This window comes from Mercenaria mercenaria, chromosome 11, assembly GCF_021730395.1.
Source record: "Mercenaria mercenaria strain notata chromosome 11, MADL_Memer_1, whole genome shotgun sequence".
Lineage (NCBI taxonomy): Eukaryota > Metazoa > Mollusca > Bivalvia > Venerida > Veneridae > Mercenaria > Mercenaria mercenaria.
The window spans coordinates 49,530,519-49,812,604 of NC_069371.1; the positions used below are offsets into that span (position 1 = coordinate 49,530,519).

General features: G+C 35.7%; 11 protein-coding genes and 2 long non-coding RNA genes across 18 annotated transcripts; 8 read left to right on the forward strand and 5 right to left on the reverse strand.

The window, feature by feature from the left end:
* The first annotated feature begins 2,649 nt into the window (after positions 1–2,649).
* LOC123532008 (uncharacterized) lies at positions 2,650–5,994 on the forward strand. Its single transcript, XM_045313342.2, has 3 exons — positions 2,650–3,867; positions 4,313–4,374; positions 4,610–5,994. Exons 1-3 carry the CDS (start codon positions 3,417–3,419, stop codon positions 4,751–4,753), a joined length of 657 nt encoding a protein of 218 aa, XP_045169277.2. The 5' UTR covers positions 2,650–3,416; the 3' UTR covers positions 4,754–5,994.
* A 2,403-nt stretch (positions 5,995–8,397) lies between these two features.
* Positions 8,398–11,121, forward strand: LOC123532061 (transcription intermediary factor 1-alpha-like). Its single transcript, XM_045313409.2, has 3 exons — positions 8,398–9,428; positions 9,855–9,925; positions 10,534–11,121. The coding sequence occupies exons 1-3, from the start codon at positions 8,531–8,533 to the stop codon at positions 10,678–10,680; spliced, it is 1,116 nt and encodes a 371-aa protein (XP_045169344.2). The 5' UTR covers positions 8,398–8,530; the 3' UTR covers positions 10,681–11,121.
* Positions 11,122–14,091: 2,970 nt separating this feature from the next.
* Positions 14,092–18,238, forward strand: LOC123532178 (uncharacterized). Its single transcript, XR_006682596.2, has 3 exons — positions 14,092–16,160; positions 17,069–17,130; positions 17,609–18,238. It is a non-coding gene; the product is annotated as an uncharacterized LOC123532178 (long non-coding RNA).
* Positions 18,239–25,993: 7,755 nt separating this feature from the next.
* LOC123531654 (uncharacterized) lies at positions 25,994–32,138 on the reverse strand. The gene is made up of 4 exons (XR_006682462.2): positions 31,993–32,138; positions 29,023–29,076; positions 27,856–27,931; positions 25,994–26,430 (listed from the first exon to the last, which is right to left on the reverse strand). It is a non-coding gene; the product is annotated as an uncharacterized LOC123531654 (long non-coding RNA).
* A 16,041-nt stretch (positions 32,139–48,179) lies between these two features.
* LOC123531730 (mediator of RNA polymerase II transcription subunit 1-like) lies at positions 48,180–101,205 on the forward strand. The gene is made up of 16 exons (XM_045312950.2): positions 48,180–48,472; positions 62,535–62,653; positions 67,494–67,572; positions 70,547–70,734; positions 72,718–72,746; positions 73,747–73,818; positions 74,732–74,806; positions 75,202–75,269; positions 77,710–77,796; positions 78,885–79,002; positions 80,912–81,036; positions 82,250–82,347; positions 83,319–83,511; positions 84,280–84,375; positions 85,290–85,395; positions 86,003–101,205. The coding sequence occupies exons 1-16, from the start codon at positions 48,415–48,417 to the stop codon at positions 91,026–91,028; spliced, it is 6,537 nt and encodes a 2,178-aa protein (XP_045168885.2). The 5' UTR covers positions 48,180–48,414; the 3' UTR covers positions 91,029–101,205.
* Positions 101,206–108,905: 7,700 nt separating this feature from the next.
* Positions 108,906–113,639, forward strand: LOC123532764 (uncharacterized). The gene is made up of 6 exons (XM_045314328.2): positions 108,906–110,130; positions 110,697–110,884; positions 111,575–111,769; positions 112,139–112,252; positions 112,703–112,841; positions 113,296–113,639. Exons 1-6 carry the CDS (start codon positions 109,079–109,081, stop codon positions 113,477–113,479), a joined length of 1,872 nt encoding a protein of 623 aa, XP_045170263.2. The 5' UTR covers positions 108,906–109,078; the 3' UTR covers positions 113,480–113,639.
* Positions 113,640–115,243: 1,604 nt separating this feature from the next.
* Positions 115,244–175,060, reverse strand: LOC123530964 (glucocorticoid-induced transcript 1 protein-like). The gene is made up of 8 exons (XM_053517410.1): positions 174,673–175,060; positions 162,317–162,486; positions 157,085–157,189; positions 154,735–154,935; positions 138,865–138,921; positions 136,002–136,263; positions 133,398–133,512; positions 115,244–125,819 (listed from the first exon to the last, which is right to left on the reverse strand). Exons 1-8 carry the CDS (start codon positions 174,896–174,898, stop codon positions 125,642–125,644), a joined length of 1,314 nt encoding a protein of 437 aa, XP_053373385.1. The 5' UTR covers positions 174,899–175,060; the 3' UTR covers positions 115,244–125,641.
* An 11,574-nt stretch (positions 175,061–186,634) lies between these two features.
* LOC123531734 (E3 ubiquitin-protein ligase TRIM71-like) lies at positions 186,635–189,073 on the reverse strand. The gene has a single exon (XM_045312952.2). The coding sequence runs from the start codon at positions 188,943–188,945 to the stop codon at positions 187,194–187,196; it is 1,752 nt and encodes a 583-aa protein (XP_045168887.2). The 5' UTR covers positions 188,946–189,073; the 3' UTR covers positions 186,635–187,193.
* Positions 189,074–189,775: 702 nt separating this feature from the next.
* On the reverse strand, positions 189,776–218,959 carry LOC123544561 (uncharacterized). Of its 6 annotated transcripts, XR_008366031.1 has the most exons (9): positions 211,822–212,118; positions 197,739–198,740; positions 197,294–197,374; positions 196,700–196,863; positions 194,936–195,194; positions 193,432–193,650; positions 193,082–193,142; positions 191,643–192,863; positions 189,776–191,581 (listed from the first exon to the last, which is right to left on the reverse strand). XR_008366031.1 is itself a non-coding variant. In XM_053517406.1 (8 exons), exons 2-8 carry the CDS (start codon positions 198,724–198,726, stop codon positions 192,017–192,019), a joined length of 2,619 nt encoding a protein of 872 aa, XP_053373381.1. In that variant the 5' UTR covers positions 198,727–198,740; positions 218,728–218,959; the 3' UTR covers positions 189,777–192,016. The 6 variants fall into 6 exon arrangements, 5 of the variants coding, with proteins under 5 accessions (XP_053373381.1, XP_053373380.1, XP_053373378.1 ...); XM_053517406.1 differs by lacking the exon at positions 211,822–212,118 and adding an exon at positions 218,728–218,959 and having other exon boundaries at positions 189,777–192,863; XM_053517405.1 differs by lacking the exon at positions 211,822–212,118 and adding an exon at positions 218,406–218,700 and having other exon boundaries at positions 189,777–192,863.
* A 12,946-nt stretch (positions 218,960–231,905) lies between these two features.
* LOC123555383 (uncharacterized) lies at positions 231,906–237,450 on the reverse strand. The gene is made up of 4 exons (XM_053518088.1): positions 237,163–237,450; positions 234,300–234,489; positions 233,674–233,792; positions 231,906–232,059 (listed from the first exon to the last, which is right to left on the reverse strand). Exons 1-4 carry the CDS (start codon positions 237,448–237,450, stop codon positions 232,021–232,023), a joined length of 636 nt encoding a protein of 211 aa, XP_053374063.1. The 3' UTR covers positions 231,906–232,020.
* A 351-nt stretch (positions 237,451–237,801) lies between these two features.
* Positions 237,802–244,693, forward strand: LOC123544560 (uncharacterized). Its single transcript, XM_053518089.1, has 7 exons — positions 237,802–237,826; positions 239,020–239,133; positions 240,863–241,124; positions 241,630–241,732; positions 243,159–243,278; positions 243,887–244,027; positions 244,634–244,693. The coding sequence occupies exons 1-7, from the start codon at positions 237,802–237,804 to the stop codon at positions 244,691–244,693; spliced, it is 825 nt and encodes a 274-aa protein (XP_053374064.1).
* Positions 244,694–252,543: 7,850 nt separating this feature from the next.
* LOC128546776 (uncharacterized) lies at positions 252,544–260,890 on the forward strand. The gene is made up of 6 exons (XM_053518090.1): positions 252,544–252,547; positions 254,108–254,296; positions 255,505–255,585; positions 256,490–256,562; positions 258,154–258,275; positions 259,429–260,890. The coding sequence occupies exons 1-6, from the start codon at positions 252,544–252,546 to the stop codon at positions 260,115–260,117; spliced, it is 1,158 nt and encodes a 385-aa protein (XP_053374065.1). The 3' UTR covers positions 260,118–260,890.
* Positions 260,891–274,279: 13,389 nt separating this feature from the next.
* Positions 274,280–275,263, forward strand: LOC123530962 (E3 ubiquitin-protein ligase TRIM33-like). Its single transcript, XM_045311737.2, has one exon. It carries the CDS (start codon positions 274,280–274,282, stop codon positions 275,261–275,263), a length of 984 nt encoding a protein of 327 aa, XP_045167672.2.
* The last annotated feature ends 6,823 nt before the right edge of the window (positions 275,264–282,086 follow it).

The following is a 282,086-nucleotide window of genomic DNA, read 5'->3' on the forward strand; positions in this document are numbered from 1 at the left end:
ATTATGTCCTCTCCTATATTTGTTCAAATGTAGGCACTATGGCCTTTTTCAGGGGCCACTAGAGCTAAAATAGAAAGACCTTTAAAAAAATTCTTCTCAGGAACCGCTCAATTGATCTTCATCAAACTTGGTCTGAAGCATCGTACTTATAATTTTGTTTTTGTTGGGATTAAAGTCGCACCGACACAATTATAGGTCATATGGTGACTTTTCTAGCTTTGTTGATGGAGGAAGACCCCAGTTGCCCCTTCTTGCATTATTTCATCAAGAGCGGGCGGGTAGAACCACCGACCTTCCGTAAGCCTGCTGGATGGCTTCCGCACATGAAGAATTCAAAGCCCCGATTGAGGCTCTTATAATTATTATAAGGTCCACTCCAAATTTTATACGTTTTGGGGTACTGAAGTTAGAAATACCGTTAAATTACTTCTTCTCATGAACTGGCGGATTGATCTTCATCAAACATGATTGTAGCATCATTATACGGTCCTCTCCCAACTTTGTTCAAATGGGAACGATTGGTCCCATTTAGGGGTTATCAGAGCCAACGAAATAATTAGAAATGCCTTTAAATGCTTCCTTTTCATGAACCACTTGATTGATCTTCATCAAACTTAATGATTTGTAGCATCATTATAAGGTCCTTCACCAACATTGTTCAGTTGGCCCCTTTCAGAGGCTGCTAGAATTAAACATAGATATACCTTTAAATGACCACTTGATGTATCTTCATCAAACGTGGTTTAGAGATCAGTATAAGGTTCTTTCTCAAATTTCGATTGGGGGCACTTGACCCCTCTTAGGGGTCACTAGATCTACAAATATAAATACCTTCTTCTCATGAACTGCTTGGTGGATCTTAGCCTGTGGGATTATTAGAAGGTTCTCTCCTAAATTTATTCAAACGGAAGCAGTTTGCCTCTTCTAGGGTGCACTAGGGCATACTTATTAGATCCTTTATCATGTTTGTTCAGTTGGGGGCACTAACAATAACCCACTATTGCAAACTTCTTCTCAGAAACATGTTTGCACATATCGTAGTTAAATATATTTAGCGGTATTTCTCAAGATACAGCTTCAGAATGACGAAAATAATTTCTATCCGAAATACACATCACTGTTGCAAATATTGCATGTCATTCCATGCCTATAGCTTTACAAAAGCTATGTGATTGTATAAGTAATAAAATGATAAAGTAGTCCTTGTAAGCTATAAAAAGAAATCTCAATCTTTGCCTGTCTTGTAGATAGGCATTCTAAGTATATTTCAAACATGCTGCAATCTATGCTTATCCTCCATATTTTGTTGTGATCACACGCATGTAACTGCGCATTATAATGGTTAAAATAGAGTTAGAGTAATTCTCAATTAAATTACCTGGCTATAGAGTACTTATTTACAAAGTCTAAAGATGATCACGTCATGTTAGTATATGTGTATGCTTGTTCATAATGATTTTAAACATTAACGTGTTCTAAGTCCAGCAGATACAGTACTTTAATCGTTACTGTTACATTCGAACAAAGGACATAGAGCAAAGTATTACGCAGGATCTTTCTTTATGACGTCACAAATTACGTTTACTTGCTACAGAACAACAGGGCTCGACGAGACAAACAAATTAATGTAAAAATCTCCTTTTTTCAAAAAAATGGAGATGGAGCTCTATAAGAATCAGGCGACGAGTCATTTTGTTCAAGTTTGGTGAAGATCGGATGCGAAATGTTCGACTTAGAGTGAAGACAAGATTTGTGACAGACAGACTGACAGACACACACAGAGAGACAGGAGTAAATCAATATGTCTCCCACCACAGTGGTGTGGGAGACATAAGTACACAGTTATATATCATTATTTTCGTGTGTGTATGTGTATGTTCAAAGCATTAACAAAGACAAATCTTAAACAAAACCGAAATTAAACCACCAGTTAAAACTAAACTTAGATTGTGATATTGAAATAGAATATTATACTATCAGTTTGCAAAGTGTAAGTACATTTCAAGAGCTGCCACTGTATACTGATAAAAAACAAGGACAAATGTATTAGAGCCAACGATAAAACGAAATTAAAACTTTATAAACCACGTTATTCCAGGTATCTATAAATGCCCTTATTAATCATTTACGTCAATAATTTAGATACCAAAGTTTAAAACATAAACTGAATCAGTAAGATATCACAAGGTCATGAACATGGTTTACGTCTCTATGGAGTATTATAATGCGATCCTCTTTAACTATACTGTACAAAAAAAACCTACCGAGCCATTAGCTGTTTTGCGAATAATATGCAGGACTTCATACAAGAAGAACGAATATCTAATTACTGAAACAATTCTATATCAAATAAAGCAGACATTTAGATGAGTGTGTACGTTTATGTAAATAACATATCAAAAATTTAAAACTGTTAATATTAGCAAAGATATCATTATATTCATTTAACTACCACGCGCACTTTCTAAAACTACAAAGAAATATGCGTGATGTTATATTTTTAAGAATACAGAGCTGTATTTTTTAATTTGTAATAAGAAATGGTTAAACATATCACATGAAATATTTTATGATAGGTTACGACTTCGACGATATTTTATTATTTATCATTTTCTCCCCTTAAAATATTTACGCTAGTTTGTAAATTGTGGATATTTAAGTGTATCTTTGTGACTTTTCAAAGACGGATAAAAGCCTAAAAGCCCTGGAATAAGTGAAATTATGTATTAGCAAAATTTGACTGCTATCAATAACATACTGTTCTAAGAACATATTAAATTTCAAGAAAAATACTTTCAGTAATTTTTAGGCCATGGGCAAAATAAAAATGGCGTGTAAGCTGTTTTGCACTATCGCATGATCTCGATCAATGCGTATGTAAATACCATATATCACAAGGAGTGACAGCAAAGTCCTGTTTTTAATGTTTGTTAAAGGACGTTATTCATGTATTCAACTCAGTTTGACTATGGAAGTACCTGGTAAATCAGCGGATGGAGAAAAAGATTTATCTACTTGGCAAAAGGAGAAATTTTGTGAACCATGCAACAGTGAACATGCCAAGACACCTGCGAACGGTGTGTGCCACGAGTGTAGGGAATTTATGTGCAACTCTTGCTTTCGACATCATCTAAAAGCGAAGCAATGTAGAAATCATATCTTAGTTGATGAAAACATTTCTGAAGTTTTGTTGAGGAAAAGCGAAGAAATCGAGAAGTGCAAACGTCATGAGGATGAGACAGTAAAATATTACTGCCGTAAGCATGAATTTGTAGGATGTGGGGATTGTATGATACTCGAACACAGTGTTTGTAAACCCGAATTCATAAAGGACCTGTCTAAAGATTTCCAAGACAACGAAAACTTCAAAGAATTGGTAAGGAAAATTGAGAAATCGACATCTGCAAACAAAAACAATGAGAAGAATTAAAGAAAATAAGAGAGAAATCAGATTGATGTATGAAACTGCACTGAAAGAAATAGCTAAGTTCAGAACAGAAATTAACTTGTTTTTGGACAAGGCTGAAGATGATGTTAAAACTGAGGTAAATCGTTTAAAATCTGAAGATGAAGACCTTTTGATCAAGTTAGAAGAAGAATGCAAGCTTCTTTCAACAAAAACAGACGCAGTTAAACAAGCGATGAGCACAGAACTCTACCAAGGACAGTCGTTGTTTATTCGCTCTATTGAGTGCAAGCCTGATATTCTCGATACCGAACGTGCCATAGCCCAGCTGCAATCAAGAAACAGTATTAAGAAATTCAAGTTCGTACGTGACAAAAAGCTATCAAATATTGTTGCTACTAAAAGAAAGTTCGGAGATTTGGACATAAGCCAAAATGGACTGGTCATTAAAAAGGCAAAAGGTATACTTATATTATTAAAGATGCTTATTCTTAACTAAGCACAAAATATAATTCTGATTCAAAGCCTTCTCAAAGTTCCTTATGGGGTCAAGTTATTAGACACCTTAAGAACGGACGGCAGTATTAAACTGTTTAAAGGGCGTTGCAAAACTAGTACGTGCAAATTAAGTCATATATTGCTAAAATGTATTTCAACTTTCTTTCGTCTCTCATTCTACTAACATTTGGTCAAACTTGTTGATCGAAAACTGACTACATTACATTATCAAACTAATCAGCAGTAATGGTTGTTATCTCCCTTGCGGTGTTGTTATGTGGGCACTACATCTGGAATTTCACCTTTAATCTTTTTAACGTAATTACAGTTGATTGCAGTCTTTTAATCTAAACCAGACTGATAACAGAATCATTTTGCTGTAGGGATTATTTTACTGTTGTGTTTCAGATTCAGAACTGATGTCATATGCACGTGTACGTCCTTACGATAACTGCAAGCGTGGCAAAGCGGTAAATTACTGCACGATATTTTCTAATTACATTTTACTATAAATATATCATCATTCTGCATGCTATCTATTCACTTGTATAAGACTTTCTTAGTAACGAAATTACAATTCTCCTAATGTACGTCATCATTATCATCATCTTTGTCATTATCATCATCAGCGTCATCATCAACAACAACATTATCATCAGCAGCAGCAGCAACACTTTTATTATTATAATACATTTATTATTTTAGAATTATCACTGTTGGAAGCCTGGTACAGTGATAAATGTAAATAAAGACGGTGACGTCACGGTGGAATGGGATCATTCAGGGCAAATATTGGACGGTTTCAGATTTGGTTACTCAGACGAAGATAATGGTGTGGAACTTATATGAGCATTTTAGAATATGGCAATGCCACAATCAAGGAAGGTTTTAGTATTGAGGTCATTCAGGGCAGATATTGGGAGGTTTCAGATCTAGTGGTTCAGATGACTGTAATGGTGTATCACTAACATAAACTTTTTAGATCTTAGTTAAAAGAAAGTTGTACTTTGCAAAGCGCGATTACCAACACATTGTATCACTAAAACATTTTAAGCATGTTTTATACTAAAACATGTTAAGCATGTTTTATGTTTACTGCCTGAAGAGACAAAAATATCGAAAGTGACATCTTTGGGTTTTATAGTTACAGCTGAATAAAAGTTGATCTAAATGTTGATTATTATACAGGTTATAGAGTCGTCTGCCTATTAGGGAAATCAACAACCACTACTTTCCTGAACATCTTACCAAAACCGAACTATAGACACTAAATATCAAAATCATAGTCGCATTGTGGCGGATACAAATAGTCCTCAGACTTTTTGCTTTGTGGAGCTTTTTCGGCGACGCCGTCTAAATTCGTTTTCGTTTTCCTATGCCACGTGACTTCAGTTTGCCAATCAAACTACTTGATAACGCATTATAGATAATTTATCAAAACGGAAGATTTATGCAACACTCTGCCTGACTGGACGAGAGTGTCAATTTCTTTCACTCTGTTGACTGTGCTACGCTGAGTGAAATGTAGACAAAGCGTTTATCCTAAAAACGCTGCTCACAGTTTTACAGTCAACTTTGGCTCAGTAGATCTATATTTAGCAATAATATTGATTTATCTCAAAATAATAAGTAAGTTTAATAAATATGATAAAAACCTGTTCAAATACCAACATATATCAAATTAAAGAAAGAGCTGAATACGGTCTGCGTATCACATGAATAAGGGTGTGATAAGAGTCTTTTATGTAGAGAAGTGCTTTTTAAAAGATTTTCCTTGTTACAATTGTCGTCTGTATATGAAAAGGTTTCTTGCTTTTGTGACTTACTCAGTTTGCATATTAAAATGAGTACTTGTTTGCTTTGATATATTTGTTACAAATTATTTAACTGATTTGTTATATATGAATATTTTTTTTAGTATTGTATGCAAGTATTGAACTCAGTTGAAATCTGTTTCATTATATATATGCTATATAATGACTGAATCTCATTTTACACTGAAATGAAGGTACGTTGCATACAGTTTATCTATGTGATATAACTACGGTCAAACTTTGCTTATGCGGTCAAAATTTGCTTATGAAACTGAAATATTGAAATAATAACAATTGTAAGTTTTGCTTGAACTTCACTTTTTATAGGTGTGACGTCATTGTCCAAAGATTCACGAATAGCGAATATGCATTTGTTAAAGCGGGATCAGTTGGCCTATTTTAGAATAGTATTCAAATCAAACTTGATTTGTAGCATCTTTATTAGGCCCGCAGCCAACTTTGTCCAGCTGGGACATTTGACCCCTTTTAGGGGCTGCTAGAGCTAAAACTAGAAATGCCTTTATACAGCGTCTCATGAACAGCTTGGTGGATCTTTGTCATACTTGGTCTGGAGCATCATTATAAGGTCCTCTTCCAAATTTATTTATATAGGAACTTGGGCCCTATTAGGGACCACTATAGCTAAAAGTAGATATGCCTTTCTTCGCATTAACCACTAAAATGTAATGGATTTTTATCAAACTCGATGTGTAACAATATCGTAAGGTCTCCTGCTATTTTGTTACAAATGGGGATAGGGACCAATTTAGCTAAAAATATAAACACGTTTAATGACCTCTTCTCATGAACCGCTTTATGAATCTTCATCGAACTACTGCTGTAATTATTCGTCTAAGGATAAACGAAACAAAATTGCAACCCTACGTAACCTTTGCGAAAAATTAAAAGAGAACTATTTAAATTGTTAAAGTGCGGTGTTTAGTTTTGCAATTTGAAAAATGTTAGATGAAAGATGAATGTTAGATGAAAAATTTATAAACTTCTTTCCTTATTACAATTCGCCGACCATCATTTTTAAAGATATTTCTTGTTTCCTTCTTTTCTTTGCATTTGTTTCTGCTAAAATCACATGGCAGATTTATGCTTGACATGTAGGTTGCATTTTCATAATGAAATAACAATATACAGAATTTTTCATGGAAACTTAGATCATACACCACCACTACAATCTTGGATCTCATTTTTAACTGATATTACAGTGTGACTAAAAATATTTTTCTTGCATCAAACATGACCCCCACGATTGTTTTGATTTTTATTCAGCACTGATAATATTCTTCAAGTAAATGTATGTTGCTGGCTTTTAGAATGGGTCCTGATGTATGCCACTGTAATTGGAAATATGTCAATTTTATACAGAATAAAGAAGAACAGCTATTTAGTGTGTTTAACCTATAAGTTGACACTGGTAAAAATTGAAAACTGGCAAGATGAGAATGGCAATAAAATTTGATAGAGAATGACAAATTAATTGCTATTTGTTGAAAATGAGGATAAAGCTCAAGAATATCTCATTTCCACTGTTTGGGGTATTATTTTCATTAGCTGCATATTTATGCCTTAAGATTGGTAATGTCTGGCCATTAGAGGTAAAATGAACATAATTAAGATTTAAGTATGCAGATCAAAGTAGAAAATCACAAAACAGTGCAAAACAAAACTACAGTTAGGGTTACTGCTTGAAAATTATGTCGGGCAAAATCTGACGTGTTGTTAAATGCCATAAAACCTTAGAAACTGTTGATATCAAGCTGAAACCCTGTATCTTTTCATGCATTCGGGTTGTACATTTCAAACGAAAGTGGCCAAAGAGCTATAAAAATGAATAGATCGGCAACTTGAAAGGCATATAGGGCAAATCTCGCCAACATCCCGTGATAACTGAATGAGATCTCGTTTACCGGAAGTGGCGCTTTCTCCAGGCGCCATGTTGTTTGCGAAAGCAATTATTCATCGGTAAATTAATTATCACCGTATGACCACGCTTCTTTTGCTGGCAGGAAACGTGTACTTTGTGTCTTAAGACTATTTCACATTAAACTAAAGTTGTTATAGAAGCTTACATGTATTTCAAATGTAGTTTTAAAGGTACAAATTGTAACTCCATGCTCGTCAATGTTTGTTTTTACTAAGATAACGCCGATTAACGCTCTAACACGAGATCACGCGAGATTACAGCTAGTTGCCATTCTGTGTATTTTATACTTCTTTGAAGTGGCACAATGTCAGAGAAAAAAGTTTTTCTTATAGGCATACAGAAACATGGAAATCATACACCACCACTACAATATGGGGTCTCATTTATAGCTGATTTGCAGTTAGTGTGTTTGACTGAAAATATTTTTCTTGCATCAAAACATGACCCCTACATTTCTCTTGATTTTTATTCAACACTTTAAGTACTAGACATTTAAAATGGGTCCTAATGTGTGCTGCGGCCATTGGAAATGTGTCAGTTTTATATAGAATAAAGAAGAACAGCTATTTAGTGTGTTGTAAGCTATACCCGTTATAGAGTTACGCTATGTATACTCAGTATACGTATCGAATTTTATTTATAGTATGTATACAACAAACACATCCGTGTGTCATTGTGTACACTACGGTAGCGCTTTCATACTGTCGCACTGACTAGACAGACGGAATGTGTGACGTCACGCTCTATGTATAGAATGATCTGCGTGTTATATTTGTACATACACGATTAAAGTTTAAACGTCTTTTTACAAGGAAGCAAATGTGTGTGTGTAGTTTTGTATAAAAATTTAAGCTTTTAATTAAACAAAACAAAATGGAAGTCACTGGTAGAAAAGCTGATAAAGACGGATCTGTAGCTGTTGGGAAGAAAAGTGATAAACTGTGTGAATCATGCAAAGATGATGATATCACTACATATGCAGATGGACTATGTCGTGAGTGTAACGAATTTATGTGCAACACATGCTTTCGGCATCATCTGAGAGCGAGGCAGTGCAGGAAGCATGTGTTCGTTGACGCTGACCCTACCTTGTTACTGTTGAGAAAAGCTGACGAAAACACCAAAAAATGTAAACAACATTCGGATGAAACAATAAAATACTACTGCCGAAAGCATGACATGGTAGGGTGTGGTGATTGTATGATACGCGAGCATGGTGCTTGTAAGCCTGAATTTATTGAGGACTTATCAAAAGATTTCCAAGAGAACAAAGAATTCCAAACCTTAGTCAGAAATTTGGAGAAAATGACCTCTGCAAACCAAGACATCGGCAAGGCAATTGAACATAGTAAGAAAGAACTCGGAATAATGTGTGAAATGGCACTGAAAGAAATAAGCAAATTTAGAACAGACATTAATGTGTTTTTGGACAAGGTGGAAGCTGATGTTGTAAATGAGGTGAATCGCTTGAAGTCTGACAATGAAAATTTATTGAACAAGTTAGAGAAAGAATGCCAGCAGCTTTCATCGAATATTGATAAATTGAAACAAAAGATAGACGCAGAACTCTACCAAGGAAATTTGTTGTTTATCCACACAGTTGAGAGTAAGCCTGATATTCTCAACATTGAACACGGACTTGCACGATCACAATCTGAAAACCGTATGCTAAGCATTAAATTTATACCTGACAAGCAGCTGCTCAACAGCGTCGCTTCTGATAAAAGACTTGGCCATGTAGATGTTACAACTAACAAGGTCTATCAGACAGGTAGAACTGTACAAGTTTTTGAAAAGAAAAACAGTAACATATCATAACTATTATTTTGAATGAAGTCGAAGTAATCTTTTAGATTATACAAATCTTAATGGAAAGAATGACATAAAAATCAAGTCACTAATTTGGAAGTATGTTACTAAATATTTGAGACGATCCTAGTAATCTCTGAATATATTATTTAATGTATTATTATATTTAACAAATTTATTTAATTGTTTTATAAGTTCTTTTATAGCTTCCTAGTAAAAGTTCCAGCCTGTTAATTCTTTATTTGAGCCGTTTAATTTCCTCATATGGGCACTTTATATTAATTGCAAAAAGTATTTGACTTAGAGTCATAAAACATTAGGGGATTGTTATGTAGATTGTGAATTTGTGCGGACTGATATTTAAACATAATTGATTATTTTATTTCAGAAGGGATGTCAAGTGTCGTGTTTGTCGGGGCGCGTGTACGTCCCAGATCAGACTGTACACATGGAAAAAAGGTAAATTACTATAACACTTTCGTATACATAAGTTTCAATACATAGCTATCCCGTAAGTATTTGATAAAAGTACGAAGTATATGCTATACTGATTCTGTCATATTACCATGTAGAGTTAAAGGTTGCAACTCCGTTTAGTTACTTTATGTGTTATACATTATTCTCCGAAAATAAATATGTGATGGTCTATAGTGACAACTTGGGGAAGCTATAAGATTTTACTTCAGTACATTTGATTGCATTACATTGTTCACAATTGAATCAAACAATCCGTAGCAAGTTTCATCTCACTTAATTTATTGAGTTATTAACCTCTTCTGAAGTTCAGCTTCGACCCTTGTTACATTGTTCTTGTTCAAATATCTTGCAGTGTGACAAGAGAAACAATATGATACTATATTTTTTACTTTTGTCCACATTGGTGAAAGGCAAGTGATTCCAAGCCAATGGCTTTAACCACTCGGCCACGGAAACCCTAACTTTTTTTGTTTCAGTAGGATACTAAAATTATTTTCACCACCAGCATTCTATTATTGACATCATCATCATCACAATTATAAAGGAAGTCTCAGTGCAAGTCAATATATATGCTTCATTTACTTTTCCAGTTCCACCATTTCCAACCTGGCACTGTGGCCGATGTAGATGAAAAAGGAATCATCACGGTGAAATGGGATCGTTCTGGGAAGCAAACGCCTGGTTACAGACTAGGAAACTTTAAGTCAAAATCCACTTTTGATGTAGAACTTATTTAACAATTTATGCAGTATTTTCTGAGTAAACATATAGTTTTCGAAGTTTGAATGTTATTTTTGTAATCACAACGATTAATTAATCTGTAAAAAGATGCTGTGTGGTGAAAAATTGATTTAACTTTAAACTGCTTTAGAAACAGCTTTGTAGAAGTGTAATGAATGAATCATATTATTCAAACAATGGAAATAACCTTGAAGTTAGTGTGAAAGTGTTAAGATTCAATTAAAAACTTGTTCCGTACGTAAATTTAATGCAACCCAGACAAAGTAGTCTTTAACAAATAGTGAAAGTGGTATGACTTTTCAAGTAACTGGCTGGATGAATTGCATGAAAGGAATAATTGTATTCAAACCATGATAGACGATCAAGCGTACTAAAATGTTTTGGTCGGTCTGATATTAGGTAAAGCATATTATAAATAAAATATATTGATGACGTCACTGGCGATTGCATTCTTAAAATAGCCGTTAATAGGCCATATTCATGCCCTTTGTTGTAGCTGCACTTATTTTAATATGTAATTTGCCGTTTTGCACTAACAAGTGCAGTAGCTGTTCATTTTCCGTCTTTAATTCCATTAAGTCAGAGCAAAGCCCCGACCCAAAAAAGATGAAACAGAAGTTTCTTATAGCAAAACATGTATTTTTGTTTGTGAGGCTGACACATTTATTCCTGTAAGACTGTCTAACTCTCAAAGCATTTCATCATCCGCAAATATTGGAAAGTGTTAAGAAGAGACTTGTCGAGATGTTACACGTGCTTTGTAAAATTCATAACATGCAGAGCACAATACGTGTTTTCTGTACCAGTTTAATGAATACTGGAAACTTGGACAGCTTTGAATTAAATATCCCTATCGCTACCCCTTTGTTTAACTAAAACCTGTCTGTTTTGTATACATAGCACGCATTCATCCGTGTTCTACAACTGCTGAAAGGCTGGCTGATTCCATTCGAAATTTTGTTTGAATAATCTGGAAACAAAATTTGAAACACATTCGTGTGTTGCAAAATCATCAATAAAATATCTAATGATAATGCGCAGAAATGCTTACTCGTATATTATACACAGTGTAACGTGTGCAACTCCCAATTTCGAACAATTCACATGCCGGTTTTTTCCCACAATTTTATTGATATTCAGCTACAATTACATTATCAATAACTTTTTGATACTTAAATATAGATCTACTTTTATGTTTATTTTTGTTAGAAGTAATATCATAATTCTCTTGTTATCTGTATGGAGGTATTTCTTCACAAGAAAACGTATTTCGGTATTCATGTATTGGAAAGGTGTTTCAGGTTTATAGTGATTATGTAGTTTTGTAATTACAACTTAAAAATTAACTTTCATTCATTTTATACCTTAATATTTTTGTTATCAAATTGGACGTATTCTTTGGTCATTGTGTCACTGGAAGAATTTAGTTATTTGCATATTAGAAAGTTATTTCCAGTTTATAGAGATATTTAGCTTTGTCATCATATATCAATTTTTCATCATATATTAAAGTAATCTATTTCTACATTTTTGCAAAAGCTGTTTCACAAGAAAAATATAATATTCAAAAGTGTCAGCTTTATGGTATATGTTTCCTGATTTTATTGTTGTAATAGAACGCAAACTAGCAACATGAAAGCAGACTCGGTTTGAATGAGTCTGTTTATGAGAGGTAATGAAATATGCAACACCTCTCTCGTCCCCTAGCAACGGCTTATTATGGTAAATATGAACGACATCCATGTACTTCATGATCCCAAGGAACCAGAAAGTATTAATGCACTGAGCCAAGGCACGAGCAGATTTTTTACAGCCGCCTCACGGAGCATACTATGATGAATATCTTAAAACTAAGCAAAATTGTAATCATAATAGAAATATCCTAAAATATTTAACCAGTAATGGCATTTTCATAGCTCACTATGTAAAGTTTAAAATATACTGAACGACTGTCATTCAGTCAGTTGCCATAATTTCTTTGGATCTCGTTTTGAGTACACTAAGAAAAATTAACAATGTTTTACAGCTTGCTATGTAAAAAGATATGCAGCTGCTAATTACTTCACTGTAAAACTTTTTACTTTCTAAACCCGTTTTTAACACTCTGACATAAAATGAGAAGCACTAAGGTAGACATCATGGATCATTCGCTCAAACAGGTAACAATTTTGGAAGAAAATAATCCTGTGGTACTGCCAAATAATAAATTCATTCAGGGCTGTACATTTTCTTTTTTTTTTCATTTCACCGTACAGTGAAAATTAGCACTGCACCCTAGCGATCATGTATTTGGGCGAATAAATGTAGTTCGAACCATTTCCTTCAAGGATGGCCAAAGGATCATCTCTGTGAGTTTTGTCTTTTTGCAATTGGACAATATTTTAAATCTTTTACTGTACCCGCACATGGAATAGTAACCACATCCACTGTTTTTTTTTATATTTTATGACTTGGAATAATTTAAACACTTACTGAGCAAGACAGATAATGAGTGCAAATGAAACAAAACATAAACGCATACGTCTACCACCGAATCTCGTCATTGTGTCGTTTATGACATTCAGTTAAGATGTTTTCATGCTCCAGTTACTAAGATTTAGCTCAGAGCAAGTCTGAACATAGGAATGAAAGCGGATAACTCGGACAAGTTCTTACATATGAAAAGAATGTATCAATCTATGAAACATAGCTTCAACTAAATTAAATCAATAGATGACGCTCATTTTTAGTTATAATAATGATAATGATAATATCAATAACTAGATGTATGCCTATAGGACACAGGTGCCCCCAACTCCTGTCACTGTACCGTGGTTTCAACACTAGGTGAAATTTTATTTGTATTTTTCACTAAGTGGAGGAACTTAATTCTGCCTAAGCTGAGTGAAATTCCAAACAGAACACCAGCTGCATAAATTCGAATGCTATATAACAATCCCCTAATGTTTTATGACTCAGTTGAGGTCTTTTTGAGATACATGCGACACAAGCTTGTATCCCGTTTACGCATAATTTTGACAATTTGACAATCAAGAGCCATAACTCTGGTTTGACTGATAGAAGTCCAAAATTCCTGTGATGTTTCACGACCCTAGGTAAAAAAATTATTGAGGTATGTGCGATACAGCTTTAATGCCTTTTAATGCATATTTTTGACTTAATGAAGGGCCGTACCTCTCAAACTCAAACTAAACCCAAGGTGCACAACTTCACATGCTGAATAATGTGATGTTTCATAAAACTGGGCCAAGGGCCATAACTCTGGTCTGAATGCGTGATCTCCAAATTAAAACCCCTGGTTCACAACTTCCCGTGCTGAATAACAATCCTGGGCTGGGTCAAATACTATCTGAGATATGAACGACATAAATTCGGAAGAACGGACAGACGGACGCCCCCCTAAAACGATTGGGGCACAATAATTACACATTTATATAGCATTATTTTTGTGCCTAAACATGTTCCATGCACCAACAAAGACATGATCTAAAACAATGCAGACATTAAACAAACGGTTAAACCTAAACTTAGAATAGATTACTCTAGCGCTAGTACATTTTACTAGCTGCCACAGTATATAAATAAAAAAGTAGGGACTGAAGTATTAGAGCCAGCGGCAAAATGAAAGTAAAACTATGAATTACGACATTCTAGGAATAGAGAGATTTGGTATTTATAAATGATCTCGTTAAATCATTTAAGTCAATAGTTTAAACTACATTTGTAAAAAACAATATGAGTTAAATATCAAAGTTTAAAATATGAATTGAACCACAAGGTCATGAACATGGTTTACGTCTCAATGGAGTATTATAATGCGATCCTCATTAACTATACTGTAAAAATATATAACCAGTCATTAGCTTTTTTGCAAATAACATGCAGAACATTATACTACAAGGACGAATATCTAATTTCTTAAACTATTTTGATCAAATAAAGCAGACATTTAGATGAGTATGGATGTTTATGAGAATAGCATATCAAAAATTCAAAACTATTAAGCAAAGGTGTCATTGTTTCATTTTACTACCACGCGCACTTTCTAAAACGATGCAAAATTTGTGTGATGTAACATTTTTAAGAATACAGAGCTGTAAATGTTTTACTTATAATGGGAAATGGCTACATATTATATACATATGAAATTATGAAATATTTTTTATGATAGGTTATGACAACGAGGCTATTTTGTTTTATTATCATTTTCTCTTCTAATAATGTTTACGCTAGTTTGTAAATTCTGGACATTTAAGAGGATTTTTGTGACTTTTCAAAAATGGATGAAAGCCTAAAAGTCCTAAAATCAGTGAATTTATATTTTAGCAAAAGTTGACTTTGCTGAAATTGTAAAAGGTATAAACAATATATTTTGTACGAGTGTATCAAATTTCGAGAAAAAAAATTAGTAGTTTTTAGGACATGGGCAAAATAAAAATGGCTTGTTATCTGTTTCGCTCAGTAAAGTTTGCTCAACCGATTGTTCCCGAACAAAACGTTTGTAAATATCATATATTACACCGGGTGTCAATATATTCCTGTTCTCAATGTTTGTAAAAGGACGTTATTCATTTACATGAACTTCAACTCAGTTTGACAATGGAAGTACCTGGAAAAAGAGCTGACGAAGAAAAAGATTCATCTTCTTGGCAAACGGAGAAACTCTGTGAACCGTGCAACAGTGAACATGCCACGACTCGTGCGAACGGTGTATGCCAGGAGTGTAGGGAATTTATGTGCAACTCTTGCTTTCGACATCATCTAAAAGCGAAGCAATGTAGAAATCATGTTTTAGTTGATGAAAACATTTCTGAAGTTTTGTTGAAGAAAAGTGAAGAAATCATCGAGAAGTGCAAACGTCATGAGGATGAGACGGTAAAATACTACTGCCGTAAGCATGAATTTGTAGGATGTGGTGATTGTATGATACTCGAACACAGTGTTTGTAAACCGGAATTCATAAAGGACCTGTCTAAAGATTTCCAAGGCAACGAAGACTTCAAAGAATTGGTTAGAAAGCTTGAGAAATTGGCATCTGCAAACCAAGAAAAAGAAGAGAATAAAAGAAAATAAGAGAGAAATCAGATTGATGTACGAAACTGCACTGAAAGAAATAAATACGTTTAGAACAAGGCTGAAGATGATGTTAAGACTGAGGTTAATCGTTTAAAATCTGACGATGAAGACCTTTTGATCAAGTTAGAAGAATGCAAGCGTCTTTCAACAAAAATAGACGCAGTTAAACAAGCGATAAACACGGAAATGCACCAGGGACAGTCGTTGTTTATCAGCTCTGTTGAGTGCAAGCCTAATATTCTTGATATCGAACATGACATGGCCCAGCTGCGATCGAAAAACAGTATTAAGAATTTCACTTTCGTACGTGACAAAAAGCTGTTAACCTTTGTTGCTTCTAAAATAAAATTTGGAGATTTGGACATAAGAAAAAATGGAAAGATCATTTAAAAGCCAAACGGTACACTTTTACTTATACTATTAATATTAAAAATGCTAATTCTAAACTAGGCTTAAAATATAATTCTGATTCTTTCAAGGCCTTCTAAAAATTTCTTGATGGGCCCAGTGATTAAATGCTTTAAGAACGGAGGTGTTAAACTGTTTAAAGTGCGTAGAAAAAAAAACTAGTATGTGCAAATTAACTCATATATTGCCAAAATATATTTCAACTTTCTTTCGTCTCTCGTTGTCTAACTTCTTGAGATGATTTATATTCGAAATCTGATTAACATTAATAATGGTTACCTCCCTTGTAGAGTACTTCCTATGTGAATACTACATTTGGAATTTCAGCTTTATCTTTTTAATGGTATTGCATTATGGTTCTTTACAGACTTACTTTGAAAAGCATTCCCTTAATGGGGCATACCCTTTCTGATGTCAAACTAAAAAAAAACTATAAATAAATAAATAAATAATAGAATATTCGGAAGTATAATAACTGATCCGAAATGTTTAAGCTATACATTCCAGTCATTATCGATAAAATCAGCGTTTTGAAGTATGTTGCAGTGCCGTAAACTAGAATGTAGTATTAATGATTGGGTGAATTGTGATTTATTACAGAATGCCTCTTTACTGATCAGTTATGGTAAATTAAGGAATTTTTCGCCATATGTTGTTCTTTAAAATTTCACTTATATATCATTTTATGTTCATTGAATACATTATCTATGTTTCGAGAATATAATCTGCAAGATATTGGGTATGTCCCGTTAAGTGCTATGGTAACTCACCCGCCAAATGTCGACATCGCCAAAGAAGTAATGTGAAATCACAAGATGAATACAGTCTTTTTACCGAAACCAGACCGATAATAGTCAACAGAATCATTTCGTACTTGATTATTTTACTGTTCCGTTTCAGATTCAGAATTGATGTCATATGTACGTGTAAATCCTTCATGGAACTGCAAGTATGGCCACTCGGTAAAACACTACACGATATTATCTAATTATATATTACTATACTTAGACTAACAGTAATATATGACATAAAATAATTACAAATTTCTGCATGATATCTATTTGAGCCGTGCCATGGGAAAACCAACATAGTGGGTGTGCGACCAGCATGGATCCAGACCAGCCTGCGCATCCGCGCAGTCTGGTCAGGATCCATGCTGTTCGCTAACAGTTTCTCCAACTCCAATAGGCTTTAAAAGCGAACAGCATGGAGCCTGACCAGACTGCGCGGATGCGCAGGCTGGTCTGGATCCATGCTGGTCGCAAACCCACTATGTTGGTTTTCCCATGGCACGGCTCATTTAAAGGTATCAGCTGTATCAGACGTTTTTAATTACAATTCTCCTAATTTACAATCAGCAACAACATAATCATCATCATCATCATCACCATCAACATTATCATCATTACTTTTGTAATTACGATACCTTCATTATTTCAGTCTTATCACTGTTGGAAGCCTGGTACAGTGATAGCTGTAAATGGCAATGGTGATCTCACGGTAGAATGGGACCGTTCAGGACAGATACTTGGAGGTTTCAGATTTGGTTACTCAACCGAGGAAAATGGTGTCGAACTTATATGAACATTTTAAAATATGGAATTGAATTAATCAAAGAACAATTGTTATTGAAGAATTAATCTGTGGTATTTTAGAAGATAGTTATGTCACGGTGGAATGGAGTCATTCAGAGCAGATATTGGGAGGTTTCAGAGAATGTTACTAAGAAGAATAATAGCAGACTCGGTTTGGTGGAGTCTGTTCATGAGAGGTAACAAGGCAATTCATTGATGCAAGCATCAAAGACGCCGCCAAGTGTTGTGTCTGAAGTACATTTATTGCAATATGAGAAATCACCTAATCATTACTTTATTAGTCTGACTGGCTATAAGTTATCAACATTAGCACATAAAACAATATATGTTATAAACTGTTTAAAACATGAAGAACAAGCAAATTCGATGAATTGGAATCCCCCGCCGAAAGGGTCAGAGTTGAGGAACGGCAAAAAAATATATCCAGCAAAAAGTTAAGAATGTTACCAAGAAGCAAATAATTTCATTAGTCAAAATCAAATTAAAAGAAAATGAATGGTTTGTTTGGGTGGGGCTGGGGGGGGGGGTGAGGATACAACAGTTTACATGTTGATTATAAATATTGATAGAAAATGAAAAATGAAAAAAAAAAAAAAAAAAAAAAAAAAAAAAAAATGGTGTGGGGGTGGGGGGTGGGGTGGGGGGGGGGGGACCAAGGTAAGGTGGTGACCAGGTGTAGGTTCACAACATCACATGTTTATAATAAATGTTCATGGAAAAGAATGAAAGAAGTTTAATGAAATTCTTCCAATTGGTTGGTTTGTTATGTACAGATCTGTGGATTTTTAAACAATTAAAGGGCAATAACTATATGGAAAATTGACCAATCGAAACAAACCTTGAAGGGCATCGTCGCAGTATCTTTGTTCATGTCTGTTTCAAGTTTGATGAAATTCTACCTGCTAGTTACTGAGAAATGGCTGCAGACGGACATTTTTCATTAAATCAAAGGTAATAACTCTGACGGAAATTGACCTATCAAAAAAAAAACTTGACGGGCATCAGCACAGTATCTTGGTTCATGTCTATTTCAAATTTGATGAAATTCTACCTGTTAGTTACTGAGAAATAGCTGCAGACGTACATTTTTTATTAAATCAAGGGCAATAACTCTGAGGGAAATTGACCAATCAAAAAAAAAACTTGACGGGCATCATCGCAGTATGTTGGTTCATGTTTATTTCAAGTTTCATGAAATTCTACCAAGTAGTTACTGAGAAATGGCTGCGGACGGACGGACGGACGGACTGACGGACTGACGGACGGACTGACGGACGGACAACGCCATTTCAATACCCCCTCCCGATTTCATCGGCGGGGGATAATAAACATGATAGAAAAGTTTTACCATGCAATACAAATCCTCTACCTGCAATGACATTAACATTGCGAGTAGGTGGTCCCTTTATATACAAAATTAAAGTAATTATTTCACTAACTAAGGTCATCTCCTGTGAAAAGTTCTTATATGCAGGAGCGTGTGTTTGAAGTTCCACAGAAATGCAGTTTGTTGGGAAATGAGGAAATGTTGAAATTATTTCAAAGTTGTGGTTCACAGAAACCATTATTTTTATTATCATGTAATGTAATGAGTGTTTTCTATTTACTGATGAAGTTTTATGGACCTTAGTCATCTACATTATAGATTTCAGAATGCCGATTATACACAGCAATTTACTGTTCCCCTTGACAAAAACAATCAAAAAATTTGTCCAAGAAAAGAATGATATAACATAAATATTCTCTATATTGTCCCTATTCACAAAGCATGAATCTTTCTTATATACTTTTGAATATCATAGAATTCATTTTTTTTCGGACGAACGATAAACTTGAAGTCCTCGTTGAACTGTAAGGTTACTAGGAGTATGTCAGTGTCTAGTTCAAACCTTATATTACAAGAAATTTAGAAAGCATAATAACCCACTGCCAAAGTGTAGAAAATATTTCAATGAAAATGTTCTTTTTTTTTGTTTTTTTTTTTTTTTTGTCAGGACTGGACAAATACAAAAACTATCTATTAAATTAAAAACAAAAAAGCAAAAAGAAACAAAAGAAGCAAGTAACAAGATATAATAAAACCAGAGCAACTGACTAGTCATATAAGATCAATGAAAATATAAATTCAACAAGGAATTCTATTTTAAAGTCACTGATGCTTTGATAAGTTATGGTCCCATGGCTTTTGATATTTCGATCTAACCACATTTAAAGAAATATTAACTTGTCACTGACAAATTCAGCCAAGTGCTCTTTAGCCTATTGCACACCTTAGTTGACAGTGTATATCGGTAAACAATGAGTAGATCTATATGACACATAAGCAAAAAAAAAAAAAACAAAAAGAAAGAAAAATGAAAAAAAAAAAAAAAAAACCAAATAGAAATAGGAATTTGCAAAAGTGTGCGCATTCTGAAATTACATCACTGTACCTATCAACAAAGAAAATAAGACAAAAAGGTTAAAAATAAGTTAACAGCGGCACTTCCTTCGTTCATTTCAACATATCTATGCTTATTGATTCCTTTATTTACTTTGTAAATACGTTTTTTTCCAAGGAATTTTTATGCAGGCAATTGTAATTTTCCATATTTTTTTTTTTTAATATTCTCTTCGAAATTGTAAAATACACGAACGCTCCACACGCTTTCTGCGGTGTGTTCTATTTATAGAAAATGAGATAGGTAAGTAGGTCATGCTTAGAATAGAAACAGAAAACTTGACTTACAGAGTAACCTTCCTTATCAATAAATCGGATCAACATTTTTGACGAAATCGTAAATAAAAAAAATATGTTCTGCTCTACAAATAAGGAGAGGAAAGACAGATAGCATTGTTTTAAATCACATAATAAGATGCATTACATACATTTTTTATGTTTTCTTTTTGCCATTTTTTGTTTATTCACTAAAATGTATTGTGCAATATCGTTGATCCTTTTACAAACTATTCACTGTGTTCAGTTTATCACTCCGAAACTATTCATTACCATCTTTACAGGGTCCGAAATAAAAGTGTATCCCATATACTCGACACCGCCTTCAGGGCGTCGTCGAATGAAATGTGCAACACCACTCACGCCCCCTAGCACCGGCTTAAGCGGAACTCTATTACACTTATGTTGAATGGACTCCATGATCCCCAAGGTCTAGAAAATATAACAGCACTGAATCCAACACTTATATGAACATTTTAGCTCGATAACCATAAACTGTATCACTAAAACGTACCAAACAGTTCTTTTATGTTACTACCTGAAGCAAAAAAATATCGAAAGTGATCTCTTAGAGTTTCTTTATAAAGTAACAGCTAAATAAAACTATTACAGATTGATCTAAATGATGATTAGTATCCTTCTTTCTGTAGTATATTTTCTTATAACTCATAAATTCAAAGATATAAAACATGTACATAGTTATGTGTACAAAGTTCACTTCATACTAACTGAACTGAAGTTCAATGAAAATTGGAATCTCTGTATTTCAAAAATGTTTTACTCTTTCTTATAACAGAGTTTTAAGGTACACTAATAGTGGCTTCTGTCAAAACTTACCTGCTTGAGTGCGTGTTATAAATGAAATAATTCTATTATGTAAAATCAAGTCTAATATGTATGCTTCTGTTAAAATACGCTTACGCTTAAGTGACGTCAAGTTAATGGGCGATGACCTCAATGTTTTTGTTGCGATAAAAGACAATGCCCTGCTTTATGTTATCTTCTGTTTTAGATTAGGGGCATATTAGAATCAAGATATTGTTTAGCAAAATTGTGCTTTACTTAAATCAATAGACTCAAAATCGGTCGCCCTCGTGAAATTATTCCGAGGACGTATTTATTGTATATCAATAACGATAAAGCACGATTTTTTCATTCATTATTTCTAAAATAAAATATGACACTGAAGTTCTTTGGTATGTCTGTGCAACTGTTACCTTACATTTCGAAGTCTTATACATGTAATAACGTAACAATAACGTAATTTCGCAAATATCTTAGAAGTTACAGAGTAGATTCTACTCACCGAAAATAGCATAGGTTTAGAAATATATGTCAATCAAATATCCACATACATGTATATTAAATAATTTTAATATTAAACAACTTCAGTTAATTTCTTTTGGATTACATATAAATGTCAAGAATGTTTTTCCATGTGAAATGTTGTATGATTTGGTGTGTTCTTTGAATTTGTGTTTTTCCTGCTTGATTTTGTCTCTGTTTAAATGGAATAATGTCGTAAAATGAATAAAATTGCATCATTTCACAATTCGTTTTCTTGAAATTTTGATGTTCAAAAGATATTGTGTTGAATTAAAATGTAGTTTCATTAACTCTACAGAACTTGGAATGTTTGTACAGAAAGAGGCGATACTGTAGTGTTGCATCAAGTCGTGCAACCCATCTATTTTTATGGAATGAACTTTACCTTAACCTTACCCTGCTAAATTTCTATAATGAACTTGTCCATCTTTCAGTTTGGTCAGTATTATTAACTGTTGAAAGGGGTGCTTATCAAAAAGATGCCGACTGAATGGCAAACAGTGCAGATCATGACCAGACTGCATGGATGTGCAGGCTAATCACGATCTTCACTAATCAGTCGTGTCCAGCATGATGAAGGTTAACAATAATGCATTGATAAAAATATATAACTCATCTGAGTTTCACAGCCTGGAAGTATACAACCTTCCAAACACAAACCTGTCAAATCAGGGTTAAATGGAGAGGATTTTGAAAGTATACCACCTCTTTCTCCACCCAACCACTTGCCCCATATGGCGACTTTCAAGCTTTGATGGTGGAAGAGGTCCCCAGGTGTCCCTACGTGCATTATTTCATCACGAGCGAGCTACGCTAGTTGATTGGCATTCTCTCATGAAGAATTAAACGCCCCGAGTGAGGGGCAAGCGATTTGAAGTCAGCGACCTTAACCTTTCGGGCGCGAATTCCCCTTTGATGATCACCTACTGAACATTTATGTAAAATCATTTTAAACCATTTATTTTATAACACGACCAGCAGTTTCTGATAAGGAAGTTTCTATTATATATAAATAGGGAAAAGAGATAATACGCCCTTAAGCGGCCATGGAATTTGACGAATCAAAATGGTCGATCTACTTTTTTGAGCGTCAACATTTTCGTAAAACTGGCCTACGGGATGTCGACGGTTCAACTCTGGTGCCCGCACGTGCCTGAAACAATACAGGGAGGTGCACTTGGGGTATACTTCCGGCATCAAAACCTTAAAAATTCGCCATATGACTTAACAAGAGGGTCATGATGACCCTGGATCGCTCACCTGAGTAATATGAGCTACATGTTTCAAATGTCAAACTGATGATAAAATATTAAGAAAGTCAGTAGATCACATTCATGGTCAATGAAATTCAATTTTACGATTGGTGTGCAAAACTGTGTATGTCATCAAAATTTCAAGGCTATATCTTAAAAAAAAAACAAGAAAGTAGGTCAGTAGGTCAAGGTCATAGTCAAGTGACATCATATTACTTGGGGTCATCAGGTAATTATAATTAAACATTCTTGGAAATTGTTTCAAATGATTTTTAAGTAATTTTTCCTATATAACTCACATGATAACTAAGTGACCCCAGGGCGGGGCCTCTTTTAACCCCAGGAGCATAATTTGAACAAAATAGAGGACTACTAGACAATGCATCATACCAAATATCAAAAGCCTAAGTCATATGGTTTCAGACAAGAAGATTTTTAAAGTTTTTTCCTATATAAGTCTATATAAAACTTGGGACCCCCAGGGCAGGGCCTCTTTTCACCCCAGGGGTACAATTTGAACGATTTTGGTTGAGGACCATAAGGCAATGCTTCAAACCAAATATCAGAGGTCTAAGTGTTGTGGTTTCAGACAAGAAGATTTTTAAACTTTTTTTTCCTATATAAGTCTATATAAAACTTGGGACACCTGGGGCGGGGCCATATTTGATCCTAGGAGGAAAATTTGAAAAATGTTCATAGAGGATCACTAGATAATGCTACATACCAAATATCAAAGCCCTAGGCCGTGTTGTTTTATGCAAGAAGATTTTCAAAGTTTTCCCTATATAAGTCTATATAAACCATGTGACCCCCGGGGCGGGGCCATATTTGACCCTATGGGATAATTTGAACAGTTTTGGTAGAGGACCACTAGATGATGCTACACACCAGATATCAAAGGCCTAGGCCCTGTGGTTTTGGACAAGAAGATTCTTTAAGATTTTCCTTTCTGTTGCCATGGCAACCACAGTTCTGTATGGAATTCAATTCTTTGAATAATTTTGAAAGGTGGCCACCCAAGGATTATTCCTGTGAAGTTTGGTGTAATTCTGCCCCGTGGTTTTCAAGAAGATTTTTTTAGAAAATGTTGACGGACACACAACACACGACGAACTATGAGCGGTCAAAAAAGCTCACCATGAGCTTTTGGCTCAGGTGAGCTAAAACTCATGTGACTCTAATCCCAACAAAAAGAAAAACCTTTCCAAAACAAGTGTATATGTATATGCATTCTTTTTGTACATTATATTTCCGACAAAATGCGTCACAACCTCCAAGAAGAACAATCAAATTTAGATCTACCAAATATGTGGGACATAGTTCAACAGTTCAACTTAAACTTCAATGTAGTTACTAGTGAACATCCACAGGCGGACATTTATTTACAAGGTACAGGAATGGCACCATCTTAAATATGTGGATAATTTTATGTTTTAGTTTTGTTTGCTTCCAACAGTAGCCATTATCATGGAGTAACAGTAAAGATACGGCGAATAGCAACATAACTTCATGTAATTATGGACATGTTTGGTTGCAATTTTGTCATTTTCATTGCGTGAGCCTGAACTTTAACCAAACATTCTAAGTCAACAAGAGGGACATGATGCCCCTGAATCGCTCACCTGAGCCACATGTTTAAAATGGCAAACTGATGCTACAATATTAGAAAGTAGGTCAGTAGGTCATATACATGGTCGCTGAAAGTCAGTTTTAAGATCGGTGCGAAAAACTGTACATGCCATCCAAATTTCAAGGCTGTATCTTAAAAAACAACATCCACTAAGCAATACTACATACCAAATATCAAAGGCCTAGGCCTTAAACTTTCAGACAAGAAGATTTTTTCCCTATATAAGTCTATGTTAAATTTGGGACCCCCCAGGGCAGGGCCTCTTTTCACCCCAGGGTTATAATTTGAACAATTTTGGTAGAGGACCTCAAGGCAATGCAACATACCAATTATCAATGGCCTAGGTCTTGTGGTTTTAGACAAGGTTTTAAACTTCTTTCCTATATAAGTCTATGTAAAACTTGGGACCACCGTAGCGGGGCCTCTTTTCATCCCAGGGGAAAATTTTAAAAATCTTCATAGAGGACCATTAGGTGATGTCACATGCAACATATCAAGGCTCTACACCTTGAGGTTTTGGACAAGAAGATTTTTAAAGTTTTCCCTTTTGGTTGCTATGGCAACCGGAGTTCTATATGGAATTCAATTCTTTGAACAATTTTGAAAAGGGAGCACCCAAGGATCATTCCTGTGAAGGTTGATGTAATTTTGTCCAGTGGTTTTCAAGAAGCAGATTATTTTAGAAAATGTTGACGGACGGACGACACACGACGCACAACACACGCCGGACGACAGACATTAAGCGGTCACAAAAGCTCAACATGAAAATTCAAATCAGAGTTATTGGGATTGTTTCTCCTGGTGATATAGTAAATAATTATTTAAAGTTTCAAGTCAAAAGCTTTGATAGTAACAGGGATATTTGAATTTATCAAAATTTAAACCAAAGATTCTAAGTCATAAAGGAACATAACTCTGTCAAAATTCAAATCAGAGTTATGAGGATTGTTTCTCCTGGTGTAGACTTTGATGGTAAATAACTATATTAAGTTTCAAGTCAATAGCTTTGATAGTAACAGAGATATTTGACTTTATAAAAAACTTTAACCAACGGCGACACCGACGCTGGGGCGAGTGCAATAGCTCGACTTTTTCTTCGAAAAGTCGCGCTAAAAATAATCCTGTTGAGTACGCATTTCTACATACCATGAATTCATCTAGAGGGCTTAACGCGCATCTATTTTAAGTGAATATGAAAAGAAAAAAGATAACATAGTTTTGCGCTCAGCCCTCAATGCATGAAAATAAGTGATACAATATAAAAATGTACAATAAACAATCTACAGTTTTTACAAAAATCATATCAAAAACTTGTAAGTGTATTTAACAAAACTATATATATAAACAGGAGATGAGCGATTACTATAAACAATGGAATTTTGCTTTAATATTTGCACAGTCATTAGTATCTTATGAAAGCTGCAGAAAATCAGCATCAAGAACACAAAGCCATTCAGAAGTGTTTCACCAGTTTCCGTCTAATACTAAAATAGCACTCTTTACAGTCTCGTTGTCGATTATAGCAATAACATTCACTCTCATGGAACTACTGAATGTCAGTTTTCATCAGTTTCTCCTTTGTTTTCATCACATGAGATCAGGCATCATGCGTTGATCATATACTCTTGAATGATTCAAACACATGATATGATTTTAAAATGAACACTGTTCACGCTATTTTTGTTCTATGTCTGGAGGTGTTTCAACATCTTTATATTCTTGTACCAAGCTATCTAGTGTTCCTGAAATATAATGTACAAAGAATCTCTTACTTAGAATTACGATATAATCCAAAGACAATATAATATAATACATAATTTGAAATATTTGCATTCTCTCTAACATTTCACTGAAAACTACACCGTTATTTTGTATGAATCACGAAAGGAAAGGCGCCAGACTAGTAATAAATGCCACTTAGTTTTAACGTGTTGCTGTTTTTAGACGACGCCCGCGTGTAGTTAGAAATGACTACCTGGTGAACAGAATGACCGGAAAGCTGATTCTTGTGTTAACTACAACAAAGTAACAAATGAACAAGAAATATAATGAAAATGCTAGAAATGAGTATATGTGGAATGAACGGCAGATTGTGATAAGCAAATTAATCATGAATCGCATGCGCAATATATGGATTTACCGGACATATTCTTTCGTTCATTTCGCATAAAGTCCAAAAACAATACATTCATTTTCTAATAAACTTTATATTAATCATGAAAAAACAAATTAGACGGTTTTTTTTCGTATATTAAAGCTAAAAGGTGAAAAGGAACTGAAGTATAAAAGGTAAATATCCTTTCCGCAGCCTTAACGTACTAAAACGTATTAGCGTCTGATGGCCCTTTCACGTTTCCGTAGAAACAACATTTATTACATGAAACTTATTTTGAAAATATTTCTGAAATGTCTAGGTCTGCAGCTCTCATATACGGTTATATCTTACATCTGATGCATATACTGACACTCTCAAACAACATCAAAAATGACATTTTGAGCGATTTTATGAAGTTCCAAAATTATCAATGTACCCTTGGTCCGTTACGGACCCCTGTGGGATTTCTGTTTATCCAGAGCTCAAATATTTTTTTCATAGATTAAAAGCTGACCTGCTGTACTAAAGCCTAGGTAACTTCAATTCGTAATAAAGTGCTGAAAATTGGCTCCCCAATAGCAAAAATAAAAAAAAAATTAAAAAAAAAAACAGAAGAAGTCCAGGCGAATACATTTAGACGGGGTGACCCCTGCGCGTGACCCCTGACTATCTACGAATCAAAATGCGGCTTTCGATTTCAAGTTAAGCATTTCTACTTTCATTTTATTTACTTCCGGAAATAGCTGAAGGTCGAGTGACGTCATTTTCTATGTTGTCAAAAACATACATGTGCCTGGCGGGATTGCATAAATATGTGCTGGCCGTCCTAAGGTTATCCAACATGACAGATAACGGTCAAAGAACGGAGACCCTAAAAGCGTACCCAATGACGTAATAAGTAAATTAAACCAAATAACACTTTTAAAGATCAGCATATTTTAAAGATATTAATATAAGGTTTCACGATTACTTAGAATTTAAATACTGCTAAAAAATTTGTTATCTTTAAAAATGAAATATTGAGTATCTGATACAAGAACGTTAGACAGCACACATAGGACTGCATACTTACTTTTACATTCCTCGAAAGCCTTGTCTTTACTTGTTCTGAAGAAAATTTGACTATTCTGTTGCTGCTTATACACTTTCTGTAATATATAATATATAAAAGTTGACAAAAATACTGTGTTAATTGCATTAACATTTACTCTTCTACAACAATAAAGTGCAACAGAAAAGACTGTCGGCGGACCAATCAGAGACTGATTTGCGGATTACAGAATAAAATGAGGCGACAGTAGCCTTTTACAGATTGAACCAAAAAACTTTTATTCTTTAAGCTTTTGTTCAGAGTAATGGGTTAGCTAATGAAAATGCAAAATGAGTTGTTGGGGTTTTTTTTCTTTTGTTGTCATCGTATTCATTTTTAGTCTATTTCTGCTGCTTAAAGTAGTATAGTTAACAGACAATAAGCTCAACTAAAATACTTCTTCATAATACACATTCATAAAACTTAATTGTTTTTACAACAGTAATTTAGAAAAAAGCTATGTTTTTAATGGTTCAAGTTGTCTCGCAACTAAATTTAAACACAGGTGGCAGTAACGTACCTCAGATACAGTATGGGTCCATGAGCCATATGCACTTAAATTTATTACAATTATAATGTTTTCTTACGAAAAAAATGACAAAAAGCCATTTTGAATTTTTTTTTGCACCTGTGACAATGCGCCAAGAGAAAGGTAGGTAAGAACAGTTTGACATGTGCATTGCTTCTAGGTCCGTATATTTTTTTCAAAACAATATTTCCTTTTCAATGATTGGCCGTCTTTCGGGCAAAAGAATAATATTTCAGAAAAACCTTACTTCCAAAGCCCAGTTCCAAACCGTTTACGCATCACGAGCTAGCAACGGCGTACGGTGCGAAAAATGTGTAGGATTTATTCGGATAGAGAAAACGCTACAGTTTCGTACGCCGTCGCTCGCTCGTGATGCGTAAAACGGGTTGGAACTGGGCTTTGAAGTAAGGTTTTTCTGAAAAATTATTCTTTTGCCCGTTAGTGCCACCTGTGAATTTAAACAGACACAAATACCTTCATGTATACATAAAATAACAAGTTAAATCCTATATCAACATGATCAAGAAAGAAATGTCATATTTATTTCATTTTAAATACATGTACATATGAATGATGTATTTTTATATATTGGAATTATATTGAATCAACAAATGTTTTACCGCTGTTTTAGGGAGAGATTTCAGTTCCTGTTCCAGCACCCTCTGCTCTTGTATCTGTAAATGCGACAATTAACATCTCTACAGAAAACCACAACCACGTATATTCATATGTTCATTAAACACTACACTAGGAATTATGACAGTGGTCATATTTATGTTACTATGTACTTTAATTGAGTTAGATGGCCACATTTAAATTATAATAAACTTGTGTTGTTAAAACATTTTGAAAAACCTTCATAAAATAAAGCGTGTATAATCATTGTACAGAACAACATAAATTAAATATTCATAATGTATTTTTATCCAAAGGTTAAGAGGATATTTTTTTCAGAAACTTGAATCACAGAAGATGATTGATTCAACAATCACAAAAGATGATTGATTCAACAAAACAGCGTTTGCCATTCAAGTTGTTTTCTTCTGTATAGTATTGAGTTTTACATTAAAATCTTCAGCACCGAACATGTGGAATGTGTTGCATTCCAAATGTTTTTATAGTATTAAATTGAACATAATTAAGTTGTGACAAAGCTGTAAAACATCTACACTTTAAATTGTATTACTGCCTGGACAACTGGTTCAGAGCACTGTTCAACCATTTTTTGTTTAATCATATTAATATAACATTTGTTTATGGCCTCCTTTGTATTATATGTTCTGATAGATGAGAATTGACTACTTCTTGAGAATTAACTACTAGTAATACATTCAGATAGAGATTATTTCCGCAATATATCATGAACTTAAAACATACAAGACACAAGATACAAGAAGCTTTGTTTCATGCCGGATATGGTATACTGGTAAGAGCGGAACACTAGCTATAAACCTATTTACCGACAGAAACAAGTTCTGTAACAAAACAAACAACACCTGTTAAAAGAAGTGGTTCCTTAAAAAATAAAATACTGGGACATATTAAATATGATATCACAATCTATTCACTTTAGAGTTAAAATGAGCCGTGCCATGAGAAAACCAACATAGTGCATTTGCGACCAGCATGGATCCAGACCAGCCTGCGCATCCGCGCAGTCTGGTCAGGATCCATGCTGTTCGCTAACAGTTTCTCTAATAGTAGGCTTTGAAAGCGAACAGCATGGATCCTGACCAGACTGCGCGGATGCGCAGGCTGGTCTGGATCCATGCTGGTCGCAAAGCCACTATATTGGTTTTCCCATGGCACGGCTCAAATAATACATACTCATAATTACACTATAAACATGCCTAATTACAGTGACCAAGAATCAATCCGAGTAGATATCAATATTCATGTAAATGAAGTTATTCATTTTTTTCAAAAAGGCATAACTTATGGGGTAAATGATTTAATATCATTGTCGGTAGGAGGTACAAATTTTGACTAGTAAACAACTTAAATTTAGTATTCATAAGCATGTGTTATAAAACATTTTACATTGTGTGCAGGAGCTCTAGGTCTTCTACACTTCATTGTGTGTGTCAACTTATACGTAATTGGTCAGGGTTTAGATTGTTTAAAATATCTTCCACGTACTTTGAATTATTAGTAGTACTTACTGCATTCTTCAAAAATTATAAATATAACCGATAAACTGAATTTCAATTCTGAGAACTTGGTCATTTAACGTAAAATTAACGTTTTGATAAAATATTAATAATGAATCTATAGTAGGTTTATAAACAAAATAAGTTTACTTCCATTACTCTGTTACTACCTGGAACAACTGATACGGGGACTGGAAACCGGTATTTATCTTATCTTATGCTGTCGTCCGATCGAAGCGTATGCCGTAGGTTATTCTGCTATTACTCAAACACTTACGCCTTACAGTTTAACTTGTCCTTTCAGTGAAAATCTGGGAAAGCATTTGTTGAATTTTTTGTTGAAAACAATAGTTCTGCCATGAAATTATTGCCTGCATCTGTTTTTAAATGGAAAATATCTACATTATTGTTACTTTTCGCCCTGTGAAACTGGCTAAATCTAGGCTTGTCTTACCCAGAAAGAAAGATGTCGTTTTTTACATGATATTTGCCTTGTTGATTCAGAGTATTTAGAACAATAAAATTAGGACATATTCTAATGAAAATAGCAAGTCGAAACTGTAAACTATTGCCTGAAAATATTTGTTTATGATATTGCTTTGTTCCTCACCATTTAAATGCGTGTTAAACCTAGATGATTTTCTGCAGTTGTATCTAAAAGTTCAAAATACTAAATGTAACTTCGTTGTCGGCCTTTTTTAAAAAAAAAAATATTGTTATTTTAATTTAAATACATTGTATTTTTCACACATCAGTTTTAAGATTAAATTATTAAACTAATTTTTGGAGTTTAAACAACAATTTCGTTTGAAACATTCTCTGCGTTCAAGAAGAATGTTTGTTTCTGTATGTAGAAATCTGACATTATAAACAATAATTATAATTATGGCTCTACAAGATTAAGAAAAGTGTCAGCTTTCTGGTTTTTTCCATTTTATTTATTCAAATCCAACAAAAATTGGTCCTTTGATAAAGGTTTGAAGTTACGTGGTAAAATATTTCTTCAGGGAAGTGAGCTCGAGTTAATTCATAATAATTAAGCATAACACCACATGCAGCCGCATGCTGTTTTTCCTTCGGAATCCCTTTAGATTAATCTCTGATCATCTAATTATCGCCACTTAACATGTGACTGGTAAACCCTTTGAACAAAAAGTGTAATAGCTCCATGATTAACATGAGGTAATATGCTAATTACACGCTAATCGATAGTGGCGAAAACAAAATATCGATCGCTAACGACTGGTCGATATTTACAGGTATGGACGACAGCATAATACAGATAAATGTATTGATTTATACGGAGTTTCTACTCCCCGTATTAGACCTTCCTGGTTACTACCAAACCACTTGATGAACGATCACGAATACTAATGACATTATAAAAATCACAAGTTTTAAAGAACAAAATGTCTCTATAAGAAAATAAAATATACTTACCAGTCTTTTGTTAGGCTCCATTGGTAAAACAGAATTAAAATATGGACCAAAATCTGTCAATAAATCGTAACCAGCAGCTAAATCTTGCTTAAGTTTCACACCCGGAAGTTATGTTTTTTGATAAAAGGGAAACAACTTTTACAAATCTTGTAAAGTATATTGTCCGTAGTTCAGTCGACTGGTGGATGGGGCGACGGCAGTGTTGTATTTTCCATTACTGCTCACGAACAGACTCAATCAAACCGAGTCTGCAATTTTCACTGTTCGCCTTGTTCTCGGTGCTTCCGAGAGATCTACTTTTCAGATTTTATTTACTTCACAACAGCGGGTGTTAAGTGCCGTGTGGCGGCCGTAAAATGTCGCTCCGACTTCGTCTCAGTGTTGTTATATTTTCTGGTCTTTCGAGATCATTGATTTCAACTCATTTAGATTTGAAGATTCAATACTGCTTAAGCCGGTGCTAGCGGGAGCGTGGGCAGTGTTGCAGTTTCCATTACTGCCCATGAACAGACTCAATCAAACCGAGTCTGCAATTTTCATGTCAAACTAAAGTCTTCTTTCATCAAGGGACAATACCCTGTATTTACCGTTGATAAGACAAATTAGATATGCGAGTTTCTCCCCTTATCTACCCGTAAGGTAACATAACGTATCTTATCACCAATCATTCTCATTCATCAGATGTTCGACATGGTACCCGAGACCATGAAGGTCTAATACGCGTCAGTTGTTCCAGCCGAGACGAACCGGGAAACCATGGTAGAGCTTTGGTATGCGAGAATGATCACCAATAAACAGTGTTGTCATTATCATTCTAAAAAAGAATAGGAAGGACGAAATGGAAGTCCGTATATTTAATGCAAGAATTTTGGATAAAATATTTTCATGATCACCTCAAATATGAACAGAATCAATGACCAACCTCATGAAAACATAGCTATGATGTAAATATAATCATATAAATTAAAATCATGAAAATCATTTTCAGCAGTGATATGTGATTGAAATTTTAATTGAAAACATTCAAATTGTGAATTAAAGATATCCAGACAAGATAATTTTGATTTATCAACAGCTTTTAAAACTCGATTTGTAACATTATGTGTTAAAATAACATTTTGCTTCTAGGCTTTCTTTCGATGCGGAGATACCTGGTTATTAAATGAAAGTTATTTTTTGAGTACAAGTTATGAAATGGACTAAGGCAGTCTGACATTGTGGAAACTTTTACTTGCAGCAATTAAAAACACATGTATTTACAATATGTAATAGTACAGAAAGAAATAACAATTAAAGACACCAGTCAAATAATTAAGTACTAAAATCTTAGGTTTATCTGACCACTATCTCATTTGCATTTGCTTAGTTAATTAAGTATAATAATGTTGCGCAACAGAACATCTGGTTGTATATCAGTATGGATAGCGCACACTGCATGCAGTTATGTAAATTCGCATTTCTGTGATCAAAAGTATTCACAAAATTATTTCCGAAAAAGTCAACGTCATAGGATAGATTTTTAAGATTGAAATTTGATGATTTATTTAAAAAAATCTAGTTCATTTTCTTTTATTTCTTTTCATCATAAAGTTTTTCTAACTGACCCATATACAGGCGTGGATACCTGCTGTTTACAGAAGTCTTATGGTATGATCACGCTGACAGCTACTATACTTGACACTTTGCTATTAATCAGAAACACATTACACGCTTCTACATGTATATAATGAGCAAAACAGCCAACCTGCTATATGCTATTTTATTTTAATCAATATTACTGTAATATTAAAATCCATTTTAAATTAAAAGATACCAAGTTAAAAGATATATCATGTCAGTCCATTGTTCACATTTAGACTTAGAATAGTTTTGACAACAATTTGTTTGACTGTAAGCTTCGTAAACATGATAATTAAAATTAAATACTCGAATCTATGTGTCAGTAGTATATTTTATATACTTTCAGTAGTGCTAAATTTATCTATCAATCAATTATATCATATAGCAATCTTGTAAAACATATATAACAGTAAAAATAATACAGTTGTATTATCATATAGCTGTGATTTATTCTGTTATATGCATTGATCCGATTCTGATAAATAACAATGGATGTGAAAACCCTGTAAAAGCCGTTAAGAATTCTGATTTTGTTTATAATGTCTGTATATACGACATATACATGTATTTGCCATTTTTCACATTGTATTATATTGTTAATGGCCAAAGGCAAGAATATTGCCGATTTGCTGTGAATAAAAACTTTAAACCACTTGAAACTATAATCTCTATACTGAATCTCAAACGTTATACTATTTTTATTTTGCACGCACTAATGTCTCATTTATTTCACTTTACAAAAATGCAACCGATATATTCTGTCAGTCACAGTGTAGCGCGGATGTTAAATTTACAAAACTATAATGTGACTGTGATTTTTGACATTTCACATGCAACAATCTGTTACATTCTAAAACCGAATATTTCAGTGACACGTGGTTGCGACAATTTACATTTTTGACCGTAACAAAGACATGTGGCTGTGACATTGACCGCAATACACAGTAATATTTGACACCAGCTTTTTTTTACATAAAATAAACGATATGTAACGCAAAATGCGATAAAGGCAATATTTTAAACCTTTATTTTTAAACAATCAGTCAAAAAACTTAAGCTATACAATTGTATTCCAGCTATAATAATTCTAACATCTTTGCTTCTACTACGGAATACTTCAAGCAAGACAGAGACTCTTATCAGCTAACCGAACATAACTCTGACATTTTGGACAGAGTGGCTAAAGTGCAATTTTAGCCGTTTTTTTAAATGCAAATGGAAGCAAGATGCTATTGAATTACTTTAAATATTTTTGTATCATCATTCTCTTTGTTTGTTATACTTTCTCGTCATAACAGTGATAAAATTTGTTTCAGAGGAGAAACAGTATTAAATGTCCTTTAAAGTTCGCGAAAGACGTGGTTTGCTTGCATTTTATATAGGCTACATAGGGAAATACTATGGTTGATTTCAAATGAAATTGGAAGCAAGAAGAAATAGTGTTACGTAAATAAAAAATACATCAGTGAAAAGATTAGAAAATGAATTTTATGGTAGGAACAGTGATAAATTTAAATATCAGAGCAGGAAATAAGAATGGTCAAAACAAAATTTAATCCTTCTATATTCCAATGTAAATTACAGGCCTGTCTGATATCAGAAAGTCTCTGCGGCGGCTGTTCTCGCACCCCGCTGCGGATAGCTTGATAAGACGCCTAAGAAGAAAAAAGTTGGGTATGCACTGTTTGCCTTGTCCTCGGTGCTTTCGAGGGATCTACTTTTCAGATTTTACTACTGAACTGGAACAATGTTACTGTCTTCATCCCAGTAGTATTTTCTATCATTTTCATTTAAAAACCTAAACATAATTATAAGTTAGCCATTATTTCTTTAATAAAAATTAGCACTTTTACATTACTCATGTGGTTTAAAATATTCTGATAATTTTTCCCCAATGATGACAAGATGTCATCCAGCAGCTTCTTTTTCAATATGACCTAAATGACAGAAAACCGCAACGAAACCTTGTATATACCCTACTGCAAGGTTCAGCCTCTTTTCTCTCTTATTCTACTGGACGAAGAGTTGCGGTATAGGAACTAGGTTTCGAGCTTTAGGGCCAGCGCATAGAAGTTAAACATTTACGGGATAGACGATAGCAAATACAGGCTGAACAGATTTAATCAATTTGGCAAATAGAGGATTCTCCTTTTTACTCTTTTTTCCTCAACCTCTCAAATTTTCTTGATACTATGTACTATTTTTCGCTTTTCGTTTCATCGCAGTCTTAACAATCACGTTTAATGCACTTTTCAAGAATATTCAGTCCGAGTTCATAAATGATATTCATTTACAAAGACTTTATATTTGTACAGCTCTTAGTCACATACACACACGCATGTACGCACACTAACGCGCGCCCGCACGCACACTTACGAACGAACGCGCAACGCACGCGTAAACACAGATCATCTTAATATTTAAATATTCGCATCTTATTTTTCTACGTTATCAAACATGTTCTTTCAAGTATTCTCATTTTTAAGTTATTCCCGTGGAGCGGATCCTTTTGGTAGAATAGAATGCAACCAAGCAAAATAATAGCAGACTCAGTTTGACTGAGTCTGTTCATGAGAGGTAATGAAAGTGCAACACCCCTCACGCCCCCTAGCACCGGCTTAAGCAGAACTCTATTGTACACAGGTATTAAATAGACTCCATAATCCCAATGGCTTGAAAATATAACAACACTGAGTCAATATAAGCTCGTAATAAGTTTGTTGTAAGGATGCGGAAATATGAAGCAATGTCATTGATTTCTGAGGAAAATATATCACATGTTTACAGTACCACGAGCAAGAAGAAATTTTCTTTTACACAGTAGTTTGCACTGACAAGCCGTAAAACCCTAGGGAATTGTCAGACATGAAAAAAATTAATGAACCTCGACAATTTCTGGAAAACTAGGTTAAAGCTACTCTCTCATAGCTCGGTGTGAAAAGTTTGAACATCTTAACATATAAAAAATACATCGGTAGTAAGTATTTGTAAAAACCCACCACATCTGGAATATTGCTCTGAAAAAATGACGATTTTATACAAAATTCAGAGGTCGTCAATATAACTTAGAATGAAATTACCGCCCGCCCCCCCCCCCCCCCCCCCACTTTTCAAAATATCCATGCATGGAACAGATCAATATTTCGAAAAGACTCAAAGATAATGAAAAATGAAACAATATTCTACATGGGTATTAACATTTTCTGATCGGTTCTCGCTTCAGTAAGATAAGCGTATTGGTATATTCTTGCGGCGCAAATAATACAAAAAGCAATAACTGACCTTTTCGGAAATAGACAGATTATTGGAAATTGGATGAATGAGTCTTGTAAAGTTCTCACAGCACTGTTTGCTATCGTCTTGCGGACATTATAGATGCTATGAATAGCCTAACATTGTCGGATATGATATTTTTAGACGTGTTGTCGTTTCTACGTGAGGATGTTTCCGGATTCTTTTCGGTGTAGCTGTATATAACATGGATTTTGACCTATAATCTATTGTAATCTGGGCACGGAACAGGTGCGCGCTGAAAAGATAAACCATTTATTACGTCTTAAATGACACTGAATATCAGAAGGCACATACTAAATAGAGGATATTTAGTAGTTTTGTTACGCAAAACTAAAATACTTTATTCTACTTTTATGTCTTTAGTAATTTATCATCGCAAGAGAAATCGAAAGTAAACTTCTTCCACCGTTGTGTACCTCGCTTACATATGAGTGGTGGCTGGTTGTAACTGTAGTGTCAGTGTACCCGGTTTCTCTCTGTACGCAGTTTCCCACACCCTGTAAATTCATGTTCTTCGTGAAAATAAAGCAAACAAGAGCTGTCACAGGAGACAGCGCGCTCGACTATTTCCAAGCTGGATAGTGAAACTGGGCACATCTGAGGAAACTAGAGCTGTCACTGGAGTGTTTAATGACTCCAATTGTTGATGAAGATATTGCAAAATAGCCTGAGTCTATGTCAAAAATACCAACTTAAAGTAATGTCACGGACCTTGAAGAGGTAAAGATAAAATGTATCAAAACACTATATAAGTATATCCTAAGCAAAAAGGGGCATAATTCATTAAATATTGGTGCCAAAGTTATGCATCTTGTGTCATATGGTGTGGGTGATGATGCTGAAGAACTATTTTAAGTTTGAATCAAATCCATTCAGTAATAACAGAGACAGAGTGAAAGTGCATCAAAACTTTAACCTAAAATTCTAAGTCAAAAAGGGGGAATAATTAATGAAAATTGATGCCAGAGTTATGCACCTTGCGTCATATGGTGTGGGTGATGATGTTGAACAACTATTTTAAGTTTGAATCAAATCCATTCAGTAATAACAGAGACAGTGTGAAAGTGCATCAAAACTTTAACCTAAAATTCTAAGTAAAAAGGGGAAATAATTCATGAAAAATTGGTCCCAGAGTTATGCACCTTGTGTCATATGATAAGGGTAATTATGTTGAACAATTGTTAAAGTTTGAATTAGATCCATTCAGTAACAACAGAGATAGAGTGAAATGCATAAAACTTTAACCTGAAATTCCAAGTAAAAAGGGGAATAATTCATGAAAAATTGTGCCAGAGTTATGCATCTTGTGTCATATGATGTGGGTGATGATGCTGAACAATATTTTAAGTTTGAATCAAATCCATTCAGTAATAACAGAGGTAGAGTGGAAGTGCACCAAAACTTTAACCTGAAATTCTAAGTAAAAAGGGGGAATAATTCATGAAAAAAATGGGCCAGAGTTATATACCTTGTGTCATATGATGTGGGTGATGATGTTGAACAACTATTTTAAGTTTGAATCAAATCTATTCAGTAATAACAGAGATAGAGTGAAAGTGCATCAAAACTTTAACCTGAAAATCTAAGTGAAAAGGGGGGATAATTCATGAAATATTGGTGCCAGAGTTATGGCCCTTATGTCAGATGATGTGGATGATGATAAGGAATAAGTATTTCAAGTTTGAATCAAATCCATCAAGTAATTACAGAGATAAATTGAAAAAAGAGAAAGTGTAAAAAAACTTTAACCAAGGTGGGGACGCGGAATGACGCCGACGCCGACGCCGGGGCGAGTAGGATAGCTCTCCTTATACTTCGTATAGTCGAGCTAAAAAGGCAGAAAAATTAATTATTCCTTGTTATTATTTCACGAAACTGACTTATTCTCTACATAATTTGACACCAGGGGTCGTTTTCCACTGGAACCTCGCTCTAGTACGTGCAGACAAAAACAATAACAACACCAATGGAGGCCAATAGGTCAGCTGAAAAATCTTAAATTTCATGAAAATAATGATTATGCAAAAACAACAACAATTGCAAACTAATTTGAAAAATCACTATTCCTTCACATATTTAAGTATTTACCGATACCCTGGGTATGCAGGGGTGCAAAATGGCGGCGGAATCTCTCGATTCATGTAACATTTTTCATTATTACTGTCTTAGTACTTCACCAATTTTAACGAAATAAAGACGAGTGCCCGCTCATAAGAATACTACACCCTCGGCTATAAAGCCTGGGCTCCTGAGTTTCGTAGTTTTTGTGAAAAGTGCAACGGCGCATTCTGATGGAAAAAAATGCAACTGCTATGTAGGGGGGCTTTTTTATGAAAATGACTAAACCAACAATCCCCGTGTGTTTCGAAAAACGGCTTGTAGGGCGGAACTGGGCTTGACATGTTCCAAAGCTGTTGTAGAACTTTAGCAAGTGAAATCGCCAGTTTTCGGCAATTCCGGGCGATTAAAAGGAAATGCTATGTGGGGGAGGTGTTTTCATTATGTTATGTGGGGGTGCTTTTGACATGTGGGGGTGACTCAAGTTAACTGGGTGCTAAAGACGCGCAATAATACGGACAAATAAAGCCAGCGAAAAATACTTTTAACTGTTAGGGCATATTATATGTCAATATATATTGTGATGATGTCAGTCCGTTCGTCTTTGCATGTTTCTTCTCATACATCGTTGGCACTAGAAACTTGAAACTTGATCACGATACTTCTATGGCCTTTGGAGAGTGCATTTTCATACGACACCTAGATATAAAGCTATAGGTGTCATAAGGGGCCTGGATTTATTATATTAAATTTGGCCATAACTTGTCCTAAATTAGTACTTGACCAATTTGGTTAATAACCAAATAACAACCTTGTTGACAAGATGTTCAATTATATTCTTTAATATTTGACCTTTACCTATATTTGACTTTTCACCTTTACTTTTAAAATTCGGAACATAGTCATTTTGATGTCCATCTGATATCTGACATCTACTGTTTAAACGCTAAAAACAGTTAGTTTGCTGTAATGTTTTTATTACTTCACACATTTGACTCATATTCACAAATACCAATTCTTGTGACAAGATGTTCACTTTGATGCATTTAAGTATGACAATGTCCTTCATTTTACTTTGATCTTTGCGTTTAAAAATCGGAAATAATTAAAATCCCCATAACCTTTGTCAGATTTTATAACCAACTTGGCTGTAATGTAAACTGAACAATCCATGCAACAAAAAAGCGGCATAGATACGCGATGGTATCATTTGACAAATTCTAGTGATTTATTGTAGTCCTTTAAACACATTGTGGCAACGGACGAAAACACATATTACCTTTAGGCAGGTCAATAAAACAACATAATTACCAATAGTAAGTCATTTATTGTAATGTTACATACTCAATACTATAATATTAAAAAGTTGTAATCACTTCACATTTCCAAATGAATGCAATTCTGTTTCAGTATTGCTATTATACGACAAAGATTGTCTTTATTTAATGAAGAAAACGCTTCACGATCTCATTTACCACCGGTGCAAATGTCATGTGAGAATAGTAAAATTTAATTTGAAATACAAATGCTGTTTCAGTAAGACTAACCCCGACGTGTATTACTAAAAACAAATTATATCTCCGTTGCCGCTGTTGGTTTTTTTGCGAATTTTGCGACCGGGGTTTATATCAGTTGATTGGCTGCATCTCCACAACCAGGAACAGCGATCGTAACATTCATAAAAAGTCTTTTAAAGAAATTGGAAAAAATTTAAAGGTGGCATTAGAAATTGTATTGTACTGAAATATAGTCATGACAGCTGAAACTTAAAATATTCTATGGTTCTAAGTGGTAAAGCAGTTGTCTAAATAACGATTTTAAACATTTTCGATATCACTATCTTCCTCCTTATTTTAAAAAGAAACTGTACGTAAAACATAATATTATTAAATAGAACCTTTCAATTCTTTTTTTTAATTGCCAGAACCTTGTTGGTCCGTATAAATTTATTGCTAGTCCATAGGGGAAATAATTGGCCGTTCGAACAATATTTTGATGGGTCAAACTGGCTAAATTTCAAATATACAACAATTCGGTTTGAAATATCATGCTACGATTTTGACTTTCACTATATATTTCTACTAACACGTTCTTCTTCATTTTTTTTTCAAAGTTAAAACAGTTAATCAGAAAATTAGATAAGGAAATATTGCTGCCACGGCACTCGTAGCACCGAAAACAAAACAAAACAAAATATATCAAGAAATGAATCATTCATTAGCATTAATTTGATAAATAGGAAAATTGCCAAGTGTCTTACCGTGAAAAAGTTATCCTGAAGGTCATTGTAACATGTCTATATATCAATGTAAAGGTAATATGACAATGAGTAAAGTATGTGAGTTTCAAAGACATCAATTAAGAAATGAATTATTTATATGATATGTTTACGTTTGGAGAGAGAGAGAGAGAGAGAGAGAGCAACAAAGATATTGTCCCCGATTTAACGGATACGGGGATAAAAACACAGGGAATATTATCAAAATACAAGTACGAATCTGAACGGACAGAGTTGACAGTCTGTTCCAGAGATATGTACCTAAATGTGTCCGTAGAAGGCATTTATATGTTTACTTCACATCCACCTTCAAAATGAAAAATTCTTGAATAGGTTTTTTCCATGAGATAATTTCTATCCATATTATATATACTTTATATATCAAATGATCATATCACTGCGTGCCTCTAGCAGCCTAGCAGCCAGTTAAGTCACCCCCACATGTCAAAAGCACCCCCACATAACATAATGAAAACACCTCCCCCACATAGCATTTCCTTTCAATCGCCCGAAATTGCCGAAAACTGGCGATTTCACTTGCTAAGTTCTACAACAGCTTTGGAACATGTCAAGCCCGGTTCCGCCCTACAAGCCGTTTTTCGAGACACACGGGGATAGTTGGTTTAGTCATTTTCATAAAAATGCCCCCCTACATAGCAGTTGCATTTTTTCCATCAGAATGCGCCGTTGCACTTTTCACAAAAACTACGAAACTCAGGAGTCTAAACTTTATAGCCGAGGTAGTAGTATTCTTATGAGCGGGCACTCGTCTTTATTTCGTTAAAATTGGTTAAGTATTAAGACAGTTATAATGAAAAATGTTACCTGAATCGAGAGATTCCGCCGCCATTTTGCACCCCTGCATACCCAGGGTATCGCCACCGTGCAATTACAATTATTGATGTTCTCCCAACCTGCAAATGTTCAACTGACTTAAACTTGATTTTTTTTTATCACATAGTTTTATTAAAACTGAGAACTTGATCGAGTAATTAGAATTGTGGGGGTCATTAGTGATTCAAAAGCTTCTAGGGTTTTATTTTTATTTCTAGTCCAACTAATTGATTGCGGGTTGAGATATTGTGCTAGTGTGTTACTTATGGGAGATCCTGACCCGACACGAAATTATTTCAAAATTAGCACAGGACGTCAAATAATTTTGACCTTCTATCACTGAAAGGATACCTATTGATCATTTAAGGACGCATGCTGCAGTTTTGGGTAAAAAAAATCCCAATAATAGAATTTGTTCAAATTTTGAATATGAACACAGTGTCATGTTAGAAACAGAACTATGAAAAAACAAAATCAAAGGTCACATTGCTTGTTCATGTGGCATCTACCCTTGAATAAGCAAATTTGACGAAAAATCCTGTTTAAGGGCAGATAACACCTTAACAAGCACGGTCGTCTATGATTGTTTTTACATTTTTCTGTTTCTAACATGAAACTGTGTTCATATACAAAGTTTGAACAAATTCTATTATTAGGAACTTTTTGCCCCATCTCTCATACAAGACACTGCAGCAAGTGTCTTTAAATTTGCTGCTTAGTTGAAATATTTGCAAATGAATCACGTGTTCATAATCTTTTAAGTCTGTACATCCTGTTTAATTATGATTTTTCGATGCGCCAACACTATAACAACTACGCCGTTTGTCTTTTTTAAAGACATATCTTCTTTCTCAGTGACCTGAAATTCATACCATTAAATACTTAAAGATACTAAATGTACATGGATTTTTATGCGAAAAAAATATACAGAACGTACAGTTTCTAATAACAGATATCATCGGGGTTTTGTTTGTTATTTCGGCACAGTTATTTGCTGTATCTCTTAAGGTTGTTTGCGGGTTGCCCTTGTAACTTTAAAAATAACCACGTTAGTTTAGGAGATGTCTATAATTTTTTACCAAAAATATATGGTTATTTTTGTTAATATATTGCGTTAAGTACGAAACACGTTTAAAAGAAAAATCAGTGCTCAACTCAAATGCGTAAAAAATATTATTTTTGTTTGTGAATTCACTTGTCCTGCTTTCTTTAAGAAGACTCGGGCCGACTCGGAGATTCCGGAGCTCTCAGACAGTTATTGCATGAATATTGTCGTGCTGACGATGTTCTTGAAGTGAATATATGACAAGTTTTATGCTGTTCTTTTGACCGATACATAGCTTAAAAAGAAATATAGGCATATTTTAAGTCCGAACAGGTTTGAGTTATCAGACAACCTAAACTTTAAAATGAATAGAAGAAAAAACATATGTGTGTGCTTGTGTTCCTTTTTTCTTCATATTTTTTTTCTTTTATATACAAACTTACTGAGGTTGCCTAGTTGTTATGCAAAAACACGTGTTATTAAGCATTTAAGCAAACATCTGGTCAAAAAGACATTACAAATCTTATCTGCACAGAAACGAAAAGTGAACGACAGAAACTAAAAATGTATGCTAAACTTACTGAGAGTTGGCAGTAGATAAATAGCGCTCCTTTTAAGAGCAAACTTACTCGAGCTGCAATGCCCAGTTGTCACGCAAAACCACCTGTAACCATTTCAACAAACCTCTGGTCAAACAGACATCACAAATCTTATCTGCAAAGAAAAGTCAAAATAGGAAGTGGTGGTCTAGATGTTAAGGTGTCGGCCGCTCAACCCTGGGGTCGTGGGTTCGAGCCCCACTAGGGTCATGACCATGACCTCTCATATGACACCAGTACTGGTTTTTCAAGGAAGCGGACTCGGGAGCGGTTCAAATAAGCTTTAAGCTTTCATCACAATCGAGTTAAAATAAATTAGTATAAACTAAACTAAAATCGAAAAAAAAAAACATATGCTAAACTCATCAAGAGTAGATAGAAGATAGATAGCGTTCTTTGTATGACAATTTACCCGAGCTGCAGTGCCGAATTGTTATGCAAAACCACGGAATATTAAACTTTTCAGCAAACCTCTGGTCAAAAAAAGACATTAAAAACTTATCTGCAAAGAAATAAAAAGTCAAAGACAGAAAAAATGTTTGTTAACTCATCGAAAGTTGATAGTTATGGTGGCATATTTCTGCCAACCACATATCCGCTTATTTATGTAGACAGTTTTCTCTAAAACGTTATTATCTGGCAAGAGACAAAATTGCGTGTTATCCAGATAATTATGTTAACAGGACAATACTGCCTGTTAGTGCCCACTTCTGCCATCCACATATTCACTTATATAAATGGTTATTGTGAAAGTTTTCTTGATATCCAGTTAATATTCGTACCCAAATTGGCGATTAACGGTTCGACTTTTCGTCCCCTATACGGAATTGTCACGGTATAGAACATGAATACTGGAACAGGGAGAAAATGTATAGGTGTCAGCGTAGCTCAGTCGGTACAGGATGGAAAGGTATTCCGAGGCTCCGGGTTCGAGTCCCGGTCTGGCTGCATATTTTTCTCAGCCAAACGTAGGGCCTTGACGGCATTACACTGGTTAGTCTCTGACGCCTGTAGTTGCTTGATTTATAAAGTACCCGCTGAAATTCGAGGACGAATTTCAAAATGGTGAGGAATATGTCACGGTATAGAACTTGAATACTGAAACGAGGAGAAAATGTTTAGGCGGTCGGGTAGCTCAGTCCGTACATTATCGGAACAGTATTCCGAGGTCCCGGGTTCGAGTCACGGTCTGGCTTCACATTTTTCTCACCCTGTGACAGAATGAATGAGTGTATATCAACCTCATCTCCTACCACCACCCCTAATGGTTTGTGCCTATAGATAGGATTTGGAATGATACAAAATTCAAGATACCTAGTTAACGTAAGTGAATATGTTGATGGCAGTAGTGGGCACTAACAGGAAGTTTTGCCCTGTTAAGATACTTAAATGGATAACAAGCAGTTTTGTCACTTGCCAGATAATAACTGAATAAGTGACATTTTTACGAAAAATTTCGAGATAAATAAGTGGATATGTGATTGGCAGAAATATGCCACCATAGACAGTAGATAAATAGCGTTCCTTTTAAAAGATGCAATTCCTGGTTTCTTGAAGACGAAAAGTGTATAAAACATTTACTTTACCATATGGGCGACTCCTTTAGAAGACTTGTAGAAATTCTAGTGGTAGGATAGTGTAAGATAAGAAGGCGCTGAGATTTCAGGTGCTTCCCTGGACTGTGTTTGTTATAACCTGTTAGGTGTAAAGCATCTATAAGAGCGGCTCTTATCCTAATATGTGTAAATTTTAGTTGGATGAGAGAAAAGAAGTCAGTTTCCCTCGTATCCATCGCCAAAGGGGTATGGGAGAAAAGAAGCCAGTTTCTCTGTTATCCATCACCAAAAGGTATGGGAGAAAAGAAGCCAGTTTCCCTTGTAACCATCGTCCCGAGCGTATGAGAAGAAGCCAGTTTCCCTGGTAATGCGAGGAAGCTAACATATCATAATCATGGAGTCGCCCATATTACGATCATTTCGCGTGAGTTTCTACTTATCATGCTACACTTCTACGCATTTTACCCAGAAATTTGAGTCAATATTTAGCGTAGGCCTAAATGCGATTCATAAACAGCAAACAAAAAAGAGACTCGTTTCTGATTCGATGTATACGTGAAACGGCCTTCTTTAATGGTATGAAATCTACTTCTACCACATGATAGCAATGAAAGACTATTTTCGGTAGCAATTCTACCATGATGAAATACGTGTTGATTGTTGGCTGCGATTTTATCAGTTCTACAGTCTTTCAAGAAAGAGTTCCACCGTAGGTGGTGTAACACTTAAGTTACACTTGACCTGTTACCATTCCTGTTGGTGACGTACCTGGCTGTGGGCCTCTGAGCCATTTCAATTACGTAAATGTCTTTAACCTGATACGGAACTAGCGTATTCAACCGGTGGTCATAAGCGTTTTCTTTGGCAGACGTGGAAGCAATATTCAAGTACCAAAATTTTACTTATGTGTTCTCCCTATCGTAAGTCCAAAGTAGCACACTGGAGATGGATTCAAGTATAACGACCATGAAGAACGCTCTCAGGTATGATTGGTTAAGCTTCTACATGTTATTGCGATATTACATTTCTAGGGGGTGAAAAAAAAATTTTCAGTTGTATTCCGATGTGGCTAAATTGTCTGCTGTTGTAACTGTAATGTATAATATAGTGTCATCTGCAAAGAGGCGTAATCTTGAGTGAAGCTATTCAGGCATATCATTCATGTAGTATAGAAATAAGCTAAGAGCGTAGAACGGACCCTTGTGGTACTCCAGAGTCAACATTTATAAATTCAGAAGAGACACCGTCGATAACTACTGACTGTCATCTATCTTGTAAAAAGTTTTCAGTGCACTTTTAATATTCACTTTCCCCATTATCCCATAATAGTGAAGTTTGCGAATAAGTAATGTGCGGCTGACATTATCGAATGCTTTACAAAGGTCCATCACCGGGACATCAGTTTGCTTACCAGCGTCAGTTGATGCTTATCGTTCGATTACCAATAAATCAATCAGCTGGAATTCGTATGACCTGCCTCAACAAAAACTATGTTGCAATATAGATAGAGAATACTATGTTTGTCTGCATTATTCATTATGTCACTGATAATCACATACCTCTATGTATATCTTACAACAAAAGTAAGTAAGTAAAAGTAAGAGATGCATATCTATAGTTCTCTGCCTTATAACGTTGGCCTTTAAATATTGGTGACACATATGAGTTTTTCTTCAGTCACATTGAATGATCCAAAAATAAAGGGATTTTCTGTAAGAATTGGCACCGTGTTATCAGCAAGTTCTCTTAGCACACACGGGTTAAGACAGTCTGGTCCTACAGCTTTGTGGGATTCAAACATTCCACTAACCTTCCGATCCCAGGAGCTATTATGGCCAAATCACTAACTTTTGGGATTTTTCCACTCATTCCACAACTTAGTCACTGACATTTTTTCAGAAAAAAAATCCTATTGGAATTGTTTATTCAAAATCATAACCTTCCTATAGCGTGATGAAAACCACCATCAGCTTTTAAGGCTGAGCGTCACGAGCATCTTATGTGCATAATATTAATAGGCCCCTACATGTAAAAAAACGCTTCAAACTATCAAACTGATTCTTCTCACTCTGGAGTGAAATAATTCTCAATATATGTGCACTAGTAGTTAGACGATTCGCAATAGTCTCTGGATTGGTCTCTTCAGTTTGAAGTATGTGTTTTTCCTAATGTTTATCACGTTTAATTACTAATTAACTTCCTCTGTTTAGGCGAGATCCATAGTAAAAAGAAAAATATCCTTCACTTTAATAGCCACAGTATGAGGAATATGCTTAGTGCAGATCTCTATATATATAGGCCTACTATGCTGAAGATTACTTTAAACTTTTTCCCAGTAGTCATTTACGTAACATATGCAAGTTTGAGTAGCTCTGTAACCTGTTCAAGAGTTGCATTCGTATCATTGTCATGTGCATGGAGATCCGGATTTAGATCTAAACCCACTTCCTTATAAATACACTACATATCATGATCCGAAACACCAGGATTTATGTCAGTTTTTTGAAAACAAGTCGGCTTAAATAATAGTTATTAAGTTCGGTACATTTGCACCCCTTGTTGATGGTATTTTAACAAGAACTACGGGAGCATCGAGAATAGAGTCGTACCTTCTTTGAACAGTATTTACAACTAATCGCACGTAGGGCCTTTTGCCACCCCTGCTTGGACTGCACATGTACAGTATATGAAATTAATACTTGTGGTCGTTTTCATTGCATACGTCCGCTTATAAGTGCAGAACTTCAGCTATGACTGATTAACTGCATTTATTTGTATTTTTTTTTTTAAATGTACTTGAAATTTCATAAATCAGAAGATAATTTTATGAGGATAAATAAAAAAATTCGTCCAAAATGCATTTTATTAACATATCGGAAGTGACGTAAAAGCATAATTGACCAATAACAGCAATTTCTGCTGATCGGTACTTGTTTTCATTTTGACGGGCAGTGATTTTCCGTACCCTATTTCAATGGATATATCTTAGTATTTGCAGATTCACATATATAACAATATACAGACATGTAAAGTGATTTTCATCCAAGCTAATTAAGTGCAAAATGTGTCCATAATGCGTAGAAGTTCTGCAAATTTTGGACTGACACTAGAGGCCGCTTGCTGATGTGAGAATCAAAGATGGCTGCCGAAATGGGGCTTTCCCCAGAAATCTTAGAAACGGAGGCCTTTCCTCCAGGTAATTGAGCTATCCTGTATTTTCTTCCGGTTGGATACAATGTAAAATATTTTGTCACGTAAGGAGTTTTTCTAAATCAGTTCATGACGATAATGTCTGGTGCTGTGTCCAGAAATGTACATCGATTTTAATGGGTCACTTTTTGACATAGTTTTGCAATCGATTATCATAGCAAAAATCCTTTATCCGGAATCTTAGCATAATATATCAATGAAAATATGGACAAAAAGTGTTTCAGAAAATGTTATTTTTTTCTGTGTTTATATACCCACCAGTTGATTTTTAGGTTAGTTTCATTTTCAGTTTGCCCTCCTTTGAATTTAAATATGCAAAAGTGAAGACTCAACAAAAATTTCACTTGTACTTGTAGTAGTGAAATTTATTCTGGGTACTTAACATTGTGGTAATATAACCATTAGTATGAGTTGTTGTTCATATCGTAAAGGCATCTAGAACATTTTTAATTGAATGTAGTTCAATGTCCAGTAATCAAGACTTGCCTTCACCCAAGTCTAGGTGTCTAGAGATTGTAAATTGGTTACCGGATATCAAGACAAAACCATAAAATATATGGTGTATGTGTAAGCATGCTTTTTGGAAAAGGATTCCAAAATGTTCCAACTGTATTTCCCCAGGACGCTTAGCTAACTGATGTACACAAAAGAACTACCTTGTCACTAGTCAAAATTTTTCGACCACAAAGACCGATTTCACCGACTGATGTTTACCGTATGTCTGCCTCTACATCTCAGGTAGTTGGGATCAAAACTATGGTTATAAATCCATGCGATTTAAACATCATGATTTATGTTTTTTATATGCACATTTTTTCACCAGTGGTTATTTTTCATTAGGAAAAAATAGTGATTTACAAACGCCAAAATAAAGGCAAAAGTTAAAACTGGCATGTTTAACCTACCATAACACCTTCTGTATACAATATTCAGAATTTTAATTGTATAAACATGTATTCGTGTAACCAATGAAATGCGCGGAACGTATAACAGGGTTTGAAAATAAACCGATGGATACACACATGTAGCTTTTTATGACTTGAGGTAGAATAAATTTAAGTGTATGCAGAAAACACACTGACAAACATGAAGTTTAGACAGATCAAAAAACAAAGTTACTGGGTGAATTCGTAGAAAAACATTGTTAACTCTATAGATGCCATATTTCTGTATTGATCTTTAAAAAACTTTGTCAGAATGTTTGTCTCTGTGAAATTTAGGTCGGGTTTAGAACCTGAGGTCTGAAACTAGGTCACCAGGCAGGATTCCCGCTGTCAGGCCGCAAATTTGACAAAAAATAAACTCTGGCGCTAAAAATCTTCAGTAGGCGAATTTTAGTGACTCCAACAAAATAATTGGTGATCAGATTTTTCTCGCGGACGTAAATTTCTTACACTCTGCACTGGAAATCGATGCAAGGTAAATGTCGCATGTGATCAGTTAATAGTTATACATGATGTGTTGTTTATTTCATTTGTATGACACTTTGAGATTAATGTTTTGAGTAGCTAGTGATATTTTTGGGGTCAAATAAATTGTATAATTGGATTAAATTACCCAGCTGGTTAGATATAATTACCCACATGTACACCACTCATGGCGTGGGGGGGGGGTTATAAGAATGATCTCTGTCCATCTGTCTGTCAGTAACGTTTCGTGTCCTTTCTTTATCTCCTAAACCCCTGGAAGGATTTTCATGAAACTTTGGTCAAATGATCACCTCATCCAGACAATGTGCAGAACCCATGAGTCTGACAGCCATGTCGGCTCAAGGTCAAGGTCAAAAGTTTGAGTCTTCCTTTTTGTGTCTGCTCTGTATCTCCTAAACCCCTTGAAGGATAATCATGAAACTTGGTTCAAATGATTACCTCATTGAGACAGCTCTAGGTCAAGGTCACAACTCTGAGTCAAATGTTTGAGCCTTCCATTTTGTGTCCGCTCTGTATCTCCTAGACCCATTGAAGGAATTTCAAGAAACTTGGGTCAAATGATCATCTCATCAAGACAGTGTGCAGAACTCATGAGTCAGCCATGTCGGCTTAAGGTCAAGGTCACAACTCTGGGTCAGATGTTTGAACCTTCCACTTTGTGTCAGCTCTGTATAGATCTCCTAAACTCCTTAAAGGATTTTCATGAAACTTGGGTCAATTGATCACCTCATCGAGACAATATGCAGAACCCATGAGTCAGCCAGGTTGGCTCAAGGTCAAGGTCACATCTTAAGTTCAAAAGTTACTTAGTTAGAGCCTTCCATTTTATGTCTGCTCTATATCTACTAAACCCCTTGAAGGATTTTAATATGGCTTGGCTGTAATATTTCCCTTATCAAGACAATGTGCAGAATTCAAAATTCACCCCTGCCAGCTTATGTTCAAGGTCCAACTCAAATGTTTAATGTTTCCACCAAATACCATCAACCCTTACACTATATCCATAACAGTTGCGGGGAATATAGCTGCAGTGTTCGAAATTCACGGTAGTCCGACAGCCCGTGGCTACCAAATTTCAGCTCGGGCTACCGATTTTCCACAGGTACAAGCCCGACTGGGCTACCGAATTTTCCTCATTTGTTTAAAAAAAAAACATGCTAATTAAACGAGTACTGCATCTTGATTTTCCAGACTGAGAAACGCTAATGGAATTATTGGTTTTTGCACTCTTACGTGTTGACAATCAAACACAGTGTCAAAGACGTAACCGCAGCTCTAATTGGCTGAATACAATCACCTCTAGCTTAACGGATAATTTGATTAGCTTTCACACTTCTTGCGAAAATCTCACAAGTACCTGCAGTAGGTGGAGCTTAAATTATGCTATCGGCGTGTGTGTAATGTGTATTCAGCACTCGGTATTACATCTTACAAATTGTCAACAGTCCGAGTTGCAGTAATTGGCGAGTGCAGATCCTAAAAAATCGGGCATAACAGTTTAGATTTCGTTTTGGCAAGGAGTGTCATGTCCGATGCTTTTGGACTCTGACGATGTTGATCTGGACTGGAGTATTTCGAGTTAAAATTTTTCAAAAACATGGCAAACATGTACTGTACATTGTATGTCTTTTTTATTACTTCAAACATGCATAGCCGCCCGCTTAGCTCAGTAGGGAGAGCGTCGGACTACGGATCGACGGGTCACGAGTTCGATCCCCGGGCGGGGCGTATGTTCTCCGTGACGATTTGATAAAAGACATCGTGTCTGAAATCATTCGTCCTCCACCTCTGATAATTCATGTGGGGAAGTTGGCAGTTACTTGCGGAGAACAGGTTTGTACTGGTACAGAATCCAGGAACACTGCTTAGGTTAACTGCCTGCCGTTACATGACTGAAATACTGTTGAAAAACGGCGTTAAACCCAAAACAAACAAACAAACAAATCAAACATGCATAGAGATGTCTGTAAAACAAAATGTTATATGGTGCAAAAACTATGTATTTTAAGGTGTTAAATTTAGGGCTAGGGAAAATGGTGTCGGGCTTGGAAAATTTTTAATCTGGTAGCCCGAACGGGCTATTGGATTCAAATCTGAATTTCGTACACTGTAGCTGTCTTTCACATATAGCTGGCCCTGTTGTAAGCAAAATCTAAACCCATTGCATTTTGCAAAGAATTTATGGCCCCTGTTGTGTACTTAGTAAATATTCAATTTCTTGTTAACTTTTTGTTGGGTGTCAGGCACTTTGTTGCCAAACATCAAATGCTATTGCTTTGAAAACTTGGAAATACTTGTTCACCATCATAAGCTGTTTTCTCTTACATCATAGTAAATAAAACCACTTGCTTTTTTTGCAAGATTATTGCCCTTTTGGACTTAGAAATCGAGTTATTCATGGTCAGTGTAGTTTAGTCACCATTTTTTGCTAAAATTATTCAAATGCATTTGCTATGAATCTAACACTTGTTCATCATAATAACGTTGACCTGTACATGCAAGAAACATAACTCAGCATTCTGCTTTTTGCGAAGAATTAATGGCCCCTTTTGACTTTAAGACAATATCAGATTTTGAGGTTAAGTTTTATGTTTAGGTAACTTTTTCTTTAATATCTAAGCATCTTTGACTTGACTTGTTCACATTTAGCTGATCTCTAAGTACAGCAAGTCAGCAAAATGCATCAGCTTTGATATTATTCCACTTTTAGCACTTAAAAATCACTTTCGATAATGAGCAATTAGAAAATCTGGCTAATCAACTGTCTTAGAACTAGGCAAGCTATTGTCTTCCGAATGTTTACTTGAACATTTTTCTGACTTGAAAGTAATTATCAGTAAAACATAAACACTATTGGCTTAATTTGTACTGATCTTGATGGCCTTTTTTAACTTAAAACATGTAGAGCCTATTATCTATTAAACGCGGACAAAATATGAAGACGTCGTGACAGTCAGCACCCGCACATGGTCCTGCTTTGTTTATTTTAATTATCCCCCACGAAAGTCGGAGGGATATAGTTTTGGCGTTGTCTCGTCCGTTCGGAGCCATATCTAGGAAATGGTTGGAATATTTATATAAAAACTTCATATACATGTTCACCACGATGAGTTCATGTGGCCTGTCAAGTTTCAGTCGATTGCCCAGTTATACCAGAGTTATGGCCCTTAGAAGTTTTTAGTGTTAACTATATGGGTACTATAAATTGGCAGTTTCATAACTTTTGATATATTTGACCTAGAACTATGAAACTTAAACGAATTTAGATCACCTTAATTGGTTGTGTCACACAAGTTTCGTTTGGATTTATTTGAAATTAAGAGTTATTGCCTTTAATTGTATAAAAATCCTTTTGTACATAACAAACTTACCATTTGGTAGAATTTCATTAAATTTCTTTTCATCATTTCCATGAACATTTATTTTAAACATGTGAAGTGCACACCCACACCGGTCACCCACTTGCTTGGTCACACTCCCTTTCCCCCCCAAACCCCAATTTTTTATTTTTTTTATCATTCCTTATTTTAGATTTTTTTCTAACCTTCCATGAATATTTATCAACAGGCAAGTTGTACCATTCCCCCACCTTGCTCCTCCACCCAGTCATGCCCATCACTGATCATGCATCCCATTCAAAATATATTCTTTAGTCAGGATCAAAGTAAGTATCATACATTTATTATGTACTCTTTAATTAAACAATTGTTTTCTGTTAAATTTACTTTGACTAATGAAATTATTTGCTTCTTGTTAACATCCTTAACTTTTTGCCAGACATATTTTTTTGCCATTCCTCACCACAAACCCTTTCGGCGGAGGATACCAATTCATCGAATTTGCTTGTTTTTTTTGGGTGAGCACAACAGTGCATTTTGGTTGTTTAGGAGTCTGGAAAGGGACACACAAAATGAAGACATAACATTAATTGAGCCGCACCATGAGAAAACCAACACAGCACTTTCAAAGCCTATTGTAATTAGAGAAACCTTAAGCGAATAGCATGGATCCTGACAAGACCGCACGGATGCGCAGGTTGGTCTGGATGCATGCTGGTCGCAAATGCAATATGTTGGTTTTCTCATGCTGCGGCTCAGTCTTTTGGGTTGAAAGAATACCAGAGTTTTATGTGTTGCACACAAACAATTCATTACTTTTGAGGTAATTTTAAGGACGAAGTGAATAATTATTGCTATGTCCCCGTGAGCATTGCAGTTAAAGTTGGAAATATTAAAACTGCATTGCTGTTACTCACCATCGGTTCTGTGGTGTATTTAGTCGTCGCTAGCTTTATCAGAATGTTAGAAGTTACTTTTGATTAACCTAACTAGGTACTTGAAATATTCAGTTCATACTTTGATGATATTTACCTCGCAGAATCTAAAGACTATCAAACAAATTTGACACCATAATTTTTCACAATTCAGTCGTGCGACTTATTTGTTCAAATTAAGTACTTGCCTTTATTTGTTTAAAATCCGACATTTTGTACATAACAAATTACCATTGGTAGTCACTATTTTTAAATTCATCGTTCATTTTCCAAACATGCTTGGATTTTATACATTTGAATTACACCTCAAACTGTCACTAAATCTTGTCACGACCCTAAACCCCGCAATTTTGTATAATAGTTTTTATCATTTTATTTTAGTTATTTTCAACCGCATATTTATTACGAATTGTACATTCCCCACTCGTTCACCAGAGCAATACTGATCACATACCATTCAAAATATATTCGACTTTTGTCAGAGAACAAAGAATACATAATTATATAGTATCTTAAATAATAAAACATTGTTTCTGTTTAAATTACTTTGATAAGAACGATTATTTTTCTTGTAAAGTCCTACGTTGAACTAATTAAAATGTGCTTTAAAAACTTACGAGATACAATTATCGAATTTGCTTGGTTTTTTTTAGGTTTAAGAAACATGTGCATTTTGTTGTATTATCTAAGTACAAAAATATCTTGAAGGCATAACTAATAGTCGCACCATGGAGGAAAACTAACAAGACTTAAGCCTTGCATTGACAACCGTAGCGAATACGCTATCTGAAACCCACGATCCAGGTGTCTGATGATTCCGAATCAATTTTGTTTTCTCATTGCTGCAGGATAGTTTATGGATTGAGAAAACACCAAGTTCTTAGTTTTCACACAAACATAATTACCATTTAACTTTTTTATTTTAGTGTCAGAGTACTTGAATATGATATTGTCAAAAATATACTTTAGTCATACACATTGCATCACACACTCTGTAAGTCCTACTTATAAAGTTATATGTAAAAAAAAATTGTGATTTTTTATTGATGGAACATGTAACAATTTTCACACTATTTTTGCCAGTGCTGTAAAATAGACATTTAAGTTTATGTGTGCAGTAAATAGAAGAATATTACTCTAGTAGTTCTCAGTTTCTGAAATTCAGGTAAAATTTATATGCTTACCAGACACTTTTGTTTCTGTAACAACTGATTGTTGGTTGAATAAAGACATTTATACCGTATTGATTTAGTTAACAGTTTATTTTAGATTCATGTACATTTAAAGAAGCTTGATAAATGAAATTCAGCCAGCTGTCACGTAAGTGATACAGAATATAGATGTTTTAGATGAACATACTGGAAGCTGTTATTATGTGCTCGTAAAAAAATGGACGTTAGTAGAAGTGAGTTGCTTTTCTTTCGATCAGGTTTAGTACAGTGATTTTTTTCCGGTTCAGTCTGAAATGTTAATTAGTTAAACTATAGCTAATAGCTCACTAGTAGCTATTTTTAGCTCACCTGTCACATAGTGACAAGGTGAGCTTTTGTGATCACGCAGCGTCTGTCGTCCGTCCGTCCGTGCGTTAGTCCGTCCGTCCGTAAACTTTTGCTTGTGACCACTCTAGAGGTCACATTTTTCGTGGGATGTTTATGAAAGTTGGTAAGAATGTTCACCTTGATGATATCTAGGTCAAGTTCGAAACTGGGTCACGTGCCTTCAAAAACTAGGTCAGTAGGTCTAAAAATAAAAAAACCTTGTGACCTCTCTAGAGGCCATATATTTCATGAGATCTTCATGAAAATTGGTCAGAATGTTCACCTTGATGATATCTAGGTCAAGTTCAAAACTGGGTCAAGTGCCGTCAAAAACTAGGTCAGTAGGTCTAAAAATAGAAAAACCTTGTGACCTCTCTAGAGGCCATATATTTCACAAGATCTTCATGAAAATTGGTCAGAACGTTCACCTTGATGATATCTAGGTCAAGTTCGAAACTGGGTTACGTGCCATCAAAAACTAGGTCAGTAGGTCAAATAATAGAAAAACCTTGTGACCTCTCTAAAGGCCATATTTTTCATGGGATCTGTATGAAAGTTGGTCTGAATGTTCATCTTGATGATATCTAGGTCAAGTTCGAAACTGGGTCACGTGCGGTCAAAAACTAGGTCAGTAGGTCTAAAAATAAAAAAACCTTGTGACCTCTCTAGAGGCCATATATTTCATGAGATCTTCATGAAAATTGGTCAGAATGTTCACCTTGATGATATCTAGGTCAGGTTCGAAAGTGGGTCACATGTCTAAAAAAACTAGGTCAGTAGGTCAAATAATAGAAAAACCTTGTGACCTCTCTAGAGGCCATACCCTTGAATGGATCTTCATGAAAATTGGCCAGAATGTTCACCTTGGTGATATCTAGGTCAAGTTTGAAACTGGGTCACATGCCTTAAAAAACTAGGTCGGTAGGTCAAATAATAAAAAAACCTTGTGACCTCTCTAGAGGCCATACTTTTTCATGGGATCTGTATGAAAATTGGTCTGAATGTTCATCTTGATGATATCTAGGTCAGTTTTGAAACTGGGTCAACTGTGGTCAAAAACTAGGTCAGTAGGTCTAAAATTAGAAAAATCTTTTGACCTCTCTAGAGGCCATATTTTTCAATGGATCTTCATGAAAATTGATCTGAATGTTCACCTTGATGATATCTAGGTCATTTTCGAAACTGGGTCACGTGCGGTCAAAAACTAGGTCAGTTGGTAACGTGGGTCACGTGCTATCAAAAACTAGGTCAGTAGGTCAAATTATAGGAAAACCTTGTGATCTCTCTAAAGGCCATATTTTTCATGGGATCTGTATGAAAGTTGGTCTGAATGTTTATCTTGATGATATCTAGGTCATTTTCGAAACTGGGTCACATGCGGTCAAAAACTAGGCCAGTAGGTATAAACATAGAAAAACCTTGTGACCTCTCTAGAGGCCATTTTTTTCATGAGATCTTCATGAAAATTAGTGAGAATGTTCACCTTGATGATATCTAGGTAAAGTTCAAAACAGGGTCACGTACCTTCGAAAACTAGGTCAATAGGTCAAATAATAGAAAAACCTTGTGACCTCTCTAGAGACCATATTTTTAAATGGATCTTCATGAAAATTGGTCAGAATTTTTTTCTTGAAAATATCTAGGTCAGGTTCAAAACTGGGTCACATGAGCTCAAAGACTAGGTCACTATATGAAATAATAGAAAAAAACGATGTCATACTCAAAACTGAGTCATGTGGGAAGAGGTGAGCGATTCAGGACCATCATGGTCCTCTTGTTTCATAGATAACTGGTAAAGGTTCTACAATTGAAGATAACGTTAATGCGTAGTGCATGATTTTTAGCTCGACTATTCATAGAACAGTAGAGCTTTTGGACTCGCCCATGCGTCGGCGTCCGCGTCCCGATTTGGTTAAGTTTTTGTATTAAGCTGTATCTCAGCAACCACTTGGGAATGAATGAAACTTCACACACTTATTTACTGTGATAACTGACTTACATTGCACAGGTTCCATAACTCTGTTTGCTTTTTACAAAATTATGCCCTTTTTCGACTTAGATATTTTGGTTAAGTTTTGTATGTAAGCTGGTATCTCAGTAACCACATGTGGGAATGGATTGAAACTTCACACACTTATTTACTGTGATAAACTGACTTACATTGCACAGGTTCCATAACTCTATTTTGCTTTTTTACAAAATTATGCCCCTTTTTCGACTTACAATTTTTTGGTTAAGGTTTTGTATGTAAGCTGGTATCTCAGTACTCACTAATGGGAATGGATTGAAACTTCACACACTTGTTCACTGTCATGATCTGACATGCACAAAGCAGGTCCCATAACTTTATTTTGCTTTTTTACAAAATTATGCCCCTTTTTCAACATAGAAATTTTTGGTTAAGTTTTTGTATGTAAGCTGGTATCTCAGTATCCACTAATGGGAATGGATTGAAACTTAACACACTAGTTCACTGTCATGATATGACATGCAGTGCAAAGGGTCAATAACTCAACTTCGCATTTTACAAAATTATGCCCCTTTTTCAACTTAGGATTTTTGGGTTAAATTCTTATATGTAAGCTGGTATCTCAGTACCCACTAATGGGAATGGATTGAAACTTCATACCTTGTTCACTATCATGAGCTGATAAGCATTATGCAGGTTCCATAACCCTATTTTACTTATTTACTAAATTATGCCCCTTTTTCGACTTCCGTATTCATTCAAGCGACAAGGCTGTTGAATAGTCGAGCGTTGCTGTCCTCCGACAGCTCTTGTTTTTTTTTGAACTTCAAATGTTAGGTATCCATTTGATATAAAATTTATAATTATGTTAATGTCTCTGCACAGATAGTGTAAACCAGATTTAATTATAAATAAAACAAAAAGAAAAATAACTTTCTTTTGAACAAGGTTGGTGGTTCTACCCAGGTGCCCACCCGTGATGAAATAATGCACCTGGGGTCTGCCTCCACCATCAAAGTTGGAAAGTCGCCGTATGACCTTTAATTGTGTTGGTGCGACTTTAAACCCGGCAAAACTAACAAACAATTCTTTCGATTGATTTCTTAACAAACAGATGTTGAGTTCTACATACATTGTACAATGGACATGACATTGTGTTCCCTTTGGCGAAAAGAAAAAGGTTTGAGGAGGACCTTTACTGTCAAAAGATACGTAGTAAATCAGGGCTTTACAGTTTTTTTTGTAAGCAAGCCATCTTGTATGACTAGAATTTTCACTTGTCCTGCTGCAATTTGTACTCGTCCTGCAGTTTTTAAAGTCCAGTGAAAACCTTCCATACTGCAATCTGTTCACGGACTGTCAAGCGTTTAGCAGTCTTATTATAATGCTGTATCTTGTGAGGGAATGGGACAGATTTTAGAGTTAGAAATATATCTGACGTCCATGCAGCTCTGTTAACAATGTATTTATAGTTTGTTTAAAGATTCCAGGATGAGTGCAACACTGTTACAGCAAGTTCCACTCACCCAGAGCTGACTTCTTGTATTAATTTATGAGGGGATTTGTCGAACCCTGTAAATGATGGTTGGGTAGAGCTTAAAATTGATATATTGTTCTGACACAGTCAGCTAAATAGTGGCCAGGTCATTTGATAAACAAATTGCAACAAATTTCAGTTTTACCAGGAACTGGTTCATAAAAAAGTATGATTGTTGTAAAAATAGTCAAGTTGGCTTGAAGAAAAACTTTTTATAAATGGAAAAATGGAGACAAAAGCAGTTATGCAATTGTAGAACTTAGCATAAATAAGTTGTTTTTATCATGATTTACAAATAATAGATAATATTATGTTGGGTGTTGAGCTTTTTGTTTCAAATGTACATGGCATTCAACAGTCTACTAAAGGAAATAGTTTTCAGCTTAGACCAGGATTACAAAGCGTTTTCATTCATGGTCAGTCTCATTTGTCTGCAGATTAAAGAAAACATTAGTGTGGAAATTATGTAGGTCAGAAAGAAGCAAGGTTTGTTTACAAAGCTCGCCTCATCTAGTGTCTCATTCATGACGGGAAAAAGCCAATACTCACTTGTCGTCTTGCGTATTCCAGCAGTGTGCTAGCCTTCACGTTATAGCAACTAATTAGACACAGAATGTTCATTAGTTATAATCAATACTTGACTGCTTGTTTCCAATAGTGCATATTTGGATGGAAAAAAATACAAATTTTCTCATATTTTTGCTCGCGTTTCTGGAGACTTTCGGTTGTACACAACTAGTTGATGGGAGCTTTCTCATTGCAACATGTTTATGGTCAGTTTTTTTCATCAAGGCACAGTAAGTTATTGGATGGATGCTATTAACGGAATTGTGTGCTGTTAGAATGTTGTTGGAGAATGTTGGGTCATACTAGGCTAGAGAATGTTGATCAGCCTATGTACACTCATGGACTTTTTTTTTAAAAACATTTTATTTTATTGAAGCAACAAGCTTAAATTTGAGATTGTTAAATAAATTTTATTTGGGTTATACTGCTAACTAGAACACTATAGTACATTGTATATTGTTGTCAATAGCAAACTGTCCTGTATTACTTCAAAATATGATGCCAAAGATATTAATAGTGGGGCCTCTGTTGCCGAGTGGTCACTGTCGCTGACTTTCAGGTGTGTGCTCCTCGCCTTTGAGGGCCATCACGAGAGAACTTTCGAGGCATCAAACTAGCTGGGGTAATGCATGTCAGATGTTTTACCCAGGTGCCGACTCCTGTTTGAAACAGTCATAGGTCTTCCTACACCATTTAAGGCTTTAAAGTTGCCATAAGACCTAATAAGTATTGGTATGACTTAAAAGCCCTGCAAACTTGAAAGATAAAATTTGCTAAATAAATTCCTCGGTCAGAGATCATTAGTTTTGATGTACTGTGAAATCAGTTAATTTGGTTTGCACAAAATTTCATGGTTTAAGCAGAAACTGCTATGTCTCGCGGGGATGTAAATTTTTAGACATCAAGACAATTTTTTTTTCTGAAAGAATTTTTTCTTTTGTTTATTTGTTCTTAAAATGTGAAACCTACATAATTATGTCAAACAGCACTACCATTAATACCGAATTTGCCATCAATTTGCCACAGTAATCATATGCCACTAAAGTCTGTAATATCTTGTATTTAAGACCCCTAATTTGCAAAAAAAAATGACCATGAGACATTCAGTTAAAAAAAAATGGTGCTAATTAAAATGTGTGAGATTGAGCTTTTTGTTTGCCTTATTTATCAAATCAAATTTCATAGGAACACGTTTTAATTTATTGTCTCCCATTTATCCGATAGAAACCAGGATAATGCTTAAAAATTCCATTTAAATTCCATTATTTTTTTAGCTCATCTGATTTTTTGAAAAAAAATGATGAGTTATTGTCATCACTTGAGCGGTTGTCGGCGTCGGCGTCGGCGTCTGCGTCGGCGTTGCCTGGTTAAGTTTTATGTTTAGGTCAGCTTTTCTCCTAAACTATCAAAGCTATTGCTTTGAAACTTGGAATACTTGTTCACCATCATAAGCTGACCCTGTATAGCAAGAAACATAACTCCATCTTGCTTTTTGCAAGATTTATGGCCCCTTTTGTACTTAGAAAATATCAGATTTCTTGGTTAAGTTTTATGTTTAGGTCAACTTTTCTCCTAAACTATCAAAGCTATTGCTTTGAAACTTGGAATACTTGTTCACCATCATAAGCAGACCCTGTACGTCAAGAATCATAACTCCATCTTGCTTTTTGCAAGATTTATTGCCCCTTTTGGACTTAGAAAATCAGTTTTCTTGGTTAAGTTTTATGTTTAGGTCAGCTTTTATCCTAAACTATCAAAGCTATTGCTTTAAAACTTGCAACACTTGTTTACCATCATAAGTTGACCCTGTATAGCAAGAAACATAACTCCGTCCTGCTTTTTGCAAGATTTATGGCCCCTTTTTGACTTAGAAAATATCAGATTTCTTGGTTAAGTTTTATGTTTAGGTCAACTTTTTCTCTTAAACTATCAAAGCTATTGCTTTGAAACTTGCAACACTTGTTCACCATCATAAGCTGACCCTGTACAGCAAGCAACATAACTCCATCCTGCTTTTTGCAATAATTATTGCCCCTTTTGGACTTAGAAAATCATTTTCTTGGTTGAGTATTATGTTTAAGTCAACTTTTCTCATAAACTATTAAAGCTATTGCTTTAAAACTTGCAACAGTTTTTCACCATCATAAGTGGACACTGTACATCAAGAAACATAACTCTATCCTGCTTTTTGCAAGAAAGATGGCCCTTTTTAGACTTAGAAAATCATGGGTAGGACAATATTTCTATTACACAAAAAAAATCAGATGAGCGTCAGCACCCGCAAGGCGGTGCTCTTGTTAAGACTCATAATGCCGTTGTTTGTAAGGCCTAAAGGTGGCGTCTTATTTGTCAGAGGTTTGGATACTGATTAACAAAGTGGACACTTTTACTGAATCCAGTGTAGTTTTTACCTCCCTTTATGTTTCTAATTTTATTACCTCTCTTTATTATTCTTGCTTTATAAAGTCATGTGTTGTATTTATTTGAAATAAGTGTTTTTTTCTAACCATGTAATTATGGATAACATCATTTTTGGCAGCTGTTTCATCTTTTTATCACATAAAATTTAAAGCCGTATGGAACTTTAAAAAGAGCGAATTGTAACTGGGAGCATTTTCTTTGCCCCCTTACCACCTTGATGGTGTAATGAAATACATTGTGATGTAGGTTGCTTTGGAAAGGGTTCATATTGAGTTAGCATGGACAACTTATATTTTATATGTTTTAATTTCAGACAAGGTTCTGAAGAAAAGCAAACCTCATTCTGGCCTGATGGAGCGTCTTCGAAGTCGCTGCAGTCAACACAAGTCTTGGACGGACAGTGTTAAGGCAATCCGCATGGCCATTGCAAATGTAAGTCTTTATAAAATAATAGGGAGTCACAGAGGCGGACAGGATGAGCTGTATGTTTAAACCCAACTCAGAGCTGAATTTTACTGCCATCCAAAGTTCCTTACTTCATACTAAACACTAGTTTTTAGCAACAAGCGAGCCATCTTTAGTTTAAAAATACATTGGTGTGCACAGTTGAAAGATAATTTGAACTTAATACGTATGCAGAACACACAAATTTTGCATTTATTTCTTGTCTTGAATGTTTACAGTTAAAACCAAGTTACACAAGGTCTGAATGAAGTCACTCGCATCATGTTTGTACATGTTGAATATGTAAAGTGGTTCCATAAAATCTTCCACTTTTGAAGAGCCTTATTATTAAATATTGACATTCTTAAAAGAAATTTGCACATCTTAACTTTTATTAATTATAACTGCAATCTTCCAAAAGTGATGAGTTGTAATTTTATACAATAACTTCATGCAAAAGTGTAATTTTACAAGTATTTTACCCAGTAAGTAGAAAAGGAAAGAGTCATTTTCAAAATATAATGAAATGTGATATAATTTTGATTTTTTTTTTATCCCTACACTTGCGTCTGTAGCTCACCTCAGTAAAAGTTTCAGTTTGAGAGTGTTGATTACAATGTAGAAAACTCATTGCCGTAGCAGCTTCGTAATGAAACTAGCACTAAATTTAACATGGCCGCAAGTAAGCGGACAAGATGGCACCAGTAGCTCCAGAGTTGTTGCTCTTGAGTAAGAAAAATATATTTTCGTAGAGGACAATATTTACTTGTACAAGTATTCAGGTGGGTGATAGAGCCATCATGGCTTTCCTGTAGTCTAGAAAATGGTAGATATCGGTTATTAATATAAGGTAGCAGTATTTAACGTCTTTGTCGAGAAAATTGCAAGTCATCAGCTACCGTCAGACATGTTGAGTGTTCACTTTGAAATTGCCTAGGTAACAGACTAAAATATTAGCTGCATTGGAAGTGTACATTTTTAAACAATCCTTTTTTAGCTCACCTGTCACAAAGTGACAAGGTGAGCTTTTGTGATTGCGCGGTGTCCGTCGTCCGTCCGTGCGTCCATCCGTCCGTAAACTTTTGCTTGTGACCACTCTAGAGGTCACATTTTTCATGGGATCTTTATGAAAGTTGGTCAGAATGTTCATCTTGATGATATCTAGGTCAAGTTCGAAACTGGGTCACGCACCATCAAAAACTAGGTCAGTAGGTCTAGAAATAGAAAAACCTTGTGACCTCTCTAGAGGCCATATATTTATGTCTCCCCCAGGAGACATATTGTTTTTGCCCTGTCCGTCCGTCCTTCCGTCCGTCTGTCCGTCCCATTTCATTTCCGAGCAATAACTGGAGAACCATTTGACCTAGAACCTTCAAACTTCATAGGGTTGTAGGGCTGCTGGAGTAGACGACCCCTATTGATTTTGGGGTCACTCCGTCAAAGGTCAAGGTCACAGGGGCCTGAACATTGAAAACCATTTCCGATCAATAACTAGAGAACCACTTGACCCAGAATGTTGAAACTTATTAATTGGTCATGAAGAGTAGATGACCCCCATTGATTTTGGGGTCACTCCGTCAAAGGTCAAAGTCACGGGGGCCTGAACATTGAAAGCCATTTCCGATCAATAACTAGAGAACCACTTGACCCAGAATGTTGAAACTTCATAGGAGGATTGGTCATAAAGAGTAGATGACCCCTCTTGATTTTGGGGTCACTCCGTCAAAGGTCAAGGTCACAGGGGCCTGAACATTGAAAGCCATTTCCGATCAATAACTACAGAACCACTTGACCCAGAATGTTGAAACTTAATAGGATGATTGGTCATAAAGAGTAGATGACCCCTATTGATTTTGGGGTCACTCCATCAAAGGTCAAGGTCACAGAGGCCTGAACATGGAAAACCATTTCCGATTAATAACTAGAGAACCACTAGACCCAGAATGTTGAAACTTCATAGGATGATTGTACATGCAAAGTAGATGACCCTTATCGATTTTGGGGTCACTCCATTAAAGGTCAAGGTCACAGGGGCCTGAACATTGAAAACCATTTCCTGTCAGTAACTTGAGAACCACTTGACCCAGAATGTTGAAACTTAATAGGATGATTGGTCATGCAGAGTAGGTGACCCCTAACGATTTTGGGATCACTCTGTGAAAGGTCAAAGTCACAGGGGCCTGAACATTGAAAACCATTTCAGGTCAGTAACTTGATAACCACTTAACCCAGAATGATGAAACTTCATAGGATGATTGGTCATGCAGAGTAGAGGACCCCTAACGATTTTAGGGTCACTATGTTAAAGGTCAAGGCCACAGGGGCCTGAACATTGAAAACCATTTCCAATCAATAACTTGAGAACCTCTCGACCCAGAATGTTGAAACTTCATAGGATGATTGTTCATGCAGAGTAAATGACCCCTATTGTTTTTGGGGTCACTCCGTTAAAGGTCAAGGTCACAGGGGCCTGAACATTGATAACCAGTTCCGATCAATAACTTGAGAACCACTTGACCCAGAATGTTGAAACTTTATAGGATGATTGAACATGCAGAGTAGATGACCCCTATTGATTTTGGGGTCAGTCTATTAAAGGTCAAGGTCACAGTGGCCTGTTCATGTAAAATAATTTTTTGGAAATAACTTGAGAACCACTTGACCTACAATGTTGAAACTTAATAGGATGATTAGACATGCAGAGTAGATGACCCCTAATTATTTTGAGGTCACTTGATCAAAGGTCAAGGTCACAGGAGCCTGAACAGTGACTTGAGAACCACTAGGCCAAGAGTGTTGAAATTTAGCAGGATGACTGGACATGCCAAGTAGATGATCCCTATTGCTGCCAACCATCAGTGTCTCTTTGACTTTCACTCCTGACCCCTATTGACTTCTTGCCTATAGGACTTTGCATTGGGGGAGACATGCGCTTTTTTACAAAAGCATTTTCTAGTTCACAAGATCTTCATGAAAATTGGTCAGAATGTTCATCTTGATGATATCTAGGTCAAGTTTGAAACTGGGTCAGGTGCGGTCAAAAACTAGGTCAGTAGGTCTAAAAATAGAAAAACCTTGTTACCTCTCTAGAGGCCATATATTTCATGAGATCCTAATGAAAATTGGTCAGAATGTTCATCTTGATGATATCTAGGTCAAGTTCGAAACTGGGTCACGTGCCGTCAAAAACTAGGTCAGTAGGTCAAATAATAGAAAAACCTTGTGACCTCTCTAGAGGCCATAATTTTCATGGGATCTGTATGAAAGTTGGTCTGAATGTTCATCTTGATGATATCTAGGTCAAGTTCGAAAGTGGGTCACGTGCCATCAAAAACTAGGTCAGTAGGTCAAATAATAGAAAAACCTTGTGACCTCTCTAAAGGCCATATTTTTCATGGAATCTGTATGAAAATTGGTCTGAATGTTCATCTTGATGATATCTAGGTCAGGTTCGAAACAGGGTCATGTGCAGTCAAAAACTAGGTCAGTAGTTCTAAAAATAGAAAAACCTTGTGACCTCTCTAGAGGCCATTCTTGTGAATGGATCTGCATAAAAATTGGTCAGAAAGTTCACCTTAATGATATCTAGGTCAAGTTTGAAACTGGGTCACGTGCCTTATAAAGCTAGGTCAGTAGGTCAAATAATAAAAAAACATTGTGACCTCTCTAGAGGCCATACTTTTCATGGGATCTGTATGAAAGTTGGTCTGAATGTTCATCTTGATGATGTCTAGGTCAAGTTTTGAACTGGGTCAACTGCGGTCAAAAACTAGGCCAGTAGGTCTAAAATTATTAAAATCTTTTGACCTCTCTAGAGGCCATATTTATCAATGGATCTTCATTAAAATTGATCTGAAATTTCGCCTTGATGATATCTAGGTAAAGTTCAAAACAGGGTCACGTACCTCCGAAAACTAGGTCAATAGGTCAAATAATAGAAAAACCTTGTGACCTCTCTAGAGACCATATTTTTCAATGGATCTTCATGAAAATTGGTCAGAATTTTTATCTTGATAATATCTAGGTCAAGTTCAAAACTGGGTCTACTCACATGAGCTCAAAAACTAGGTCACTATGTCAAATAATAGAAAAAACGACGTCATACTCAAAACTGGGTCATGTGGGAAGAGGTGAGCGATTCAGGACCATCATGGTCCTCTTGTTATCGTAGGTATGATGTCAGCATAAATAGACTCTATTCTTATTTGTTTTCAAATAAAGCGGCATTAACGCCATGATTGGTCAGTTTCAATTTTGTGCAAATGAAGTCTTGCCATTGATCAATGAAAAAATTAATAATCGACTCAGTAAGAGGAGCGTAATTTAAAAAAAAAAAAAAAATGCAGTTTGCTATGATGTTCATATATTGTGACATCTTGCAGTTCCTGTTTAATAAAGGAAAGTTGCATGTTCTATATTGTAATGCGCCAGATGTGTACAATATACTTCATAATATGCATGTACATGCACATTTCATAGAAATTGTGTAGTTTGATTTGATTTTTTCGTCGCTTGGGAAAGAACCGAATATTTTCATTGAGGTGATAATTATAGAAAAGTGGAAAATTTGACTAACAACTGGTTGATGTTAGAACTGAGGATAGGTCTGAATATATTAATATGATAACAGTACAGGGGCTCTGGCAGTTAATAACTGTCGTATTAACAGGATACACATGTATGCGAAATTTGAGTTACACATTTAGAATGAATATTTGTTAAAAATTGTGGAGACAGGGTGTCTGAATATTCATCATTGTAATAACAGGATTAATATTAAGTGATTATGAACCAGTACGTAAAGCAAAAATTGTTGATGTTTTTACAGGACAAGCGGTTACAGGCTGACGCCCTAGAGAAGTCATCTATTCAGAACTGCCTTGATAAACTGCACAGAGCTATGAAAAGTAAGTAATTGCAGTATGATATGAAAAAAAAAGATCTCAATGTGTTTAAAAACAGGGTTGCCACTTAGGCACTTACCTTGAAAAGTCAGGGGAAAATGACTTTTTTTCAAGGTCAGTGAATTGTCAGGGAAGTCTTGATAATGGTCAGTAAAAAATGAAATTTTAGAAAAGTCAGGGTAAAACGAAAATTCTGGGTCTATGTTTAAAATATTCACTGGCTATGGCAGTCTTCAAGCAGTATTTATAAGTATTTCCAAAGTTAACACACTTTGGTGTAAATGTGTATAGTCAAATGAAGTCAATTATTGTCACTGACTTATAACAACATTATAATGTTTACACTCATATATTTTTGGTATTTTGTTAATGAAAGTGTCATATCTGAAACAAAATAAATATAAAAGGGTGGATTGTATAACCGTAGGGGAGGTGGAGGCCGAAAAAATATTGTGGTATTGGTCAGTGAAAAGTATAGTTTAGTAAAGGGAAAAGTCAGTGAATTTCATTTTTAGCTCATCTGATTTTTTGAAAAAAAATGATGAGTTATTGTCATCACTTGAGCGGTTGTCGGCGTCGGCGTTGCCTGGTTAAGTTTTATGTTTAGGTCAGCTTTTCTCCTAAACTATCAAAGCTATTGCTTTGAAACTTGGAATACTTGTTCACCATCATAAGCTGACCCTGTATAGCAAGAAACATAACTCCATCTTGCTTTTTGCAAGATTTATGGCCCCTTTTGTACTTAGAGAATATCAGATTTCTTGGTTAAGTTTTATGTTTAGGTCAATTTTTCTCCTAAACTATCAAAGCTATTGCTTTGAAACTTGGAATACTTGTTCACCATCATAAGCAGACCCTGTACATCAAGAAACATAACTCCATCTTGCTTTTTGCAAGAATTATTGCCCCTTTTGGACTTAGAAAATCAGTTTTCTTGGTTAAGTTTTATGTTTAGGTCAGCTTTTATCCTAAACTATCAAAGCTATTGCTTTAAACCTTGCAACACTTGTTCACCATCATAAGCTGACCCTGTACAGCAAGAAACATAACTCCATCCTGCTTTTTGCAAGATTTATGGCCCCTTTTGGACTTAGAAAATATCAGATATTTTGGTTAAGTTTTATGTTTAGGTCAACTTTTTCTCTTAAACTATCAAAGCTATTGCTTTGAAACATGCAACACTTGTTCACCATCATAAGCTGACCCTGTACAGCAAGCAACATAACTCCATCCTGCTTTTTGCAATAATAATTGCCCCTTTTGGACTTAGAAAATCATTTTCTTGGTTGAGTATTATGTTTAAGGCAACTTTTCTCATAAACTATCAAAGCTATTGCTTTAAAACTTGCAACAGTTTTTCACCATCATAAGTGGACACTGTACATCAAGAAACATAACTCTATCCTGCTTTTTGCAAGAAAGATGGCCCTTTTTTAGTGTTATTTCTAGAGCGACGCAGCGGGGCGCCCCGCCCTGCCCTTTTTTACTGCCGCCACGCTGCCCTTAAAATGTGCCCTCTTGCCTTTGATCTTCTGCTAAATCCTGCCAATTTCCCTGTTGACATGCCTCGACGATTTTTTGATCAGCAAATTACGTCACGGCGAGTGCACACAGGTAATGAGAATCAATGAAGTGTTAAAACTAATTGATAAATTGTATGGATCCTGTGAAATGTCAAAAAGGCATTCGTAAGCGGCCAGCTGATTACCGAGCACGTGAAAAGTGCCCTAGATTTCTTTGTGCAAAATTTAAATTAGACTGTTGTTTAGTATAATAACAAGTATATATCAATGCAGTTTGATTCTACTGTAATTTTAATGAATATCGAAAGTAAAAGTAAGTTTAGAATGTCCGTTCACGAGTCTTATTATTCCGATGTCGTATGCAATTTTTCCATATTTCCTTAAAAAAAGCTGACAGTCGGTGTATTTTTTATGATGAGAAACATCAAAATTTGAGGAACTATCTCTGGTTTACCCTAGTGGGTCATGTAAACTGAGTAAAAACTACTTTCAGACAAAACTCCGAAAGTGTACCAGTATCCGGATAGTATATTTTGGATATGCGTTTTAGTAAACTTTAACCTGACTGTAATAGCACTTTTCTGTTAATGAAATATCGATGAAAGTCCTGATCAATACAACATGACTTTTGATAATTATTAGTTTACAATGTGACCTGAAACAGGCCTTTTACTATGTTGTTTACAACATGACCATGGTTTCAAGATTAAGCTTATATTAAGGCCCTCCACTATTTCATATTCATATGAATAAGTTGACATTCTTGGTGACATTTTTTTTTAAGAGAAAAGCTTAAATGGTTTAACCTAAACTATAAAGTAAGTAAAAAGCCTTTGTAAACTTTGTTACTGTTTTTGGGAAGATTTACCACTTTATTCTGTGACATTTCTTTTAAGTGTGCAATAAAGATAAATGGAATACATATTAACTATAGACATCTAGAAATACAACTACTGCTATGGTAACTTTCACGTCTAAAAGAGCACCCTGCCCCTTTCGGACAGCACCCTGCCCTTTTTAAACTCTAGAAATAACACTATTTTTAGACTTAGAAAATCATGGGTAAGACAATATTTCTATTATACAAAAAAAATCAGATGAGCGTCAGCACCCGCAGGGCGGTGCTCTTGTCTCAACTAAGTGGCAACCCTGAAAAAAATATAGAACAAGTATATCGTAATGGTTTATGATTGCTTTCCATGCTGGATGAAAGTTTTCAGACTTTATGAAGGCTTTATATAAACTATTTATATTGATAAGAAGGTAAATGAAGAAAATTTAGTGTGATTCATGTACAATAATCGGCCGATATGTCTATGGAGAAATGAGAATTACATAAGCAGGTATGTAGTGTCGGAATACAACACTATTTCTAATTTGTAAGTAGATTAATCTAAGGTCTTGATGTCATGAAATAACGTATCATGGTTTTGTTGTTGTTGTTTTTTTTCAAGTAACCAATCAACAGTCACTGATAGAGCGTCTAGACCTGATATCCCGGCAGCTTGGCATGATATTTACTCCGCCGTCACACTCCGATAACCAAGTGGTGCTGAGTTCAGAAATGTTCAAGGTTGTCGTCATGCTTGAAGGTCAAAGTGGCATCAAAGATGTCAAGGTCGGCCATCAAGAAACACCTGTGGTAAGAAATATTAATAATAATTTGCTAAATTGTGTAAAAGACTTATTTTTATACCAAAGAGGTAAAATGAAAGAGACCTGTTGGGCTATTCTTTTGTTCCTGCCCCTCGATATTAATAGATATTTTATTTAAATTTTGGGAAAGACATCGTTATTTGAAATTTGGGATTGAGAAAGAACCCAAGAAGATGCCCTGATTTGGGGTTTAGTGAAAACTTTCGTAAGGATGGCACGAACTGAAAGCAGTACAAATAATACCATTTCTATGGAACTGAATTGCAGCTGTGTCATCAATTAAATTGTTGTTTCAGGAGGGAGAAATCATAAATATATAAAATGTGAGACATTTATTTATATGACTTCTTGAAAACCTCACACAAACACACAAAAAACATTGATATTAATATATATTTTAGAGGATGTGAATGACAAAACTAAACATTTTTTATGAGAATAATAGGATTTTGTCAATATTGTAAGAAAATTATTTGGAAAGCAATACAAATTTGTAGATACTGATACTTTCAGTCTTAACGTGTTTCAAGTGTCCTAGATAAGTTTAATCCGTCTTTAATAGATTTCTAATTCTTTGATTGGGGAAGATTTGGCAAGGGCGGCGAAATCTGCTTTTTCACCTCTTGTCGATTTTTTGCTAAGAGCTATAATTTTTCTACTTCTGTATTATGGTTACACAGTAAAATATGGTAAAATCCTTTTTGTCAGCATTGGCTCTGGGACAAGCTTGGAAAGGCAGGCCAGTTGACTTTGCCGTCTCTGAGAAGGGTGAAATAGGTTGGAAAAGGTTTTGCATGAAATAAGCAACATTATAAGTTTTTTATTGTGCCAAAATCGTCCAGCTGGTGAATGGTAGGCTTGTGTTTTTTCTTGTATTCTCACCTCAAAAACTTTCGGAACATGTTGGCTCTCATTAAATATTTATAACCTATGACTTGGAAACCAAACAGACAACAGCAGCTCCTTGTTGCTTCTTAAGGGACCAGTCTCAGAAATGCTGTTTTGTCATTAGACAATTTCAAGATGGAGCTTAGAATCAACCAATCAGATTCTCGAGTGGTCTCTTCAGCGATATATGACCTTTTTGTGTTGATTTGCCGTAAAACCCAACTCATTCATTCATTCTTGAGTGGTCTCCAAATTCAGTTTTATAACCTTAGACCTTGTAGACTATTATTACAGTTCATAAGCTAGTGCATAATTATTGACATATATGCTGAAGAATTTTAATTATTTAAGAAAAAGTGGAAAGATCTCAAATTACCTTTATTGTATTGCTGTTCCGTATTTAGTGTTTCATACATGTGCATGTGATTAAAAACTTTGTATCAGTATTATTTATAGTTCTTATAGTTTTTTTTTCAGCATTTGTTTCTATTTGGGGAGTCACATTTTGAGGTCTGACTGATTCTTTATGGCTGTTTTCTCCTGAAATCACACATCGCAATTGTCAAATGCTGTACAAAAGACAGCATGTTAATTGATAAATGAGATCTCCGTTAGTTCTCATGAGGTTTAGCGAGAGTTCGCTCTTTTGATAGTTTCAGATCTTGTTTTGTTTTGTAGGTCCTTCAGATATTATTATTTGCAAAGTTTATAGTTGTTGCTATTCCGTATAATTCACTGTCATTTTCTAGTCTGGCAAGTTTTTAAGAAGAAAACATGGTGGGAAAAATGCACTGTGCAGGTTCTGTTTCCACAACTGGCTCAATAGTAAAAATAGTTCTGCTTTTATTTTGGCAAATTTGATCTCTAACTTCAAAGGTTGTCTTTGACTTTAACCTTTGGCCTGCTGGCGGCAAGTGATTTTGCAGGCTGATCATGATCTACACTGTTCACTATTCAGTCAGTAAATTTTCAGTGAACACCCCTTCAAATTGTAAGTGGTGCTGCCCAAACTGAATGATGGACCAGTCCATTGTAAAGTTTAGCAGGGTAAAGGTTAACTTTATTCTCTCTTACATTGCAGAGTTGTGAAGACTTGGTGGAAGTGCTGAGGTAAGTTTTACTTTGAAAAAAAAAATACTGTTAAAACAGTGAATTTGATTGCAGCTTTATACATTACAGTCAAACCCTTGATAGTGTTTCACAGGACATATTTACTATACCCTTAAAACCAGTGGTATTTCTTTTCATGTTTTGGAGAAAGCACATGCTTCTTACAGCTAGAGATACCAGCCGAACTAGGGATAGAAATCATTCATGCAGAGCTAGCTAGCAGAAAGTCTGTGGTTCTACTCAAGTGTCAGTCTGTGCCAGATTGTATTAAAATAGGGGCACCTTGGGTTTTCTCTACCTTAAAAGCTTTGGGGTTAGGGGAAATTCAAAATTATATTTTATGCATCACACAAGAACATGATGGTGTACCTGTTTGGCAAGTTAAGATGATTTTGGGTTACTGTAGGGAGATGCTTCTTAAATTGGGTGGGGATGGGATGTTGTCAAAACCCGCACACTTAGCTCAGTAGGGAGAGCACAGATCTAGGGATCGCAGGGTCATGAGTTCGATCTCCGGATGAGGCATATGTTCTCCATAGTGATTAGACAAAAGACATTGTGACTGAAATCATTTGTCCTCTACCTCTGATTCATGTAGGGAGGTTGGCAGTTACTTGTGGAGAACAGGTTTGTACTGGTAAAGAATCCAGGAACACTCAGTGGTTAGTATAAATGCCTGTTGTTACATAACTGAAATACTGAAAAATGGTGTTAAACCCAAAACAAACAAAGTCTCAAAAATTTAAAGACAACATGCATTAAAGGAAAGACAAGTGGAAGTATATAGTCTTTTGTTACTTGGAATTTACTAATGACATTTAAAGTAAGGACTAGATTTGCTTAAGATGGTGCACTTAAAATATAAGGCTTTAGGCCAAAACAGCTTTTTTGTGGGATGTGAATTCTTGGAGATAAAGTGCATGTGAACTTATATGTTTGCTGAGATGTAATGTATTTCTGTATATTTATTGTAAAAAATCTACTCAATTATATTTTGCAGCAAAGGTAACTTCGAGGAGTTTGTGAGCCATTTACAAGGGTTGCTTGCCATCTATAGTATCCATGGAGACAGGTAAACATTTTTCTCATAGGCTGAAGGATAATAGATGATTTTTATCATGTCCCTCTAGAAATAACAGTAGGAATGTTGTTTTGCGCTTGTTGGTGATCAGTTTGTGTTCCAGTGGAAAACTAGAGAATGTTTTGATCCTTTGTGGTCAAACTTCATAGGATGATTGCCTGTGGCAATAACATGAACCCTACTGTTTTAGGGGACTGTTAGTCAAAAGTCAAGACCTTGAGACTGAAAACTGTTTATGATCAATAACAGCCTACACGCTTAGCTCTACAGGGAGAGCATAGATCTACAGATCGTGGGGTATTGAGTTTGATCCCTGGGTGAGGCATATGTTCGCCTTAACAATTTGGTAGAAGACATTGTGTTTGAAATCAACCACAGATTCATGTGGGGAAGTTGGCAGCTACTTGTGGAGAACAGCTTTGAACTGGTACTAAATTCTTCCCTATATGAATTGGAGGATTCATTGAACCATGAAATATGTACAAATGAACAAAATTAATGTCATTCCCATATATATGTGCAATTTTCAAAATTTGAAATCAGTGAATTAATTTCCCCACAAAATAGTTGCTGAAATGATAAATTTTATGCCCCCAAAAGTTGATTGAATTTTCAGTTTACAATAATAAACAGGAAAAGTATTTGAGCCACACCATGAGAAAACCAACATAGTGCATTTGCGACCAGCATGGATCAGACCAACCTGCGCATCCACACAGTCTGGTCAGAAACCATGCTGTTCGCTAACTGTTTCTCTAATTGCAATAGGCTTTGAAAGTGAACAGCATGGATCCTGACCAGACTGCGTGGATGCGCAGGCTGGTCTGGATCCATGCTGGCCGCAAATGCACTATGTTGGTTTTCTCATGGTGCAGCTCATTTGTTTTCACTTATATAATTACAGGAAACAGAAAAATAAAGGTTACCTGGCTCTGTCATCATTAGAACACGATCTCAATCAGCTGGCTCAATTACAGAGGTGAGTTGCTCTCTAAGTAATATTTCTGTCTATGTTTAGAGGTGTTTCACATTTTGGGAGACTTTTGTAAGTCGCCTTTTAATTCAGTCTGTCTAATGTCTGAACAGTATTTCAAGGTTTCAGTTCTCAGCCAGTGGCATTTGGTACCAAGTGTAGGACTTATACAGTGTAATTATTAGAGAAATGTCTGATAGTGGTTCTTTTGTGCTGCTTGAAGTTCTAGGTTTAACTTTAGTTGTCAGAGTATTTCATGTTAGCAATTGTTTCACATTAAACATCTATATTGTAAGAAGTATCTTTGTCCCCACATTACTTTGCCACCTTTCACCTAAGGAATGGTAAATTGTAACACTTGTGACGGGTTTAGACACAGATATTCTCATTTTAATTTTCAGTTCTATCAACGGAGTGGCAAACTACATTCACAAGTCACCTTTAGGAATTTTGTTACCTAGGAGAGGAGGTAGGTGATAGTGATGTTGTTCTAGGTGCGATTGGTGTGGCATGAATATACGTATATAATTTTAACACCTAAAACGTCATGGTGTGAATATTATCCTTGTAATTTGCAGGTAAAAGTTGCTGAATCCGTCTTTTAGTTGTAACAAACCTTATTGGAGATGTGATTAGTAGTACCCTACCAGTTGTTGGACCAAAATAGGACTACAGGATTGTTCATTTCTGTTAGCGTTATTCCATCAGTTTAGTTCATCTTGACTTCCCTTTAAAGTCCATAACTCTGCCATTCATGAAGAGATTTTAATTTTACTTGGTACAAGTGTTTTCCATAATATGATGAGTCATGCATAAAACCAGATGCTAGCTCAAAGGTCAAGTTAACATTTTGAGGTTAAAGGTCAATAGGATTTTTTCCTGGTTGACTTACAAACACAACTATCCATGAAGGAATTTAAAGATTGCTTGAAACAAATGTTCCCGATAATCGGAGGATGTGTCATGCACAACACAATGACTCAAAACTCAAAGGTGAAGGTCACACAGAGATTTTAGGTGATTTGTTAAGTCATTAACTTTGCCCTGCATGGATTGATACTCTAGCAATACGAATTATTTCAGGGCCAAACAGTTGAAAATAACATTTCAAAAACATATTTATGATAAAAAATCATACTAACTTTTGTGTAGGACGAAGGTTGGCAAAAAAGCGGGAAATACTCATAAAAGACAGTGGGAAATACTGGGAATTCCCGGGAAATACTGCCTTTTACTGGGAATTTCCGGGAATACTGCCTTTTACTGGGAAATACTCAGTGATATTTAGTACCATGCAATAAAAAGGTTTTATAAACATAATTAAATCATTTTTTATCTTTGTTCCTTGAATCTTTCACATTTTAAACAGTAATTGATACACTGACAAAAGTTATAAAGTAAAAAAAAAAATTATTGAGTATTTTGAAGATGAAATTTTAAGTGTATAATTAAGCCTAGCCAAATAGTAGTTTATAATGATTATACCATGTATTGTTGTTGTAACAATGATAAACAACAAGGTGCTAAAATACATCAAAGGATGTCGTAATGATCCGACAGATTTAGTCTGTTAGTTTGCAACCAAAAATCAATTGTTATCAAATTAATATCTCAGCAGTTTACTAGCTAGCTGTTAACTGTAATTTAGCCTTGTTTAGGGATTTGACCATGCTGTACAATGTACAGTAATTATTACAGCCTTTTGTATCAAAAAATTTAATAGTCATTTATCAGTAGATATTATGTAGAATGTTGAGTAGGAGTGAAGAACTTGAGTGGTAACTGAAGAACTGTGAAAATCTTTGTAAATAATGTGTGATTTTGCCATGCAACTTTTGAACTATTACTATTGTGCTCCCCTTTGCTATGGATAGGTATCAAGTGTCATGTGCTAGTGCTTTCATTAAAAATTTGTCTATAAGTATCATTTTATTATAGTGTTATTCTATATTTTAGCCAGTATTTTCCAGTGTTTCCCACTTTTGCTGTTTTGGGGTGTATTTCCCGGGAAATACCAGTGGGAAAAACCACCCCGGAAAATACTATGCCAACCTTGTGTAGGTCCGTAAAACACGTTTTTATCTCTACGAGCGAATTCAGTTAGCTCAATTATATTCAGCGGTGATGTCATAAATGTATGACATAAAGTATGATGTCATAATGAAGTGACGTCATATAAAAGTTAAGCTTGTAATTTGTAACACAAGGTCAACTAACCTAATTTGATTATTCTGTTCTTTAAAAAAATTGAGAGGTGTTAGAAAACTAGTTTATAAATACTTCTCAAAATTCTAATAAAAAAGGAACAAGTATCTGTACATTCCATTGGCTATGCAACACTTCCTAGCCAAGGGGGTAAATTGTAATTGCATATGATCTGAATGATGCATTACACTGAAAATGTAGTACTGTAAAATGCGAATTATTTGCGTTGTTAGAATCGAAATAATAAATATGTTCCAATAATTTTATTAGTTAATAAAATAGGAGCACTCGTTCGGATGTGAATTTATAATTAAACCACTCGTGCAACGCACTTGTGATTTAATTATTATGCATCCAAACTCCTGCCCATATTTTATTATGTGATAAAATATAGGAACAGATTTATTAGTTCTTAATTCAAATAATACATAGTCACTTCAACAAGACAGCATGTTTCGAATGGCTTGCTTCAAGGTCAAGGTCACACTTAGGGGTCAAAGGTTATACCTTCGGGCGTATACTGCTCCGCATTGCAGTGCTCTGGTTAAGATGCCAGAAAGTATTAACTTCATATCTACTAACAGTATTTCTTGTCAGACCTCCTATATAAGAATTAGTGTTGGTAAGGGGCAGCCGTCATGTATGTAGGCAATGTTAGGATGGTTAGGCCAGTATTTAACAAGTTATGTTGTTTTTATTTTCAGGGCATCCTATGAAACTGATATACTTTGTCTCACCATATGACCTGTTGTGTAAGAAGTCAATATCATCTTATCCGATGACAGTTGAAGGTAATTGCATAAATATTAGAAAGGTTGTTATTACCATATACATTTTTTCATGTATTAATTTCCATGTATACAATATTGAACGTCTGCTAAAACTTGTATGGTAAAGTTTATGGAGATTTTCGCTTCAGTCTAGATGTTAAAAAAAGTCAGATTTTGTGAAATTTTTCTTCTTGGCAACTTTTAGGAGCTGTAGGAGCAAGAAGAAGAAATTTTTAAATGACTCTTTTCTCATGAATTCAGTCAGATGCATCATTACATGATAGTAACATGTTTTCAGATTTGACCTACTGGTTCTGCCTGAAATACACAAAGGGGCTGCCTCAGCTAAAAATAGAAATACATGTAGCTTAAAGTGACTTCTTACGGTGCTGTGGTTGTATTTGGGGTGCTCTGTGCTTCCGGGAAATCTACCCTTGCTTTTTATTATTATGTTCTGCTTGATGTATGTTCACGAAACTATATATTTATAAAACAGTATTTAGATCAACAAAAAGACAAACAGAAGTAGACGGAAGTCAAATATAATCAAAATTCATTTATTGTCAGAAAGGTTTAAACAATGTAATGTAAGTTATGTATAGCTTTTTAACGACTTGTAAAATGAAAGTTACTGAAAATATGAATAAAATAAAAAAGCACACTCTAAGACAAGCATAGCATTAAGACGTTAATAAATAAACTTGCTAAATACTGACATGTGAATGCATTTTAAAAAAAGACTGTGCATAAAAAAACAGGTGTTTATGATAAAAAATAAAAGAGTTTTTAGAAGCAGCTACCGACCAGCAACATATGTATAACATGAAAAGCAAGGAATTTATAACAGACACATACATATAAAATAGAAAAGCATCGAAACAAAAAGTAAATTTTCTTTTACCGTTGAAACACTAATAATTAGTTAACTACAACATTTCAGTATCAAGAACAGACAAGTCTCTCAGCTCCAGGCATTAATTAAACTTATTAGAATTGAAAATTGGTTTCTTCCCTGAAATGTTGCAAAACCATGGGACACTTTTCTTACTTTTTTTGTGGTGTGTATATATTTATTTTTAGATTAACAATAATGTGTTCTTCCATTTCAGCTATCACAGAAAATGGTCTGGGTCACAGTGTGACAGTTAGTTTAGAACCGTGTCCACATGTTAATAAATTACAAACTATTCCACTGATGACTGTCAGGCAGAATCAAGACGGAAAAAGGTAAATGCTGGGTAAAAAAACAATAATGTGGAATCATTTAACTTCATTGGTATAAATTTGAGTAGTTTTGCCCAAAATGGCTGTTTGTTTGAATTAGCGGATATCCACATACCAGGATAAAAGAATGGGAACTTTACCTCGTTCATTGGGATTTAATTCTATGGGTTAATGCAACCATGAAAATCAGTTCCCTAAGAATATTAAGGATTTCTGAGTATGTAATAACTGCATAGTTTGATCAGGCCTGTAAAAGTTTGATTTAAATTCATGGCTCATTTTTTGAAAAATCCTTGAATTTCATGTCTATTCTTGAAAAGTATGTGAATTCCATTTCTGTTCTAGAAAAGTCTTTGAGTTTAATGTTTACCCTTGAAATAGCTTTGAATAAGAAGTAAATCACAAAATATATGAATGTGAGAAAATGTAAAAAGGATTCTGCACTTTCATTAATATTACATCTAATTTTACATCTATGGCAGAGAACTATTGACAGTTGTTGTACCCCCCGACAACAAAGTTGTAAGGGGGGGGGGGGGTATACTGGTTTCAGGTTGTCTGTCTGTCTGTCCGTCTGGTCGTCTGTCCGTAGACGCAATCTTGTGCGCACCATCTCTCCTTATCCCCTTGACAGAATTTAATGAAACTTCACACAAATGATCAGTACCAACAGTAGTTGTGCATGGGGCATGTTAGGTTCTTTTAGAAAAAAAATTTGCAGAGTTATGGGACTTTGTTTTTTTGTTACTATACTATATACATAGACACAATCTTGTGCGCACCATCTCTCCTCATCCCCTTGACACAATTTAATGAAACTTCACACAAGTGATCAGTACCAACAGTAGTTGTGTATGAGGCATGTTAGGTTCTTTTAGAAAAAAAATTGGCAGAGTTATGGGACTTTGTTTTTTTGTTACTATACTATATACATAGACACAATCTTGTGTGCACCATCTCTCCTCATCCCCTTGACACAATTTTATGAAACTTCACACAAGTGATCAGTACCAACAGTAGTTGTGCATGGGGCATGTTAGGTTCTTTTAGAAAAAAAAATTGGCAGAGTTATGGGACTTTGTTTTTTTGTTACTGTACTATATACATAGACACAATCTTGTGTGCACCATCTCTCCTCATCCCCTTGACACAATTTAATGAAGCTTCACACAAGTGATCAGTAACAACAGTAGTTGTGCATGGGGCATGTTAGGTTTTTTCAGAAAAAAAATTTGCAGAGTTATGGGACTTTGTTTTTTTGTTACTATACTGTATACATAGACACAATCTTGTACGCACCATCTCTCCTCATCCACTTGACACAATTTAATGAAACTTCACACAAGTGGTCAGTAACAACAGTAGTTGTGCATGGGGCATGTTAGGTTCTTTCAGCGACAAAAATTGCAGAGTTATGGGACTTTGTTTCTTGTTAACATACTATGTACATACAGTCTGCATATGCAATTTTGTGCGTGCCTGATCTACCAAACCCTTACACACAATTTAATGAAACTTCACACAAGTGATCAGTACCAACCTTAGTTGTGCATGGCGCATGTTACATTCTTTTAGATAAATATTCTGCATAGTTATGGGACTTTGTTTTTTGTTACTATACTGTATACATACAGTCTATATACATACAGTCCACATAATTATGCAATCTTGTGTGCGTCAAATTGCAATGTACTGTGTCAGTGCATGCGGGGGGTACATTCATCACCTTTAGTGATAGCTCTAGTTTGTTATGTTATTGTCTTGTATTAAACTATTTTTTGCATGCCATTTAGTCTTTATGTTGTGTAGAGTTCTTGACAGTAGAAATGGAAAGGTGTTAGGCTTTTTCAGAGGGAGAAAAAACTTACAAAAATGTACATATTCTTGTTTAACTTTTCTTTTCTATTTTCAGTTTGCCATCATTTCAAAATGTAAATAATATCAACAGTTACAGCCTATCTGCCAGTTTTGTCCTAGTTTTACCACAGCCCATACCTGTAGCCAAGTCTGTCATAGATGCCATAAAAGATATCACTGGTATGTGTTTATACATTGCTCATTAAAGGGGGTCTTCCAGATTTAGGTTTAAGAAATTAGTTATACCCCTGTAAATGAAGTTTAGGAGGAAGTATTCTGGAGTCACCATCTGACTCTCATGAAAGAAAAGGTGGATGGAGTTCAGTGGTATGATTGTAAGATTCAGGTAAATTTTTAGGAGCCGCCTTTTAAGCAAATTGTTGATGTACGTTAGGATTGAATTTTCGGTACACATGTATGATGATATATACAGGAGTTATGGTCCTTCACTTGGTGGAAAATACACATAAAGTACTTAAAAGTTTGTGTTGTATTTGTCTTAAAAAATATTTCATCTAGAGTCATGAAACCATGTACAGTGACAGGAGTTGGGGGGCACCTGTGTCCTATGGACACACATCTAGTTATTCATACAGTTTGGTTGTCCATTCATTGTATGAGAAGGCGGTGTTACAGGGGTGTAAGTTAGTGCTTTTGTCTACTTAAAGGTCAACAATTTCATCTTTAGTTATATTGTAAAAGTAGCTTTTCCAAAAAGATGTAAAGTTATCTGTTGTTAAAGTCACACAGTAAATCTTGAATTAAGAAATAATAATGTTCCCCATGTTTGAATGCGCAGTTTAAAGCTATAGTGCTTAGTGTGAGTGATTTAATTATTGTCATCCAATTGAACGCCTATATATTTCATTCACTGATGAATTATAGGAAACATAATGTGACATTTTGATTTATACCTTGCACAAATTTTGCACCAGCTGTTGAGTTGCATTTTAGCCTATGGTTTATAGGCTGTTACATTTATCATCAGAAGTGGAAAATTCATAATGATATTTTGAGATGTGTTTATTAACTTGTATCCTTTCTTATGATTTACATAAGAAAATAAAATAAAAAATGCAGTGTTTTGGTAATTTTTACAAGTTCTCAGATAAGGAAATTTGTTAAACCTTACCCTGCTAAATTTCTATAATGAACTTGTCCATCTTCAATTTGAACAGTACCATGAACTGTTAACAGGGATGCGTACCAAAAAGATACTGACTGAATGGCGACCAGTGCAGGTCATGATCAGAAGGCATGAGCGTGCAGGCTGATCATGATCTGCGCTGGTCGCTAAGGCAGAATTAATGAGTTTAGCATGATATGGTTTAATTAGAGAATGTACAGTATTTATGAAAAATACTAACCTGAAAAATTATATATTGTTTTGCAGGTTTAGATGTCATATCTGGTGAAGAGAAATCTTTCTTGTCTGTTCTTCTTCTGCACAATTCTAACGCAAGCATGTCAAATGGAAATGAATTATTTGTGGTAAGGGGCTTGTCTTTTATTACAATTCAGTCTTAAAAGTTAAAAGTAATGGTTGCTAGAATATGGAAATAATATTTTTTGATGACTGAGGTCCCTTTTAACAACCAGTTTTAGCTTGACTGTTGGGAGAATAAAGAGTGTTTGCATTTCTGTCAACATTGCATTCAGGTAAAAAATGTATTGCAAGTTTCTCAGTTTAACTTTACCAGCTTAACTGTTGCCCCTATAATCATCAAACGTCCATTAAAGATGGATCGTAGTAAGTGGCAGACATCTTTTGTGTTAGAACCAGGTACCCCAAAGGTCAAGGTAATCAGGGTCAGATTGCAACAGTGCTAGTTGGGTTTTATGACAAGCTTCTCATTTTCACCTGTGCCTCTTAATATTTCTTATTACTGGTATCCCTGTTACCCCCACTTCCTCTCCTTGCACACTTGCTCTCCCACCCACTGCATCCCTCCCCCTCTTACCCACCAAAAAATGCACCTTACATTTACTTGTATCGTACATATTCTTATGGTTTCTTAATATCCCTCATAATTTATACTGCCTCAATAGCCTAGTGGTAGAGCGTCCGCTTCAAGTGCGGGAGGTCTTGGGTTCGATTCCTGGCCACATCATACCAAAGAGGTGAAAAATGGTACAAGTAGCTCCCTTGCTTGGTTCTCAGCATTAAAAGTGAAACTGGCCTCTCCTCTTACACCCTCATAGCAATGGATTCCATCAGGAATGAGGTGTGGAGAGTGATTAATATAAATTGTAGAATTTGCTTCACAATCAACCTAAATTGAATTAGTATAAACTTATATCCCTCATAAAACCCTCCCTGAAGTTGTACATCTCTTATAATATATCTGTTATGTTTAGTTAAACCAATCAAGAAAATACATAAAAAACACCCCTAAAATGAGCAGTGTTTTGCAACGCACTTCAACAGTACTTCATCAGTAAAATTTGTTAATTTCTTTCAGACATTACCAGACCAGCAGCATGTATACTATTTCAACAATAGTGTAGATGGTTGTTTAGGACAGCCTGGAGCTCTAGTCAATAAAATTCCCTTCACTCTTCCAACATGTGTTCCTAAAGTGCTTAACCTTCTACGCCAACAACTTATGTTCAACTCTGTTATACACAGCCTTATCAGACCTAACTCAAAGAGAGGTAAGTAGAGATAATATATACTTTATTAATTTTGCTTCATTGAGAAAAAAGCTTGAAAGGTTTTATGAATCACTTTGGAAAATCGTCTCTTGGTGCTTTTCTGAAGAGGGTGGAATTCTGGATTCAAAAATAGCATAAGAGATAAGTACAGTTAACCTTTAGCATGCTAGATAAATTGTCGTCTGCTGGAAATGTCGTCTGCTAAAATTGTAAAGTTCATTCAATTTGCTCCAAAATTGGAAGAAATATTGTCAGAGTAGCAAACAGCTTGGAACCTGATTAGACGCCGATTTAATCGGCATCTGATCTGGTTCCAAGCTGTTTGCAAAGGCTGTTAAATTCGCCTGCAGCAGGCTAAGGGTTAAGACAAAAAAAGGATTTGTGCAATATATTTGGCATTTTGATCTTATGAAACATTGTTTCTATGTCCTTAGTGTTGAAGATCCAGGAAGTGTTGGTGTTTGTATTGTCCATACTGTCTGTCACAATTTCTTATATATGCAACTCCTACAGTTTCCATCTGATTGAAATGAAATTTGGTATACATCATAAACACACAGTGGACATGCCCATTTTCCAATAATTTTGCTTGAAGTTACGGCCTCTTATAGGCTTTGAAATACTACAACTATATCAGAACATTGTGTTTTCAACTTATGATACCCATGTAAAAATGTGAACACATAATTTCATTGCTTTGTTATATTTCTGTATATTCTATTGGGTATGATGATATTGGTTTAAGCAAAATGTACTGTATATTTGCAGAGTACAGATCTGGCGTTGTATTTGAGCTGACTGCTGTTTCTCTACAGTATCTCAGTCTTATGTTTGAACATCCTCTACATCACTCCATGATCACTGGTATGTTGTGAACACCATTTTTACCAGAAACGGAAATCTTATGATTTATTTACTAGAAATAATGATAATGTAATATCTGTGTAATGCTATTTGAAAAAATTATATGAGCTGCGCCATTGGAAAACCAACATAGTGGCTTTGCGACCGGCATGGATCCAGACCAGCTTGCACATCCGTGCAGTCTGGTCAGGATCCTTGCTGTTCGCTAACTGTTTCTCTAATTGCAATAGGCATTGATAGCGAACAGCATGGATCCTGACCAGACTGCGCGGATGCGCAGGCTGGTCTGGATCCATGCTGGTCGCAAAGCCACTATGTTGGTTTTCTCATGGCGCGGCTCAATTATTAGGTCAATTGGGTAAGATATGTTTCTAAATACCTGTTAAAGTGTTGCAATTTCTATGCCTGGTCAAGGTGGCATGCTGTCTGTGATGATTTGACCTAGGACATAATGACCTTCGATTTAGTTGGGGAAGTTTCCACCAACCTATTGCTAGTCTAGAATCTAGAAATCTGCTTAGATGTACTGAACATTTTGTTGAAATCCAGAATTATATTTCTGTTGTGTAAAATAATGTAAAATACCACACCATTTTTCTTCGAGACGGACAGATTTGTTATGTGCATTCGTAGATTTTTACGGAAGAATGAAAGTGATTTTGAGATTACAAGATATTAATCAAAGACACAATATAAGTAGATTTAACTTTACCCTACTAATTTTCTAAATAGGATTGGTCCATCATCCAATTTAGACAGTACAACTTATTATTCAGAGGGGTGTTCACAGAAAATTTAATGACTGAATAGCGAACAGTGCAGACCATGATCAGCCTGCACATCCAAGGTTGACCTTGGTCTGCACTGGTCCCAAAAGGCTAAAGATTAATTGTTATCTTTTCCATTTGTTTCAGTTGAATTTGACCTAAGTGACCTCACCAGTGTACATTGCAATGTTAACATGAACAATAAGGATGAAAACATCTGTTCCGATGATTTTGTCTCAAAAGCTTTTCAAAGGTAATATATTTTTATCATCATGTGCTTTGTAATACTTTTATGTTAGGTAGACCAGTCATTTGAAATGTTTTCCTTTATAACAGTGAACTTATAAAAATTTTATTTTTCTGTATTTTTATTCATTTGTTATTTTGGGAAAGAAAGTTTAGATAAAGTAAAAACCTTCAGTGTTTCTTAAAATACAGGTGAAAGAAATTTAAAGCATCATAGAAAATGTTCTTTGACATAAAATTGTATACACAGACCAGAACATGAAATAAATAACCTTCTATACATGTAACATTTGCAAGTAATATTCATGGGTTAGTAGATGGCCTGTGTTGTTTTGTTGGGGGTCAAAGTCAAGGTCATCGTTATGACTTTGAAAATAATTTCAGCTCAATAACTTAAGAATGCTTTTGCCAGCAGTCCAAAAACTTCATAGAATGATTGCCTTTGGTCAGTATATGACCTTAACTATGTTTTGGGTCAAAGGGCAAGTTCATAGTGATCTCGGAACTGAAAATGGGACAGGGTATCCTAGGGGCCACCATATTTGTTTTACAAACAGCCTTACTTTATTTTTGTCAAATTAAACATGTCATTTGTTTACAATTTTATTTTCCAGGAGTTTTTCAATACCAGTGACACTTCGCTCTGTAATAAAGAAAGTGAATGAACAGATCAAACTGCTAGCGCCACCACAGCCAGTTGTAAAACCGCTCATTAAATCACGATGGACATGGACTAGACCAAGTCCTGTGAAAAAATCGCCAATTGTGAATACGAACACTTCTACCGTGCCAACACAAAACATGGTGTCTAACTTTCCAAATCCTCCGCCATATCAAAATGCGGAGGGCTGGACACCGACGCAAACTCCACAGATCGAAATGCATAAATATAGTATACAGTATAATCAGACTCCTTTATCAGAGCCTCCTGTTCCGGCTCACGAGGAGTTCCACGAACAGCGACCTGCAGCAAACCCGCTTCTTGCAACGTTATTAGACGCGGGCTCGCCGACTGTTGTGGAACAGCCAGCAGTGCCAGTTGTGAATGAAAGTCCCATGTTATCAAAACTGTTAGAAGAAAATACTTCAGTCGCTTCAAATCCATTCCCTGCCCCAAATCCAAATCCACGTAAACGATTAACTAAAAGGAAATCGTCAAAAGACATTGCGGGTAAAAGTCCAAAACAGAGAATATCTGATTCTGAAATGGTAGAACGGACTTGTAATGAAAGAGTTGGAAGTGAAAGGCATGGGCAAGGAATGGGTGAAAAACATATTGACTTGGATTCTAGCGGAGGATCTTACGAAGAACTTGCACGTCCGTCTAGTGTTAGTAGTGTTGGAAGTGTTGGTGGCCAGTCAACTGGCTCAGTTATAGATTTGACTGATATAGGTGAATCACATGTGAAAAAGCTAGAAAATAGTTTAGACAGTATTATGGGTAAAGAATCACCACGTAGTGGAGCGATGATGGGTATGGGTCACCCCCTGAATAGTCAAATGAGCGGGCTGGATATGTTGGACATGTATCCGACCGATTTTCACCATGGTCAAAACCAAAATCAGTTTATGGGGGACGGGAGTGTTGAATTTCATCCACCAAATCAATGGCCATCAAGACAAACCCCGCCCACTCCAACATCCCGAAACTCACCACACCATGGAGTCGTGCCAAAAAACGAGAAAACCTCTACCTCTCTTGAGGAACTGCTCTTAGGGCCAGGAGGTAGAGAGATCGAAGGCCCAAACTCAGCTCACACTCGACGCAACTCACATCAGCGTCGCCCAAACTTTAAACGTCAGAATTCACTCAGTAGAAACAGCGTTGATAGTGCTAGTGGCGTAATAAGCCCGGACGTTTTCTCACCATTGATGACCTCCCCGGGTCATCATCCTTTGGCGTCGCCGGGTCAGTTTCCAATATCGTCACCAAATTATATCGTTTCTCCAGGAATTTATCCACAGATGTCTCCTAGTCATATACCACCAGTGACATCGCCAAGCTTGCAAAACATTTCTATAAAAAGTGAGCCAAGTGATTCAAAAGCAGGGATTTTAGGATCTCAAACATCTATAAGCACGTCTAGAATAAGTAATGTGCATGTTGGACATGTTACCTCGTGTGGTAAACCTAGTCTGTCTATGATGAAGGCTCAATTTGACATAAAAAATGATGTGAAGCCAAGTGTAAGTGCAATAACTCAGGAACGAGAGGGATTTAAGGAAGAGAACTCGAACAGTTCAACGAATTCTCAGCCACCGCTAATGAAATTGAAATTGACTAATATGAAACAGTATGATAACGTTTCACCTGCTGATAGTGATACGAGTAAACGCTCGAGTACATTTGACTTTCACAGCGATGATGAGGATTTTTCTCTTCCAATGGTTGAAAAAATGACGGTGGTTTCTGCTTCGCCTACTAGACTCCAGATCTCAAATAAAAGCACGCTCGCAAGTTTTAATAGATTTAACAAAAGTGAGAAATTTAAGAGAAAACAAAGGGAGAGTGAGCTGAAAATAACTTTATCCGTAGATTCAGGGAAAAGAAAGCGAGAAAAAAATGAGGAAAGTAAAAAAGAACGTAAAAAGAAAAAGATGGCAAATAGTTCATACTCGGTTGAAAATGAAATGGCTGTTTATAAGTCAATAACGGTTGATAATGTCAGCAGCCAAAATGACCATCTACCAAAATTGAAAATAACGAAAAAAGGTCTTAAAATGTCAGTAGAAAATTCTGTTTTACGAAGTAAAGAGGATAAAGCTATTGTAAAATCTGATAAATTAGACAAATCTGGCAAAGAACCAGTTGTTAAAATTGAGAAAATGGAAAAATCTTTGACTAGAGAAACTTCTGAGAAAGAGATTAAAAGTTCTAAAGACAAAAGCTCAAAACAAAAGGAAAAGAATTCTGATAAGGAGAAAACATGTGCTTCTGTGACTAGAACGCCTTCAGCTTCGGATGAAGGCATCTTTGACAAAATCAATGCTATGAAGTCAGAAAATGCAAGTAAAAGTGATAATCCAAATACTGCAGTGGAGAAAAACTCATCTCATGACGGTGCAAATAAAAAGTCATCAAGTAGTTCGTCTAAATCTTTAAAATCTCACAAATCACAGCGCGGCAGTTCATCCTCGAAATCAGACTCAAAAATGGCACGGACTCCAACAATCAAATTGAAACCAATTGTTGTGCCAGCGAGCAGTTCTGGATTAACTGTGTCACGGAATCCGTCAACTCCAAGCACACCCTCCACCCCAAAATCTATCACTCAATCACCTACCTCAGCAACTATTGGTAAAATTGGTGCAGTCTCCCTGGCTACGTCAGGATCCCAAAAACAGCTTACCCCTAATAGCAGTAAAAGTCCACAGGGCTCTGCGAGTAAGTCTTCAGGACCTTCATCTAAATCTTCTTCAGGGTCGTCATCCACTCCATCATCAAAATCGAGTAGTGGTATGCAGAAAAACTTCCAAATTCAAGGACCTAGTGGTAAAAATTCGCCCATTCCTCAAAGCAGTAAATCGGGACATTCGCGTAGCTCAAGTACTTCAACATTGAATTCAGGTTCTAGTGCTTTAAAGTTAGATAAATCTAAGTCTATATCATCCTCGTCAATAAGGACATCTTCCCCACATTCTGAAAAGGAAAAATCCAAGTCAAGTTCGCGAAGTTCGAGCGCAAGTGGACGTGATCGCGAAAAGTCTACCTCAAGTAGTAAAACAAGCGTTCCCACAACAACCGTAATTACGCAAGAAACAGCGGCTTCTGTGCTTTCATTTTTAAATCCGAACAAAATCGCTAAATTGCCACCAATACCAAAGCTGAGCTCAACCGCAGGGAGCCAGAAAGTATCAACGCCAACATCCACAAATAATCCAATCGTGTCTACAAGCACTGCTCCTACATACAGTTCAACTTCTACAACAAATTCCAAGTTTTCAAAAGGAAGTAATCCAGTGACTAGTGTATCTAAGGGTAATTCAAGTAGCACTACAACAAGTACTTCCAAATCAAGCATATCTAGTGCAAACCATGTGAAAAATAATTACATACATAATAAAACATCGAGTGGAAGCTCCAGTTCAAGAACTCAGAATCAGTTGGTTACAAATGCGGCTAATTCAAATAGAAATTCGCCACAGAGTTACTCGCATAAACATGATAAAGGAAGCAGTAATTCATATAACAAGGGAAATAACCAAAGCAGTTCAAGTAATTCTAGTAGCGGACATAGGAATAATTATAATGGTGGAAATAACCAACAGAATAGAAATTCTGGCGTACATAATTCAAATTCTCATTCTAACTGGTCAAATAGTTCTGGAAGTGCAAATTCTCATTCAAAAAATAGTTCAAGTAATTCAAATCAGAGGGGAAGTAACTCCTCACACAGTGGAAACAAGGGAAGTAATTCTAACAGTGACAATGCTATATCTAGAACTACAGTGAGTAATAGCAGTAATATATCAAATTCTAAGGGAAGTAACTCTGTTCCAAATGCACCAAAGGGACCTGGACCCCCTGCATCTCGCCAGCAGTCCACAGAGAAAGGAAACAGTGGAAATAATACTGTAAATTCTGCTGCTGCAGCCAGGGGTCGCAAAGGGTCTCTCTCTGCAGTGATTGATAAACTAACGTGCAAGGCTTCAGTTCCAACCAGCAGTTCTTCTTCACAGAAAGTTAATCAAGTGATAGTTAACGAATCCCCTGCTAGTCCCGAAATGGATATGAAAGAGAATAGTAAAGTTGTGATATTTGAGGCCCCGGCAAGCCCCGAGCCAGAGAATTGTGTTAATAGTGCTCCAAAACATCGGATTAATAGTGCACGTGAAATTGTTAGTATTCCGTTAGAAAATGAGCCTGAAAATACTAATGATAATAGCTACGTGAGTAAACAAACTGGAAACAAGTTTAAGAATAATAGTGAGCGGAAAAAGGATAATTCATTTTCGAAAGGAAGTGTCACTTTAAACTCATCCCCAAAAATCATTCCATTAAATTCTCCCAAAGAAAAACCAAGTGCACATAGGAACTCGCCAATAAATAAGAAATGTGGTGTTAAACAGGGTGGTGCTGATCTGGTTAATAGCATTGATAAACAGAATGGTGAGATAGACGAGCATCATAATAAACATACAAATGTTTCATCCAATGATATTACCAATAATTCCTATAGCAATTCTCAATCAGATCTCCCTGTCAACGATGCAAAAGCCAAAGATAATGTTTTCAAAACACCAGCTTCAAAACCCCAGGAGAATTCGGATATTAACACCGAAGATATTGAAAATTTGGGCGGACGTCGGAATTTCCGCCAAAATTCAATGTCAAAAACAATGTCAGACCCCAGCAGTCCTGCAAGTAGCCCAGAAAATGGGCTAATCATAGATTTCCCAAGTTCACCGCGACATCTTCAAAATAAAACCAACTCGCCACAGTGTAACCCTGTTTCAGATACGTTTATAGAAAATCGAACTTCCCCCAACTTTCTCAAGTCACCTGGAATGAAATCGAAACTGAAAACGTCACCGCCATGTTCACCTTCCGGAAAAGATTCAAGTCTCGGTTCAAGTACCAACTCTCCTGAGGCTCTTGAGGATGACCTTATGGATGAAGCATTAGGATTTGGAAATTAATATTAGTTAGAATAAATGTTCTAGGGCTAGAAAAAGAAAAAATATGTTACGGTCAGACTACACTTGATTTTAAGCTAAAAGAATGTTATTTAAGCTTTTTAAAGGTCGGTTATTGTAATAAAAACTGGATCAGACATCAAAAATCAAGGTTTTTTTTTCTTTTTAGAAAAATATAAAGTCTTTATGAATTTGAAAAGAACCAATATTTGTCATGCAGTCTGGATATGATTACGGTAAATTGTTCAACTAAAAAATTAGTAGTAACCGGAAATAGATGATTTCTTCTCTAGCCCGAGAATTTTTTTCTCTGTTTAAAGTTTTGTTTATTTATTTATAAGAGCTTAAAGTTTATGCAGAATGGCTGAGAAATTTGCTCATAAATGTTACATTGATTTATTTATTTATTTACATGCTGCGTTAGAAAAAAGAAATTAAGTTTTAAAGGGGCATGCTCCAAGATTTACCAATATCATTTATATGTCCATTTTTTTCTTTGAAAATTTACAAAGTGCATTTATTTGTCAGTAATTGTGTAATAAAAGTGAAAATAAGATAATTCCTCATGTTCATTTTCACCAAGTTCAAGGTAGTATTCTGTGATTTATATAAGTATAAAAGTATATGTTGCTCAGGGCTTGACACATCCACTAGTCTCCTTGTAAAATCAATTGGAAATCAGCTCAGAGCAAGTGGAACTTGCAATAGTTCTTATCCAGCTGAAACGAGTGTGATTGTTGACCAAAAATATAATAAATTCACCTAAAATGGAGCCCTGAGGAAGCAGATTTCTGAAAGATCTGAAAAGGAAGTTGATTTATTCGTTTCAAGTCTAAAATCTGTTCTGTTACATACCACAGTATGATTTCATTACCTAGATGCTCCATAGTCCAGTATAGACCATTTTCAAGGTACATTAAGATAAATGCTGTCTATAAGAATCATTTTTGCTTTGTGAAATGCAGGACAAGCAGGGTAGTAAAAATTCAAGACAACTGATCCTGCAGGACAATTTGCTTTTAAGGAATTTGTAGAGCCCTGTTGCTTCATCTTTTTAAAAAGATAAGTTTTTTGGTTTTGGTTGCATGCCCCTTTAACTTGTAGTTCAGTCAGTTATTTTACATAGTAATCAACAGTATTTTCATCAGTCTATTATCTTTACTGACTTTGCTTTAATAAACATCTTTCACAAAATTAAGTTTTATTTGCTGTGAAAAATATTCAGTGTTATAAAATTTAAGTTATGACCAGTGTTAAAACTCTAGCATTTGATTGGTTATCTCTGGACAAAATCTTGAAATTGACCAATAGCGTGGCTGCAGTCTCAGACTGGTCGCCAAACTGAAGTTTTATAACCTTTGAACCAGTTTTGATAAGCTGTAAACCAGTTTATAAACAAAATGAACCTATGCACCCAGGAAGACTGTCCAAGTGTGTCCAACAATTTTGCAGAATATGGAAAGATTCTGGTGAAATAAGATTTTATTTGAGCTTCTAGTATGGCAGATTTTCAAGAATTACAATTGTATACTTAAAATATATACCGTAAAAATGGTAATAATACAATTTTTACTATACCAAGGAAGATTTTTACCCAAGGTTAAGTAGTTGGGGAGGGTGGGGAGCAAGGCAGTTTTTAAATGAATAAAGGCAGTATTTTTCTTGCACATTTTGCTGGACTGCTTATACATGTACTTACATTGAAGTCAAACTGTTGCTCTTTGAATTGAATAGAAAAAAGTGTTTGGTAAAAAGGGGCTAAGATGGGGCTAAGACCCTTAATGCTTTTTTTTAGCTCATCTGATTTTTTGAAAAAAAATGATGAGTTATTGTCATCACTTGAGCGGTTGTCGGCGTCTGCGTCGGCGTTGCCTGGTTAAGTTTTATGTTTAGGTCAGCTTTTCTCCTAAACTATCAAAGCTATTGCTTTGAAACTTGGAATACTTGTTCACCATCATAAGCTGACCCTGTATAGCAAGAAACATAACTCCATCTTGCTTTTTGCAAGATTTATGGCCCCTTTTGTACTTAGAAAATATCAGATTTCTTGGTTAAGTTTTATGTTTAGGTCAACTTTTCTCCCAAACTGTCAAAGCTATTGCTTTGAAACTTGGAATACTTGTTCACCATCATAAGCTGACCCTGTACAGCAAGAAACATAACTCCATCTTGCTTTTTGCAAGATTTATTGCCCCTTTTGGACTTAGAAAATCAGTTTTCTTGGTTAAGTTTTATGTTTAGGTCAGCTTTTATCCTAAACTATCAAAGGTATTGCTTTAAAACTTGCAACACTTGTTCACCATCATAAGTTGACCCTGTACAGCAAGAAACATAACTCCATCCTGCTTTTTGCAAGATTTATGGCCCCTTTTGGACTTAGAAAATACCAGATTTCTTGGTTAAGTTTTATGTTTAGGTCAACTTTTTTTCATAAACTATCAAAGCTATTGCTTTGAAACTTGCAACACTTGTTCACCATCATAAGCTGACCCTGTACAGCAAGCAGCGTAACTCCATCCTGATTTTTGCAATAATTATTGCCCCTTTTGGACTTAGAAAATCATTTTCTTGGTTGAGTATTATGTTTAAGTCAACTTTTCTCATAAACTATCAAAGCTATTGCTTTAAAACTTGCAACAGTTTTTCACCATCATAAGTGGACACTGTACATCAAGAAACATAACTCTATCCTGCTTTTTGCAATAATGATGGCCCTTTTTAGACTTAGAAAATCATGGGTAGGACAATATTTCTATTACACAAAAAAAATCAGATGAGCGTCAGCACCCGCAAGGCGGTGCTCTTGTCTTTAGTTTCATTATTAAGCAGTATTGTGAAGCGATAAAATAGGGCTTGAGATTAACTTTGTTGTCCACTTTTTTTGCAATTATTTATCAAACTTTGGTAATTTGATCAACTGTAAGCTTAATTTTATCTAAAGGCAAGTGTACCTTTTTTTGGAGTAAACAGTTCATTTTCTGTTAAAGCTTCAAACAAAATATGTGCATATTTGTAGTTGTGCTCAGTTTTAAGTAAGATTTCATTTTAGTGCTTTCCTTATTTGTTATAAGTGCTTTTTCTATTTACCAATGAGCAGAATGTAAGAGTTGTAAGCTACAGGTGATCAGCCTGTTCCTATTTTCCAATATTTTTAAGAGATTCTGTTAAAGTTGAGTTTGTTAAAGGTTATATTAGTAAAAAAAATGTCTTATGTGCTACTGAGGTTATTAATAGTATTGTTTGCCAAGAATTCATTTGCAACATGCTCTGGGTTTGATTGGAAGCTTTATAAAACTAGGTTCTCTGCTTGCATTCCTCCATAATTTTGTTGATTTGACATTAAAAGCATTTTCATGTGGGAAGTTAGTTACTTCAATAAACCCTCAACTCTGATATTGACATAGTCACCATAGCGAAATAGGTAAGGTCACTTGCCCAGGTGCTCTCTATGGCCTCCAGTCCTGTTCTGGTTGTCATGTGAGGAAGCCATCCAGCTAGCTTGTCAAAGGTCAGTGGATCTACCCAGGTACCTGCTGATGTCTGTAATATGCCTGCAGGCTAGGAGAGACACGGTGAATTTTTCTCCAATAAAAACTATAATTATGTTGACAGGACTTACAACAAATCAATATTGGCTGGCCAATTTTCTCCTTTGCTTATTTGATATGCCTATGATGATTTTCATGCAAAAAGGTTAATGTTGGAACGAATATTTCTTACTGGTGCAATATATATGTATGTTAAACCCTAATAAACTTACATCTGATACTGGACTTTGTATAACAATGTCACAATCTTAATCAGTTTTGTTGACACATCCTATCTTTCTGAGTGAAAATTACATATAGATTCTAAAAGTGGTATATGAAGTCAGTGGAATTTGGTAAGAGTTGTATGCCCTTAGATTGATTGTCGTTACTATGGTCAGAAAACATTTATGGTTATTTGCCTTCCAGAAAGACCACCTTTAGTTTAAACATATTTATTCCCAAGAGTACATAACATAGATTTGTACAACTACAACAGCAAATTAACATGATATTAAGGAAAGAATAAGAACGAAAGATTCTTCTTCTCAAAGACCACCTTTAAACAAAGACCACCTGTTAATGCTCAGAAGTATAGGTCTTTTTTTTGTGTGTATATGGATTGATTGTTTAATACCCTTCTCTACAAGTCAATATTCAGTTTAACACTTGATACCGAGGTTGAGAAAATTATTCCTGGTTGGAAGGTTGTAAACATGAATTTTGGAGACCAGTCTCAATTTGATATGTAGTTTCTGATTGGCTAATTTTGAGCTCAGTCTTGAAATTGACCAATGACAATGCTGCATTTTGAAACAACACATTTTAATAACATTGAAAAGTCAGGTTTATTTGGATTTTGATGGTTTTGTTTTCTCATATTGGAAATACTAGCTTATTTTGCAGAGTTACTTGTAATGAAATTTTGTTATATTCCTTTATTTTTCCGATGCATCTCGCCATATTTTTATAGCATGTTTTTTTTTTTTTTGAAAGTTTTATAAAGGATACCAAGAGCAGTTTTGTTAGGTATCCTATTTACACTCTTGCTATGAATTTGATTTTTAGATAACAGAAAATTACTTAATGTGCAGGCATATGAAATACTTTCTTGTATGCATTTATAGCTCACCTCGGCACAAATGCTAAGGTGAACTAGTGTGGTTGCTCTGAATCTGTTGTCAACAATATTTCTTTTGACACGCTACTGGTCACAGTTTTGGCCTAATCTTGACGAAATTCAGCCAGAATGTTTCCCTTGCTAATGTCGTGAACAAATTTAAAACTAGATCATCTCGGTCCAGAAAGTAGGTCACTAGGTCAGACTATCAAAAAAAGCTTTGTTTACATTCTTGAGGCCACATTTCATAATAACATGTCAGATCATTTGTCTCTGTAAATTCTAGGCAAAGTTCAAAACTTGGTTACTGGAGATCAGAAACTAGGTCACAAGGGTTGAATCATAGAAAAACCGTGTTAACACACTCTAGAAGCCACATTTTCTGCTTTATCTGCATGAAACTTTATCACAATGTTCGTCTCTGAAATGTAGACCAAGTTTGAAACTATGTTTTCTAACTTCTAAGATAAAAAAAAAAAAATCTAGGCCTTGTAAACACTAGAAAAACTTCATTTTATACCAAATATTCATCGAACTTTGTCTTAATGTTTGTCTCTATGAAATATAGGTTAATTTCAAAACTGGGTCAGCTGAGGATAGAAACTAGGTCACTATGTCATGTCATTGAAAAATCTTGTTTACATACCAAAGGTTACATTTTTTGCCTAATCTTTATGAGATTTTGTCAGAATGTTTATCTTCATAAAACCTAGACAAAGTTCAAAACTCTGTCCACTAGAGGTAAAAACTAGGTTGCTGGCTCAAATCATCAAAACACTTGTGTGTTGTTTCAACCTGAATTATATAAAAGCAGGGGTTTTTTAACCAGGAGGGGAAGGGGCCCAGGTCTCTGATTTGGGGAAAAAAAACAACTTGGTATTTGGGCAAATGGGAATAAAAAACCTGATGTAAAGTCAAATTTTGGGGAAAACTGCATGATTTTAAAGAAATTTTCTGAGGGGAAGGGGCCTATAAACGGCCCCTATTATAGAGGGGAAAAAAAACCTGAAAAGCATGGTCAGAATGTTTGTTGTAATGAAAACTCGGTCAGATTGGATACTAGGTTAGATGGGGTAAACACTAGGTCAGGTGAGCAATGAAGGGACATCAATGGGGTGCTTGCTGTCTTATTTATTTCTCACACAAATTTTGTGTATCTGTTTAATTTTTAGCTCGACTGTTCAAAGAATAGGTAGAGCTATTGGACTCATCCGTGTGATCGCATCCTCATTAGCGTCCCAATTTGGTTAAGGTTTTAATGTAAGCTGGTATCTCAGTAACCATTTGTGGGAATGTATTGAAACTTCACACACTTATTCACTGTGATAAACTGACGTACACTGCACAGGTTCCATACTCTATTTTGCCTTTTTTACAAAATTATGCCCCTTTTTGGGTTAAGTTTTTGCATTATTTTGCATGTAAGCTGGTATCTCAGTACCCGCTAATGGGACTGGATTGAAACTTCACACACTTGTTCACTGTCTTGAGATGATATGCATGGTACAGGTTCCACAACCCTGTTTTGCATTTTTAACTCGCCTGAGCACAAAGTGCTCAAAGGTGAGCTTTTGTGATCACCCTGTGTCCGTCATCAGTCGTCCTTCCGTCCGTCCGTCGTCAACAATTTGACTGTTAACACTCTAGAGGTCACAATTTTGGTCCAATCTTAATGAAACTTGGTCAGAATATTACCCTCAATAAAATCTAGGACGAGTTTGATATTGGGTCATCTGGGTTCAAAAACTAGGTCACCAGGTCAAATCAAAGGAAAAGCTTGTTAACACTCTAGAGGTCACATTTTTGGCCCAATCTTAATGAAACTTTGTCAGAATGTTACTCTCAATAAAATCTTGGACGAGTTCGATATTGGGTCATCTGAGGTCAAAAACTAGGTCATCAGGTCAAATCAAAGGAAAAGCTTGTTAACACTCTAGAGGTCACAATTTTGGCCCAATCTTAATGGAACTTGGTCAGAATGTTATCCTTAATAAAATCTTGGATGGGTTCAATATTGGGTTATCTGGGTTCAAAAACTAGGTCACCAGGTCAAATCAAAGGAAAAGCTTTTTAACACTGTAGAGGCCACATTTTTGACTTTATCTTCATGAATCTTGGTCAGAATGTTGATCTTGATGATCTATAGGTCAAGTTCAAATCTTGATCAGGTGGGGTGAAAAACTAGGTCACGGGGTCAAATCAAAGAAAAAGCTTGTTAACACTCTAGAGGCCACATTTATTACCTTATCTTCATGAAACATGGTCAGAATGTTAATCTTGATGATCTTTAGGTCAAGTTCGAATCTTGGTCATGTGGGGTCAAAAACTAGGGCACTGGGTCAAATCAAAGGAAAAGCGAGTTAACACTTTAGAGATCACATTTATGACCATATCTTTATGAAACTTGGTCAGAATGTTAATCTTGATGATCTTTAGGGCAATAGGTCAGGTAAGCGATACAGGGCCTTCATGGCCCTCTTGTTACAAAATTATGTCCCCCTTTCCGACTTTTATATTCATTCAATTGACAAGGCTGTTGAATAGTCGAGTGTTGCTGTCCTCCGACAGCTCTTGTTGATTTGCCAATTCTGTGATGGCATTTGTTAGAATGTGCTTGCTTCCTTCCTAGAATGAAATATAAGATATGCCATTCTTATAGACTCTAGAGGCTCGAAATCTTTTGTCCTTAGACACAAAGGAAGCTGTTTACCTTAGTTTAACAAATACAAAGGAAGCTGTTTTACCTTAGTTCATTAGACACAAAGAAAGCTGTGTAACCTTAGTTTAACAAGTACGAAGGAAGCTGTGTTACCTTAATTTATCAGATAGAATGGAAGCTGTATTACCTTGGTCTATCAAATATAGGGGAAACTGTATTACCCTGAATTATCAAATGCAAAGGAAGCTGTTTTACCTTAGTTTATCAAATACAAAGAAAGCTGTACCTTAGTACTGAAACTTTTTGAAATTTGACAGCTGTTTTATTCCATAAACAGTTGAAGAGTAGATTTGATATTAAAATAAGAGAGATAGAGATTCTTATGTTTAGTACAGGTAAATGTCTATTTAGTAAATCCGCAATAAGCATCTGCTAGAAGTCATACGATTAATCGAATGCATGACTTACAGCATTTAAATGTTCTTAGTTTTGTTTGATGAAATTGTGTTATTTCAGGCTGAGTGTTTTCTGAGCATGTATGCTTTTGACACCACCAGCATTTTGCTGAAAAACGTATTGAAAATCATGCATGTTCATGCATACCCTTTGAAGGATGAGTTATGGACCTCAAATATTTATTCAAAAACAAAACTTTCAAGTCAAATACAGTGAAACTGTGCTAATAAATTTTTGCCTGAAAGTCGCTGATTAGATAGCTCAAGTTATTTATTTTATTTCTTTTTTTGTTATACTCAAAATGGGTGTATTATATATTATGAAGAATTAATTTATTTTCCGAATGTAATTGTGCAGGGGTAGTTAAGATTTGTTGAGCATTGTTATGGTTCGCTTTGACTTATCTGTTCTCAATATATATATATAATCTATATCTGTATATCTGATCAAAAATTACAAAATTTGACGGGTTTCGAGTTAGAAAATTGTATGTTCTTATATAAGTGATGAGACGTTTGTCAAAAATACGCAGGCAGCTACGGCAATGAATCACAAATAAATGTTCAAAGATATTGTGAAATGTGGACAAAAAACATGATTATAGAAATATTAACCCTTAGCCTGCTGCAGGCGAATTTAACAGCCTTTGCAAACAGCTTGGAACCAGATCAGACGCCGATTAAATCTGCTAAAATTGTAAAGTTCATTCAATTTGCTCCAAAATTGGAAGAAATATTGTCAGAGTAGCAAACAGCTTGGAACCTGATCAGACGCCGATTTAATCGGCGTCTGATCAGGTTCCAAGCTGTTTGCTACTCTGACAATATTTCTTCCAATTTTGGAGCAAATTGAATGAACTTTACAATTGTAGCAGACGACATTTCCAGCAGACGACATTTTATCTAGCATGCTAAAGGTTAAGCACTGTTTAGCATAATCGAAGTGTGGTAATTGTATTAAAAGAAAAACTTGTAGTAAGAAGTGCATACATGAATTAAGATTTTAATTTTGGTACGGCAATGAGATACAATTAACAACATTTAAAGTATACTTGGCAGTGTATTTATCGTGTTCATTATAGAAACTGAAAATATGACAATAAAAAATTACACTTTAAGGCATGTGTTATTATAGATCTATATGCATATATCTGTTGTTGTTTTTTGAAAATCAAGGCGCCATGCAAATATTAAGGTATTTATGATGACTGGTTAACAACCAGTCGGCTGCTAAAAAAAAAAATGCATCATACACATATGATATGCAAAATTTTAATGTAGAAACGTTTAAGGATGTGCAATTTTCCAACCTTTAAGCTCTTGTCTTACGGGGACTTTTGAAAAAAAAAATATTGTTGTCAGACTGGGTATTCTGAATGTTCGAAGATGTTGAATAAAAGATTTTGTTTTGTGAATTTATGATATTAAATCAGGGATTGTCTTTTAAGTGTTGATTATAAGATGACAATGTCACTTGTGTATGTTTGTTTTTCTCCCCGTAACTTAAGTATTACTTTGTTGGCAGTAATCATGATATAGTTGGGCGTCTTGAATATTTTACTATAGTTGGGCGTCTTGGCATATTTTACTATAGTTAGGTGTCTTGCATATTTTACTAAAAGTGAGTTGTTACAATATCTTGGTACTGTATTTATTTTGATATGTGTTTGTTTTCGTCTGTCAGTTGTGTAACATTTTTGCTCCAAGTTAGGCTATGTAAAAATATGGTTAGTTAGGCTTTTTGAGTTGTTAGCAAGTCACGTAAGGCCAGTTTTATTTAAAATCTTATTTATTTCACTCCTGTTTTGGAACAAGCTCCTAGAACTTGTATTCAATGATCATCTGATGGCTTGGTTTTTACCACAGGTTCCAAGATGGATTAAAAAGTTGTACGTTGCTTAATACATACATAATGCACGTTAATAAAGTAATCATGAATTTTTTCCCATATCTTCGCTGCAGTGTAAGCTAAGGACTGGAGACTGTCTTTTTGTAAATTCAGCTTTTGTATCAGCAAATGAGTCATTTTTACCAGATGTTGAATTTTTATTATGTTGTAGGTTTACCTTTAAAACGTCTACAATCAGGTATGCTTAAAGACTAACTTCCAATATACAAGTGTAAGGGCAGTTTCACATTGTGTATTCGACTGAAGGCCTGTTTTTACACAGTCTTCATTATGGAGCAGATATCGCTAAAAACTCCATGTCATATTATATAAGTATGTTGTTGTTTGTTTTTACATTTTTGATATTGTACATAGAGCTCAAAACAATATGAGAGAATCTTATATAAACCCATAGTCATTATCAGATTTTATACTGTGAGTATAAAGAAATATAACTGTAAATCGTGATCATCATGTGAAAATTTTATGTGTAAATAAAAAACAAATCCTATGCCTTCAAAACATGAAAAATGCCTTTCTTTTCTTTCTTTATATGGTTATTGAAAAGTTCACAGTTTCAAATACTTTCGAGGGTCTACCATTTTTAGCTGGACTATACGAAGTATATGGAGAGCTATCCTACTCGCGTCGGCTTCAGCGTCTTCCCGCGTCCCTACCTTGGTTAAAAAATTTTTTACACTTTCTCTTTTTTTCTCATCTCTGTAATTACTAGATGGATTTGCTTTAAACTTAAAATAGTTATTCCTCATCATCACCCACATCATATGGCACAAGGGCCATAACTCTCACACCAATATTTCATGAATTATCCCCCCTTTTTACTTAGAATTTCAGGTTAAAGTTTTGATGCACTTTCACTCTATCCCAGTTATTCCTAAATGGATTTGATTCAAACTGAAAATAGTTGTTCCACATCATCTCCCACATCATATGACACAAGGCCTATAACTCTGGTTATAATATTTAATGAATTTTCCCCCCTTTTACTTCGAATTTCAGGTTAAAGTTTTGATGCACACCACTATTTTTCATGAATTATGCCCCCTTTAACTTAGAATTTAAGGTAACAATTTGATGCATTTTCACTATATCTCAGTTATTACGAAATGCATTTGATTCAAACTTTAAGTAGTTGTTTCATATCATCACCAACATCATATGACACAAGGTGCTTAACTCTTGCACTAATATTTTTTGAATTATGCCCCCGTTTTGCTTAGAATTGTACTTATATGGTGTTTTGATACACTTTATCTTTACCTCTCTTTATTAGTCCCCTACTGGTTGAAAACCAGTTTCGGGGACTATAGGAATGCACTTTTCCGTCATTCCGTCTGTCCGTCCGTCCGTCCGTCCGCAATTTCGTGTCCGGTCCATAACTCTGCGATCCATAAAGGGATTTTAATATTACTTGGCACAAATGTTCCCCATGATGAGACGACGTGTCATGCGCAAAACCCGGACCTCTAGCTCAAAGGTCAAGGTCACAGTTGGAGGTCAAAGGTCAACAGGGCTTTTTTCCTGTCCGGTCCACAACTCTCCCATCCTTGAAGGGATTTTAGTATTACTTGGCACAAATGTTCCCCATGATGAGATGATGTGTCATGCGCAAATCCCGGACCCCTAGCTCAAAGGTCAAGGTCACAATTGGAGGTCAAAGGTCAACAGGGCTTTTTTCCTGTCCGGTCCATAACTCTCCCATCCATGAAGGATTTTAATATTACTTGGCACAAATGTTCCCATGAGGAGACGACGTGTCATGCGCAAAACCTGGACCCCTAGCTTAAAGGTCAAGGTCACAACTGGAGGTCAAAGGTCAACAAGGCTTTTTTCCTGTCCGGTCCATAACTTTCCCATCTATGAAGGGATTTTAATATTACTTGGCACAAATGTACCTCATAATAAGACGATGTGTCATGCACAACTTTCAGACCCCTAGCTCAAAGGTCAAGGTCACACTTAGCAGTCAAATGTTAACATAGCATGAACAGGGTCTGTTTCGTGTCCGGTCCATAACTCTGACATTCATTAAGGAATTTTAATATCACTTAGCACAAGTGTTCCCCATGATGAGATGACGTGTCATGCGCAAATCCAGACCCCTAGCTCAAAGGTCAAGGTCACAATTGGGGGTCAAAGGTCAACAGAGTTTTTTTCCTGTCCCGTCCATAACTCTGCCATCCATGAAGGGATTTTAATATTACTTGGCACAAATGTTCCCCATGATGAGACAACATGTCATGCGCAAAGCCCAGACCCTTAGCTCAAAGGTCAAGGTCGCAATTGGAGGTCAAAGGTCAATAAGTTTTTTGCCCTGTCCGATCCAGAACTCTGTCATCCATCAAGGGATTACAATATTACTTTGCATAAATGTTTCCCATGATGAGACGACGTGTCATGCGCAACACCCAATACCCTAGCTTAAATGTCAAGGTCACACTTTGAGATCAAAGGTCAAGAGGATTTTTTTCCTGTCCAGTCTATAACTTTGTCATGCAAAGCAGGATTTAGATATCAGCTGGCACAAATATTCCCCTGGATGAGACAACATGTCATGCGCAAGAACCAGGTCCCTAGGTCTAAGGTCAAGGTCATATTTAGAGGTCAAAGGTCAAATTCAATAATGACTTTGTACGGGACATTTCTTCTTCATGCATGGAGGGATTTTGATGTAACTTGGACCAAATGTGCACCACCATAAGGCACCCTTGTTTTTAGAATTACGTCCCTTTGTTGTTACTATAAATAGATTTTATTGAAACTTTTTTATTACTGGCGGTAGAGAAAAATCGAGACCACTTTTCTGTGGTACAGCATGCATGTTACATCCAATTTTTAGGTGTATTTTGACCTATCTCTACCTAGTAAAGAGTTTCTTGTGGACTTGTATTATATAGATTTTTTTTTTTTTTTTTTTTTTTTTAAAAGATTAATTTCCCTTTGTTGTTACTATAAATAACTTACATGATAACATTTTTATAATCAGCCAAAAAAATTCAATATGAAAACAACTGTAGGTTTTTATATATATAAATTTTAATCCAAGTGTTTTGTTATAACATATTGTATATATAGTACAATAATGTTTATACATCATTGACAGATATCAGTTCATTATGTTATACTGCAGTAGAGAAAATTAGGTGCCTTCCAGTAGGGGACTTTGTATTGCATGGCAATACTTCATTCACTTGTTACTTAATATTTTTGACACAGACTCGAGCTATTGTGCAGTATCTGCATCCACCATTGGAGTCATTAAACACTCCAGTGACAGCTCCAGTTTCCTCGGATGTGCCTAGTTTCACTATCCAGCATCGAAATAGCCGAGCGCGCTGTCTCCTGTGACAGCTCTTGTTGGGTTTCCGGTCTGTAGATATTGGTGTTTCTCTAATTACAGATAGAAAACCATGTTTAATCTATGGGTAAATTTGACCCTCTGGAAATCGTATTTAGAAATGTCCTTGTCTGACCTTGACCTTTCATCAAGTTCACGCAGAAGGGTAGGATTCAACTATTCACCTCGGAGAAAGTCGTAGTACTGAGGGTTTGGTAGATTTAACAGGACTGGTATGGAATGAATTTTCAAGCTGAGGGACATTGTTTGACCTTGACCTTTAATCAGTAGGATTTCAACTACTCGGCTGTGCCAGAGGGCACCATTATTAGCTAATCTGTTGGGGGTTTTTTTTGGAAAAAAAAGTGATTGTCATCACTTGATCAGTGTTGGCGTTGCCTGGTTTTATGTTTAGGTCAGTTTCTCCTAAACTATCGATGCTTTTCTTTAAACTTGCAACACTTGTTCACCATCAATAACTGACTCTGTACAGCAAGAAACATAACTCCATCCTACTTTTTGCAAGAATTATGGCCCCTTTTGGACTTAGAAAATATCAGAATTCTTAGTTAAGTTTTGTGTTTGGGTCGACTTTTCTCCTTAACGGTCAAGCTATTGCTTTAAAACTTGGAGCTGTTATTCGCCATTAAAAAAGCTGACTGCACAGCAAGTATCGTAACTCGACTATGCTTTTTGCAAGAATTATGGCCCCTTTTGGACTTTAGTTTTGTATTTAGGTCAGCTTTTCTCCTAAACTATCGAAGCTATTGCTTTAAAACTTGCAACACTTGTTCACCATCAATAGCTGACTCTGTACAGCAAGAAACATAACTCCATGCTGCTTTTTGCAAGAATTATGGCCCCTTTCTTGACATGAAAAATATCAGATTTCTTGGTTAAGTTTTGCGTTTAAGACAACGTTTCCCTTAACGGTCAAAACTATTGCTTTAACACTTGGAGCAGTTATTCGCCATTAAAAGCTGACTGCACAGCATTACCGTAACTCTACATTGCTTTTTGCAAGAATTATGGCCTCTTTTGGACTTGGATAGTCAGATTTCTTGGTTAAGTTTTGTGTTTAAGCATCAACGGGTTCAGGCATCACTCTGGGCGTTGATTTCTTCATTTGAGGAAGCCATTCAGCTGGCTTCCAGATTGGTGGTTCTACCCAGGTGCCCGCCCGTGAAGATAATGCACGCCTAGAAGGGGAACACAGGGTCTTCCTCCACTATGAAAGCTGGAAAGTCGCCATATTACCTATAACTGTGTCGCTGCCACGTTAAACCCAACAAAAAAATTGTTTTAGCCATCATTAGGGCTCATCAAAACATCACCAGGTTTCGTATCTTGACCTTGGTGTCTTCCAGTTACTGATCAGAAACCATGTTAAAACAAACAGATAAACCAGACCTAGGCTATTTCACGTCGGGATACATATGATAAATTATTAATATCTGTAAGATATTGCCCAGTTATTAATCAGAATATATTTTAAAGCTAAAAGTCGGCGTATCAGACCATGTTTTGGTCAAATGACATAAAAATGATAGTCAGCCGGCCATAAGCTGTGCATCAGAGGCAGGGAAAGTCATCCAGTTGTGTTCTTGGTTGGAAATCTTAACCTTACAGGCAGCATGGCTGACTTGACATTCTTTTATGTGTAGCTTGTACATCCAGTCTTCGTGTTCTGGCATTTCAGGATGCGCCGAGTATTTCATGAACACCGCATTACAATGTATGAACATCTCTGTTTGTTTGTAAGTTTATTTATTTATAAGTTATAACCCATATGGGCGACTCCTCCAGAAGACTGTTACGATTATGTTACAGGAAGGATAGTGCAAGATACAGAAGATGCTCCAATCTCAGGAGCTTCCCCGGCTCTTTAGCGTCTTAGATGTAGAGCACCCATACATGGAATTCTTATCCTAACAGTAATAATTTTAAGTAGGAGGAGCGAGGGCTTGAAATCACGATCCCTGGTTTCGTCCGAGAGCTATCAGGTGGTATAAATTTAACAAGGGGAATAATTAGACAATATGCAACGGTACGATTTTATCGGATTGGCCTCTCTTCGTACGGGTGCGTACGTAAAGGAGAATCTATTATGTGAAGCGAGGCGCAACGGGCCGTGATTGTACATTCTGTCACATGATGGATAGTTTGAGGCTTTTCTCTGACATAATGGACAAAACTAACAACGGATTACGTCACAAACATGTTATAAGGAGTACATTGAACGTGTATGGCTAAATTGTGTGAAGGAACTGCATACAATATCTTGGAAGGTCGAAGTCAAAACAGTGAAATATTCTTAGTTCGAACATTACCCGGTCACCTTCTATTACCACGACCTCTCATCAAAATCTAGAGCTACCCAGGTACCCGATCTTGGTCGGATTCATAGGTACACGTTCGAGTATAGTGTGTGTATATTTCCTTGCTACACTTCCAATACTGAATTTATTATGTTTGGTAGCAGACCTCAATTGAACAAATGTTTTACAAATTCCATTAACATTGCTGGTGATGATGTCAAACGTGAAAGTACAATTAGATATCTCGGTGCATTTCTTGACGAAACCTTGAACTTTAAAGATCATGTAAACCGCAAATGCCGTACAGCCATGTTGAATTACCTACGAATTAAGAACATCCGAATAATACTTAACAAAAGCAGCCACTGAAATTTTAGTTTTGTCTGTAGTTATTTCACATCTGGATTATTGCAATGTCATACTGTATGGTGTAGCTAACTGTGAGGTGCGCCAGATGCAACGTATTCAAAACATGTGCGCAAAACTTGTCCTTAACAGGAGGAAATTTGACAGTTCTAAACAAGCATTGTATCACTTACATTGGTTGCCGGTGAAAGCAAGAATTGAGTTCAAGATACTTTCTTTCATGTATAGCTGTCACACTGGCAGAGCACCTCTGTATTTAACAGAATTGCTTACAGAGTATATTCCTAGTAGACAAGGTTTGAGATCGTCTGAAAATTCTGAATGTCGTTATGTTGTTCCATACAACAAGTGCAAAACATTCAAGGATAGAAGTTTCTGTACTATTGGTCCAAAACTTTGGAATGAACTGCCGTTAGAACTACGCAAAAGTAAATCACTTGACACATTCAGAAAATCTTAAGGCACTGTATTTCGGAGATTTCGCGGCATTGTTTTAAATTTTTTGATAACTGTTTTATTATGCGAAAACAGCAGATGATAGTTCTTAAATGTTTGTAAAAGGTTTTACATTTCAACATTTATATTTCCAAGGTTTGTTTAATTAAATGCACTTGTTGGTAAGGCTCTATGGGTAGGGTAGTGTGTAGTATTTCTTTCTTAAATAGTAAATGATGGCACCATTAACCGGGGGATTTATATGCAGCCCGTCTGGGCGTACCATGTGATGCTTTAAGCACTGGTATTCGCAATAGGGGTAAAATGACCTCAAGGGGAGGGATGCGGTCATGACTGTTTGTTACAATAAGGCCGCTATTGTTATTATTGTCATTATTAATATTGTTATAATAATTATTATTATTACATGTATTATTATGTACAACGCCATTGAATATATCATTGTATAAAAATAGGGGTTTAATCAAATTATTCGGTTTCAGTTTCTTGCAATTTATATGCTCTTACTCCAGATTAAAATATGATTCAAAGAGGAACGCTGCCTGGTCAACTCGTGTACCTCTCTAGTTCGATTTGATTTGTTTTGGGTTTAACGCCGTTTTTCAACAGTATTTCAGTTATATAACGGGGGTCTGTTAACCTAACCTGTGTTCCTGGATTCTGTACCAGTACAAACTTGTTCTCCGCAAGTAACTGCCAACTTCCCCACAGGAATCAGAGGTGGAGGACGAACAATTTCAGACACAATGTCTTTTATCAAATCGTCACGGAGAACATATGCCTCACCCAGGGCTCGAACTTACGACCCCGAGATCCGTAGATCTGCGCTCTCCCTATTGAGCTAAGCCGGCGGGCTTGTAACCAGTCTGGGGCGGGCTCCCTTGAGTTTCACAACGCACCTACTCTTCTACCCTTGGCCAGGACCTATACAGCTACGTATAGTAGGGTTGTTGGTAACTCGAAATTACGAATTAGAAATTCGAATTTTTGAGTTAGTATCTCGAAATTTCGACTTAGTTTCGTGTTATTTATCTCGAAATTTCTTGACATTATCCAAAATTTCAAGTTAACAAATAACACACACCTCACACTGATGCTCTGTCGTAGTTTTCAATGGTCGTAAGTATAGAAATGTCTTAATTCTCAAACCGTAGCATTTATTTAACTTTATTTATTTTATGCGCTTATTTGAGGTTATATTATACTAAATCATTTCCTTTTTTATTTGAAATTTATACGCAATTATATGCAGAGACCTCATTTATATTAATTTAGATTCAGTGCATTTCAATTTTATTAACCGTTGATATGAAAACTATAACATTCAGTTAGCTTGACATGTCGGAAACAATAAAAACATAAAAACACTTTTTATAGATTTTATTTAACATAAATGAAAATAATTTTACTGTTAAATGGCTCCCACCGCAATTATGCGTACGTAAACATTTATTCAATGAATACAGATGGTTAAGATGTTTTTCTAAATACAACCAGCAGTATAACTAAGCCAATCCTTACCATATTTAATCAACAGCATGGAACTATATTTTGGACTACTTCACACTGAGTAGTGGCTTCCTATTTGGTTTAACACATTTCTTTGACTAAACAATGAAATCTTATACGTATTAGTACAAGTACGAAGTCTCAACCTCCCTGGTATCATGGTCAGTAAGTACGTGTAATCTAACTATGATAAACAAGTTAGATAAGATATGAAATTTGGAGCAGTTTGTTTCATGTACGGACATCTTACGAGAGATAACATATTGACTTATTTTCATTTAATATTTATATGTATTATAGTAAGGCAGATATACACATGGCAATGCTTTAAAGTTATTTAGCAAAATATTTATTGTTTAGAATAAACTTTGACATATGAAATAAACGGTGAAGTAAAATGGGGAAAAGTGGAAATGGAAGAAAACTCGTACAGACGGACAATGCATCGAAACATGATAATTTAATACGCGAAAATGAAAAACAAATGTCCGAAGCAGCAATGGACGAGTTGGATACCAGATTACAACGTTTGGAGAACGCTAATTCCGGAACTACAGATGTTTACAAGTTTGCATTTTTCTTTTTTATGGGAGTTGTATTGACTATTTTGATATACCCGAGGGTTTCTTCGACGTTTGGTACAACAGCGGTTCATTCCAGAGATAATTTGCAAGCTAAGAAATCGGATAGTGGTTTCAATATAGAACAAATTGACGAGATTGAAGAATTACCGAGCGAAGAATCTACTCCGGCTGGAGAAAAGAGAACAGAACAAAACAAGACAAAAACAGCAGGAGATACACCGAAATATAAGCAAAATATTGAAAACGAAGACTTAGTTAAGAAAAAAGTGAACAAACGTGAAGTTAAAACTGAAAGCGCCGAAAGAAGTAAAAGAGACGAGGAAAAAGGTAATGATAATGAACAAACACATAAAAATAATGAGAAAGATATAACGATGGAAGAACTTGAAGAAGAAGAAGGCGAACCTGTCATTTTAAAACGGGAAAAAAATGAGGACCTCATGGTGGATGAATTTGAAGAAAGTAATGCTGGAGATACGAGCGAGGATATTATCAATAATGAGGACAACGCCGAACCGCGACGGGTAGAATTGTTTAGTGGAAACGTTGAGGATATTGCAAGTGATCTGCCGATAGAAATAGAAAAAGTCAGTACAAATCAACAAAAACCAGACCAGCAAAAGAAAAAATCCCAAAAGACTAGTAAAAGTAGTAAGCCATCTCAAGCAAAATCGAAAGACAAGGCACGGAAAAAGAACAAAAAGGAAGAATCTGATCCAACGACCAACCAAAATGTTCCAAAAGAAATAAGGGATTTTAAAGCCACCTACCAAAAGACGCTGACACCAAAGAAGGTGTTTGTGGACGGAAGACGAATACCTCCGGTGGAGTTGTTGCCACAGAAACCGAACAACAGTAGTGTTAAGTAGGTATTTCCGATCAAATAGGAATCTTTTATTTCCGTCCATACTAAACATTCAGCTGGTATCCCTTATTCTTCTTGGTTGTACACTAATACCTTTTTTTCATTCATCTAATTTTCAAAAGTTATAATCCATGAATTCACAACCCAACGACGAAAAAACACACGAAATTAAAATATATGATATGACCAATTCCATACAAAATATGTTTTTTTGCATGCCCTACAGGATTTTCCCGTCTTTTTGCCGGTGCTAGATACACTCGTCTTATATCCCGGGATGCAGGATGACTCGCGTGCTGCAATTCATAAATGAATGCGTAAACCTATACGCTGCTGTAGTGAAATGGTGCTCAAAAGAAAAGCGTTCGTTTGGCTTAATTTCTTTTATTTACTAAAGAACACGGCATGCAGAAAAAAAGAATCTACCACTTATCGATGGTGCGGATGGATATATCTTGCTTTCGGGTAACTATTTTGAGGTAACTCGGCAGAGCCTCATTACCGACTAAACCAGATATTTTCATCCGCACCATCAGCCAGTGAAATATTCTTATAATCTATTACAGGATATGGTTATTCGAAGAATTTTTGTCTGACGAAGAATGCGATGGATTGATGAGGGTGCACAATAAGCACGTTGAGGAGCAGTCGACGGATAATCCGATTCTTTGTTTCGACAGTGTATCCACACTGCGAAAACATCTGAAAAATGTCGGAAAACGCGTGCAAGTAACGTCAAATGATTTTACAAAAGGTACGCGTTGCACGACACTATTACGTATAACCTAAGGGCCAAGAAAATTTTGAGGTTCTTACTCTTCCACAAACAGAACCAATATATGTCAAGTTTATAAATGCTAAAAGTACAATCAAACGTGCGCGTGTCATAAAACAGATACGATAATTTCCTTTAAGAATTAATTGTTTCATTTTAAATATAGAAAAGTTGCAATGTTTGTTATTTTGACTTTAACACAGAATTGGAGGTTTTTCGTTATATTTTCATCTTCATTTAGGACGCAAGGTTGCCTTGTTTCAACGCAAAACTTTAATTTTCAGTCAGGTTGTAGATGAAACTTAATTTTAAAATGTTCCGAAGTTTCACGTTTCTGAAAAGTGTTTTATTTAGATATAAAAATGTTAATAAATGGTAGAGAAAAAAAAAAGATTAACTGATAAAATAACATAAATGAGCCGTGCCATGAGAAAACCAACATAGTGGGTGTGCGACCAGCATGGATCCAGACCAGCCTGCGCATCCGCGCAGTCTGGTCAGGCTCCATGCTGTTCGCTAACAGTTTCTCTAATTCCAATAGGCTTTAAAAGCGAACAGCATGGAGCCTGACCAGACTGCGCGGATGCGCAGGCTGGTCTGGATCCATGCTGGTCGCAAACCCACTATGTTGATTTTCTCATGGCACGGCTCAAATGATATCGTTTAAAGGTACTACATGCGTAAATGCTAGTTTCTCAGGACAGTTGAAGGAATGGTTTAAAGGTAATTGGAGTTACAGCACCGCCTTTTATCCAGGGGAAAGCCGCTTTGCCACGGCCTTCGAACAGCGAGTCAAACAAGCCATGGGTCTGAATCCAGAAAACGGCGGAAAGTTTCAAATCACTTCTTATCCTAAAGACATAGGTATGTACAACGGATATTGTAAAGTCTAGTTTGTTTACTTCATTTTTTTTCTCTTATATATAAATTTACGTTAAAACGCATGCACTGACACGCTTTAACATCCGATTAAAATTCTGAAATAAGAAAACAGCCATGACAACTATCAACTTCGTTAAATTAAACGCATGTTTGAATCAAATAAGTTTTCAGTTTTTGTCTCAGAAACGTTGTATTCACATGAAATGTTTGTTACTGGTTTTGAGTTCTTTCAACATTTCAAATATCAAAATAAATAATCAAAATTTTAGTAAATTGAAGTATGTAAGAATACTAGTAGCTTTTTGTGCACAATCAAATATTGAAGTAAATTTCAAATTTCATATATTTCAGGCTACAAGTCCCACACAGACTGCACGGAAAACTCGGACGATAAGCGGGACAGGATGGCCACAGTGCTCGTGTACCTAGATACAGTGTCTGAAGGCGGAGAAACGGAATTTCCAGGTAAATGTGGACGAACACTAACGCTCAGTGATTACTCCAAAATCTTTAAAAGAATTTGAAATGTTTTTGTTGTTAATAACCGGTTTTTCATTACAGTGTAACAGTTATGTTCGGCCGTATTTTACTGGTTTTCTACCAATTTTCCTGAATTTCATACATGTACGAAAATTTGGACAACTTCCTTACTTCAAATTGGAGTGCCATTTTTACTTCGAATAGGGATGGAGTGCCATTTTTTCCTTTCGTCATATTGTCACAAATAAGCATTTTAACCAGTACTTTACACGGTGATCGAACTCGCAACCTACTGAGCGACAGTCCGATTGCTTTGACTGGCCTGTTTTCTAAATATATCAAACAAAAAGACTCCGGTGCGGGTAACACCTTTAAAAACAGCAGTCTAGCTGGATTACATGAAAACTGATGACCTTGTTATGTATTTCATTGCAGAGCTGGGAGTATGGGCTCGGCCGCGGAAAGGAAGAGCACTCCTCTGGAACAATATGAACCCTGCGGGAGACTGTGAGCCAATGTCTATACATAAAGCTAACAAGGTGATTGATGGACACAAATTCATCCTACAACGCTGGTAAGAAATTGTCTTCATGTTTAAAATGGCTGGAAAGCAGCGTCCGTCAATTGAGATTTGCCATAAAGACGTTTAAAGTAGACTAACAAATGCACCTGGTCCGTGACTTCATGCCGGAAGATTTAGTCAAAAAGAAAAAAAGTACTTTAAAATCGAGGCGACATGTGAATTTGTTTTCGAAGTCGTGAACATCCTCTTTGCACTAGATAGCTTAGTCGTGCGTACGTTTACATGGAAATACTTTATATTGCATTTTGATGAAACAATGCATTGAATGAACATCGCTTCTTTTAATGCAATTATATAAAAGAAAAAGAAATTACAAAGATGTGGCAAATTGTACCTGACATTTTTAAGTCTATAATTTAGACTAATAATGTTGATGAGTACAGGACGGAGTATTGTGCAGCGGACATTAAATACATGTACATTACCACTTGTCTTAAATTTTCAGGTATTACTACAAGAGCTTTTACTCGCTTGGGAAGCGACCCCCGGAACCCCCACTCCCCGAGAGAAAGCCGGGACAACCTCGGGTATCTTGTGATGAATATGAACATGGGAGCTGTCGTTGGTATGACGAATGGAACTTTGAACACATGATCGAATATGAAAGACAGAAATATACACTTGTATAAGGAACAAACAGAAATGCACAGATACATTTTATAATATTATAATATCTGTTTACACATACATCGGTACAATATAATTTTTTACCAGTGTTTTTCTGTTTTTTTTTGTTTTCTGTTTTGTAAATTCGAAATAAAAGTAGGCGAACAGGGGCCTAGAATTGTACGGATGATTTAATACTCAATGTCTTGGTGACCTTTAACATACTGTGCTCTAAAACAATAGGGTTTATCTTACAATAGGAAGTCAGCATATTACTGACCCCATAGAAGCTATATTAAAGTGATTTTATTCCAATATCCACGAAATATATTGACTAAAAGACCTAGTCTTCTAGCCCATTTATCCGGGGGTTTTTTTGTTGTTGTTTTTTTTATATTTACATGTATTTACGTGCGTTGCGTTATCATACGAGATGCGATTTTGCCCACGAATATACTTGTATTTCGAATTAAGTAACTTTCATTCTGGGTACGTATGCGTGGAGGCCAACACTTCGCGTAAATACCCTGTAAAACAAGACAATATACGCCCGAAGTTTTAGATCACAGGGGGAAAGTAAAATTCAAAGAAACTTTTTTTCGATGTGTGTCGCAGGGTGTGTGTATATATAATGTGGCGGTAGGTGAGGAGTTATGTGTGGCAGCGGTGACGGAGTAGTAAGTCACAATAAATAATTGATTTTTTGGAAGGTATAGGGGGTGGGGTGCGGATATTGCACTCTTCAAATCGTCTTCTCACCATCAACCTATATTCCAAGTCTAAAGTCAGTACCATGAATAGTTTCGAAGTTGTGCTTTCGACATAAAATACTTGAGGCAGAATGACATTTGAACTTGTGGACGCATTGGTTAATAGGGCTAAGACACTGTCCTACGGAGGTGAAGGCCACGGGTTCGATTCCTGGCTATTCCTATTGCGGTGTGTCCTTGGGCAAGGCACTGTATGATTGCCTCAGTCGACCAAGCTGTAGATGGGTACATGTAAGGTATAATTGGTTTTAACTGTTCTTAAAAACAGGGTCGTTCAGAAGCCCATAAACTACGGTAAATAAAGTTACCTTTAACTTTGTTTGTGACTTTGCACTTTGACTGCAGGCTACCTTATCACCAATTATCTAAATGCCAAGTTTGCAGTCAATACTTTGAATGGGTATTAAGTTATGCTCCAGACATGAAATATGATGACCAGATTTTACTATGCCTCGACTTTTGACCTACCGACCTAGCTACTTCTCTGCACGCTGTCTTATCACCACCTGCCTTTATGTCAAAACTTACAATGGTTGGTTTTAAGTTATGCTCTGCACACAAAATGGAGAGATTTGACCTTGACCTTGACCTTTGACCTCATTCATATGCTCTGCACAGTCTCATCACGGCCTACCAACACGCAGTTTAAAATCAATATCTTGAATGGTTTTAAATTCTGATGAAGACACGAATTTTGACCTTTGTGTTCCGATTTTGATCTTGACCTTTGACCTACCAAACTACTTCATGTGCTCGGCATATTGTCTCATTGCCACCAATTTGCATGCTATTTTTAGTCAATACTTTGAACGTTAGTAAGTTATGCTCTGGACACGAAATATGGCAGAAAAAAAGGCAAAAACATATGCCACCACATAATACATCTGTTTACAGGACTGGTGTATAAAATTAAAAACTTCCAAACTGCCATTCATTTCTCACATATATGTTGTTTTAACTAAACACTGACGGTATAACCTTTGAAACTTATTGGAAGAAAACTACAACAAGACATGGTAGAAAATAACAAATTTTTATTTGTATCAGTGAGCAGAAATAGAAAATCTTCACTATATACAATACCAGTTTTTAATAACTAACAATTCATCATGAAAAACAGCCGTATTCATGACAAGTTTGGTATAAAAATAGTGGAAAAAAATGAAGTAAAACTCAAACTCGTATATAAATATAGTCGAGATTATTGCGAACTGAGAAATTATCTTTCGATGCTTTTAAAAATTTACATTAAAATTACAGTACTTTTATTTTCTTATTAAATATTTTTAAAAGTTCACGGGATATCTAGACCATAATCAGACTTTGAAATATTTAACGAAATATCTACGTTAAATCTAATATTGGTACATAACCAATAATTAGCAATACAATGTAAGGAAAGATCTATTATATTTCACAACCTGACAAAAAACATTTATACCTAGGCACTATTTTCAATTTACAGACATTTAAAACAATTTTAATGTTGCCAAAATTGAACGTTTGTTGCCTAAACATGAAAAAATATTTGTCTTATGTTTAGGCAACAAAACAAACTATTTTTATAGCGATTGGCCGAAAGAGTAAAAAAGCATTCCACTTTACAACATAAATGTAGAAGAAATTCAAACCATTTCATTAACATCCAATATTTCAATCTGCTTTTGAAATTGGTTTAACTTTTTTGTAACGTTTCCTGAAAGTTTCAAGAAAGATTCTACAAAAGCAACTGACAACTTACTACATGTACTCAAATGAAAGCTGCTAATAAAACAACTTGATAAAATGGTTTTAAACATTTTGATGACTTCATGAAATGGCTTTTCAAAACTAAATGAAATAAGGTATCAATATTCCTGACATTTCAATGCCTCAAAGAACCAATTTCTATTCTATATGAACTGAAGTAAATTAAAGTACAGATCTTGTACAAAAAGACCCTGTACAATTCTAAAAGCACTTCCACATCTTAGAACATATTATTTTATGAGACAGTCTAAAAATTAATTACCGAGTAGCTGTAAAACTTAAGTTTCCTTCACTTTCAGTTCAAACATACTTAAAACCTAACCACCATTCTTAAAACTAAAGCCCTTTAGAGGCAAATAATTTTAGATTTAAAAAATATGGTGTGAAAATAGCACAAAGAGGAATGCTAAAACTGGCATATGTCTCCTTAAGATTCCAACTATCACAAGTAACTAAAGTTAAAATAACATCAATAGAAACATGGTCGAAGCATAAAATATAACATTAACATTAGTAAAAACTAGAATAACACACTATTATTTGCATATCTGTACAATTCATCACCATCAGACAACATAATTTTGAGTTTTGTAATGTTACATCTGATTGGCTACAGACAAGTTTATAAATAACTGTCCAATCAACTTTGGTCATTTGTAAGTGGCTGCTAACAACTGACCAATCAGCTTACTCTATAGACAAGAAACAGCCAGTAAGAGACCAATCATGAAGTCAATATTTTTCTTTAAAGAAATTTGGCTGTTGTTTTGTCATGTGACAGTCTAGTCTTGTTATGTAAACTGGAACAGCACATACCAAAAACGTTATCATGTATATAACAGATTCAAGTTACTGAAAACATAACAAAAGAGTAATTTCCGACTGATGTGCAATTTAATAAATTCTGAATCATCAGATGTTGCTATAATGAATGGAAAAATGGAATATGACCCAATAAATGTATACTCCACTCAAACATGTACATGTATGATGCTATTTCTGATATTTCAAAATTGATTGTGAAAACTGAACTGGAAAATTCTTTACAATTTAGAGATGCACAATATGGGATAAAACTATCGAGTATATGTAAAAGCATTAATAGTCATTTTAAGCTTTGAACAAAAAAAAACTGAGGCATGAAAAAACTTATCTAGAAGCCATCTAACCAATACAATGTCAAAGACAAGATGTCCTACAAAACATGTTACAAGGTTGTCACTTTTCTGAAAAGCATTAACAGGAAAATACTGTAAAAAATAATCTAGAGATAGGTAACTTAAAATTAAAATACTGAATAGGAGATGTCTTTTTCCACACCTTACAGTTCACACTTCTACCCAACTGCAATATCCATCCCTTGCTATATAGCAGCGTTTGGCGACCTATCTCAAAATTCCAGCATCTGATTGGTTAGTTCAAACCTCAGCATCTGATTGGTTAGTTCAAACCCCAGCATCTGACTGGTTCATTCAAACCTCGAGCATCCTATTGGTTAATTCAAACACTAGCATCTGATTGGTTAATTCAAACCTCAGCATCTGATTGGTTAATTCAAACTCCAGCATCTGATTGTTTAATTCATAGCACTGGTAACTTCAAACTCCAATATCCTATTGGTTAATTCAAACCTCAGCATCTGATTGGTTAAATCAAACTTGAGCATCTAACTGGTTAATAAACCGTTCAATAATGAAACGCTTTTTAATCAAGACTTGTCTCCAAACGTGTAACCTTTGACCTTGAACATTAGACTGTGACTTTACCTCAATCTTATCCAGTTGCAACACATTTCACATAGCTCAGTGTGAAACTATTTTATCTGATTCTATATCTATACAGATTCAACAATTTCACACTGAAATGATATTTCATTTTGTGTACAATGGATTCCAATTACAGCTGACAGAAGTGTGTAAGGTGTTTATAATAATACTTTCTGGTATTTTGGGATACCTGTCTGTAGTTTCACTGGCAATATACTCGAGACTGCAACAGGTTTTAATAATGATGTAGCCTTTACAAAAAAATCTTTGGGAGTGTGTATTTTGTTTGGAGGTAAGGTAAGGGGAGTCTTTTGAATGGATTTCCCTCCAAACAATAATTTCTATCACAGCAGTATGTAAGACTAAGGTTGAACGGGTATTTACAAATAGCGTTCACTTTTGAATACTCAGTAACTCTATTATGTTCAAAACTTTTCCATTTATCCTTCAATCCAACTTGCCAAAAATACACAGAAAATCTAAGCTTGCCAATAAACTGACCCATACTAAATGTTATACATATTGTACATTCTTTAATAAACTGTGCCAGAGAAACTATAGACTGGTTTAGTGTTAGCGCTAAGGGAGAAGAAAGATTGCTAAAGGTTTTTAATAAGTGAGCCGCGCCATGAGAAAACCAACATAGTGGGTTTGCGACCAGCATGGATCCAGACCAGCCTGCGCATCTGCACAGTCTGGTCAGGATCCATGCTGTTCGCTTTCAAAGCCTATTGCAATTAGAGAAACTGTTAGCTGGTCTGGATCCATGCTGGTCGCAAACCCACTATGTTGGTTTTCTCATGGCACAGCTCAAGTATGGTACAAAAATAATGCTAAAAATGTTTAGTAAACAGTGTAACTCTTTCTACATTTAGAAACATCCATAGGCCATAAGTTTATAACAGAAAATATTGGACAAGCAAATGATGTTTAAAATGGAAAATGTTGAACAAGCAAATGTCTAAACACATAAATGGACAGTCAAAGAGACCAGTATGGGTATTTCAATGCCCGTATGATAAAAAACAATTTGTTCAAAATGATCTACCGTTACAAATTTAACAATTAACGAAACAATTTATTACATTGCTAACATAAAAACTCCAAAGTGCAGTTTTTCCCTTATCCAGTCATACAACACTAAAGCTAATATATTAATGGACCCAACGTCACAAAAAGTCACACACCAAAAACACTGTTCCCTCCCTGTAAATATCTAAAACATGAGTTCATTTATATGTTTCTATAAACTTCCTCCAACTAACCCATGAGACCATGTTATATTTCTAATGCAATTTCAATTTGATAAAACTACAGTTTTTTTTAACCTTCTAATACATATGTCTTAAAAGTAAGGACCTGTCAACTTAATGTCAAAATGTGTTCATTTGATTAGTAATGATAAATTATGACCCAAGAAAAGTTTGTCTTGTAATATCATCAGAGTCTGTTAACAAAGCCAAAACTCAGACACTTTGTAAATATAACAATATTTACATTCTCCCTATTCATTACACTGAAAATTATAATGTTTATTTTGTACAAATTTCAAAAGGAAAGGTGCCAAAGTTACAATAACACTACTTAGAGTAAACATGCCACTATTTTGGCAACACCCATATGCAGTCTGGGAGAATATTCCATAGATGACGTCACAACTGTTGTTCTATCTGGTGAACAGAATGACTGGGATGGCGATTCTAATGTTAAATACAACAAAATATTTGTTATTCCTAAAAGACACTTGTTAACAAATGGAAAATTAATAAAATGTAAATATAAGAAGTGAAATTATTATTTTTGGAGTTCATGAGAAATGAACGTCAGAATATGACCTGCAAATTAACCATGAATTGCTAGCGCACTTCATAGATTTGCCAATCATATTTTACCGTTCATTCCGCAAGAACTCCTAAACACAGGAATTTAACTTCTTAAAAATGGACACAGCCCCTTCCTTCTACAAACTGTTCCCAATTTTAAATGTAGCACTCGAATCACTCTACCAATATTGGTGGCCTACAATTTTTCAAGTCCAAACATGAACAAATAAATGAACTTTCAAAATGGATGATTCATTGTTTAATGATGTCTATGGTATCTATTATTAATATCTATAGAAAACATTCTTTACAAATGGATGATCTATGTATCAAGCAACAAAATAGCAAAATGATATTCCTGTATTTGTGGAATGAATAGTTCCTGGTAAAGATAAAACATTTTCAACTATCTCCAAATCTGATTGAATAAGCATGCATTCAGTTTCATACTGTAAAAGCCGAAATTTTCGCGAGGGTTTAATTTTCACTATATCGCGAGGCCCTACTTCTCGCAAAAATTAATCATCACGTAAATATTCACCATTAGTATAATTCGAATTCAGGTATGATACTGTTTTTTCAATTTTGCGAACATTAAACCTTGCGAACATACTCAAAATATCAAATGCGTGAAATTCTGACCCAGCAAAAATATGTGCTTTTACAGTAATTTAATGAAGAGATTCATCTGAGATTGCGATACCAAATCACATTACATGTCGTGATAAACAGTTCCGTTCAAAGACTGGTCTTCCAACTAGGAGCCTGGCCAAATTTGAATTTTTCTAAAAGATATATTTCTGGAGACAAGTTTCCGATCTTTACTGGTGGCAAACGGCACCTAGTGTCCTTTTGGGTTTGGACCAGCATCTAGAGAGAACCACTGAGCCTTTACAAGCAGTCTTTGATAACACACATGACAAAAAACCAACCCTATCAATTTTCAATCTTGAGCGATGAGGGTGAGTTGTTCTAAAATCAATTTTTTTCTTTGTAGCCCAACATTAAGTAGGTTAAGTTGTCATTAAACAAATCAAGCTTACAACTAATCAGAGAAAATAAACATATCACAAAAACACGGCTAGTAATGAAATTCCTAATAACATCACTGTCGTACTGATAGTTTCTGGGATATCTATTGTGTAAACAATGAAAAAAATGTACATACTGCCGCAAAGGCAGGTATATGTAAGTTCAACACGAATAAACAATATGACAATTTGATAACCTACCTATACAATGACAAAATATTACAAAATACAGGCAAATGCCACAATCATGGAAAAAAAGGGACGGACTTTACTGAACTTGTCAAATACGAAATAATGAAACTAAATGAATGACTGAAAATGAGAAGCAATAATTTTTTTTCTCAAAGTTGTACGCAAGGTACAGATAACCCTGTACACAAAGGCCAAACTTGGAAGAGTAAAAAACCCAAAAAAAACCCCAGTGTTTCTTAACTCATAAGTTAAGATACAGAGCAAAATGTTTATCTGTGGAATGAAACAAGTAGTACTATTTGAGCTAAGTTGTCTCCCTTCATACTGTCATGTTGTCTTAAGCACAGGTATGACAACACATGAAAAACTATAAAAAAAACACCTCAAAATTCGAAAATACTGTTGTAAAGCCATGAAGTCTGCAGTACGTTGGAGACTTGTACATTGACTTAAAGAGACCACATTTTTTGGTCACAGAACATAAGATATGTGTAGTGTCATTCATTCTTCTTAATTGGTGTATAAATTTCAGTGCAGAATCTGAAATCCATTAAATATTTCTTTCGCATTACTTCTAAACTTTGTCATAAAAATACCATAAATAAGACAAAAAAAAAAAAACATCCTCTGAAATTGACACACAAGCATGAAGATAAGCAGACCTAAATAAATGTCCCAACAACGACCGGCAACCCTTTTAAGTACTCACACAATGCCTTGGAAGTGTCAACTTTTCCATTTAAAATAGAAATTAAAACAAATGCCATTTTTGTTCAATTTCAAAGAAAGCAAATATAAAACAAACATTTTTTTTGTTTTTACAAAAATTAAGTGAAAAGCAGAATCAGGGTTACTTGGCCAACTCTGACAATGAATTGCAACAATTAACAAAAAAAATTCTAAAGCCATTTTTTATCTCTCTAATTTTTTTTTCTAGCAAAACTAATAAACAGTACAAAACTAGGCCCTTGTGTTTTACAACAATTTTTGTTTTTGTAATTAAACAGACTGCAGCCATCTTTTAATAGTCATCATTATCACTTAAGACTTCCGTGTCAATCATAACCCTCAATTATTTCTTACAGTCAAGACTACATCAAAACATCAAATACTAAACATTGCAAAATGCACACAGGTGAATTATGTACTTAGACGAAATGCACAGAGGTGAATTATGTACTCGGATGAAATGCACAGAGCTGAATGTGACAATGAGATTTCTTTACCAGTAAGGAGGAATTAGTACAGTCTTATTCAACAGACATCTAATACCCTATCATAGCCTAATTTTCTTGGATTTTGTTGCTGCTTTAATCTACGGAGAAAAAAAAATCCTAACAAATATTCAGATTCATATCTTCAAATGAGCCGTGCCATGAGAAAATCAACATAATGGGTTTGCGACCAGCATGGATCCAGACCAGCCTGCGCATCCGCGCAGTCTGGTCAGGATCCATGCTGTTCGCTTACAGTTTCTCTAATTCCAATAGGCTTTAAAAGCGAACAGTATGGAGCCTGACCAGACTGCGCGGATGCGCAGGCTGGTCTGGATCCATGCTGGTCGCAAACCCACTATGTTGGTTTTCTCATGGCACGGCTCAAATGTTAATATCCACAAAGTCATAATCCTGCATAATCCCACAAAATAGCAGTTTTGGCAAATACCATGAAAATTTCATTCCTATGGAAATATACAATTAAACAGTATTCTGCTATGAATGATGAAGAAATATATAAAAGCAAATCGGCAACAATTTTCTAACTTAAAAGAATATGTTGGCCAGAGGGGCTATCACTTTGTCATTTAACCCATTCAGTTGTAAGGGTAGTCTTCTATATATAAATTTAAAACATTTACCCAAAATCCAAACTTCTGAATGTATGAAATGACTATCCCACCCCCTCACAAAAATCCCTAACGTTTATGTAGCACATTTTGCAGAACAGCTGCAGTCTATTCGTGAATTTCTTTCCGATGCCATTTTGAGTGTACAAATAATTTTCCAGGTTTCATAATATACAGATAACGTACAAATATATCTTAAAACAGTATTTAACATTATCATGCAAAACACAGTAAGTCAAAGAAAGCGTATAAAAATAATTTAACAAATATGTACAGATATTTTCTTAGTATTAACGTATATTATGATTCAGACAGGAACAACTGTCAGGGTTACAAATAAAGCCTATCTGCTGGGTATGTCACTAATAAACAATGATGTAAATTGAATCATTATTTCTGCTATGCTCTCCATGCAATTAAAAGTAAACTACTTTTGTATGGTGAAGGAATAAGTCACCATCTATCACAGCTACATGTATGGGTAAACATGCTGGTCAGATCCATGTGTGGAGAAATATAATGATGGTTAAATTTTCTCATAATCTATTATCACTACGGGAACTGCATTGGTTTACACTTATACTTGCAAAATAAATAAAGCCAACATTACCAAAGTCACAGATTTTATATCATTTAGATTCAGAAAATAAAGCCAAAATATCAAAAAAAAACTTTAAAGCATATTTACTGGCATAAGAAACCTAATATATACATATACTTTTTGAATAATTTTAGAGATTCTTGTAGTTCAGCTCTTCAGACATTTTTCATCAAGATTCTATAAATGCTGAGAATACGTTCTTTCACTTGATTTCGACCAGACATACTTCTTACACCATTTACTTACGAAGCAGTAAAAATATTACCATAAAGACAGTTTATGACGTTTTTAGCACTCAAGGCATAATATATAATATTATAGGCCATTACTTCATATTGCTTATGAAGGTCATAACAAAAGTGCCGGAAATTGCATCCATAGAGAAAGCAGTTAAGCATTCTCAAGTGCTGGGTAATCATTCTCCTGTAAAAACAAACTAGCTTGCTTCGAAAATTGTATGAACGTCTGCTATCAATGAACTACTTGTGGCATTCGTCGTTTACTGTTGGATCCAAAACCGTTTTGTCAACAGAGCTTCATTTAAATACGACAGTTGGTAAACCTAACCAGTTCTTAGAGACCCTTTCCAAGTATTAACTGTTCTCCACAAGTGACTGACAACTTTCCCACATGAATCAGACACCGAATGAATGACCTTGGATGTACTGTCTTCAGTCAAGTACCACTTCGCCCACTACCCGAACCTTTGACTTCCTGATTGGAAGTCTTATGCTACAGTCCATAGAACTACATTTTTGTAGGGGGCTATTATTAACATGTATATCAAATACTAATTGGTACCAGCTGATTTTTTAGTACATTAATTCTCCCTTTCAACATTGTGAAATAAACTTAAGTACGACAGCAACTCTAGAACTTCAGCAGTTTCATCTACTGACAGTGATTTTATAAATGTCACAGGAAGCATTTCAGCATTCCTGCTAAATTTCTATAATGAACTTGTCCATCTTTCAATTTCGGTAGTACCATTAACTGTTAAAAGGGGTGCTTACCAAAGGATACTGACTGAATGGCGAACAGTGCAGTTCATGATCAGACTGCACGTATGTGCAGGCTGATCATGATCTACGCTGGTTGCAGAGGCAGAAGCAGTCGTGTTCAGCATGATAAGGGTTAAATCTTTTGTTTTCATATATCGAGGGTTCAACGCAATAAGGGCGTATCTACATATAGTTATTATATGTAGATACACCTTTATTGCGTTGAACCCTCGATATGCATGCCTTACATATAATTTATCCTAAATTAAAGACGTTTTGTATTGTTTAGACAGCAAAACCCCATTTTTGGCACGATGCCATTTTTTATTATCACATATTACATCAATGAAAAGAAATGCACACAAAAATCAACTCCTTATAGCACTTCGCAAATCTTCTTACTCCCTAGAACAAACTATCTGCCTTTTCTAATTCAGACCACATTTCTCAATGATTTAGTTGGGAACTATTCCAAAGAGCGCAACTGATTTCAACTCTGATGTAATCTGCAGCTGACAGATGGAGAGAAAAAAAACAAGGACAGCGAAAGGAGGTTTTCATTGATAGCATCTTAAATACATGGTACTTTCGTAGCACATTCTAAACAATCAAACATAAAATGAACATAAAAATTTCAGAATATGATTTTTTATGAAGGATACCCGATACTGGCATGTAATATTATGTGCAATAAACTTTTTCAAATTTTAAAAATCTTGGCATAAAAATCATTTACCCCCCTTTTTAATATGTTTAAAAATGTTAATGGGGTTTTAGCCTGTTTGTTATTTTCACAAGCAAATGTAGCCAAAAGATGCATATTCAACACTTCAAAAACTAAAAGATGGGATTATCAGAAATTTTCAAAACAATCTGATTGAAAGACATGCTTTTTGAAACAAGTTATCTTCAAAAATTGTCAATCAAAACTAGTGATCATACTTTAAAAAAAATTGTAATTGAAATCGCATACTTGACAAACCAAAATGATGTACTAAACCCATAAGCAAGTTATCGTGTGCTGAATTACTGTGTGTGCATTATATATTGAAAAATTGAAAATTCCCAGCAGTTGTTCAGGCTGATCATCTAATCTATCCAGAGGCAACTTCTTTCTTAAAACTCAATTGAACTAATGTCCATGATCCTAGTGTACAAAGAACAATCTGGATACCAGTCACAAAACTCTAAAATCTGACTGGCTGTTTATGAGCACACTTCTGAAATTGACCAATGGCAAGGCTGTGTTTTACAGACTGGTCTCAAAACTCAAATTTTGTAATAAAGAGGACACATTTATCTAGTACTATACAGGAATGGTTCATAAATAGAGCTCTTTGACAGTTTTCAATGTACATTTAATAATAATTATAACTAACATGAGAAAAATCAATAAATAGCTGCCCCTAATGTCCCTCTATGCTGGTGGGCGTGGTCTGTGAGAAACTGGTTCCCTGAGTGTACATGTTCTTGTTCTTGAGAGGACAGAAGGCAGAACTGATGCTCGGCTTCAACACAAACTGACCTTGACCTTGGATAGGGCAAAATAACAATGGCTCTTTAATAGAAGGCGGCCTACCACTCCTGAAAAATTCAGATTCATATACAAATTATGTGATAATTCAAGAGATCTGCAAATCAGAATCTACCTGGGAAATCATTGTGAACTTTGAAGGAATATTCAACTACTGACAAAGATTTATCATTTATCTGAACTAGTTGTACAGTATTTCCCTCAGCCTTTAAAGGTTTCCCTCCTGCTAAAATGATTATAATTTTGCATACATAAAAAGTACCTACTTCATAATGATGTAATATACCAACAAGAGCTGTCGGAGGCCAGCAACACTTGAGTTGACTATTCAACAGTGTGACGAATGAATATAAAAGTTGGAAAAGGGGCTTAATTTTGTAAAAAAGCAAAACAGGGTTATGAGACCTATACAATGCATATAAGCTCATGGCAGTGGACAGGTGTGTTAAGTTTCAGTCCATTCTCATAAGTGGGTACTGAGATACTAGCTTACATATAAAAGTGTCAACAAAAATTTCGAAAAAGGGGCATAATTTTGTAACAAGAGGGCCATGATGGCCCTATATCGCTCACCTGAGTTTAATTGCTTTCTTGAAAACAAGAGGACCATGATGGTCCTGAATCGCTCACCTCTTCCCACATGACCCAGTTTTGAGTATGACGTCGTTTTTTCTATTATTTGACATAGTGACCTAGTTTTTGAGCTCATGTGACCCAGTTTTGAACCTGACCTAGATATTATCAAGATAAACATTCTGACCAATTTTCATGAAGATCCATTGAAAAATATGGTCTCTAGAGAGGTCACAAGGTTTTTCTATTATTTGACCTATTGACCTAGTTTTCAAAGGTACGTGACCCTGTTTTGAACTTTACCTAGATATCAAGGTGAACATTCTCACTAATTTTCATGAAGATCTCATGAAAAATATGGCCTCTAGAGAGGTCACAAGGTTTTTCTATTTTTATACCTACTGGCCTAGTTTTTGACCGCAAGTGACCCAGTTTCGAAACTTGACCTAGATATCATCAAGGTGAACATTCAGATCAATTTTCATGAAGATCCATTGAAAAATATGGCCTCTAGAGAGGTCAAAAGATTTTTCTAATTTTAGACCTACTGACCTACTTTTTGACCGCAGTTGACCCAGTTTCAAACCTGACCTAGATATCATCAAGATGAACATTCAGACCAACTTTCATACAGATCCCATGAAAAGTATGGCCTCTAGAGAGGTCACAAGGTTTTTTTATTATTTGACCTACTGACCTAGTTTTTTATGGCATGTGACCCAGTTTCAAACTTGACCTAGATATCATCAAGATGAACATTCTGACCAATTTTCATGAAGATCCATTCAAGGGTATGGCCTCTAGAGAGGTCACAAGGTTTTTCTATTTCAAGACCTACTGACCTAGTTTTTGATCGCAGTTGACCCAGTTTCAAACTTGACCTATATATCATCAAGATAAACATTCAGACCAACTTTCATACAGATCCCATGAAAAATATGGCCTCTAGAGAGGTCACAACGTTTTTTCATTATTTGACCTACTGACTTACTTTTTGATGGCACGTGACCCACTTTCGAACTTGACCTAGATATCATCAAGATGAACATTCTGACTAATTTTTATGGAGATCCATTCACAAGTATGGCCTCTAGAGAGGTCACAAGGTTTTTCTATTTTTAGACCTACTGACCTAGTTTTTGATGGCACATGACCCTGTTTCGAACTTGACCTAGATATCATCAAGATGAACATTCAGACCAACTTTCATATAGATCCCATGAAAAATATGGCCTTTAGAGAGGTCACAAGGTTTTTCTATTATTTGACCTACTGACCTAGTTTCTGACGGCACGTGACCCACTTTCGAACTTGACCTAGATATCATCAAGATGAACATTCAGACCAACTTTCATACAGATCCCATGAAAAATATGGCCTTTAGAGAGGTCACAAGGTTTTTCTATTATTTGACCTACTGACCTAGTTTTTGATGGCACGTGACCCACTTTCAAACTTGACCTAGATATCATCAAGGTGAACATTCTGACCAATTTTCATGAAGATCTCATGAAATATATGGCCTCTAGAGAGGTCACAAGGTTTTTCTATTTTTAGACCTACTGACCTAGTTTTTGACCGCACCTGACCCAGTTTCGAACTTGACCTAGATATCATCAAGATGAACATTCAGACCAACTTTCATACAGATCCCATGAAAAATATGGCCTTTAGAGAGGTCACAAGGTTTTTCTATTATTTGACCTACTGACCTAGTTTTTGATGGCACGTGACCCACTTTTGAACTTGACCTAGATATCATCAAGATGAACATTCAGACCAACATTCATACAGATCCCATGAAAAATATGGCCTCTAGAGAGGTCACAAGGTTTTTCTATTATTTGACCTACTGACCTAGTTTTTGAAGGCACGTGACCCACTTTCGAACTTGACCTAGATATCATCAAGGTGAACATTCTGACCAATTTTCATGAAGATCTCATGAAATATATGGCCTCTAGAGAGGTCACAAGGTTTTTCTATTTTTAGACCTACTGACCTAGTTTTTGACCGCACCTGACCCAGTTTCGAACTTGACCTAGATATCATCAAGATGAACATTCAGACCAACTTTCATACAGATCCCATGAAAAATATGGCCTTTAGAGAGGTCACAAGGTTTTTCTATTATTTGACCTACTGACCTAGCTTTTGATGGCACGTGACCCAGTTTCGAACTTGACCTAGATATCATCAAGGTGAACGTTCTGACCAATTTTCATGAAGATCTTGTGAAATATATGGCCTCTAGAGAGGTCACAAGGTTTTTCTATTTTTAGACCTACTGACCTAGTTTTTGATGGCACGTGACCCAGTTTGGAACTTGACCTAGATATCATCAAGGTGAACATTCTGACCAACTTTCATAAAGATCCCATGAAAAATGTGACCTCTAGAGCGGTCACAAGCAAAAGTTTAGGGACTGACGCACGCACGCACGCACGACAGACGACGGACACCGCGCGATCACAAAAGCTCACCTTGTCACTTTGTGACAGGTGAGCTAAAAATTCTTTGCTAAAGCTAAACAAATAACCCCATTGGGTGGGGTCAATTTGACCCTGGAGGTCATGATTTGAACAAATTTTGTAGAAGTCTACTAGGCAATGCTACATGTCAAATATCTAAGATCTAAGCCTTCTGGTTTATTTTTAGAAATTTTTTGAAGATTTTCCTATGTAAAATCAAGTGACCCCTGGGGTGTGGTCAATTTTAACCCCGGTGGTCATGGTTTGAACAAATTTTGTAGAGGTCCACTAGGCAATGCTACATATGAAATATCTAAGCTCTAGGCCTTCTGGTTTATCTTGAAGATTTTTCTATGTACAATCAAGTAACCCCATGAGGCGGGGTCAATTTGACCTCAGGTGTCATGATTTGAACAAATTTTGTAGAAGTCTACTAGGCAATGCTACATGTCAAATATCTAAGCTCTAGACCTTCTGGTTTATTTTTAGAAATTTTTTGAAGATTTTCCTATGTAAAATCAAGTGACCCCTGGGGCAAGGTCAATTTTAATCCCGGGGTCATGATTTGAACAATTTTAGTAGAGGTCCAATAGGCAATGCTACATGTCAAATATCTAAGCTCTAGGGCTTCTGGTTTTTGAGAAGAAGATTTTTTTAAGATTTTCCTATGTAAAATCAAGTGACCCCTGGGACGGGGTCAATTTTGACCCTGGGGTCATGATTTGAACACAAGGGTGCAGAATGTCACAATATACGCCCGTCACAGCAAATTTGTTTACACTAGCACCTGTATTTGCAAATGGAATTTTGATTTTCTAGTTGTTTACAATGTTGTTTTTTTTTAGAAATTATTGTAATTCTTTTATTTTTCTAAGTCCACAAAAACAAGAGCTGTCTCCATAGGATGACACATGCCCCCGATGGCACTTTGAATGAATAGTTATGGCCGATGTTAGAGTTTAGGACCTTTGACCTACGGAGCTGGGTCTTGCGCGCGACACGTCGTCTTACTGTGTCACACATTCATGCGTAGTTATTTTAAAATCCATGCATGAATGACAAAGATATGGACTGGATACGCCCATCAATGCACTATCATGAAAAATGACCTTAAATGTCTAAGTGTGACCTTGACCTTTGAGCTACGGACCTGGGTCTTGCGCACAACACGTCGTCTTACTGTGGTACACATTCATGCCAAGTTATTTGAAAATCCATCCACGGATGACAAAGATATGGACCGGACACGCCCATCAATGCACTATCCTTTAACGTCTAAGTGCGACCTTGACCTTTGAGCTACGGACCTGGGTCTTGCGCACGACACGTCGTCTTACTGTGGTACACATTCATGCCAAGTTATTTGAAAATCCATCCATCGATGACAAAGATATGGACCGGACACGCCCATCAATGCACTATACTTTAAAGTCTAAGTGTGACCTTGACTTTTGAGCTACGGACCTGGATCTTGCGCGCGACACGTCGTCTTACTGTGGTACAAATTCATGCCAAGTTATTTGAAAATCCATCCATCGATGACAAAGATATGGACCGGACACGCCCATCAATGCACTATCCTTTAATGTCTAAGTGTGACCTTGACCTTTGAGCTACGGACCTGGGTCTTGCGTGCGACACGTCGTCTTACTGTGGTACATATTCATGCCAAGTTATTTGAAAATCCATCCATCGATGACAAAGATATGGACCAGACACGAAAATTGCGGACAGACTGACAGACCGACAGACCGACAGACGGTTCAAAAACTATATGCCTCCCTTCGGGGGCATAAAAATCCTTACCAGGTAGAGATACCTTAAAATACACCCAAAATTTGAAAGTAACATCAATGTTGTACCACAGAAAAGTGGTCTTGGTTTTTCCCTACGGTCAATTATAAAAAAGTTACAATGTAAGTTATTTATAGTAACAACTAAGGGAAGTTAATCTTTAAAGAGAAAAAAAAAAAAAAAAAAAAAAAAATCGAAAAAAAAAAATTACAAGTCCACACAAAAATCCTTACCAGGTAGAGATAGCTCAAAATACACCTCAGAATTGGATGTAACATGCATGTTGTACTACAGAAAAGTGGTCTCGATTTTTCCCTACGACTTGTAATGAAAAAGTTACAATATAAGCTATTTATAGTAACAGCAAAGGGAAGTAATTCAAAAGAAGGGACCAGTGCATGACACTCCGTCTCATGATGGTGTACAATTGTGCCAAGTTACATCAAAATCCCTCCATGCATGAAGAAGAAATGCTCCGGACAAAGTCATTCTTGTATCTGACCTTTGACCTTTAAGTGTGACCTTGACCTTAGACCGAGGGACCTGGTTCTTGTGCATGACACTCCGTCTCATGCTTGTGAACATTTGTGCCAAGTTGTATCAAAATCCCTCAATGCATGAAGAAGAAATGCTCCGGACAAAGTTTTCATTCTTGTATCCTTTGACCTCTAAGTGTGACCTTGACCTTACCCCTAGGGACCTGGTTCTTGCGCATGACACTCCGTCTCATGATGGTGAACAATTTTGCCAAGCTACATCAAAGTCCTTTCATGCATGAAGAAGATAGGCTCCGGACAAAGTTTTCATTCTTGTATCCTTTGACCTCTAAGTGTGACCTTGACCTTAGACCTAGGAACCTGGTTCTTGCGCATGACACTCCCTCTCATTATGGTGAACAACTGTGCCAAGCTACATCAAAATCATTCCATGCATGAAGAAGATATGCTCCGGACAAAGTCATTCTTGAATTTTTCATTCTTGTATCCTTTGACCTCTAAGTGTGACCTTGACCTTAGACCTAGGGACCTAGTTTATGCGCATGACACTCCGTCTCATGATGATGAACAATTGTGCCAACTTTCATCAAAATCCCTCCATACATGAAGAAGATATGCTCCGGACAAAGTCATCCTTGAATTTGACCTTTGACCTGGCTCTTGCGCATGACACTCCATCTCATGATGGTGAACAACTGTGCCAAGTTTCATCAAAATCCCTCCATGCATGTAGAAGATATGCTCCGGACAAGGTCTGTGGACGCCAGCTGGCCGGCCGCCCGCCCATCCGCCCGCCAGGGGCGTTCCCATAATACGTCCCGTTTTTCAAACGGGCGTATAAAAATTGGTAGAGGTCCACTAGGCAATGCTTCACACCAAATATCTAAGCTCTAGGGCTTCTGGTTTTTGAGAAGAAGATTTTTAAAGTTTTTCCTTTTGGTTGCCATGGCAACCAGAATTCTGTATGGAATTCAATTCTTGGAATTTTTTTTAAAGAAGACCATCCAAGGAACAACCCTGTAAAGTTTCATCAAAATTGGCCTGTTGGTTTAGGAGGAGATGTTGTTTAAAGGAAAGTGTGGACGGACGGATGCCGGACGGTGAGCAATCACAATACCTCACCCTGAGCACTTTGTGCTCAGGTGAGCTAAAAATGCCAAGTAGAGTTATGGAACCTGAGCACTGCATGTCAGATCATGAGAGTGCACAAGTTCGTGAAGTTTCAATCCATTCCAATAAGTGGGTATTGAGATACCAGCTTACAAACAAAAACTTAACCAAATTGTGACATGGACACACGGATGAGTCCAATAGCTCTACCTATTCTCTGAATAATGGAGCTAAAAATATACAAAATTTTAAAATATTCACCAAACAAGATATCTGACTCGTATTTCATACCATTACCATGGAATAGATGATATCTGGTAATTTAAGCTAAAGAGTTACCTTACATGCTCAAGGCCAGCATTATGGTTAACACATTTTAAGGATAACCAAAATTATCTTCAATCATGAAGATAGCATTATATTACAGTGACAACACAATCGTGGTTTAAATTACTTTTAAGTTTTAACAAACTAAATTTTTAAAACTTTTCTCAGTTAAAAGGTCAGGTTAAAAGATGATGTTTTCTAGTAATGACATATCACAGAATCAGTTGTTAAACCACTATCTGAACTTTGCATGTAACCTATTGCCCACGCACATAAGCGTGAAAAGAAAGCATGCTGATCTATTAACTTCCCTAAAGAATCAAATCACATCATCTGATCGTTAAGATCACTATCTTAAATTATTTTGTTCATCTGATACATGTGTTAAAGACGTTTTTCCAAATTATTTCGGTTACAAAACTGTGGTCAGTAAACCTGGCCAGTGGCCAGTATTCTTTGGTTCCACACAAGTACTAACTTGTTTTACATGAGTAAGAACTTCCCCACGTGAATAAGTGGTGGAAAACAACTTCTGAAATTTTCTAGTCTCTGCGTCCCACTGCCACGGACAACACTGGACTCCAATTGTGACCGAACTTCATCACTGTTAGTATTAGGCTTGCCTTACAGGGCTAACCAGCCTAGTTAGCCCAAGATATTAACTCAGGGCTAACCGGCCTGGTTTGCCTAAGATATTAACTCAAAGGGCGACTAAGTGACAAGGTATAAGTGGTAAATATTGTAATGCGGAAATGTCTATAATTTCTGCAAATGGACAATATTCACAGAACTTGAGTCATGCACACACCAAAATAATTTGAGTACTTTACAATACCAAGCATCATCTCAACCTTACCTGTCTTCATCGAAGGCCTTGACAATTTCACAACCATCTGGCGGCTCCCGCACTATTTTGTTAGGTTTGGGACTTGCAGTTTTCTTTAAGCAAACATCAGGACTATCACTATCACCTGAAAGAAACATAATGTTCTATAAATAACCACAACTGTCAACTGAAAGAAACCGTATGTTCTAAAAATAACCAGCCTATTAATATTTCAAAATATTAGTTCTTGTCAAAATATTATGTGAAATATGTATAATCAATTAAATGTCAGGCACTTCAGAAAAATAAACAAAAGCTGTCTGTGACTGTGAGACAGTGCCATTGACTATTTGTAAACTTCTTAGCCAAACAAGGGCCATAACTTGGCAGAGAGTGAAGTAACAGATTTTTTTTATTGCAATTTACTACAAAATAAAATTTTATTATGACAATGACAACAACTTGTATGCAAAACTTCAAATAACGGCCTAAACCTGAATTACTTTCATTTGAGAGCTCTCTTAATTGGGTTTGTTTTATGAGAAGAATGTCTTGTGTGAAGTTTCGATCCAACATAATATAAAGTTGTTGCCGCGATACAACATGACAGTAAGTAGCATCCAATTTAGTTGAAAAAGTGCCATTATTTACCATTTCAGGAGGTCTGATGACTGGGAAGCTTCAAATTATATTTGATACTGTAGATACAGCATGGTAGTTTCATGCAAAATTTTACCCAAATATTTTAAGTCAAAAATGGGCCATTATCTAATTTAAATTCAACCAAGAATTGTTTTAATTAGGTTACTTTAGTTGCTTTGACGATTAGGAAGCCTTGTGTGGAATTTCAATCCAATACATGCAATGGATATTGAGATATGATCTTGCATGCAAAAATTTTACCAATGTGTGATGCCCATGTCAACAATGCCTGAGTGAACAGAATTAGCTCTCACTATTCACTGAATAGCCATGAAATGCTAAATTAACACACATTTTTCCTGCAACTTTATTTTAATGTTACCAACACCAGATAATGCTTTGAAGAAATTTTAGTGCTTATTATATATTAAATACCCTAAAAACAGTAAACTGTATAAAATCAGCTCTATTTTTTCTATCAACAAGCAAAACGTTTAACATTTTTGTTTTCATTATCACTTATATTTGAATCACAGCTTACTGATCAATATTTTTTGATAAAATGTATTATTAAAAGATAATGGAAACTTTTCCCAGGCTTTAACATTGCATTTCAGCATATTCTGCACGTTCCCTTGTAAAAAAAATATCGTCAATATTTAAAACAAAATGTTAAAACAAGAGCACCGCCTTGCGGGTGCTGACGCTCATCTGATTTTTTTGTTTAATAGAAATATTGTCCTACCCATGATTTTCTAAGTCTAAAAAGGGCCATCATTCTTGCAAAAAGCAGGATAGAGTTATGTTTCTTGATGTACAGTGTCCACTTATGATGGTGAAAAACTGTTGCAAGTTTTAAAGCAATAGCTTTGACAGTTTACGAGAAAAGTTGACTTAAACATAATACTCAACCAAGAAAATGATTTTCTAAGTCCAAAAGGGGCAATAATTATTGCAAAAAGCAGGATGGAGTTATGTTGCTTGCTGTACAGGGTCAGCTTATGATGGTGAACAAGTGTTGCAAGTTTCAAAGCAATAGCTTTGATAGTTTAAGAGAAAAAGTTGACCTAAACATAAAACTTAACCAAGAAATCTGATATTTTCTAAGTCCAAAAGGGGCCATAAATCTTGCAAAAAGCAGGACGGAGTTATGTTTCTTGCTATACAGGGTCAACTTATGATGGTGAACAAGTGTTGCAAGTTTTAAAGCAATAGCTTTGATAGTTTAGGATAAAAGCTGACCTAAACATAAAACTTAACCAAGAAAACTGATTTTCTAAGTCCAAAAGGGGCAATAAATCTTGCAAAAAGCAAGATGGAGTTATGTTTCTTGATATACAGGGTCTGCTTATGATGGTGAACAAGTATTCCAAGTTTCAAAGCAATAGCTTTGATAGTTTAGGAGAAAAGTTGACCTAAACATAAAACTTAACCAAGAAATCTGATATTTTCTAAGTACAAAAGGGGCCATAAATCTTGCAAAAAGCAAGATGGAGTTATGTTTCTTGCTATACAGGGTCAGCTTATGATGGTGAACAAGTATTCCAAGTTTCAAAGCAATAGCTTTGATAGTTTAGGAGAAAAGCTGACCTAAACATAAAACTTAACCAGGCAACGCCGACGCAGACACCGACGCCGACGCCGACAACCGCTCAAGTGATGACAATAACTAATCATTTTTTTTCAAAAAATCAGATGAGCTAATAATGAAATTTCAACTTTGATAGATTTTTCCATAACACTTAGTTCAGTTGCTTCAAACAAACAATACTGGTATTTCCAATTTTGACAATCCCTCATTTTCAGATGTCGAAATTATTCAATGTACGTTTTTAGAACTACATGATAAGATAATGTAAACACACAACCATGCATCTCAAGTTAACAAATATTATTCTTTTAGTTAAATAGTGGGCAATAAAATTCAATGTACAGCGAAAACAGAAAAATGCATTCTAAAATTAAAATGGAAATCCCAACAATTTTGCAAACCTGTATCTTTGTCTGATTTATCACGCGGCGTACTTCCTGAGGAATCATAGTTACTGGACGGTCTCGGAGAATTTTCCAAATTACCCGGCATAATTGGAATTGCTGGGCTAATGGAGTGTGGACGGCTTGCTGGACTAGCTGGGCTCCCGGAACTTCGGTCATCCAGGGTACCGGACGGTGTCTGGGTGTCGATGCTACGAGTACCACTGTTCCGGATTTCCGGTACAGGTGCCCTATGACCATCTGGTATATTATCTATTGACTAGAAAAAAAAAACAAGAAAAAAGCAGTTTAGTCTTCATGACATTGTATTCAATATTAGATAATATTACAAAAAGCAACTTCTTCCCTCCCCATTAAGACTTTCTACTTCCATTTTCCAAAAGAGAGCGCAGTCTTCATGCTCTCCTTCCACTCAAGGAATAAATAAATATGTTAACTGCTGACTACAGAATTCTGCAGAGCCTCTGATGAAGCAATGATATAGAACATTCAATTGAACACTTTCTTGGAAACAGCTAATCAGCGAGAAAATTATACAGTGTAACGTTAAAGGCAGAGTGGGAGTTTCATTGAAAAGGCTTAAAGTGTCCCAGTTTATTGCTGACAGTAAAAAAATCATTTCCCAACATACACTTCCGACGTATCTGCCTAAAATGTGTTTCACTATAGTTAATACTAATTTTGTTAAGCTTGGCTGTGAAGAACGCATGCAGTTTATGAAATTTGAGTCTTTCTGGACTCAAATTCCTTTTAAAGCCAGTACTGGTGTAGTATTATAAGAAGAGCAAACATGACCCCCATCTTCCTAACAAAAAAACCTGTGCTGTTTGAACTGAGAAGCCCCAACCCCATCCCCTGCCAACTGATTTACTAGTTGTGTGTACTTTAAGTTAATTGAGCCAATATATTGCCCGCTTCCATTTAACGGTATCATCCACAGCTGACATCAACTGACATACTCCCAAGCTGTTGTAATATGACACCAGTGTTACCTATAAGCCCATGACTTTCCTTTTCGTAATATCATCGGTGTATGCAAAAACAAGAGAGAGATTATTTTCTTTTCAAGTAAAGTTCAAATAACCATGTAGATAAAAATGCACCAATGCAGTCACAGCAATGTTAACTGCTACACTACCAGTGAAAAATAACTGAAATAACTTCAAACTAATTTGTAATTTCCTTTCATCTAAGTGTATAAGGATGTGTGTATTAAAGACTTATAATAAAACCCTTGTACGGCCATGAAATGTAGATTTAGATATCAAGCAAGTAGTGTTAGTGGAAATTCCAAGAGAATATGTTTTCGCTATGATTGGCTAGAACATTTAAGATGTGAAATAAAATCTTTCATTAAAATTTTTTATCTTCCATTTCAATGGATGAGTCATGGAAAATCCTCCAAAACTAGATTTCCCATTGGCTGCGAAACTGTTGATGAAATACAGTTTCTTTCAACGGCCAGAAAGAATTGTGCGATCCAACTGGTTCTCAAACTTAGCCAAGATATTATACCAATAAACATTGTGACTTTGTGACCATATTTGGTGAACAGTGGATAAGAACTGCTAAGTTACAGAATGGACAACTTTATTGGACAGCCTCCCCTGCAAGTGATCATATAATAACTAATGTTAATATTATTGTATTTACAATGTTCTATTTTCAATATCAGCATCCTTGACCTTGGTAACTGACAGCCTCAAAACAAGCCTTACCAGTTGAAAACTTTTCAATGCAAACAGAATACATGTAATCACAAACCATTATTTCACAAACAAACTATTGATTTTTGCAAAAAAAAAAAGGATTCCCAGAAATAAAAAACAAAATTTAATGTGTTTTGCAACTGCCAATTATTATAACAACAGTCATTCTGGTATTTTAGAGGCATCCATCACATTTAATAATCCCTCTACGATTACCTAAGCATTTACTATAATTGCAGAAGTTTGTCTCTCGTTTTATAATCATTTGGAATCCATCCAGCATAAAACTTGTGGTTCCCACGCTCGCGCTTGTTCGCGTGTATTCCATCATGCTGTTTAGCTGCTGTTTTAACTACTTCTGACTGAATTCATACCAGATAACTCATTATTTATCTACAGCACTAATCTCTTCCCAATACTTTTTTTTTTTTTAGAAAAACACTTGCTTCATTTCATAGCCTGTCATACAACTTAAGTTTTCCTCAATTCAGAACTTTTGCCAAAGAAAAACAAACTCTTTCATCAAAAGGGTATCCTGGAGTGAGCATATGGTACAGTTTATGGATTTTGCAAGTGCAAAAATGTCTCAAAAGTCACTGACTTCTAATATTTTGAAAAATATAAACACTAATCAGTCAGATCCAACAAGAATATTTAGCATGTCAAGTGCATTCAGGTCAGCCAACATCAACCATAAAAAATTTGTTGGTAGCCGTGCATAAAATGTGCTCGGAATATTATCGTTCTGTAACTAATGAAGCTGCTGCAAAATGCTGACTAGAGAAACTTCTTTTTTAGCTAGGCTTAAATGTTTAATGAGGGCAACACTTCCCCTCACTTTTCTCCAAAAGACAAATACTACCACCATGACCTGTACCTAAGAAATTTCAAAATCAGGAGAGGTCAATCAAAATATGCTATTTGTGTCACTGCTACCTTGACCTCAGTCCCAGTGACCTCCAAGTCTACAGGGGTCATCTATTGCCCATGAGCAATGCGCCTGCCAACTTTGACAATCATAAGTCAATTCATTCTCAAGGCATCGAGTGGAAAAGGTTTTGTACTAACAGTCACTGTGACCTTGAACTTTAATTGCTCACTTCTAATAGTCTACTCCTTCTTAACTTGAAAGTAAGATAAAATATGCTTACCCTCTCTATCTCCTCCTCTGTTCCTGAGATGGTCAGCTGCATCATCTTCTCTATCTCCTGAAATATGTGAGATAAATTGATAACTAAATTAATGATACAGTACTGACAACTTGATTCTTCTCTATCTCCTAAAATATATGCGACAGCATTGGTAACTGAATTCTTCTTTATCTCCTAAAATATATGCGACAGTATTGGTAACTTGATTCTTCTCTATCTCCTAAAACAGAACTTGATTTTTTCCCTATCTCCTGAAATATATGAGATAAACTGTTAATTTCATTCTTCCCTATCTCCTGAAAAAATTGCGACAGCACTGATAACTTTATGTCACCTTATTTTTCTTTTTCAAAAATAAATATGATGGCAATGTCAACCTTAATTCGTCTTCTCTATCTCCGGAATAAATGAGATAGCAATGATAACTTCTCTATCTCCTGAATAAATGAGATAGCAATGATAACTTCTCTATCTCCTGAATAAATGAGATAGCAATGATAACCTTACATCACCTTCTTTATCTCCTGAAATAAATGTGATAGAAACCTTAGCCTGCTAGCAGTGAGTGGTTTTACCTTTGTTACCAGTACAGACCAAGATCAGTCTGCATGATCATGGTCTGCACTGTTCGCTATTCAGTCAGTAATTTTTCAGCAAACACCCCTTTGAATAAGTGGTACTGCCCAAATTGAATGATGTATCACTCTATTTTGGAAATTTAGCAGACTTAATGTTATTTCTTGAGCATCTATAGTTTATATGGGTATAATGCTGGCAAATCCATTCATTGCACTAGCTATTATTAATTCTTGGATGATTTCCCTTCAAGATTGCAAATTCGAATAACAGAATACTCCCACGCTCATTTCATTTATTCTTGTCCCTGTCAGCTTCGTGAGGAGATATTGTCAAGTCTTCAAATCCTGGCATTAAATATACATAGGACAACTTCTTTTGGTGCAATATTAACGCTGCTTTATTTGGTGAATTTTCTGTCATTTCACAGACACCCAGAAACCTGTCAATATCTGGATTTTACTATCCATTAGCATGTGTTGCTCAAGACTGTCACAAATTCATCATGTACAGTCTTAATTCTGATATATATTCATTCAGTTAGGCCCACAAACTGAAATAAAATGTGCTGTCTGGTCAGGATCCAGGCTGTTCACTTTCAAAGCCTACTGAAATTAGAGAAACTGTTAGCGAACAGCATGGATCCTGACCAGACTGCGTGGTGCCATATTCTCCATGAAAACGCTAAAAAAATTTGGTTGTTAAATCAACACACCACACCCCCACTCAAACCCCATGCCTCGAATTTATTTGCACAACTTAAGCAGAGTTCACTTTTCAAAATTTATAATTACCTTAAGAAAATTACTATCATACTTGTGGTTCGTTACATAATTATACATATTCAAATGATATCGTACACGACTGATTTTCTCGGAACTAAATTACAGATCTATTTTCATACTTTATTTATTAATCATTGACAAATATGCTATTAACGAAATTAAACTTATTATTATGGATATTGGTTGTGACTATTCACCGTAAAGTATTAATTGTCTGAAACTGATCAACTCATTATTCTGGTATTTCATTAATAAATTTTTTAATGATTGACGTACGTCTATGATAGACATCATATTATTAATATATATTTGTTCAATCATAAACTTTTAAAGGACTATGTGCAGGAACATACCGACTATCACGTACATTATGACAGTAATGCACAAAATCACCTCCTCGGTACAAGAAGTGGATATATGCATTAACCTTTAGCCTGTTGGCGGAAAGCGATTTTGCCTTTGTGAACAACGTAGACCAAGATCAGACTGCACATCCGTGGTTGCTAATCATGTTCTGCACTGGTTTTTCTTTTCAGTGACAGTAAATTTTCAGTGAATAACCCTTTTAAATAATGTTGCCAAAATTGTCTTTTCTGACCATTGTCGATCATGGCCAAATCTTATCTCACCATGGTTCACCATGGCCGACTGAGGTCCTGACCATGTTTTCACCATGGTATTTGATGGCTGACCATGTTAGTTCATTGTCAACCATCAAAAACCGTGGTGACCATGGTCAACATTCATCTGGGTCAGTAAATTTTCAGTGAATAATCTTCTAAATAATATTGCCAAAATTGAATAATGGACAAGTCTATTTCAGAGATTTAGTAAGGTCAAGATTGACAGGGCAAAGGTGATAATACACTATAGAACATGATTTCCTAAGCCCATTGGTCTTATCCATGCAGCAGGATTGCTTTTTCTTTTTAACTAAAAGGACACAAGTTTTTTTGATGACAGGCGACAACTATTTAAAACAGGATGATATTATACTTCTTTTTATAATTTTGGTACTAAGTTAAAACTGAGGGTCACAAAATCAAAACGCAAGAGTAGTGTGCTACAAACAAACAAGCTTAATTTCACCTTATATTAATAATTAAGACATCATTGTTTCAAGCGCCAAGTCCCATAATACCTTTGTTGGTTAAACGTGGCTGCATCGATATATATCGTCTTCAACATTAAAAAGAGAATTTTATCAAAATAGTGGAAAGTCTTATTTAATTCAAAGTTAGTAATTACCTCCCAGATTTATCAAATTTAAAGCAAATTCATTCGAGTTACAAAATTTTGCCTATTATCTTTACAGAACAGAACTAGAACTGTCACAGGAGTGACTCATACCCCCACCATACGGTCTTGTCACAGACGAATGGCAACCATTAGAAATCTTAAAAATACTTTGGAGTACTTCATCCTGGGCTTCCACATATAAGTAATACTAGTATAATACTAGTATAGTAATACTAGTAAATATATTAAATCTCTAATATTAGAGATACACTAAAAGTGAATTTAAAAAAGTGTCTTACCGACCCATGTTACCACAGAAAAATGTTTTTACTTTTTACATAGGACTTATAATAAAAAAGTTAGAAAAATACCTAAAATACTGAAAATCTAAAAATAGGATTTCTAAAAATAGACTAATTCCTGGAATTTAAGGGGAAGAAACTCAGTACAAAAGTTAAAAAAAGGTTACTTCCCTTTGGCTCTAAGCCAATCAGAATGAGATATAGTGAAAATACATCAAAATTAACCTTAAATTCAAGGTAAAAGGGGACACAATTCAAGAAAAATTAGTGTCAGAGTTATGCACCTTGTGTCACATGATGTGGGTGATGAGGTGGAACATCTATTTTAAGTCTGAATCAAATCCATTCAGTAGTAACTGAGATATAGTGAAAATACATCAAAATTAACCTTAAATTCTAAGTAAAAAGGGACATAATTCATGAAAAATTGGTGTCAGAGTTATGCACCTTGTGTCACATGATGTGGGTGATGAGGTGGAACATCTATTTTAAGTTTGAATCAAATCCATTTTGTAATAATTGAGATATAGTGAAAATACATCAAAATCAACCTTAAATTTAAAGTAAAAGGGGACATAATTCATAAAAAAATTATGTCAGAGTTAAGCACCTTATGTCACATCATCTGGGTGATGAGGTGGAACAACTATTTTAAGTTTGAATCAAATCCATTTAGTAATAACTGAGATATAGTGAAAATACAACAAAATTAACCTTAAATTCTAAGTAAAAGGGGACATAATTCATGAAAACTTGGTGTCAGAGTTATGCACCTTGTGTCACATGATGTGGGCACATGATGTGGGTGATGAGGTGGAACATCTATTTTAAGTTTGAATCAAATCCATTCAGTAGTAACTGAGATATAGTGAAAATACATCAAAATCAACCTTAAATTCTAAGTAAAAGGGGCATAATTCATAAAAAAATGGTGTTAGAGTTATGCACCTTGTGTCACATGATGTGGGTGATGAGGTGGAACATCTATTTTAAGTTTGAATCAAATCCATTTAGTAATAACTGAGATATAGTGAAAATACAACAAAATTAACCTTAAATTCTAAGTAAAAGGGGACATAATTCATGAAAACTTGGTGTCAAGAGTTATGCACCTTGTATCACATGATGTGGGTGATAAGGTGGAACATGTATTTTAAGTTTGAATCAAATCCATTTGGTAATAACTAAGATAATAGATTTCGGGACGCGACGGGACGGGACGGGACGCGACAAAACTGACTCCTATATACCCCCCTCAAACATGTTTGGTGGGGGTATAATGATGCTTTATCTTTAAAACATAAAATCAAAAGCAGTATCAAACTTGAAGCAATTTGAAAATTCCCGTTATATGAAATATTAAACATTGAAGAAGTCAGCAGAAAATCATTTGCATCATCAACCCAGATTTATTCCATGACGTACATGAAATGATAATGGTCTTTAAAATAAGTGATAGGGCCTTGAAGAGATAAACTGTGATATGGTATTAACAAATGAAAACAGCATTGATTTTACCTTTGTCTCTGAGGAAAGTGCTCCATTTTCAAACCACAATTTACTGATATTCTTGGAACTTAATACAAGCAAAATTGAGCGTTTCATATTGTGCATTTTAGCATTCAGGTTTCCGCAGATAGCAGACAAGGTTTAGGTCTGGTGAAGTGAAAATTAAATCATCTTAATAAGTGCTTCTGCCTTTACCATCAGTGTAGATCATGATCCGCCTGCACAAATGTGCCTGGTTTTGCAGATAATCTGTGGTTTCAGCAAGAAGTACACATCTCTGCCTAAAAATATGCATTGAAGTACAATTTGAATTTTTTCCTTAACCTTTACCCTGCTAATTTCTAAAATGGACTAATCCTTCCTTCAGTTTGATAGGTGAACTAAAAATGCATGTTCATTAGGTGTTCCAGTAAAAGATTAATAAGTAGAGATGGTACCTAAGTTTTTCAAATCATAGGTTTGAAGTTAAAAAGCTTTGAAATGAAGATAAATGTCCATATATTTCTCAAAAACAGAAATATAGACAATATTTTAACCAGAAGTGCGGAGTTATGAGCATTTAATATTTTCATGTTAACGAAAATTTTGTGATCAAGGAAATGTAACTCTTCTTAAACATGGAGAGCATAAACATCAAAGGGACATAATATAGTCAATATTTTCTAATTGGGTGCATTTGATTTAACATTCAACTTTGATCTGTATTGCTAAATACTGATCCATGATACTGTGTGCTAAAAAATTAGAACACCTGGAACAGTCTATTAACAGCAAAATTATGCTTTAGCAGAATCTAAATAGTTAAGCTCTAACTGGGACTCGAACCCAGGACCTCTCACACCTAAGGCAGACACTCTACCACTTCCCTATAACTGCAGTAGCTAATAGCTATGCAGTTTAATTGCTGGATTACATTGCGTGAACTGGAACAATAATCGGTGAACTCCGGATTATCGGCGTATTCGCTTTGTTACCTAACGGCAATTTTTGTGTAAAGAAAAAATATAATCTAATGCTGCCAACGTCATAATTGGTCGAATCTGCCCAAATTTCTCTGACGTGTTGTTCAGAGTATGAACTTATTAACTGGTAGTACCAGTGAAATATTACTTACACTGAATCTTTTATATTTGCCCTTTTTGCAGCTGCTGTCGAACGGCAAAGACGGTGAGTTTTGTCCAAATATAAGTAATTATTTTACCAGTTTTGAGAGGATTTCAATTGATAGGAAATTACAGTTACAAACTAAATACCTTTCTGCAAAACATGGAGTCAATAGCATTCACTGTCAGTCAGTATTATGACTAAGATCGACTGTCATTCATTCATTTCAAAGTTTCATAGACAGAGTCCGTTGTTTACATTTTTATCGTAACCGGTGCACTTGTAAAAATCACTTTAGTCTGAAAAATCAAAGTATGCGAAGAGCTATGGTACGGTCTCTATAATAAGGATAAAACTGAACAGTTATTAATTTCCTACCTTACAGTTCAAGAGGTAGGTCAACGCACTTGACTGATGCATTGAGACAAAACCAATTAGGCTGTCAAAGGATTGATTCATGCAGCAGTTTCATGGGGATTACAGTAAATCTTCATTATCAGGGAATGATAACATGTCAATTAGACCATCTCATCAATCAGGTGACTGCAACTTCTGGACCATTGTTTTCTATGATGGAAACTGTTTATTTCAACAGTTTTGCAGTGTCAGGTGAGAGACAAGGATTTTAAAATCTATTCATGATGACAAGCCACTGTAACTTTAACAAGGTGAAGGATGAAGTGAACATATTATAACCTTAAGCCCTGCTAAATTTCTAAAATGTACCGGTCCATCATTCAATTTGGGCAATATCATTCACCATTTGAAGGAATGTTCACTGTAAATGGGCAGACTGTGATCTGACTGCATGGACGTGCAGGCTGATCTTCATTGGCACCGGTGGCAAAGGCAAAATCACTTGCTCCCAGCAGGCTAAAGTTTAATTATAATGCAAACTGTTTGGTCAATCAAGTCACCTTGTTAATTTTCATTTTCTTTAGTCTAATTATTTCGTTCAAACAAAAGATGCTGTATCTGCATATACAGTCGAATACCGTTACCTCGATATTCAAGGGACTGTAAAAATTGCATCGACGTATCCGAAGTTCGACGTAACGATATCGACTGTCTGGGACTACTTTGTACCTGTGTCGGACGTCTATATTGTCAGTATATCCAATGCATTTTTCAGAGGGTTTGAAAGGAAAAAAAATAATATAAAACGTAAATGCGATCTTAATTTCATTTACAATTAAAACACATCTTGATTAAATACATACATACAACTTTTTAATTTTTCAAAATATACATTTAAACATTATCATTTTTGTTCCTTCCCTAAACAAGTCAGAATGCAGCGGTAACGTTCCTAGTTGAGTAATCATTTTGACTGTGATTCAATAATGAAAATTTGCCAGTAATATACACATACTGTTACTCAATCCTAAATGGCAGAATTTTACTCCGTCAAACAGAAATTATTTCATCAAAACAGTTCTTATATTTGCAGGGTTTTTTTTCGGCCGTTTTTATAGCCGTTAATGGGCTATATTCCCAATGCTAAAAAGTATGTTTTTTTCCCAAAATGAGTGCAAAAATTCCCAATCTACATTCTGAAAAAAATTTCATCAAAATTGCACAAACATTGACCAAATTATGGACAATTTTGTAATGGCAGTATGTTAAAGAGGTTGTACAATGTGAAACAAGTGTATGAGAAAGTGCTTAAACACATTTTTACTATATACTATGGGACTAAATATTTCCCAATTCGGAACATTTACGTCAAAATTCCCAATTTTTGGGGTATAGGCTATGTTCCCAAAACAGCAAGAAAAAACCCTGATTTGAAAACAGCTTTCCTGCTTGCACGGTGTTTTATAACGCTTATTATTGGGAATTAAATGCAAACTTCCTGACATTTAAGTTGGATTAAAGATTAAATAACAAACAAAACAAACACACAAACTAACTTGAATATGATTAATACATCGCCGGACAACAATAGGTTGATTTTCACACCTTACAAACAGCATGGATATTTTTTGACAAGCTGTGATATCGACGAAACCAGGTGTAAAAACAGTACAGGTATGTTGACGGGACTGAAAAATCTCATCGAGCTAAACAAAATATCGAGCTAATCATATCGAGGTAATGATAAATAATTACATTAAGATAAATAGGGAAAAATCGGGACCGACGCAAACACATCGTACTAACCGGAGTATCGAGCTAACCGATATCGAGGTAACGATATTCAACTGTAACCACTTATCTGCAATATGGTTAAATGCATTGACATACAGTTCTGTGCCGAGATGACAAAATACGATTTTTTTAAAAAAGTGTTTGGACAAAGCCAAATTTTCTATGGGTTATCTATGAACAAAGTCCTATTGCCTTCCAGAAGTAACTGAGAAGCTGGCAAGAATCCCAGAGACCAACGGTTTGATGAGCACCAGAATAGGTTCCGATTGGGTCTTTTTCTGTTTTATAGTGTCACTGTGTGAGCTTCAAATGTTTGTTTTTTTTTTGTTTTTGTTTTGTTTTTTTTAGTAAAATTTTAATGAGTTAATTTATTTTACTTCTGAAATCAGACTTTGAAAAATGAAGGTAATGAACAAATTTCCTGTACATATCTGCATTAGCTGTAATACAATTTGAAATATCAGTGACAGCAAACAAACAATGCACTTTGTGCAACAATTTTAACGACTGCTCGCAGCTCTGACCTCTACACTTCCTGTCCTCTATGTTACTGTCAGCATGCAGAAATAAATGATTCCTTTCAATTTAAACATGAAAGTCTGAACTTAAGAGATTTAATGAATATATCAAGGACCCTGTGCCTTTGGTCATGTTTATATAAATGCGTTTCCTGCCCATTGATATTTTATCTTACAATGCATAATAAATCCTGCATAAAAAACAGTACTGTTTTTGTTTACTTTGTTTATTTTAACTTTTACCCTCCTAAAATTTCTAAAATGAACTCGTCCATATCATCCAATCTGAGCAGTACCATTTATTATTCAAGGTGTTTGCTGAAAATTTACTGACTGAACAGCGAACAGTGCAGACCTGATGATCAGCCTGAATGGATGCGCAGGCTGATCTTGGTCTGCACTGGTCACAAAAGGCAAAATCACTTGCTGCCAGCAGGCTAAAGGTTAAAAGCTAAAAAGCTCATGTGTATCACTTTGGAAGTCTATACCTCCTTTGGGGAAAAAACTTGGTTTTTGTTGGCTTTGAACGGAATGGTATTTTCATTTTTACATCTGTATTTCAGTGCTTTATGGAAGTCAGTTTACTTTATCATACTAGCTGTAACAGGATTCCATACCAGAATAAACCTTTCCCCTCATGTAAATGACAACTTCCCCACAGGTGGAGGAAAGATAAATGTCTTCTGTTAATCATCACGCAGAATATATGACTCGCCCTGGATTCGAACCTGGACCTAGTGACTGTGTGTCTCAGTACTATTAGTCCATACAAGGTCTAAAATCAAATGTTATTCAAACTAACTCAGACTTTGCCTGAACAGACTTTGCAAAAGATTTTCACAACTTCTGGTGCATAAAGCAATTTTCTTTGTTTCCAAAGTTTTAGCAGAATACCTCATGAATCAGAGCCGGGTTTTTGTTTTTTCAAACATGATTAATTTTGCAGAACATCTGCAAGAAGAAAGAGAGCATCATCATACCATACTCTTTCTAAAACACACACCAGAACATATACACAGAAATTCTGCATAAATTCCTTTACAAAACAGGGTTCATTTAATTGTATAGATTATTATTAGATCTCCGTATGCTGATATTGTACTGTTCCATTTTGCACTTGTTTCAGCCTAGGCATCTATTTTGAAAGATGCTCCATGGGATCTGACACATTTTGGGAATAACGGACACCTCAAATCTTGAAATCTAAACTTTTGCAGAACATTAATGCTGCATTTCATTGTCATTTTTCAACAATATAACATTTATGTATAACTATAGCTGCTTCTGTATGCTGGATTTTGTTCACGATTTAAATGGCTGTATTACGCATCAATTAAATTGTAATGCAAATATGTTTTAAAAAGTTTTTTTTTTCTCAAGAAGTGTATAAAACTGTATTAAACACACTAAGCATTTCGGGGCTGAAATGGCAATCTGAAATCTGCAACATGTTTTTATACATTTAGACTTCACAAGATAACATTTGAAGTATTCTTTACCAAAAAAAGTTTCTCTATCATAGAAGGTTATCGATTTATCCTTTGAAAGATATCTGAGGTCAAAACAACAAAAGCCTTACTAACAAGAGCTGTCTCCATGGGATGACAAATGCCCCCGATGGCACTTCGAATGAATAGTTATGGCCGATGTTAGAGTTTAGGACCTTTGACCTACGGAGCTGGGTCTTGCGCGCGACACGTCGTCTTACTGTGTCACACATTCATGCATAGTTATTTTAAAATCCATGCATGAATGACAAAGATATGGACCGGACACGCCCATCAATGCACTGTCATGAAAAATGACCTTTGACGTCTAAGTGTGACCTTGACCTTTGAGCTACGGACATGAGTCTTGCGCGAGACATGTCGTCTTACTGTGGTACACATTCATGCAAAGTTATTTGAAAATCCATCCATCGATGACAAAGATATGGACCGGACACGCCCATCAATGCACTATCCTTTAACGTCTAAGTGTGACCTTGACCTTTGAGCTATGGACCTGGGTCCTGCGCGCAACACGTTGTCTTACTGTGGTACACATTCAGGCCAATTTATTTGAAAATCCATCCATCGATGACAAAGATATGGACCGGACACGCCCATCAATGCACTATCCTTTAACGTCTAAGTGTGACCTTGACCTTTGAGCTACGGACCTGGGTCTTGCATGTGACACGTCGTCTTACTGTGGTACACATTTATGCCAAGTTATTTGAAAATCCATCCATCGATGACAAAGATATGGAACGGACACGCCCATCAATGCACTATCCTTTAATGTCTAAGTATGACCTTGACCTTTGAGCTACGGACCTGGGTCTTGCGCGCAACACGTCGTCTTACTGTGGTACACATTTATGCCAAGTTATTTGAAAATCCATCCATCCATGACAAAGATTAGACCGGACACGCCCATCAATACACTATCCTTTAATGTCTAAGTGTGACCTTGACCTTTGAGCTACGTACCTGGGTCTTGCGCGGGACACGTCGTCTTACTGTGGTACACATTCATGCCAAGTATTTGAAAATCCATCATTCGATGACAAAGATATGGACCGGACACGAAAATTGCGGACAGACCGACAGACTGACAGACCGACAGACCAACAGACAGACGGTTCAAAAACTATATGCCTCCCTTTGGGGGCATAAAAACTGACTGGTTATTGAAATAGTTACGGTAATTTAAATGCTGATGTTTTTTTGTTCTTCTTCACTCTTGAAGTCCTTGAATTCATTAATTTCTTCAATAAAGTCTGGGCCTCAACACTAGAAGCTACAATATAGCTCATTTCCGGAACAATTTATGTTGATGAATAATTTTCACCTTAAATAATCAAATTAAGATAATCCTGCTGCAAGTGATTATGGGTCTGTGGGGGTAGATAATGTAATTTCCTGTTTAAAGTGTGCACAAACATAATACAATGTAATGGATGTGATTTAAAATTCTGTTTGTAATTAAATATCTATTCTTCTAAAAATATTTAAAGGTTTATTACATGCTAAAGGGTTTATTTTTCTCAGAAAGTATCATATACCCCTGAATACATGCACCAAAACATTTGCATAAGAGAAGTGTATAATAACAGAAATGAATACAAAAACAAATATTTTTATTGTTTTATAAGGGTTCGGTGTGAACTTTACTTCTTCCTCTATAATACAACTCAACAAATTAACCTGTCCTAACATTTAGTTAAAACAACTTTATCAGAACTAAACTTTGTATAATCTGAAGACTGGTTTCTTGGACACAATGATTTAACATCAAAACCTATAAAAGAGTACTTAGTATATAACAAATTTATCAGAACTAAACTTTGTTTCCATTATAATTTGATCAATAGGGGTCATCTACTTTGCATGTCCAATCATCCTATGGAAGTTTCAACATTCTGGGACAAGTGGTTCTCAAGTTATTGATCAAAAATGGTTTTCAATGTTCAGGCACCTGTGACCTTGACCCAGAGTTTGACACTTACTTATATGAAAAGGGTGCACAAAGAAATCTCTACTTTTTAAATCTATGTGTCCTCCTCAGGTTTTGGGATCCCTCTTAATATGATATATAAAAAAAACACAACAAATGTCAAAACAAGTTGAGAATTCTCATTTCAAGTTTATATCACGAAGACGCCTTTACATGCAGTGCAGCATGCAATCTGTAGGCATCTGTTAACTCCTGATTTCTTTATTCAGGACGACCTGGATATACATACATATTTTAACAGTTTATTAGCAAAATATCTTACAATATTTTTAATCAGTTATTTATCTTTATTTTTATTTACCGTTGACCGTGAAAAATAGGTATCCATGCCTTTGATGCAGTGACCTCAAAAAAATGTATGGGTCATCTACTCTGTAAGTCCTATCACCCTATTAAGTTTGAAGGTTCTGGGTCAAATGGTTCTTAAGTTACAGATCAGAAATAGATTTCCATGTTCTGGTCCCTGTGACCTTGACCTTAAACAGAGTGACCCTAAAATCAATAGGGGTCATCTACTCTGCAAGTCTTATCATCCCAGGAAGTTTAAACATTCTAGGTTATGTGGTTCTCAAGTTATTGATTGGATGGTTTCCATGTTCTGGCCCCTGTGACCTTTTACTTTAACAGAGTGACCCCAAAAATCAATAGGGGTCATCTACTCTGCATGTCTAATCATCCTATGAAGTTTCAACATACTGGGTCAAGTGGTTCTCAAGTTATTGAATGGAAATGGTTTTACATGTTCAGGCCCTTGTGACCCTGACCACTGATGGAGTGATCCCAAAAACTATAGGGTCCTTCTACTCCATAAGCCCAGGCCTACCACCCTATGAAGTTTGAAGGTTCTAGGTTAAATGGTTCTCCAGTTATTGATCGGAAATGAAGTGTGATGGTTGGATGGACTGCCTGGCGGAGTCAGACAGGGTTAAACAATATATCTCCTCCAAGTGTGGGGTGAGGGGGGAGACATAATTATTCTGCTCAATATCCTCATTCACTAAAAAGTGTCAATGGTGAAGAACATTATGCAAAAATTACAGAATGTATATTAGGAAGTAAAGTTTACAGACTATGTGATATCAAAAACCCAAACAAACAATATCATTGAACAGGAGGATTAAATGTCTTATGAAGGCAATAAAACATTATATACGGTTGAAATTTATTGCTTTTCAAAGTGGATTTATTGCTTTTCAACGTGGAAAATGATTATATATAATTCATATCCAACATAAAAAACTTTATTCTAAAAAAAAAAAAAAAATGTTGTTTTCCCTTCTTGTAAATGATCAGACAAAAAAAACAATTTGAGGTTTCAATACACAAAATTAATATACATGAATGTTTGGTTAAAAAGCACTAAAATTTTAGGAGACTTCATGATGATTTATTTTCTCCATTTAGACTGGTAACCATACCATCTGATAGCCTAAATCTCTTCACAAACACCAGTTTATCAATTGGAACAGCTGTAAAACGTGGATTTAACAGATAGGGTCATGTACCCTATCCACTACATGTCGATAATAAAATACTTGTGCATTACCCATTGCCATAGAAGCAAATCGGAGACACAAAATATTTCAAGATTATCTTTAAAATGAAAATAAACACAGCTTTTCAATAAACAGCTTCTGTTTAGGAATGTTTGACATTAAATTTCCATTTCAACTGAAGAAAAGAATTAAATGCAAATTTTCGACAATGTCAATGTATTGTAATGAATTGATATGCCTAATTCAGTTTTAAGTTTTTATCACATATCAGGACGTCATGTGGAAATAGGAAGCCTTTCACTTTAAAATTTCTGTTTACAGAAAAGGGCAAGTTTTTTATGTTTAACCAAAAAACATGTCTTCTGTCTGAGTTGATTTTTAAAGCCAGTTTGTTAATAGATCAGTCTGACATTCAAGGAAGAATATCATTTCAAAAAACAATCTCAGTACAAGTTTTGTAACCATCTGCCCACAACAAATGACTCACGCCTATATTTCAGTTTGTTAAACTGTAAAAGCAGAAATTATTGCGAGGGTTTAATTTTCGATATATTCGCAAGGCCCTTCTCACGAAAATTATTTCTTGCGCAAATATTCACCATTTGTATAATTCAAATTCAAGCTGGGTACCATTTTTACAATGTTGCAAATATTAAACCTTGCAAATACTCAAAATTTCAAATTCACAGAATTTTGACCCGCGAAAATATGTGCTTTTACAGTGTCTAAAAATCTATAAATTTATCCCTTTTTTTTCAGCAGTATTTCAATTGTTTACAGTGGTCAGTACTTGACTAACACACTAGTTCTAACTTTTTTTTATTTTACAGATAAGACCTACTTCCTCACACAAATTAATGAAGAGATCCACATCTCAATTCAGACACAGTGTGTTTATTCAAACTGTCACAGAGAACATCTGCCTCATGCAGGGATCAAACACGCAACCATAGTCTTCTTAGTCTAGTGCTCTACCTGCTCAGCTGGCTTGGCATATTCAAACATGGGTAGAAGTTACCCAAAATACATCACATAATATAAATTAAGTACTAAGTACTATGGCTAGGACTCCTTTGAAAAGCTTGAAACTACATGACATGGGAAGCATATCTGATCTCTATACATGAAAAAAGGCCTCCTGCATTTTATCAAATCTGCTCTTCAAGGGATTAAAGATTAATTTTTAAACTAAAACCGACTATCTACAGACATTTCATTAAATGGATTAAAACATGAAGAGTTTTTATTTACCCTATAGATGCAAATCAAGCCCATTTTAAGAAGACCTCAGTACAGTGACCTTTATATATCAATTTCAGTGACTTTATTATGCCGAAGATATCTTATTTTCAAACACGTATAACGTGACTGATTTTTTACACATTTTTAACTTCTAAAATAAAATTTATCAGATATTTATACTATCATCTTCAGCTAGCATTATAGTTTGAAAGCAGCTTAGCCTAAAGAAGCACATCTCATGCACTAAATAGTAATACTATGAACAAAGTAATCTAATATTATAAGTTCTTCAATTTCTTGGCAGATATTTTTTTTAAATATTGAATCCCGAAAATATGTATAAATGCCCTCGTTAGGTCTCATGGGGGTGGATGGGGATAGTGGGGAGCGGGAGAACTTAAGGAAATTAGCTGCACATTCAAAAGGTTAACAATCTCAATTCTGATATTTTATAGTTGCACTTTCTTGTGTGTGTGTCGTGTGTGTGTGTGTGTGTGTGTGTGTGTGTGCGTGTGCATGCGCGCTTGTGTGTACATTGTGTTTTTAACAGTTTTTCTGACATATAATGATGACGTCTGCTTGTAGTACTGACCACAATGCAAAACTAATGTCAGCGTGTTGCCTCACTGGTATATCAGGCCATAGACACAATGTCAAGACACCCAGTCCACAACTCCAGTGCTACAACTATTCAATTTATGCTGAGCGCAAAGGGAGGACGCAGTACCACTTTGATTAAGTCTTTGGTATGATCTGGCCAGGGATCAGACCCAACAACACACACATACCTGTCAGATTTCTTTTACCACTAACTTGACTATTCCACTACTGCGGCTGCTTTAAAACTTTGATATTTTATGATGCATATCTGAATGTTACCAAAGACATAGTGTGGTAACAGATACAGAGCTTTGTGCAGAGGTGCTTTTTTTGGGCCATATATGTCTGAATGTGCCCCTTTAATAATATCATATTCCTATTTCAAGTACTAAATGAAAAATTTTAGGTAGAGATAACAAGCAGTAATAAAATAATAAATTATTCATAATAATGACCGAAGGTGAAAGGTTACAACCCTTTAGGCATAGACCACACTCGATAGTAGTTTTTTAGGATATAAACTCTTGTTTAGATCATAAAACTGCTGTCATATATGTTTGTAAGAAACTGGTAATTTTAACATAATAGATGTTTTTCTCTCTTTAGATATTTCCCTCTTTTATTCTCATTTTTTTTGTTCTGTACAAACTTTCAAGCAGTATCACACAATTTTTATTTTTTCACTTTTTTTCTAATTGTTAGGTCCAAGTACAACAATTTGGGAAAATGTGGGATATTTATACAATTTGATACATCTTGGATTCGCAAGGCATAGCTTTTGCACTGTGAATTAATTGTGCTATATACCAGTGGCCGAAAATTCTATGAAACATAAACATAAACTTACTGGATTGAGTCCCTCCACACTATTGCGCTGCCACCGGGGTATGGAGGTTTTGGGAATGTGTATTATACCAATGGCAGGAGATCGCATCAAGACTGCCGGAGCTGTCTGTAGTAATGCATTGTGATTGCCAGGTATCGGGCTGGAACGCTGCTTTGTTCCTTGGTCCTTCGTCTTCTGTAACTTCTGTCGTATACTATTCAACTATCAAATAAAACCAAAAGAATGTTTTCAGTGAGAATAAAAACAAAAAATTTCTGCAAGCGCATTTTTAACCTTTACCCTGCTAAATACCATTTATTATTCGAGGGGGAGTTCACTGAAAATTGACAAACTGAATAGTGAACAGTGCAGACCATGATCAGCCGGCAGATAATCACTTGCCGCCAGCAGGCTAAAGGTTAATAAATGCCCTTTTCCAGGATTCAAATTTAAGTTCACGTTCTTGAGAAATATATAAATTTCAAACTTCATGATACTTGTTTTGTTTGGCGAATGAAAATATTTTGTGCCAAATGATCCACATTTTTGATTGGCCACTTCTATCAATGTTCTTTCTTGGAAAAATCAGTCAAAGTCATCTGAATGTTTTTTAAAATTGCTTGTGGTTACATTCAATGCATGCCTCCTTCATATGTCTCAAGTACCCACAGCTACACTATGTTTACCACATGTTCTGGGTTTGTTTTTTGGTTGTTATTTATGATCATATGTATATGAGTTGCTCAAATGTTTAAACTGCATTTTTGGATTCCCTAGGTGAGTTAAGCATGGTGGTTAGAAAATGCAGGGTTTTTTTTCATTTAGCAAGTTGAAGCAAATTCTACTTGCAAAAAAACAAAAAAAACAGAAGAAAGTCTAGCTAAATTTGAAGTTTACAGTGACTTTCTTTCCTGTTCATAGAATGTGTCTTAGTGAGATTCTCTAAAAACATCTATCAAATTAAAGCCGAACATAACACTTAAACGAGAAATGTATTCTGTAGAAATTATTGAACAGGCTTCCTGTGTAAGTTTTTCTTAAATTTTACGATTCAACACAGGGTCTTAGGGGAATTATGGCCCCTCCAAAAACACACATCATCAATGAGCTTCTGTGAAAGTACTTTCTGTATGTAAATGACATTTTTCCCAATTGTAAAGGCCACGGGCCCCATTCCCAGGCCCCAAAAAAAAGTCTGTTTCCAGTCTCCTGTCAAAAAAAAAAGAGGGTAGGTAGGTAGGTAGGAATCTTCTTTTTTTTTTTTTTTTTTGAGGCCTTTAAATTCTCCGTTCTCCGATGATGAAGAGCTGCCAGGTAAATCATGATACTGGTGAAATATGTCATCAACTATTTTGAGATCTGGAACAATAGTAAGTTTTTGCCCATTTTATATTGCAAAAAAGCTTTAGTTAAACTGATGAAGCCAGCAACACAGGAGCTGCCATCTTTGATATAACTGCCAACCAATCAGAACTGCATATTTCAGCGAAACGACGCGAAAGGTTTAAAATGAAATGGAAATATTTTTCTAAAAATCAAATGGCCGAAAATTATCCCCAATAAAAAGTTTAGGGTAGGGGGTAAAAAAAAAAGAGGGTTGGTAGGGAGACTGGAAACAGACTTTTTTTTTGGCCCCTCATCAGTAGGGAAAAAACATTCACCAAATATGCATTCATTTAGATAAATATGGTATTTTTTTTTTTTTTTTTAATTCAGACGTTTTTACTATTTATCTTCATTTATACACAAATGTACATGTATGTAGCTCAACAACATTTTTTTTTTATAAATGTTCCTTTTAAATATATGAAAGAACAAATACACAAATAAATATTTGAGCTGTTTAAACATTTTCAATTATACAGAAATTTATGCAAATAAACTATTTAATCTGTTCAACACCGATGAATAAGTACCCAACTCACATCAGTTAAGCAAACAGCTAACATGACGCCTATTGAATAAAACTACAGTGTATAACGGAGTTATTGTGAACTTTTTATATGTATGAAATACGATGTTTACAGCAAATTTCAAAGGAGCTTTTCTGTAAAGATGTAATATATATCTCCGTACAGTATATATGGGCAACAGATTTCTGAGGTTTAACAGTTCAAACATTGTGTGATTTGTGATTTTTAATGGCTTGAGGAATGACATACTGGCATGATAGAATCATTAGCTGCTATTCAGCCAATAAACAGCATAATTATGGTTTTCAACATGTTCAATGATTAGCTAATACTTCCCCGTATCTTCAAGCACATGTACCTAAAAATTCTTCATTTTGAAGCAACAAGGCATAGTGAAGTAAAAGCAATTATAACTTACATGTAATTCATAATCTATAAGCTGCCTACAAAATACTTACAGCTAATTTTTTATCAGCATGTCCAAATGACGCTGATCGTCTGTGTTTCTTTTTCTTTTTTTCCGCCTTACGCTCCGCTACTTCCACATGCCAGTCTTCAGGAGTCTGAAACATATATCGCATAACATCAACAAACAAATAATGCAAGGCCGACGGTGGTCTAGTGGTTGAGATGTTGGCAGATTAACCTGGGGTTCATGTGTTCAAGCCCCACTGGAGTCACAACCATGCCTTTGCATTTGACACAAGTATGAAGCAGACTCGAAATTGGTAAAACTTAGCTTGAAGCTTTCATCACAATCCAGCTTAAATAAATGTGTTGGCTAGTCTGGCTGGTCTGCACTGGTCGCAAAGGCTAAATCACTAGCTACCAGCAGGTTAAAGGTTAAACGGAGTTGGAGGACAAACAAAGAAAAACACATACTGTCTACATTTAAAACAGTCATAGGAAACATTCACCTTTTTCAGGGGAACAAATTCCTAATATCCGGGTAGTAAGCTATTTGTCTCCCAATTGGGCTATCACATTGCATGACGTTTGAAGCAAAAATATTGCAAAATCTCATCACTTCTACTGTTTACACTAGATTTTCCATATCAAAATGTTTCCTTTGATACCCAATACTGCAAAAAATGTGCTTAGAAAAGTAAACAACTGCAAACCAAATAAGGACAATTCATTCGTATCAATGTTTACACTAAAATGCTTAAAAATTGAATATGAATTTTCCTGGCGCCACTGCTTCTTGCCACAAAACCTACAGGAGGGGTTTTTTTTTGAGAAAAAATAAAGTATAACGATGCCCTGAACGAGGTAACTATACTGACTAAGTGCATTCTACCTTCTGAATTTGTCCTTGGAATATGGTGGTAGTTATAAAATTCATACATTATTACCAATCTTCTGGAAAGAGTAACATAATATTACCATGTTTCTTTTAAGAAATATGGCACATTAAAAGAAGCAGACCTTTGGGCCACATTTAAAAAAGTCTTTGTTTGCTGTCTCCCGGCCTTACTTTTTAAAGTTGGGTAGGTAGGCAGTTATTAATATTATTATTATTTTATTTGTGTGTGTGTGTGAGGGGATTATACTTCTACCAATAGACAGTAGATATATGATCGTTTCTTACACTATATTTCTTCTGCAAATCTGTATAATATTGTGTTGTATAAAAGGATGAAATTAAATAATACAATTTAAACTTTCTTACTTTTTATTTTGCTTACTTGAAATATATTCGGCATTTCTCATATCGCAACTTAAAAAAAAATTTGACCAGCATTGTCCAACAAAAACTTTTAGGGCGCAGCATTTTAAGCGGGTAGGTGTAGGTGCTTACTTGAAATATATTCGGCATTTCTCATATCGCAACTTAAAAAAAAATTTAACCAGCATTGTCCAACAAAAACTTTTAGGGCGCAGCATTTTAAGCGGGTAGGTGTAGGTGCTTACTTGAAATATATTCGGCATTTCTCATATCGCAACTTAAACAAGAGGACCATGATGGTCCTGAATCGCTCACCTATCCCCACATGACCCAGTGTTGAACTGAGTATGATGTCGTTATTTCTATTATTTGACATAATGACCTAGTTTTTTAGCACATGTGACCTAGATATCATCAAGATAAAACATTCTGACCAATTTTCATGAAGATCCAATGAAAAATATGACCTCTAGAGAGATCACAAGGTTTTTCTATTATTTGACCTAATGACCTAGTTTTTGAAGGCAAGTGATGCACTTTTGAACTTGACCTAGATATCATCAAGTGAACATTCTCACCAATTTTTATGAAGATCTCATGAAAAATATGGCCTCTAGAGAGGTCACAAGGTTTTTCTATTTTTCGACCTACTGACCTAGTTTTTGAATGCACACGACCCAGTTATGAACTTGACCTAGATATCATCAAGCTGAACACTCTCACCAATTTTCATGAAGATCCATTGAGAAATATGGCCTCTAGAGACATCACAAGGCTTTTCTATTTTTAGACCTACTGACCTAGTTTTTGACCGCATGTGACCCAGTTTCGAATTTGACCTAGATATCATCAAGATGAACATTCTGATCAATTTTCATGAAGATCTCTTGAAAAATATGGCCTCTAGAGAGGTCACAAGGTTTTTCTATTTTTAGATCTACCGACCTAGTTATTGACCGCACGTGACCCAGTTTTGGACTTGACTTAGATATCATCAAGGTGAACATTCTGACTAATTTTCATAAAGATCCCATGAAAAATATTGCCTCTAGAGAGGTCACAAAGTTTTTCTATTTTCAGACCTACTGACCTAGTTTTTGACCCCATGTGACCCAGTTTCAAACTTGACCTAGATATCATCAAGGTGAACATTCTGACCAATTTTCATGAAGATCCATTGAGAAATATGGCCTCTAGAGAGGTCACAAGGTTTTTCTATTTTTAGACCTACTGACCTAGTTTTTGACCCCACATGACCCAGTTTCAAACTTGACCTAGATATCATCAAGCTGTACATTCTGACCAATTTTCATGAAGATCCATTGAGAAATATGGCCTCTAGAGAGGTCACAAGGTTTTTCTATTTTTAGACCTACTGACCTAGTTTTTGACCCCACGTGACCCAGTTTCGGACTTGACCTAGATATCATCAAGGTGAACATTTTGACCAATTTTCATGAAGATCTCAAGAAAAATATGGCCTCTAGAGAGGTCACAAGGTTTTTCTATTTTTAGACCTACTGACCTAGTTTTTGACCGCACGTGACCCAGTTTCGAACTTGACCTAGATATCATCAAGATGAACATTCTGACCAACTTTCATAAAGATCCTATGAAAAATGTGACCTCTAGAGTGGTCACAAGCAAAAGTTTACGCACGGACGGACGGACGACGGACGCCACGCGATCACAAAAGCTCACCTTGTCACTTTGTGACAGGTGAGCTAAAAAAAATTTGACCAGCATTGTCCAACAAAAACTTTTAGGGCGCAGCATTTTAAGCGGATAGGTAGGGAGACAGCAAACAAAGTTTAACATATTTTTAATTTTGGCCTTGTAATGATCTATTACACAGATCCGTTTTATCATAAGTTTTTCACACTGTAAATTTCACTTTTTGCAAAATGACTGTCACATTGTCAGCATGAAAAGCCTTTTTCTTCCAAGTTAAAAACTATAGAAACTGACCAAGGAGTGGGTGAATGGGACCCTCGGGGTTTTTTTGTGTGAAATACATGTACACTGATTCATTAATATTAGCCCAATTTACTGGTGGAAAAATAACCACATTGTTGACAGTAAAACTTAGGAATCCATAAATCTCTCCTATTGTACAAAATCATCAAATCATAGCTTTAAAATGCAAGGTCAATTTATCACATAATTATAAACTTTTCTTCGGATAATGACAGGAAATCTGTGACCAACTTGGTGTAAACTTTGGACTTTTAAAACCTATGGTATATTTATTCCAAACTGGCCTATTTCACAATGTAAAACCAATCAATCATTATAACAAATTAGAGACTTATTTCATAACAAGGCTAATATGGTACCCTGCCAAGAAAAACTGGCACCAGTTCAGGAAATTACAACTATAGTACAAAGGATTTTAATAGTAGGAAATGCTTTAACATGACAAAAACTGTTTTTGTGAACCTTTTTTACAATGAAATGAATGTGTACAAGCAATGATTAGGTAATTTAATCTAGCCTTCGCACTGTAATCAATGGGACAATGCACTCAAAAGGTTTTACAATTGGCAATTAAATTTTCATTATCTTCTAAATGACAGCACTATAGGTTTGTTGATATATATAAGCAATGAAATGATTTTCTGTTAGACCACTTGGAAAGGCCAGAGTCCTATAACTTAAGGTATAAAAACATAAAATTGGGTTGAACATGTTCGAGGTTCCACCTATTTTTAGAGTCTCAGAACAGTCTGCCAAGGGGACTGGGTTTGGGTCCTGGTCTGGTGTCACATTTCTCTCACTCTTCGACATTTACTAAGACACATGGAACCTTGACTGTATATAATGCTCCCAGATCATGCTTACTGTTCAGTTGAATTTCAAATATGGGTGGTAATACTGTACATGTATGTTAGGGCATACAACTTCAGAAAAATGTGCAAGAGGCGTCTGCTCAGTGGTTACAGGGGTCTAGGGATAAAGGAAAGTGTTCATTAACTTGCCAATTTATATACATACTGTAGCAGTTGACTACCTGATAATGTATAAATTCAATTTCATATAAATTAAGGCTCACTCATGTCAATAATGAGATGAAAACTATATTTCAGTCAGCTTTCTACAAAAACCAGAAGCTGCATATCACTTAGTTACATTTAAAAAACTTCTTGTGGTTTGAGGCAAAACATATTTTTGTGGTTACCGCATAATATTATAACACCTTAAATTACTTTTACCAGGGAAAGTAGGCTGACATTTAAGTGTTATTTTCAAGAAACAAAAACGCTCTATCAATGAGCTTTTACAGGTCTCTATCTTTTACCAAATTGCATGAAATCACTTTTGATGAAAGAGACCCTTAAAAATGCAGCAAACTGCTTCTTGAAGATAACAGCTTAGGAGCAAATTTATCACTTAAAATCATTACAAAATCTAACATAAAATGAAAAAAATACTTGCTGTGTAAACCATTAATTTTCATCCTTACTTTATAGCTATATCTAAAACCCTTAACAATTTACACAGAAAGCAAAAAAAAACCAAAAAAACAAGGTGCTGTGTTCAATAAACGCTTGATGCCCACGGTGGCATCCTTGTCAGTACAAAGCAACCCGAGTCCAAAACGAGGTCAAGTTCAAGGTCAAACTGAGGTCAGGTGATGTCTGAAGATGAAGAATGGTCACAGGTTACATCTGCATTAGTTTCAAGTCATTCTAGTTAGGGGTATTGATGCTAGACGAAACGGTCCCATTTGGTTAACCTCGTACAGATGGACGAACAGACGAACAGGACAATCACTATATCCCTCCCGCGATGCAGATGCCGGGGGCATAAAAACAACAGGAAATTTCTGGTAAAACCGATGGATTCTCCCCAAAGTATGATCACTGCTTTTTAAAAGTACAAAAGCGGAATTCATCAACTGGGCACATACCTAGTCTTAGAATTAAAGCTTACCACTCAACAGTTTACTAAACTCCGCAATACCAATATTCCTAGATTTTCTACTTTTAACTTGTTATCTGCTGGTAACAGAAAAACTAACCTGTGTCCCTTTGTCTTCCATGAATGTCCCAGATGACTGTGTGTGATGATGACATCCTCCGATATCTACTGGCCATTGTCCCTTCAAATAGGGACCAATCGTATCGAGGGAGCTTGTTCGACGTAGGGATGATGATGCAGGACTTACTCTGATTGCTTTCGGTCTCTCAACTGAAATTTTAATATTAATAATAGAATAACAAATTTTTCAAATAAACAATTCTTTATAAAATATGGTTGACTTCACAACTTCTGACTTCTGAAGACTGCGTAATTATATATATAATCAAGACCCTTTCGAGTTTTGAAGACATCCCCACCTCTTACCTTACCTGATTATACCTCTGGACATATAATGCTGGTTAATTTTCATGCATGTTTTTTTTTTCAAGTAAAACTGCTTGTTCAGAGGAGCAAAAACAAAACCATGTACAACTGTACCAGCCGATATAAACTATCAGTCAAACATGAATTATAGTACCAGTCCAACATTAACTGAACGCGTACTAACCCAACATGAACTGTACCAGTCCAACATGAACTGTACCAATCCAACATGAACTGTACCAGTCTAACAAGAATGGTACCAGAACATGAATTGTACCAGTCCAACATGAATTGTACCAATCAAAGTAACATGAACTGTACCAATCCAACATGAACTGTACCAGTCTAACAAGAATGGTACCAGAACATGAACTGTACCTGTCCAACATGAATTGTACCAATCTAAGTAACATTAACAGTACCAGTCCAACATGAACTGTATCAATCCAACATGAATGGTACCAATCCAACATGAACTGTACCAGTCTAACAAGAATGGTACCAGAACATGAACTGTACCTGTCCAACATGAATTGTACCAATCTAAGTAACATTAACAGTACCAGTCCAACATGAACTGTATCAATCCAACATGAACTGTACCAATCCAACATGAACTGTACCAGTCTAACAAGAATGGTACCAGAACATGAACTGTACCTGTCCAACATGAATTGTACCAATCTAAGTAACATGAACTGTACCAGTCCAACATGAACTGTATCAATCCAACATGAACGGTACAAGCCCAACATGAACTGTACCAGTCCAACATGAACTGTACCAGTCCAACATGAACTGTATCAATCCAACATGAATGGTACCAGCCCAACATGAACTGTATCAATCCAACATGAACTGTACCTGTCCAACATGAATTGTACCAATCTAAGTAACATGAACGGAACCAGCCCAACATGAACTGTACCAGTCCAACATGAACTGTATCAATCCAACATGAACTGTACCAAACCAACATGAACTGTACGAGCCCAACAAGAACTGTATCAATCCAACATGAACGGTACCAGCCCAACATGAACTGTAACAGCCCAACAAGAGCTGTATCAGTAAAACTCAATTGTATTATGAATATATTTGTATCCCTGTAATGTAATTTGTTGGTTTAATATCCGAGGTGAAAAAAAATTAAGGTAATGGGGTAGATGTTTAAGTGAATCTTTTCATACTTTGTATTCTCATACCCTCTGCATGTGTGGTCTAATTTTCATATTAGGGAAAAAGGTTAAAAAGCCAACAAAACATTTACATGCAACATGCTTCCTGCTCATCAGATCTACAGAAAATTTTCTAATTAAAGTGCAACATGTTTTCCAAAATCACATAAAATCTGGTTTCCTCTGCTTCAGGGAGACTGTTGGCTTTTAATTGGTAGTAAATTACTGCCTAGACAGCAAATACACTAAGGAAAAACAGTAAAAATGTCGTAAAGCTACTCGCCCTCAGTTTGGGCATGTTCATTTCCATCAAGTTTGGCACAGAATCATGAGTGTATATTCACTGGAAAATGATAGTGTGAAAATTAAAGTAAGACATTGGTAAAATGCAAGAAGAATGTAAATTTTCTGCATTATTTCAAAAGCATTGCAATGGTTTACTACCTCCTGCACAGTATTTTATAAGAATATCTTGCGACAATCTTACATCAGTAACTTTGTACCACTAGTCACTTTCAGAGTACTCACTTTTTATGGATTTTTAGAGAACTTATTTTTCACCTAAAATGTGTGGGTTAGTCCCTTTAATGGAATAGATATGCAAAATGAGAACCGGCATTTATACAAGAAAATTCCATTTAAGATCGAGACTGAAATTCTGAAACAGAATTACTACGGTTTTCCAGTGTGTCATATTTATCACAAGGATGAATGTATTGGAAAAACTAGGTGACGTCAGTGAATTCTTTCGCGCAAAATCACTCTCCTTAATACCTTGTACCTAGGTGATGGCTTATGTGCAATCAATTGGTGACAATTGATTTTCATGAAATGAGGTCATCATTTATTGATGAAATTGACATGGGTTGAAATTATCATCTTCGTGACAATATTAAACCTATGCTAAGATTTTATCAATTCATTCAACAAGAATGTTACTCTGATCAATCAATCAGCATTATCTCACAGACCAATTGTCAGTCAGAGTCAGTCAAAGGGGACATGTTCGGGTTTAGTGTCTTTTTCAACAACTTTTCAGTCATAAATTATAACCGATGACTTGTAGTAGTAAGAGTAATACCCATCTTTAGACTGCTACCTCACTGGAATATCACACAATAGACATGCGACATGATACCCCACCTAGTCATATACCGAGTCACTGACATAGGCTGACCGGAGTTCTATTAAACTATCCTAATGCTGAGTGTCAAGCAAGGGAAAAACTACCAGTAACATGTCTCACCTCTTTGGTATGACGCAGACAGGGCGTGAACCTATAACTTCCAAAATTCTAAGAGTTCTTGTTTTTAGAAAGAACAGCAGCCCAGCTTCCTGTCGATTCTATGTTCTTGCATATCATAAGTGAGAAAGATAAAGATATTCAGGTAGAAGATCACCTTATCTTTTCCCTAGGGAAAAGACAAGATACTGAGGTGCATTGTGATGTCATATTACTGACATCAAAAACTACAAGTAATGTGCGATTTTATAATTTACAGTGTCTTTTAAATTTCCCACTGGCAGACAAAAGAAATTATGACCTAACATGTCTGCCAGCGTCAGACAGGACTTTTCCCAATGACACTGCAGGGCTTGACAAAACCTTTGAAAGTAGACAGCATCTACTTTAAAGACTGTTAAAAATGGTACACGCCATAATCTTGTTCTGGAATACTGAGCGTCTAGCTAATGCAATCATAATGAGGTACCGAAATTTTTGAGCGGGATGGACTTTTTGAGTTGCGAACATCAAGTCAACTTCAGTTTTATATATTTTAATATCCAGCTTCTGCGCTGCTCTCAGAGTCTGTTTTAATCTGATTTATCATGTTTTCGGTCAAAACTGCACTCTTCCTGCAAAACGAGTTTTACATGAGGGGATGAGTGGATTTGTCAAGCTCTGCACAGACAGGCTTATAAGAAACTCTGTGATTTCTCAGGTGCCTGCCCATTATGAAACAATGCCCTCCACCATCAACAGCTAGAAAGACACCATATGACCTATTATTATGTCATCGTGAAATTAAACACAAAACAAAAATCCTTAAAGGGGCATGCCTGAACATAAACATCAAATGTTTCTTTAAACATGACATAATTAAAGTATGGCAAAATATCTTTAAGGTTTCAAACTTGTAAGACTTCCGACATAATCTAGAAATAACAACCGTCTAAACTCTTAGCTTTGTCAACATTGCATGATGAACAGTCATAAGAAAGGCGAAATACAACATTAATCACTAAATTCCCTCATAAAATTAATGATTTCATACCAATTTAGCTTTTATTTCAGCCTCGACCAGTATAAATACAGGGTACAACAAATTTGCACTCAACTTTTACACTTCTTTCATTGTGCAAACATTTTTTTGCGAAAACAGCTCTTTTTAATCATGGCATTTTTCAGCAAGAAAGCCATGATTGCGTTTATGGGTATTCAAATTATACCTACGCCTACGGATTGATTACATTAACGTGATTCAACATACGGAAAGAAAAAGTAGTACTCTTCGTTATGTTTGTTTCTGTCGGGTTATGAGTCGCATCAGCACATTTTAGGTCATTATCGCAGCTCTTCCAGCTTTAATGGTGGAGGAAAGCCCCAGGTACCTCTCCAGTAAGCAAGACTACAAACCTTCTGTATGTCAGCTGATAATGGCTTCATCACTTTGAGAATTCAACAACCCAAGCAAGTTGGCAAGGGTTCTAATCAGTCACCTTAACCTCTCGGCCATGGAGGCCGCCATAACCTCTATTTGTTTCACTTTTTAAAACAAATGAAATACAGAAAATGACTGATCCTGTCCACAATCATTTAGGGTTGTACGTTTCAGAAAATTTAGGGATAAACAGCTTGAGCAGAAAATAATCTCCTTTCTGTTTTCTTATTTTTGTTGTTGTTGGGTTTAGTCACACAGATTCAAGGTCATTATGGCTATCTTCCCAGCTTTTGCACTAAAGGCCGGTGAAGGCAGACACCAGAGGACCCTCCTGGCATTATTTATGGCATGGACGGGTACCAGGGTATTTCCACTGACCTTTTGTAAGCCAGCTGAATGGCTTCCTCGTATGAAGAATTCTACAACCCAAGTTAGGTTCTGAACCTATATCGGTAAGGGGCAAGTGATTTAAAGTCAAACACTTTAACCTTTAGCATGCTAGATAAATTGTCGTCTGCTAAAATTGTAAAGTTCATTCAATTTGCTCCAAAATTGGAAGAAATATTGTCAGAGTAGCAAACAGCTTGGCACCTGATCAGACGCCGATTTAATCGGTGTCTGATCTGGTTCCAAGCTGTTTGCAAAGGCTGTTAAATTCGCCTGCAGCAGGCTAAGGGTTAACGATTCAGCCACGGCAATCCCATTTCCAAGTTAAATGCCTCATCAAACAAGAGCTGTCGGATGACAGCGCGCTAGACTATTCAAAATATTACCACAGATATTCAGAAAAAAGAAGATTAGACAAACAATGTTCCTGTATTTGTGGATTTCGATAAGTCTTGCACTAAATGGCAATGTGTGAACCAATTTCAAAGTCCAAACAAGAGGACCATGATGGTCCTGAATCGCTCACCTCTTCCCATATGACCCAGTTTTGAGTATGACGTCATTTTTTCTATTATCTGACATAGTGACCTAGTTTTTGAGCTCATGTGACCCAGTTTTTAACTTGACCTAGATATTATCAAGATAAAAATTCTGACCAATTTTCATGAAGATCCATTGAAAAATATGGTCTCTAGAGAGGTCAAAAGATTTTAATAATTTTAGACCTACTGACCTAGTTTTTGACCGCAGTTGACCCAGTTTCACATTTGACTTAGATATCATCAAGATGAACATTCAGACCCACTTTCATACAGATCCCATGAAAAGTTGGCCTCTAGAGAGGTCACAATGTTTTTTTTATTATTTGACCTACTGACCTAGTTTTTTATGGCATGTGACCCAGTTTCAAACTTGACCTAGATATCATCAAGATGAACATTCTGACCAATTTTTATGGAGATCCATTCACAAGTATGGTCTCTAGAGAGGTCACAAGGTTTTTCTATTTTTAGACCTAATGACCTAGTTTTTCACCACACATGACCCACTTTCGAACTTGGCCTAGGTATCATCAAGGTGAACATTCTGACCAATTTTCATGAAGATCTCATGAAATATATGGCCTCTAAGAGAGGTCACAAGGTTTTTCTATTTTTAGACCTACTGACCTAGTTTTTGACCGCACATGACCCAGTTTCGAACTTGACCTAGATATCATCAAGATGAACATTCAGACCAACTTTCATACATATCCCATGAAAAGTATGGCCTCTAGAGAGGTCACAAGGTTTTTCTATTATTTGGCCTACTGACCTAGTTTTTGATGGCATGTGACCCAGTTTCGAACTTGACCTAGATATTATCAAGGTGAACGTTCTCAGTAATTTTCATGAAGATCTTGTGAAAATATATGGCCTCTAGAGAGGTCACAAGGTTTTTCTATTTTTAGACCTACTGACCTAGTTTTTGATGGCACGTGACCCAGTTTCGAACTTGACCGAGATATCATCAAGGTGAACATTCTGACCAAGTTTCATGAAGATCTTGTGAAATATATGGCCTCTAGAGAGGTCACAAGGTTTTTCTATTTTTAGACCTACTGACCTAGTTTTTGAAGGCACGTGACCCAGTTTCGAACTTGACCTAGATATCATCAAGATGAACATTCTGACCAACTTTCATAAAGATCCCATGAAAAATGTAACCTCTAGAGTGGTCACAAGCAAAAGTTTACGGACGGACGCACGCACGCACGGACGACGGACACCGCGCGATCACAAAAGCTCACCTTGTCACTTTGTGACAGGTGAGCTAAAAAGGCCATAATTCAGCCAAAATAGTTGTCAGAGTGATGTACTCTTAACTACAGATTGAAATCATGATGATAAACAAGTGTTCAAAGTTTAAAAGCAATATGTCAAATAGCTTGACAAAACGTGGACTTGTATGAAAACAGAACAAATTTCCAAGTCCAAAAAGGGCCATAATTCAGACAAAATAGATGACAGAGTTATGTTCTCTTTCCTACAGATAGAGACTATTATACTGAACAAGCGATAAAAGTTTCAAAGCCATATGTCAAACACTTTACACAAAAAATTAACTGGTACGAAAAACTTAACCAAGATTTCTAAGTCAAAGGGGGCCATAATTCAGCCAAAATCCTTGATGGAGTTATGTACTCTTGCCTATAACTGGACATGGTGATGGTTACCAGGTGTTAAAAGTTTCAAAGCTTTATCTCAAAAGACTTTGTCAAAATATCGACTGGTACGAAAAACTTAACCAAGATTTTTAAGTCAAAAAGGGCCATAATTCAGCCAAAATAGATGACAGAGTTATGTTCTCTTACCTATAACTGGACACGGTGATGGTTAACAAGTGTTGAAAGTTTCAAAGCTTTATCTCAGAAGACTGTCAAAATATGAACTGGTACGAAAAACTTAACCGAGGTTTTTAAGTCCAAAGAGGCCATAATTCAGCCAAAATCCTTGATGGAGTTATGTGCTCTTACCTATAACTGGTCATGGAGATGGTAAACAAGTGCTGAAAGTTTCAAACCTTTATCTCAAAAGACTTTGTCAAAATATAAACTGGTACGAAAAACTTAACCAAGGTGTGACGCCGACGCCGACACCGACGCTGTGGTGAGTAGGATAGCTCTACTAATTCTTCGAATAGTCGAGCTAAAAACTAAACTTGCACCTGCTTCGTTACAGCATGCAACTCATCAGCAGCTCATCTGTGTAAAAAATGTGTAAAAAATCTTGTGCATCAAAAAGCCTGCTGAGAATGTCTTGGAAACACAATATCAACCACATGCATCTCTTTGGGTTTGGGTTTTAGATTAAATGCAGGTTCTTCCAGTTTTAATAGTGAGAAAAGATAGAAAAGCCTCCAAATTGGTCAATACTGAATATAGGACAGACAACTGGGTAGAATCACAGATCTTCTTCCTAAGTCAGCCGGACATCTTCACATGTAAGAATTGGTTTCAATTCCACATCACAAAGAGGATTCAAACCCACAAAGTTCTGTAAAGATCAACCTTTACTGCAAGGCAACGAAGGCTCCCTTAACTTAGTTTTCCTGTATACATACAGTAACAAAATAATTTCATACATGAAAATTTAAAAAAAAGAAGAAATAGGAAAAAATCAGATAGATCTGCTCACTCAACCAACCCTAACATTTAACTGAAACCATCAAATGTACCTTTTTCTCTAAGCAGATGTCCCATAATTTATGCATTGTTGCTCAACATTACATCAGAGCCAAGTAAAATCAAATGAAGCAAAAACAAGTCGGCTCTCTAAGTACCAGTAGTTAAGAGAGGAAGAGAGAGAAAAAGGCATGTTGTTGTAAAGTCCTTCTTTCCCCGAGTCACTTACTACTGGCTATTATGTTTTACACTAAGGAGGAGTTTAATACAAAGAACAGACTCCAAGGCAGATTGAATATGGTGTTTAATTTCAAAGTAAGCTGCATATGAATAGCTCCCCAACAGAGTTGTCTCCACACAAAAAAAACTGAAACCCTTATCCATTGTCCATCTCCTGTACAATGGTATATAAATGCAAAAAATTTGATTCGTTTACGATGTGTTTACCAAAATATTTCAACACAATATCAGGCATGAGTGATGAATGTATTAAATTGAAGTAATTCATGTTCAAATAGTAGATTTTTTATCAGTCTCTTTGTAAGTAACATCTGTCGTGTCTGTAGGAGTTTGGTACGAGTTGAATTCCTTTTTCAACAATAATCCACTGTGTTCCTGCTCATATAGCTTCTTAAAAAAACATCAATGTACATGTTTCACTGAATCTAGCAGAATGTAGCACTGAATGTGTTAAAATTGTTAACATCTGTATTCCGGGTTCAATCTTGCCGCAAGTTGCACATCTGGGCTCAAACCTGCTCATCTGGGCTTTGAGCTTGCTCATTATAGGGTTAGAACTTGAACATCTTAATAGGTCTAAACCTGCACGTTCGAAGTGGCATATATACTGGTATATTTTGTATCTGGAGTTGAAACTTGTACACCTGGATTCGAACTGGCACATCTGGGGTTGGAACTTGCACATCTGGGATTCAAACTAGCAGATCTTGGGTTTAATCTTGCACATCCTTCTGGGGTTGAAACTTGCACATGTATAAGGGGTTTAAAGTTTAAACATGCAAATCTTGGGTTAAAACTTGATGTTTCAAACTTGCAACCTGTAGAGAAGTTATTTTGTATTTTCCTTACTGAGCTAGGCCCGTATCCTGAAATATTTGACTGCCGGAGTGAGGGGGGGGGGGGGGGTGCAAACTATAAAGTCTGTGTTGGTGATGAAAAATCAGGAATATGCAACACCACTCATATCCCCTAGCACTGGCTTAAATATCGTTATATTTACTGTAAGGACTCCGCCTCTGTCAAACACATGTATTTTATAAACTGATCAATGACATAATACAACAATGTAATTTGGTTGACCTAAGCCTAAATTTATCCTATTTGTTTGCCCCTTAAAAACTCAAGGGCCTGAAAATACTGGCATATTTCCAGAACAATCAATGAGAAAATTATAGTAGCTGAAAAAGATTTTCATCTTTACACTTATGTCTACAGAATGTACAAGATAAATATCTCATTCAGAAGTGAACTAACAACTTATAGGTGATTAGTGGGTAAACTCAATTTATTATCATATCTGATAACATTCTTTTTAATGTTTTCCTTTCAAGAAGCAGGGCAAATCATTAGATCATATTTAACATGTTTAAAAATATCTACAAGCAGTCCACACTGAAAAACTATCAAAACTGATTTCTCCCTTACAATATCATTTGATATTTACTTTTTTCAACACTGAAAGAAGAAACGGTTAGTATTTTTATTATGATTGTAAGGAATTGGAAGATCGCCAAAGCGTTTATTTATGAACAACGGTAGAGTGCTTTTCTATTGACAATGTAAAGTCGTAAGTCGTTTTTGTTTAGACAAAAAAAAAATGTTGAATTATTGACGGACATGTAAGTCTTACACACTTAAGACTATTTATTACATTACTCATTCAGTAAATTGCATATTTATTTCAATGTATAACATAATGGAATTCTTTACATTCTCACACATCACTTGAGCCACGCCATGAGAAAACCAACATAGTGGGTTTGCGACCAGCATGGATCCAGACCAGCCTGCGCATCCACGCAGTCTGGTCAGGATCCATGCTGTTCTCTTTCAGTTTCAAAGCCTATAGTAATTTGAGAAACTGTTAGCGAACAGCATGGATCCTGACCAGACTGCACGGATGCGCAGGCTGGTCTGGATCCATGCTGGTCGCAAACCCACTATGTTGGTTTTCTCATGGCACGGCTCACTTACTAATTAAATGATATCTTAATTTTCATTTCCTTAAATAATTTTCTGTTTTCTAAAACACAGCACTTAATAAAACACTGTCTTTAATTTGATACCATTTTCTAGAAAAACATGACTCAGACAACAGCTTTTCTTGATTTCTAAATTTTCATATATGGGCCTTTCTTTCAGGTTTTCAGCCAAATTCAGGGGCCAAAATAAGACCAAATTCCTCCTGCCTCAGAACAGTAAGTGTTGGAACACAAGAAAGAGCAACTTATTTTTACTTGGTTTGATAAAAAATGCACTTTTATGTCTTTCACTAGGATTTTGTTGTATTTATAGAAAAAAATATATTCCCTTGGAAGTTACATGTATGTACATTGTAGTGATGTACTCAAAACTCCCTCCAATGACTGTGGCCCCATTCAAAAAAAAAAAAAAAAAAAAAATGAAGGGCAGGACTCTGCTCTGTGACTTTTTCTACGGAAGTTGCAGTTGTAAGCCTCTTCCCCTATGGAAATTTCTTTTAAACCATAAATTTAAGTTTACATCAGGAACTTTTTTCCCCTTTGTCAATGTACGGAGCAATAACATCCCAAGGCCCCTTCTCTCTTTATAGGAAAAAAATACCCTTGCTGCATATACATGCACTTTCATAATTACGCTCTAACAAATTGAGAAATTTACCAAGTAATCCCTTGTATTTTGGCTGGGAGGAAGAAATTATTCTATTTCAGTTTGCGCAACAGCTTTTTTGTTGGGTTTTAGACAGTTACACTGTCCCCATTAAAATTATAAATGGTGTCCTTTTAACGGACAACCCAAGGTCTCCTCAGGCAATATTTCTGGCAGAGGGGCACCTGGATCACTAAGTTTTTGCCAGTAAAAGATGATTCATAATCATATATTAAGTATCATTGTTTAGCTAGTAGATTTTATTTTTACTGTAACTAGAGAACAAAAAAAAGCACTAGCTAATTTAAAACAGCAGAAAATCTTGCTAAAATTACGTACTGACAATCAAAAGTTTGCAAAATTCATTTTTTGTGTTTTTGTTGGGAATTATTTCAGAGGTTGGTACCTGAACCTCTGACCTTCTACAGGCTTCATGTTATATCCCAACGTACATTAGCTGCCTCAATAGCCTAGTGGTAGAGTGTCCCTTTTGAGTGCAGGAGGTTTAGGGTTCGATCTCAGGCCGCGTCATGCCAAAGACGCAAAAAATGGTACTGGTAGCTCCTTTGCTTGGCACTCAGCATTGAAGAGGTTGTACCAGCAGGTAAAATAAGCACAGGCAAGTATCTGGTACTGGATACCTAGTTTGTCATACAAGAGCTAAAGCTAATCATGTACAGTACATACATTGGCTTAAATCACAAGAAAATTTGTAATTTCAGAAATTATTTCATAATTTTTACATAAATCAATGACAAATTGAATCCCCTTTTGAAATATGTAAGTTTTATTTGAAGTTATGGTATGGCCAATTCGTTACAAAAGCGGCATTTAAACCTATAGCATGTAAAGCGTTAGCAGCCATGAAAATTTCATCCACAATTTTGATTTTTCGAGAGTTTGACGCAAGTGGAGATATTGCCCATAAGAAAAATAACTCAATATTTCCTAGGATCACGTCAAATTTGTTGGACTAAAGCCGTACTAACAAACAGTTATGCTGGGCAAGTGGGTGAAAAAAACACTCTGGCAGTTTTGGTACAATTTCTATGACATGTACTTTTGTACACTTATTTATTTAACATTCCAAAACATTGTGAATAATACTATCTCTTGGGTATTTGATTACATTATTACATCACTTTATCATAGATCCCTGTGTTAAAAACTCAAACTGTAAACTAAAATAAGATTAAATCGATATAATTCAATGAAACTTCAAAGTTTTGTCGTTTGTAGCATCATCTGGGACATGAGCAGTGAAAAATCTTAATTTGATTTCTAAAATGCTGTGATATTTGTTTCTAAAGTCACTATATGCTCATTGTAAATATACTTTGTTATACCCAAGTGGAAACTGGCAGGTACTTGAAAATGCAGCTCTCTGATTGGTCAGTTAGAACCCCTAATGTACTGTGATGTCATGATAAAGTTATGAATATGTATTTCCTAAAACACTGTTAATAAATACATCTGAAAATATTATGACATACATAATCAAATTTTGAAATATGTTGTTCAAAAACATCAATCAGCTGGACAAACAAGATAGAAATCTATAAAAAAAATTTAAATTTTAACAGCAAATTTCATATTTAGATCTATATAAATATATGTAGTAATACTTAATTTTAAACATTTGTGTTTTTTACACTTTTGATTATATTGGAATGTAAATAAACACATGATATGACTGATAAACCACAACCAAAAACTGACATGGCAGGATGCCAAAAATTATAAACCATGCTTTCACTTTGATTTTGAATACCTTTAAATCCTGGTGAACTTGGTCCTGGAGATCTTCTGTCAGGAGAATGCCTGCTGTCTGTCACTGGAGATCGTCTTTGCAGAGTTATAAGAGTAGGTGATGACGGGCTTCTGGAGGGGCTGCTTTTTAAAATAAAGGGCTTTACAGCCTTCATAGGTCCCTGTCTTTGTGGAGGGGACACATTTCGCCGCATTTTATGCGCCGAAGTAGGGCCTTGCCCAGACATTTTGTACTAATTAAATTCCAGAAACTACACGATTGAATGTTAATCCAGCACTAGCTAAATTCTTACCACCATAAAACACGTAATTACGAGACTGTTCCGCTTTGAAAGCTGCTGACGCTTAATAACTTCTGCACAACTTTAGCCACTACACAAGAATTCTACATTTACATGTCATGTGACTACACTTTGCGTTTTGATTGGAGTAAAAATAGGGTTAATGTCATGACCTGAAATTGACATTATTTCTATCTTTTTAGTATTTTTATAATAAATAAAGTATTAAATCAACAAATGAACATCAATTTAAAAGGTGAACACCAATTTTAAACAAAAATATGGTTTTAGAACTTTATTTTACTCGCAAAACCTTAAAACAATAAATAATTTACTATTAGAGTTGCCCCCCTTAGATTCATTCATAAACAAAACGCGCTAAATGTAAACATCCGGTACACGTGGTTTTACGATTACAACTGTCAAAGCAATATTTCGGATTTCAAACATTTCTGTTGTGCTCATTAAAGTCATAAAAAATTACAAAATGTGTCAACTTGATGATTTAAGCTATGAAAATGCAAAACAGTCTTAAATAAACTTAAAATATTTTTCTTTTAATCAGAATGCGGTTATCCTGCGATTTGGCTACTTTGCTATACATGTGTGTTCTTGTTCCTGGGTACTATTGTGCAGGAATTTATCTCTATAAAATGAAGACTGATTAAGTTCTTTGTTGATGCCCGTGTTGAGGAGAGTCCGATTTAAACAAAAATCGTTAAAATGTGCATTTTACCATAGTAAACACTTTTCTTCGGTTTAATCAGCAAAATGTTTAACAGCTGGCCTAAAAAAAAACAATAACAACAACAATGAAATGACAGAAACACCAAAGCACATCCATATACGCGAGAGACCTTATTAATACGTGTAACTTGCACTTTCTAGAAGCGTCCGAATTGTAGTGGTAGTGTATGATACTGTTTCCATGATGAATTCCATTGTGCAATAACTTCATGCTGCTACAAATATGCCAGGACATAAAGACCTGTCCCAGTGATTTCAGCAAGATATAGCAATAAAATACAATCTTTGTATTTATATATTAATTTCCGACATACTGTAAGAGATTCACTTGCCATTATTTTTTGACTCGTATCTGTTACCAGATATGTTATCTTATGATCTTGTGCGCATTCGAGGTACATATGTCCTAATTAGGATCAATTTCCAATCGTTCTGCTTATTGATATAACAGTGCTGCGAGAAAAACGGCGTGACTGGATGAAAAAAATGGGTATAAAAAAACCTTTGTAAATTACCGTCACCATACATCAAGTAGACTGCTTTACTGCCTTTTTTGTATTTAGGGTATATATGCCCGATATAAAAATCTCTCGTTAACTTTCACGAATAACTTTCATAAGTTATAGTTTATGGACTTCGTAAATTAGGTTTAAATAGACTAATCATATTCTTCCTCTACTCAAAGTCGCATACAGGTATTTCATTAATGCAGGTCTCTATGAAGATGTGATAGTTGGAAGTCCTTCGTCCTCCACCTCTAAGCCCTTTTGAGAAATTGTCAAATACTTGTTTAGAACCAATGAGTGCTGAGCACTAAGTTAACTGATCCTAAAATATCAAAAGTACGTACACCTTGTTAGATAATCAAAGGGAGACAATATATACATATTATTTTTAAAAAATATCAAGAGTTGTCTTAAATTCAAGTGCTGTTGGGTGTCTGGTTTAGGTCAGTATCTATTTGTGTTCAACACTTCATACTATGGTTCCAGGAAAGTGACTCTTTGGTTATAAAATATTCACAAACGAGGTAAAACGACATTGCAACACCAACAAACTACTAGCAGTCTTCAGCGTATGCTAAAATTATTGGCGCTAAACTTCGGGTTTTAGCATTACAAGTACGTTTTGAACGTTTGAGGCTTACTTACGTGAAAATTGACCAGTCCTCACTTTGGGATTAAAATAAAGGATGTAATCCTGCACGATATCCGCGTGCTCATGCAAACATACAGACGCCTCAATTAGATAAAATTTATTTATTTGTATCCCTCTTTGTATACAGAGACATTCTGCCAAACAAGAGACCTTTCACCGTCCCCAGTAAGAGTGCATACTTAATTAGTGTCTGTTTTCTTGTCATCAAATTCCCAGACAAATATGAAACTCTTTAACTACCTTAGTGAATCAGTCAGACAATATTCCAGTCAGTCGGTTTGAGTGCGTTGACTGCTTTGAAGGTTGGTTGAATAGTTACAGGGAATTGAGCGACTATTCGTGAGTAAGTGATTTTGTAAGTGAGTGAGTGATTGTGTAAGTGAGTGAGTGATCGTAGGGGCGGATGCGTGAGCGATTTAGTGTTTCGCGGTCTACTCTACCTTTACTACTATACCAGTTAACTAGTAACTATTCTTTAATATATTTATTCATCGGCACAATGGGCAGCCACATCTATTCCTTGTGAAAAAAATGGTACCCCATATTGTGCTTTTGATTCGCATCTTGTTTCTTTACATATTGAGAAAATGTATAATACAAAATGTATGTATAGTAGAAACATGTTCCTTAGCTGCTCTAAGACTACTTTTAAACGTCGCATATGATCAACAGATAACATGAGCCATATTGCAACCAGCATGGTATCCACTGACAGATATTTACCCGTGCCGATATACATCCTGGTACACTTTAAATACTGTGTACCAAGCGAGGGATGAAGAAGAGCGAAGTCTGTACCATCGTAGCTTCGTAGTAGCTTCGCGCTTCGAAATCGTATGCAAGTGTGAGTATGTAGTCGCCGCCGGTAACCCACGTGGGCAACTCCTCCAGAAGACTGTTAGTACTTTTCAGTAGAAGGACAGTGGAACTACAGAAGATGCTCCAATTCCAGTAGCTTCCTAGCTTCTTTAGCCTGCCAAATGTAAAGCACCCATGCACGGGACTCTTATTTCAATAGTTGTAATTTCAGCGGGGTCTCAAACTCACGGCCCCTGATGTTGTAGTAAGACAGTGACATATTATCTTTGCACACTTTAGCACAAACTTATGTGCCTTCGCGCTTCGCCATCGTTCTTTCACGCTCCATATAGTACGGGGGCCAAAAACGTCTACCATGCACCCCTAGACTTTTTTAATAGGTACCAAATTGTTCGGCAGGACAAACTCTTTCAAAATAAAAAAAAATGTTCCTATGAAAAAACTCTTTTGAACTATATATGATTTCACTGTTTCCACGGCAACCATACAATTTTGCAAAAAAAACAACCATATAGATGATATGACAAAAACGAATTGTTACCATGGAAACAATTAAATCATATATAGTCTAAAAGAGTTTTTCATGGGAACTTTTTTTATTTTGAAAAGAGTTAGTCCTGCCGAACAATTTGGTACCTATGAAAAAAAGTCTAGGAGGTGGAGGGGGTGCATGGTGGACGGTTTTGGCCCTCACATAATGTTGTTGGGAGCACGCTCTGGCTCGAACCGAATAACGTATCTATCCGTGCCTATGAAATTCAACGTATTGTCGGAAAGATTCTTATATTTATATATATATATATATCGTTATAATTAGACATAGAAAAAAATCCTTTGTTTCCGGCAACATGCTGAAAGATATTAGGGTAAGTAGGTCGGAAAAATTATTATTATTTTCTTTTGGATTTTTTTTTATTAAGGTAGACTTTTCGGAAATTGTTTTTGTGTCAAAAAATGAATACAAATAAAGGAGTAATGCCTTCAGAGCATCAGTAAGTTGATTTCTAACATCACTGACCATGTTTAAAGCCTAAAAAGCGCAGTTAAAGTTTGCAACCTCTTGTTAAAAAGTTGAAACAAATATTCTCCAAGGCCATAAAAACATTTAGGCTCGGGCCAAAAGATTAGGGTAGGTCTGGATAACGGAAACAATTTTTTACGCCTTAGCAAATATCAAAATATTCGAAACCGAAGAACAAGTAGTTCCATGTCCTCCATAAATTTTACGTATTTCAAGTTTGTTAAACTTTCAGAAAGCTTCTGAGATTCAACTTTATCAAAAAAATGCATTGCTTAAGAACATATTCGTTGTAATCTATATTTAATAACAAAAACAACGCGTATGAAAATAAGCATGCTTGCTTTGATCACATGACCAAAACAATTCTTCATCACGTGACCAAAATAAACTATAAATAACCTACAAAAATAGCACAGTACTTAAGCACCATCCGCGTAGATCTGTGATCGGTATTAAAACCAAGTTGCATCTTTTGTAAACGTTTTAAATTAAAACCCAGTTCCTGCTAGAAAAGTTATTTTCTTGTCAGTTACTTCATGCAAGTATTCTACAAGCTTTTGTTATAACTAGAATTTCCAAAAATCACATATTATCTATTAGTCCATGACCTTTGCTCACATTTACTGTTATTCCCCTTGTTCCAGTAAAAGCAGACCGTTTCCCATTGATTTGTTAAAAAATGCTTATAATTCAAAAAAGATTTTGAGCAAAATTAACCAAACCTCACAAAATTTTCAATAAGCACATGAGCTTCGCTCATATATTATTTTATCCCCTTTGACAAAGTAAAAGCAGAGTTTTACCCATTGATTTGGTAAAAGAAAGGTCAAAAATGCTTATTAATCAAAAGTAGTTTAACTAGAATCACCAAACTTAAGCTAACTGTTCATGCCCATTCATACCAGAAGTTGTTAACCGCTGCCCACATCAGTCCTCTCAGTGCTTTGATTTTATCTTAAATCAAATATTTTAATGTAATTGCTGTTTTTTGACCTCTCATGTTCACAAATATACAATTTGCTATGTTCTTCACAGACAAGAAGAGACCGCGGTACTTGAACATTTCGCACATACTGAGGTTGTATTATTTTTGTGGTGCCCGGAACTACCATGCTCACCCTGTCCCCGTTATCAGGGCAACAAACAAGAACAACTCCGTCCTTGGTTACTGTTAGTCCTTCTGGATAACTCAGTGTCTCGAATTTTGTAGTAGCATTTAGGTGTGCATCTGTAGTAAGTTCATGCACTGAGTTATTGTAATACTCTGACACAAACATAATCTTACCATTATGACTCCAAGATATGTAAGATGGTTGTTTAAATATACTTGTATCTCTGACTTCATGCAGGACTTGCCCTTTAAAGTCTAACACTTGAACAGCAGGAGGTTTTATAAAGGTCACCGCTAGTATATCATTGTGACAATCGATCCCACTGCACCATTTCTTGACCTCAAGACTGCGATTCTCAGACAGTCCATTTTTAGTGTTTAAAAACAGGATCTTGCCTTCACTTCCTAAAGTCGTTGCAGCAGTTTCAGAATCTATTACAGTTACATCCCATGGTTTGCTACTTGGCTGATACCTAGATGTGACATACCCCTTGCTTACGTTTAAAATTTTCACAGACCTTCTTTTGTTATCTGCGAGCAGTACCTCGTCGCAAGAAAGCATTGCCAGTCCCGTTATCCAACATGATCCTTCGAATAGAGCTTTGGCTTTCATCTTCCTCACAAAATGTGCCTCCATCTCAGTTATGCTCTTCTTACTTGGTCCGGTGAACTTCTGGATTTTTGTAGTAAGTGTTACAAGGGGAGCCTGGTCCATTTGTAGAGTTTTGAAACATTTAGCTGGTTCAAACTCATAAGTATTTATTTGACTTTTAGATGCAGTATCCACATTAATTTCGTACCATTTTTGAAGCCTTTGGTGTACAAGTTTTGAGGCTACAAACAGTTGATTTGCATTTTCTGAACACTGGTCTAGTCTATCTTGAAATTCCACAATCTCATTTTCCAAAGATTCGCACTGACCTGAAGCTCTTTTTGTTGAGAAATATCCATAGCATTAAGACGTTCAATTTCTGTTAAAATGTTATTTTCAATTTGGTCTAAGTAGCTGCTCAATTCTTTGCGGAATGTCTTAATTTCTGCGACAACTTTTTTCTTCATTTCCTCAGCTGCTTCCAGACTGTATTCTATTTCACCTTTGCAAGCAGCAACGTTTTTCTTCAGATGGTCGATGTTATGCTTGATTCTGATAAACTCTGCACTGTTGCCATAGTCTCCAGATACATCTGAAACCAACTGTACGTTGCAGGATCTATGTTCCAGTACTATACAGTCTGTACACCCAGTACAGTCATGTTCCTTGCAATACAGCTTTATTATTTCATTTTTATGAACAGCACAGAGCCCGGTGCACGGGGAGCTTGGACTATCGGTTTTTCATCCATGGTTCTGATGTTGTGATTCCTGGTCGCGGCCAACTTCCGGTGAGCCTTTATACAGGAAGTACAAATACTCTCATAACAAGTCTCACAAAAGCCCTCTGCTGGTACAGTTTCACCGTCACTCTGACATGGCTGGCATAAAAAAAAACAGTTCTACCTGCCTCACTGCCGGAAGAGGCTGTACGTCCTGAAATTTCCATTTTCAATCTTGGGGTAAATAAGTATTTCTAAACTGGCATTAAGTCAGTAAGTAAATACAAACACAAAATGATTACTTATATTACCCAATTAATGCATTTTAAAAAATTATCCTTTTCTCCGTTTTAGTCAGTATCAGATACTAGTAATGAAAGTTCAAATTGTAAAGTGTTCAAAGTGCAGGTATTTATGGTTTATCAAAAGAATGATCTGCTAGGTCGGGATAAAGGTATTGTTGTACATTTGGTATCAGATAAATACTACAATACAAATCATTTTAAAGTTTAAATAAATTCACATGCAAAATGAAACAAAACTGTTGGTTTGTCATTTTATTGTTCGTTGATGACGTGAATTTGCATCTTTGTCGTTGATTTCTGATATAGATAGATAGACAGATACTCAGTAGATAGTTTATTAACAAAAGTTTACAAACCCATGAGTTCACATATAAACCGAATATTCGAATATATTCGAATATGGCTAACCGAATATTCGAATATTGATTTCAGTATTCGTTCCCATCCCTATATAACATATAATAATATAACATTTGAATAGTAATGTCAATGGCGGTGTAAAAAATAAGTGACACAGCATTGTTATCACGTACAACTTGGATACCATGTACAGCTAACTACGAAGTACAACATGTGGAACAGATGAACATGTCTACTTGTTACAATCTGACTGCCTGGTAAAACATGGCTACATAGCACAAACTAATAACCAGGTTTAGTCTTACTACCAGCGTCAAAATGACGACCAGATGACTACCATGTAGACCCAGGATACCAGGTAAAATCTGATTACTAAGAAAAGCATGACTCTCGGGTAAAGTCTGACTATATTGAACAACGTGACTACCAAGTATCCCGTACAAACTCATAATCAGTTAAAAATTGACAAACCAAACACAACCTCACTAAAAGATACATAATGCTATCAGGTACAACCTGATTACTAGGTATAGCGAAATAGATAGGTACAACCTGACTACCAGTTACAGTCTTATATCAGGTGTAGCCTGTCTACCAGGTACGACATTACTATTAGGTGGATCTCGACTACCAGGTATTAATACAGCCTGTTTACCAGGTGCAACCTGACAGCCAGGTACAGTCTGTCTATTAGGTAAAGCTTGATTATCTATTATAGCCCAAATATCAGGTACAGCCTGTTTACCAGGTGCAACCTGACAGCCAGGTACAGTCTGTCTATTAGGCAAAGCCTGATTATCTGGTATAGCCCGAATATCAGGTACAGCCTGTTTACCAGGTGCAACCTGACAGCCAGGTACAGTCTGTCTATTAGGTAAAGCCTGATTATCTGGTATAGCCCGAATATCAGGTACAGCCTGTTTACCAGGTGCAACCTGACAGCCAGGTACAGTCTGTCTATTAGGTAAAGCCTGGTTATCTGGTATAGCCTGACTATCAGGTACAGCCTTTCAACCAGGTAAAACCTGAAAACCAGGTTCAGTCTGTCTATCAGACATAGACAGACAAAGCCTAATTATCTGGTATAGCCTGACTACCAGGTGCAGCCTGTCTACCAGGTATAACTTGACAATTAGGTACAACCTAACTATCAGGAACAACTTGACTATTAGGTACATTCTGCCTACCAGGTTGACAACCTGGCTACCAAGTACAGTCTGCCTACCAGGTAGGGCCTGACTATCTTATATAGCCTGACTACCAGGTACATCTTGTCTACCAAGTAAACCTGACTACACGTAGAGCCTGATTATCTCGTATAGTGGCGCTACCTGGTACAACCTGTTTTCAAGATACAGCCTAACTATCAGGTACAAGTTTACTACCAGAAACAGTCTGTCTGCCAGGTATAGTCTGACCATCAGGTCCTCCCTGAGTGCCAGGTAAAGCCTGAATACCACGTACAGCCTGTGTACAAGATAATACATATCTACCAGGTACAACCCGATTATAAAATACAGCCTAAATAACAGCCTGTGTACAAGATTAAACATATCTACCAGGTACAACCCGATTATAAAATACAGCCTAAAAAACAGCCTGTGTACAAGATAAAACATATCTACCAGGTACAACCCGATTATAAAATACAGCCTAAATACCAGGTACGTCTGACTTCAACATGTGGATGTAAGAAATTACAAATACATACAATTTTTGAAAATGAACAGTCATTCGTCACCTACCCAATGAGGACGGGGGAAACTTACCTGTAGAGTATTTGCAATGGAATTATGCGCTTCCTGTCGGAAGGTTCATCAGAACTTGTCAGCCACGAAGAACCATGTAATCAAATGCGAAGACAGATGGCTCAGACCGATTTGTGCTTAGATCTGTGCTCGGCACAGAAATGGTGAAGTTCTATTGCCAGGGACATGATACATAATTATGATGTGGTGAACGTATGATCTGTAGGTAGTAAATCATTTCACGTTTCTGGTGTACCTGGCTTCTACTGTAACAGCAAATAGCGAATGGAGATAAAGTAAAAGATCAATGTATCTGTTCTCAACATGAAATTGATTGCAGCGTTAAAGATCGGAAGGACTGAAGTTTATAGAGGAAATGAAACAATTCGGGAAGAATTAAATATATACCTGGACAAGGCTCAGGAGGCACTGAATAATGGAACTAACGATCTTCTGAATATATTTCAAAGTGAATGTAAATCAATGGAAACTAGACAAATTAGTTAAAAGCATATTTAACTTCTGACAAGATCAGTCAGCTATCTGTTTCAGAGGCAAACTAGCTATGAAAAATGCAGAACCTAAGAATTCTAACAAGAGATATGGAGAAAGACAGACATGTATAGCTGATACATAGAGAAGATCTCTGCTCAATATGTAAATGAAGGATATTGTTACATAACAGGATTAGCAGTTATTTCAGTCGAAGAAATTTGATTGCAGATTCTCATAATTCATAGCTGATCCTAACCCTTACCCTGCTAAATTTCTATAATGAACTTGTCCATCTTTCAGTTTGGACTGTACCATCAACTGTTAAAAGGTTTGATTACCAAAAAAATATTGACTGAATGGCGAACAGTGCAGATTTTGATCAGACTGAACGTATGTGCAGGCTGATAGTGATATACACTGGTAGCAATGGCAGAAACAATCGTGTCCAGCATGATAAGGGTTAACTATCAAAGAACATACAGTCGTTTTAATATACAAAATACACAGTGTCACTCTTCACCATGGGATGTAATGGTGATCAATGTAGGGAAACTTGACAGTAGGTATGTTTCTATTCATGGATAGAAAGAATGGGAAAAAACTGAGAGCTTAGGAGCAGATGCTTTTGGAATTGACCATACGAAAGGCTTAGTTGCAGTCTTCTTATGTTCGCATTCAAATGCACAAGTACTTGATTCAAGAAGAAATATTTTGCTTGAGGTTACAAAATTGTATGCATTAAATAGTTATGTAGCTTCGAATCACATACGTGTTGGGCTATAACATTGAGTCTGTGCATGTATGAACTTACAATAGATGGACATTCGATACATTTGGAAAACTTACGAAGGCGAACACGGGTGTATGCCAAGGTGGTTAAGTGTTATCAATATCAATGAATTGTGTGAAAGCAAAAGTCTAAAACTAAGGAAACAATGCCGGGGAATTGCTCATCAGAACGGTGTTTTTGCAGTAACATTAATTGACCCTAGTGCTGTTTAAATACTGAATAGATATTTTGAACGAACTTGATATTACAAGTATGTTATCTTGGCCTATATATATAGCTTTCAGTAAAGATAATAAAAGAATTTATGTGTCTGACTACCGCGATTATGGCGTATGTGGGCTATCAATTGATATAAAGGCTGCTTATGGATATCAACATGGGTATGCGCCAGGAGGACTAGCTGTGGCTGGTGACGGAACTGTCTTTTGTTGTCGAGAAGGCACTGTTTGCATGATAGTACCAAACACAAAGGAGATAATGTCCCTTTCTTTTAAGGAAGGAAATCAACCATACTCTGTTCTATTACGTGAAGACAAGAATCAGTTGTACATAAAAGAAACGTATATTTCGAGTGGCAAAAATACTATATCCGTATTTGGATTAAAATAACCTCATTCATAGATTAAAGTATATATTCTATACTTCTGGTATAATCATCTGGTACTTCTACAACCTGTTTTTATTATTTTTTCTTCATAAGTGGGTCAAAAATATTCACGAATTGCCGATTCAAGACGTTCCGCGAGCGAAAATATTTGCGAATTGCCGAAACCTGAAATGAAAAAGCTGAGTTTGTTTGACCATAAAGATGTATCTAACGGTTCCGTTTCAATTTTTTTCTTCTTAAAGTAAATGTCTTGCATAATCCTTTGTCATCCAAATTATGATCAGATTCAAGGACGTTGATAGTTTTGCAAAAATAAAAGGGACTTCATTAGATGAGATAAAGTGGTAAACATTTATAAAATAGCCAATATATCACATGATTAATGGATCCATTATTCTGATATATAAGAAACATAATAATGAATAGCAGGCAGGGTAATAAACTCTTTTTGAATGCGAGTGATACAGTTCTGATGCAAGCAAAGTACGGTGGTTAGCAAATTAGGTCAGGTTGAACATGTTTTTGTCGCGAAAAAGTTTGTCAAATATTTTCTCGAAAAAGATTATTTTTCTCACCGATCTAAATAAGCCCTAAGGTTGGCATCAGGGCTGTATCAGTCATAATGAAAACGAGTCAGAAAGCAAAACATTACGTTTCCATTTATTTGATTTATCATGTTTCTGACATAAGAATCTTTTAACTCGAAATACTTTTATTGCAATTTACTTGAACTACTGAATTTCATTATGATATAAGTTTTAATATTCATATACACTATATGTGTTTGATTCATGTGGTTTTTAATTCGAATTCTCTAAATTATGTTTTAATCTTACTTCAGTAAAAGTATCTCTATTACTCTCCATTGATTTTTATATTTAACAAGCAAGACTGTGGTATACTTTCTTTGCATCTTATCTCCAAACAGTGATTTTATTCGACGACAAACCAGTTTGGAATCATTATTATTTCTTATCTACAGGCAATTTTGTGATGTTAAACAGTATTTCACCACTTGTATGTAGGAACTTGTATGTCTGATATTTTTGATTATAGGTTCCACAAATCATTGTAGATATATCTTTTACTTAAACGCATCTTACTTTTAGAATGTACATGATGATCGACTGAGTTGGACAAAAATCAACCAAAGTAGAAAAAGTAAATATCTATGTGCTACATTTCTACAAAACAAATACACTAACACGAACAAGTAATGAGTATAATAGAATAGTAATGACGCTATACATCTCTTTCGCCAACAATACTGCTTGAATAATATTATGACAATATGGGCACGTTATGTATGTATTTATTGTTTAAACTTTGTTTACTTTTTCTTCTATAATAAAGTTACTGACTTACAGTAAAAACTCAATGATCTGTGTCAAATGAAGAAAAGGGTAATACTTTTAGACAAGAAGTTCATCAGACAGGCCAATTTAAAGTTGAGTCTAAGAGTAGCAACCATATTAAAGTTTTAAATTCAAACCATCAGTGTGGCGTATTTAACTTTTGTTTTATGTATCATTCAATTCGAGTACATTAGAACTAGATGGTAACAGTCATCGAAATAAGTCTGCTGATAAGTTTTACAAGTGAAAAAATGTTTGTGATTAAGTTTAAACAAGTAAACGTTTGAGTATTTGCCTAGATTAGTTATCTAGGCCTTTTGTCGTCAGTCCATTTAACATGCACCAGACATCTCTTAAGATTTATAGAAATACACCAGTAAAATATAGATCATCACACATACAAATTGTAATTTTATCTTAAGTCAAATATTTGGACATAGTTCCTGTCAGCTGATCTGTTGTATTCACAAATGAACATCTTGTTCTGGTCTTCACATAGAAGAAGAGTGAAGGGCTTCTGCACATGTTGCACAGGAAAGTTCAAAATTTCTCCCGTCTTTGTTATTATCATGCTCACCGTGCTATTCTGATCTGGACAACAAACAACGATATTTCCATCATTGGTAATTGCTAAACCTCTTGGCCGATACAAGTATTCGCCTTCGTACGTGTTTTTCAAATGTCCATCTATTGTAAGTTCATAGACAGACTGATTATGAAAGTCCGACACGTACATGCTCTTGCAGTCTTTACTCAAAGCTATATAACTAGGCCAGGCAAACATTTTTGTGACCTCATGCAGAATATGTCCTTTCATATTAAGTATCTGAATGGCAGATGGCGAACAAAAAGACACTGCAATTAAACCGTTCATATGGTCAATTCCAAAACATCTGTTCCTTACTTTCAAACTGTGACCTTCTGTCTCACCATTCTCTATGTTCACAAATAGAATTCTACCTATAGCGGGTAAAGTTACTGCGGCTTTCCCTCGACCGATCATTGTCACATCCCATGGTGGAGAGTGTATTTTGTATTTTGAAACGATTTTCTGTTCTCTGATATTTAAAATCTTCAGCGATAAATTATGAGAATCTGCAAGCAGAATTTCGTCGCAAGGAAGTATTGCTAATCCTGTTATATAACATTCACCTTCATTGACACCTTGAGCAGCCACCTTCTTTACGAACTTTGCTTTCGTATCACTACTGCATGTCTGCCTTTGTGTTGTGAATTTCTTGATATCTCTTGTCAGAATTCTTAGGTTTGTGTGTTTCTCCTTTGTCAGAATTCCAAGAGGCAGATCCTTTCTTATAAGATACATCAACTCACTGGAGGGTTCAAACTTGATATAGTTTGTTTGATATTTTGATTTAACATTTTCCAAAGTTTCCATGCATAACTGCATTTTCTTCTTAGCGAGCTTGGTTGTAACAAACAGCTGATTCATCTTGTCAGAGTTCTGACTGAGTTTACTCTTTAACTCATTTATTTCCGTTTCCACTGATGTACAGTTAGATTGAAACATATTGAGAAGACAGATATTGTCGTCATTCAGTTCTGTGACTTTCTTTAAAAGTTTTTCCTGAGCATGGTCCAGATATCTGTTCAATTCTTCCCGAAATTGTTTTATTTCTTTTATTATTTTGTTCTTCATTTCACCCGTAGCTTTTACATTGCGTTTAATTTCGAGTCGACGATAACTTATTTCTTTCTCAAGAGCTTCTAGATTTTGCTTGATCTCACTCATCTGTTCTCTGTTATTGTAGTTGCTAGATATCTCAGAAACGAAATCAACGTCACATGATTTATGATATAAAATCATACAGTCACCACAGCCGACTATATCATGTCCCCGGCAATAGAATTTCACTATTTCTGTTTTATGGGTGGCACACAGCTCTGAACAAGAATCGGTTTGAACCGTCACGTTCGGCATTCTGGGCATTTCATCTTTGGATTTAATTACGTGGTTCTTCGTAGCCGACAACTTCCGATGAACCTTCAAACAGGAAGTACATAAAAACTCATTACAAGTCTCGCAATATCCCTCCGCTTGAACGTTTTCCCCTTCGCCTTGACATGGTTGGCACAAAATATCAGATTTATTTTTCCTTCTTGTAGAAGGGCTTGATTTCCATTCCTTCCGCCCTGACACTTCCATGACTTTAATTCATTATGTGCACCAACTAACGCTCTTGAAATAGACTACATTTAGATAAAAAAAAATTGATTATCCGTAACATTACATGTAACCAGGAAGGTATTTCGACTGTAGGTCAGAAAAAGGGAAGTAAGATATTCTTTATTGAAAATTTTATGAATGCATTACCTGCCTTCTACGTGGGTTTTTACGTGATGATAAATTTTATGTTCATATTGATAAGGTTCTTCTTTATGAAATGTGTTCTTTGTTTTTGTGACCCCTCCTTGGTATTTTTTTGGAGGGGAGTAGGGGTGCACTTAGATTCACCCTCGCCCAAGTTAAAACAGCACATTTTCCCATTATAAGCATATAAATTATATTGCTATGATGTACCATGTGTACTTGGAAATTTATATCTTAACAATTTTTTCTTTCAATTTTGCTCATATATGGATTGAATTTAAAATTTAAAATTTTACCTCATATAAAGGGTACCAAGAATATTTAAAATAAAAATACCCTCATCCTCAAAATGTCATTTTCCCCCAAAATAGAAGCTGGCACATTTTGCCGTTGGACTCATGTTTCCCAGATATACAGTTACGGAATGGAATTTCAAAGTTCTTGAATTACTAATGATATCATTGCAGCATCACTTACTCACTCCTAGATAATTTTTGAGTTATCTCCCTTCTTGTACTTAATTTTACATTTTTATGACATTTTAACTATAAAAAACTTTAATATGCAAGTAACATAACTCTCTTTTTTTAATGACTCAAGTCTTATGTTGTCATATCCTATATTCAAATGTTGTTGCATTCATTGTGTCCAGGACATATTCGAGGAGCATACATCAGTGCACTGATAGCTTTTGTTTATGGGTGTTTCAGATACAGATTTAAAAATATATTGCAAATATATTTTCCTATGTTTTGACCTTTCCATGTAAGAGGTATGGTACATTTTGTATTTTTAATTCGTATACCATAGAAACTAATCAGTTCAACTATACTGTAAAATGACCATTTATACCGTATAAATCAATTTCGTATCAAGAATACAGGCTGTTCAAGAATACTGTAGGACGTTGTAAGTTACCATTGCGTCATATAAGAGAATGTAAAAGTCGTCAAATTATGTATCTTTTATTTGTTTAAGTTACGAGCACCATATTTTCAAAATTTGCTTCCAAAATAGGTTTTATCAATCTTAAGATTTACGTATTGCGTGATTCAAACAAAAACCAGCCAGTTTATTGATCTTACAAAGAGCGTACGAACTTACAGATATAAATCACATGCAAGACGAGAAGAATTTCAAAGGACTACCGGAGTTGTAGATACGAAGCAGATGCAAGATGAGACTTACAAAGGGCTAACGAACTGACAGATATGAAAAGGGCTAACGAACTGACAGATATGAAAATGGTTAACAAACTGACAGATATAAAGAAACTGTAATAAGAGACAACAAAGGGCTATCGAACGGACAAATATGAAGCAAATACCATGTTAGTCTTACATTTGTCGTTGGATTTTTGAAGCAACCTGTCTGCTATATCTTTCTATTGGAGTTTCTTTTTGCTGTTAGTCTACTTTGCGATGCATGGTTCTCTGGATGTGTTTGGTGGGTGATCTGTGCTTGCGGGAAATCTATCTTAATCTTTTATTTTTTACAGATGGCTACCAAACTGACAGATATGAAGCAGATGCAATTTGGCATAGGAAAGGGGCTACGTGATACTGAAATCCAGACGGAAGCTGCTGACAGAGAAATTGAAAAACATTAATCTAACAAGTTTGAGCTAATACCAATGATCTAAAGCTCTGAGACAAAGTCATAAGATAGCTGAATGTTTAAACATAACATGGCGATAACGTAACTAAACCGATTCCTAGAAAGGAACTTACACACATAGAGAATTTAGGTATCTGTTATTCTAAACATTTATTTGTCTGTTTGATTACTGCTGGCTGGTTGGTTGGGCTCAACATCGGTTTTCAACAATATTTTAGTTACAGATGACTGTCTTATTTTACCAGTGATTCAGTTCCAATTATTTCTAGAATACTTATACTGTATGACACTGCTACTGAATTTGCCTTTACATCTGTAAGACCTTTCAAAACTTTCTTCGACACTCATATCTTTCATTTGTTGGGATACTGAAGCCAACTAAATGCTTGTATTATGAATTCCCTATAATGACGTTCATGTACTTGATAGTTTTGATTGCAAAATTGGGAGTTATCAATATCTATCTAATAGTATATTTTTGATAACAATGGTTCTATAATCAGGTTTTTATTTGAAATAATTTATGTCATGACATAGGTTTCCTATTAAAGTTTTCTTTATTTCGTTTTCTGGCACACCTTGTCATTTTGTCAGATATGAGTTCTGAAGTAATTCAATTTTATTAAAGTAACTAACTGAACACTGTATGTAATGTAACGTTTTTTGACAAGGCACATAACACAAAACTGATTTCCATAAATATCGGTTGTCCTTTAATCTATATTGATCGATAACAGTGTAGAGAATACGCGCTGAAATGTGCCGGATTTAAAGTATATTCATAAAAACTGTCCCTACCGCATCCACAGTCTAGCGTGCTACAGAAAATTAGATATATCTATAGTTTAGTTCAGCTCACAATCCAGAACGTATTCCCTACTATGCAATTACTGTTACAAATCTCTTTGAGAGCACATAAAAGTTTTAACAGGCTATATTTAAGGAAAATTCCGTCCCTGATACAGCGTTTTGTATTCAGTATTTTTTTTATATCATATAAGTTCTTAGAAACAAAATTTCTCTTGCATCAAACAAAAAAGCCACATTCAAAGGATGCGTTCTCGAATAAATATATAAAAATTCACAATATAAAGATTCTGCTATTGAATTGTGTCGTAATTTTTTAAGGTCATTCTAAATGTAAACTTTCTCTAAATTTCTACTTATAAAACAATTTAGTTCCATTTGGGCAAGTTTGTTCAGAGTTTATTAGCTTTAAGCTTACGTTCATTCTCAAGGCAAGAATTTGTAAAAAAACTAGTTAATCTCTCAATATGCATTGAACAGTTTTACATTTCAACATCAGCAACAGTAATCGAATCACTTCTGAGATGTCCAATTATCACTGCATTTCTACTTCTATCAAAGCAAATACACCAAGGACCACGCGCCCCGTCCGAAGGTGTAATTATATGTGACATATTTTCTAAATTCTCTGCATCGACCTGCACGATTGACGAAGATTTTTCGCTACAAACATACACATTCCCTTCTCCATCCAAACAAACATCAGTGGTTCCTTTTTGACTGGGGTCAGTAAATGTACCGATTATTTTTCCATTCTCATCAATAACATTGAAAGAAGCGGTATCATCGGTGATATATATTTTAGAACCGTCTTGGTTTGCTTCAATTTTGCGGAATGACGATTCACCGGATGGGTCCGTAAACAAAATCCGTTTGTCCTCTCCTGACTGGTCATAACTAAATACTGATGCTCCCCCTTTTATGTACATACGATCTCCATGACCGGTGATACCCCAACAAGAATGTGCACACTTGACCACCCTTGTGTGAGACATCTGCCCATCTACATTCACAAACTGTACGGCATTGTTATTTAGCGAAACAGCAGCCTCGCCGTTACCTATGTAACAAACGTCCCATGGCTTTGCCGGTAGAACACAGTAATCCACAACCTCATACATTCTGTTTAACCTCTTCAACTTCCAGTTAGAATAATCAGCTAACAGAAAGTTTCCATCAGGCAAGCAGCAACATCCGTACACACTACATACATGTTTGTCATCGTTTAACCGTACACTGATTTGTTTATAAGATTTAAGGCGGTATGGCATACGTCTTGTCGTGAAGCCTTCAGCCGCTTCTGATATGGAGTCGTCACCCTCTTTTAATCTAGAAATTAATTAGTTTATTTAGTTCTAGAATTTAATTTCTATAGATCTTATAATTATATTTAAATTAACATTTATTGGAAAACCATTTAGAATTTGGTGATACATTTAGTAAGAATTTCTATCGAATCTTTCAACGTAAACATGACATCACACATTTACCCTATAAACATTACGTATATTATAAATTTGTATTTATTATTTAATTAATTGAATCACCTCGGAGTTTCTATCATTTTGTTTGATATCTCTTTATTCAATGTTGAGGGTTCATTCACGTCTGAAAGTAAATTCATATTGAAAATACTATAAATTAAGATACCTCGCAAAATGATAAAAATGTTTTGAGAAAAATTTCAAGATAACCTCTATTGCCATTGAGACAGTGCTACAAACGAAGAATATGTCAGTTGTAACTGCTTTTTATCTTCTGGAAAGGTATAAACTTGCATATCCGTGTCCAGTTTTTCCTCAGAAATATTAAAAATGAATTGTACGTTAATTAAACTGAAATGTTATTTTTGCAAGATTGAACAACGAATGATAAGAAAAAGCAAAACTTTCTTTACCAGTATTTGTCAGTGCTTTCTTCACTTCTGCGATATTCAATGAGGCCTTTACTGTAACTTTTCTTCCAAGTTTTTTGGACAAAGCAGTTGACATATAATCAAAACAGGAAGCAGTTTCTTCTGCAGCGAACAATTCGCAAACTTGGGCCATGCCGGCTAATGTTTTGCAACGAATAGGTATATTCATAGTTCTCTTTACAGGTGACACTGTACCAGACACTGAAAAATACGCACATTCATCTTTGACGCGTGATTGCAAAAGGATTTTATGTTTGAATACAGTAGTATTTCAAAGCAAAGAAAAGGAAACAGTGTTACTAACAATAAACCTTGAATGAAATTCTTCAAATAGAAAATACAATGAATTATGGTTTGTGAGTTCATTAGACGAAAGTTCAATACCACAATGCCATGGAAACGGATTCTAAGCCAAAAGGTGTAATAGCTATGACTTTCAAAGTTCACACTATGACTATCAGGGTAAGAGCCTTAATGTATTTATGGCCGGTGAGTCAGTCAAGAAATCTGACATCGGAGTTATTTTCTGTTCTTTTTCTGTATTTCAGAATTCATAGTCAGAAAATGTTACAGGAAAGTTTAGGCTTTCAAGCTTTACAAGATCTATATTGTTTTTCGTGGTCAGAAGACAAGATTACAGTGACATGGAGACTGCAAATGTTATCCGGACTTTTATGCTTTAAAGTATAATAGCTATTATTTTCAAACTTTACACGACGACTAGGCATTAAGAAAAAAAGATCACTATAGTTTTTTTCGGATCAGTCATCAAGTGTAATAGCTATGACAATCAATCGTTAGACAAAAATTGAGTACTGCTAGAAAGATTCCTTAAGTTTTTTTGTGGTGAGTGATCTAAATGTTTATTTCACGACAGGCTTACTCAATTATGCTATTTTTGCGTTTAAGGTAGAAAATAAGAAAACTACAGCTTGTTAGTTTTGAACAATGATTAAAGTTCACTTGAAAATTATTCTTGTTGTTTTTCGGTCAGTGACTCAAAGGTCAAACCATGGTGGCCTGACACCTGGTATTTTATTCGATTCCGGACTCACAATGTATGCTAGGTACGGCTGTCAGACTTAAAAGAATGACACAAGTACCACTTGTGGAAGATTCCTATTTATTTCTGGTCTAGTGGCTTACACGACAAGGACTACCCGCGATAGTATTTCATAAAACACTTCTTTACTTTCTTATTAGTTTCTCAATATTTTATCATATTATCTCACATTCTCATCCCTAACCCACACATATACCTCATCTCCCACCACGAAGAATATTCAGGTCAGTTTCTTTTTTGTTATTGTTTCAGAAATATCTGCCATACACATGTTATGTGTATGATTAATAATGAATACACATGGCCTAGACATTGAGGATTTTTGCAGTAAACGAAATGGAGATATGCACGTGATATCTTTGGAATAAAATTAATCTTGTTGTACATAAAAAGATGGTCAAGGAATAATTTTATTATACATACAAAGATGATCAATGGCTTTCTGCACACTTTCTGGAACAACTCTTGCAGTGACACTGAACTTCTTTCCATAATGACGAGTTAGAACGTTTCCTATTTCCTCAAGATTTTCTTGAATTCCGCTGCTTGCGAATAAAGTCAAAAGCTCCAGCATTCCTACACCGGTATTGCACCTCATCTTTAGCATAATACAGTGTCTATGAACCTCATCTGTTATTACGTCTTCTATGTTTTCAATCTTTTCCAAAAATTGCCTAACAACCTGTTAAAGTACCATAAAGCTTCAAATTTTATGGTAGAAACAGATAAAGCAGTTGTCCAAATAGATATTATGCATAATCACATTTCAGAAAAGCTTAACTTTCAATATTGCACATGAAGGTGTACCGTTAGAACCATAAAGAGATGTAATCAAAACAAAGGATTGAGTAATAACTTTCTAATATATTAACTCGTATTCAAACGTTGGACATTTATGTAGGGAAACAATTATAAAAGATATGATTTCAAAAAATAATGTATTTCATGCTCACAACAAAAATGTGCCTATCAGATTATAAACAAAGGTATTACGAGTCTTTAATATTCTATTACTAGAATGTGCATCTAAAACGTTTAGATTAGAGGTTAAATGTTGTAACCGGTTTAGTTTTTAAAGAAAGTGTTTATATAAATTTCTTTTTAAATTTTTGCTGTAGTTTAGCCAATTCTATTTAACAGCATGAAGATTAAATGTTATCTTTACTTTCTAATTACAATCACATGCCTCCAAGTATGTCAACACAGAAAATGACGTTTTGGGTAGTAACTTCAGGTATTAGGCCCCTAATAGTAATGTTAAAAAAATGGCATTTGCTTTGTATATTTTTACAGTTGACCGTGTTTCGCATTGTGTTGCAATTTTTTAAAAACTTTTACCGTGCCGTTTTTTATGAATTTTGTGTAATTTAAGGTATTTCCTCAAGCTCAAATAGAGACAATTTTCAAAGTGATGGCCTTTATCTAAAACGTTTGCAGAGAATTCATTTTACCATTATTTTTTATGAAAGAAACATCAAACTATTGGTAAATAATTATAAAACCTAAAATAAAACTGTCAATATCATTTTTTCTAGGGTGCCTCAAGTAAACGGATTTAATGAGACAGAATTCTAACGCCAACATTGAAAAATTAAGGTCGAATCCTGCGGGTCTGTTTTGAATTTTGCTCACTTCATTAAAAAATAACCTTGGGGCAGAAGTAAAACCTACCTACATTTCTTCCACAATATGTAATCTAAAGAATGAAGGCAAAATAGAGAACTTTTACCGCATGTAACTCAGTGTTTTTAAAGATGTCTAACTCTACCCCTCCTGTTTCAGAGGTAAATTTACTTTGAATAGCAAGGAATCGCTTATCAAATGAATTTTTTCCCACTTTTGTACAATAAATGAATAACAAGTCTTGAAAGAAGTAAAATCTAACTAGAAAAAAGGAAAATAAAGAGAAAACATTTTGGTCCCAGTGGGGCTTGAACCTACGCCCCCTAAGAATTGCAGTCAAAGCAGGTTTATGGTAGGAATTGAATACTCTTCAAAAAGGAGGTACTCTATTATGGGCCTAATACCTTAACTTAACTTTTATTGATGAAATTCAAAACGCTATGAAATTTTAAGGTTATGTTAATTTACCTGGTCTTTAATAGTGTCATCCCGACTTAATAACTAAATTGATAGCCTGAGTGTAACTTTACACTAATGCAAATTCTCTTTAGATTATTAACAAACCTTTCCCAGTTCTTCTATCGCTCTTGGGTCATCCGATGTTTTAGCCTTTTTAGCTATGGCTAGTGCGCTAGCTCTTGCTTTTTCAAATTCTTTAAACAACTGTTCTTCTGCTTCCGAAGTAACATCCTCATCTGGTCCCTCCACATCAACTGCCGCACCAATGACTAAAACACAATTTGTATAGGCAATTCATACAGGGCGAAACCGATGCACTTCTAAAGTTGGTCAAACGAATTTTGCTGGACAAGAAAGTTGAGTACTTTGGTAAGAATATTTAAACCAACTCCGCTGGTAAAATGAAGGGGAGAGAGTGTTTGTCTACTGTATTTGAAAACTTAATTAAAACTTGCTTCAAAACAATAAAGGAACAAATGAAAGGCCAACAATTCGCGCTCGGATATGAACAGGCATGCTAGTTTCTCTTGTATGTGTTCGATATTTAACTGATAAATATCATTGCCATTGTCGAACTATAATAACCGGTTTTTGACAAAATGTTCCGGTCTAAATTGATAGGTTAACTTCTAAATACTTTTAGTGGAGGGTTAAATTATCAATTATATATTTTCGTTTAATGTATTTGAAAAAGTTTACCTTGTGGTGATCGGAACTCCTTTCCTTCTCTCAGTAACGACTTTATAAGATCACACATTTCTTCCATCTTTTTTTCTACACCTATATAAATAATAACTATGTCTGAAACATGTTACATTCTGACTTGACTGTTGCCGGTATAGGCATTAAAATGCAGTTAAATGCCATTTCCTTGGATTTTTTGACTTTTAAGAAATAAGAATTTAAAACGTTATCCAGGGAACTATCCACTTATAAATACTACTGTTCCGAAATATGTTTAAAAAATACTTATATAAATATTTATTGGTTTGCAAAATTGAAACTGAGGTGTGCCATCTACTTTCTTTGTCTTTTTCCTGAATTTAGATTTCCTGTGCAGACCAGAAAATGTAAAAAAGGAAAGTGAAAATTTTAATTTAAGTAAGGTACTCAAACCAACCGCCTTTGAATATAAAGTTCATACCTTGAACTGAACTTTGTACGTGATCTTTTACAGTGGTAATTTCTTGGGAAAGAGTTTCTTTTGCCTCGTCAATCTTTCCACCAATGGCACATACAGTCTCATGTATGTCCGAAACCTCACCATGAACGTTATCTAAGCGTCTGTTTGCATCATTTATTCCTTCTTTAATGTCACTTGTACTTTGTTTTACGTCACCATACCCTTGATTAAGAGAATAGTTCAATTCCTGAACTTTTGACTGCATTGTCTCCTTGATTTCAGAAGATTTTCGTTCAACATGTTCGTGCATTTCTTCGGAAGAAGTCTGAATCTTGCATTCGAGTTCAGCTTTGTTTTTACTCATTTCTTCTCTTACTACAGCAACCTCGCCGTGTATGACATCTGTCACATGACATACTCCTTTATCTAGTTTCTCAACGATTAACTCTAGGGCTTGAACGAAGTAGTCATCATTTTGTGCAATCATTTTTATCTTTTCCTTTGTTGACTTTAAATTTCCTAAGCCTTTGCTAAGCTCGGTTATGCGTTCGTTACATTTGTCTTGAATTTCTTGTGGAAGTTTGGCGGCAAGAGTTGTCAATGTCGTTGATAGTTCTAACCATAATGACTGGAAGTCTTCATTTTCTAAAGACATCGTTGAGGCATGTGCAAGCAATTCATTCCTCATATCCTTGAGAAAACGGATAGAAGCCTTTTCATTCCAAGTCAAGGTTGATTTAAACAAAGTCAAATTTACTCCTGTGAGAAGCGTTATATCCCATGTGTTCATATCTGCATTGACTGATCCATTTGTTGCAAAAATCCGTTTGAATAGCAATTCATCTCGAAATTTGTTTTGTAACAAAGGTCTGTTTTCTTCAAGAACTGTTTCCAAAGGTTTCTGTCTTTTTCTTGCCTCTCTGTTAGCAATTCCTTGCAAGACAAGTGATGATCCTTCACCTAGTAGCAGAATATATTGCAAATACCTAATATTTCCTTCAGTCGCCATAACGTGTTACATTTCTGAAACATAGAAGAAGACGTTTAAGTACTATATATCAATTTTAGAATCGCAGATTTCTTATTATTATGAAAGCCAGATTAGCAGAGGCAATTTTGTTTTTGTTGGGTTTAACGTCGCACCGACACGATCATATGCCATATGGCGACTTTCTAGCTTTGATTGTGTAGGAAGACGCTAGGTGTCCCTCCGTACATTATTTCACCATTAGCGTCACCTGGGTAAAACCACCGACCTTACGTAAGCCAGCTGAATGGCCTTCTCATATGAAGAATTAAAAGCCCCGAGTGAGGCGCAAACCCATATCGTTGAGTGGAAAGTGATTTGAAGTCAGCGACCTTTAACCAGTCGGCCACGGAGACCCTACCAGATGAAATTTCTCTATGTTGTTAAGCATGCGTGTATGAATAATGAAATTCTTAAGACACCATTTATTTTCAAATTGTCTTCTGTTCAAAAGCAGAGATTAGATCTAATGAGGGATTTTTAGACTGGGAATAAATTTAAAGCATATTTTTTAAATATTGCTTTTTACTTTATGTGAATATACTCTGTGATGATTTTCCATCGATATATAACTTGATCACATGTACAGCTGGTATGTTTTTAACATACATATTTTAACACAGTTTCACAGATATAGCAAATCGTTATCTTCTTTCTGTGTAAGTTTATGAAACCAGATGCCGTCCGTTGATATGTCAGACTTATTGATATCTTTGCAATAAATGTTTGTTTCCAAATGTTCTAATTGACCTATTATGTTGTTTCTTTGCTATGTCATTTTAAAAATGTAAAATGTTTATATGAACTTTGTGACCTAGGCTCAGAAGAGTCGTATCATATCAAGGGTGGAGTATTTTTCAGTATTTTAAGCAAGGTACACTTTGATTCGAAAATTTTGGGCACGGCCAGGCTTACATGTAGCGAGTCGCAATGTTGCACTTCCCTAATGAGCAGAATCAGGATGGCCATTTTATAAATTTCGTGCATGTCTTGTGCTTTTAATTAATGGCAAGATCAGGACTCTCATACAAGAATACAGAAAGTTATCAAAACAAAAGTTTTACATATTCCATTAAAAATAGCATGCAAAAATCATCAGTTTTGCACTTTTTGAACAGCCACTTGCAATGATCCCGCTGCAAGAACAATGCCCAATTTTATTGCATTTCTCAATTTAATAGTCCCTACTGAACGTCAGGATATAAACGGAATGGGGCCCATCCAGCTCGTTTTTTCACAAAATAGCGAAAAAGTTCCTACGTATCAATCAACAAGCACGGAACCCTTTCGTGATTTGAATTCCCCGCGCCAAGGTGACTCACTGATTCATACAAAGCTAGCAGCATTTAGTTTTACAACTTACATCAGAATTTTACATGTATCGGCTGTTTAAATGTTCTAAAGAATTAACAATCATTATCTCTCACCTTAGTTTTCAGACATTTAAACTATAACAAATATTGACGGGGCCAAAATTCGAAGTGTACCCTGCTACCTCATCAATATAAGGTTGTTGTGATACAATGAAACGATTTATAAACGCAACGAAGTGTGGGATGGGGCAGCTGGCACATGGAAGGTCCGATGTAGAAATAAATGTTTATAGGCAATCGCAGACCCAAAAATAACGATTATGCATTGTAAGACAATGACACTGACCTATATTGATTCAATTCATCTCTAAGTTTGGTCTGTTGAATAATTCAAATATTAAATTCGTAACACAGAGTTAATTGTATCAGGAGTATAAAATATTGATATATTTTATGATACAATCCCGACAACAGTTACTTTTCTTAACAGTTTTTAAAGATTAAATCTTAATTCCGTCTGTAAACGTTCGAAAATAAAACTACTTCGAACATAATCTTACTTGCATAACATCAAAAAGTCCCTTGCGTTTTAACAATACTTAAAATCAAGTTTTAGAATTATTGCGAATGAAATGGCGTGTCACTTGACAAAAGCAATTGCATGATGACTGCCAATCAATAATATCTATTTGAAAGCATTCATGCTTGAGTATACATGAATTATCAATGAAATATGATATTGTATTGGACATGTTACGACATTAAGATTGGTGAAATTTACAACATGTTGCATAAAGAGATCAGAACAGACATTTAGACTTGAGCATATCCTTAAAACAAGAGGGCCAAGATGGCCCTAGGTCGCTCACCTGAGAAACACACCATAACACAGCATATTAAACAGAGTAAACATGTTTGACCTAGTGATTTCATGGTAAAAAATATTCTGACAAATTATCATTAAAATTGGAACAAAAATATTGAGTATAAGTAAATATTTTCTTTGATTTGACCTAGTGACCTAGTTTTTGACTCAAGATGACCCATATTCAAACTTGACCTAGATTTCATGAAGGCTATCATTCTGACCAAATTTCATGAAGATTAATTGAAAAATACAGCCTCTATCGCATACACAAGGTTTTTCTTTGATTTGACCTAATGACCTACTTTTTGACCTAAGATGACCCATTTTCAAATTTGGCCTAGATTTCATTAAGGTAATCATTTTGACTTAATTTCAGGAAGATCAATTGAAAAATACAGCCTCTATCGCATATACAAGCTTTTCCTTTGATTTGACCTAGTGACCTAGTTTTTGAACCCAGATGACCCATATTCAAATTTGGCCTAGATTTCATCAAGGCAATCATTCTGACCAAAATTCATGAAGATTAATTGAAAAATACAGCCTCTATCACATACACAATGTTTTTCTTTGATTTGACCTAGTGACCTAGTTTTTGACCCCAGATGACCCATTTTCGAATTTGCCTAGATTTTATCAAGGTAATCATTCTGACCATAATTCACGAAGATTAATTGAAAAATACAGCCTCTATCGCATACACAAGGTTTTTCTTTGATTTGACCTAGTGGCCTAGTTTTTGACCCCAGGTGATCCATTTTCGAACTTTGCCTAGATTTCATCAAGGTTATCATTCTGACGAAAATTCATGAAGATTAATTGAAAAATACAGCCTCTATCGCGTACACAAGGTTTTTCTTTTATTTGACCTAGTGACCTAGTTTTTGACCCCAGATAACCCATATTTAAACTCGGCCTAGATTTCATCAAGGTAATCATTCTGACCAAAATTCATGAAGATTAATTGAAAAATACAGCCTCTATCGCATACACAAGGTTTTTCTTTGATTTGACCTAATGACCTAGTTTTTGACCTCAGATGACCCAGTTTCGAACTTGGCCTAGATTTCATCAAGATAATCATTCTGACCAAATTTCATGAAGATCAGTTGAAAAATACAGCCTCTATCGCATACACAAGCTAAATGTTGACAGACGACAGACAGACGCCGGACATCGAGCGATCACAAAAACTCACCTGAGCAATGCTCAGGTGAGCTAAAAATGTACAGTCAAATGCAATATCAATATAATACATTCTGTATAAAACAGTTCGTAAAATTTTAAACAAAGTAAAGAAGGCATCGGCACAAATCAATATTCTAAACAGAATAATACAAATATATTTTAAAAGTAAAGTAAAGATATGGAAATATCCTGACTGAAAGACCTTGAATTTTGTTAAAAAACAATTTGTACCCAAGAGTATCTATTTTGACAACAGCCAAACATGAAGAAGGTAAGGCGTGACATAAAATGATGAATAAATGGAGAATTCTATACTTTATACAGATCCGCAAACAGAACGCAAGATATTTTTCTTTTGAAAACACTCCAAACAAATAGATAAACTTTACATTCAGAAATGAAACAAATAATAAATGCAAAATCAAGCAAATCATCTTTTCACAAACAAAGAATAGGATCAAAGAAAGAGGACATAAGATTAGCCATTCATGATAATTCACCAGCTCCGATTGTGATATCTGTTCACAGGCTCCAGTGAAGCAGAAATCAAACCTCTCCAATTTGGAAACTGTACGTGAAGTATTTTGTTTTATTTACTCGTATCAGAGTAAAAGTTTCTTAGGGATAAGGAGGTCTGTGTAAAGCTGATCTTATTATTTATTGAAATAAATGAATTTATTTCAAGCAATGTCTGCTGCTAAAGTAAAGTATTTCAGTTATGTGTTTTCTATTAGCATCAACGTAATGATGTAAGATGTAAAGGTTTTCAAGACCAGAAGTAGTTTACTTACTAAATAGGATAAAAGTTTGATCCTTTAAAAGGTTTGATAACACGAAATACCATCGCTTAAACAATTTTATATCAATTTACCAGTCAAGAAACTAAGGTAGACTTAATTTGTTGTATAAATAAAAAAATTTACATACTAGAACTCAACACAGGGAAAAATACATTCTTGACAAGAAAATTTATACTAGTATTCTTAACGACATATTAAAAACAGCATTTTTACATCTGGATATTGAAAGGTTAAGTCCAATTTACGAAAATAACCCTCTTACGGATCATCTCATGCAAGATCTGGATAGTACAACATTTAAGAGAAATTGTTTAAAAACAAAAAGAAATAACCCCGTTCAAAGAACGATGTCCTTTAAATCAAATCCGTACAGCAGTGCTTGCATGGTTCCGTATATAACGGATATGTACACACATCGATAAATTAGACAAAAAAAGTAGACAAAGTAAAACAAAGATACAATGTAGTAAAACAAAAAGACTTAGTAGACAAAATAAAACAAAACGACAAAGTAGACTAGGAAAAGAAAGGTAAACAAAGTAAAACAAAAAGACTTAGTAGATGAAGTAAAACAAAAAGACAAAGTAGACAAGGTAAAACGAAAAGACAAAGTGGACAATGTAAAGCTAAAAGGCAAAGTAGAGAAGGTAAAACATTGTAGACACCGTAAAACAAAAACACAATAAGGCAAAAACACATAAATGAGCACAACTACCTACCGATATGAAACAGCCAGTGGCAAAACATCACTAGGGAGTTTAAACAGGTTAGTTATGTACAACACCTCACTCTTAATTTCCATCATGTTACCATGATAGACATTAAAACTGAAAGTTTTCTCAGTCCGGTGAATCCCTAACAAACTTTAAAGGTCAAGTACATTTTAACATACATGTTTCACAAACTTTTTTTTGAGTAAGTCTGGACAAGAAGTCTGGTCTTGTGTAGTGAAATATTGACTATAGGTAAAATATTTTCGGAGCGACGCGCGACAAAACATTAAAATGACAACTTTTTCCTAGGTCAGGGGCCATAACTCCTACAATACTGAATGAATCCGGACGCGAAACCCTAAGTGCACAACTGCACATGCTGACCAACATTCCTGTAAACTTTGGTGAATCTAGGTCAAATACTTTTGGAGCTAGGCGTGACAAAACATTAAAATGACCATTTTTTAACTACGTCAGGGGCCATAACTTCTACACGACTGAATGAATCCGGACGCGAAACCCCAGGTGCATAACTGCACATGCTGACCAACATTCCTGTAAACTTTGGTGACTCTAGGTCAAATACTTTTGGAGCTACGCGCGACACAACACTAAAATGACCAATTTTTACAAAGTCAGGGCCACAACTCCTACACGACTGAATAAATCCGGACGCGAAAATCCAGATGCACAACTACACATGCTGACCAACATTCCTGTAAAGTTTTGTGACTCTACGCCAAACACTTTTGGAGCTAGGCGCGACACAACATTCTCGGAAGGACGGAGGAAAGGACGGACGGACGGACAAGAGCAAATCTATATGCCCCCACCACTTATGGAGGGCACAAAAAGAACGGGAATATATCCATAGAAATGATCTGTATATTATGATATTTGAAAAGGTGAATGAAATTAATGAGTACAAAAAAAAAAAAACGTTTTATACTAGATGTAACAACATTTATTTTGTGGAGTAAGGTTGCATATGAATCTCAAAATTTAATTCTGACATAACAATGAGTCATCCACATACGAGTTATTTATGAAGGTGTTTGTTTGGAGGTATGATACAATAAACGTCTTCATACTATATACAGGTTTTGTTTAGGTAAATAATATTCACTTCCCTTTTCAAAAATGCGTGATTTACGAGGATTGTTCAAATATGAATGCATCTAGAACGTTATCTCGCTCAATAATGCGAAAGTCACGAGGAAATTAAGATTATTGGGTAGATAAACATGTTATCTTTAGATTGATACCACGCCCATTAAAATCCGTTCACTTTAGCAGTGTCTATCGCTCGCTAAGCATTGCCTACTCGTGTATACTAATACAAAAATGGTTGGAAGAAGGTCAGAGTACGCCGTTGAAATACGGTCCTTTATTAAGAATCGTTGTATTCTTGGCATAGGGTGTAAAGACATTTTTGATGAAATATGTTCTGTTTATGGGCATAATGAAATGTCTTTTTCGACAGTTATTCGTTGGTTTAAGAAATTCAAATGTGGGTTAGTTTTAACAGAAGACGCACCACATGGCCGTCGGCCGAAAACAGCAACGTCTGCCAAGATGGTTGCTAGAGTGAAAGAAATAGTTGCTACTGATGCAAGATACACCGCTAGGCAAATAGCTAGTATGGTTGGCATCTCATTAGGAGCAGCTCATACATTTCTGAAACGTAATTTGAAAATGAGAAAGATCTGTGCTAGATGGATTCCCCATCTGTTGACAGATGAGCAGAAAAAGGCACGCGTGCAATGCGCAAAATTGTTGCTTAAACAGTTTCCAAATTACATGTACAATGCACGGTCTTTCGCAAATGTCGTCACTGGTGACGAGACATGGGTTCACTTTTTGAGCCCAAACGAAAGATTCAGAACAAAATATGGGCAACAAAGTCTGGCAAAAGACCATGCATTGCAAAGCGGACCATGGGTGTCAAGAAGGTGTATGCCATATTCTTCACAACTCAGGGTCCTGCCATTCAGGTTGCTGTACCTAAAGGCAAATCCGTAAATGCAAAGTTTTACAAGACTAAAGTTCTTCGAAAACTGAAGAAATATTTCAAAAATCGAAGACCCGCAACTGGTTTGGCCAATGTCAGATTGCTACATGACAATGCGTCATCGCACAAGGCGTCTATTGTACAAGACTTTCTGAAGCAGGAAAAGGTTGTTGTGCTCCCTCACCCTCCTTATTCGCCTGAGCTTGCCCCGTGTGACTTCTTTTTGTTCTCAAGGCTCAAAAAATACCTTTCTGGTCGAAAATTTGTGCAGCTCAAACACCTCGGTTCTGCAATATTCCAGTGTCATCATAGTATACCTAGAAAAGACTATGAAATTGCCTTCAAGGATTGGATTAGAAGACTGAAACTTTGCATATCTGTTGGAGGTGAATACTTTTTATTTGGTCGAGGGGACCAAATAAAATTTTCATTGAAATCTATCAAGGATACATTTTTATGTGCTTAGATGCATTCATATTTGAACAATCCTCGTATCGCTTCAAAATGATAACGAAATTCATCCTAAAAATTACTTTGTACTTATCAAACTTTTGATTGCATACAATGTCCTGGTTTCGGCTAATCTTTTTTTTCAAGTGGACATATATTTATTGTTTCAGATTATATAGATAAAATTAAGTAGGATATTATCCAGTTTCATTGGTTGATGAAAGTACAGAATCCATAAAACTTAGTCCCAATAAATGGTACTGATTATACTATATTATATATACAGCAGCAATTTTCTCATTTACTTGTTAGATTACCATTACTTTCTGTAGGTCTGTTGGGGAGGAAGTTTGAACTTTTTACCAAACTCATGGGATCAAAGTTTGATATCTTTGTTACTAGCATATATGTAATATTCTAAAGCAGAAATGCACCTTCGTTCATAAAAAATTCACTACAAACCTTGGCCCATATTTATAATAGTATATTTGATATTTACTTATAATTTCTATTTCATGTTAAAACCATTCATGTGAATAATTAAGCTTTCATTTTCATCGAACAGTAAGATGGACTATATATGTTTATCTTCCAAGTGATATGTTAAACGAAAATGCACTGTAACCATAGGAACTGATGAGCAAAACTTGTACAAAATTGTATTTAATTAAGATGTAACAAAGAAGTTCTATGCATATACGAGTCCAGAAGCGCACAAAAACATTATGTATGTTTTATTAAAAGTAAAGGGACTTGCTTTCTGGAAGTGTCAGAAAGGAAAGTACAAAATCTTACTTACATCAACCCAAAAGATGAGTTTAATTATTTCCCATTTACTTATTATGTTCTTAAACAGACAACTGGCCTGCCCTGATAATATGACCAATAATCCAGTCAAAAGTCAACAGGGGTGAGCCAATTAAAAGAATTCAAACACATTTTTATTGTTTGTTTATCGACGCACATATTGTACACATCTATCATAACAGAGTTATTTACTTTATGATATATAGTTGCTATCAACTACACATATCAGTCTTGCAGTGTATTTAAACACTTACACATGAATCAATACACGATTGACAATTTTAATTGTCAAAACAAGGCTGAGATGGATTGAAGAAATGTTCACCGCTTCACTGATTGTCTCATGAATAATTCAGCGTAGCTAGAAAGGTACCTGCACTGATGACGTTCTTAAATTTTGAGATGAACATTTGTATGGGAGGTTGAACTGTATTTGAACTTCGTCTCGGTAAAGCCCAAACTTTAATTATTATTTATTTTTTATTTTATTTTGTTGGGTTTAACGTCGCACCAACACAATTATAGGTCATACGGCAACTTTCCAGCTTCGATGGTGGAGGAAGACCTTACGTGCCCCTTCGTGCACTATTTCATCACAGGCGGGCACCAGGGTAGAATCATCGACCTTCCGCAAGCCGGCTGGGTGGTTTCCTCACATGAAGAATTCAACGACCCGAGTTAGGATCAAACCCACATTCTTGAGGGAGGGGCAAATGATTCAAAGTCAGCGACCTTAACCACTTGGCCACAGAGGCCCCCTTTAGATAAATGAGTTCATAGCATTATGTGATGAATGAAGTTATAAATATAAAATGTATGGTGGCATATTTCTGCCAACCACATATTCACTTATTTATGTAGACAGTTTTCTCTAAAAATGTCACATAACCAGTTATTATCTGGCAAGTACCCAAATTGGCGATTAATGGTTAGACCTTTCGTTCACTATACGGAATTGTCACGGTATAGAAAATTGAAACGGGGAGAGCATTGGAACTGTATTCCGAGGCCCCTGGTTCGAGTCCCGGACTGGCTGCACATTTTTCTCATCCTGTGACATTTGGCGCCCAATGTGGGGCCGTGACGGCATTACAATGGTTAGTCTCCGACGCCTGTAATTGCTTGATTTATAAAGTACCCGCTGAAATTCGAGGACGAATTTCAAAATGGTGGGGAAATATGTCACGGTATAGAACTTGAATATTGAAACGGAAAGAAAGCGTGTAGGCGGTCCAGTAGCTCAGTCGGTAGATTACCGAAACGGTATTCCGAGGCCTCGGGTTCGAGTCTCGGTCTGGCTTCACATTTTTCTCACCCTGTGACAGCATGAATGAGTGTATATCCACCTTATCCCCTACAACCACCCCTAATGGTATGTGCCTTTGGATAGGATTAAGAATTATAAATTGCATAATTGTTATGCCCCTTTATGTATTTTCATTTATTCCGTAATGACAGGGGACGGTTACGGGATATTGCCAATCATAACTGACTAACTGACAAAAAATCAAGATACCTAGTTAACGTAAGTGAATATGTGGATGGCAGTAGTGGGCACTAACAGGCAGTTTTGTTCTGTTAAGATACATAAGTGGATAACAAGCAGTTTTGTCACTTGCCAGATAATAACTGAATAAGTGACATTTTTACGAAAAATTTCGAGATAAATAAGTGGATATGTGGTTAGCAGAAATATGCCACCATAAAAATGTATAAAAGATAATAGGTAAGGGTAGATTTCTCGGAAGCACAGAGCACCAAAAACACAGCCCCAGAGCCACGCATTTACATAGTAGGCCCACAACAAAAAGAAGCTGTAATGGAAAAATATTTCAGACTGGTTACTTCAAACATCCAACAAGTACATATTTAATTATGCTAAATATTGATGGAGGGGAAGGAAACGGCGGAAACGGCAAGGGGCGAAATGGGGTCGGGGGTGGGGGGAGTAATCCGGAGGGGAAAGTTGAACAAGGACGAATATACAAGGGAATGTCATGTTCTTTAAAAACAATCGCACTACAACGTAAACCACAAAAGCGCAGACACTCATGTACCAAAGATAAACACACAACTACGATAAACTAAATAACATAGAAAAACGAACAAGCAACACATAAGAAAACAGTAGGGCACCGTTATACACTCACAAGCATACAAACGCACCCACACACGTAGGAAAAACAATCATGTACCGTCTTGGGATTCGGCTGCCATACCAAAGGGGAGCCACGAAAACTTACTAAAAGTAAAGGGGGAGGGGATGCAAAAAGTAGCGTAAAAGCAAGGGAAAAGAGAGGGCAATAGGGGGAGTGGGGCGGAGGCAAAACGCTTACAACAAACAAGAAAACATACGCAACAGACAATACAAGACGGACAAAACAACCAGTTGAAAATAGGGGCACCGCCTTGGAATGGTCAGTAACCTAAATAAAGGAAACTGGGGGTTTAAACACGTTTAGGGCATGCCAACCTCGCACTTACCCTATTTTCAACAAGTTAAACAACACAATGTAAATAAAATCCCCGCTGAGAAAGGCTCTAACATTAGTACAAAAGTAACAGATAAGTAAAGCAAAACATAAAATTAAGGTAAATTTAAGGTACAATTACACAAATGTACTCAACAACTTGAAGTCAGAGCAACAAGAGCCTAACTTTTAAGGGCACGACTAAGAAAACTGTAAGACAAAAATCAACTCCCTCCGTCCGTTGTATGTAGGATTTAGGAGAAAAGCATCATGGAGTCCTACACTTTATTAGTCATCGCACCATCAAATAGGAAAGCGTAGCAATTAACTGCAGAGGGGTCAATCACTAAACATGCACTGTGCTTCACGATTTTCGCATCCTATCATCTTTTGATAAACTTTTTAACCAATTTTACAAAAATTTGATTAAAATAAGGGGGCGGGTATGTTTAATTTTAAGAATTTTATAAACTACATCTCCATAGTATTCCGGGTGTGTAAGTCTAAGTTTTAAAAGTGTTTTAAGGGTCGTATTGTATTTTTCTAACAGTTCAGACGATCTGTAGTAAAATTTACTAAAAGCTTTCCGTAGCTTATGATAACGGTAACCCTGTTGTAACAATTTCTTGGTGATATGAAGATTTCTGTCATTAAAATCATCTATCTTTGAGCAAGCTCTTGCAAAACGAATAAGCTGTGAAATATAGACACCGTATGATGTTGCTCGAGGGACATCTCCATCAAGATGGGGAAAGTTAACAAAGCGTAGACAAATTAGACCACAATGACGAAGCTGGCAGAATAAAATAAAAAGACGAAGTAAACCAAGAAGTAACCTAAATCACAAAGACAAAGAAAGAATAGACAAAGAAAAACAAAAAGACAAAGATAAACACAAAGACAATGTAAACAAAGTAAAACAATACGACAACGAGGACAAAGCAAATACGAAAAGGAGCACAATTTTGCACCGATATCAAACAGTCATCGCTGGAGATTAAGACCGGCTAGTTATCTAACCATGTTTCGAAGACAGGCAAAACTAATGCAAGTTTTCCAAGCCCGTTGAATCCTAACACACTTCCCCAGTGTATCACTTATGAAAATGATGATAAATGAGCCGATTTAATCTATTTTAAAACTATAACTCAGTTTTCGAAGATGACTGAATATAAGAAAGTAGACTACAACTTGAAATAGATGCTTGTTTTTTCTCCTGATTATTTGAACAAAGGAATAAAATAAATGAGAAAAAGAAAGTTTTATACTATGTCTACCAACATTCACGAATGAGCGATCAATACACTAGGGTCATTTATGAAGGGAAGTTTCCTTGAAGGCATGGCTTTCATTTCATTTGATAATAAACACCCATCAGATGATAAATGTCGTTTCCAGGCTATACTGAAGCTTTTGTTTTAAGTAACACTTACTCCCCTTTTAAAATGTGTGTTTCATTGCTTGAAAACAGTATCGAAATCCATCATAAATATTGCTACAATTCCGATTGCATAGATGTCCTAGTTATTTCAGTTAATCAATTATTTCAAGTGAACATTTATCTGTCGTTTGAGATATTAAAGATAAAATTTACAAGGATATTATTCAATTTTGATAGTTGACCGGAGTACAAAATCCACGAAAATTAGTCACTTAGTGAATAGTAATAATTGTGCTATACTATATGTAAAGCAGCAGTTTGCTGATTACTTGTGAACATGCCGTTGCTTTCTGTACTTCTGTTAGGGAGGAGGTTTGAACTGTTTATAAATGTACCTTCGTTTTTAATGAAAATAAACTTTAAATCATAAAGCATGTTCGTAGAAAACAACAACTAAGATCAATATTTATGATTTATTTTTAACTTTCTATTTCATTTCATAACCATAACCATTGTTATGAAAAAATAAGCTTACATTTTCATTGAAAAGTAAGATGGATTCTAGATCTGTTGATCGTCCAAGTGATATGACAGACGAAAATGAACTGAAACCATGCGTAAAACTTGTACAAAACTGTCTTAGATTAAATTGTAACCAAGAAACTTTATAAACATTCGAGCCCAGATACACAAAAATATTATATGTAAGATTTAATGAATATCAAAGTGACTTAGACTTTTGCAACTGACCGTTCCAAGGCGGTGCCCCACTGTGTTCCTATATTTGTTTGTTTTGTCTTTTGGTGTTTCATTTTCTGTGTTGTGTGCGAGGGTTGTTCGTGTGTGTCTTTGGGGAGGCTGCCTGTTTTGAACGTGGCTTTCCCTGTTGGATATTCTTCCTTGTTTCTTTTGTGGCTGACCCTACACTGGATATTCAGCTGTATCATCTAAATTTATTACAGATATTAAAAATAATTATGTGAGCAAAGCGTTTAAATGTCATTTCCATTATCAACGTGTTCATTTTGTAATTCCTGGAAGTCTCAGATCGAAAAGTACAAAATCTTACACTTACGTCAACCCGGAAGATATGTATTATTGCTTCCTTATTCCTATTCCCTTTACTTTATTTTTTATTCTTAATTTGAATAACCTTATATCAACAAAGACCTCGTCTACCCCGATGATATAATATCTAATCCACTCGAAAAGTCAATAACAGAAAGCTGTTTAAAAGAATGCACACACATTGTTTGTGTTGTGTTAGGTTCACGTAACAGATAGTGTATACAATTATCACGACAGAGTGATTTACTATACAAATGTATGATATCTTTGCTATCAAAAACATATATCCGTCTATGCGGTGAGTTTTAAACAGTGCGCATGAATTAATTAATACACAGGCAACATGCAGTCAGCTTCATGAATATCAATTACATTGTCAGAACGAGGCAGGGATGGATCGAAGACATGTGACATGTACTCATACCTTCGTACAGTTATATAGAGTCATTTCGATCTGGTGTGCTGGCGCATTTGAGGAAAACACGCCAGAACGACAAATAAGTACGCCAGTACGTTAAATAAGGTAGCAGGGTACACTTAGATGCGAAAATTTTGGGCACGGACGGTCTTACATGTAGCGAGTCGCAATATTGCACTTCCCTTATGAGCAGTATCAGGATTGCCATTTTATAAATTGCGTGCATGTTTTGTGCTTTTAATTAATGGCAAGATCAGGATTCTCATTCAAGAATAAACGAAAGGTTTACACCATCCATGAAATACAGCATGCCGAAATCATCAATTTTGCACTTTTTGAACAGCCTGCAATGATCCCGCTGCAAGAACAATGCCCAATTTTATTGCATTTCTCAATTTAATAGTCCTTACTGAACGTCAGGATATAAACGGAATGGGGGCCCATCCAGCTCGTTTTCTCACAAAATAGCGAAAATGCTCCTGAGTATCAATCAACAAGCACAGAACCCTTCCGTGATTTGAATTTTTCCGCGAAAGGTGTCTCATTGATCATACAAAGCTACCAGCAGTTAGTTTTCCAACTGACATCAGAATTTTACATGTATCGGCTGTATAAATTTTCTAAAGAATTAATAATCATTATCTCTCACCTTAATTTACAGACATCCAAAATCACGAAGTTCTATTTATAACAAATTTTGACGGGGCCAAAATTCGAAGTGTACCCTGCTACCTAACGTAATCTGCCATTTTGGTGCGTTTCTTTGGCGTGTTGGTGCCCATTATGCAACTATTCAGGTAAATATATATATACTTGACATGATACATGTGAATTCTGCACGTGATTTTCAGATGTTCTATTTTTAGACGTAGGGGAAAACCTATTCCTATTGCGTCCATATGGACTCGAAGAATGCGTGCGCCGTTGAGTTCGATCTCTAGCACGGGAAACGTGCGTTGAAGAATGACTAAAATTATCATTAACAATTTTACTTTCACCAGAAGTTTGTTTATTAGACACCGTATGCTCATTTATTTGTGTACTTGGCTGTGATACAGTATTTTGTGATATATCATTTAACGTTGCATGCACACTAATATCCTCTATTGGACATGACTGTTCAGCAAGAATGTGCGATGAATCACGAAACAGCGTAGAAGTTTCTATGAAACTGCTCTTGTTCATATTTAGCTGATTTAGATGAAGGTTGATATTTGAAGTTTCCATTCCCGACGATGAATTTAACGTGTTCACTGGCGTACTGTCAGTTTGAGAATTTGTCACGGCTTGCTGAGCTCTAAAATCACTCATTTGAATACGCGCTTCATTATTATCCAAAACGTTCTCTTGATCCATACACAATTGATTTACCGTATTTACCGTGACCGTTTGCTCAGCAGAGGTGTTCAATCTGTTGAGCACATTTTGCTGCCCTACATTTGCAGGTACTGGTTCGTATCCCGAGAAATCCGGGAGATTTTGTGTTTGATCAATTTGTAATGAATTTACGGCAGTGTTCACTAGGGAGAATCCGGGTGGGGGACTTACGTATTTCTGGTTTGTCGGCGTATTGCTCAAATTATTACCAAACTGCTGCTGTTGCTGTTGGGGGCCATGTGTGAACTCCTGAGGCCCAACCATGTACTGCTGATCTAGATTAAAGGGCTGGGGCTGGGGCTGGGACTGGGGCTCATTACTCACATTGCTCTTTTCATATGAAACATCTTGACTGTTTATCATGTCCATTTCAAATAGCCTATCAAAGTTCACATAATGTGCCACTGTGGAAAAGCGTCATGTACAACACGCCCATCTGCAACAATCTTGGCCGGAAATACAAACGCTACTTTGGCTCTAGGATGCTTGTTCCTGTATTCTTTGAAAAGAGGCCATAGGCGCGAGCGCGCTGTTTGTATCTCTCTAGGATAATCACTGTCAACGGAATATCCCGGGTAATTTTTCAACACACTGACTTTACTAAGTATATACTGTACATCACCAAAATCTCTGAAATTTGCAATTATAGGTCTTTTATGAAAGTTCTTACCCGTCTTCTTACCTCCCAATCTGTGCGCACGCGCAATGTACACCTCCCTTGGGTTAATATCCAATTTATTTTCCAAGAAATCACAAACTAGATCAAAACAGTCTTCATCCCTTTTCTCCACTATTCCCCTGAAAATCAAATTATTCCGTCTTGATCTGGCCTCTAGATCCATAGTTTTGTAAGCTAGTCCCTTTAACATTTCTGTATGTGAATCGGTTATTTTAACAACCTGCTGCACTTTCTGACTAACATGTATAAGATTGTTTTGGAAACTATTTAAATCTCTACTACAATTCACTTGCTCATTTCTAATAAATTGTAACTAATCGTACATCTGTAATAGTTTATTATCCATTGAACTATCAATAAAAGTTTGTCTAGAGTTCGAAATCCTTTGTTCACCTTGCTGATCATCGGTTTCCCGCACCATTAAAATATCAAAGCGATTCTGAATGGGAACTGAAAAACTTGATGTAAAATCCATGATTCACCTTTTCAACAACAAAAACTTGATACTTTATAAAAGCAACAGTTCATAAATTACTTTCAACTTGAGAAAGGCTAGTCACAGATGCGCTTTTATATTCAAATCCAGGTAAAATTACACTGTATTTGAACTTCGTTTCGGTAAAGCCCAAACTTTAATTATTATTTAGTTTTTTTTTTGTTGGGTTTAACGTCGCACCAACACAATTATAAGTCACACGGCACTTTTCCAGGTCCGATGGTGGAGGAAGACTTTACGTGCCCCTCCGTGCACTATTTCATCACAGGCGGGCAGCAGGGAAGAATCATTGACCTTCCGCAAGCCGGCTGGATGGTTTCCTCACATGAAGAATTCTACGACCCAAGTAAGGATCAAACCCACATTCTTGAGGGAGGGGCAAATGATTCAAAGTCAGCGACCTTAACCACTTGGCCACAGAGGCATCCTTTAGATAAATGAGTTCATAGAATTATGTGATGAATTAAGTTATAAATATAAAATGTATAACACTTGTTTGGGAGAATAATTGTCTGTTACATTAAATGATTTATTACAAAAGCATCCCCGAACTCGGCACTTGTACAACTGTTTAAATTTACCTGTTGAAGACGCCAGCCTGATGGTATGAGGAAAATCAGGATTGATATCAGTAAAACATTTTGTATTTTGATAGTAAATACATGTAGATGTAAAAAAGTGTTGTTTTCTTTTTGTTTAGGTAAACTTCTGTATGTCTTTGAGTGGTATTACGAGTTATGATTTTTACATGTATATGAAATGGAAATTATACGTAGGCAGGTGATTATTTTAGTCCCTCAAAAACTTTGCCCAGCTTGATAATCAGTATAGATAGGAATTACTAGTATGTAACCATATATGGGACTAAACAGTTTGGGCCAAGAAGAACTCAGGTCTTCGTGAGTATTTCGAAGCACAACATATGAATGTTATTTTTTGTTTGTTTTGTTTTCTAAATTCAGAAAGCTACATAGATTTCATACTGATATTGTTATATTAAAACTTCCTGCCAGTTTGGCAACAAAATATCCGAAAACATCAGGCACAAATAGTTGAATATTTTGTGAATGCCATCAAGATTCTACATTCATCAGTTTCGACATATATTTCTTTGAGTATAAATACCATTTCAATAGCCATGTACAGTCAAAAATATAACATTCTATTATGGCCAGTGCTATATACTGGTACAAGTGCTACATGAAAAATGCAATTCACTTTTCATTTTGTATAATCAATTAGGTATTAAAAATGGTGCCATCATACAGAGATGTTTGGTCGAATTTGATCAATGGGAACTGTAGTAAAGATAACTGATTTTTAACTTCTCCCACCAAATGCATACCACTTTGGTACTTTCACGATAGTTTTAAAAACCTTTTTATGTTTTATTTTTTGCACCTCAAATATGTTTATTTTTTGTAGTTACTTTGAGCAAAACACCAGAATTTCTATGAGGAAGTCTATTTTATGGATGCAGTAAAAAGTAATGAAATGTGCAACATCTCTCATGCCCGATACACACGTCTTGGGGTGATAAAAGAGTTGCGCGGCCAAACTTTGTGACAGACGCACAACACTAACTCCCCCAGATGGGAGACATGATAAATATGGTAACAAGCAACTATTCACTGTTGCATGACTTTATGTTGTCCTATTGTTCAATCATGGTCAAAAACAAAGTAGACAAACTTATATAAAAAAGACAAAGAAGTCAAAGCAAGGAAAAAAGTAAAATAAAAAGACAAAAAAGCAAAAACAGTGAAACAAGAAGACAAAATAAAAACAAACGAACTAAGTAGATGACAAAAAAAAACAACACAAAAACAAAGTGAAGAAAAACAACAAACAAACCCTAAAGTAAAACACAAAACACAAATCATAACAAAGAGCACAAAACAAAAAAAAAAAAAAAGTATAGTACAAAGACAAAGTAGAGAAAGTAAAACAAAAAAACAAAAAAAAAAACACACACAAAGCATACAAAGGGTAACACAAAGAAAAAGTAGACAAAGTAAAACAAAAAGACTAAGAAGACAAAGGAAAACACAAAGATAAAGTAGACTAAGTAAAACATAAATGCACAGAAGAGAAAGTAATACAGAAAGGCATAGCAGACAAAGTAAAACAAAACATAAACGATGTCAAAGAAGACAAAGTAAAAAAAGACAAAATAAAACAAAATGAAGAAGACAAAGTGAAGCACAAAGCAAAGTAGAACGAACGAAAATGTATCAAAGAAAAACCAGAACACAAAGATAACGTAGACAAATTAGACCACAATGACGAAGCTGGCAGAATAAAATAGAAAGACAATGTAAACCAATAAGCAATCTAAATCACAAAGACAAAAAGAATATACAAAGAAAAACAAAAAAGACAAAGATAAACGCAAAGACAATGTAGACAAAGTAAAACAAAACGACAACGAGGACAAGGCAAATACGAAAAGGAGCACAATTTTGCACCGATATCAAACAGTCATCGCTGAAGAGTTAAGACCGGTTAGTTATCTAACCATGTTTCGAAGACAGACAAAACTAATGCAAGTTTTCCAAGACCGTTGAATCCCTAACACACTTCCCCAGCCCAGAGTATCACTTATGAAAATGATGATAAATAAGCCGATTTAATCTATTTTAAAACTATAACTCAGTTTTCTGAGATGACTGAATATAAGAAAGTAGGCTACAACTTGAAATAGATGCTTGTTTTTTTTTCTCCTGATTATTTGAAAAAAGGAATGAAATAAATGAGAAAAAGAAAGTTTTATACTATGTCTACCAAAATTCACGAATGTGCAATCAATACACTAGGGTCATTTATAAAGAGAAGTTTCCTTGAAGACTTGGTTTTCATTTCATTTGATAATAAACACCCATCAGATGATAAATGGCGTTTTCAGGCTATATACTGAAGCTTTTGTAACACTTACTCCCCTTTTAAAATACTTGAAAACAGTATCGAAATCCCTCATAAATATTACTAAAATTCCGGTTGCATAGATGTCCTAGTTATATCAGTTAATCATTTATTTCAAGTGAACATTTATCTGTCGTTTGAGATATTAAAGATAAAATTTACAAGGATATTTTTCAATTTTGATAGTTGACAGAAGTACAAAATCCACGAAAATTAGTCACCTAGTGAATAGTAATAATTGTGCTATACTGTATGTAAAGCAGCAGTTTGCTGATTACTTGTGAACAAGCCGTTGCTTTCTGTACTTCTGTTAGGGAGGAGGTTTGAACTGTTTATAAATGCCTCTTCGTTCTTAATGAAAATAAACTTTAAATCATAAAGCATGTTCGCAGAAAACAACAACTAAGATCAGTATTTATGATTTATTTTTAACTTTCTATTTCATTTCATAACCATAACCATTGTTATGAAAAATTAAGCTTTCATTTTCATTGAAAACTAAGATGGATTCTAGATCTGTTGATAGTCCAAGTGATATGACAGACGAACATGAACTGAAACCATGCGTAAAACTTGTACAAAACTGTCTTAGATTAAATTGTAACCAAGAAACTTTATAAACATTTGAGCCCAGATACACAAAAATATTATATGTAAGATTTAATGAATATCAAAGTGACTTAGACTTTTGCAACTGACCGTTCCAAGGCGGTGCCCCACTGTGTTCCTATATTTGTTTTGTCCTTTGGTGTTTCATTTTCTGTGTTGTGTGCGAGGGTTGTTCGTGTGTGTCTTTGGGGAGGCTGCCTGTTTTGAACGTGGCTTTCCCTGTTAGATATTCTTCCTTGTTTTTTTTTGTGGCTGACCCTACACTGGATATTCAGCTGTATCATCTAAATTTATTACAGATATTAAAAATAATTATGTGAGCAAAGCGTTTAAATGTCATTTCCATTATCAACGTGTTCATTTTGTAATTCCTGGAAGTCTCAGATCGAAAAGTACAAAATCTTACACTTACGTCAACCCGGAAGATATGTATTATTGCTTCCTTATTCCTATTCCCTTTACTTTATTTTTTTATTCTTAATTTGAATAACCTTATACCAACAAAGACCTCGTCTACCCCGATGATATAATATCTAATCCACTCGAAAAGTCAATAACAGAAAGCTGTTTAAAAGAATGCACACACATTGTTTGTGTTGTGTTAGGTTCACGTAACAGATAGTGTATACAATTATCACGACAGAGTGATTTACTATACAAATGTATGATATCTTTGCTATCAAAAACATATATCCGTCTATGCGGCGAGTTTTAAACAGTGCGCATGAATTAATTAATACACAGGCAACATGCAGTCAGCTTCATGAATATCAATTACATTGTCAGAACGAGGCAGGGATGGATCGAAGACATGTGACATGTACTCATACCTTCGTACAGTTATATAGAGTCATTTCGATCTGGTGTGCTGGCGCATTTGAGGAAAACACGCCAGAACGACAAATAAGTACGCCAGTACGTTAAATAAGGTAGCAGGGTACACTTAGATGCGAAAATTTTGGGCACGGGCGGTCTTACATGTAGCGAGTCGCAATATTGCACTTCCCTTATGAGCAGTATCAGGATGGCCATTTTATAAATTGCGTGCATGTTTTGTGCTTTTAATTAATGGCAAGATCAGGATTCTCATTCAAGAATAAACGAAAGGTTTACACCATCCATGAAATACAGCATGCCGAAATCATCAATTTTGCACTTTTTGAACAGCCTGCAATGATCCCGCTGCAAGAACAATGCCCAATTTTATTGCATTTCTCAGTTTAATAGTCCTTACTGAACGTCAGGATATAAACGGAATGGGGGCCTATCCAGCTCGTTTTCTCACAAATAGCGAAAATGCTCCTGAGTATCAATCAACAAGCACAGAACCCTTCCGTGATTTGAATTTTTTCCGCGAAAGGTGTCTCATTGATCATACAAAGCTACCAGCAGTTAGTTTTCCAACTGACATCAGAATTTTACATGTATCGGCTGTATAAATTTTCTAAAGAATTAATAATCATTATCTCTCACCTTAATTTACAGACATCCAAAATCACGAAGTTCTATTTATAACAAATTTTGACGGGGCCAAAATTCGAAGTGTACCCTGCTACCTAACATAATTTGCCATTTTGGTGCGTTTCTTTGGCGTGTTGGCGCCCATTATGCAACTATTCAGGTAAATATATATATACTTGACATGATACATATGATCAAATGCGGTGAAATTTTCCTATTTTGTGAAAATATTAAGTTCATGTTGCAGATACCAAATACGTTAAACAATATCCAACGTGCTCCTATATTTGTTTATTTTGTCCCCGTTGCGTTGTTTGTATATATTCCTTTGTATATTGACATGATTTACTAATCTATTCATACACTGCTACAAGGTTTTAGAGTAAGGTGGTTCTTTATGGAACGCCGCAGCTGCCTTATGTCGGGACATTTCATGTTATCATGTCATAGCGTGATGTTAACTTGTCAAAACAGTGTCTTATTATGTTTAAAAGCTATGTTATTATGTCAAGATATGGTGTTAACTTGTCAAAACAGTGTCTTATTATGTTAAAACGCTATGTTATCTTGCTAAAGTGTCGTGTGATTTTGTCTACTGAGCTGTTATTATGTAAAATTGCTATGTTTCTTGTCAAATTGTGGTGTTAAGCTTGTCAAAACAGTGTCTTGTTATGTTAAAAACGCTATGTTATTTGTTAAAGTGTCGTGTTATCTTGTCACTGAGGTGCTATTATGTTTAAAGCTATGTTATTATGTCAAAGTGTGGTGTTAACTTGTCAAAACAGTGTTTATTATGTCAAAAGCTTATGTTATTATGTCAAAGTGTGTGTGCATTGTTAACTTGTCGAAACAGTGTCTTATTATGTCAAAAAGCTATGTTTTTATGTCAAAGTGTGGTGTTAGCTTGTCGAAACAGTGTCTTATTATGTCAAAAAGCTATGTTATTATGTCAAAGTGTGGTGTTAACTTGTCGAAACAGTGTCTTATTATGTTAACTAGCTATGTTATCTTGTCAAAGTGTGGTGTTAACTTGTCAAAACAGTGTCTTATTATGTTAAAATGTTATGTTATCATGTCAAAGTGCGATGTTATCGTGTCAAAATATGGTGTTAACTTGTCGAAATGGTGTCTTATTATGTTAAGTGCTATGTTATTATGTCAAAGTACCATGTGATCTTGTCTACAGAGCGTGTTATTATGTTAAAACGTTATGTTACCATGTCAAAGTACCGTGTGGTCTTGTCTACCGAGTGTGCTTTTATGTTAAAAAGCTATGTTATCTTGTCCAAGTGTGGTGTTAACTTGTCAAAACAGTGTTTTATTATGTTAATACGTTATATTATTATGTCAAAGTGTGATGTTAACTTGTCCAGATAGTGTCTTATTATGTTAACTAGGCATGTTATCTTGTGTTGTGTTAACTTGTCAAAACAGTGTCTTATTATGGTAAATGCTATGTTATTATGTCAAAATACCATGTGATCTTGTCTAACCAGCGTGCTATTATGTTCAAAAGCTATGTTATCTTGTCAAAGTGTTATGTTAACTTGTCAAAACTGTGTCTTATTATGTTAATATGCTATGTTATCATGTCGAAGAGTGATGTTAACTTGTCCAAATAGTATCTTATCATGTTAACTAGTCATGTTATCTTGTCAAAGTGTTGTGTTAACTTGTCAGAACTGTGTCTTATTATGTTAATATGCTATGTTATCATGTCAAAGAGTGATGTTAACTTGTCCAAATAGTATCTTATTATGTTAACTAGTCATGTTATTATGTCAAAATGTGGTGTTAACTTGTCAAAATAGTGTCGTATTATGTCACAAAGCTATGTTATCTTCTTAAAGTATCATTTAATCTTGTCTAACTTTTTTAACATAATAATACGCTCTATAGACAAGATCGCACTGTACTTGGACATATTAACATAGCTGTTTGACATAATAAGACACTATTTGGACAAGTTAACACCACACTTTGACATAATAACATAGCTTTTTGACATAATAAGACACTGTTTCGACAAGTTAACACCACACTTTGACATATTAACATATCTTTTTGACATAATAAGACACTGTTTTGACAAGTTAACACAATACTTTGACATGATAACATAGTTTTTTTAACATAATAAGACACTGTTTTGACAAGTTAAGACCACACTTTGACATGATAACATGAAATGTCCCGACATAAGACAGCTGCGGCGCAGCCTTCCATAAATCGAAACATGTACATCCAATCACATATTTTTCAAGAACTGTCTTAGTTCTGCCAAATAGTGGTACTTTATTTACGTAATTTTCGTGTGAATGAGATGACCCCCTGTTTACATCGTTGTCATGGCAGGAGAAATTCGTTTGATGAAACGTTTTTTCAATACACATAAAATGTAGCAAATATTGTCAAAATGTATAATGAAATACTGTAAATGCAGTAAAAATATTCCATTTTGAAAAAAATAATCATTTCTTGGGTTTGTTTACATGACTGACCAATCAGAACGCACAGACACCTTATTCCCAGGTATACACTTACTTCATTCCCAGTAAATTCCCTGTACGTTTTTGAATTGGTGGTATCTGTCCATTATCCGTCAGAAAGCGTTAAGATAATAGGTTCGTATGGCATAACATTCTGATTTCCCTAATTGGCAGACGCGCTTATGTAGTGAAATAGACAGCCATATTTAGGCCAGAGTTTGTTGATGTTTCGTTACTCAGACCCTCCTGCCATATGTTCTGTCATTTTCAAAAAAAAAAAGAAATTTCTAAAATTTCATTTTTTTAAGGGCAATGATTGATGTTTTGCTGAGTTCTGATGATGACAACGTCAATATTTGTCAGAGCATTAGCCGTCAGAAAGTGTCTTCCATATGTAAATAATTGTGTGAAATTTAAGATTATCCTTGAACCATTTACATTCGATGAAAAAGCGAAATCCAGTATATCGACAGTTAAATGAAATAAAAGTTCTGTAAAGGCCAAGAACATGAAAGCATGAAACACTTTATAGTGTCTCAAATATATGCTAGATGTAACCAGATGTAAATAACAATGGCAACATTGAATGTGAATTTGACATGCATTTGGGAAATAAAATATGATATGGGAAGAGGTATATTGAGGTGACACAAGGAGCAACAAAGTGCTGCTGAACAAAGGAGTCATCCGATCAAGCTTTTAGTCACTTATCGTCTGTTGTTTTACTGCCTTTTCCCCCCTCCTCCTGTCAACATTTTTCTGCCCATAATCCGAGTAACAAAAATTATAAAACCCGGGCCTTATCTTGCTTTATAATTCTATTGAAAAGTTCACTACATGTACATTTTGTATAATGTATACTGTATATAGCATAGCAGAGGAAATTGAAATCAATAAGCATTAACTAATTTTTAATAGGGACATCACCTTTCATAAACAAGACCATTAATGTATCAATTTTGTACATTCTTACCTATTCCAGTTTTCTTTACATATGAGAAGAGTCAAGCTATTAGTTTGCATAAATTTTCACAGCATGTAAGTCACATCAGATCTTGTTGAACAAAGTTTAGGCAATTCATTTGTCAGTAGTGTTTCTTTTATGTAAGAGTTATTGAACTCTAACCATATTTTTGTATAATCATAATTACTTTTTCTGCTTGGTTGTATATGAATTCAGCTGCATTATCCTCTGTTTACCTGAATCTTGCCAGTATGTCTGTTGACATAAATGTCTGTCAGTCTGTCCGTCTACACACATGTCAAACTTATGAATAGGGGCCTATTGCATGTATTGTCACAAGTTATAGTTTGTTATGCAAGGGGAGTAATTCCTACGACAATGTCTCTTTATGTAAGTTATTGGTCTCTGATCGTAAATAACATATGTTACATGCCGCCTGTTACCTGAATCTTGACAGTATTATCGTTAGCACACCTGTCCGGCTACATATGTCCGAATATGTCTGTATTCCTATTATTTAAATGTATTACCATTTATTTGTTATGTTTACCTGTATATCATGTATGGTTGCTGATTTCTGCCAGTCTCGCATACCAGACGTCTACCATCGCTGACGAACTTGTCATGCATTCCACAACTGTTTCAGCCACACCTGTCACAACACCTGACATGCCTGTGCCGCAACAACTGTCACGCATTCCCCAACTGCTTTAGCCACACCTGCCACAACCGCATCTTCAAGTTGACTTGCTAGTCCGTCAACGCCGAGGACGGACTTTATCTTCAGAACAGGGTAACCTTCGCAGACCGGGCCAGTGCAGTCTCAATTCAACGCACTGGAATCGCATGTGAGATCACTAGCGCGGGACGTAGAAAAGTTACCTTAACAAAGCGAAGCCAGAGACAGGACACTAGTCTACGGAAACCCCACCAGCTCAAGGGTATCATTGGATATCTGGAATCTGACAAATAGCAGACTATATGTACAGAAATAACGGCTGAGGATGAGTCGATTCCGTCGCAATATCCGATATCAACGAAATTCGACAGTTAAAGATTGACACGCCAGGCCGCACATTTGGTTCAGCGGTTATTCCCCGAGCTCTTTGGAGAAACCAAGCATTTCACTATAACTGGACAGGAGGTGGGAACATGTAAAAAAATATTATGTGTTATTAGGAAGAGTGTAATAAGGCGATATGTCACCCACTTCTGTCCTGATATGATTAGCGATTCACTCGCGAGACAACGTTGTCTCAAAGGTTAAAGGACAGTTACGGAGAGTCTCGCGCACAGAACGGCGGCTAAAGAAAATATATCACCGGGTTTCTAATGTCTATCGCCAGGATTTTAAAGTCTATCACCTGGGTTCTAATGTCTATCATCAGGGCTGTAGTGCCTATCACTGGGGTCCTTTTTGCTATCACCGGGGTTCTAATGCCTATCACCGTGGTTCTTACTGCTATTATAGGGGTTCTGTTGCTTGTCACCGGGGTTGAAATATCTATCGTCGGGCTTCTTAAAAGTTTTTTCTACTATCACCACGGTTCGAATGTCTTTCAAAGGGGGATTCTTTCCGCTATTACATGGGTTGTAATGTCTATCACTGGGGGGTGTAATGACTATCACCGGTTTTTATGCCTACCGATGGGTTTACTGTACACCGGGAGTCTAAAACCCCCCGAGGTTTTTTAATCACACGGATTCTAGTGTCTATAAATGGGTTCTTTGCTATTAAGGGGTTGTATTGTCAAAACTCCGGGGTCCATGAAATACACCCCGGGTTCTAATGCCTAAAATGTTATAAAGGGTTTTTTTTGCTATCCCGGGTTCTTATGCTGTCACTGGGTTTTAATTCTATCATGGGGTTTTTATGCTGCCCGGGGGTTGTAATGTCTTACGGGATTGGGGTTTCTTGCTGGGCCCGGGGTTCTATGTCTATCACCGGGGTTTTATGCTGTCCCGGGGTTCTAAAGCCTATCACGGGGTTTTTACTGCTGTCACCGGGGGTTTTATGCCTATCACCGGGGGTTTTTACTGCTGTCACCGGGGTTCTAAAGTCTATCACCGGGGTTCTTTTCTGCTGTCACCGGGGGTTTAAGCCTTTAAACCCGGGGTTCTTATGCTGTCACCGGGTTTAAAAGTCTATCCCGGAGTTTTTACTGTTGTCACGGGTTCTAATGTCTACCCGGGGTTCTTACTCTGTCACCGGGGGTTTTTGTCTTTCACCGGGGTTTTTATGCTGTCCGGGGTTCTAATGCCTTACCGTATGGTTCATTTCTGCTATCACCGGGTTCTAAAACCTATATCCGAGGGTTCTTACTACATCGCAGGGTTCTAGTGTCCCATCAAAGGGGTTCTTCCTGCTGTCACCGGGTTCTAATGCCAATCACCGGGAGTTTTTAATGCTTCACCAGGGTTCTAATGCCTATAACGGGTACTTTTCATCCAGGGTTCTTTCTGCCCATCACCGGAGGTTCTTACTGCTGTCACGGGGTTCTAATGTCTATCACGGGGTTTTTACTGCTGTCACCGGGTTGTAATGCCTATCAAAGGGATTCTTCTGCTGTCACCGGGTTCTAATGCTATCACCGGGGTTCTTACTGCTGTCACCGGGGTTCTAGTGCCTATCACCGGGGTTCTTACTGCTGTCACCGGGGTTCTAATGCCTATCACCGGGGTTCTTACTGCTGTCACCGGGGTTCTAATGCCTATCACCGGAGTTCTTACTGCTGTCACCGGGGTTCTAATGCCTATCACCGGGGTTCTTACTGCTGTCACCGGGGTTCTAATGTCTATCACCGGGGTTCTTTACTGCTGTTCACCGGGGTTCTAATGCCTATCACCGGAGTTCTTACTGCTGTCACCGGGGTTCTAATGCCTATCACCGGGGTTCTTACTGCTGTCACCGGGGTTCTAATGCCTATCACCGGGGTTCTTACTGCTGTCACCGGGGTTCTAATGCCTATCACCGGGGTTCTTACTGCTGTCACCGGGGTTCTAATGCCTATCACCGGGGTTCTTACTGCTGTCACCGGGGTTCTTCCTGCTATCACCGGAGTTCTTACTGCTGTCACTGGGCTTCTAATGTCTATCACTGGGATTGTTACTGCTGTCACCGGGGTTGTAATGTCTATCACTGGGATTGTTACTGCTGTCACCGGGGTTCTAATGTCTATCACTGGGATTGTTACTGCTGTCACCGGGGTTCTAATGTCTATCACCGGGGTTCTTACTGCTGTCACCGGGGTTCTAATGCCTATCACCGGGGTTCTTACTGCTGTCACCGGGGTTCTAATGTCTATCACCGGGGTTCTTACTGCTGTCACCGGGGTTCTAATGCCTATCACCGGGGTTCTTACTGCTGTCACCGGGGTTCTAATGCCTATCACCGGGGTTCTTACTGCTGTCAACCGGGGTTCTAGTCTATCACCGGGGTTTCTTACTGGGTGTCACCGGGTTTTACTGCCCATCACCGGAGGTTCTTACTGCTGTCACGGGGCTTTAATGTCTATCACTGGGTTTTACTGCTGTCACCGGGGTTCTAATGTCCTATCACCGGGATTGTTACTGCTGTCACCGGGGTTCTAATGTCTATCACCGGGGTTCTTACTGCTGTCACCGGGGTTCTAATGCCTATCACCGGGGTTCTTACTGCTGTCACCGGGGTTCTAATGCTATCACCGGGGTTCTACTGCTGTCACCGGGTTCTAAAGTCCTATCACCGGGGTTCTTACTGCTGTCATCGGGTTCTAATGCCTATCACCGGGGTTCTTACTGCTGTCACCGGGTTCTATGCTATCACCGGGGTTCTTATGCCCGTCACCGGGTTCTAATGCTATCACCGGGGTTCTTCCTGCTATCACCGGAGTTCTTACTGTTTCACCGGGTTCTAATGTCTATCACGGATTCTTACTGCTGTCACCGGGCTTCTAATGTCTATCACTGGGGGTTTTACTGCTGTCACGGGGTTCTAATGTCTATCACCGGGGTTTTACTGCTGTCACCGGGGTTCTAATGTCTATCACCGGGGTTTCCCTTACCGGGACTTTTCACCGGGGTTCTAATGCCTATCACCGGAGTTCTTACTGCTGTCACCGGGGTTCTAATGTCTATCACCGGAGTTCTTACTGCTGTCACCGGGGTTCTAATGTCTATCACCGGAGTTCTTACTGCTGTCACCGGGGTTCTAATGTCTATCACCGGGGTTCTTACTGCTGTCACCGGGGTTCTAATGCCTATCACCGGAGTTCTTACTGCTGTCACCGGGGTTCTAATGCCTATCACCGGGGTTCTTACTGCTGTCACCGGGGTTCTAATGCCTATCACCGGGGTTCTTACTGCTGTCACCGGGTTCTAATGCCTATCACCGGGTTCTTACTGCTGTCCCCCGGGGGTTTTAATGCCTATCACCGGGGTTCTTACTGCTGTCACCGGGGTTCTAATGCCTATCACCGGGGTTCTTACTGCTGTCACCGGGGTTCTAATGCCTATCACCGGGGTTCTTACTGCTGTCACCGGGGTTCTAATGCCTATCACCGGGGTTCTTACTGCTGTCACCGGGGTTCTAATGCCTATCACCGGGGTTCTTCTGCTGTCACCGGAGTTCTAAATGCCTATCACCGGGTTCTTACTGTTGTCACCGGGTTCTAATGCCTATCACCGGTTCTTACTGCTGTCAAACCGGGTTCTAATGCTATCACCGGAGTTCTTACTGCTGTCACCGGGGTTCTAATGCCTATCACCGGGGTTCTTACTGCTGTCACCGGGGTTCTAATGCCTATCACCGGGGTTCTTACTGCTGTCACCGGGGTTCTAATGCCTATCACCGGGGTTCTTACTGCTGTCCACCGGGATTCTAATGCCTATCACCGGGGTTCTTACTGCTGTCACCGGGGTTCTAATGCCTACCACCGGGGTTCTTACTACGGATCTGCACGGTGTTCAGTCTATCAGGGGTTAAGCTACCGGGTTCTAACATTAGTTCTTACTGGGCCCAAATTAAAGATAGACGGTTCCTTATAGAAGTTTTAGCTTTAATGGGTTCTAATGTCATCACCTGGGATTTTCAAAGTGACACTCGGAGTTAATGTCATCATTTGGGGGTATATGTGCATTAATTCATCATGTTGCTCTTCAACCTTCAAGTCTTATTCTCCGATCACGTTAAATGGCAACCGGTTTTATCAGGTTTTGTTTACATCAACTCTTCGCGGGTTAATGTTCGTTTTTTACTGGTACCTTCCAAAATGTTATACCGGTTTTACGCTGTCACTCTATGTATACGAGGGTTATATGCTGGCCGGGGTTTAAATTTCTATCTACGTGGTTACTTCCTATCATTTTTAAGCCTACCTTATAGGACCGTTCAAGATCAGAGAGTTAGCGCAGGGTCTATGGATCATGGGGGTTCTTCTGCGGGGGGTTTATGTTCTATCCTCGGCGGTGCGTATGTTTTTTGTAAGGGGTTTTAATGGACCTGGTTCTAAATCATTCCGTTCTTACCTTTACGGTTCATGTGGGGTTCTTCACTGCTTCAGGAGTTTTGTACTACACGGGTTTTTTAGAATCCAGGAACACGTTGGTAAGCTTTTAACTTTAAATTTTACCCGTTCCATGATGAATACAGGTTCAAAATCAGGGTATTTAAAACCAAAACAAAACAAACAAATCCTAAACTTAATATGTAGGAAACATGTTGCTCAATAATTTTTTTTCATATTACAACATGGAAAAAATGTTTATATTTTGAGGGCCTCCTGCCAGTGATTAAGGTTTTGTTGACTTTCTAACAAAAATGACCTTTATATCGATGTGGGTTCGAGCCTATTGGATCGTTTTGGGAAATTCTTCATGTGAAGAAAGCCATCTATGGCATAGGGGAAGGTGGGGTGGTGTTAAGGGTTTGACCTCTGGCGTGAATGTTGTAATGCAACGGAAAGGGCACATTCTTCTCCCCTCAAAGCTGGAAAGTCGCCCTTGACCTAAATGTGTTTTCTCGACGGTTATACCCAACCAAAATTAGAAACTACCCAGTTTACCAGTTTCATGACTAAAGTATTTGTAAATTTAAAATGAAGAATCCTATTATAGGTGGAAATGTTTGTTCAAGATTTTTTCATTTTAACATAAATTCACTTGTTGGGCCGAAGTGTTGTGGACTCAAATAAGACCCGCACGGATAAGATGTTCGTGCTCATCGGGGTAAGATTCGTTCGTAAGAAGATAATTAAATCGGTTATTTCTAAGGTGGCTACTGATGTAAAATACAGGGATGGGTTTTATCAAACTATTCCAGTATGGCCTAAAACTTTTATAGGCATTCCACAAAAAAATCACCAATCACAGTCAAAATTTAAAATTTTAAATTTATACAAAATATGTATATTTTCAGAATTTTTTTGCTTAAATATTTTCTCGACAAAGATGTCTCAAAAAAATGTGGCGGATAAAGAAGTCTCCAAATAAAGCGGTAAATAATAACAATAGCTATTTTTGAATGACATTAAGCGTCAATAAGATTTTACAACATGGACAATTAAGATACATTCAAAAAAGAAATTTCCATAATGATAATAACATTTTCAAAATTAGAATATCAGAATATAAATTATTTGAAAACGAATAAAGAAGTTTTAAATCAATGTAAAAATAATTTTTGTAAAATTACAGTAAAAATTTAAAATGCTATTAAGATCATTACAAAAAAAATTCTTTAATTTTGATTGAAAAGTAGATTTATATTATTAGTATGAATTTAAATTGTAAGAAGAAGTGAATTCCATAAAATTTTTATCATGTTTAAGCTAAATTTGTACAGAGTTCTTTTTAAATTTCTAATAGAATATATATTTGAGTTTTTATTAGAAAGGGAGAATTGCAATGGTCATTTGTAACTAAATGTTTTTTCAATCTTTGAAATGAATAGGACAATGTTTTTTACCCTTTTGGGCATTAGAACAAATTGAAATATGGTATTAGGCAACCTGTTTCTCAAAAAAAGATTTAGAAGGTTTGAATTTCTTAATACTTCATCAAAGTTGCTACACTTTGATTTGTAATTATTTTATAGCGCGTCTCTGCAAAGATGTAATTTTATCAGTGTCCGATTTGTGACAAAGTCCCCAGACATTGCAACAATACTCCATGGTTGACATAATATATGCATTGTAATACAATAGTTTCATCTCATCTGTTAAGAAAAATGCAATTCTTCTAAGTAGAGCAATTTTTGAGTTTAGTTTATTGGCCACGGTACTAACGTGGGATTGCCAAGACAGAGTTTCATCGATATATACACCTAGAACTTTCTGATACTTCACATTTTCAATGACCGAACCGTCTAGAATTAACTCAAGTTTTTTAGTATGTTTTATTTTGACTCTAGTGCTCAATACCATACATTTTGTTTTTGAAGGATGAAGTGACATGTTATTTATTTTACACCAATTATGGACACTATTTAGGCTATACTGAAGTTCAGACTGAATTTTTGTAATACTGCCGGCGGATTTATGTAGGGTGGAGTCATCGGCATATAGATCAATGTTGGTAGTATTTGAAATTAACGCCATGTCATTGATATATATCAGGAAAAGAAGGGGAGTAAGAAGTATGGATCCTTGCGGGACACCTGATTGTACTGTCATTCTTTTGGAATGCAGCTTCTTTACTTCTAGAGTCTGTGTTCGATTAGCTAAATAACATTTAAATATATCCAATGTTCTGTCTGTAAAATGGTAAATGGGATCTGGCCAGTCATCGAAAGGAACCGAGATATTATGCCAATACAAGCTGTGTGCAAGTTTGATTAAAGTTGATTGCAAAATGTTGTCTCTGTTATTTTCACAAGCCGAAAATAGCACATTTTGGGGGCCAAAACTGTGCGATGCATGACGGGATCTGGCCAGTTATCGAAAGGAACCCAGATATTATACCAAATTTGTTAACATATTCCGCTGAATTTATTGACTGTGCCCTATCGAGCATAAAATACATTCTCCACATATTCCACGGAATATATATTGTATTTGTGATTTAGTTCAATTTATAATATTATCTGGCCTGTCATAATCATGGCCTAAAAATATTCCGTGGAATATATGTCTTCAGAAGAACTGATTCTGCACGAACGTATAAAGGGTATTTCAAAGTTTCAGGTTCCGTAATATTAACTGTTTATTGAAATGTGACTGCTCTATTTATATATTATATATATTGTATTTAGATATAGATACTATACAAGAATTTCATTAGGAAAGGTAAAACGGAAGCATTCAAAATAACAGGTTCTGGTGCAATCCAGTCTGTTTTAAATGTGCAACATCCCTCTCGCTCTTTAACACCAGCTAATTTAAAAGCGGAACTGTATTATGTAGGGAATATTGTATGTAAATATTTGTTTGTTGTTTTTTTTTTCAGTGTAAGATTGAAGTCGTCACAATTGAAATTATAGGATGTGAACGATATTTTGATCTTGTTTGTAAAACCAACAAACCTTCTTTTTTATTCCATGTTTTGACTAAATATAACCATTTTATGGTTTCCTACCAGAGAAAAAAAAAATATATATATATTTCTGTAATATTTTGATCATTCACTGAAAACATGTAATGAATTGATATTTATTTATTGGGGTTATGGTCCCAAAGGATCAGAAAACATAACAAAAATATGTCATGGTGTATTTTTATTTTGATTTATGAAAGATATAGCAATATACATGTACTAAATGTAACTGTTAAGGTATTTCTGCACATCTGATACACTTTTTTTCCTTTGCTGCTTCACGTTAAACTTCTTTAGTGTATCTTCTCCTTTTCAGCGTCACCTGCAATTTATATAAGAACAAAATCAACACATTTTCGGATTGAACTGAAAGTCTTTCTAACACGGCCAAAGTCTTTTCTGTATTGAACATAGAAGCCTGAAACTGTTTTATGAATTCTAATATGCTTGTTTCTGTTAATGCATCCTTACACTAAAATGACGTCACGTTACCGTGCGACGATGTCAATGTTTTTGTTACGACCAAGATTGAGCGCTACTATTTTTTCTACCGTTTTTTTATTAAGAGCATAATTTTATTAGAATCGAAATAATGTATAGCAAAGTCGTGTTTTACTTAAATTAGATCTAATTCACTCAAAATTGGTAAAACGTCCAAAGAATAATTCACAAAGGCTATGCCCTCGTGAAATTATTTCGCGAAGGTATAACCTATTTTTGTGCAGTAATAACGTTAAAACACGTTTTTTTCTATACATTGTCAAACGTAACAAAAGAAAAGCGCGCCGAAATGGCAAATATTAGGTTAATATCTTCAAAGATGTTGGTAACAGACATAATTGAAATAATATATCTCATTTAGTGAGTTGCTATTTAAAAAAAATCATTGCCGTTTGTATGTGTATTATTGTATCACTTGGGCTGCTCCCTTGTGATATAATGGCATCACATCAGAAATCCAAACAATGACTTTATTTAAACAACAAATCACTAAATGAGATATAATTATACATATTTTTTAATGAACAGGTAGATTCTACTATGTAATTTATGCCATATTTTTAGCAGCATACATGCAATTATGGGGCTGCATTCAATGTGTGCCCTTAACAGGGCTTAGCACGATAACCAGAATAAAAATGTTTAATCTAGTTTTTGCTGTTTCAGTTGAAATATAAATGATACGTCATTTCGACATACTGTCTGGTGTCATGCAGGCATCAAAAAGAGTGCTAATCCACTTGATCTTGTTTTGTTTTTCTTTCTTTTTGATAAAATACCTTTCAGAATAGAAATGAAATATCGGAATAGTGTTACACTTAATTTACCCACACATTGTACTAGTTATTAGACGAAGCAAATAACTCTTTAGGCGTGTACGCACTCCCAGATTATTATGTAGAATGTGTTACTTCCTATAACTTAACGCTCTTAAAACAAAATCATGTCACATTTTACTTTACTTTGCGTCATACAATGCTTCTCCTAATTCATCCGCTTGAATACATAAACATGTCTTAGAATCGAAATGATATTGTATATACATTTTATATGTCCAAGTACGATTAATTCATTCGGGCTACGCCCTTGTGAAATATATTTAGGATTGATTCATAAATAATTACTTTTTGACTGGAACCTGCTAAAGGCTTCCATGTACTCAATATATAGAATTGTAAGTTTGTTGTTAAATTTAGCTTAACATTCAAGTGCAATTTAAGCCAGTGGTAAAAATAAATTAGATTAATGTAAACTTAACAATGAAAATGATTTCAGCCGCTCAGCAATGAACGACACTGTAATAATTGTCAGTCAAAGGTTATTACAATCTACCTCGTTAGAAGTTTATGACATAAAGTTAGTGTATATTCGTGAACATTTAGTATACCTGATAATTTCACTCTGTTAATGTGTATAGTGTGTAAATCTTATATACCTGTATTGGAATTTCATCATCAGAGTAACATTCATCAACGTTATCTGTCAACGCATGTCGTATTTCTGTTTTTTCAATTTTTCTCAACTCCTCAAGAGGTGCTGTAAGTTGCTCTTTATCTGGAAGAAAATATTTTGCATGTCATGAAAGAAAATGCTTTTGCATACCAATCAGTCTAAATTATGATAGTACTTCGTAATTGTGCTATGTTGTTGCAGGACTGCCAATCATTTTAGCTACTTATAAAACTGATTTATCAATACTAAAAGATCCAACTTTAACAGCGTATGACGAAACATTTACAAGGAGAGCCAACCAGCTTTACCAAGTAAACATTTTAATCTAAAAGACACTATCAGCGTTTTGTCAACTACGCATTCTAAAAGTCCTGTACTGAATGTAACTGTTACCCAAGTAAAAGGAACTGCATTAAAAGCAACAAGCAAACGGACTGAAGAAAGTCACGCCCAAATGATACCAAATCCCCGTTGCAGTTTAAAGTTATGCTTGGTAACTGCCTTATAGATATCTATGTCTGTCTCCCTCCTAAGTGTAATTAACATTTCTTTGAATTTAGGTGGTAGCACGTAGTTAAGAAATATTTTGTTTCAAAGCGTTTTAAATACCTTCTTCAATCTCATCAAAGAAGTTTGACCACCAACTTAGTTCATCTTTTTTAAAAAACCTTTCGTTCTTCGACAAGTCTGCTTTAAGTCTATCTGTTGTTATTTTGTTTGTTTTGGCATTCGTCGGAAGTCCCTTTGGTTTCTCAGTCAAAATTCCTATCCCACCACTTCCTGCACAGTAATTCCATTCCTAAGATATAAGAAATACTTCACGTGTACATAAAACAAGAGGGCCACGATGACCCTGGGTCGCTCATCTGAATAACACACCATAACAGTGTAAACGTGTTTTCATAGTAACAAGTATTCTGACCAGTTTTCATTAAGATTGGACCAAACATCTTGAGGGTAAATAAGAATTTTCTTTGATTTGACCTAGTTTTTAACCCCAAATGACCAAGACTCGTGCTTGTCCAAGATTCCATAAAAAAAATATTCTGACAAAGTTTCAGGAAGAATGAAAAAAATGAACTCTAGAGTGTATATAAGCTTTTCCTTTGATTTCACCTAATGACCTAGTTTTTGACCTCACACGATCCACATTCGAAATCATACAAGACTTTAAACAACAGTGTAAACATTTTGACCAAATTTCATAAAGAAATGGTCAACAATGTGGCCTCTAAAGTGTTTTCAAGCTTTTCCTTTGATTTGACTGGATGAACTAGTATCTGACCCAACATGACCAAAATTCAAACCTGACCTATAAGTCATCAAGACAAAAAATGTAATCAAATTTCATGAAGATCCAGTGTCCAATTGCATACATGTTTTTTTTTATTTGTCCTTGCGACCTAGTTTTTGACCACAGATTATCCATATTCAAACTTGACCTAGATTTCATCAAGGCAGCTAGTCTGACTAAATTTTATTAACATGCATTGTAAAATGCAGCCCCATATTGCGTACTAGTTGGTTTTCTTTCATTTTTGCAGGTGACCTAGTTTTTGACCCCAGATAACCCATATTCAAACTTAAGTTCTAGCATGACTCGGTTTGATTTCCAGTTAAACAAAGGAGGAAATCAAGCTCTGTATATTCTGCGATAAACAACGGTTGACGCGCGGACCGGTAAGACAGCATTATGACGTCAAATTGCCACATGACGACCGATACATTACTTCTCGGGTAAATGAAATCCAGCATAATATTTATTAAAATATGTCAGTGAGCTATCGGAATGAAAACAATAAAGGTCTTCTTGTGATTTATCGTCTAATTTACCACGGTTCATCGTTCAGATGCTTCAGTATTTAACCAATTGGGCTAACGCTCTCGTGGTTCAATTCCTACACATCTGAACTCTGAACCGTGGTAAATTAGACGATAAACCACTCGAAGGCCTTGATTATTTGTTAACTATTTTGCATCCAGACAAACATTCTGATCAAATGTCATGAAGATCGGGTGTAAAATGCAGTGCCTATTGCTTACACAAGAATTTTCTTTGATTTTAGTGACCTAGTTTTTGATTCCAGATAATTCATATTCAAACTTTACCTAGATGTTATTAAGGCAATTATTCTGACAAAATTTCATGAACCTCGATTGAAAAATACAACCTCTATCGCATACAGAGTGTTTTTCTTTGATTTGTCCTACTGACCTAATTTTTGTTCCCTGATGACCGATATTCGAATGTGACCTAGATTTCATCAAGGCTATCATTTTGATCAATTTTTATGAATGTCTAGTGTAAAATGCACACCCTGTTGCGTTTTAAGGTTTCTCTTTGATTTGTGCAGGTGACATAGCTTTTGACCCCAGATAAGCCATATTCGAACTTGACCTAGATTGCATCCACATAAACATTCTGCTCAAATTTCATGAAGATCCGGTATAAAATGCAGTCCCCATTGCATACACAAGGTTTTTCTATGATTTGACCTAGTGACCTAGCTTTTGATCCCAGATAACCCATATTCAAGCAAGACCTTAACTTGATCAAGGCAATTCTGACCAAATTTCATGAAGATCAATCGAAAAATACAGCCTCTATCGCATACATAAGGTTTCTCTTTGAGTTGACCTAGTGATCTAGTTATTGACCCCAGATGACCAATATTCTAACTTGACCTATATTTTATCAAGGCACTTATTCGGACAATTTTTTTATGAATATCCAGTGTAAAATACAGCCCCTATTGCGTACACAAGGGTTTTCTTAATTTGACCGGGTGACCTAGTTTTTGACCCTTGATAACCCATATTCAGACTCGACCTAGGTTTTATCCAGACAAACATTCTGATCATATTTCATGAAGATCGGGTGTAAAATGCAGTCTCAACTGCATACACAAGATTTTTCTTTGATTTGACCTTTTGACCTAGTTTTGACCCCAGGTAACCCATATTCAAACTTGGCCTAGATATCATCGCGGCAACTATTCTGATCAAATTTAATGACGATCAATTGAAGAACAAGCCTCTATCGCATACACAAGCTGAATGTTGACAGACGACAGACGACGGACATCGAGCGATCACAATAACTCACCTGAGCATGCTCAGGTGAGCTAAAAACAACAAAACAATAACTATATTATGACAAAACACCATGTGCTCCTGCATTATAAATCAACACGTGATAAGTTAAAGCAGACAAGGAAGTATCGCAATTCAGATTTAAATCGGTGAATAGGTCTTCAGCCGAATCATGTTTAAGGCATTGTGCATTAATCTTAAAAAACATTTTCGCTCATAATCAGGGAATACGAACGCTTAGCGCAAAGCATTTATTGATGATGTTAATATGTACAGCTTTGTTTATCATGTGTAGCGGTTAAGGAAATGAAACCATCGTTTCATACTTGAAAACATTCATCTATCTTCATATTATATATATATAAAAAAAGATGCTTACAGCATCTGTTGGCCATGCCTTCCATAACAATACAACCTCTCCAATTTCGTTTCTACAAATTTTGTATGCATGTGGTTTGGAATGACCCTCTATGTCATTTAGGTATGGTGACATCCATGACACAAAATCATATGTTTCTTCAAGTTTGTACCCGAATAGGCCCGGACTTTGACTACCACTCCAAATGTCCATTAACTGTGTAAGTGTGTTAGCATTGCTGTGATGCAACTTCCTGCTGAAACTAAACAATGATACAGGTTTAATATAATCTATTTCGTGAATTATCATCACATCTATTTCGTGAATTACAACAAAAAATTGATAATTTTAGATGTTTATTTATTTATAACTCAATTATATTTTCTAGATTTTATGCCCCCGAAGGTGGGCATATTAAAATCGCTCTGTGCGTCCGTCCGTCCGTCTGTCCGTAACTTTGTAAATTCTTGGCCGGGCTGTAACTCTGCTATTCATGGTGAGATTTTGAAATAGCTTTGCATATTTATATGCAGTTAAAATTCGTTGTAGAGTCTACATTTAGTCTGTAGATTAAATGCGCATGCAATTTCGGGAGCTGTGGTCTAGTGGATAAGGTGTCGGCCGCTCAATCCAGGGATCATGGGTTCGAGCCTGACGACCATGACTTCTCATATGACATCAACTGGTACTGAGTTTTTCAGGAAGCGGACTCGAGAGTGGTTACTATAAGCTTAAATGTTATATTTAACTTAATGAGACGACGTCCAGACCCCTAGCTCCAAGTTTAAGGTCACACTTAGAAGTCAAACGTTAATAGGTTCTGTTTTGTGTCCGGTTCGTAACTTTTCGATTTATCAAGAGATTTTGAAATTACTTAGCATAAATGTTTATCTTAATAAAACGATGTGTCATGTGCAAGACCCATACCCCTACCTCCAAGGTTAAGGTCACACTTAGAGGTCAAATGTTAACAACATCTATTCTTGTGTCCGGCCCATAACTCTGCCGTCCATGAAGAGACTTTGAAATATCTTGGCATAAATGTTAATCATAATCAATGTAAGACCCAGATCCTTAGCTCCAAGGTCAAGGTCATACTTAGAAGTCAAAGGTTAATAGGATCTTTTTTGTGTCCGTCATATCACCCTGTCATCATAATATATCCCAAACAGTGATTTTTCATTAAATGAAATAATTGTTTGGAATTTAGATGCAGAGGAATCATGGCACAACCCGAGTGATATAATAAAACGCATTAAAACTGATTGCCATTATTTCATAAAATGATGATGATTTTCCTTTTCCGGGTAATTTTTCAGTTTTTCAAAACGTGCAGAACTATCTAAACGTTTATCAAACATATATCCTGCACTTTTGAGTCAAATAAAGATATGTGTTCTGAAGCAAAAAGGTATCCATTTGGAATTTTTGCAATGGTTTACATGTTACTTTTATGCTCAAAGAAACATTGTTGACAGTTTTCTTTCCATTTCAGATTATGTTTGAGAATTCGAAGAATGGAAAGCTGTTAAGCTTGAAACTTTTTGAAAAGGGTCTACTTCTTCAGGACGTAGAAGATGACTGCAGTAATGCTATCAGTTTTGTGAAAATAATGAACGAAAAGCTGGGCATTCCGGTCAGAAAAAAAACCCTTTCTAGGTACTAAATAGTTCTGATATTCGTAGATATTTACATTAGCCCTATTCTTTTCCATTGAAAATTTTGACGTTCATTTCGTATGGAAAGGCGAGAAAGTACAACTCTTAATAATCATTGCACAAGTCGAATTAACAGCTGTGAAATTCTGCAATTAGCAAAAATGCCCATTTTCAATTCAAATCTAACTTAACTTAAATTAGTTCATTCATTGTTTTTCAGGAGAACCAGTGCCTAAAGTTAGAAAGTCTACACAGTTGGTAATCGAGGGAGCGGAGAACATGCCAGGAACAAAAACCACGCTAGCTCCTCCGTCGTTTGCTTCAAAATCAAAAGGTAACATTTAACAGACTAGGAGACAATTAAATTTTAATGGTACTGTTTAATCCCACTATCAAATCTAACCTCGATTCTAGCTTTTTGAAATAATTAAAAAGTGAAAATATGGTAAAATTACAACCATCGATGTTTCACAAAACGTAGTGCAAAGCAGGCGTATTTTACATCATTCAAGGACGTTTTAGAGGTATTTTAGTTTCGCAAATGATGTCATGATATTCAAGATATTGTCCTTCATGCGAATATTAAATTTTAATATGAATTTAAGATTGCAAGATCGTTTTTTTTTTTTTTTTTTTTTTTTTTTTTTTTTTTTGTTTTTTTGAATATCCGCCATTATGAAAATGTTTCTTCGAATATTGATTATTTTCTTTCTGAAAAAAACGAAAAAAAAAAAAAAACAACATTACGACGAAAAAAAATTCCTGATTTATTGAAGTATGGCTAATAATTATTCTTCTTGACTGTCATAATTTTTTTATCCTTACTTTTGACCGGCATTTGCCTTAATTTGATTTAAGGAAGTAGGTAAGCATTATAATTGTATGTGCGCATGCCCAACCGGAAGCTATTTTTAGGAATTACAAGGCTGATCACTACCAAATTGAATGTAAGCCTGCGCTGGTCTAGAAGACAAAATATAAATAGTGCTAATCTTTTTTTCCTTTCCTAGGCCTTTTCTCAACGGCAAAATGCTTACTTTTACTCTACCGCGTTTCAGTATGTATCATTTTGCCTTCTATTGAAATCGGCATGCTCCTATCGCATGCTAGGTTTTGAGAAACGTGCTACACAAGCTTTCACATGCCATTTACGTATATATTTGACTACGTCAAGGGTCATAAATCTGTTTTTACTGAGTGCAACCTCAAATAAAAGCACTGGTGCACAACTTCGCATGCTGAATTTAATTCTTGCATGGTTTCATGACTCTTGGCGCATATACTTTTGAGGTACATGGGACACAAATGTTTAGACCCTTTATGTACATTTTGACTGTCAAGGGCCATAACTCTGGTCTTACTACGTGAAATCCGGGATGGGGCACAAAAAGTATAACAACATTTTTAGCAAGTCACATCTGAACTTGAAGGAGATAGATCTACGTTAAGATTTTCTGGAATTTTATGTGACTTGGAGTCGGCTGAATCATTACGTACTGGACGAAATAATTTAACTTGGCTGTCCACAATGTATTCGATTCGAGCACTTCCTAAGACTACTCCTCCAATGAAACACCATCATTTTTAAAGGTAAAATATATACTACCTATCTTGTCAGAATATACGATATTTTTTGCGCAAGTGCGCTGCATATCCGGCAATTATGCACTATCGGCGTCGGGCGAATCCTGAACTTTGTTTACTTGTTGCGCGATTGAGCTGCGCACAAAATATAGTGATGAACTCCTTTAAGGCGTAATTCAATGCCATCTAGCGGAACGTCAAACATTATGCTTGGCGACGTCACGTCTTTGTGTACTAAACGCTGACGGTAATATAAGATTCTTTCATCGGATATTTCCATCTGCACCTATAACCAGTGACAGTATCTTTTTCTTGCATTCCGATTTCAAGAAATAATAATAAAAATAAAATCAATCGAACGGCTTTCTTTTTAGAACTTTTTCTAACTACTATACGTTTTAAGGAAACATACACGTAATTTCTTAGCCTGTATCCTTGGTTTCATAGCTGATAATCATTTATGTGCATATTTCCATTAGGTGTATTTACTGTTGATCTGAAACAACTCAACCACTGCCCGGATAAATACAGAGTGCGACGGATAAGACAAGAATGGGTAAAAGACATCAAATCTTCGATGGTCATAGACGGGTCCATGATACTACCCACTATTCTTCCAGTGATTTTACCCAACAATGACTTCAATGAAGCACATATAATGAATTACCAGTTTTATGTGGTTGGTGGAAATCATATGCTAGTTGCTCTTCGAGAACTTCAGGAAGAAACAGGAATACAGAGGTACGTTTCTTATGAAATACAAATCCATCGTATAGCTGACAAACATTTCAACCAGGGTTTCAGGGTAATCATCTGGTTTGTAAGAAAGGAAAATCCTGAACATGCTTATATATGGGCAGTCGAAACTATAATAATTTGGTAGCTGTGCTCAAATAATGTCCCGGTTCCATTTCAACCTAGCTGGAGGACTTCACATGGCATGTCCGTAGCCTCACTAAAGTACATCAAGGTATCTGCCTATGTCAAAATTCCCAAAAGCATAAAAATGTGAAGCAAATCCTTTCACTGATGACAGGGAATCTTTCAAGGAATGTTAATGTGAAGTAGCGAAATAGCAGTACTGTATGAATATGCTGTTGACAAAATTATAGTAGATATTTTCATAAGCCTAAATTTCTTACTTTAAACGTTGATGAATACAGATCTGTATAAATACTTGAGAACAGTTTAAAACGTATCGTATTAATATGTGCATTATGTTGGTCTTTTTCTTGCTTGTTTCCAGAAATGTTAAAGTGGAAGTATTTGTAGGAGTCACTGACGACGAAATCAGATCAATCGCCAACACACACAATTCAAAACTGAAAACGCTTCCTGTCACATTCCAGGTATGACAAACGAAATTGAACAGTAATTTTTAAGAATTCGAATGTAACAAGTCTGTTTACATGAAATTATTTTGATTTCGTCTGCATTTACAGTTTTGTTTGAATTTAATGTTTTAAATCATTATACTAGGATTCTGTAACGCAAATGCATGGGCTTCTAAAATCCTCAAACACGAATTATATCTCCCCCTCCCCACCCACCTCTTGGGGAGACATATTGTTTTTGCCCTGTCCGTCCGTACGTCACACTTCATTTCCGATCAATAACTGGAGAACCATTTGACCTAGAACCTTCAAACTTCATAGGGTGGCAGGACTTATGGAGTAGACGACCTCTATTGTTTTTTGGGTCACTCCGTCAAAGGTCAAGGTCACAGGGGCCTGAACATGGAAAACCATTTCCGATCAATAACTTGAGAATCACTTAACCCAGAATGTTGAAACTTCATAGGATGATTGGACATGCACAGTAGATGACTCCTATTGACTTTGGGGTCACTGCGTTAAAGGTCAAGGTCATGGGGGCCCGAACAAAGAAAACCATTTCCGGTCAGTAACCTGAGAACCACTTGACCCGGAATGTTGAAACTTCATAGGATGATTGGTCATGCAGAGTAGATGACCGCTATTGATTTTGGGTTCACTCAGTTAAACTTTAAGGTCACAGTGGTCTGAACATGGAAAACCATTTCCGATCAGTAACTTGAGAACCACTTGACCCAGAATGTTGAAACTTCATAGGATGGTTGGACATGCAGAGTAAATGACTCTATTAATTTTGGGGTCACTGCATGAAAGGTCAGGGTCACCGGGACCCGAACAAGGAAAACGATTTCCGGTCAGTAACTTGAGAACTACTTGACCCAGAATGTTGAAACTTCATAGGATGATTGGTCATGCAGAGTAGATGACTCCTATTGATTTTGGAGCCACTCTATTACAGGTCAAGGTCACTGAGGCCTGAATATGAAAAACCATTTCCGATCAATAACTTGAGAACCACTTGACCCAGAATGTTGAAACCTCATAGGATGACTGCACATGCAGAGTAGATGACTCTTATTGATTCTGGGGTCACTTAGTTAAAGCTCAAGGTCAGAGGAGTCTGAACTTGGAAAACCGTTTCCGGTCTGTAACTTGAGAACCACCTGACCCAGAATGTTGGAACTTCATAGGATGATTGGTCATGCAGAGGAGATAACCCCTATTTATTTTAGGGTCACTCTATTAAAGGTCAAGGTCACAGGGGGTTAAACATGGGAAACCATTTCCGGTCAGTAACTACGACTATGCAGTGGGGGTGAAATGCGCTTTTTTACAAAATCATCTTCTAGTTGTAACTTATATTCACTTACTCTTCCAAAATGTGACTTTTTTAGGATTTTATATAATGAAATTCCTTTATAGCATAACATTTATGCTTCAGGATAAGGTATACCAGGCAAGGAAACTTACAGAAGTTGTAGATGAAAGTAAACTGAGCCAAGCTGTGAGTAAAATGCTCACTGAAGTTACACTTCAGGTGAAGTATAAAAGGATCCATGCTGTTCACTTTTAAAGCATAATGGAATTAGAAAAACTGTTAGCGAACAGCATGGATCCCGACCAGACTGCGCGGATGCGCTGGCTGGTCTGGATCCATGCAGGTCGCAAACCCACTATGTTGATTTTCCCATGGCACGGCTCATATTATGGTAAATATGTACATTCAGAAACATGATAAGGCATAATCCGCTAAAGTTGGTCAATTATGTAAACATAACCAACATACAGTACTATTTGCTTACATATTTCGAGAAAATGTGATATATTTGTGTGTGTGAGGAAGTTCCATTATAACTAATTATTAAACTGGGGGACAAGAGAAACTAATCTATTCCAAATAGTTTGATTGACATACTGTATGTTGTATACTTGGAAAATACATTATAGTGGATTAAGCTTCAAATAGACTGAAAATAATGAAATTTCACATGAACAGATACATTCTTTTAAGAGGTGATTAACGAAGAACATCAAAGTAATCACTTTTAGTGATTAAAAACATTTCATATCATGAATGTCTGTAAGTCATAGTTATCGGGTGCACATTTTTTCTACTTGTCTTGATATGTCCCTATGATAATATGCAACTACTTGTATTCCCTACTACAGGAGGTGTCACCAGAAACGTGTACAACAATTGTGTCCATTGCAAAGTACTCGGCAGAAGAGTATGCTTTGGTTGAAGAGATATTCCAGAATTATGAGAGAACAGCAGGAGCAGGGAAAAGTATTCCTGTTAAGGCAAATGATGTATGCATGTCGAAAAATCTATTTTTCGTAATTTATAAGCAAAAGATATAAGCCGTGCCATGGGAAAACCAACATAGTGGGTGTGCGACCAGCATGGATCCAGACCAGCCTGCGCATCCGCGCAGTCTGGTCAGGATCCATGCTGTTCGCTAACAGTTTCTCCAATTCCAATAGGCTTTAAAAACGAACAGCATGGAGCCTGATCAGACTGCGCGGATGCGCAGGCTGGTCTGGATCCATGCTGGTCGCACACCCACTATGTTGGTTTTCCCATGGCACGGCTCATATAAGGAACTTGGATTGTAAGCGTACATGAATGTTGTCATCATCAACAAACCGTAAAAATAGCAATGTATGTTAAATCAATGTAACTTGAAACTAGAACGAGAGTTTGTTTTAACTCACTTGAGCCAAAGGATCAGAGTGAGCTATTGTGACCGCTCACCTTCTGGCGTCCGTCCATCCGTCCGGCGTCCGTCTATCCGCACTTTCCTTTAAACAAGTTCTTCTCCTTAAGAACCAGTTCAATTTGGATGAAACTTCACAGGAATGATCATTGTATGGCTCTATTTTAAGATTGTTAAAAGAATGAATTCCACGCACTAGCCTGTTTCCAATGGCAACAGAAAGGAAAAATATCTTGCTGTCCAGAACCACAAGGCGTAGAACTTTAGTATTAGGCTTAATTGTCCTCTATGAAAATGGTTCAAATTATGCAATTTATTCTATTGCTACATAGAAAGAAATATTTTCCTAACTTACTCGGAAACATCGTGAAATGAAAAAAAAACTAATAAGAGCAATAAAATCCCGATGTATTACGTAAACGGAGTGATTTCTGTACTTTACTTATGATGTTTTATTATATAACCTATATAAATTCTGTTAAAAATTTGGATTGTATTTCATAAGTAAACATGACAAGGCAGAAAAAAACCGTATTGTACCTTTTGTATTGTATGCTCACGGACTTCTTTCATTGAATGTGCATGACCTGACACATTCATTTAAATAGCGAACACAAAAACACCACTCATTTCATTTTAAAATCATCAAACCGTTAAGATTTTGTATGATAACAGATAAACAATCAATAAGGTGAAGGTTAATAATAAAAGGGTCATTACAACAGTGGCTAGATCTTTGATTTCGTACTCTGTTATCTTGGATTTTGCAAGCCTAGGGCATATCGCACTCAACAAGATTCAATCTAGAATATTCAGCATCTTATCACATTCGTGACATCGCGGAAGTGAAATAAAGCCACTAAGTAAAGCTGACGTTACACTAGTGTTATATAGCTTGGACGTTCACGTCGTTTACAAAATAGAAAACGATTGTCGAATTAATTGTGTCAATAAAAAGTAAAGATAGAAGCATTTTTTGATGTTTCAGCAGGAAATGCTTACATGTGACACTCAGATATTTCATTTGTGTCTTTCTACATTGAATTTATCAAAATTTCTCTTCTGCTTAATTTGTTCTGCTTGTTCAATAATTTAAGTGTGGAAAGTCACTCATGTTATGTCTACTATATAAATCTTTTCGTTTTCCATCACTTATATTGTTGTTTAAAACATCAAAGCAGCACAAGATTTAATTTTTCAAAAACATTTTTCTTTCATTAAGCATCATTTGTGTTTAAAACTACTATATCAGTCTTTATAATATACTTATATAAATTCTGTAAAAAATCTGCTTGTATTTCACAATTAAATATGAACAGACAGACAAAAATTCCGTATGGTACCTTTTGAATTCCGTATTGTACCTTCCGTATTGTATGCTGCCGGACTATTTTCATTAATATGCATTACCCGACATATTTCTGTAAAAAGCGGACATAAAAACTTCGCTATGTTCCATTTAATATCGATAAACATTGAAGATTTCGTTCAAGAACAAAACAAGAATGAAAATGGTAAAGGTATATAATAAAAGGGTCATTATAACAGTAGCTAGATCTGGGACTTTGTATTCGGCTCTCGTGGATTTTGCAAGGCCGGATCACACTCGGCGCTTGCGCGCCTCTTGAGATCCGATCTGGCAAAATCCACTCGAGCCGAATACTGCATCCCAGATCAAGCTACTGTTATAATAACCCTATTGTATTTACAGTTATTCCGCCTGCTCCAAGGACGTGTACTATTGCCAGAGAAAACAAGACTGTTGATAAAAGCCAGAGATGAAGGAATCTCTAATGCCACCACTTCAGCAGAAGCCTTGAAGAAGACGAAAATCATACAAAATAATGTGGTGACATGCTTGAATGCTAAAGACTGGCAGCAAGCTAAGACTCACTATCCCAGCTATACATCCGATGAAGTGTTAGATATTTATGCGGGTAGGCAGTTTATCATATTATACAGACCAAGCCAATTTTTGTTAAACAATGTACATCTAGAGGATATTATATGTGTCTTTTCATACTGAATAAACTAGTTGAATAAAATAATAAAATACGAGGCTCTGCTGAGCTTTTTATTAGCTCACCTGAGCACGAAGTGCTCAAAGGTGAGCTTTTGTGATCGCCCTGTGTCCGTCTTCCGTCGTCAGTCGTCCGTCGTCGTCGTCGTCGTCAACAATTTGACTGTTAACACTCTAGAGGTCACAAATTTAAGCCAATCTTAATGAAACTTGGTCAGAATGTTACCCTTAATGAAGTCTTGGATGAGTTCGATATTGGGTTATCTGGGTCAAAAACTAGGTCACCAGGTCAAATCAAAGGAAAAGCTTGTTAACACTGTAGAGGTCACACTTTTGGCCCAATCTTAATGAAACTTGGTCAGAATGTTACTCTTAATAAAATATTGGATGAGTTTGATACTGGATTATCTGGGGTCAAAAACTAGGTCACCAGGTCAAATCAAAGGAAAAGTTTGTTAACACTCTAGAAGTCACAATTATGGCCAAATTTTAATGAAACTTGGTTAGAATGTTACTCTTAATAAAGTCTTGGACGAGTTTGATATTGGGTCATCTGGAATCAAAAACTAGGTCACCAGGTCAAATCAAAGGAAAAGCTTTTTAACACTGTAGAGGCCACATTCATGACTGTATCTTCATGAAACTTAGTTAGAATGTTAATCTTGATGATCTCAAGGTCCATTTTGAATCTGGGTCAGGTAGGATTAAAAACTAGGTCACCAGGTCAAATCAAAGGAAAAGCTAGTTTACACTGTAGAGGCCACATTTATGACAATATCTTAATGAAACTTGGTCAGAATGTTAGTCTTGAGGTTGTATAGGTTATGTTTGAATCTGGGTCAGTTGGGGTCAAAAACTAGGTCACTAGGTCAAATCAAAGGAAAAGACTCTAGAGGCAACATTTATGACTGTACCTTAATGAAACTTAGTCAGAATGTTAATTTTGATAATATTTAGGACAAGTTCGAACCTGGGTCTTGTCAGGTCAAAAACTAGGTCACCGAGTCAAATCAAAGGTATAGCTTGTCAACACTGTAGAGGCCACATTTATGACTGTATCTTTATGAAACTTGGACAAAATAATAATCTTGATATTCGCAAGGTCCAGTTTGAATCTGGGTTAGTAGAATCAAAAACTAGGTCACCAGGTCAAATCAAAGGAAAAGCTAGTTTATCCTTTAGAGGCCACGTTTATGATAATATCTTAATGAAACTAGGTCAGAATGTTAATCTTGATGATCTATAGGTCAAATTCAAATCTTGGTCAGGTGGGGTCAAAAACTAGGTCACTAGGGCAAATCGAAGGAAAAGCTTGTTAACAATGTAGAGGCCACATTTATGACTGTATCTTCATGAAACTTGGTCAGAATGGTAATCTTGATGATTTCAAGATCCAGTTTGAATCTGGGTCATGTTGGGTCAAAAAATATGTCACTAGGTCAAATCAAAAGAAAAGCTAGTTTACACTTTAGAGGCCACATTTATACCATATCTTAATGAAACTTGGTCAGAATGTTAATCTTGATGGTCTTTAGGTCAATAGGTCAGGTGAGCGATACAGGGCCTTCCTGGCCCTATTGTCAATTTTATTCAACGAGTTTAATTAATTCAATGTGGAAAATCACAATGTAATATTCTTTTTATCACATGTTAGGTTTTCAAGCCGAGCTATCTCTACCTTTTTTTAAACTATTTTAAACAAGCTGATTTGACTAACGTCTCATATACTTTAACGACGTCGACGTCAAAACTTTATTACATTAAGTGTATTACTTAAGAAATAATATATCCCATCCAGTGATTTGTCGTTGAATAAATCATTGTTTGGAGTTCAGATGGGAAGGAATTATATCACTAGGGCGCATCTGAACGACAAAACAATGATTTATTCAAGAGCAAATCACTAAATGAGATATATTATTTCGATTCTAACACGTTACAAAGGATTTTTAAGTACATCCTTGATGACATGCATTAAATATTTGCCCGTTTTCAATCGGTTTCTTTTCCAGCGCGCCGCTATGCCGTTTGACGCCATGACGTAATAATTGTGACGCCAGAACAGTGATTTGTTGTATAATAATACACTGTTTTCTGCCTTCTTTGTTTAAAAGGAAAATGAATCGGATCGTGTTAGAATAATGTTTAGTAATGGCTTTATTTCACTTCCGCGATATCAAACATGTGATAAAGAAAAATAACACCAAGAATTACAAAAAAAATGCAAATAGTTCCTCCGATACATTGGCGATGACAATTTTGTTTAAGGCTACTTTTTATTAATAATATGCAAACCTTGTTACTAAATGCTACAACAAAAGGTGATTGATTTCGTGCTTCGATATAAATAGATAAATGTGGTTGAAATTGAAACTGAAGGTTGATTTCAGTACAGGAAAGACACGTAGAAATGTAGCAAATATAGCAATCAAGCATCAGTTAACTTGAAATGACTTAGCAAAAAATCTAAACTCTTTTAGCTCTTCGGTCGAGTAATGACAAGGCGAGCTTTTGTGATCGCCCTTCGTCCGTCGAACGTGTTTCAATTGCGTGTGAACGCGATAGAGACCACATTTTGAAAGTCAATTTTAGTCAAACCTGTACAATGATATCTCGGTTCCTTTCGAAAATTAGCCGGATCCCATCATAGATTTCACAGTTATGACCCCTTAAAGGGCCAAACTTGTGAACACTATAGAAACCAAATTTTCAAAACCATTTCAATTAAACTTGCACAAAATTTGTACTTACATAATATCTTGGTTCCTTTTGAAAACTGGCAAGATTATATCATAGGTTCCAGAGTTATGGCCACTTAAATTGCAAATGTTGGCTTTTGCAGCCATATGGAAACTTCATTTATGGTTTGATTTGGTACAAACTTGCACAATATCTTTAATAACAATAGATAGAGAGCTCTCATTTATCACCCGACCTATATGAAACTTGGTCAGATTTCTCATCTTGAGGAATTAGGCCATGATTCAAACTGGTTTATTTGGGAAACTAGGTCACCCGCCTAAAGACTGACACCCAGACTTGGCGAAAAAACCCTAGAGGCCATATTTAGGACCCTATCTTTATGGAACTTGGTCATAATGTTTAACATTCTGATGATTCCTAGGCCAAGTTCGAAACTGGGTCATGTTGGATAAAAAGTTAGGTCACGACTCGAATTAAAGGAAAAGCATGTGACACTGTGAAAAACACATTAATGACCCAGTATTCATGAAACTTGGTCAAAGTGATTATCTTAATGATTCCAAGTTTAACAGTTGAGCGATATAGAGTCTTCATGACCCTTTTGTTTGTTACAAATGATCAAATCCTGTAATTCGCCTTGAGCGCAATGCAAATATGGGTTAAATTTCCTCCTCGATTTTTCTTAAATGACAGCGTTGTAAAGAGAAGATATCTAATCACTTTGAATAATGAATGTTTTTCTCAATCAAGAAACATTATGTTAACCATCGGGATATTTGGCATGTTTCCCGGAAAACTATTGGTTAAGAAAGAAAAAGGTCTTATTATTTCAAATGAAAATCATTTTCTATAATTGAGTATATAGAAGTATGTAGATTTTTTTCTGATGACGTTACTACAGAATGGCTTAATTATTTGTTAACATTTTGCAAATACATGAAATCACCATAATACCTTTCACCCGTAAACTTGAGGTAACTCCTTTAATGTTTACAGCGCCAATTCCTTTCAGAATTTTTTTATTTACATATTCCAGGGCTACGAATGCAGAATAACATTCCAAGACCACTACTAGAATTCTTAAAGAACGCAGAAGAGGACCAGACACCGCCAGTACATCCCGATAGGCTCTCAGTCAACATTGAAATTAAATATGACGGTGGAGAAATTTGTTGCGAAGATATAAAGCAGAAATATGAGAAAAAAATAAAAACTGAAATTCTTAAAGACATGGTGAAGAAAAGGAAACTCAATGAAGAAGAATAATTTCATAATTATATTTATTTTTATGCTCTACTCCGTCCGTCCGTCATACCTTTTTTTTCTGGAGTATAACTTGAAAATACATTTGTGTATTAAACAGGGTTGTTAATAATTACTTGCAATAGTAATGCATTAAATTAGCATTACTTGGAAAAAGATGGCATTAAATTAGCATTAGCATTACTCATTTTTATCAAAATAATGCATCAAATTAGCATTACATAGGGTGCATTAGCATTACCATTACCATTACTTTTTGAGAATCATTGCATGTTATTATCACATACACTGTTTTTTCATTAAAATCATTTAGTTTACCTAGGTCTAGGTCGTCTACATGAATAGTTAAATACGTGTATGACTTCCTTGTATTATATCTGATTTTTTTCTTTACCATTATTTATAAAAAAATAATAAAAAAAAAATAAAAATACCTAATGTTGGAAGTACAGCATGCATGAGCATTTAAACGTTAGAGAAAGTCAAGTACCTGTTTAATGGCTCCCTAACAGCCTAATTTAACATGACATGTAAAAGCTAGCTGCCTTAAACAGGTCTTAAACATCACTATCAATGGCATAGTGTTAATTGATAAAAAGGTGTCAAAAGATAATAGATTCTGTTTGATATTTTGGGTGACAAATCTAATTATGTCACACTTCTATGGCTATTATAAATATGCACCTTGGAGTTGTCCAAGGTTTTAAATGTATTTTTCAAAATCTTTCAGGTGTACATTGAACAAAAGGCAATTATATCATCAGACAGTTTATTAAAATCAAACAAAAATCTATTGGAGAACTGCTATAACCTGTATAAATAACAGCATACATGTGTATTATTTTTTTTCCAGTGATACAAAAAATAATGCCTAAGTAATGCTAAGCATTACTACAACCCTGGTATTAAACCTCGCCAGGGAATAACTCGCTAGCTACGATAGGTATTGTCATGATACTATACATATTGTACATATTGTTAGAGGTCAATGCGAGGGTGTGTAGCGACAAGGAACCATAACTCTGAGTGCTCCTACCTTTTATTTTATCTCCCTTTACAGAATACCTCCTCCGGTGTATAACCTGAACAGTATGAAAATATTGAATTCAAACTATAGGTATTTATAGAGGTCAGTTATACAGGGAGTGCAGTGACACGTAATTATAACTCTGAATTATGAATTTTGAATTATCTTCTTTTATTGAATAACTTGTCCAGTGCTTAACTTGAATGCTTTATATTGTATTGACTTCATACTTAATATATTGAAAGAGGTCAGTTCAGTGATTGGAAGTGCAGTCTAGGAACCATAACCTAAGTGCTCACATTTTTTAATTAATTCGCTTTTTTGAAAACCTTGTCCAGACTAAGATTTTGACTTTATACTTTACATATTGATACAACTCATTGAGTGAGAAAGAGTGCAGTGTTAAAAGTACAACTCTTGCTGACAACATTTCTTTTTAACACAGTCCCCATATTGGTGATTTCTAGGTCAAGTTTGAATTTGGGTCATATAGGGTCAGAAACAAGGTCACCCAGTCAAATTACAGAAAAAGCTTGTTAACACTAGAGGCCACATTTATAAACCTATCTCCGTGAATCTAGTCAGAATGTTTCTGATGACCTTGAGGCCATTTTAAATCTGGGTCATGTGGGGTCAAAAACTAGGTACCTTCTTTTTATTTTGCAAATTTTAAACAGCTGTTAAATGACAGAGTGAATGATTTATTTGACGTGGAGATTTTCCAGAACATCAGAACTTTCAGCCAATTGTTTAGACTGTAGTCAAGAGGTTTGTTTTGAATATTTGACGTAATGGAAATTTTCATCAATTAATTTGTGGTCTGGAAAGTCTTAAAACAGAATTGAAGGTCGTCACATCAAAAGGACCATTTTGCAATTACTGTTGTTTTCTTTCTGGCTCATATCTGGGAGGAACAGTTTCTTAAGTGTTTGTAAAAGTTCAGTCATTGAAAAGACATTATAAACATTAAGACAAAAAATAATAAATTAGTGATTTTTAAAGAATAGTTCCTTCGCCTGTTCGCAAACGAAATGGCACGAAAATGATGTGAGATATCATTACACAAATGAAAAAGTGTTCGAAACAGTCTATAAATATGAGTAATTAAAAACGTGTCTTCATCAATGTTAATCTTTAGCCTGTTGGTGGCAAGTGATTCTGCCTTTGCGATTAGAGCAGACCAAGACCAGTCTTCACATGCGTGCAGGGTCATCATGGTTTGCAATGTTTGCTATTCAGTCAGTAAATTTTTTCCTGACCACCCGGCCTTCGATTAATAAATGGAATTACCCACATTGAATGATGGACTAGTCAATTTAAGAAATTTAGCGGGGTAAAGGTTAAGTCATATAGGAAACCAGACATACTGGAATTTTTTTTTTTATAAAATAGATGAAAAAGTACGCTTCTCTTTACGTATCTATTATTGACTAACTGTAGCTTTAATTACCAGTGTTGTTCAATTTTTTTGTTTTTTTTTCTTTATTTTTTAGTTTTCCAGTTTTTTAAGATGCTCTTATTGACTCATAGTTGTTATTGTATAATAATATATGTTATTCTGTTTTTCCAAATTTTCCATTCTGTTTCAGATAACATCTTGCTAATCTGTCTGTTTTCATTATATCTAAAAATACAGCACATTCTAAAGCTACTCGCCCACAGTTTGGTTGATATTTTTAAACATGTTCATTCTCACCAAATTTGGCATGCACACTGAAAAATGATTAAGTGGGTGAAAATAAAACTTTGACATTCGATTTGGTAAAAATGCAAGAAGAATGTATATTTTCTGCATTATTTTAAAAGCAACGGTTTACTACCTTCTGCACAATATCTTTGGTTATTTATAAGAATATATTGAGAAAAAAAAGTTATATCAATAAGTTTGTACTACAAATCACTTTCAGAGTACTCACTTTTTATGGAGTTTTGAGAGAAACTATTTTTCGCCTTAAATGTGTGGGTTAGTCCCTTTAAAGCGTCACTGGTGTTGACATATTTAAACAACTTGACCAAGTTCACATTTAAAGGTAGTCAGGTTTTTTCACCAAAAGAATCCATATCCATGTGTACCAAAGTTTCTCTCTGTGATCTGCATATTGTCGCGCTGTCATGTGTCGCGCCTGTAACACCAAATATCGAGTGTCGCGTCGCACTGTCTTGTGTTGCGTCAAATTGTGTCGTATCGTGTTTCGTGTCACATTGTCGTTAATCGTATCGAGTGAGGCATCATGTGTCGCGTTCCAAGGGCGACACACGACACTCAACACGAATCTCGCCGCGACACATGACAGTAAAACGCTACACACGGCATGCGAAGTAACAAACGATGTTATGTCGCGCAAATGTCGCGGAGTTGTCGTGTGTCTAACAGTGTCCCAGTTAATTAGTCACACAATGAAGTAACAAAGAACTATTCACAAAAATTCTACCAAATTTATCATTTTCCAATATGAAAACTTGCTTTAAGATCTTCTATTTCCAGATCAGTACACCAAAAACACACACACACACACACACACAAACACGATCCTATTTTTTACTTGCTGTATTTTCTAAGTATATTCTGAAAAATTGGGGCTTTGTCGAATTCTACATTCTAGAAAACATTTTGACCCGAAAACGCAGAAATACCTTTATAAACAAATAACACAATTTAGGAGAATATGTACCTAATTATACTGTATCTTTCATTGTAGTATTTTTACTATTTTCAGTGGTTGAAGTACCTGAACTACGCCACGTGTCTCTATATAACATTGATATCACGTGCAACGTACACGCTAAAGACAAGTTCACGTACCATATTCAAGAACAAACTGATAAAACATATTCTGTAAATACAACAGGTAAGACCCAAAACTTTCATGAGAAGGAAGTTAATTGGTGAATACTTCAAATTCGTAATAAGACGATGGTAATCTGTTTCCCACTTGTAAACTGCAAACGACAACTGTACTTTAATGTTTGAATAATATTGTTGGAATATAGATGTAATGTATGTTCTTTTCATGTTAAAACATTTGCAGAATCCCGAAGGATTGCTTGGTGCTCGAGCCCCTAGGACTCGGTTACCAGCATATCCCTTGGGATTCTGTAGATGCTATGACACGAAATGAATATGCGCTAATGCTATTATAGTATAAAACACGTAAATTACCCATCAACGTTATCACATGCCTGTTAAATGCATATGAATGTCAGCGTTGTTTCATCACGCTGACGCGATTTTCTTATAGATTATCCTTTATGGGGCCGTAATACGTTTATGCTTTGCCACTCAATGCGGATGAATGTAGGACGTTTTGGCCAGCGGACGTTTCGGCCCGGGCGTTTCAGCCTAGGATTTTTTGGCCTAGGATGTTTTGGCCAGACAAATTTTTGGGATAGGATGTTTTGGCCAAATTAAATTTTATTTCCGTAACATGCAAAATATGGTCTTGAATAACTATTAAAAACGGTGAATATGTAATTTGAGGAAGAAGTTAATAGTGGATCATTTAAATAGAAAATTGATAAAAAAGTGTATATGAAAATATGTTTCCAAAACAAAAATGTGCTTTTTTTAAATCCTTAATAGTGTTATGTTTGTTGTAAATGGCAAATATTTTCACAAAAAAAGATTTTGAAAAATAAAGTAACATGAGTTGGTTTTATTATCTGTTTAATTTGTTCAATTATACATTAACATTCTTTAGACTAATCTCCAGACCATATTTTGCATGTCAGGAACCACAATTTATTTTTGGCCCAAACGTCCTATCCAGAAAATTTGCCTGGCCAAAACATCCTAGGCCAAAACGTCCGTGGCTAAAACGTCCGTCCACCAATGCGGATACATATGTTTGAAAGTGTGTTGTAAGAGCGCGAGAAAACGAGTAACCTTTTGTTTGCACCCGCTTACTCTCCTTTACATACTGCAATATAGATTATTGACGTTTATACAATTATTCCCAACAGAGAAATACAAGTTGTCATGTATTGTTGATAAATGATCACTTGTATATCATTTAACACAACATTAAATAACATAATATTCAATAACGTAACATTTTAGAGAATTCTAACATTGGTGTAAACAACGGCACAGCAACAATCGACCGTTCCACGGAGACAGACGAGGAAGAAGTGGAATATGGTAAGACAGCAAATATTATTTTTATGCTAAAGTGTTTTTATGGTAAGATAGCTTTAGCAAAAACCTGTGACCTTGCCCGTGGACTTACAGACACAAAAAACAATAAAGGTGATCTACTTCGTAAGTCCAATTAAGTTTTTACGTTTGAAGGTTCTGGTTCAAGTGGTTTTCAAGTTACCTTGCAGCAGTTGGTTTCAATGTTCAGATCCCCGTGACCATGACCTTTGACTTATTTACCCAAAAACCAAAAGAAATCAACCCCTTTAATTATTAGTTATTAAGCGGAAACTGTTTTCAAGGTTAAAACCCCTGTGATATTTGACTTACTGACCCCCAAAACATAAAATGATACTCTGTTTTTTGTAAGTCCAATCTTTGAATATTCTGGGTCAAGCGGTTCTCTAGTTATTAGGCAAAAACATTCATTTTACTGTCAGACCGATGTACCGGGGGCCTACCGACCTACCGAGCGACCGACAGGTGCAAAGCAATATACGTACCCCTTAGTTCTTAAAAGAGGGTGGGGCATTATTAATGCGGTTATGGATCGAGAGTGGTCACGACCACAGGTAGAGTCTCAAGAAATATTTGAAGAGATAAGGATCGCGGATAGAAGCGCTTTCTAGAATTTGCATGGAAATGTCTTTTTTTCCGTTATAACTTTGACTGCTTTTGCAAGTTGCTCAATAACTCAGAATATATAGTCAAACTTAATTAATGTATAATCCAGTTTCTCATTTTCTGGCTTGTCAAACACAAACCATAGATTTGTTCCCTTTTTCTATTGCTATTATTATTATTATTATTATTATTATTATCATTATTGTTATCATTACTATTATCATTATCATTATTATCATCATCATCATCATCATTATTATAATTATTATTGTTTATATTCCAGTGATGTACATTGGTCTGGCTGTTGGCGTTTTAGTCATCATCGTCATTATCATCATAGCGGTCATTTACATCAGGTACGATATTTTTAAGGGGGTATATCTGCGACGCTTTTATGCATTCTCATATAGGTAAAATTTGGTAAAACGTGATGAAAAATAACAAAAGCTAAACACGAAAACAAAACTTGAATAGCATCTATGTTATAATTAGAAAGTTCTTCTTAAAACCGCCATCGGCTATTTCTCATATGGTCACAATAAATTATTGTAAACAATTTAAACATAAATTATCAGCATTTAGTATTCTTATTCCATACGTATAATAAAACAAATATAAAGTGAAAAACAAAAGAAAATATTAACAGGGTATGGTCAATAACCTGTCATCCATCAAAGGGTTTTGAAATTACTCAGCACGCAAGATGCAGAGGTCAAGAACACAGTTGTAGGTCAAATGTTGACAATGTTTATTTCGTGTCTGGTCCATAACTCTGCTACCTATCAAGACAGTGTGAAATATTTAGCACAAATGCCCTCGTAGTCTGTCGACGTGTAGTTCACTATATATAGCTATTATGTCGAGGTCACACTTGGTGGCCAAAGATTAACGGGTCCACGTCCTGTCTGATCCATAACTTTGCCATCAATCTAGTTTTTTTAAAAAATTACTTTCACAAGCTTTTTCCGTACTAAGACGAAGTGTCGCGCGCAAGATTCACACCCTTAGCTCCATGGTCGTTGTCTAGCTTGGCGGTCAAAGATTAATAGGGTATGTTTCGTGTCCGACCCGTGACTGTGCCAATTATAAAGGGATTTCAAAATAATTTGGCACAAAAAGTCCCTATAATAAGACAAGTTGTCTTGCATAAGACGATGATCGCTATATTAAGGTAGTTCTGCACATTTGATAAACCGGAAGTGATGGCGTAACGTTATATATAAGGAAATGAAAATTATTTTATGAATTAATCGCAGACTATGAGTAAATTTATTACAATGGCACTGTAGCTTTATTTCTAAAGTCAAAATATGATATTAAAACATATGACACATTAAATACATGTAATTCAAAATAGTGTCTTAAAATTAGCGTGAAATGTCCGGTTCATTTTAATCATGGCCAAATATCTTAAAGAAATAAGCACACAGACCTATATACTTTATTTCATCATTCTGTATGCAATGTCTTTATTTACAACTTTGAGAAGGTTCATCAAACTCTACATTGTAGAAACTTTTTCAATCCAAACGTGCAGAACTACCTTAAAGGGCAATACAGCACTGAGTGGTCAAATATTTTAGTTCATTTTGTTCGGTCTGTAACAGTTCTGTGCATTGAGGAATCTTCAAATCCCACAAAATATATTTTCAACGTTACAAGACTATGTGCCATGTGTAATCCTGATCAAGTGTCTTACGTGTGTTATTTTTTAAAACTTTATTTGAGTTCACTTTAAAGTAAGATGAAGTATATTGATAAATAAAGTCAAATTTAGACTTTGCAAAGTTCAAACTAATGGTAAATCTTTACATAATTATCCACGGCTACTAGGTTTAATATGTCTTTAAATGATAACCAGTTGGTGCCTTTAATATTTTGATATCGATCATTTAGAATTTTCATTTGCATAGTGATATAAATTGACATCTGATGTTGTTTTAAAAGAGGCAGATATCTGAGTGAAAAGGAAAACAAGGATACAAAGAGCAACTTGTCAAACTCGAACTCTCTGACGAACTGCAGCGAGATCCAAAAACGACCCCTACCCGACACACAGTCAAACATAGGTTAGTTAAATGGGATTACTCCAACAACTACTGAGATTGTAGAAAATATATAATAATTGAGCCGGGTCATGAGAAAACCAACATAGTGGCTTTGCGACCAGCATGGATCCAGACCAGCCTGCGCATCCGCGCAGTCTAGTCAGGATCTATGCTGTTCGCTAACGGTTTCTCTAATTGTGATAGGCTTTGAAAGCGACCAGCATGGATCCTGACCTGGATCCATGCTGGCCGCAAAGCCACTATGTTGATTTTCTCATGGCGCGGCTCATATAAAAAAAAACAATTTGTAATCCTTGGGCAAGTGGTTATGGTCACTGGCTTTGTATCACGTGTTCCTTGTCGATTTGGGTTCGAAACCTCGCCTCATGTGTCTTCATGTGAGATAGCCATCCAGCTGGCTTACGGAAGGTCGGTGGTTTTACCCAGGTGTCCGCCAATTCCATACAATTGCCTGGATTGGCACATTAGGCCTTTCTCTAGCATGAAAACCTTGAAAGATCGTCATGTGGCCTACTTTTAGAATTTTGTAAACCTCAGCTCTTGTCTAGTATTCGTCTTTGAAAACGCCAAAATGATCTTTCATATCGTGCATTTGTTTACTGTGCATCTTAACAGAGTTACTTAGGCACTCTTGGTGTTACAAGTGAATGCATATAAATTAACATAAAAAATATTATAAATACATACCATAAATGAAAACCAAAAAAAAACAACATTTTATTCATTAAGACAAATACTACATCAGTCTATAAAGTTGAAATCATGGAACCCTTGTTAACCTGCCTTTCCATATACCATAAAAAAATAATATCAGTATTTACTGTTCCTAGCATTTTACTACTGTTATACTGAAAAATAAAATGGAAAGTCAGAGGCTGCATGTTTCTCCAACAGGATAAAGGTGAGGCAGCCTCGTATCACACACCTTTCCAATAGTGAGAACAGCCCGCAATAATGATGTCTGAGTGTGAGGAAGATTTGCGTACGTTAGTTTGATCAATGTTGCTAGCAGCTATGCTTTTAGTTTCGTATTTTGAAATGTATTTTAGTTTCCTATTCCGATACATGTCCAAAATATTCCTGTACTTGTATGATAATAAACAAATTATCTTCTGTTTTGTCCGCCACAAGACCTATTCATTTTTTTTCGCAGATCTAGATGACAAAGATACACCTGTGCTTCAACAAAGCTACAGTATAGTAGCAGACGAAATTCCACGGCAGACGACACAGACCAACCTTACGTCACCAACATACGCTGAAATAGAGGAGTACAGTGATTCGGGAATAAAACCTAAACTGCCCTTAGTTAATAAAAGGTCCATAGATAATTCTAAACGCAAACTACCTGCAAAACCGGACGAACCGCAGAGTTCAATATATTCGGAAATAGAAGATGCAGACGAAAAAGACACCGGAAGTGAAAAAGAGGTTATTTCAAAAAATAAGAAAAATCAGGAGAAAATATATCCTGCATATCTTTACAAGAAGAAATTATCAAACGCGAGTAATATTTATGACGAATGTCAAGATGTGTCTAAAATGGACAGTGACAAAACATATATTGATATGTCACATAAGAAAAAAGATGAGTCCGAATACGTACCTCACTGCAAAATTTCAAAAGACATGGTGAACCAGTCTAAGAAAGACCGCGTGACTGATAAATGGACCAATCAAAACATCATTTATGCAGACTGTGACGAAAAGACCAACGGTTCGGGCAAAGAAAGTCGAAATAAACTGAAAAAGGAATCAGTGACAAGTGAATCAGACTCTGATGAAGATATTTGTATTGTTGAAAACGAGTTATACGAGCCATTTGAATCTGCAAAAGTTTGATTAAAATATACGTTTTCACCTAATGTGCCTTAGAAGAATAGAGATGCCTTAGCGGGTCTACCTTTAAACTTATCAAAACAATACTCTATACAAAAATATACTCAAAGTTCTTAAAAAAGTGGCTCAAATTTGCCGGTGAAACGCATGGTGTGCTAGGTGTAAAGTTTGTCCATAAAGTCAACGATTTACCATTTAAAAAGAATTCCAAATGGCACAAGAATCTGCGCAAGGTGATGTAATATGTAAAAAGGAAACGAAACATTAACCTCCTTTATCTCATCTGTCTTTTTGTAGTGAATATCGCCTCATATTGCACAGAAGAAAAGTTCAGAATTGTATAATATTTTACTCTTATTATTTCATACATGAAAATGTTTCGTAAACCTAGAACCTGTTCGGATATATATATAAACTAGTATTCAATTGTTTCAGGAATGAATATGAATTTTGAAACATTGGAAATTTCATATATCATTTCCTATGCTATGTATTGCAAAAACTTTTCATTCCACAATCATGGCAAAACTGTTCAAATATTTGCCAGTTTTATAATGAGTTTATGAATCATAATTGAGAACAAATAGCATATTCTAATTTCTTATTTTTATTCCGTTTTTTTTCCTTCCTTGTCACACGTTGTAAATTATTGTTTACTGTAATTTAATTTTAATGACTGTATATAGATAACTTTTGTATTATTAAAACTTAGCATACTTCCATTATCGGACAAAAATACACAATTGCAATGTTTCTAAACATATAAAAATGTGAAAAACATTAACATTCTTTTTGTTTATTAATCACTTTTACATTAAATCAAAATAAAACGAATAAGCTTTGTTAAAAACAACATTAAATACTCTATATTAAAGAAACGGCAAATGAGTTATGCATTTTCCCCATTCTTTACAATTATAAAATATTACAGTGAAATAATTATATCTGGTAATTTCACAGCAAAAGTCAAAGGTATTTCCGCTGGTCAGTAACTAAAATGGGTAACGTTTATATAAATCTATTTAGAAAACATAAAAGAGAAAGAAAATACATATGTTTTACATGTACTATCAAAATATCTGTCACCCGTGAAATGTTCATTTATAACTACACCAGTCGTGAAAATAAGCATCTGGTGTTCACTTGGTGAAAGATCTGTCAAACAAGCATACATACGCTGTACACGCGATCTTGTAACCCTAACACTTTTAGAAACCTTAGAAATCTTCAACGTTATCAGAACATTGCTGACTTTGGGAATCATTTGGACAATCAAGCTGAATAATAATTTTTTAACCTTAAGCCTGCTGGCGGCAAATGATTTTGCTTGTGCGACCAGTGTAGACCAAGGTCACCATGCACGACCCTGCAGCTGATCATGGTCTGCACTGCTCACTATTCAGACAGTATCGGTGGGCACCCCTTTGATTAATAAATGGTACTCCCAAAATTGAATGATTGGACAGTCCATTTTAGAAATATATCAATGTATAAGTTAACGTATTGAAACTCTTTAAAATGAAACACTTCTAACAATAACTTCTTTGTTTTGTCAAAGCTAGAATATATTTTAAGCACACTTTGGAGAAGACATTATTTACTTCTTTGTATCTATGCAAGAACGGTTCGCTCATTTAAAACTTCTCGCAAAAACTATCAGTAACTGCCATGAAAATACACATGAATATAAACATATGTTTATTTCATTCATCGTTTCAATGGTGTGTCATGATACTAGTATGTCGCTCTGGCCCTGTTTACTGTACTGAATGCTTCAAGGGAGTCAACTATTATATGTCCAGGTAAGCGTCCACGCATGTTTTCCACTCTCAGACTAGAGCAGTTTATTATCCTATGTTGACTAAACATGGTGAACGGTTAGAGGCAAAATATCTCGGGCAAGTGTAAAAACGAATCGAATTATCCCTGTGGTTTCGTGGATTATGACCCTTGAATTACTAAAATTGTGAAAAATGCTCTCTTGCTTGAGTAGTTCTTATTTAATGTTGACCATTCTTAGCCATTGTGTTTATGAGCGTAATATCTCGACCACGTTTGATAACCAGCTGGTACCTCTATGTTTGTCTGGAGTTATGGAGTGTCACTGAATTACCCAAAACTGCGAAACTTTACAGTCTCCGCTCTCTAACTTGAGAATGTTCTTATCCAGCAAACCTGGCCGCAATAGTCAGACAAGTCCAATAACCAGCAAGATGCTCACAGTCACTCTTAAATTATGACATTATTTAAGGTGTATACATGCTACCTCTAAAATCTGTCCTTGCAAAAATATTCTGGTGCAATCAAAATATTATTGTTTTCTGTTGCTCTTTTGTGTATTGATTAGTCTACCGAGATGTCTTTTTGAAGACAGCAGCATAATACACATTGGAAATTAGAACTTCCGTATGAGATATAATACAATATGCAATTTAGCCAACTTCTAGATCAACGTCATTTGGGTATAACCTGCTCATTCCCTATATTTTGTAGAGACATAGGCATAGATGATGTTTGGTGTATATGAGAGTTTGCACGTGCGTTAAGTACTGTGTGCATCCATCCGATTTTGTCGCACAATAATTATGACAAGTGTTTTCCATTATATGTGTCGCGTGCAATTCCAGGGTCAATATCTCAGTGAAGGGAATAAAGATTATTATAGGATTTGTCCGTCATACATAGATCTCTTTTATCTATTTCGTTTCAATAAATGTAGTGTCAAAAGCACACATCAACGGTCAAATGTCATGATTAAAATGTTCAACAATCAAACAACAAAAAACGTAGTGATTTGTGATAAGAAAGGTCACAAAAATTTCGTTTTCAGCACCCAAATCAAGGTTATGTCAGCTTATACAGGTTTCCTTTATATAGGCTACTGACCGTTCCAAGGCGGTGCCCCTATTTTCAACTTGTTTTCTGTCCGTCTTGTATTTTGTGTTGCGTATGTTGTTTTGTTTGTTGTTAGCGTTTCTTTCCTCTTTCTCCTTACTCCCAATATTGTCCCCATCCTTCCCCCATGCAAATGCGCTCCCTTGTTTTGGCATCCCCACCCCCTTTACTATGAGTAAGTTTTCACCCTACGAAAGATTAACGGTTTGAAGCTGTTGCGTTCGTTCTTTGGATGTAGTTGTTTGGTTGGGTATGTATTACTTAATTAGGACAAATCAAAAGACTACAGAATGGGTGAATACTTATTACCAAGCTGCGGTGACCTAAAGGGTAAGGCACCTGCCACGCACTCGGGAAGTCGAAAGTTCGAGCCCTGTCCAGACCAAGCATGACAAAGATCCACCAAGCTGTTCATGAGACGCTGTATAAAGGCATTTCTAGTTTTAGCTCTAGCAGCCCCTAAAAGGGGTTAAATGTCCCAGCTGAACAAAGTTGGCTGCGGGCCTAATAAAGATGCTACAAATCAAGTTTAGAATACATGAGAAAAAATCAATTAAAGGATTTTTTATTTATTATTTTTATTTATTTCTAAAATAGGCCAACTGATCCCGCTTTAATAAATGCATATTCGCTATTCATGAATCTTTGGACAATGACGTCACACCTATAAAAAAGTGAAGGTCAATCAAAACATACAATTGTAATTATTTCAATATTTCTGTTTCATAAGCAAAGTTTGACCGTAGTCATATCACATAGATAAACTCAGTGTGGCCATACCACGTGATCAAATGGGCACGGAACACGCAAAAATTGGCCTCGATTCAGGTATGTTTTGTCTTGATTTCTCAGCTTATACGTAGCCGATTTTAATGAGATAAAGTGCAAAGTACCCGGCATAGTAATAGCTATCAGCGGGTCATAGAGATTTAAAAAACGTCTTTGTACTTTCTGAGATTATTCGTGAACAGTTCTTCCAACGATTGAAAACGGCAGGCACGGAACACATGCACGAACTAAAAACAGCGGTACATGGTGTATTTATCTAGTTTTTCTTGTTATATCAATATTAGAAGGTTATATTTTTCATCTTGTTACTGCAGCATAAGCGATAAGCTGGTATTTTGCCGATTTGACGCGTTTTTGAAATTTATACGAAAATGGTACGGAATACGCGAGTTTTATGAAAGATACGGAACACAAGCTTCTTTTCCGAAGAAACTCTTATCAATATTTTAATGTAGTTTGACAATTGATTGATATAAGTTCTTTTTTCATACTTGATACCGAATCATATAGAGGTCTTTGATATGATTTTCAACCCGCCCCACCAGTCCTTTCCCCACCACGAACATCATAAATGGTAATTGTAATATTATTAATGACTTTGCATGTCTACTACATTTCGTCTGTCCGTTTGCCAGATAGGACGTCTGTACTTCCGGAAAATCCGGGTCTTGCGATAACTCAGAAAGTATCCAACCTAGATATGTGAAATTTGGAACGTAGTTCAGATGACAGGAGACATTACGCTCAAAATGTTTGAGATTGCAGCGGATCAATACCCACTGTTTCAGTATTTTAAATGTCTGTCCCTTTATATTTTCTTAATTATATTCCATTCATCAGTTCATACAATGGAATTGTCAACAGAAATACGTGTGAAATTGCTTTTTGACATTATATTCTTATTATCTTCAATCTCACAGGCTTGGCAAATGTTTGCCTTGTTTCATGCAGTGTATAACTAGGGACTAGTGTATTGCTTGCAACGCTTGCCTCCCATGTTTCATATTGGATAATGTTTGGACAAAGGTTATTTTGAAGTTCTTGTCATCTGGTATTAATTGAGTGTTTAACAAGCATAATTTCTTTTAATACAAATCAAAACATTGCATGCTAAAGTTACACATGTTTTCTTTGTTTCAGGATGAAGAAGAAAACAAACCTTACTTTGCACAAACCAAAATCTAAAAGAAGGAAAAGTGGAACTACCTACCTATGGTTGGATACCTTCAGTGAATTCTTAATTGTTAACAGGGATATTTATTTACATATATAGTAAGGGCTGCTTGCATTGCAGAATTTTAAGTATCAGGCAAGATTTATTCTGACAGAAAAAGCTGTTCAGCTAAAAGGGATGATCCGGAAGTATTGTCACTTCATCCATTGCGCATCTGCTCATAATTGTATTACTATAGAAATTTGATCGAGCTGTTAGCTAATTCAGTGATGATAACATAGATAAATATGAGCCGTGCCATGAGAAAACCAACATAGTGGGTTTGCGACCAGCATGGAACCAGACTAGCGCAGTCCATGCTGTTCGATTTCAAAGTCTATTGCAGTTAGAGAAACCGTTAGCGAACAGCAAGGATCCGGACCAAACTGCACGGACGCACGGGCTGGTCTGGATCCATGCTGGTTGCAAAGCCACTATGTTGATTTTCCCATGGCACGGCTCATATTATTTTTACATACATATACAACTTCAAAGTATATCTTATCTTCATAAGCAACCAATAACTTTTTGTGGTATTTTTAAAGACGAAATTACTTGGGAGAAGTTTTTTGTTGTTTTCTTTCCATTTAACATATTTTGACATCTCTAATGACATTACTTTCGGATTAACACTCGTTTATGATAAGTACAAGGTTAATGTCGATAAATTATTAATGCTATTTAAGCGTTTTAAAGAATTTAGAAGATGCTGAAAATAAATTCTTAACATATTTACTATCATTTTATTAGCTTTGTCTTTTTTTCAACAATACAAATGATCATACAAATGATCACAATGATCACAGATCATTTGTACAATGAAAATAATATTTTTATTCAGAACAATGATCTTTGATGACATGTTGAACATGAATATATCACAATCAAAGTTAATCACAGAATAGCTTAAATCACATGCTATAATCACATATTTAAAACAGTCCTGAGTAAAACGTAAACAAAATAAATATAAAACAATAAAAACAGCATACTTCTGCAAAACAACTTACAAAAAAAAAATAATAATAATAAAATAAACAAATTAATTTGAAATCATTGGAAGAGATAATCAAGCATAATTAACAAGTAATGTATGAAACTAAAAATGAGATTCAATATCGAGAGTGAAAATCGCAATGATTTAGGGCATGACTAGCACCACGATGAATAATCACTGTTACAGCACTGATTCAACATGATATCGCATGGATAGAAATTGATATAAACTGTGGTCATCTTTTATGGACATAATAACTAAGGCACACTTGAGAAATTTCAGTTACCTGAAAATTGGTACTCTGTAGTATACTATATAGTTTAAAGTTATTAGGCTATATACATAGTTAAAATATTTCACTACCACTGATTAATGTTATCAATACATTGTGAGTAAGATATAAAATGGGTTTTTCTCACTTTCAATAATCATTACGAATAATAACTAGAGCAGCGCATGTTTCCCACAAGTGCCTAATCATCTAAATAATAAGTTAGTCTTTTAATGCTGTTTACTCACTAAAAATGTACCTTTGAAGAGTAAAAAGGCTGATTTTGAATAATTCAAAGGCCGTAATTTCGAATTGCTTGGGTCGAGCTGGCTAGTTATCGAACATAGCCGAGGATTTATTGTCAAACACATTTCAAAACGTTTCGTGAAGATCGGATAATAAATGTTTGATTAAGATCGCGGACAGGAGTAAAAAGGCCTATTTTTCTGTAATTTAAGGGTCGTTATGTTGAAGTACCTGGGCTAATATGGCTAGTTATCGAACTTGGCCGAGGATTTGTAGTCAAATCATTTTGTTCAAGTTTGGTGAAGATCGGATGAGAAATGTTTGAGAGGTGGACAAGAGAAAAAAAGCCGATTTTAGGTAATTCAAGGACCATAAACCAAAGTGTCTCAGCCAATTTGGCTAGTTATCGAACTTGGTCGTGGACCTACATGGTAAAACCTTTTTTGTTCAAGTTTCGTGAAGATCTGGTGAGAAATGTACGAACAAGAGTAAAAAGGCCGATTTTCGGTAATTCAAGGGTCATAAACCAAAATATCTGGGCCGATTTGGCTAGTTACCGATGTTCGATGCAGATCGGATGAGAAATGTCCGACTTAGAGTATGGACAAGATTTGTGACACAAAAATAAACAGACAGAAACACACAGACAGGAGTAATTCAATATGCATCCCACACCAATGTGTGTTGGGAGACATAATTACTTTAATGACTAGTATCTAGCATATTTTTTAAGAAAAGAAGTTTGTTTGTCATGGCCTTTTTTGCGCGAAAAGTAGACAAAAGGAAAGGAAATGAGGTAGGACAGATTTCCTACGCAGGGCGCTTCCCATGAACGCCTACTTACAATGCGTGTCCTATCGACTACAGTACACGTATGATCGGAACAAGCTGTGAAATATATTAAAGTGAAATAATGTGAAACTGAAACAAGGTCAAGTATTATTTAAATGCCTAGAACAATTCTTGTTAATCTTTGTCCAGGACAAGTAAATTGAATACGGAGAAATAATTCAAGTGGTTATTAAATTATAGAAATGATTCTTGTATAGTGCACTTTATCCTGATGACATATCATTGTGTGAGTCCCTTAATAAAATAAAGTTGGACTTATGCTCCGAGCAAATGTCATAATGTTACTTTATTAACTTTTCATATTCATAAGAAAATATTCTTAAATAATATTGGCCTTGAGAAATTGGTTTAGTTCCCAGAAAAACACACTGAAACTGCCAACACTTTAAATGCCAGTTAAACAAATATTTCACTTCAAAATCTGCATTTTAGATGACTGATGTAGCTCAGATCAAACAAGATGAAAAGCTGTATAAACAAAATGATTATTAAAGCTGCCTTAAGAATGTTTCATTGCTTTGTGTCTTGTTAATCCCGTTCTGTACTTGTACACTTTCAAACACTGGTCACATTGGTACCTTTTCTGGTCCTGATGTTTATCCATATGATCCTTTAAATACACTTTTGACGAGGCTTTATATCCACATATGTCACATGTAACGAAATTGTTCCTGCTTTCATTTCTCTTATGACGTGCTAGGTCGGCTTGAACAGCAAATTCTTTGCCACATATGTCGCAAATATGTGTTTTTGTTTCGCCATGAGCATGACATCTATGACGTGTAATATTAGCTCTTGAATAGAAGGACTTCCCGCAACAAATATAAGGTGCTATCCTTTTATGTCTGTTTTCATGCTGGCGTAGTGTTTCCTTTCGGTCAAATGTTTTACCACATTGACTACAAACGTTTACTGCTTCATCAGTCATTATTTCTGAAAAATATTACATGTTCGATATCAGTTTCGTGTTGAATTCAAAATTCTTACAACCTCAATATATCGATAATATAGCCCGACATTTTTATAAAGGAAAATGCTTATTTTTCAAGCCAATTTCTGTAAACGAAGGAAGCTTACTGTTGCTCCGGAAGTGTATGATTCGGTTTAAGAAAGAATTTAGTGACTACATGTATTTTTGCCATTATCAAACTACATTAAAATATTGATAAGAGTTTCTTCGGAAAAGAAGCATGTGTTCCGTATCTTTCATAAAACTCGCGTGTTCCGTACCATTTTCGTATAAATTTCAAAAACGCATCAAATCGGCAAAATACCAGCTTATCGCTTATGCTGCAGTAACAAGATGAAAAATATAACCTTCTGATATGGATATAACAAGAAAAACTAGAGAAATACACCATGTACCGCTGCTTTTAGTTCGTGCATGTGTTCCGTGCCTGCCGTTTTCAATCGTTGGAAGAACTGTTCACGAATAATCTCAGAAAGTACAAAGACGTTTTTTAAATCTCTATGACCCGCTGATAGCTATTACTATGCCGGGTACTTTGCACTTTGTCTCATTAAAATCGGCTACGTATAAGCTGAGAAATCAAGATAAAACATACCTGAATCGAGGCCAATTTTTGCGTGTTCCGTGCCCATTTGATCACGTGGTATGGCCACACTGAAACTGTATGCAGCGTACCTTCATTTCAGTGTAATGAGATTCAGTCATTATATAGCATACATATAATAAAACAGATTTCAACTGAGTTCAATATTTGCATACCATACTAAAGAAAAATATTCATATATAATAAATCAGTTAAATAATTTATAACAAATATATCAAAGCAAACAAGTACTCATTTTAATATGCAATCTGAATAAGTCACAAAAACAAGAAACCTTTTCATATACAGACGACAATTGTAACAAGGAAAATCTTTTAAAAAGCACTTCTCTACATAAAAGACTCTTATCACACCCTTATTCATGTGATACGCAGACCGTATTCAGCTCTTTCTTTAATTTGATATATGTTGGTATTTGAACAGGTTTTTATCATATTTATTAAACTTACTTATCATTTTGAGATATATCAATATTCTTGCTAAATATACTGAGCCAAAGTTAGTTTTAAAACTGTGAACAGCGTCGTTTAGGATAAACGCTTCGTCTACATTTCACTCAGCGTAGCACAATCAACAGAGTGAAAGAAATTGACACTCCCGTCCAATCAGGCAGAGTGTTGCATAAATCTTTCATTTTGATAAATTATCTATAATGCGTTATCAAGTAGTTTGATTTGCAAACTGAAGTCACGTGGCATAGGTAACGAAAACCAATTTAGACGGCGTCGCCGAAAAAGTAAACAAATTCATTGATACATAGTCTTACCTCAGGAAAGGATAAGAATTCGCCCCCTTCGCGGCGATTAACTTGTATACATATAATAAGTTTAAAGCTAAAATGAGACTAGAAAACATTAATGTTATCTGAAAATAAATGTGCACAGATTGTCAATTCAGTAGCTCTATTTATTGTTAAAGAAAACTAAAGACAAAAAGGGGTTAATACAAGAAGTTAGAGATGTTAAAGCGTATAGTTATTATTAGGTAATGATATCTTTTGCGTGATATTCTTTACTTTAAAGATAGAAGCGTTGAAGTTTGTTTCAAAGGAAGGGGCCATTTGACTTAAAAGAATCTCTTGCTGTCCGGTATAAAGGATTGTACGTAGAATTTTGTCATGTTATCCTGATCAGAAAGGTCTGGGTTACCAAAAGGAACAGTATCCTAGTCGGTATCGAAATTCCGCAGATATTTAGCAAATATTTCCGACAATGATTGTAGAGAGTGCATTCAAAGAAAAAGTGATAATTAATTTCAATGTTTCCATATTGGCATAATGGTGTCGGAGAAATATTTCTAAAAAAAAACAAGTGATAATTCAGTGCACTGCATTTAGTACGGAGACGTATATGGAGCACCTAAGAGTTCCTGTCTATAATACATTGGTGTACGTCGCCTGTTCAAGTTTGAATTTCGTTTGAATGAAGACAATAATATCAAGAGTACAATAGGTTTCAATCATGTATAGCTGAAGGCAAAATTGAATTAAAATAATGTATTGTTCTTGCGAGTATACCGTGGATGTTGTCTGAATTTATTAAATTATAACGTATATCACCTGAGTCAGAACCAAGAGAGGACAGATATGTTGGGGTCAAATTTTGACTTCATTTTGAAGAACAAGATGAGTCCTGCTGAAACGCTTGGAGAAGGACTTCGGGATTATTGGCAAACCACTACAGTGGATGACTTCTTATCTGAATGACCGCTACTAAACAGACTCAATAAATGGCGAACTGTCTAGTCCAGTCCACATGAAATACAGTGTACCACAAGAGTCTGTCCTAGGACCTAAAAACTACATCATGTACGCAAAACCCGTTGGTTCAATCTGCAGAAGCCATGGACTGAATCGTCACATCTTTGCCCATGACTCACAACTATACTTGTCATTTAAGCCAAAAATATTTCCTACCAGCATGAAGCCCTACCTCGAATTGAGACCTGTCTCAAAGACATAGTCTCTTGGATGCATCAGAACATGCTGAAGCACAATACTGACAAAACTGAGGTCATTTTGTTTCACACAAATCACACAAAAATATCCGAAGATATCTGCGAGAAAGTAGGACCCTCACAGATTAAACCATCAATTTGTGTGAAGAATCTCGGTGCTAGAATGGATTCAAAGATGGTCATGACACAGCGTGTTAACTCTCTTTGTAGAGCTAGTTATTCACAACTTCGGAAAATAGGCCACATTAGGCAATACATCACAGCTGATTCTACCAAGTCTCTTTTGAACTCTCTGTTTACATCGAAAGTAGACTACTGTAACTCGCTGCTGTATGGAATTTCCAAAGACACACTGCAAAAACTTTAGTGTGCGCAAAGCACAGCGGCCCGCATCATAACCCAAACTCCAAGATACGATCACATCACGCCGGTCTTGAAGGAGTTGCATTGGCTTCCGGTTCAGCACCGAACTGAGTTCAAAATCTTGACATGCACAATGAATCTCCCAAGTACATTGTCGATATGCTGGACATGTACAAGCCTCATAGAGACTTAAGGTCCAGTGTGTTTGGTTGTACCGAGGAGTCGAACAGTAAAGTATGTTGGTAGAAGTTTCAAGCATGCAGCTCCAAACTTAAGAATGCCCTCCCAGCAAGCATCATAGCTCACTGTCCGCATTTAAAAAATCTTTGAAAACACATCTCTTTCACACATGTTATATAAAATAACAAAATCTGAAATACTGTTGAAAATGGCGTTAAACCCAAAACAAACAAACCGGTGTTGAAAATGGGAATGTTCTCGTAATGTAATTTAACGTTGATCATAATCTATGGACGATCTCGTTTTAATTACTATTCCTTTAAATCTTTTACCTATATATTTACATGTATGTATGTGTTCTTTATGTTTTTGTAAATCACTTTTGAACGCACATGAATGCTATATAAGTGTAGTATAATAAATAAATGAGTCTATGTTTATAGCGTCTTTCTATGAGAGTTTCTTAATGTATTTTCCTCTGTATATCTTTTAACGAGATAAGATACGTTTAGTCGCACCGGATGCAATGCGTGCACATTTATTTTGAATTTCATCAGGTTGGTCCAGTTCATATTTAGTACAATTGCTCAACACCACATCAGCATATTCAAGTTAAGGTCTTATGAAGGGAATATAAACAGTTTCAAGAGATCTGCGATCAAGTGAGAATTTCAATTTGCGCATAATGTTAACCCTCTTCCACTCCTTTTCTAAAATGAAGGTAATTTTAGGATGCATTTGAGGATGCCAGGAGCAATCGCTTGACATGAATACACCCAGATATGTGTTCAGTTACTTCGGGTATGTATTGATTTCATTAGGAGAGGAGGATGTGGTTGGCATTTTCGTTTACTTGATATCAAAAGAGTTTCAGATTTCGAAGGATTAAATGTGACGAGCCATTTATCTGCCCACGAGGATATTGCTTGAATGTCAGACTGAAGAAGACCTGCCGCTGTATCTGGTTGCTCAACTAGAGACTTGTGTCGTCAGCAAAGAGATTAACGCATGTTCTAATTTCATCAACAATATCATTTATGAAGATAAGGAATAGTACGGGACAAAGGATTAATCATTGGGAACACCAGCTTTTACAAAATTCCAGTTTGATTTAACTCCAGGAAGGACAACTCGTTGACGTCTGTTAGAAAAATAATTTCAAACCAAGAAATGACAGCACCTGTAATCCCAGCATGTTTAATTTACTCTGTGCTAGACTTTGTCAACGGCTGTGCTGATATCGTAGAAGACCACACACACCTCAGAGCCGTTATCGAGAGCTTTACAGAGTGTCATATATGAAGACAAGTTGGTTGACTGTTTAGTTACCTGGAATGAAACCAGATTGCACTGGAGTAAGAAAACGAGAATCATGAAGGTGATTGAAAACATGCTTGAAGATAAGACGTTCAAAAACCTTTTCATTTGTATTTAAGAGGGAGATGTGACGGTAATTACAAGGAAGAGTGGCATCTTTCTTGTAGACTGCGCTTACATGAGCTTCTTTCCACATATTCGGCACAATAGAGAGTTGTAATGAGGCATTAAAAAGATCACAAAGAGGAAAAAATAGTTCATGAGAAGCTTCAAGAAGAATTCGATTGCTTATGACGTAAGGACCTGCGGCCTTGTTAACCTTTAAGGACTTTAAACACCTGTGTCTGTTGGATAAAGATAGATATTACTTAAGACTTGTAGGATAGAGGTCTGGGACGTCTCGGTTTCCATCATCAATATATATCTGCTTCTGAAAGTACTCGTTGAGAAGGTTAGCTTTATCAAAGTCAGAGAAAGTGGTGAGATGCATATTGCAGTTGTAAAGTGGAGGAATAGTGTTGTCGGTTGATTTAGAAATAAAGGCCAATATTCGGAAGAAAATGAGCCATTTTTGAGTTTTGTCTGAAAGTTTTTTGAAGTAGTTTGATTTAGCATCACGGATCAGCAAGACAGTTTCATCATGGAGTTGTCTAAATTTCTGCCATTGGTAAGGTGCATTTAAAACACGTATTTGTCATATCGGCGCGCCAGTTTGGTGTGCCGGCGCACTTCAAACACGCCAACTCGCCAATCTGAAAACGAAATGGCAGAAATCAGCCACCATAAAGCTGGATAAATTTATAGTTATCTATCAATGCACATTCCTGGATGACCTCTACTAGTTCGAATAAATTCTCTTCAGCAGTTTAAGAACTATACTCTGGATAATTAATTTATCAAAGGAAGTAATTAAAAATAATTAAGGAGAAGTTATAGTTCATTTACCTCGAACTTTTTTTAATACCCTCTGTAACTGCATGAAAAAAAATCCCTTCAATAGTCTTTTAATTATGCCCCAGGCAAAAAATTTACGAGTTAACTAAATAAAGGAATATAATTCCAGAAAAAAAGCTTGTTACGTTGGAATTACTTTTCTTGTAAAGTGCGCTTTCGCTCAATGGTCTCTGTCACTGTGAAATGTTAATGAAATATCTTCAATAGAGTTACAGCGCGTTACTGACTCCTCACGAACAGAGGGACGGACGCACAAACAGATGGACGGACATGTCTCCGTCGCCTTTTGGCTGTGGTATAACAAGGTTGCACACATTTAAGTACATTTTAGCTCTTAATAACAGTATAATGATCAGCTATATGCATAAATTGTGGTTTATGGAGAACTTTTTTATCTTGTTTATTTTACCTGGTTGAAAAGGATTTTATCTTACCGGATGTCATTAGTCGGTTTGTATGCGATCAATAATTATTTATACATTCAGACTTTCAATGTTAAATTCATTTCAATATGACATTTGGGGCTGTTGAAGTATCAAGTGAAAGTTAAACTTCACTATGGAAGTCTCTGGCAAGAAAGCTAGTAAAGTCAAAAACGTAGTTAATGCGGTAACGGATAAGTTTTGTGAACCATGTCGCGATACACATGTCACGACAAGTGCGAATGGCATATGTCGAGAGTGTAAGGAATATATGTGCAACACGTGCTTCCAACATCATCTTAAAGCGAGGCAATGTAGAAATCACGTTTTGGTTAATGCGGGACATTTGTCAGCGTCGTCTGACAGAGATGAGGATTTTGAGAAATGCAGACAGCAGGGAAAAGAAGCGATTAAATATTACTGCCGTAAGCATGATGTTGTAGGGTGTGGTGACTGTATGATAAGCGGACACGGTGCTTGTAAGCCTGAATTTATAAAGGACTTATCGGAAGATTTTAAAGAAAACGATGAATTCATAAATCTGGTCAGAAAACTTAAGAAAATGACTTCTGCAATCAAAGATAGTGAGAAGAAAATTCAAGATCATAAGAGAGAAGTAAAATCGATGCATGAATTCGCAATTAAAGAACTTAGAGAATTTAGAACAGACATTAATGAGTACTTGGACAAGGCTGAAGATGAGCTAAATCGTTTAAAGTTTAAAAATGAAAGCCTGCTGACCAAGCTAGAGAAAGATTGCAAACTTCTTTCAACAAAATTAGCAGAAGTTAAAAAGGAAACAAACGCAGAAATCTACCGCGGAATGTCTCTGTTTATTCACTTAGTTGAGTGCAAGCCAAAAGTTCGCGACACTGAAAATGCAATAGCCCAGCTACAAGTAGAAAGCAATATTGAGAAAATCACATTTGTACCTGACATGCGGCTGCTCAGTACATTCGCTTCTAAAATAAGCGTAAATACAACTGGTTTCGAGGTTCCGGCTTTTGTTGACACTGAACAAGGTTCTCAGAAGAGGAGTGATTCTATGGCAGACCAGAAAAGCAAAAATGACAGGGTCACTGGAAAGAAAAAAGGTATTATAAAACAACGCATTCTTTAACTAAATCAAGGTTATTTGTTTCAAGATAACATAAAATCTCTTGATGGATCAAGTAGTGTGACGCTCTAATAAGGCCAATAATGTCACTTATCTATAGACGGATTAAGTCAAATTATTGCAGTTAAAAGGATCTCTTACAGCTTTAACATTGCCAACATTAATTATCCAGATATTTTGTAACTTTTATCATAACTACTTGTCAGTATATGTAGACTAAGGTAAAATGTTACTTTTATGGTCAAGATAACTAGTGTTACTTTTTATTTATGGAAATCGGAAATATGATTATAGATAAAATACCCCTTTGTCCAAACTTATCATAAAATACGTGTTGGTGAAAAGTTGGGGTAAGGGGCGGGGGGAGCTGGAGCTTAAATGTAGTATAATTTTTTTTGTTTTTGGATTTAACGTCGCACCGACATATGATAGGTCATATGGCGACTTTCCAGCTTTAATGGTGGAGGGAGACCCCAGGTGCCCCTCCGTGCATTATTTCATCACGAGCGGGCTAAATGTAGTATAAAAGTGGTTGGGGGAAAACGTATATATAATTAAGTATATGTAATTATTTTTTGTTATTAGATTGAAATATGTTTTCATCTAAATTAAGCTACTCGCTACTTTTTATAAAGAGTCCTCTGTTTATTTGTAAGTTCCTATGCATAGAAATGCGCAAAGCAAAGTTATGACCAAAGCGTAGAAAACATTCATAACTGGGTTTAATGTTAATGGAATGAAAGCATATCTAACTTGAGCTACCAAATATTAACTAGAATGACAATATAACCTGATTAGTTTATGTATACATACAATGTGTTTCAAAATAAGACATACAATGATTCAAACGAAGTGCTCATGGTAAGCTTTTATTATTGATAGTTGCCCGTCGTCCGGCTGTCGTCCACTATTTCTTTAAAGAACAACTTCTACTTAACCGCTAAGCCAGTTAAGCAACTATTCTTCTTTTCAGCCATTTTGATTTTAAAAAGATATGACGGTCAATGTGAGTAGAAACTTTTCTCTTTATGCCTATATGGACCATTTTTAAATAGCACTGGCACTCTACCAAATTTACTCAAGCTATTTTGATTTTTTTAATTAAACAACATGACCATCAAGAGGCGGGGCTAGTTTTCTCTGTATGGTTATATGCAAAAACTCTAAAAATCATCACCTCTAAAACCAACGGCTCGATTTCAAAATTACTTCACTCCAATGTTACTTTGATAACCCTTTACCAAATTCATTCAAGCTTTCTTTATGTGTTAAAAACATGATCGCCGTGGGGGTTGGGGGAAGCTCTATATAAGGCTATATGGGAAATGTTCTGAAACCGCTGGCTAAATTACTCAATAATTTCACTGAAATGTTCTTTTGGCGAATGACCCTCAAACAATTTCCTCCAAGCAATGTTGATTCGTTCGCAAGAGTTTGATGCTTGAATTTTAACTATGGCTAAATAAAAAAAAAGTAAAACATGTCCTCTGAAACCGCTGGACTGATTTAAGTGAAGTGTTCCTTGGAGGTTCCTCTACCAAATTTCTTGAAGTCATGTTCATTTGTGAAAAAATATGGCCACCTGGGGTTGGGGCTAGTTTTCTCTGTATAACTAAATGGAAAACTTATCATGTGAAACCACTGGGCCGATTTTAAATTAATTTCACACGAATGTTCCTGGGGAGATCATCTGCCAAATTCCTTCAGATCATTCCACTATGTTAAAACACTAGGACGCTAGGGGGCGAGGCAGTGTTGCCGTATATGACTAAAATGAAATATTGAGGGAACTGCTAGACTTAGTCAGAAACTTTTAATTTGACGTCTTTGTCAATTGATTTCAAAACAATTTCACAAACATGTTCATTGAGTGAATCTCTCACATATTCATTCTGTAAAAAACAATTGCATAGAAGTGCGGCATGGTATCTCTATATATGTATTTAGTGCAAAATTTGAATCTGATAACCTGATTACAGTATAATTATGTCTCCCACCACACAGTGGTGTGGGAGACATATTGATTTACTCCCGTCTGTCTGTGTGTCTGTCTGTCACAAAGCTTGTCCGCACTCTAAATTGAACATTTCTCATCCGATTTTCACCAAACTTAAACAAAATGTGTTTGACCATAAGACTTCAGCCAAGTTCGATAACTAGCCAAATCGGCCCAGGCACTTCGGAATTATGGCCCTTGACAATAATTAACTAGAGATGCTTTTGAGAAAAGCGCAGGTCTCCCACAACTGCCTAATCATCTAAATAATAAGTCAGTCTTTATATACTGTTTACTGAATCCACATGTGCATGCGCTTTCTTGACACTAAAGGGACCCCTATTCTACTACTAGTATAGGGGTCGGTTTGGAGGTAAAACTACGCAAGAAATCTGAGTGATTTTGGTAATTCAAGGGCCATAACTCTGAAGTGCCTGGGCCGATTTGGCTAGTTATCGAACTTTGCCGAGCACTTATTGGCAGACACATTTTGTTGAAGTTTGGTGAAGATCGGATGAGAAATGTTCGACTTAGAGTGCGGACAAGCTTTGTGACAGACAGACAGACAGACAGACACACAGACTGGAGTAAATCAATATGTCTCCCACACCACTGTGTGGTAGGAGACATAATGAATCACCTACACTGATAATAATTCTGAAGTTTTTTCTTTTCCGCACTCTAAGTCAAACATTTCTTATCCGATCTTCACCAAACTTGAACAAAATGTGTTTGCCAATAAGACCTTGGCCGAGTTCGATAACTAGCCAAATCGGCCTAGGGTCTTCGGAATTATGGCCCTTGACAATAATTAATGAATCACCTAGACTCATAAAAATGTTGAAGTCTTCAATCTCAAACATGCACCAAAAATCATTCATCTTGTCCGCACTCTAAGTCAAACATTTCACATGCGATCTTCACCAAACTTGAACAAAATGTGTCTCGGCCAAGTTCGATAACTACATGTAGACAAATCGACTCAGGCACTTAGGAATTATGGCCCTTGAATTACCAAAAATCAGCCTTTTCTGCACTCTAACTCGAATATTTCTCATCCGATCTTCACCAAACTTAAACAAAACGTGCGTGACCATAAGTCTTCTCCCAGATTCGATAACTAGCAAAATTGGTTTAGGCACTTCAGAATTATGGCCCTTGAATTACTGAAAATCAGCCATTTTACTCCTCAAAGGTATATTTGTTGTGACTTAGGCAGTTGTGGGAGACATGCGCTTTTATCAAAAGCAGCTCTAGTTTTATACACATTTATTTTATGCTTAATGGTGAAATACTGGAAAATAGCAGTGAGATATAAATCGATATCACTCACAGTGCCGAACTTCTTTTTTTTCCAGAGAAATTATCTCCCTTGAAATATATTCTTTAATTACCTCCCTTTGCTGCCTTTAAAATTACTGGATTATACTAATACTCAAGCAATACAGGAGTCATGAACTGCTAGACAATCCTATATAGAAAAGGCTAGCTATATAATTAAATTTTTGCAAAAGAAATAATGCTACCTTTGTCAGCTTGGTTGCTAGGCCTTGCCATTCATGTAGCTACAGACATGTGTGTTTCCTCTACTTTTTACATTGGTTCACTATCGTGTGGTAGATTTTACTGGCGACAACACATTTAGTTGGTTGTTGTCTTAGTTAATTATCACAAGATATCAACTCAGCCTTACGTAATATGCCAGCATTTTCGTCGAAGTACTTTCCCACTCCAACTCCAAGCCCAGCCAGTTGTGTTCCAACTTCCCTCCATTTTGTTATGCTATGCAGCTCCTAGATCAATATTTCCTAGCTATTTCTATTGAATCCATGATGATATTTAATTCTGCAGCTTGATTTTCCAAGGGCTTACGCATATTCCACAGTTGTTTAGATTTCTAGTGTTGTTTTCTTTAATCTGACCTTCAGCGTGTGTTTTGGTAAACAAAGCAAGCTTCCGGTTATTCAACGAACTGACGGATTGACCCGAAAAGTTTTAAATATGCTTCTACTTAACTACCGGCATTTGTCAATGTCTCTGTTAGCCGCGGACTGTGTATTTTTACACAAAATATTTAAATGCAGTTTTTGTTTTTGAAAACAAAATGGCGTCGTGTTGATTTAATGAACCTAATCATCAATATTCGATATTAATGTGCCTAAGTGTCCATGGTAATTTAGCGGATGTATCATATGTAACACGGTAGCTTAAATAAATCCGAATTCCGTCATGAAATATTGGATTTATATGAACATTTATGCACGTAATGAACAGAAAATTCTTTGATCTTCACAAACTAGCATAAAATAAAAAGAAAATTTGTTTGTTTGCAGTGAGATATCGAAATATATCATCATCGATAAGGGAGACAATTCTGATATTTTCACTCAGGCTCCGCCTTCGTGAAAATATTCAATTGTCTCCCTTATCGGTGATGATATATTTCGATATCTCACTGCAAACAAACAAATATCCTCTATATACACATTTTTCTATATGTATGTCGTAGACGATTTCCGATTTTGAATCAATTTAAATCGGAAGATGCGAACGAAATAACTGATTTTTGCCAAACTGTAGTACATTTATGTTTGATATGATGTATAAACAAGGAAATCAGTATTTAACAGTCTGTATTTATAGCGAGACGAAACCGTATGTACCGTGATATTAAACAACAGATTCACATGACACAAAAAAATTAAGAAATTATTCCGATAAGAAAAGTTCAACATGTTTTCTGTTATATATATATATTTGTTGTCACCAATATTATTTTGCATCAGCTTTGTTTATCATTAAATTTCAGAAATGAAATCAAAGGTCAGGTGTACCAGAGCACATGCAAGTCCTTTATCAGAAAATAAGGTAAAGTATTATTCAATTTAATTCCGTCAGAGGTCAAATAGTTTAAACTCGTGGTACTCCATATCTCTTGTAAACTTTTGTAAACTCCTAAAGCTAGCGTTAATTATTTTCTTCATCAATACGACATGCAGAGCGCTCAACCCAGGTCACTAGGTCCATGGACATAGTAACACTTGTAGGTCAAATGTCACATATCTTATCTTCTTGTCTGCTCCATATCAACTAAACCGCCCAAAAACAATTTCATAAAACGTAGTTCAAAATATTATGGAATCAATTGTCTTTGATCACCTACTGTATGAATTAATGTGCAGTTAGGAAAGTGGTGTTTTTCATTTTCAACGTGCGATTGTTTTTAATATAAAATAAAAGCGTAATAGAACTTAAACAATTACTTATTTAAAACTACTTCGAAAACATTGAATACGATAGGTCCGTGAAGTTGGCAGTGGGATAGACATTAGACATTCAGATAGACATTCGAAACGAATGCATATCTGATAGACATTAGACATTCGGATAGACATTCGAAAAAATCAAGACGAATGCAGATCTGATAAACATTAGACATTCGAATGCAGATCTGATAGACATTAGACATTCGGATAGACATTCGAAAAATTCAAGTCGAATGCAGATCTGAGAGACATTAGACATTCGGATAGACATTCGAAAAATTCAAGTCGAATGCAGATCTGATAGACATTAGACATTCGCATAGACATTCGAAAAATTCAAGTCGAATGTAGATCTGATAGACATTAGTCACTCGGATAGACATTCGAAAAAATCAAGTCGAATGCAGATCTGATAGACATTAGACATTCGGATAGACATTCGAAAAAATCAAGACGAATGCAGATCTGATAGACATTAGACATTCGGATAGACATTCGAAAAAATGAGGACGAAAGCAGATCTGATAGACATTAGACATTCGGAAAGACATTCGAAAAAATCAAGACGAATGCAGATCTGATAGACATTAGACATTCGGATAGACATTCGAAAAAATCAAGTCGAATGCAATCTGATAGACATTAGACATTCGGATAGACATTCGAAAAAATCAAGTCGAATGCAATCTGATAGACATTAGACATTCGGATAGACATTCGAAAAAATCAAGACGAATGCAGATCTGATAGACATTAGACATTCGGATAGACATTCGAAAAAATCAAGTCGAATGCAGATCTGATAGACATTAGACATTCGCATAGACATTCGAAAAAATAAAGTAGAATGCAGATCTGATAGACATTAGACATTCGGATATACATTCGAAAAAATCAAGTCGAATGCAGATCTGATAGACATTAGACATTCGGATAGACATTCGAAAAAATGATGTTGAATGCAGATCTGATAGACATTAGACATTCGGATAGACATTCGAAAAAATCAAGTCGAATGCAGATCTGATAGACAGACATTTGGATAGACATTCGAAAAATTCTCGTCGAATGCAGATCTGATAGACATTAGACATTCGCATAGACATTCGAAAAATTCAAGTCGAATGCAGATCTGATAGACATTAGACATTCGGATAGACATTCGAAAAATTCAAGTCGAATGCAGATCTGATAAACATAAGATATTCGGATAGACATTCGAATAAATAAAGTAGAATGCATATCTGATAGACATTAGACATTCGGATAGACATTCGAAAAAATCAAGACGAATGCAGATCTGATAGACATTAGACATTCGGATAGACATTCGAAAAAATCAAGACGAATGCAGATCTAATAGACATTAGACATTCGGATAGACATTCGAAAAAATCAAGACGAATGCAGATCTGATAGACATTAGACATTCCAATGCAGATCTGATAGACATTAGACATTCGGATAGACATTCGAAAAATTCAAGTCGAATGCAGATCTGATAGACATTAGACATTCGGATCGACATTCGAAAAATTCAAGTCGCATGCAGATCTGATAGACA

Bases quoted from the DNA above. Each gene is read 5' to 3' on its own strand.
- LOC123532061 (XM_045313409.2), top strand. From the start codon at position 8,531: ATGGAAGTCACTGGTAGAAAAGCTGATAAAGACGGATCTGTAGCTGTT. The intron at 9,429-9,854 runs GTAGAACTGTAC...ATTTTATTTCAG, and splicing joins TAACAAGGTCTATCAGACAG to AAGGGATGTCAAGTGTCGTG. The intron at 9,926-10,533 runs GTAAATTACTAT...TTACTTTTCCAG, and splicing joins ACTGTACACATGGAAAAAAG to TTCCACCATTTCCAACCTGG.
- LOC123544561 (XM_053517406.1), bottom strand. From the start codon at position 198,726: ATGGCGACTGAAGGAAATATTAGGTATTTGCAATATATTCTGCTACTA. The intron at 197,375-197,738 runs GTATGAACTTTA...TTATTTATATAG, and splicing joins CGTACAAAGTTCAGTTCAAG to GTGTAGAAAAAAAGATGGAA. The intron at 193,651-194,935 runs GTATGTATAATA...CGTATTTTTCAG, and splicing joins GAAAGCCATTGATCATCTTT to TGTCTGGTACAGTGTCACCT.
- LOC123532764 (XM_045314328.2), top strand. From the start codon at position 109,079: ATGGGGAAAAGTGGAAATGGAAGAAAACTCGTACAGACGGACAATGCA. The intron at 110,885-111,574 runs GTACGCGTTGCA...TATCGTTTAAAG, and splicing joins GTCAAATGATTTTACAAAAG to GTACTACATGCGTAAATGCT. The intron at 112,253-112,702 runs GTAAATGTGGAC...ATTTCATTGCAG, and splicing joins CGGAGAAACGGAATTTCCAG to AGCTGGGAGTATGGGCTCGG.
- LOC123544560 (XM_053518089.1), top strand. From the start codon at position 237,802: ATGACTTCTCATATGACATCAACTG. The intron at 243,279-243,886 runs GTTCACTTTTAA...TCCCTACTACAG, and splicing joins AGTATAAAAGGATCCATGCT to GAGGTGTCACCAGAAACGTG. The intron at 244,028-244,633 runs GTATGCATGTCG...TCCACGCACTAG, and splicing joins TTCCTGTTAAGGCAAATGAT to CCTGTTTCCAATGGCAACAG.
- LOC123530962 (XM_045311737.2), top strand. From the start codon at position 274,280: ATGGAAGTCTCTGGCAAGAAAGCTAGTAAAGTCAAAAACGTAGTTAAT.
- LOC123530964 (XM_053517410.1), bottom strand. From the start codon at position 174,898: ATGTCTGGGCAAGGCCCTACTTCGGCGCATAAAATGCGGCGAAATGTG. The intron at 154,936-157,084 runs GTAAGTATTTTG...TTTATTTGATAG, and splicing joins ATGCTGATAAAAAATTAGCT to TTGAATAGTATACGACAGAA. The intron at 136,264-138,864 runs GTAAGCATATTT...TTTTTTTTCTAG, and splicing joins CAGAGGAGGAGATAGAGAGG to TCAATAGATAATATACCAGA.
- LOC123531734 (XM_045312952.2), bottom strand. From the start codon at position 188,945: ATGGAAGTGTCAGGGCGGAAGGAATGGAAATCAAGCCCTTCTACAAGA.
- LOC123532008 (XM_045313342.2), top strand. From the start codon at position 3,417: ATGAGAAGAATTAAAGAAAATAAGAGAGAAATCAGATTGATGTATGAA. The intron at 3,868-4,312 runs GTATACTTATAT...GTTGTGTTTCAG, and splicing joins GGTCATTAAAAAGGCAAAAG to ATTCAGAACTGATGTCATAT. The intron at 4,375-4,609 runs GTAAATTACTGC...TTATTATTTTAG, and splicing joins ACTGCAAGCGTGGCAAAGCG to AATTATCACTGTTGGAAGCC.
- LOC123555383 (XM_053518088.1), bottom strand. From the start codon at position 237,450: ATGATAATTCACGAAATAGATTATATTAAACCTGTATCATTGTTTAGT. The intron at 234,490-237,162 runs GTAAGCATCTTT...CTTATATCTTAG, and splicing joins AGGCATGGCCAACAGATGCT to GAATGGAATTACTGTGCAGG. The intron at 232,060-233,673 runs GTATATAAGATT...TATAAATTGCAG, and splicing joins ATGATGAAATTCCAATACAG to GTGACGCTGAAAAGGAGAAG.
- LOC123531730 (XM_045312950.2), top strand. From the start codon at position 48,415: ATGGCTGCCGAAATGGGGCTTTCCCCAGAAATCTTAGAAACGGAGGCC. The intron at 72,747-73,746 runs GTAAGTTTTACT...TATATTTTGCAG, and splicing joins GACTTGGTGGAAGTGCTGAG to CAAAGGTAACTTCGAGGAGT. The intron at 79,003-80,911 runs GTAAATGCTGGG...TTCTATTTTCAG, and splicing joins CAGAATCAAGACGGAAAAAG to TTTGCCATCATTTCAAAATG.
- LOC128546776 (XM_053518090.1), top strand. The intron at 256,563-258,153 runs GTACGATATTTT...TTGTTTTAAAAG, and splicing joins ATAGCGGTCATTTACATCAG to AGGCAGATATCTGAGTGAAA. The intron at 258,276-259,428 runs GTTAGTTAAATG...TTTTTTTCGCAG, and splicing joins CGACACACAGTCAAACATAG to ATCTAGATGACAAAGATACA.